The sequence below is a fragment of the Anoplopoma fimbria genome, chromosome 14, assembly GCF_027596085.1.
Source record: "Anoplopoma fimbria isolate UVic2021 breed Golden Eagle Sablefish chromosome 14, Afim_UVic_2022, whole genome shotgun sequence".
NCBI lineage: Eukaryota > Metazoa > Chordata > Actinopteri > Perciformes > Anoplopomatidae > Anoplopoma > Anoplopoma fimbria.
Genome location: NC_072462.1, coordinates 7,651,893 through 7,940,250, shown reverse-complemented (window position 1 = coordinate 7,940,250; position 288,358 = coordinate 7,651,893). Strand labels below are relative to the sequence as shown.

Genomic DNA, 288,358 nt, shown 5'->3' with positions numbered 1-288,358 from the left:
AAGATTTCCAAGGATGCATGTGATAAAAACACCCACAATGTTTTCCTGTCCTTCGATTTGGAATCTGTGAAAATACGGTAGTAAACCTTATGATGTTTGACCTTAGCAGTCCGCCCACATCTAAATTGGCGAGGTAGAATTTTTCTTTTCTAAATGGTAGGTTTTATGACGGATGTTCTTTTCACATTATAACGTGGTGAATTATTTTCTCAAACCAGAGTTGGGGATTGTTGTAACAGTGGAAACAGCCAACCAAGACAGTTTTGATGATTTTTTATTTTGTTTCCTTCGAGTTTGAAAAAGTGTTCTTTACAATCGCCTTGGTAAGATTGTAGAACGTAGTATGGTGGCTTTGAGGAGATCATATAAACTGTATGTTCTGTTTGTTGACAAATTATGATAAATTGTAAAAATCTTCGTATATTTTTCCTTTTTCTTATTAATAGGCCTACCTTGTTTGAATATGAGTTTCCTGTGTTGAGGAATGCTAAATCAATATTCCTATTAGCAAATGTAATGGACTGAACTGATCTAAATAATGTTCAAATCTGAGCACCTTGGATTTCCCTTCCTCTTCTGGATATCCCTGTTGCCCCAGGGTACAAAGAGCACATTTGTTCACAGAGTGTATTTCTAAATCATCTTTTTACAGGTTTTTTTTGGTCACAGTGTTTATGAAGCAAAAAATACACTCCGGTTTTCCTTTTATAGAGAGAGAAGACCTGAGAACCCAAGGGTAAAACAGCAAGGTGCCTGCTGTCCCTCCCTTTTCTTACTCTGTGTACATTTACTTTAACAGCGGTAAAGTGGCTGAGAGAGTGGAGGAGCCGATCTTCTGCTGCACAGGTTCCAAAGCCTGCTCTCTTTTATGTAATGGGATATTAACAAGCTATAGAGAGTCAAACCAGGAAGCATCATTCTTGCTCAGGCCACCCAGTCTGTGGAGGGAAATCCATGAACGGCAAACACTGTTGCGATTGACTGGAGATACAGCAGGGGAGCAGCCAGGTGTTTGGCTCCAAAGAGCACACACAGGGACTCTGGCTAGGACGCAACAACAACCAGCCCTATCTGCTAAGACTCTTAGCTGAGTTAAATTAGCTGAACTGATTTTAAAAACAAAGAAATAAACAGCGATCGAGAAAAACCTGGGACACATTAACAATCTCGAAGCTGGCTGAAGCAATCTGTGTCTGTTTTACTGTCATGTAGGAGAAAAATGGTTTCAATTGGAAAACAGACAGCCAACAAAATACAGTCCACGAGTGTGAACTCTTCCCTGTCATCTCTCAAGCAACCAACAGGGACAAAAAGCGGGGGAGGTGAAATCTGTCAATACAGTCGCTTGTTATTGGGCCAATCCCAGTCAAACAGCCGAATGTGATGGGGGCAACTTTACCCCTGAGAGAACGCAACAAACCCTGACCATTCAACCGCTGATAGTGACTCATCTGTACTGATCAAACCAATAACACCTTGAGCAACTTCTGAGCTTAACGCAACAGACTTAAATCCCTAATTAATCCAGAAATCCCCCTCCGACTGTCGACATTCAAAGCAGCAAGGAGAGAGAGGGAGAAAGACAAAATTGACTGTTGGCTAAGTACTAATCCATGCTACCATAGCAACCGTGGAGCCCAAACTGTCACTAACTGCACACCCTGAATTAATATGATCTAATTATTTTTTGAAAAAGCTATTTCAGAGATAGGCAGATTGAAGGATCTACAATATCAGTTTGAAGATTTTTTTTTTTCAGGATGCTAGACTGATATGGTAGCGAAAACAGCTGTCAACCTACATATCACAGTGTAAAGTGAAACACCATATCGGCTGGCTGTCAAGACAGAAGGCAATGAAATTAAGGAACACTGTACCTTTAGAACCATTCCAGTTTACGATTATCACTATGACACAACGTTTGAGTAGCAAAAATCCACAAAACCAGCCTGATAATAAAGAAAATCTGAGAGTCAATGGAGCAGAGCCGGATAGTTGTCAGACCCTGGTCGGAGCTGGCCGATGCTATGCTATGATTGACCAGGCAGCGTTCCAGGGGCGGGTCAATTTCCTGACAAATATCTGAAGTGTTTGCTAAAAGTATCAATTAAAAAAATAACAGCTTTTACTCCTAATACTTTTACATCTAATTTGATTTCTAATTTGTGTTATACATGAATGAGTGCAGCTTGATACTTACAACACCAACACAGACTACGGGATAAACACAATCTTCTCATTCATAATTACACTCCAACAGCACTACTAATCCACTGATTCATATTTAATGTGTCTTTTTCTATCAAGTAAAAAAAAAACTAACCAAATTATGACTCTAAACGGAAATAAACTAGTTTCAACGCATGGATGAATGAGAATCTCTTTTCTGTGCTCCGTATGACATAACATGTTTTTGAAAGCATCACAGAGCGGCCTGGTTGTGATAAAACCAGAGCACGCGCTCGACGTCACGTTGTGGGAATTTATGGTATAGGTTCAAATTCTGCTACTGATACACAATGTGCAATGTAACCCGGCGATGCAAGAGCACATATCCCACATTTAAACACATGGTTGCTTGGAGAGCAGCGTCTCCCTTCATCACACGAACTTTGACCCACATTTGGCTTAAAATTTGGTGAGAGGTTTGAGACAGAGCAACACCTTGTTTTTTGTTTTTTTAAAGAACCGAGCTTGCAGCCTCGTCTCCTCTGCCTCCTTCTGCCACCTCTCCTACTCCCTAGACGTCCCACCCCCAGGCTTTGTCTTTCTGCTCGGTCTGTTTGCATTCCTGTTGAGCTCTATTTAAAGGCTTGATCACTCCACTGGCTGCAGGAATGCACATCTGCAGTGAGACCCTGTCCCGCTGTCTCTCTCTGTCTGTCTGTCTGTCTGTCTGTTTATGTGTGTGTACAGTATTTGTTTCTAATTGCGGACTCAGAGCATTGACCTTTGCTGCTGGCCTCCAGGAACTATAATTATATTCATAAATATACAAAAAGGGAAAGAGCGGGATGATGCAGAATGTTGTTTATCACACCAACAAGTGCTTTGGGATGACTCACGATGTCAAAGCTTTTCATTTGCACACTGCCAAATGTGTCCCTGTGCTTGCGAAGCAAAACAAGTCGATGTATCAGCAGTGCTTTTGATGTGCTGATCTTACTTTCCCTTTAAATAGACATCAGTGCAGTGTTGCATGCAGATAAACACACAGCTCACAAACCACACCTGCCACTAAGCCGTAAATCTATAAGGTAAGTCTAAACACTATGTTACATTTTAAGTTTAGCCTAATTCCTTGAATACCATCTCATTCCTGAAACTTTCACACAAAAAAAACAACAAAAAAAAAGAAAAAAATATTTTTGAACATTAAAAACACAGCTGTTTAATCAAGGTAAGTAAACAGATCAGTTTAGGTTCGTTGAATTTACAATACAGGATAATAATAACCATTTAAAAAATATTAATAAATAAATTATAAATAATGACATCAAAATGTATTTTTACAATTTTTGTGACATTGTGGTAGGCATAATGATGAAGCAATATACAAATAATAAAAACAGGCAATATAACAAGCGCTGATGGTGCCACACAAGCTAAAGAGGGACCAACATCATGACACATCCCCACTGTGATCAACATTGGAGTACACTTCCCTCCTGTCCCGTGTAGCGAGGCGGATAAACTTTTCGCCCCCCACCCCCTCCCTCCCTCCCTGACACGCGCAGCTTCCGAGCCGCTAATTCCCTCCCCCAAGTTAGAAAGATCCAAACGTACCTTGTAAAATGTCCCCGAGTCAAACAGGCATTATTATTATGTTGTCGCCTTCCATAGTTGGGACTTTTTCTCGTGTTGTTCTTCGGCTCCCCCGGACGGACTAGCGGGGCACGAGAGCAACGAAGTCGGACAAGGAGGAGGGAGGAGGGGGAGGAAAGAGGCCAGACAGAGTCGGCAGCTTCCTCGTTGGTGGAGCCGCCTGCCAATCTCCCGGTTTAGTGGGCGGGTCCCTAACTGTTTAGGGATTATGGGAGGCTGAGCTATCAGCACTGATCCCAGGTCTGAGGTCGCAGGAATGTGGCATGGGAAAAACAAGATAGGGGTCTCCTGCAGCAGGATTACGATGGTTTATATTTGTTTATCACTTTCCATTGGATTTTTTTTTGTATTGCAAGGTTATATTGGTTGGTAGTTGCAATAAAAACAAATATAATTTTAATGAACACAGTGCCAGAAGTGCCAGAGATTTAACTATTAGGCTAGTTGATTGTATATATTTTTCTATTATATTTATAATTTATTTTTATTCAGTATACAAAATTGTTTCATTTGGATAACGTTCATGTTCAAGTAATCCAACTATATGCAACTTTTTGTTTTCATGTTGATTTTTTTTTTTTGCTTTAATTTAAGAAGAGGAGAGGGGGAAAAAAGTTGAATTGTATTGTGTCTCAAAAATATTCATCCTCTACCGGTAAGGACAAGTAGTACACAAGGGAGATTTTGTGTAAAACGTGTTGTCTCCCACTCTACAAAAACAAGCTTTTGCCAGGTTTTATTCAGTTATCGGGCTTAACTGTTACACATACTTCATGAGACCCTGATGTATTTATTTATTTATTTACTTAACTGTTATGTAAGTCACCTGTTACGTGGTGAGCACAGAAACACATTAAATCCATTAATGGTTCCAGTGCTCTTTGCTTTAGCGGGACATAAATTGGATGACTGTAACATCTCATTATCCAAAGCGGTGACCTTTTGTCCTCCCCCTTAAATGCAAATGGAGGTTTTGAAAAAAGCAAACACATCTGTCAAACACAACCCTACAGCTTCACACCTCACTGATGCAGCATCAACTGACACTCGGGAGTTAAGGCTTCGCAAAGGTTAGATGTGGTGCAGAGGTTTCATATTGGTTTGCATTCAGTTGTGCGGGAATTGCTAAAAACTAGTGACTCAGTCTGCACCATAAAGTCTTTATTCTTTAATGATAACGGCACATTTCACAGTGATCTCATAAGAGACGTTGCTGTTCGTCTTTAATGATGTTCAGTTTAATAATTTCCACAAACTGCACAATCAACAACGTATATGACTCTAAAAATATCTATCTTCTCATTAGTGAGCTTGAAAAACAGTTACAATAACACACGGCGGTAGACCCTCTGTTTATGGGGCCATTTATCTGTGAAGTCACTTTGACCTTTGACCTGGAAAGACTGGACAAGAACAATTTGAAAACTGTGGCCTGTTGGCGTCCGGCCCACCCATCATCAGGCAAACAACACCAACATCAATTATTCCGTTGAAAGTATGAGGGGATTTCCAATCTGAGCAAATCCATCCACCCACTCACTGACCCTGACCCTGACCTGTCAGTCGCGGCTTGAAAGAGTTACAGTGGGTCTCATTAGGGAGCAGTGAACACCAGCGAGGCCAAGAAGAGAATAGGTCTGTCTTCCTGCATGTTAGCTTTTCATTCTGCACCTATCTGTGTTGTACATTCTCTTAGAATAGTCTAAAGATTAGTTTAGTGTCCGAGTGGCATTAATTAAAATCTTTTGTGAGTGGCGTCTGCATTGTTCTTGTCTTTTTGTATTGCACTAAGTCTATCTGCCTGTCCATCTGCCTCACTGTATGAGCCAATATGTCAGTCTGATTTCTGTCACTTATCTGCCACCGAATCCTTAACTGACTAGTTTGCATAGAGCCCATAGTTGAAATCCAATATATTGTAGCTGGTAGACACAGTGACTATTGAGTAGAATGAACTTGCATGTGTGACAACTTGTATAAGACCATTATTTTTTTTAATTGACTGCTCATAATAAGTGCTTATAGTCCTCAAGCTCCTCTTTAACCAAACACAACTGTTTCTCTGAGCATTAAAAAGGCAGTCATTTAGCCTCGTCTACCACCTGTTGCATTATGTGATACGGTGCTGCTCCCCCCTGCTGGGCAGTCTGAAACATCACACACAGGAGGCAAAACTGTTGCTCACATCATATCAGTATGACGAAGAGACCCAAGGAAAAGGATTTAGCTTTCTGTCTCCCACTATTTTAATGGCTAAGCCTGTACATCAGTGGGACAAAAAAATAATGGAAGTTTTTCAGTGTTAACAAGGCAGACCTGGAACCACTTATTACATGGTGAGTGCTTCATAAAAAAATATGTTGTTAGGTCTGGATCCTGCCAACTAGCAGACAAACAAACAACTATTCATGCTATAAAACAATGCCCACATTGAAGAGTTGAAACTGTGAGCTGAAAGAGTGGAAGGTTTCATGAAATAAAAAAAAGCTTTTATGAATGCAAGTTGGTATGAGTGCTTCCACCTTGTATAGCCCATAAAACATCACAGTGTATATATTGATACATAATGTCATTGGTATGAATGCATTATTGTGCTGTTTATTTATCGAAGTCGCATGACTGTAAACGCAGGGTTTTTTACTCAACTCTGCAGCTCAGAGTATTTCAGCCTCTTTTAGCTCATTTTCTTGGTTTGGTTCCGTCACGCCGGTCTCATCAACTTCTTCTCCAGCAGCAGGACGCTGTTACAGAAAAAAGAAAAGGCTCCAATGAATCAAATGTACACTGCCTGACCTGCACCAAACAACAGACGGATAAAGTTTACAACAAGCTGGTGAAAAAATAGGAATATCAAAGCAAAAACCTGATATATTGCTACCTATTTATAACATATTGTTAGCCATTTTATGTCATTTTTAATCAATAGTGAAAGGTAGAGCAGTGACAGGAAACAAGTGGGAGAGAGTCCACCCATGGCATTTATTAGTCTCCGGTTGGTGGACCAAAACAGAGCTTACACACATCTCAAAATGAACCCTTACTTTGCTCTGGGACTGCTGGATGTATATATAGGCAGCTGTTTGACAACATGGTTGATTAAAAAAACATGAGGCAATAATATGTCATGGCTTTCGATTTGTCAGCTTGTTGTGGAATTCTTCTGCCTTCAAGTGGCCAAAACAAAATATGTTAGTTTTTTGGCGGGCAATTGACCAGTGTTTTGGGGTTAAAAGGATGGTGTGTTTCTTTTTTATACTCTGGCACACAATCAGAATTTTTTTTATCATTGCTGTGAGGCACTGTCGTTGGTTTGTGGACTAACGTTTTAAAGCATCTTGATGATTGCTATCTTTATTTTTGGCAGTCGTAATCTTGTTTTTTTTTTCAGCCAGAAGTGACACGAGAAGGTAAGGTCAACTAAACGCTAAACAAGACATTTTTAGCAAACCAAAATGGCTACAATTTTCATCTATTCAATTCAATTCAATTCAGTTTATTTTGTATAGCCCAGAATCACAAATTACAAATTTGCCTCAGAGGGCTTTACAATCTGTGCACATGCAACATCCTCTGTCCTTCCCTCACATCGGCACAGGAAAAACTCCCCTAAAAAACCCCTTTAACAGGGAGAAAAAAGGAAGAAACCTATGGGAGAACGACAGAGGAGGGATCCTTCTCCCAGGATGGACAGAATGCAATAGATGTCATGTGTACAGAATGAGCAGCATAACAGTTCTTAGATACAACACATTCAATGTATATGACATAAATGATTCATATAATAAGACTACATATAATAACAGCAGCAATTATTACAGTAGAATTATAGCCATAAAAATAGGGATAGTAATGTGACTAATAATAATAATCAAAGTAGCAGTGGGTGTCAGTCGGCTCACAGCAGGAGGCACGACTACGGTCCAGGTACCACAACGTTTCATGGAAACCTGCAGAACGAGAAAGCAAAAGGGCTTCAGGGTGGAAGTAAAGCTAAAATGCTTAATGGTACAGGTAATAGTAATAGTAATGTGACTAGTAATAATAATAATGGTGGTAGCAGTCGGTGTCAGCAGGGCCGTAGCAGGATGCACATCCACGGTCCAGCCTGCGAAGCGAGAAAGCACAAAGACTCCAGGGTAGAAGCAAGTCAATAAGCGTAATAGTACAGGCAATAATAATAGTAATGTGACTAATAATGATAGTGGTAGTAGTAGTGGGTGTCAGCAGGGCCTCAGTAGGTGGCACGATGACAGTCCAAATATAACCCCGATTCCTGGGAACCTGCGAGGCGAGAAAGCACAAGAACTCCAGGGAAGAAAGGCTGTCCTTGAGATCTGTTTTATATAAGAGTTAAAAGACAGATCCTGGTCAAAGATAACTCCAAGGTTCTTAACGGTAGTGCTGGATGCTAGAGCAATGCCATCTAGAGAAACTATATCGTTAGATAATTGAATTCGAAGGTGATCTGGACCTAGTAGGATAACTTCTGTTTTTTCAGAGTTTAACATTAAAAAGTTACAGGTCATCCAGGTTTTTATGTCCGTAAGACATGCTTGAAGTCTAGAGAACTGGTTAGTTTCGTCTGGCTTAATTGATAGATACAACTGGGTATCATCTGCATAACAATGAAAGTTTACTGAGTGTTTTCTGATAATATTCCCCAAGGGAAGCATATATAAAGTAAATAAAATAGGTCCAAGAACAGACCCCTGTGGAACTCCGTGACTAACCCTGGTTTTCATCGAGCTTTCATTGTTTACATATACAAACTGAGATCGGTCTGATAAATACGACTTAAACCAGCTAAGTGCGGTTCCTTTAATGCCTATTAGATGCTCCAATCTCTGTAATAGGATTTGGTGATCAATGGTATCAAATGCAGCACTAAGGTCTAGCAATACAAGTACAGAGACAAGTCCTTTGTCTGAAGCTATTAGAAGGTCATTGGTAATTTTCACCAGTGCCGTCTCTGTGCTATGATTCACTCTAAATCCTGACTGAAAATCCTCAAATAAACTATTGTTATGCATAAAGTCACAGAGCTGATTTGCTACTGCTTTCTCAAGGATCTTAGAGAGGAACGGAAGGTTAGATATAGGTCTATAGTTAGCCAACACCTCTGGATCTAGAGTAGGTTTCTTAAGAAGAGGTTTAATTACAGCTGGTTTGAAGGCCTGTGGTACATGGCCCATCAGTAAAGACAGATTGATAATTTCTAATAAGGAGTTGCTAATTAAAGGTAAAACTTCCTTAAGCAGCCTAGTTGGAATCGGGTCTAAGAGACAGGTGGAAGGTTTAGACTTAGAAATAGTTAAAGTCAATTGTTGAAGGTCGATGGGAGAAAAGCCATCTAAATATATTTCAGGTTCTACAGCTGTGGATCGATCGGTACTGGTTGAGGGCAGTAGATTATAAATTTTTTCTCTAATAGTTAGAATCTTATCATTAAAGAAGTTCATGAAGTCACTACTACTGAGGTTTATAGGAATACACGGCTCAACAGAGCTGTGACTCTCTGTCAGCCTGGCTACAGTGCTGAAGAGAACCCTAGGGTTGTTCTTATTTTTCTCTATTAATGCTGAATAATAGGCTGCTCTAGCATTACGGAGTGCCTTCTTATATATTTTAAGACTGTCTCGCCAGACTAACCGCGCTTCATCCACATTGGTGGAACGCCATATCCTTTCAAGTTTTCGCGATATCATCTACTGTAAACACACTGTGAATGGGTTAAACTTCTAAATAGAAAACACTCCCAAACTGGACAACGTGTGGTAGGGACCTGTCAATCACTGTGTAGCCCCGCCCTTAATCATACCCTGCTTTATGAACTATTTGACTCTAAATGGACCATCATTTACTAAATGAACATCATGCTGTACTGAAGAAGTCTTGAAACTAGAGATTGAGACCATAAACTCATGTTTACAATGTTTACTGAGGGAATAAATCAAGAGAGAAGTAGAGTCATTTTCTCATAGACTTCTATACAATCTCACTTATTTTTTTTTTTTTAAATCAGAGGAGTCTCCCCCTGCTAGCCATAAGAAAAATGCACACCACCCTTCCTGTCCGTCAGTCACCCACATCTTTATGAATGAGCACCCCCAAGTTCATCAATTCCACTCCGGCTGACGCTCGTGCATTTATTCACTGGCGTCATAATAGTTTAAATCCTTTATCACATGATAACAAATGTGCTGGACCCGTTGTTGATGTACTTGTAGAAAGAACGCGACTCTGCTGTGCTGTGCATACAGTTTGCACAGTGACTCACTGCCAGTTTGAGTCAGATCTCCCACAGAAGTGCCTCGTTCATGTACACGCTCACATTCACACATAGACGCACCGCGCTGGCAGACCACAGACCCACACAACGCACATGAATGCAAACACACACGCACGCACACACACACACACACACACACACACACACACACACACACACACACACACACACACACACACACACACACACACACACACACACACACACACACACACACACACACTATGGCACACGACTGACACCTATCCCCACCTAGTCTCACACACACACACACACACGCACAAACACAAACACACACCAAAGCCGCTGATGCTTGTTAAATCCCTGCATGACGTCATTGCCGGGCAGCGGGTGGGAGTGGTCTTCACTGGTTCTTTAAACATACCAGAGCTTAAATGCTGAACAGCTGCGTCCATTCACTGACGACACCCTCCTCTCTTTCTCTCTCCTTCACTGGCATTATTCCTCTCAGTCTGGCTCAGCGTCGCTCCAGCATTCACTAGCTCAAGTCATATTTTTTTCATTAACAAAAAGGTAGAGTTGTTATTTTTTTCTCTCTGTAGCCTTTTCTATATCTGTAAATTTTTGCACTTTCTCGTTTTCGTGCTGTATTTTTAAAGTTGTCTATGTTTGAAATATAATCTTCAATGTCTACTTTTTTTTTTGTACTGTTTTCTCTGTGGACCAGACTGTAGGTTGTTTGCGAGTTGAGTTGGCAAGTGGCTCAGATCAAGTGTAGTGTCCTGCTCATCTGAAGCCTTGTTCTTTGTGGGGATCCGTTCTTTTCAGGTCAGTCCTCCCCTTGTGAAGAGTCCAGCACGGTTTGGTGGTGATCGATACGTCAAGATGTCCCTCCCGTTGGCAGTGGTGATATGTCTGTCAGCCATCCAGCTGTGTTTGGCAGAGCAGCCTGTGGAGGAAGTCGTCACAACAAGTACGTGCTGATATGGATAAGAAGGGCAATAATGGGAACTGAATGTGACAGAGAGGCAAAATAATATTATAAGGTAGAGAATAAAGTGGCCTACTCTGGGCTCATGTTGACTTTAAAAGCTTGATTTCCCTTCAAAGAGTAGTCAACAAGAGTCTTTGCATAAAAGAATAAGAAATAGACTCATGGCAACAGCTTTTCTAAAAAGGATAGTTGTATTAAAAGCATCGCTGTACTTTCTTCTACTGTCCTGATGATATTACCTTGCTTTTAAAACTTCATATTCCCACCTCTCTTCTTGTGATCCAGATGTGTCTCATATTGGTGACCTTAATTGATATTAAGATGTCAATCAGATGAAAGGCTAGGAAAGCAAAATGTTGACTCTTTTCTTTGTTGTGCTTATTTAAAATCTGTTGTCAGAACAGTTCTCAAAAACAATACAAAAAAAAGACTTATTGCCCAGATTCCTGTGTGTAGATGAAAAAGGTCAGATGTGGTTAAAAACAAGTTAAATTAAAAAGCCTAGTCAAGCCAAGTGAAGCACGAACACTGCAAAAAGGAAATGTATCCAAGTGTGGTTGAGCTTCGTTACATACCACGTTAGTTAGTGCAGTTCGAGAGTAGTGAATAATAATACAAAAAAACAAAATAACTTTGTACTATGTACGCACAGTTGAACAGCTTGAGTGAAAGAATAGTAGAGCCACTGTGTGCAACATTTGAGTCACAACCAGCAATGTAGAAACCAGTCGAACAAAACATTTGTGACACAAACACAGTAACTTGTGCATTCATGTCCTCAGTCAGTAGACAGTGAATGTACTGCTGTCTGGTTGGGTACAGTGAGTCAGAGGGTTTGGTTTGGATAGCAGTCAGAGAAAATTGGTCGGATGCTATTTAACTTGGCAGAATGGCTTCTATTAGTGAAATGTTTTTTACTGAGCAGAGAAACATTCTGGTTGGTTCAGATTTGTACATGGTGTTTACTGTAAATGCTCATCAGGATAAACATACATACTCAATTGTTTAATTTATATATAAATGGTGTGTATATATATATATATATATATATATATATATATATATTTTTTTTTTTTTTTTTTTTTTAATGTAAGATTACTGTAGGTACAGTAGACATCACAATGTAACATCAAAACTATATAGACTATATTATTAGAGTGACGCATGATTGGTTTTAATTTATTTTGTGACTGTGTTGGTCATTCAATTTACATACACATTGGAAAAAATAGTGTAACGGTTGATTCTACATAACTTTTATTCTGGCATTACATACTGTGCCTTCAAAGAAACTCACATTAAGCCTGATATGGAGGAAAAATCATTGACCACAGTAGATAGAAAAGTCTGTTGTCTTCCTCATGTCTGGTAAACAATGTGCAATGTTCGGTGTGATCTGTTGCACCTCTGAACACACCCTGACTTCTATGTATTGTTGGACTACAATGCATAATGAGCCAGTGTGCTTGAAAGGGTGGGGATGGAACATGCAGCAAGTTAGATGACAGCAAAAAACAGGAATTTCAATCAATGCTTAGTTACTTAAGCTGAAAACTGAAATGCCATCATAATATAACAGGATGGCACAAATTATCTGCATGAGAAAGAATACATTGACCATGGTGACATCAGCATGGTGACATCAGCATGCTAACCTGCTCACAGTGGAGATGATAAAATGTTTCAATTTAGCAGGTACAATATTCATCATGTACACCATCTTAGTTCAGCATGTGAGCATGCTAACCATTTTGAAATAGAATTAAATTAAAATGTTGAACTAGATAAAAAGGGCATAATCACTCAAATTAGAAGTCAAGGCTGAAATGAATATCTGTACCAAATTGAATGGCTATCAGTTGTTTTTGTGAAATTTAACTCCAGATTACAAAAGTCAGCCTCCTGGTTGGGCCAGAGAAAATGTCAGGGGACCACCGAAGTAGCTTGGATACATTGTCTGGGAAACATTAATGTCTGTAAAAAAATGTTGCCAGTCCATCCAGTACTGTAGATTAATATATTTCACTTAGTAAGAGAGAAATTTGACCGGTCTTTGGAGGGAAAATCAGGCCAAAGTACCCCAATTCTATGGTATTTCTTCCAAATGCTGACAAAATATTCAATAAAAAACTAAAATGTCAGTCTCATGAAGGAACAGCCAAGGGATCAGGGAAATCAGTGTATTCACCCTCTGTGGAAAATCAACGGGTGTGCTGAATTTGCTGTCAATCTATCCAATAGCAGTTAAGATATTTCAGTCTGGATCACAGTGGTGGACCGACCCACCGACATTATCAGCCCTAGAGCTACACTGCTATTGGTGTGGCTAAACACTGTGTAAAACAAAAACCAAACCATCATCAATTTCATTGAGTGGGCCACCCAAGGTACAGAAGCTGTAATGACTATATCTAAATTCCCTTCCTTCTCTTTCCTTGAGAAAACCTGCTTAATATTCTTGGCCTGATGATTGAGGCTTGGTTTGGCAGTGTAGTGAAGATGGTTTGGCAGGGTTAGAGTAAAACTGGCTGAATCCAGCGTTTAGTTGTCTTAACGTTTCCAAGTCCTTGACTGATGTTCTGGACTGAAACAGCAAATTTTCAGGATGATGGAGCATAAAAACCCCAAAGGCTACACACAGAAACATAACACTGACTGATTGTGCCATTGGAGTCAGTGTATGAGTGCATGTGTATGGGTGGACATTTGTAAGTGTATAACTAAGTGCAACACGTTCTCATTCACAACACATCAAATACCAACGCTTGGTCAGTGGCCCTTAGCTCAAACTCTGACACTCTAGGTAACCCTCTACTGCGTGGCTAGCTGCTCACTTGACTACCAGGTGAATAGCAACTCACGTGACCACCGAGTGACAGGTGACTCACGTGATAACAGAGTGATTAGCAACTTGCGTGACTACCAAGTGACTAGCAACTCAGGTGACTACCGAGTGATTAGCAACTCGCTTGACTACCGAGTGACTAGTGTCTCGCGTGACTACCAGGTTACTTGCAACTCATGTGACTTTCAAGTGACTAGTGACCCTCATGACGACCGAATTTCTAGCAACTACCTTGATTACAGAGTGACTTAATGACTCACATGTTTACCGAATGATTAGCGACTGACGTGACAAAATAAGTCAACATATACTTGGTTTTAGACGGTACATGAAAAGCGGTCACCTGGGTTAAAGTCCTGTGTTTTGTTTAACACATCCACTCCTACCTGCCCTGTATGGACTTTCTCACTCCTGGCACTATGTCAGATGCTCTGAACGTCTTATAATGATGCAGATGGGTTTAGATTGGAAAGCCTGGTGCAAGGCATACAGATACTTAAGGGTGTTTCCATACGGAGTTATCAGATGCAGAGGGGCACTGACCAAGTGTGGGTATTTGACAAGTTGGGAGTGAGAAAGTGTCAATGTCTGCATTTCAGTGCATTGTGCTATGCCACTTTAATAGTCTGTTTGTATTACCGAGAACATAGAGTAAAGGCCAGTTGATTAGTTGTCCCATCAGTAACCATGCAACCGTGTGAAATTGACCTTGTGTCTATGTGGAATTCCCTCATAGAAAAAGCGCATCTGCTGGGCGGCTGGTTTGAAAAGAGTCTGGAGTCGGCTGAGGTTCAGGAGGCGACTCAGTATGCTGTGACGATGTACAACACTCACTCCAAGAGCAAGAAGATGTTCAAGCTGGTCTCCATCTCCGGCGCTCAGGCACAGGTTAGTTTCATTTTTCAGAAACAAAGGAACTGGAATGCAACACAACATGTCACCACCATCTAATAGTTCGGCTCCCTATCCACTCATCTTCTAGGTGACAAATAAGATCAACTTTAAAATTGATGCGGTCCTGGGAAAAACCAAGTGTCTTAAGAAAGAAAACCATGACCTGAACAGCTGCAGTCTTGAGAAAAAGGTACGTTTTGTTTCAAGTGTGCAATTGTATGTGTTTATAAAATGATGTTCAACTCAGCAATGATTATTTTTCAAACTGATTTGAAGGTTTAGTAAAGGCAACTGTAAAGCAATACATCAGACTTTAGCTCCATGCATTACACAGAACATTTTCACTCATGCATTTATGTCCTTTATTCTTTCATAATACAAAAACAGGTTATTCCATATTGTCTTTTACAGTCAGGTTTACGAGAGTTCCCAAAGCCTATGTCATGGTTATTGTTGTTTCCCTCTCCGCAGCATCTGAAGTGCTACTTTGAGGTGGCGTACAACCCCCGCAACAACAAACATGAGCTGCAGGCATCCAATTGCAGGAAAATTGTGGAAAAGGTTTAACTTTTTATTTGCTTAGCTTTTTTTGAAGTTTGGCTCTATAACTTTGAATACCTTATTGCATTTTGATATAATATTGATGGGTTTTAAATATTTTGCAGCTGATTTTTAGTGCTGAATGTGTGGTTTGTAACAAAGACACATCACGGTCTTAATAAAATTCGTTTGTAAAAGTTGACTTTTGTTATAATTCTTTGAGGTTTGTGGCTTGATAATGTCTTATTTTTGTTTTGTATACTAAAACTAAAATGATTACTTATTGGGGGATTTAAACAAGCAATCACGATTGAGGGTGTTTAAGGCAAGAGCTAAAGAACATGTGGATTTCTAAATTTGGTATTTAACTGCTGTGATTGTTTCATTCATGAATCAATAATTTGATTACACACATTGCTGCTCGTTATGATGTTTTGGAGATATCTTGTGAAAGCAGAGATGTTTCGATTTTCTTTCAAATATCTGAAAAGAATGATCAGTCATAACAAAGAACCAGGCTACGTTCATCTAAATATATATCTGTTCCTATAATACAAGCCTTTTTATTCTTCCATAATCACTCAGAAGTGACAATAAAAAAAATACAACTACATATTTTCTGAAATGACATGGGTACATGATATTCAGTCAAGCTGAAATATTTAAAAAGAAATGCATTATAATGTTATACAGGATTAGACTGTGTTGTAACTTAAGGATTTCTATACTCACTGCATTGGTATAACCTATTGATCCTGAGGATATCAATATCAGACGTGTCATCCCTCTGCCCGATTGGCACAGACGAATCTGCAACAGGAGTTATGGTTTCTGCTCCAAACAATAATGTGAAGGCAGTCCTAGGGGGAAAAATGGATAAATAAATAATGAAAATCTGTCCTTCTAAATAATATCTTTGTCCATAAAAAATGGTTTCTTTTTTCATCGCCACCTGTGCACATAATTATTTTTACAGTACATTTAATGTAATTTAGCTAATATGTCCATGTTGCACTGCCTCCAAATGGCCAATATGTATAATGAGCAATACACAACTTAAATATCTTGCTAGCAATAGTACAATAATGACATAAAGGGATGTTACCTTCTGTAATACATAACAGAGGAATAGTCATATGGTGTGTTCAAGTTGTTGGTTTCCATTTTGTTGAAGTTGAAGGCACTTTTCTGACAGTAAAACATTTCTGGAAGAACCTCACCTACTTTCAAGGTGGATTGAGAAAATAAATCAAATTGGATAACCAACAGCAGTGCCCCTGTTCCAGCAGCATTGGGACGTAGAGCTCACCTCCTGGGACATTTTCCCAGTTGATCCTAACATACTGGTCCCCGTCGCTCCTAGTGTGCTCATGGTGGAAGCCGAGTACATGGAGGAGCTCGTGCTGAATGACCCCATGATGGAGGCAGCCGTCAGAGAAACAGACAGAGAATCCACCTGTCGCCCTCCATCTCTGCTGATCGTAGACCAGCACCTACAGTACAGCAGGAAGGACAGCATGTTGGAATCCTGACTGTGCTGTAGAGTTCAGTTAACTGACCGTCACATCTACCTCACCCCTGCACTCACCCAAGTTCACTCTCAATGCTGAGGCAGTCAGACTGGCCATGATGAGGAAGGAAGCAGATGCAGGTTTTCTTGTGAAAAGTGTCCATAGCTTTCTAAATTGAGGCTTCTTTATTGTCGTCTGCAGTGAAAACGAGATTGTCTGACATCAGAATACCAAACAAACACTTTAATATAAAGAAAGCGTTTGTTTCTATTTTGTTTTAAGATTTTGCAAAGAAAAAAAAGGAAAAATCAAGTTAAAGCAAAATGGAAAATGGTCACAAATCGTAAATAGATCATAATCGTCATAATCCGTAATTAAATCAAACTTGCATTAGTTGTAATTGTCATGAATGATTTCCTAAGCCCTTACAGAAGTAGTCACTGAAGCTGCAGGGAACTTCAACAAGTCCACTGTAGGATTTTTGCCACTAGCAGTAGCTGCTCCAGGATTTCATGGCATTCCTCTTCTTCAAAAGAGCGACGTCTCCTTTCTACCAGATTGTGGCTGATGCCTGGAGTAAGACATAAGTGAAAAATATAATATGTTTTGACTTTTATACATTAGTTTAATGCCCTGGCGCATGTGTTTAATGTTTAATGTGCTTATTGTGTGGTTTGTTGGCCATCCAATGTCTTACGTCTTTCTCCCATTGTTAAATATTAGACTATCACACATGCATTACTGGAGACTGAAAAAACACACTTTGCGATAAGCAGATTTTTGGGAGATGTTGCATTGTAAGTCCCTGGTGTTTGTTAGAATCACTAAAGTGGGTCCATGGGTTTATGAGGCCATAAATGGAGATTTAGGATTTTTCTCTTAAAATAGGTGAGAATGAGTTGAGGTCATTGTTTTCCTTGAGCTTACGACTCTGGCAGCTTGGAGGAATCTGAAACTTGTCAAGATGCTATAACTTTATCAAATCATTTTTTTAATCACTTACTTTTAGAATTTAAACATTAGAAAACCAGTAAAATAGTCACAGAGAGATGATGTATTTGTCGTGTCTCACCAGTTAATCGTTTTGAGCTGAAAAGCCCAGCAGCAGGGCCAGGACAGCAGAGAAAAGATCCAGGTTCAACTTCCTCACGTCGGAGAACGCTCAGATGGAGAAGCCTGACCACAAAGATTTAGGTCTTGCTTTTAAACAGCCGGCATGGAGAGGAATGCAAACAGGCTTACTGAAAATGCAATACATTGAGTCCTTTACAAACGTTTCAATGAGCAGCCAGACCAGAGGCTTTGTAAGATATACAACTCCTATGTGAAATGGGTATGCCCATTTATATATATATATATATATATATATATATATATATATATATATATATATATATTTATATACACATTTGAGCGTGACTGATTTCTGAATCCAAAAGAGCTCTTAATGCATTAGATCTACAAGGTCAAGCTGCTCTCTTTACTAAAGGAGAACCCCGTTCTAAACTAGATCAAGGGGTTATTCCTCCTAAAGAATTTCCAACAAGTAATTTGTCTAACATGTTGACACAGTGACAAAAGACCTTATCTGTCCACTATGGACACAAAGATAAATTTAAACAGTACACAATATACTCGTCTACACCCAAAGGTTTCAAATCCCTTGAATGGAAAACTCAGCTTTTCCCAGTTTTGTTTGTCTAATTTGATAACATTAATTGCACGATATGCTCATTTTAAAAAGTAAGTTAACCAACTGAACCGGAGAAGATTATTTTTCCTAATAAATCTCCTTCATCAAAGCCCAGTTGACAAAGAGAAATGTAATGCTTTTATCTAGTATTTCAGTAAAAGTAAAAATGAATGGACCAGCATAGAGGCCAATCTGTCTTTTGAGATGGGGCTCACCCACCCAACATCTGTTGATCTCCTCCACCCAACCACACCATAAAGCCCTGCCCTGCCACACACTCTCCATTTCTTAAAAGCTAACCATAGTTTGGGCTTCTTGGCGGACATTGCATGGAAACTGTATCCTTTTAATAGAACAACCAGTTACCATTAATTCTCATTGGGTCATTCATCATGACAGAGGAAAATCAGACTCAGTGCTGGGTAATAGGAGGCTATCTGGTGGGCTGGCAGGCGTTTAGAAAAGTCTTTGCCACTAAACAGCCCAGGCTCCACTGCTCACTCTGCACCAAACCATTATTTAACTATTACATGTGTTTTCCACTTGTAAGCAGTTTCACACAAACACAACTTTTGAATGTTTGGCTGCTCCATTTGGTCAAATGGAAATAGTTTACATGTCTTATGAATCCTTTTAGATGAGTTCCCTCCAACACTCAGCCTGACGTATCTGTTTTTCTATCTGGTATCAATGTTTGGCTGCAGTTAGTTAGGAGACCTCTGGCCCCTCAGTGAGGCTCTGCTAGTAGATGTTTGGTCTCAATGGCTATCTCAGGGACAAACCAGTTAGGGTCAAATTAGCTCAGCATGTTGGCCTTCGTCATCTCGTTTTTTTACTGACGCCATATTGGTTTTATGGAATCAAATTACATAAGAGGGTGGAGCTTAGTACAACAAAACAATAAATACGATTTTTTATGCGAACAAAACTTTTACAATGCACTTTCATGAAGTGAAAACATACTATGAAAGGGTTTACAATGTTTACTGAGGTAATAAATCAAATGACAAGTAGAGTCATTTTCTCATAGACTTTTATACAGTCTGACTTATTTTACAACTAAAAGAGCCGCCCCCTGATGGCCATTAGAAAGAATGAAAGTTTAAGGCACTTCTGCATTGGCGTCACATTTCAGACTCAACCTCAGGTGGGTGTGGAAAGTTGGTAAAACACTCGGGACAGATGGTGGACAGAGAGGGATGGCAGATATTAATCTGGGGGAAGTGAGAATAATGTAAAGGCTAGAGGGAGGGATAAGAAGTTCTGTCGTCATGACCAAATCATGCATCTCAAAGGATGAAATTCAAGAATGATTTGCACTTTCTATTCGAAATAAAAGTAAAAAACATTAAATATAAATTTCTTTATTCAATCCTATTTTTATTTATTTGTCATGAACCTAAACATGTTGGCAGTCTTTGTTTCAAACTGCAATAATCAATTGCATACATTTGTGTATGTCTATATAGATAATTTTGCTGATTATAACTAACTTATATCCATACTCCACAGACAGAAAGCAGAACACATAGGCGGTCATGCTGGTCCCACAAATATTATTTATTAACAAACAACAGTGATTTACAATTATTTACAACAACATCTCTTGTTCTTATTTTACAGATAAAAAAAAACCAATTCATGGTAAAAAAAAATCACATGATGAATAAAAATAAAATTAGTGACCCAGTTTGTAAGACTTGAAACAGAGCCATTTATTTTATCAGTATGTCAGGTAGCTGCGGTTTTCTTTAAAAAATTCATCTTAGTGTTTCAGATCCAAATGTTTTCATCTTTAAACTTGTTTATAAAGTTAAAGATGTTGGATGTTGGACAGCTACTCGTTGGTCCTTATAGTGGCGCTGTGATGACTGACGGGTCTTGTGTCGGTGATTCAGATCATCAGTTGTCAGACACTGGTCTCAATGTGAGGTGACATCTTACAGGTCAGCATGTGGGATAGGAGTCTATGCTGCTGGTGGTACCTGACACACACACCCCCCACACACACACACACACACACAAAACATACATACAAACACCATAAGAGAGCTGCAAATCACTAAACGGTCATTTACTGTGAAATAATGGCGCCATCGTCTGCCATAGAAGTGTTACTACAAGGGTTTTTGTCTTCAAACACAATAAAATGAATATAGTCTATTAACATCTATGTCATGCAGAAGTAGTTAATGTAGTGAAGTGAGTGATTGGTTGTTGCACCTTGAAGCTCATGTATGAAGATGTTGTTGTTTCATATTGTGATTTACATGTCCCAAACCAGATTTCACTATCTCTAATTTAATGCACTGTAACATTTCCTTATGACTCTGTAGATGTCAATTCTTACGAAATCTAATGTAATTTATTAAGGAAGTATTCAGGTGCATGGGAAGATATACTGACTTGCTGATGACTCTCTGTATCACTCTGCTCTCCTCCTCTTTGAGTTTCAGAAGAACGTGCTCCAGGATGGGAAGCTCCAAGTTCAGATACTGGGCTACCTGAGAGGGGAGTGGAGGAGAGAAGAGGAGAGAGCAACAGAATAAAGGTAATTGTATCTGTAAAGTTGTCTGTATTTGCTTTCTTGGCAAACTGCACACTGACTGTTATAAATAGATACAAATAACGATAGGTATCCCCACCTAGAGGGATGTCTGTATTTGCATCTGACACCGATGCACTAGTCAATGACTGAGACACACTGGGCTTTAAAGTAACCTCAATGTAAATCCGCTTCATTATTAGACGATTAGAGAAAATGTTCAGAGTGTGCTGACATGGAGAGAGGGGGACAAAACAAACACATGAGCGACGTACGAGACCGCTGTTCGTGTCCCAAAGTGTAGTTGAGTTATTTAGAAGTTACGCGTTTTCCATACTTTTGTTTCGTTGTTAATTTTAAGCCCAACTGCGTTACAGAATCCTCAGTTTGTTTTGAATCCCCATCTTGTCCTTTGCTGCTAAAATAACTTGGAGAAAGGAACAATCCGTATTCCTAGCTCGAGCAAAAACAGAAAATGGTATAACTGTTACTTTCAAGTTCAATAGCTGAGTAGCTTTAATATTTTGTATGACTCTAAACAACTATTAAAATACTAAATACAAGTAATCAACTTTTTCTCTGACATTTAAAAATGTGTTAACCTCACTAGAGGTTAAATTCAAGTTAAACAGGCCATTTCTTTACTCATTTTCGATTACTCTGCCCAGAAGAATTGTCATGTATAAGTTTCTTCAAACACGCTATTAATCCCAATACACTTCACATTCATGTGGCCAGAAAATTTGAAATTGACTAATTCATTTAAATGGTTGCATGCCTGTAAGATCAATGGCACAGGAGAATGTCGTGAGGGAGTGGCACCAAGTCCAGACAAATATCGACATTAGATAGAGAGAAGCTGCACTGGGTAGAGCTATGCCTTGATTGATTTGGTCTGGTCCCTAAATAAGCCCCTCGGGAGGCGGGGCTATAACACTCACATCATTGCTGACTTCCTCTTCGTCCATGTCGATCAAAAAGATCTTCATGATGTCATCAGAGGGTCCCTGTAGGAAGCGCTCCCACAGGGGATGGTCTCTGTCACTGAGCTTCCTCTTTTCTGGACAAAACATGGACACACAACAACATCAGCAAAGTGATCGTTAACCAAGTACAGTATTTAATTTACCGTGGTACAAACCGTACCTCCGCTCTGGTGAACGCAGTACAGAGCAAACTCCTGGGGATCGTTCTCTATCTGTAGGATGAAAATACAAGACAAGTATGTAAATGTCTATCGTAAATCCCTGTTCTGGTTCTATAAGTAATTTTTATTAGATTATTTTTATTTAATAGATCACATAAATTCACAACCTATATTTCTGGGTTGTCTTGATGATTTATAATGATAATATAATAATGTTTTTATGCGTCTGAGCTGACAATAACTGTGGCATGGGATGCCTGGAGAAGATTTTCTTCAAATTTGGCACAAACGTCCAGTTTGACTCAGGAGGGAACTGATGACATTTTGGAGGTCAAGGTCTCTGTGACCTGAGGTCCATCCCATTGTTGTGAACGCGATGTCTGAGAAGCGCCTTGAGCGAAATTCTTAAAATTTGGCCCAAACTTCCAGTTGGTCTCAATGATGAACTTATAGAACTTTACGGTCAAAGGTCAAGGTCACTGTGACCTCACAAAACACGTTTTGGGCCATAACTCAATAATTCATATGCTGATCGTGACAATTTCACACAAATGTCTGTTAGGATAAAATGTCGAAGTGACGACATTTTGGACAGAACTAAATAAACTGCAAGATGAATGATTAAACAACCACAAGGCTTTTTTTTTTCCAAATTATGAATGCAAAGTGTTATTTTTAATATCATAAACAGTTAAATCAATATCACACATGAAAAACAAGGTTCAATTCTACTAATGACAGGGTCCATTTAAGTCAGTTTAAACTAGATGTAAAACAATTCAGTGCTTAATTCATACTTCGGATTAAAATCACTGTGACTTCAAGTGCAGTTTGAATGTCAACAAAAGCTCACCTTGAACTTTTTTAGCAGCTGTTCGATGACCTGGTTTGTGGTCATCCTGCTGGAGATACGAACTTTAGTTGGAGTGCCAAAGGATGGAGTGAAGATCGACGTCTGTAGGAGACAAGGAGAGACTGTGAGCTACAGTTCTGATGTAAGTGAGGTAACAAGAGAGACATATGTGTTACATGGAAAGGGAGGGGAGGGTTGAGCTTAATGATGAAAGAAAGAAGATGATTAGATTAAATTAGAAAAAAAGTCATGTCGGGCATAAACCTCCCGTCCATTTTAAATAGATAAATACATCAATAAATACATATATGAAATTAATCCTGGAATAAATTAATGATGCAATAAATATATAAATAAATATATTTAAAAAAAATCTTTTTTATAAAAAAAGCCAATTTTCAAATGACCTCTTTTATTTAGGAGACTTTAAATTCCTAATGCAACATTTATTTCACAGCTCTTTTTATTTCCCATCTGTTAGATGTGTGTGTGTGTGTGTGTGTGTGTGTGTGTGTGTGTGTGTGTGTGTGTGTGTGTGTGTGTGTGTGTGTGTGTGTGTGTGTGTGTGTGTGACATCACATTCTAAAATTCTAGAATGATGACGCCGACAAAGCTAAGATTATAATGTTCTATGAGCCTTTAATGTATAACATACACAAACATATAACTTAGCACATTTGGGAACAGATCTCACTGCACAGACCACTGAACGACTGAAGAGTACTGAAGTAGGTATCGCACGAAAAAAACTAAAGAAGAACCACAAAAAAGTATTCAATCTGAGTAAGATAAACCAGAGACGCTCCAAGAGAAGAAAAACATCTCTGAAGTCAGCATGGACCGACCTCAAACACCCATGGAGTCTGCCCATCCTACTGCATCTGAAACTAGCACAGAGGCAGGAGGTGAGGACCAGCTCCGGTTGTTTGTCTCCCTTCTGACAGTAAGAGTGTCACGCTCTCCAGAACCGCAGCCAGGAGGAGTGGGTCCCCCACACAAAATGACTGGTAAAGCAGACCATGGAGGGACTCACTATCACCAAAGGCTTCTGCGCTGATTTCAAGAGCACCAAGAAAGTGTGCAAGGCCGTACTTAAAGACCTGCAGAAGAAGTTTTGCGGTAAGAAGCTGCTGGAGTCTCTAATGACATCAGAGGATGCAGTTGTGGACGCAGCCATCGTCCAGTCTTTGCAGGCCCACATCACAGAGCTGTCTGCTCAGCTTGCGAAGAAGGATTCCTCCCGCTGTTGGTGGAAAGATCTGCTCCAGGTCCTTGCTTTCATTGGGGGTTTTGCTGCGCTCACTTTAATCACATTCATCACATAAAGCAGCACAACAGCAGCTGCAGTGGGCAAATAGCCGCAGAGTTTCTACCTCTGTCGGTGTGGGTTTACTCCGGGTGCTCCGGTTTCCTCCCACTCTCATAATTTGTACAATAAACATTTTGAATTTAATTTTAAATATCTGAGGAACATCTTTAAATTAGAAATATAAGGCAGAAAGGCAGTAAAATTAAAATAGAATGGATAGAAATCATAAAGAAAGGCTGAAATGAAAATATCTTGATTAAGTTCACATATTTTCACGCTTAAAGAAATATAAAAAATGAATTTAACTTAATACACATTATTATTTTTGTGTGCCCGAATCCAATATGTCCAGACAAATTACTGATGCGTTAAAGGGTTTTTAATTAGAAAGAAATATAAATAAATAATTGACAACAATCACGGTGCAATTTTTTAATGAATCACTTATTGTTCATGAGAAAGACTTTTAGGTATATATTCCTTTCTAACGTAAGGTAAGCTGTCTCAGAGAAATCAGTGTTGGTTTTTACAGAAAGACACCCTTTCAATTTTGTAACCAAATTATAATTTGAGATTTAAGATTGCTTTGCCCTCTTTGTAGTGGTGGAGGAAGTATTAAGAGCCTTTAATTTTCAAGTAAAAGCACCTATTCAACAATAAAGAAGAAAAAACTACATTACAAATGATGTATTCAAAATTGTACTTGAGTAAAAGTACAGAAGTAGGTAAAAGGTAAAAAAGGTAAAAGTACTTCTGTGTAGTGAATTGCCTCCTATGACTGATATAGCCTATATGCCATTATTAGATTGTATTTTTTTTTAACTGTTGTAGCTGCTGGAGGTGGAGTTACTTTTAACTACTTTACATTTAGTCAGTTAGTCTGGCAGTGGTTACCAGTTTAAGTGTTGGACCTCTCCAAAAAGGTCACAAGATAATTCTGAGAGGTTCTATTGTGATAAATGATAATCTATTATTTTACTGCCGAATACTTTTAGTTTGATACTTTAAGGACCTTTTACTGATAATATTTCTGCACTTCTACTTATGAGAATGATTTTGAATGTAAGACTTTTACTTATAACGGAGTATTTTTACTCAATTAGTACTTTAGCTTATGGATCTGAGAGCTTGCTCCACCACTGTTTAGAGGTGGGGGTGATGCTGATGTGTTGATAATATATTCTTATTTAAATTTGACTTAAATGGCATTCCAAAGAAACCTACCTTATAGTTATAGAAGTGTCCATTGATAGAAAAGCGATGTTGTCTCTCTTTCTCTCTTTGCGCTGCAGACTTCCCTCTGCCCCTCCTCCTCTTGACCAATGAGGCGTCACTCATGCAACGAAACAGGTTTGACTCCGCTTCCATCTCGGAGTTCTTCTGCCTCGCAGGACGCAGCGTGGTCGTCTCATAGACAGCAGGGCCTTTAGAAGTGCACACAAATAAAATGTCTCATATTTATTTGTTGTGAACACCGACGTTTCAAACTATTTTCTTGTATTGCATTTGCGCAACGAAACAGAGAAATAAATTGGGTTTTTTTTTCTATGAATAATAAAACTAACAATGAAGTTTGATTACCATGTATAAATTGTTTTCAAACAGGATTTTATGTCCTTAAAATCATTTTGTATTGATATGCTGCAATTTAATGCTTTTAAAGCAGTGGTAGAATACATTTATTTAATAACTTCAGTTACTGGTAACTTTGCAGATTCATATCATTAATACAAAATGTTATCAATTCATAAATTATGATGAATTGTTATATTTTGCTGTATAATAAACAGTAAAATTAACCCCACCTTTGAGCAAAAATTTAAATGCAGGACTATTACATGTGTATTTCAACAACTGTGGTATTTTTACTAAAGTAAAAGAACATACTTTTTCCGCCGCTGCTGCTTTGAGATGACATTGTTGAAAATTACATTATGGGATATGAGAGGAAATAAGGTTAACCTGGTAAAGGTTTGGTAACTACTGTGTCCTGCGGTGTCTCACTCATCTCGTCTATTTGGTGAAGGTCAATGTATTCTCCCCACCGTGACATACCCCTACAGAGAGAGACAGAGAATGACAAGAAAACGTTCACCTTCTTGTAGAAACCTCAATGAAGTTTTACATCCTTTAATCCTTCTCATCCTAGAATTGTTAGGCCCATATTATTTGTGTATTTGTCTTACTCGGAGCAAACATTGATGATACCATCCAGCAAAAAAGATTTTTTGGTATAAGAATGTCCCAGATGACTAGTATTTCTCTTTTTCTAATGCCAATATACCTCTTATCCCCGATGGGGCTGACTGGACTGATGGGGTCAGGTGAGGTCAGAGGAGCGAAGGGGAGCGTCTGTTTGTCGTCCTGTATTTTCAGCCTGATGGGTCTGCGTACTCCCCAGGAGATATTCAGGAAGCCCTCCACCACCACCTCTCCATCAACACCCTGTTACAGAGACAGAGCCACAGACACCTGCATGGTGTGTAATCACAGTCATACATTTAATTAACACACCACGTTATGACCCAAAATAAAAAAAGTAGCCATGTAAAAGCTGATAAATTAGAGAAATAAGACGTGTGTAGACTTTTTCCCATGGTCAACCTCCACAGCTGTGACTGGCTGCAAAGTCCTGACAAATGCCTAAGGTCAATAAAAAAGGCTTACCGGGAGAAAATATGAATTCTGGTCAACAGCATAAAATGTTTGAAAAATAATTATAACACACCTGAGAGTAACTGAGGTGCAGTTGAGTGTGGTCCTTCAGGAAGCAGTTGTAGGTGTTCAGCAGGGAGAGAAACTCTGCTCTGAAATGAACGCAACGCACAGAAACATCCATCCAGAAGTGTAAATAACGCCGACATCCACTGTACAGGGAAATGATACACTCATAGTTTAAATACACACTGTTTAACTTGTAAATATCGTCACTCTCTTATCTAAATTTGACCATGCAGTATACAGTGGTACACCATTGCAATATTGTCTTACTGTATATACAGCTCTGGAAAAAATTAAGAGACCACTTCAAAATTATCAGTTTCTCTGGTTTTACTATTTATTGGTATGTGTTTGAGTAAAATTTAAATTTTTGTTTTAATCTATAAACTACTGACAACATTTCTCCCAAATTTCAAATAAAAATATTGTCAAAACTTGAAAACAAGTTCATATTCATTTTTAAACAACACAATACTAATGTTTTAACTTAGGAAGAGTTCAGAAATCAATATTTGGTGGAATAACCTTGATTTACCCTTTCTATCCAAAACACTTGAACGTGCTGTCTTTAACCAACTGTCTTCCTATCTCCACCAGAACAACCTCTTGGACCCCCACCAGTCCGGGTTCAAGGTGGATCACTCGTCAGAGACGGCCTCCTTGCGGTGACAGAGTCACTTCGCGCTGCGAGAGCGAACTCTCTCTCCTCTGTCCTGATTCTCCTGGACCTGTCAGCGGCGTTTGACACGGTGAACCACCAGATCCTCCTCTCCACCCTCGATGGGATGGGCGTCTCAGGCTCTGCACTTTCCCTGTTTGCATCCTACCTGACAGGTCGATCCTACCAGGTGACATGGAGGGGGGCCGTGTCGGAACCACGCATGCTGACCACGGGGGTGCCACAAGGTTCAGTTCTGGGCCCCCTTCTCTTCTCGCTCTACACAACATTTCTGGTTTCTGTTATTCGCTCGCATGACTTCTCTTACCATTGTTATGCCGATGACACCAAACTGGTCTTGTCATTTCCCCCTGGTGACACTCAAGTGGAGGCACGCATTGCTGCGTGCTTGGCTGACATCTCGAAGTGGATGGCAACACACCACCTGAAGCTCAACCTGGACAAAACCGAGCTACTGTTCCTCCCGGGGAAGGGTTGCCCGCACCGAGACCTGTCCATCCACATTGATGATACCGTGGTGACGCCAACTCGGAATGTGAGGAATCTGGGTGTGACCCTGGACGACCAACTGTCGCTCTCAGCAAACATTGCATCGGTCACACGCTCCTGCAGATTCCTCCTCTACAACATCAGGACGATTCACCCCTTCCTCACTGACGAGATGGCGCAGGTGCTCATCCAGGCTCTTGTCATCTCCCGCCTGGAATACTGCAACTCACTACTTGCCGGAGCCCCGGCGTCGGCCATCAGACCCCTGGAGCTCGTCCAGAAAGCTGCAGCTCGTCTAGTGTTCAATCGCCCCAAGTTCTCCCACACAACTTCCCTTCTCCGTTCTCTACACTGGCTCCCTGTAAGAGCTCACATCCAGTTTAAGACTCTGGTGCTAGCATACAGGGCAGTGAAAGGAACAGCTCCTTCCTATCTCCAGGCCATGGTCAAGCCCTACACCCCCGCTGCCTCGGGGCGACGGGTTGCCCCGTCGCTCAGAGGTCCCTGCAGCCGATCGACCTGGTCACAGCTTTTTTCTGTCCTGGCCCCACAGTGGTGGAATGAACTCCCCACTGACGTCAGGACAGCAGAGTCGCTGCCCATCTTTCAGTGCAGGCTGAAAACTGCAAGAAGTACTACCCTGAGCCTTCCGCTCAGCACTTATAGTATTCGTATTAGTGTGTTTCTGCACTGTACTTTTGCTCTGGTTTATGCTCTTAGATGCTTGTTTAAGAAAGGAGATGCACTTATGACTTCTGGTGACTAGTAGTTCTCTTGAATACCCATGTTGAATACACTTATTGTAAGTCGCTTTGGATAAAGGCGTCTGCTAAATGACTGTAATGTAATGTAATGTAATTTACAATCACAGCTTTCATGCATCTTGGCATGCTCTCCACCAGTCTTTCACATTGCTGTTGGGTGACTTTATGCCAATCCTGGCGCAAAAATTCAAGCAGCTCGGCTTTGTTTAATGGCTTGTGACCATCAATCTTCCTCTTGATCACATTCCAGAGGTTTTCAATGGGATTCAGGTCTGGAGATTGGGCTGGCCATGACAGAGTCCTGATCTGGTGGTCCTTCATCCACACCTTCACTGACCTGGCTGTGTGGCATGAAGCATTGTCCTGCTGGAAAAACCACTCCTCAGAGTTGGGGAACATTGTCAGAGCAGAAGGAAGCAAGTTTTCTTCCAGGACAACTTTGTACTGGGCTTGATTCATGCGTCCTTCACAAAGACAAATCTGCCCAATTCCAGCCTTGCTGAAGCACCCCCAGATCATCACCGATCCTCCACCAAATTTCACAGTAGGTGCGAGACACTGTGGCTTGTAGGCCTCTCCAGGTCTCTGTCTAACCATTAGACGACCAGGTGTTGGGCAAAGCTGAAAAGTGGACTCATCAGAGAAGATGACCTTACTCCAGTCCTCTATGGTCCAATCCTTATGGTCTTTTGCAAACCTCAGCCTGGCTCTTCTTTGCTTCTCGTTGATGAAGGGCTTTTTTCTAGCTTTGCACGACTTCAGCCCTGCCCCTAGGAGCCTGTTTCTAACCGTCCTCGCCGTGCACTTCACCCCAGCTGCCATTTGCCATTCTTTTTGGAGGTCACTTGATTTCATCCTACGGTTGTTGAGTGACTTTCGAATAAGTTGGCGGTCATCCCAGTGAGTGGAGAGTCGTTTTCGTCCTCTGCCGGTCTGTAGCTTTGTTGTCCCTAATGTCTGCTGCTTGACCTTTTTTTTTATGAACCGCCGTCTTTGAAATTTTAAGGATGGAAGCAACCTGAGGCTCACTGTATCCCCAGAATTGAACCCTTCTTTTCCTCACACAAAACTTTTCTTTTTAACTCTTTTGGCATGGTCAATAGTCACTTTTTTTATTCCAATTACTTTTGAGGTACTACTAGCACTGTTTCTGCCATCCAACTGGTCCTATTGCAAGAGGATAGTGATGACCACAGCACTGGTTTTTATACTTTTCTTCATTAAATAAGATTTGGTTCAGGTGATCACCTAATCAGTACCTCATTAAGTAGAATCAGGTGTGCTTGTATTGGAATTCGACAGACACTGTAATGGAATGGCTGCCATACACGTAGAGAAAAACAAAATTTGGAGTGGTGTCTTAATTTTTTCCAGAGCTGCCTCAAGTCTTTGAGAGACAAGTCAAAGTCAAGTTTCAAGTCTCTTATGGTTATAGTGAACGTGTTATCATTTCATGCATTTAATGCATGCTGTCTGCTTAGAACAAGAAATAACTATATCTAAAAGGAATTCAAACATGTTCTATATCATAACTCCTTTATCTATAAAAATTATTTATCTACGGATATATGATCAATTTAAACGGACTGAAAACTTTCCTTTATAATAAAAAACTGTATTTTGCCACAAAAAATTGATATAGACTAACGTTACTCACGGTAACAGGGAAATATTGCTAATATGTATAGGCATGTAATAATAATCAACACCTTTTTTCTATAAAACAACAGAGTAAAACCATGTTGTATAATACTGCTGGCTCTCCAAAGAATGACAGCTTATGATACTGTGAAGTCACTGTGTTTGTGCAACTAAAGTGCGACTTGAGTCAAAATCCAAGTCCTAACTCTGCATAGTAGACTAATGTTTATAGCAGTCAAATGTGTTGTTTACCTCAGCTTTGTTGTCATTGTGTTTAGATGCATGTATATTTCTGTGTATGTACACTAAGAGCACATGGCCCATAAAGCTGACTCTAATTCTGACTAAACACCCACCATGACACATCACAGAGCAGCAAACACACAAGCGTGATGTTTTTGTAGTCCACAAAGTATAAAAGTCAACCATCATTGTATTTGCAAAACTCAAAGCCTCTCACCTGGTTAGTGTCCTCTCGTCCCCCGCCTGGACCACCGGGAGAAGAGCTGCCTCATTCATCTCTGGTCACTGCAGAGAGGAAATAAAATAACAAAAAAAACGAATCATTCAAAGCAGCAGCTTTCTGTTAAGATATGTAAATCTGGAGCTCGGAGCGGGAGACACACACTAGAGGCTGCCCACTTGTTGAACGTTGCTTCCACCTGACCGCCATTACATATGACATCAGGGAGCAAGGAATCAAACTAGGAGATGAATGATATAATAAGAGTCTTACCTCTCTAGCATGGCACATCAGAGCTCTCTTCTTAGTTCTGCTCCTTTGTCCCTGTCCTTCTCCTCCCTGTGCTTTAAATATCTCTCTCTCTCTGAAATTTGTGTGTTATATTTACCTCTCTCTCTCTCTCTCTCTCTCTCTCTCTCTCTCTCTCTCTCTCTCTCCTGCCGTGCCTTCTCTTTCACTTTCTTTTTTTTGTGTGCTGTCCCCAAGCGATTTAATAACAGTACTCCACCCAGTAACCAGTGATGACAGAGCAGAGTCAACCATTTGTTTATTCTTCGGCCTGTGAGCAGTGATTGTTGGGAGTTTCTACGTGGCGTCTCTCTATTTGCAAACCTCTCTTCTGTTTCTCGTTCTTCTGAGTTACTGTGAAAAGCAGCAGTTTGTCCTATTTGTTCCTTTCTTTCAGTCTTTTCCCCCCCCCTCTCTCTCTCTCTCTCTCTCTCTCTCTCTCTCTCTCTCTCACTTTCTCTCTCTTTATTTCTCTTTCTCTCTCTCTCTCTCTCTCTCTCTCTTTCTCTCTCTTTCTGTGTCTCAGCCTGTTTGCTGGCAAGAAGAAATATCTCAGGTATTCAGCAGTTGTCATACCAGCAGCCCCAGCACTCCCAGTTCACTCTGACTGACAGCTCACTCTTGTGCAGAGCGACAAACTCTTTCACACCAGCAAATTTAAAAAAGGGACAGCGCAAACTTTCCATGCAATGTTTATAAAATGTAAGAAGATCCAAATAATTACCAATCTTAAAATAATATGGACATGCTGATCTCTTTCAAAATGCACACGTGATATTTATGTTTTCACATCAAGTCAAGTAGGGAATTTAGAAATGTCCAAAAACAACATGTTCCCATGGTGTTATTTAGGTGTTACTTATCTCGAAGTTATTACATGTGAAATGTATATGATGACTGATGTGTTTCACCTTGGCAAATTTATATATGTTTCTATTCTAATTCATAATCCAAGTGAGAAAACCTTCCTTTAATCAATAGATTTAAATGGTGTTATGTTTATTTCCTGCATGGTGTAGGAAGGTGGGCCTAATATTACAAAATACAATAATAAACGCTGAGTTGTGCGTGAGACTGAGCCATGATGGAAATCCTTAACCTTACTTTCTTGAATACGGCTTGTAACAATTGGAATATTTTGACAGTCTGTTCATGATGATAAAAAAAAAACCCTGCCTTTCTTTTTTTCTTAATCTAAACAGGTGGCCAGGTGCAAGACCACAGACCACATCACTGGCTCACCTGATCTATAAATCATTGTTGTATACAATGACTCACAGGTGCACATGTTTGTGTCTGAACAGACTTGACAAAGGATTCTGGAAACAGTGTGATCTAGTGCATAAAAATGTTTTTGATAAACTTGTTTCTATTCGTTGAAGAATAAGTACAGGCAGTTATTTTGGTGTAACTAGTCCAAAGATTCATGACTAACTGAAACTGTTGAAAGCTCTCCACTGTGTGTCTTTCAAGCCTCAACATGCAGGTTTTTAAAGGTCCCCCTGGAGCAAATACATCAAAACTTTGTGTGATTTTTGCAAATCACATGCAAAAGGAGAGCCAACAATAAAGGAGAGGTACTGATACTGCAAAGCCAATAATATGTTCGAGTTCATAAATCCAACACTTACAATGAGCTAAAAAGACTACTGTTGCTGTTGCTGAAAGAACAAAGACAACTGCTCTAAGCCTGGAAACCAAAGAAACTCACAAAACAAGTTCAGGGATTTTTATTATATTGTAAAACTGTGAGCCAAAGAAACAAAACACAAACGTAGCCAGAGGGACAAAAGCCAAGTTACACCATGATGACACACGTAGTTTCTCCCAATATTGACTTCCTGTAAGGCACTCCCCCTTTCTATGCCTACATCCTTCTCTCTTATTGCACTCATTACTCCCTTTATAAAGTATTGGAGTGTGTGACATTTGATCTTTCTCACTCACATCCACATTTTTGACCTGAATATGCAGTAATGGTATTATATTGCGTTGAAACCTACCCTCTGTTATCCGCTGTTATACATCCTCTGGTTCCTGTTCCTGTTTTCGCATTATTTAGTTACAATGATTCACTATAACACATGTCATTTTTAGGAAATATATAAGTGTAACTTTTAAGAAATAAAAGAGCAGCGGACCCATAAAATTTGTTGAAATACAAATTATACGAATAATCAAAATTATGAAAAGTTATTAATGATTTAAAAAAACAGAAACAGGTGAATTCTGCATTAATGATTGCTGATCTTATCTAAAAGTAGCACTGTACTTCCACAGTGAAGCTCACATCAACAAACTGAAAAATGAAATAAAGTGATCGAACATGTATTCACTCCTACCTGGCCTGGTCTCTCAATCTCCAAATAAATGAAGCTGGTTCACTCCACGTTTGAGTTCCCGTATCTTGTATCTGTGTATGTGTGTGTGTGTGTGTGTGTGTGTGTGTTCATAGGTCCAGAGTACAGTGCATGTGGTAGGTGAGCTTGTGTAGCACACTGCAGCAGCTGGTTAATTATTGCAGGACACGTTGAGACAGTGTTGAGAGGGAGGGGCTGACTGACACCAGATATGACTTGCCTGCTTTGTGTGTGTGTGTGTGTGTGTGTGTGTGTGTGTGTGTGTGTGTGTGTGTGTGTGTGTGTGTGTGTGTGTGTGTGTGTGTGTGTGTGTGAGAGAGAGAGAGAGAGAGAGAGTGAGAGCAAGAGGGGTAGTGATAGAAAACAAAGCAGAGCTACCCCGTGGTTTGCTGTTAACCAACTTTCAAGGCTTGAACTCCTCAAATCTGAATTACAACCAGCCTAATTGGCTTAGTATGTGTACACACACACACATAATTTTATTCTGGTTTTAGGTTGCACTAAATGCCAAACAAGGACAAGCAAAGGTAAAAAATAAAGATGAACCCCATAGTATTTGCTCAATTAAGAACCTTTAACTTCCAAAATCTACTTTTGGAAGAAAGAATTCTTCAAAGATTCTCAAAACATGGGTATTAAAAGGGAATGCTCACAATTCAGCTCACATCTCCCCATAAACTGTGCTTGTGAACCAAGATTGTTGTCGATTGCGCTGCCCCACATCATCCCCCGGCCATTAAGGTTTCTAGAACCAATCTGGAACCAAAAAGAGTTCTCCAAGAAAAAGAAGCACCCTATATGGTTCTAGTTAGCACTTTTGTTTCTAAGAGTGTATTGGGAAAAAACAATAATGACCAACAACATACCATTTCTGTCAAGTCAAGTGTTTTCTCAAAAACAAATATTGCGAAGGAATGAATATTAAATGGCCAAAGCAGGGGTTCTTAAAGTTTTTGGGGCTAGTGACCCCTAACAGGAGAAAGTTTTCCAATGACCCTCTGGAACTATTTGTATTATAAAACACTTCAACCTAAATACTTCAGACCTGATTGATAGTGATGAACAGATACAAATTTCAATTGGATTCATGTTGATACCACTTTGTTTCGCTCTTATGTTCCAGGTGCTTTGTGGTCAGATGGTTAGGTGGCTTCATAGCTTGGTTCACTAGCCCCTGAAGACACATGACACATTTTTTTCTCCCATGTTCTTAGCTCTCAGTTTAACCAAATTCGAACTGTCGTCATAACTTCTCAATTCAGCTTTTTGGGCTTTATAATTGTTTCTCCATGATCACCTGCTAGCTTGATGGCTAATACGCCAAGCTAAGCAGCAGCAGCAGTAGCAGTGAAGTGACTGATTCATAACAGATTAGCAAAGTTTCTATCGGCCCAAGCAAACATGGGTGGGGTCAATGGACACAATATGCTTGTTTTATTGGTGCACATGGTCCCCATCTGTAGATATGTACTTATTAATGATACAACACAATTATATAATTTATAGCAAATTAGACCCCCTGGCAGAGTGCCACAGACCCAAATTTGAGAAGCACTCAAAGAACAGTATATGCTTACATGTCAATATAGAGTATATACAGCAATTGGGATTTATAGATCGATAATAATTCAAATGTTGTGCACGTATGTATTGCAGGTCATTAATAAAATCTGAGATGAAGACAGTGAAATGATGGAACAATGGTAATATGATACCTAGAACTCTAGAAAACTTAGACCTCAGTTATCAAATATTTGCTTACTAAAGATGGCTTTCTGAAACTGGGAGGCCGCAAGTAGCAGCACTGAAGAATAGATAGCATGCAGCTGGTCCTATCAGATGACAGCTGCAGTTTCATACAGGAGATTAAAGAGAACAATAATCCAGGAGGGCTTCCTGAGGACAGGCATCCAATACATAATAATTGGGTTCAATCAAAGGCACCCCAGTCATTATGCTGATATTTAGGTGGATGCAAACAAAGACAGGTGTGGAAAGCATCATTCAGATGTGGCAAGGCAAGACGGTTTGTTTAGAAGAGGAATCTGACTCCTTTGTGCATGTAGAATAAATACAGATTCACAAGATCTTCATCTTGATTGTCTAAATAATATAGAGGAGCTGAGGTTTTATTCCTGTCCCTCTGAAAATACATTTTGTTTGACTGTAGAGAACTTTACATCCTTCACAACCACCTCTGGCATGGAGTACCACAGGGACCAGTGCTTGGTCCTTCATTATTATTATTCTAAATGTTACCTTTAGATAAATATTTCAAAAGCATCATATCAGTTTTCATTTTTATACAGATTACTCTAAAGTCTACTTCAAGTATCATCATGCAAATGAGCAAACTACAGGTCCGTCTCACAGAAGATAAAAACTGGTTATCTCAGGATAAAATTAAATTAAATGTCATCTTACTCAGGGATCTGGTCTTAAAACCTTAAGCGAAATTGTAAAAAGTTGCTGTCATGTCCAATCCTGCTTCTTCATAACATTTCAATTTTCTTTTATCTGCAAATCAATACAGAATTTTAATAATTACCAATAAGGCATGAATGGAATTGTTGCCTGACTATATTTCTGATTTACTAACCCCTTGTGAACCGCAGCCTGAGATTCTCTGGTAGGTCTCTATTAATAAGTAGAAGTTATGTCTGTGACGGCTGTGGCGTAGTGGAGAGCAAGGTAGTTCTCCAATCAGAGGGTCGGTAGTTTGATACCCAGCTTCGGCAATCGATGTGTGTGTGAATGGGTGAATGATATGTAATATACTACTGATTGTAAGTCCTTTTGGATAAAAGCGTCTGCTAAATGACTGTAATGTAATGTAATGTAAAAACCAGAGGAGACGAGGCCTAATGGCCCCTGGACTCTAACGCACTTTGATCCTGTCCTGAAATGTATTAGTTCTGTAAATATAATATTTTAAATTGCTCTTTATCTTAATCTTAATTTTGTTTTTCTATTGCACTATTGTTTTTTATCTTTTTTTCAAAGCACTTTGTCACTTGTTTGTTAAAGTGCCATATACAAAAAGTTACTATCAGTATTAGTATAAAGAACATCATTGTGCTGATGTTTATAACATGTTAAAGATAATCTGCTTCACTCTTTTCTTTTTCTTCCCTCAGAGAGACAAACATGTGGTTTACAGAGCAGCTCAAGTGGAACTAATGGGGCTTCAGTTTCTTGAAGGGGGGAACTTTAGCAGAGGATGGTCACAATATTTAATCAAAGCACAGAGTACATCTGGTCAGATCCACCCTGAAGCATATGTCCTGGTGTTATTAAGAATACCAGAATAATACCAGTATGTGACTTTAAATGTCTCTCTTAAGAGAGAACAGCTGACAAACAGTGTATTTAATGCTCCGTAAGTAAATAACAGGCAGGATGATTGGATGCATGCAATGCAAGCACTTTAGGAAGAAGCCTGCTGAAGCTTTTTAGCTGTAAACTCCTTGCCAACAGTAGATCCATGAGGCACATGCAGTGTCCAACTTGCAAAATAAAACAAGACAAAATAAATACTTTGGTGTATCGTATGAAAAAAAAGGTTTGCAAAAAAAGTTTGCCAAGCTGAGTTTACTGTTTTGATTCGAATTCAGGAGCAGTTTATTTCTGTGTCAGCAGAGGGAGTCAGAGTATCAGTATCAGGTGTACCAGAATCATACTGCTGAGTCAGCGGTCCCAGGCAAAGAAGTAGTTTGACACTGTTATTCTTTTCTTTCTCCCCCTCCTGGTCACGTATTGGCTGCTTGGATGTATCTGGTACGTCAGTGATGTCTTGCATTTATTAGAAAATAATAATAATCCTAAACCATGGATGACAGCACCATCTAGTGGTTTGCAGTGTCACCAGTGAAAGAGCTGCTAACATCACATACTGCTGCTGGTCTGCTTTATGTGTAAGCATGTATGTGTGTTGTTTTATCCAACACATGAAGATGGAGGGAGATGATTATCAAATATACAGCGTTATACGGATAAAGAGGAAGGGACATTAAAAGACACTGGGCAAGAACAGTTTCATCCATCTCTGTCACATGACATGAAAAAGACAACGGCTGACATAATTTATTGCAACCTCAAACGACCACCATGTGTAACTCCGCCTGCTGTGGGTGTACAATAGTTGACTCCATCCAAAGCAGCACGGATGAGGAGCAAATGAAGTGAAATGCCATTCCTTTCCTAAAATAAAACAGGACATACAGGCCGGCAGGCAACAGGTGGACACAAAGGCTGCCTCCTGGACTCTCTGTCTGTGTGTGTGTGTGTGTGTGTGTGTGTGTGTGTGTGTGTGTGTGTGTGTGTGTGTGTGTGTGTGTGTGTGTGTGTGTGTGTGTGTGTGTGTGTGTGTGTGTGTGTGTGTGTGTGTGTGTGTGTGTGTGTGTGTGCGTGTCAACATGTAACACTGAAGACATGTTAAGTAGCCAGTTGAAATATTCCAGGATGTACATTTGCTTGTGTACAATGTACAATGTGTACAGAGAACCTTTACACAAATCATTGATGTTGTTTATCTGCGTATAATACTGTGTATTAGTGACAAAATAAGATAAAGACCTACTGTATATGTGTAGTATCCTGCTGACACTTTGTAGTTCAAACGTACCTTATAACCTTATTTTATTTGGTAACCTCCCTTTCAGGGGTGAGGTGGAAGTTCTCTGCAGTTTGTTTATACCCTTTGTGTCCTACATAGGGTAAAGTACTGTGTTACAGACTGTATTAACTTGGACTAACTTTGTATAAAAATAGAATTGGGGATATATGACAACAAAACATTTACAGCATGTCAATGAAAAGTAGAATATTATTACTATTATTATTATCACAGTAATGTTGTCCATATCTGTGTGTTTTGATTTCCGTTTCCGTTGTCACAAATATGACTTGTATCGACTGACATGCCAGCAAAGAGCAGAACCTTAAAACGCAGCACGTCGTGTGCTGTGTTGAAGTTAACACTGTAGTTGTTGATCACTGTGGGTGAGGATAGCTCTCCAGCACTGGAGCCTCTTGGAGCTTTGAGCAAAGCTACCAAACCTGAGTGACTGTACATAAAGACAGCTAGCAGCTGCCACTGTCCATCACACACACACACACACACACACACACACACACACACACACACACACACACACACACACACACACACACACACACACACACACACACACACACACACACACACACACACACACACACACACACACACACAGAGTGACTGAGCTGGTCCTCGTTGAGCACAGAGCTCATGGCTGTCCCTGGCTGAGACGTACGCAGTGAAGGAACACAACAAGTGAACCAACAAGACCGTCTCCTTTACCTGCCATGGGATTCTAACTCACCTCCTTTCTGCTCACTCTGTATAGGCTACCTGTTAGAGGATCTCTAAAGAGCCAGGATGAAGGTCATGGAAACTGTTTCAGTCTTTCTGCTGGTTCTGGTCACCTCAGCTCACGGGATACAGAGAGGTAAGTGAGGTTTCCATTTGCTTTCAGGGGAGTCTTCTATAACATAAATTGTCATTTTGTAGGCTATGTAGGCTACCTTTTTTTAATACATAGGTGTATAGAAACTGTATACAAATAATGATCATCTCAAAAAAAGAATAACATAGATAACAAGGATGAAAAGATAATCCCCCCAGAATGTTTGCACATCTTAAGGCAACAATGAATAAGAAAACGAATATCTTAGAGAGCATTCTGGCATCTGTAGTTTAACTTCTATAAATACTTTTTTCCTAAAGAGAATGCAGGTTCTCTCCCACATATACATAGCTCCTCTGAGATCACCTGTTCTCCACTACATCCTGCATGCATTGAGAAGGAGAAGGTGTTTATAAGCCTTCATAGTGTAAATGTGACTAAACCTATATCCTGCCTACAACTCTGGCATTTCCTCCGAGCAGGTCGCTGTAAATGTGTTCAGGAACCGATTCGCCTCACAACCTGTTGCGTTAATGGGCACCATACAATCTGTATTTTTTGTAACAGAAAGCGTAGGCTTTAATAAAGTTAAATGGCTCTCGTCTATTTTGCAGTATGAAAGTAAAAAAGCCCCAGAAAAGATCAAAAATGGAAATCTCATGGGCCGCTCAAGAATGGTTACTAGATCAAATACTGGCACACTTTTACAGTCGCATGTGTCGGCTATAGAAGCGCAGACCGTTGACATACATTACATGTTTTATATGTAGAGTTCATGCTGCAGATTGGTTCGGAGAAAACAGGTGGTTCAGATACTGCCACATTCTAGCTAGGGCAGATATTGTATCCGGGTATGGTTGCCATGGCGCAGGGCTAGGCTTTGGCAGACAATCCGGTGCTTGTGAGCAACCGGTCAGTGAATAGAAGGCTGTGGATGGCACTTATCTTGTTGGGTTCATATCGCTTGTAGCATCCTGTCAGACTCACTCCCCTATTTTTTCCAAATAAGAAAAACTATACTGTCAGAACCACTTTGATTCTTTTCTACAGCTACCACTTTGATCAGCAAGATAATTAATTAGTCCCCGAGTTGTTTTTAACTTCGTACAGAACCATGCAAGCTTTCCCCCCTGCCTCCCCCTCAACACGTCCAGGCTCCGGCTTTGCACTTCTCACCTACAAGCATACAGCATACATCTCACTCTAGGAAAGAAATGAAATAAGTGTGTTTGGACTATTCCTTTAAATGCACACAAGTTCCTTTATTAAGATTTGTTAGACTGAATTAAAAAACGAGCGTTAATTTTAACATCAAGTTGTAATGGCTTGATTGAGCACAGTTCTACAAGCTGTGGCTGCAAATGAATATGTAGCAGCAGGCGCTGTAAAATTGCATTCATATTATTATTGTTATACAATTTTTAGTGGCACTGTTGTGGTGTTGGGGCGTAGGTCAGTTGCAGAAAGCTGAGATGGATGACACAAAAGGATTCATGTGTTTGCTGGCTTTGCTTTATGTTTGATTTCATAAAAAAAAACCCACAGTGGATGTTGATCATTAGTATTAATGTGTCCCCGAAAAGAATTACATCTGTCTTGTTGGCCTCCTCAAGTCACTGTGGTCATGTGAATGAGACGGATTTCAAGTTTCAAGCTTTACATTTTTCTGTTAAATGAACTGGTGAAAGCAGGAGCCAAAATGACATGACATGCTTTTAGTCAGTATAGTTAAGTATGTTCTTGCAGGATCAATCAAGACCACTTCTGCATTTAAATGCATCATGATGGCTTAAAGAGGGTGTGTGTGTGTGTGAGCTGAACCACTACAAACAACAGATGACTCCCCTGCAGACATCTGATCCCCCGACGTTGTCACGAGAACAATACTATTTCTGTGTTTGTTCTTGTTTGACCAGAATGATAGAATCATAGAGTAAAAGAAACATGTGTCTGGTCTGCGTGATAGAATCGGAGGGAACGTTTTTTTACGATTTGATTAAAGTATGGAAAAAACCTAGAGGATAAACTGCAAATCAAAGCAAACACACAGGGATGTTACAAGTTACTGGCTCTGCAGAAGGCCTCTGTTCCGGGAACGAAAAAAGGGTCTGCAGAGAACTAATGGAAACAGGAGGAAATAAAACAAAGGGAAAGATGCAACTAAAGATTGGGAGAGAAGCTAATACAAGATGGCTAAGATGTACTTTTACTAGTTGCCTGTAATATCTGAAGATTTTGCATTCATCTTTAGACCTACTCACACATAAAAAAATACAAAATATTTAGCTCTCCATTATTCTTATATTTTACGTTCTTTAATGGACACACACAAACATAAAAAATACAGGAAAGGGAGTGATAATGAGAGGCACTTGGTTTGGATCTAGTAGTCTTTTACAATCCATACAGTAGAGGCCAGATGTGACCACTGTAGCTGGACTCCTTTAAAGCCCTTAACAGCATTGTAGCACTTCTCGTGTCCAAACAGCGTTTCATAACAAGAACCTCTCACAAGGTCAAATCTGGCGAGGCTCTCGTTTGCTCTAAATAATGAGTCATGTGGCTAAACATGGGCCGGAGCAAAACCTTCAGCCTTCAGATGGTGTCCGTCTGTTCAAACATAATATTGGCTATAGCATGAGTAACACGGTTTTGAGAAAAAAACAAAACATTCTGCAGCAACCCTACTCCTTTAGCATGCTACGTTCTAATTTTGCAAAGCCCAGCTGAGGCTGATGGGAGCGTCTTTATGGTTTTACATTTAGTCATAACCAAAGTATAGAATAGGTGAATGTTCTGACCTGCTTGTTGCTGATAGATGAAAAGTCTATCAAAATTCATCCTGAGGGGGACATGAATGAAAATCAATTCAATAATTTTCACACAAAAAAGAGATGTGAACCTCATGGTGGTGCTTGAGGAAAGGCTTCCTAAAAGTCATTAGGATTCATCCTCTGGGAACTATGTATCCATACCAAATTTCATAGCAATCCTTACAGGAGTTCTAAAGATATTTAATCAAAAGACAAAAAGTCAACTTGCTGGTGGCGCTAAAATCCTGGGATCCCCAAAGTCATTGGGATTTATCCTCTGGGGAACATGAATGTATGTAAATAATGTCATAACAATCTGTCCAATAGTAGAAATATTTCAGATAAGCGGGGAAACGACAGACCAATGTGGCAATCCGTAGAGCCATGCTGCTAGCGTTGCTAAAAATACGATTTTAGACTGTCTGAAAGGCACAGCGGTTAGGATTTGGTGTCATTTAGCGGTGTGGTTGCAGATTGCAAGCAGAGGCGGAAGTGTCTTAAACGTCTCTCTTCTGAATAGCAGGGGGGAACTCCTCCGGTTGCAAAAAGAAGTCTGATTGTATAGAAGTCGCTGAGAAAATGACTCTACTTCTTTCTTGATTAATTGCTGGCTGGCTGAGGGCTACCAAACAAAATTTCATTGTATCACTACAATGACAATAAAAATCTCTTTATCTTATCTTATCTTATCTTTAACTAAGTAAACATTGTAAACATGAGTTTATAATTTATGTTCTCAATCTCTAGTTTCAAGTCTTCTTCAATACAGCATGATGTTCATTTAGTAAATTATGGTCCATTTAGAGTCAAATAGACCATAAACTAGAGTATATTTTAGGACGGGGCTACTGTGATTGACAGATCGCTGCCGCTACCAAATCCGTAGACGGCCTCGCTATGTCATTTCTCCACATTCCTCCACATTCCAAATTGCCGTACTGGAGTCTTCATAACAGTAGTCCACAAACCAATGGGTGACATCACAATGACTACATCCACTTCTTATATACAGTCTATGAATGTACCATAAAAACGCTAAGGGCTCTCTCTAGAGCCACTGTTTGGTTTGTCCTGTCTTGGCTGCTGTAGAAACATGGCGGCGCAACATGGTGTACATCGTGAGGAAAACCCACTCCTGATGGAGATATAAAGGACGATTCACTAATGAAAACATAATTATGAGTATTATATTCCCTTTCTGCTATTAGATCCCCCCCCCATGCTACACACTGGCCCTTCAATAAAGCAGGCACTAGTGAGATATTTCCCCTTACTTTAACCTTGTCCAAAATTGCATCCCAGTTTTTAAAACTCTGCTTTGACACCATGCCAAGGTTTCAGTTTGATTAAGAGTAGCTCTTTTTCCATCACACATTCATGAGCCAAACAGCAGCAGTGACCTGGGGCTTTTCCGGCTATGTTATTGCAAAATCGTTGTTTCATAAGAGACAAAAACAAGCATAATGTCCCTTAAACCCTAATCCATTCCTTTATTCTCCTCTCTTCAGTTGCTCCATTTCCTCTCCATTCCTCTGATCTTTCCTTCTCTTTTCTCCTGTTTTCTATTTTCCCTCTTCCTCTCCTCTTAGTTCACACAAAGTTTAAGGCGAGCCTGATGTCTCTGATCTGAATCCACATATAAACAGTTGCTGGTTCGCCCCCATGTGCTGCTACCATCTCCCTCCATCCCTTTTCCCTTTCAACATGTCTTTTGTTTGCTTTTACTCCCCCTTCTCATGTTTTCCTCCTCAATATATTCACCCAGAGTAGCAAATACCTTACTAATACTTCCCTTTTACTCTTCTTTCACTTAAAAATAATCCCTCTTCTCCTTTTTTCTTAAACTCTCTTTTGGATGACTTAATATCAATCACATCTTTACTCTGGATTCAGCTGGTTTATGTCAATGGAAAATAACAGGTGTTTCTAATGGCTTATATACTGAGTGTATACACAGAACTGTGTATAGCAGATATCAGAGATCAGAGTGTGGACGGGGATGGAGCCTATCTTTGAACTTTGAAATGAAATGTCCTTAATTCAACTTCTACTTGAATAAAAAAAATTATAATAAAGTTGAAAACTCCTCCTTTCGTTCTTCTCTTTCTCCATACTTAACATAACATTGCAAAACCCCTCCTTCCCCTCAAAGTCACCCTCTCCTGCTCTACTTGGGGGGCCAAAGCTGTAACAAACATCTGATCTGGTCCCGTTAGTCATAGTTGGACACAGAGTGACGGAAACAGATGACTCTAACTAGAAAAGGAATGCCAAGAATGTCAAATAGTTTAGTTGAAAAGATGCAGCTGTGATTCAACTCAATGGCACATTCAGCCAAATGTGATATAAAAAACGTGTAATAGAGTGTACAGGAAATCAAAAAATTCCAGTATCAAATTCCTTTTTCCCAATACTATAATGGGTTTTGTAACAGAATTCTTTGTGTTTTCTTCACATGTTCACCGCCTAGCGCCTCGCATCATCAGCTTGTTAGAGACATTGGATGTACTGCTGGATCACAATGCCACCTTCATCTGTGAGGTGGAGTCCCGTCCTCCTGCTGACATCAGTTGGACCAAGAATAACCACCCAATCATGTAAGTTTGACTCCAGCATTAGTCTAAGAGTCTACTCTTACAGGTTCATTAAGGACTATAGCAAGATAATGACAAACATTTAAATTGATGGGGTTAGGGTTAGGTAACCCTAACCCTAACCCTTTTTATCGGTTGTGGATGTTTGAGTTATTTTAGATGGCGCTCCGTGTCTCCTCAGCCATGCTGGCTGTGTCAAACATGTCAGTATTAGTTTGCCATTACAAGGTTAACCTAAAATTGGTTAAACAGCTGCCACATTTAGCCATCCCAAGGCTATGGTTGTGGTAAAATGCCAAAACAAACAAAAAAACAATAGCTGTTATTCTAACCTTTAATAGGCAACATGTACCCCAAAGAATGTTTAGAGATAATACCTTCCCCAGCAACAGTCGGTTCAACGTGCTGCTCTCTGGCAAGCGATACAGAAGTAGGCTGTAAGACTCCTCCACTGATGAAATATGCTGCTTATGTAGGCTGCTTATAAAGAGTGACATTAAAGTAATGTTTTGTTGGTTAATCATGTCAACATTGTTAGCAAATTCTGGCAAAAAATATGTAATATCTGTAACACGAGGAGCTAATTGCAACCTACCCCATAAGAATAGCTGCTAATTCTGACTATCACAATGCTTATACTTGTGTTGGTATATGCACAAGTATAAATTCTAAATAATGCCAGGTGCAAATCTTGGTAGTCACAAATGTCAAGTATGCACCGATTGATCCTTTTAAACTTCATAATGGGCGTTTGTTTAACAACCATATTTATAAAGCTCAGACAATTTAAAAGTATGATAACAGAATGGTAAAAAGTCCATAGGTCTCTCCCGCTCACAGTCATGCTCTTTTTTGCCTTCCTTTTGTCCCACCAGGTACTATGACACCCGGTACATTACCAGGGAGCAGGGTCAGATGCTAATCATCCCTCACGTGAGAGAGACGGACAATGGAGAGTACTGCTGTCTCGCCACTAACGGCATCGGAGAGCCAGCCAAGAGCTGTGGGGCTCTGCAGCTCAAGATGAGTATGTCTGCTGTCCTCCTAGGGGTTTTTTCGGGCTTGAGTCTACACAGTCCAGATTTTCTGAAAAGAATTCTGAGATTCTAAACAACTGTAACTTGTCCGTCTTGTCATGTCTGTCCCTTTCTGTCAGAGCCACAGATCAAACGCCATCCTACCAACTTAACCCTTCTGGTGGAATCCAAGGCAGTGCTGCCCTGTGTTACCCTCGGCAACCCAAAACCGGATGTTAACTGGCTCAAAGATGACGAGCTAATCAAAGTACGCACTTTCTTTCACTTCGAAACATACAGCAGCGGTAAATGGAAAATGTACCGGCTATATGAGACATTTCATAGATTTAGCTAAATGGTGCCAATGTTTTTATCCGTCCGACAGGACTGGGAGTGTGTGTAGGCCTTTTTTTTGGCTGGATTTCTGTTGCCCCATAGAATTGGATACAAACATAATGGTATCAAAATGTTAAGGAATCAATTCTCTCTTTTAAACAAAGTACAAAATAAACCTTTAATCTCTGCCAGGTCAGTGACCGTGTTACCATTCTTGACTACGGTGCGTTGAAGATCCATCAGATACAGAAGGAGGATGCAGGACAGTATCGCTGTGTGGCCAGGAATAGCTTTGGGTTGGCCTTTTCAAAGCCTGTTACCATAGAGGTCCAGGGTGTGTATTTTACCGCGGGATCACTTTCTGTTCTTTGTACAGTATGTACATATGTACATTGGAATATTATTGATCGGTTGCTCTATAACGTGTGTTTTTGTGCTGTTTGTGCGTGTGTTCAGCTCCAGCACGAATCCTGCGGGTTCCCAAGGAGAAGCGGGTAGCATACGGCAGCCAGGTTTCCCTGGAGTGTAATGCCACGGGGAATCCCATCCCCACCATCACCTGGCTGGAAGGCGGGAATACGGTGAGTGTTCAGGGTCAGCGTGGGTTTGGTAAAGTGAGTGTTTGGTGCGTTTGACCAATAATCCGAATGGGCCTTTAACTGACGCTAATATATTTCAGCTTGTATCTTTTTTTTAATGTACCCCTATGAGGGTCAAAGAGCATCTGAACCTCATATAACGAGACACATTAAAGCTTGCCACTGAATTTTTCCACAGTAAAACATTATTTATGGTAGTAGCTCCATCCACCCATCAATGTCTCTCATAAATGCTTGTGATCTTACTGTTGTCTGTGGTCCACTGTGTCTCAGATTTCAATCCACACAGCCAGCATCAGAGGAATTTCATCGCGCATTGTGACACATTGTCAGCCGCAGAGCCTGGTGTAATGGGAAAGTTCCAATGGTGACAGAGTAGATAATCAGGAACGCTGACACGCTTCGCAGCCTGATGAAAATACTCACGTTGAGTTTTTATTTGTGAAATCTCCACGTACTGTTGCATAGATCTGTAAATCTGCAGAGTATCTTTGTCCTCTTTGTCAAATTCGAACCAAACAGCTACGGTTAGCCGTCTGGCTAATCCACAGAGAAACAAGCAGATGCAGGGCTCTGATTTACTGCACCAATACAGTGACTCATTTGGAAACAAATCCATAACTTGTCCTCTACCAGTCCTCCAGTGGATCTCTTTTTTTTGGGCTGGGGATATGCAGCTGCACCTCCCGTTCAAGGACTATGGTGTCCCGTTTGTTTTGGTCTACAGAGGAAACACGTGGTCTAAACTAATATGATGTTCTTCTCTTTTGAGACCACCATACACTGTGCCGCTCTGCATGACAACAGTAGTGTTTATAATATGTCCATGTGGCTCGATTGATAAAAACAATGAAGATCATAAAAACAGAAGAAAATGATTTTATATTAACTGGTTCATGTGAGGAACACTAATCCACACCCACATACTGTACAGCAAACACACAAGAAATGACCCACTTATCCCTCGCTCTCTCTCCATCTCACTGGATGTCTCTCTCTCTCTCTCTCTCTCTCTCTCTCTCTCTCTTTCTGTCTCCCTCCTTCACATGGTCAACGCACTCAACGATTTAGCTGCGGGATCAGCGATATAATCAGCGGAGGAATTCCCATTAGGGTGACAGAGGATTAAAGAGATTGTCTTCCATTTAGCCGGTGATGCACAGTGTCGTAGCTTTGATCGGGTTGCCTTTTTCAAGATCTTAAGGTGTTGAATGGTTCGTATTAACTGCTGACTCATGCAAGGCCTTGGCTAGATGGTCCGACAGCCCAACCATGTACGGTGGTCTCACTGGAATATACAGCTGGTATATATGGCCAGTGTAGGTTGACGTCATACAAAGAAGGATAACTATAGGATATTTAAAAGGTACCTGTTGATGAATATTTTAAATAAGCAACATAACTGAGACAGCTTTGAGACCCAGGGTGCCAAACTGTTGTGACTCCGTGCTAAATCTAATAATCTAGAGACTTTGTTCTAACATGTGAGTCATTGCGGTGGTTTGGTTTTAACCCCCCTTGCAGACCACATGCAATGCTTTTTGTGGTCTCAAGGAGAACACATTAATCATAACTCATGCCAAGTGCATTAAGTGAAACACCAGGACAGCGAGTTCTCCACTTCCTCTAAGAGCAAAGTTTAAGTTGATCTGCTAAAATGATAGTCTGTAGAGGAGATCAGGGTCAGTTGGGAGCTGTCGTTTTTTGCAAATGAGACAGCAACTATGCTGGTGCCATTCACCATGCTCATACTCAGACCTTTTCCTCACATTCTATTCACAGTTTTGAAATCTACAGCATATAAGTAATTTTGGTGCTCTTTGGCTACTGTGGTTTTATTCTACCATACTGTTTTTAAGTTATGCACACTTTCCAAAAACTTATTTTTTGGAAAGCTCATTTTCTGGCCCATCATTTGATACTGGTGTTAGCTGTCTGAATTTTGGTTGGTTACTAGCAAATGGGTCAGAATTGGAAAAAGAAGCTTTTCCTTATTGAATAAGACCCACTGTGTAATCACTGAGTGAATGTGTACTCAAGTGGCAGCCAGTCAGAAACTATTTTTGGTGCTGGGCCCTAAAAAAACTTGATAAATTGTAAACGGATACCTGTTTTTGTTCAGGAACCAAATTATTTTCATTACTGTTCAAGTGGTCTGTGAGTGATGAAAGGTTATTTGGTGTAGATACAAACAGAAGTGGACAAAGTCACCATGATCTCACCCCTTGGTTTGAAACTGCCTGGAATTCTACATTTTGGCTTTTGGCTTTTTTTTTGCCATTGTTGTCCTGTTTGTTTTTTTGCAATTAGAAGTGACACAAGAGGGTGGAGCTAAGTACAACAGAATGCTGAATAAGACAGTTTTAGTCGACCAAGAAGGGATACAACTAACTGAAAACTCACTGTGAAAGGGTTAAAGTTGTAAAATGAAAACACGGACAACTCCAGGACCGAACAACGTCATGGTAGCAACCTGTCAATCACAAGGTAGCCCCACCCTAAAGCATACCCTGCTTTATGGTCTATATGGCTCTAAATGGGACCATCATTTTTTGGGTTTGCATTGTAGTTACGATCTCCACTCCACCTATGAAAACTTTTTTTTATCATTGACATTAAATAACATATTTCACCACCTTAAGAAAAACTTTTTTTCTAACCAGGCAGCAGACATTTATTAAACGTGCCAATGCGGGCAGACAAACACCACATAATGTCTGGTGATTTAATAGTCTTGGGTGCTAACTACAATGTGATTACAGGCCCATAATGCTTGTAAATAATATGTGTGTGTGTGTGTGTGTGTGTGTGTGTGTGTGTGTGTGTGTGTGTGTGTGTGTGTGTGTGTGTGTGTGTGTGTGTGTGTGTGTGTGTGTGGGTGCGTGCTGATTAAAATGACTGTGTGAGCTGCTTTTCTGGCAGCTTGTTGAGGTCATTCATTTCAGCGAGGCTGAATCGAGCTCAACCCAAAAACAGGCGGGTGTCAGACACAAATTCAAATATAGACACGTCTCACATCAGCACACACACACACACACACACACACACACACACACACGCACACGCACACGCACACACACACACACACACACACACACACACACACACACACACACACACACACACACACACACACACACACCACACACTCTCCCATATATCATTTATATATATGTGGGAGTTATGTGTCAATACAGAAACCAAAAACAACAAAGGCATTTAATCTGATTACATCCACTCAGTGTGAATACCAGGGAATTTTTACATTTGTTAATGATCACAAGTGGTTCTATTAATGCCAGACACATAGCTTACTGTATGCGCTTCATTTTATCAACTCAACACCCATGAGACTATAATATAATCAGCGCACTTAACACATTATTTATTGTTCATTTATTTCCTGATGGAACTTTCTGAGGACAAATTTATTCTACAGATCTATTTTCATAATCTGCTACAACTTAATTTTGCATTACTGCCATCATCTGGTAAAGAGTGGGATTACATGGATAGACTGCTCGATCTCATCAGATAAAGCTTAGCTCTGTTGCTTGGAGTCTCTGTGATCTGAATACAACCAAACACATAATCATCTGAGGACATCATTTCTCATTTCTGGACCTTTACTTTGAGATATTTGACCAAATTCCCTCTGGTTATTTGTAAAAATCCTGCAGCTTCAAATACAAGTTACAACAATAAATAATGAGGTGAAAGACTGCTCTAATATACGCTGCCTAACTTCCTGCTAAGCAACAAACGACAGACGGGCATAGTGGAGCATCTATCAGCTAGATCTTTCCCCTGACAGTGAATATTACACGTATCAGGTGGCCAGAAACACAATTCTCATTGAACCCTAATGTTGTTCTGCACCTCTTGGTTTAAAAAGTCAACTGTTTCCTAATACGTTTGACACAACTGTACAAGATATTGCATTTTGTCAATGTTGTGTTTTTGGGCTGTTCTGCTGCCCCGAAGTGGACCAAAAAAAAGTTTAAAAAATGATTTAATGAATGATTCTACCTTGAAGCTACCAATTACTTGGTAACACTACAGTAAAGCTATCCTCGGGAGAAATCTTGTTGTTTAACTAAAACTACTTAAAAAAAAGGAAATTAAAAAAGAGATAAAACTCACAATGTACATTACAACATTATAACTAAATGTAATACAATTTTTTTTTCTGCAGTAGGGAGTGTGTTTACTCTCAATTTATAAATCTCACATGTAAAAACAATTGTTTTTGTCAGTGGAACTAGTCATAGTCCATGGTGAGTCTTCCTCAGGCTGAGAGGAAGACGATGACGCTGTCGCTGTGTGAGACGCTGATCAATATGAATGTAGTTCAACTACCGGCAAGCTACTGAAAAAATGGTTAAACTACTAGCTGAATTACATGTAGGTCACTGCTCCACAACACTCCTTATAAGCAAATGTATTCATGGTGTACATTAAGTGTCATTTGTCCTATCATGATGATAACATGTCTGCTGTCATTTTCCTTCCTCTCAATGACATTTTTTGGGGATTTTATTTCCAGATTTCAGGTGCATCGGTGGAAGAGACTTTGACGGGCGAGGTGATCCTGTCCGTCCTTAAAGTGACGGTGAACAAGCCGGCCCTGTACACATGTCTGGCTTCCAACAGACACAGTGCCGGAGCCAACACCGTCAAGGCAACTGCCAGAGTCACCGTGGCAGGTAGTGACCTCTTTTTCTCCACCGATCGACACTGATTCAAAGATCTAGTGGAACCACAGCGGTCACAGACTCTTGTAGCTCTTACATCTGTGTGTGTTAGTGGGGTCATAGCTGTTTTGTCAGTTGTGTTTTGTGTGGCTTCAGCTGTTTGCACCCCCCCTCCATTTGTTTGCTACCTCAACCACACAGCCCATGACCACAGTCACCTAAAAGCACACACATGTCTTCCTTCCTGACCACACACACTGTCCCTCCACCTGGTTGTCCCTCACAGCTAGCTATGAGCGGGTGAGAGAAGCACCATGGTTGGTCTTCTCTTCCTATCAAGACTGATGATTTTTATCTTTTTTCATTCTCTCTTCTCCCTTCTCCTCCTGCTTGTGTTTCTTCAACCGACATTTTCTGGATATTGTCACTTCCCCATAGAGTGGAGGTAAGCAAAATGGTCCTTTTTTCTGTAAACTTTATTTATTTTACCTTTTGTGCGTCATGGCTTCTCCATTTTTCTCCATGACAACATGTGAATCCATGTGCACATGTATATAGCATAGTACATTTGGGGATTTAATATATTAAATATTCAATATAGCAATCTTATTATTTATAAAAAGTGTTTTTGAATCATAAAAATAACACAGCACGTTACCTTTCACTGTATTCTATACGGGCACTACAACCATCTGTGTTTGCACTGTGTTTGAAGAAGTGCTGCTGCTTGCTTTAGGGTCAGCTGAAGACTATATGCATTTTAGCTCTGGCAGTAGACTGCAATGCTCAGCAGGAGCCGCTCTGTCAGTCACTCATACGGTGTGAGCTGAATTTGAACTTTGCTAAAGCGCACCACAACCCAAGTATCCACATCTGGACTATGTAACTGCAGATAGAGAGAGAGAGAGAGAGAGAGAGAGAAAGAGAGAGAGTAATGTTGACCTTGGGATGCCTGATGTTCTGAGGTAAGAATGTAGAGAGAGACGGTGATTTGCAGGTCATGGACAGACAAAAGAATCAGGCTTAATGGTTGGATCTCGATCATGATTTTTCAACCCATTGCCACATCTGGAACGTATATTGACAGTATGAAGAGACAGAGGGAGTCATAGACAGATAGACGACATGGTGGGGCCTATAGATTTACAGGTCAGCTTTAAGCTGTTTAGTCCACCGACATCTGGGGTTTGTAAGTGTTGCAGTATACAGACAAGAGTGAAGGCTGTCAGACAGCTGAGAGATGGTGGATGTGTGAGGAAAACAGAAAGACGTGTGGATCATGTCCATATTGGAGGACAAACAGACATGAGAGCTTGAAATCAAGCAGGCAGACGGAGTGGGAGACAGATAGAGTGGAACACAAACAGACAGACAGGCAGGTTTATGTATGACTGATTTTCAACAGGCAGACAGACAGGATGTAAGTCCATATGAGCCCTCTACAACCCTTTATCTGTGAGCAACATCTGGATGATTTTAAAGAAAATATTTCAGATGCAGACCATGTCTTTCACCCATTTTTAAAAAATCTCTTTATTCCTTCTTAGCACAAAAATAAAAATATTTTTAATCAAATTTGCCCAATAACACAATTTTTCACACCTCACAAACACTTTGCTTTCAATCCCTCTTCCAGTCGTCCCTCCCTACCACCCTCCCCCTCAGACTTTACTCCGATATCCCATCCTGTCAACCCCCCCATCCCCTCACACCCACCAGACCTTGCACCAAAGAAAGTAAGGAACAAGGCAAAAAAACACATGATAATAAAAAGCGATAGGTACATAAAATCAATAATTTCAATCAATATCAGGACCTAAAAAAATACAAATAAATTGATTGACTTGATTGATGACTCCTCTTTCCACATTGAATGTCCTCAAACACCTGTAAATATATCTGTATCAGCAGATGCAAACTCTACACAAAAAAATAAAATAAAAATGTGTTCTTGGAATATACTTATTAACTCCATTTACAGAACTGAATCATTATCAAAGACTTGATTTATAATGTATCATAGTCTCCATAGAGAAGGGCTGTTAAGTGAGGGATCCATGTGTTTTGGAGGACTTTGTAGGACTTGAAAAGCATCGGAGCTGGTAGACATAAAGTCATGCTGACCTACAACAAAAGAGTTATAGACGACCCAATGCTCTTCCTGGATGGGTATAGCAATTCAATCTTAAAGTGTCTTCGTCCCATCAGACTCTACAAGGGCGTCGCCGGCTACTGCAGTGCTTATCGCGGCGACGTGTGCCGAGACGTCCTGCGGGACGACCTGCTGGTGTTCTTTAACTCCTCCCTCTCGGACCCTGAGGACATGCAGGAGTACCTGGTCCAGAGCTGGTGGGCGGAGCTGGAGGGCCTCAGCGCTCTGTGCAGCCCCGCGGCCCACTCTCTGCTCTGCCACTCCTCCTTCCCCGACTGCAACCCGTCAGGGTCGGGACCGGCACCCAAACCCGTCTGCAGGTAGCACACACCGTCTCTCTATGTCTGTTTGTACATGAATAAGTGGATTACTGAATGAATGAAGGTGCATCATCCTCTTTTTTTTTGTTGCTCCTTTTTACTAAACAGAGAACACTGCCTGGCAGTGAAGGAGCTGTACTGCCACAAGGAATGGTTGGTGCTCGAGGGCAGCAGTTCAGTCCAGCCTGACTTCTTCAGCCCCAAGTCACTGCTGCCCAACTGCCAGGCCATGCCAAGTCTTCACGCAGACCCTGAAGCTTGCACACATGTCCCTTTTGTAGGTAAGATAGGCCTAACTGAGAGAGCTTTGAGTGGTTCTTTTTGCCCCCCGAAAAAGCACATCATCCAAAATGTGAAGAATTTCTTGGACTTTTCTTTGGCGTAAGTTTGAAAAGGGGTTATAAATAATTAAATTGTAAATAATTATAAATATTTGCTAGTAGCTCCTTAAAATGTGATACTTTGGTACCGCAGAAACACCTTGAGCGCAGCAATCTTGCATAAGAGCCAAAAAGAAATTGAGAGTTACGTCAAAGAAAAGCAGGAGTGGTGCAAAGTTAGTTTGGGCCAAAAGAGGCCCGGCCCGCTAAACTGCGGGTCGCTGATACTGATGAGGTCATTAAACGTGTCTGACTCAGCTGAGCCAAAATACACAGCTTCAGGCTTATGTGTGCGGTGAATGCTTTAAAGGTCTGAGGCGTAGTAGTGTGTATGTTTGCTCTGTAATATAATCGTGACTGTACTGAATTGACCTTCAGTGCTGCATTATTTTTTCAGATTGCTTGACAGCTGTGCTTCCTCTCAAAATCATTTTTTTTCTTATCTGCTCTTTTTTACATTTCAGACATCAAGAAAGATCAAATTACGAGTAAGTTGAAAAGCGTTTATAGCGGAACACAAATGTCAGTCAAATTCATCCATTTATTTTATAGTGTTATTGCTGAATGCATTCTGTTTGACATCAACAGCGACGTGTTTCAGCGACAGAGGCCGTTTCTACCAAGGCGGCGCAAATGTGACGAGGTCCGGGGTACCATGTCAGTCGTGGAGCCAACAGGTATTGTGGCTTGTGTGTGTCTTGTGTGTGTGTGTGTGTGTGTGTGCGAATGTTTCTCTAGCCACAATGTCACATCAGCACACAACGTATAGAATGTATAAACCAAAATACGGCTAAAACACACAGCGCAGATATAAAATAAAATTGAGGTTGGACCGGCAGTTGTAGCTATACCTAGAAAATATAATGCGCATAGATTCCCAAGAAATCATTTTGTATGTAGTCAACAGGCGGAAACCTCTTCTGACGAGGGAAGCCAATGCAGAAGTGCCTTAAACCTGCATTCTTTCTAATGGCCATCAGGGGGCGAATCCTTTGGTCGCTAAAAGAAGTCTGATTGTATAGAAGTCTATGAGAAAATCTTCTCAACTTAGTTTATTCCCTCAGTAAACATGAGTTTATGGTCTCAATCTCTAGTGTGAAGTCCTCTTCAATACAGCATGATGTTCATTAAGTATATTATGGTCCATTTAGAGTCAAATACCATAAAGCAGGGTATGCTTTAGGGCGGGCTTACTGTGATTGACAGGTCACTGCCACTACTAGACCTGTATAAGCAGCTCTACGTCACTCCTACATAATACAAATATGGTCACATCAACTTCTTACTTACAGTCTATGGTAATCCACGTATTCATGAACGAGGAAGTAATCTTGTCCCTAAAGGGAAGGAAGGTGGATGGGTCCAAAAAACTGTTGATTCATTTGACTTCAGTAACAGCACTTCCATAGTTATTTTAACCCAAACAGTGATCTTGACCTAAATCTAATTGCGTTTTATTTTGCCTTAGTCTTACTAAGTTGTTTCATGTGAAGACAGAACTTTATTTTGAAAAGAATATGTGCATGTAACAAGCGTAAATTGACAAGTGTTGTTTGTTTTGTAGTAAAACCCACAAAAAATTAAGAATAACTTTTCGTAAGATATCATACAATTAGTTGTATGGGAATATTCTCCTGTCCCTTAATCACATGTTTAAAACCATGACCTCATGATGACCTTCCAATCACAATCACCACAAAATAAAGATTGGGGGAAAAAAAGAATCAGGGGAAATCGTTGAGTAAAGGTCATAATATTTCACGGCTAATAGACTATTGCCTGTATTTAAAAAATTCAATAGTCTAAGATTCTATATTAAGTGTGACTGATATTATGTGTGTGGAGGTTCAGTTTTAAATCAAACATTCTTGATCTCTAACCAGAAACAGAAAAACACTCAAAAGCACAACACACACACACTCCCTGTGGCCCAAAAGCCTCTTCATGTTTTTATGGCTTTGCTCTGTGAGAGAGTCTGTGAGGGTGAGCTGTTACTACTCTCCTGTGTGTGTGTGTGTGTGTGTGTGTGTGTGTGTGTGTGTGTGTGTGTGTGTGTGTGTGTGTGTGTGTGTGTGTGTGTGTGTGTGTGTGTGTGCCAGGTCAGCAGAGCCAGGTCAGGCAGAGAGGGAGGAGGGGCTCATCATGTCACATCCTGCCTCTGGAAGCAATTAGCTTTCACACGCATATGCTGCACAGACTCCATCACTAACACACACTTTCTCTAACATGTAACGCTGGCTCACACACACAGACATATAGGTGAAACTGATAGAATGTTTACTCTCTAATGGGGTTGGCAAATATTAGTGTATTCTCTGTCTCCTTTCTCTCCACGTAATGTTGGCTTTCACCTCATGTTCATACATATATATAAATACATGTCTTTTGTTTGATTTAAAATGAGTTCGCTTGGAGAAGTAAAAAGTCAGCCAAAGACAGCGTTTTGAAATAAATCATTTTGCTAACAATAGTTGATTTTGAGGCTAACTACAGCTGACAAAATGGGCTAGTAGATGTCTGACAATCAAGACCCATTCATGCAAAAAAAGTACAAATTATTTTGGGTCGTAAATCTGCCACCGTTCCCCATTGTTAACGAAATACCTGCTTGATAAGCTTGATAAGCTTAGCAGCAGTAACTAAAGGGAGCTCCATGGTACCAATGTGATGTCTACACCTGTGGTTTACACAGAAGATGCTGCAGCCCTCTGGGATGCCTCGAGGGATGATCCCCCTGGGTATCTTTCTTGTTCTTCTTAATAACATTGCACCACATTTAAAATGTCTGACACTTTAAATTCATTTTATCACGCTTTCAATGTATGTAAAACAGAAGAAAAAAGAAGTTTATATTTAAAAATCACTGTACAAAAAACTTGGCTATTAATATTCAGTTATGCCACATCAAATGACATGACAACTCATGGACAACTTGTCACCACAGTTTTTCAGGTGATCAGCAGTCAGAAAAAAAGTGAGGGACAGAGTAAGCAATAAAGATAAAGCTTTGCCGCGGGAAACAGAGCTCAAATAAATGCTGACACATCTCAGCACTCAACATAGTATATGTCCACTGAGTCTGAACCCAACAACAAAACCAACCTGAACATGACATAATGGACAGGTTCTGGCTGCTTTTGGAAGATAGATGTGTATCATTGTCCGATAGCACGTTCACTGTGTTGCCCATCTCCAACATCATGTGTGATTTGGCTCTTTTTTTAAAAAGAAACACAAAACAAACCATATGAGGTTAAGTATTTAATCTGTTACCTGTTGGCTATTATTGAGAGTGGGCCTATATTATTTAACTTTTTCTTCATATAATATAATATAATATAATATAATATAATATAATATAATATAATATAATATAATATAATATAATACATCTGGGACACTAGTCTACATTAAAGTCAGGATTTAACTTTTCTTAACTTTTTTTTTTTTACATCAGGTAGTCAGAACATTTGTAACATGTTGTACTTCGAGGAACAAACTGGTATTCTTTTATATGTCGTGCTGGCCACACATAAATGAAAAGGTTGGCAGTTAAACACAATGGGATCATTTTGACGATTATGCTTAAGTTCCTGGTCAGCATCAAAGCTTTCATTTCCTGTTGTAAGTGTAATGATAGCATGATTGGGATAATGTCTGGTGGAACAGTTCTCCCAGAGGAAAACCAGAAGCTGATTGCCCCAAAAAGGTAGATGTGTGTGAAAGTATGATGTTTGCAAATGTGCACAGAAACTGAATTCCTTTCAATTTAATAAAAAAAAAAAGATCTCTCTTACAATACTCATATCTGATCCATGAGGCCCTACAGTTGAAACTAAAGAGTAGCTTTCACCTGGTCCATCAGAGAAAGAGCAGCTGTTCCTAATACTCTGCACAGTCAGGGTGGTTGTTTTATTCTAAAATCTACGACCCTAGATCATACAGCGGTGGCTCAGTCCAAAGTCATCATTTACCTTCTACGCATCACAGAGCAGATGTTTTAAAGCAAATATTTTTTATAGTGGAAATAAAATATTCTCTACATATAGTGGTAGTAAATGAGCCAAAAACTCTTATGTTCCACAGGTCACATGTTGCCCTCTGTAGTAAAATCACATTTATGGTCAGCACATACTCAACACATATGTATGCTATAGTGTGCATGGGGTAAGTAGTGTCCTATTTTGTGCTGAGTCTTGAAGAAATACTTTAGCCAACCTTTGATTCAGTCGTTTTGCACGGAGACTTTTGAGAAACCTACCAATGAATACTGAAAAGCAAGACATGGCACTTAAGTCACTGTTAGGGTGCTATTCATCATCACTCTAATATTACAACTACGATGATGTCATACATATGAGGTGATTTTTTTTTTCATTATTTGCAAACAAGCACATTAATTAGGTCATCAGTTTTTTATGTTTATTATTTGATTATTTTTTGTTATGCCACAATATTTGATGACTATTGCTCAGTTTGAGTTCTATGAGCCTTTAGTGTTTTTCTCACAAAAAAGAAAAAGCTCAAGTAGTGTGACATTGTTAAAGTGCCACAAAACTTCTTCAGGTAGAAGGTTGGTGGATGATTTGACATAGTTTTTGTAGTGTAGTTTTTGGCAGCACTGACAAACGATCCTCTCCTGCCAGCCGGTGTGCCGGATCAGGGAACGCTCATACAGTATGGATGGACAATGAAAAATCACCTATCTTGTCATTCAGTGATGAGGGCTTGTTGTTTTTAACATTCATTGCACTAATAGTAAACCCTGTAAGCAGTTTGGTTTACACATTCAGCTAGGGCAGCACGTGTTGAAACCAGCAGTTTCAGCTCATAACTTCACATCTCTTGGGATAGGTTGGACCATTGCGCTTTTGATGACTAAGGCTCATGACACACGAAGACACCAGATGTTCGGTATTTGAGTTGGCGCTCTAAGGTTTCAGAAACAACCATGCAACCCCTAATGTCCCTCACTCAAGTACATGTTACACCCTCTGCAGTTATTAAATTGTAATCTTACTGCAGACCCTAAACAGGGCCTTGAACATTTATTCAATTATTTGAAAGGCCATCTTAGATTTTGAAGAACAGTCCGAAATTTCTTGGAAAAGTCCAAAACTCTGTCCATAGAAAATCAGCCTTGAACATCAAAGGAAAAGAAATACAGGAAGAAATTTCAGACATAGCTGAACCCTCAAGTGAAGTATGATCTAACTCAGATAGGCTTCGCCCTCTTCTGGACTCTAAGGCTGTACTCTCCTTCAATCATAAGGACACATTCAACAACTCAAAGTCGCCCACTGCATAAGTGTAGCCGATCAATCAGGTCGACCCTACCCTCACCCGTGCAAAACCCCAGTGTATTAAATACATCTTTACACATGCCCTACATGTTAACATAATGATTGGACAGGATTTTGAGACCTGGTCACTTTTTCTCGGAACACAGTCGCACGGCCCAGGAGCAGGCAGTTGGCAAACTACGGCGGGATGCTACGGTGACAGGCATTGCAGTTCAAGACAGCTGCCCATCCGGTGGTGCAGCTTGGGATGCTGCAGCTGGGGCTGTTGCATTTGCGGTGCCTGCATAGATGGTTTGCCAGCCTCCACTAAGATGCCAAGAAGAACAAACAGTGCTTGATTTCCTGTTGAAAACTATCTGGGGGTCCCCACAACACCTGTTGAAGGGAATGATGCTGGAACGACAAACAAAGTAAGAGTGTTCAAAGATGCGTCCCTGACGGGGCCAACTGAAGCAACACCCACTGTCCACTATAGTTCTCCCTGGCACAGCAGGATGATCAACCCCTCGGGTCGGATGCCTTTGCATATGTGTCTTGACCAAGAAAGCTGCTTTACACCTTTATGCTGCACAACCTCTCTGTCCCTCTTCTGTTCTAGTAAGCGAGCCAGGAGCAGTTGTTAGTCATTCTAGTAGCTCCGGGTTGCCACTCAGCTCCAGGGTGTACGACTCAGATGATGGCAGCCCTCTCTCATAAGGCTGGTGCAAAAGACATGTTGTCACCTCTGGGCCATCCTCTCCAGGCTTGACTCCTAAGAGGGTCAGACTGAGGAGGGCTCGACTCCGTGTTGACCATAGCGGGGCTACCCTCAGACCAAATCCCTCCTTTCTGCCGAAGAGTATAATGACTACTTGCATGTCGAGGGTTATACAACTGGATGAATTGTTGTTTTCAACCCCATGCAGGGGACAGGAAGGCAAGGTCACATCTGCTTTGCCCAGCTTGTGCGTTGGCATGTTATGTTGAAAGCACTCCCCCCATCAGACAAACTGAACAGCTGTTTGTGTGCTTCAGGGATGGTGTGAAAGCCCTATCCAAGAAAGTCTTTGCTTGATGGCTTTGTGAGTGCATTCCCTCAAGCCTATAGGAAGGCAGGAAGAGACCTTCCCATTGTGGTCAGGGCACACCCTAAACACAGTGTTGAAATGTTGGCGATTGAGTATAAAAGACGCATGTACATAGGTGGCGTGGTTGATTCCCCTTCCATTAATACAGTTCTACTTCTTGGACATGTCGGGCTGTGCTTGCTGGAACAACACAGGACTTGTGAAAAGGATGGCGTTGTACCTGGTATCCTAGTTCTATAAGCACAGGTGGAGCACTCTACCAAGGGGGCTCTGTTTTTTTCTACGCCACTCACTGAAGAGGGTGTAGAATGATAGACAATGGTGTGAGCTGCCTTTAATTCTATGGGTAATGCAAGTATTCGGGTAGTCCTGATTGGCCAGCTATCGTTATGCAAATGTTCAATGGACAAATACATGCTCGTGATTGGAGGAGAGTATTACCTCCTCCAATTGACCTCCATGCTTATGGAACTAGGGTTACAATATCATAACCTCTGTTTCCTCCATGCTGTCTCCAGATCGTTGGGTCAGCAACAGAACAGATAATGTTTTTCTTAACAGCACCAGGGTGGATTCAAGATGTACTCACCATACCATTTTAGGGAGTATAACGAAGCAACACTAAACTTTTGACAGGACATGAAATAAAGGGCTCCTTGTTCCCGTTATAGCTAGTTCCATACTACAAATTGATTATAGCGATGTTCAGAAGAGGTCAACAAAGCTCTTCTGCTCTTTGATTTTCTCCATTGTATCCTTCTGTAGGTTCCGCACCAGCACCGCCTGTCTGTTGAGGTGATTCCAGAGATGAAGAACTCAGACAACTACTGTAGGAACCCAGGGGGAATCAGCGACAGGCCCTGGTGTTACACCTTAAATCCGAACATCCGCTGGGAGTACTGCGCCGTGCCACGGTGTGGGGAGACAAGCATAGAATCAGGTACTGTCTTTTGCCGTCCTCTGTTCTGTTCCAATTCCTGGCTTTCTCACCAGAAAACCCAAAACTCAAAGGGAATGTATACGATGCTATTTCACCAGTTAGCAGTTTAGATGCAGCTGTCTCACCAGCCCACCAACAAATGAATAAATGCAGATTTTTTTATGTCATTTAAAATCAAGGCAAGGTTTCAAAAGCACATTCACAGGCTAGAACCTTGGTTTTAACCGTCTCTGTGTCTGTTAGTGATGACGCCAGACGCGCCAGGCCCTCGTCAGACCACTGGTCTGCCTTCCATGGTCACAGCATCGTCTCCAGCTTACTCCATGGTCGTCATCGTCATCATCCTGACGGCGATGGCAGCTGCGGTCTTCCTTATCATCAGCATCCTCGCCTGCCGCAGACAGAGGAGGCAGTGGAGAAACCGGAAGAGGTGAGATAAAGACGAGATGCACGGTTTGTTTTTTATCCATGTGTCCATCCTTCCGATCCCTCACTCCCTCTTTCCCTCCGCAGGGCGATGGAGACCCCGACGCTGAGTGCTCTCCCATCGGAGCTCCTTCTGGATCGACTCCACCCAAACCCCATGTACCAGCGGGTTCCCCTGCTGCTGAACTCAAAGCTGCTGGCCCTTGAGTATCCCCGGAATAATATCCAATATGTTAGGGATATTGGAGAGGGGGCGTTTGGACGGGTTTTCCAAGCCAGGTAAGAGGGGGAGGAAAGGGAAAGTAGATGTACAAAAAATATATATATCGATCCGATTGGGCAATAAAAGGAGTAAAGAAGGATTGGAGTTAGAAATTGATAAGGGAGAGAGAGTTGAAGAGCCTTCCACCTAAATGACAGCAACAGTACAGAGAGTGTTATTATCTTGCAATATTATCTTACCTAGATTACTTAGTATTTAACATTGCCATGTCATCATCATATTCGCCATTCGGTGCTAACAAGAATGAAGAGATCACTCAGGCATAGAAAGAGAGAGGGGTCTTGCCAGTTTTGGAGAAAGACTGCGTCATTCACAAACTTACAACGGGAGCTGCTACAGGTGTCACTTTCACTTCACACCGGGGCTGTTCACAGCAAGACAGGAATGTCTCAAACTAATCCCTATGAGCCGACCAAATTCCAGACCTGGGTCAAACAGTAGTTACATTTCTAAAATGTCATGAATCTATCAGGCTTGAGGTTGAACCACTGTTGAACCGCATTGACTGAACGCTTTCCAAAACCATTTTTTTTAGCCACTGAAAACCAATATATACATGACTGATGAACATTGCAGCCAAAATGTTTTGCACAACAATTTCAGGCAGTTGAAGTGATAAAATAGTGAGATGAAAGTTTGTTAAACCTTGTGAGCCTCTGTATTATTTGACTTTATCTCCTCCTACACCAGTTCCAAAGCCCTTCCACCCCTTCGGTGTCCATGACCGGGAGCCTGTTATCGACACAAACAATAAACTCCCATATTGACAGAGAGGAGCTTAAAGAGTAAGGGTCAGGGTCGACTATGCTATTGAGGTGCCACGTATCCTCATAAAACATTTCGTATGATATCTTACGAGAAAGTAGTTTTCATTTTCCGTGCATTTTCCTACACATGCCCAGGGTTAGGGTTAGCAATCTGTGTGACTGCAAAAGCCCCTGCAGTGCAAAACAACTTGATTAGGTTTAGGAAACAATCGTGGTTTGGGTTAAAGTAAGTAACTACTTGGTTGGGTAAAACTTACATGTATGTTACCTAACAAAAGTAGTTTTACAATAAACTGTGACTTGGTTTCATGCAGGACATGAACAGCGGTCTCCTGGGTGAAATGTCTATGTTTGTTGAACCATCATCCATCCACCACGACCTCCTCCTCCCTATGTGGACTTTGTCGCTCTCTTTACTACGCCACCTGACATATTTATATATAGCCCTGCACGTCCTGGGCATGGTCTTGGCTCACAATTAAGTGGGGTATATACAAATTACAGTGCAACACTTTTCGTATGTATAAGTATGAACAGTGAATGAGAAGAGCCTGAGAACGGCACGAGGCAATGTTGTTTAAATATGGGGTTGAATTAGTCCACAGTCTCTTCTCGAAGACATTAAAAGTGTTGCCCTTGTTTTGTTGTTCACAAGAACAATGGAAATGCTTGGGATTTTAATTGTTAAAGCTATTTTCAAAGTAAAATATTAACTTTTAATCAAGTGATTGGATACTAGACAGCTGCAAAATTGCAATACAACAACAGCAGATACCCTTTCATTGTGCATAATGCTATAGACTGCATTGAAGAATTATGACCTTCTGTCCATGATGTTGCACAATGCCAACATGTGGCGGACGACAGGTATAGCAGGGTAGTACAGTTAGCACAGTACTCTAGTAGTTGATGGCATTTTCACAGTAGCACCTGCATGTAGCCATGCAGATCTGTGAGACGTCCTTCAAGCTAGCTGGTAATCTCTTAATGAAAACTGGAATGGTGCAGTATATCGACACCCCTGAGAACTTAGTACACACTCTCATACACACGTATTTGGTGAACTATACATGTGAGGGCATTGGTGCAATGTATTCCTTACTGAACACACCTGTGACCTTAATTATTACTGCTAGATACTGCACCTTAACCTACAAACCTAATTTAGCATTAATTCTATAACTTCTAGAGTGTTAACCTTTGACAACTCCTGTAGGAAGGGATTTTTGAACCAAAGAGAAGAAGACAGAACCACAAAAAAACCCTCATACCAGCATGCATGACCAGAAATGTGACTAGAATGCGCAGATACGGACTATATCCTATATTCACATGCACTCAAGAGTACAGATAAACAATCATATAAACGCATATGCAGCTCATGCATTGGGTTGTGTATGTTCATGCAAACATGAACACAGACACACACGCACACACACACACACACACACAACATACACGCAGAGACATAAATAGACCCGAGGAGTAAATATCTTCCCAGACAGATGGGCTTCAATTTGTAGTTTCCCAATGTATGTGTTAGTGTACGTGTGATAGTGTTTCCATATGTGTGTGTGTGTGTGTGTGTGTGTGTGTGTGTGTGTGTGTGTGTGTGTGTGTGTGTGTGTGTGTGTGTGTGTATGGAAACTACATAATATACACTGAGAAACTACATGATGACTCCAGTTTGTCCCTCTTTTGAGTGTGTGTGAATTGTAAGTAACTGACATTTACGATGCACAACGCGGATTCAGTTGCTGCTTTTTAGCAGACTTAAAAGACACATGCTTACAGTAATCTGGTGAAAGCATTTGTGACAAAATTGACAAAACTACATTTCTGAACTCACATGCAGATAGCTACCGAAGAAGCGATCTCTTGCTCACAAACAGTTCCAATTGATACATCATCTCCTATTCTTTTCTAGGTGGACTAGCTTAGTATGCATGCGTCCATCGTCTGTGCTTGAATGCTTTTGTTTTGTTGCAGAGCACCGGGCTTGCTGCCGATGGAGTCTTTCACGATGGTGGCTGTGAAGATGCTGAAGGAGGAAGCCTCAGCTGACATGCAGAACGACTTCCAGCGGGAGGCAGCGTTAATGGCTCAGTTTGACCACCCGAACATCGTACGACTCCTAGGTTAGTGTGTTTGTACTGTATGTTTGCGTGTGTGTTGGTGTGTGTGGAGGTCGGAAACCGGAAAAAGAAAGAGGCTTCACTCACAGCTGGATTTCCAATTGTAGAACTGCTGGTTTACCCGTGAGATAAAGGGAAAGTGCAAAAACAGATATGGGAACACAGGAAGAGAGTGCATTGGGACATGATGAGTCTGATACATGCTAAATCAAACACACTGTAACAGAAAGAGCCGTTTTACTATAAACAATATGTGACATTTATTTTCTGAGCAAGAGCATCATAGCTTTGTTGAGTAAAAGCCATCTCGTTTTTTTGGCCTTTGCCATCTTGGCATTTTGCAACCAGAAATTACACAAGAGGGTGGAGCTAAGTACAACCAACTGCTTAATTTCTGGCATGAAAAATGAAAGTTATAATAAACCAGAACGGACAACCCCGTGGTGGCAACCTGTTAATCACAAGGTAGCCCTACCTTACGCTTTATGGTCTGTTTGACTCTAAAGGGACCATCATTTACTAAATGAACATCTTGCTGTACTGAAGACTTGACACTACAGATTGAGACCATAAACTTATGTTTACAATGTTTATTGAGGTAATAAATTAAGTGAAAAGTAGGGTCATGTTCTCATAGACTTCCATACAATCAGACTCTTTTTGCAACCAGAGGAGTTTTATTTTTTTCAAAACCATATTTTATTGGGTTTTGAAAACAAGCATTTTGTTGAATCAAAGCCCAGTGTTTGGGCTCACATCTTCAACTGGGGCCAAACAGAGGCAAATGGTTTCAGACCCAGTTTTATACATGTTCAGTCAACATGCTCAAGGCGTCCTGTTGGATAATTGCATCATTCAGTAATCAAGCCATCATCAGTGCCACCTGTATTATGTGCATACTGTCCTTCGCTGCACGCCATGCACAGTTAAAACAACAGCCAAGAAAATAGACCATGAATCAGTCGCCAGTACACTTCATCAAAATCAGATCTTCAACTCAAACAATATTATTAAGGGGAATTGAACTCAACGGCCCTGTTTGTAATCGCTTCCATTAGAGTGTCCTACCTTCTACTCGCGCACTAATTCTTCTGAATTAACTCTTTGCCCTCACATCTACTTCACTCTAGAGATACTTATAGGACTGTTTGCAAGTAAAAAAAGGGCTGCTTGACAACTAATATGCATTGGTTGGCCTGAATAAAACAAACATCCTCTGTTAAAGTTTATCTCCATTAATGCAGCCTATCTAATCTAATACCAACTGCTCGCATCCAGATAAACTTACCAGAAGACATTCAGAGATATAACACTGGGAGAAGTTTGTTTACTTTGGTCCATTTTACGGCTCAGTGGTCTTGAAATATTTTTCATTTTAACACTGCAGAAAAAAAGACAGTATTATGTGTTTTCTGTTTTGGAGTGACATTCATTTCGGATGGCTCATCCGGATAGTGACACAGTGACGCTGAAGTCTCCGGTGCACATGAAACCAGAGTTAATTAAATTACCTAGTTAACCCCCTGGACTAATAATACTCTGCAAATTGTATGTAAAAATATATGCATCATGTACATCCATGTGTCCGAATTAGAGACGGCGTATGTCATCATTTAGTGGCATGTGCTTGTGCAGGATGTTGCCCTCTGTGTTCTGTATATTTAGCAATGGAGCGAAACATTTTGAGCATGCATCTACTGACCTTCAGCAGAAGCTGCTTCTGTTGAATGACAGGAGTCAGGCAAGTGCTCTTAATCTATATTATGGTTGTGGCCAATACGTTTCAGTGCACTTCAGTGCTTCAACCACATAAAGTGCACTAATCACAGGCTGCGTCAGAGAGAACACAGATGGGATCTGCAAGGCCTCTAACTAAAAGTTGGCTACGGAAAGAGAAACTGAAACTACATTCTGGTTCCAGGGGGTATTTCTTTACTTATTGGCAATGATTGGTTACCATCTTTTTCCCACAGAGCTATAACATACTCAAAATCTGAAGTCAGTGTTGTGATAGCTGGGTCACCACGTATTGCACATCTGCAACTTCTGCAGGGCTGCCGGGGCTCTGTATAGTCTTTACAGTGCGTGCTCTAATACCTGTAAGCGGTGCAAATTGCAAAAAAAAACAACAACACAGGAATGCATGAATAAACAAGCAGAGGCAAAGTAAATAAGTAGTAAAGAATAAATCCGGTGAGCGCAAACCTCTGCCCATGCTAGAAAATCCTCCAATGTGCTTCACCCAACTTTCATGAACTTGACATTTTAAAAGTAAATTGAGTTTCTGCTCATGCAAACACACCTTTAGGATCTGTCAATTCAATACATAGTCACAGCTAAGAAAGATTGTATGTCCAACATATTCGATGGAAATGAATTCACTCATTTATCCATCAAGGAATGATGAATCAAAACACTTTCTCTCCACATCAAGAACGCAAACAAACAAGTCTGGTTGTGGAAGCCGTTAATGTCAAAGCATGCTGCCAAATACAGAAACCTTAAATTAAGTTCTTTGTATCTGAAACCACATCTGAGATTGGCAAGGAAAGCAGCCTCAATCCCACCACCCTTCAATTTAAAAAATCCCCTCTAAATGCCCACGGCTAATTTAGAAACACGCTGTGTTTACATGACTGGTTTACTGATGTAAGACTGTACATCCTCTATGCACGGGTTTATTTGTGAGCGTGTGCACGTCACAGTCGTCTGTGTTTATGTCTCGGCTGAATATTTATTTACCTTTTACAGTGAATTAACTCATTGTGTGGTACAGTAGAAGGGAAAAAAACAAACTTGAGATGATAAAAATAAAATCTCCTGTATGCTTCTCCTCCCCAGGCGTGTGTGCGGTGGGCAAACCCATGTGCCTGATGTTCGAGTACATGGCCCACGGCGACCTCAACGAGTTCCTGCGTCGCCGATCACCCTCCCAGTCGGTGCGCACGCTCAGCCGTGCCAGCCTGTCCGGCCGCAGCTTCTCCTCCGAGCTGGAGGAGGGGCTTCTCTCCTGCACCGAGCAATTGTTCATCTCTAAGCAGATCGCGGCGGGGATGGCCTACCTGTCGGAGCGCAAGTTTGTGCACCGCGACCTCGCCACCCGGAACTGCCTGGTCGGGGAGGAGATGGTGGTGAAGATCGCCGACTTTGGCCTCTCCAGGAACATCTATTCGGCTGATTACTACAAAGCCAACGAGAACGACGCCATCCCCATCCGCTGGATGCCCCCGGAGTCCATATTCTACAACCGCTACACCACCGAATCGGACGTGTGGGCCTACGGCGTGGTGCTGTGGGAGATCTTCTCCAACGGGATGCAGCCGTACTACGGCATGGGTCACGAGGAGGTCATTTACTACGTGAGGGATGGTCACATCCTCGCCAGCCCCGAGAACTGTCCTCTGGAGCTGTATAATATGATGAGGCTTTGTTGGAGCACACACTCATCAGACAGGCCCAGCTTCAGCAGCATACATCGAATACTGGAGCGGATGTATCAAAACACACTAAGTATCAGCGCTGAGGCTGACGCTGAGGCAGACTGCTAACCTGGGGGAAAATAATGTTTGTTCATTGACTTACGAAGTGATTGGGTGACTGGAAACATAATTTTAAATGAACCTTGGCACTTGAGCCCGAGCATTTTTTCAACACCCAAACAGTAAAAGTCATTTTAGCCATTTTTCTTTGTCCAGCTTTTTCCTTTAAGGATACCCAAACTGGCACAATTATCAAATGTTTTAGTGTCATAAACACCTCTCATATTTGAATCTATTTGCATATAGCTTTCTTCTCCAATTCAGGGTACTTATTTTGAGAAATAACCCATTTCTGCTGAGCATCTAGCAACATTTATCCACTCTTTACGAACCCCAGGGACTTAACCTTCGAAGACTCAAAGTCACTAACTTTGCAAGTATACACATTTCAGATACAAATGCACTCAACCATAACACTTCATCCATTGCATGTGGAATTGTTTTCTTCCTCTTCTTCTTCATCATTTTGAGCCTGTTACAAATGGTCTGACTACCAGTCATTTGGGTTAGAAAGAGAATGGGACTAGACAGTTAAAACACCTTTGATGTTATTGTAACCTCTAGCAAATTTCCAAAGTGGCACACAATCACTTTAAACCATTGATGTTGATTGTTTTTTTATAGACAAGTCGCTATTCCATTTTTGGGGCATTCTCGTTTTACTTGTTTCATTTTTCTATGTTGATGATCTTTGTCTTTTTTTGTGTGTGCTAATTTTCCTTTGTTTGACATAACGAGCACAGTACAGGAGAGAAAAAAAGTTTTTAAATAATTTCTTCCAAGTCTCACACAGAAGTTCAGGCGCACACATTTCCCCTAATTATAATTTGGCAGAAACTCATTTGCGAAATTTGTTCCTGTGCCTTAAAATAGACTCTTTTTGTAAGTGAAGAATGGGTAAGATGTAAATCTTTAATTGGTCCCCTCAAAGACAAACTCTCTCCTACAGATCAAACTTTGCTCATTTCAACTGTGTATTACAGCCACATTTTTTACACAATTTCAGTATAACCAACATATCTTGTCTACCTTGTCATGTGGCTGTTTAAAGTTTCCTTTTGATTTATTTAATACTGTCCGATGAAAGAAAATGTTTATCAACTGGTAAAATGCCTTTCAGATGAATGAATTTCTTTTTAAATGTGGTGTGATGTTACATTTTCTTGTTTTGTGTTACATGACATGATGCAGGTTTGTACACTATGACATTTCTTTGTATTGCTCGCAAATAAACATAATAAACACACACATTAGCATTCGAGATCTGGTAAATTACCAGATTACATAATTTTTTTGTGCACAAAGGTGCATGCATCCCTGTGTTCACAATGGTCTTTTGGAATCATCTTACCAAAACCAAAACCCCTCTGTGAAGACTGAATATATGGTAGATGATGTGACTTTAATATGGTTACAGTGCTACTAGCACATTGTTGAATCACTTCAGAAATCCTAATTTCTCTAAAATGCTGGACAGAAGGATGGACGGGCCACCAACACCACCCTCCTCGCTGGGACCACATCAGTCCTCTCATGCTCAGCTGAAGCGATCCGCTGCGCCTCATTGAAAATAAAGGGGAGGCGGTAGCCCCACCTAGGCTGCTGTGTCCGCTGTGGCTGCATGTTAAGAGTGCGGAACAGCAGTAAAAAAACAAAACACATCCGCTAACATACCCAAAGCAAATGACACGTGTCCTGAATCCTCTTCTGTGTTATTTGAAGGCCAATGATTTAACAAACAGTGGGTCTGAGGCGTGAAATGAGACAGACCTGAAGAATCACTGCAGACAATGGAGAAACACTGTAACTATTTATTGATTTCGACATAGAAATTCATGACTAGTACAACTGAAAAGACAAAGATTTATTTTTCTCTGAACCTCGACATGTCTCTGCTTTTAGAGCCTCTTTCTCTCTGTTTATTTAATCATAAGCCTCTGCTGACACATGTTCCATAACAGCCACCCCCACCCACGTACACACACACCCCACACACACACACACACACCCACACACACACACACACACACACACACACACACACACACACACACACACACACACACACACACACACACACACACACACACACACACACAGTAAAAAAGAAGGAGCATTTCACCATGTGGATGCTGCAGTGTTTCTACTCACCACAAGGGGGATCAGAGGGGTGAGTTGAAGCTTTGCCACGAAGCACTACGTGAGTCATTTTAACAGTAAATTTCTGACTAAGTTGTTGTGAATGTGAATGAATTTGAGTTTTTATGGAGGAAGACGTCCACTTGTGTGTGTGTGTGTGTGCAATGTAAACTGTTTAAAGAAGGCACCACGGAGTTTGGCCTTGGACCGGTCATCCCTCTTCTCCTTCATCTAAACTGTGGATCAGACTGTCTCACTCCCACTTCCTCCCAGGCTCTTCCCTCTCCTAGAGTTTCTCCTCCTGCTGCTAATGCATCATAGTTTATGAAGCAAATGCATCATATTATATATTAATAGACTTCTTCTGAATACATGTTCATTACCACAAGATGATTTGATCAATCAAGTGATCAGATTGTATTGCTTTCTTGAGAATGTATATTGTATATTTAACTAATGAGTTGACTGATGTGTGCATGCATGCAGCAGCAGTGAGGGGTGCACTAGCATTTTGCTTTCGCTTGTCGCGGTGGTTGCTCTTTTTATGGTTGCTGTAAAAAATAAAAAATCATCTTTGCAGGCTTCTCCATTAACTCAAAGTTCACCAACGATAGTTTGCAACGGCAAGTATTCACTTGTCAAAAGCTCATTTAAGTCAAACGCGACACAAAAGCGTCGTAGTGAATTTACTTCTATATTCAAATAGGATGTAGAAGCGCATCTGCTTCCTCAGATACATGTAAGACTGAAGACTGATGAACTTAGCAGTCGCCATCTTGAAAAATCTTCTATACAAACAGACCTCTTTTTGCAACCAGAGGAGTCGCCCCCTGCTGCTCCGTAGAGAGAATGCAAGTTTTAAGACACTTCCACATTGGCTTCACTCAGCAGAACCGGAGGTTGCAGCATCCTCCTCTGTCCCTTCTTTCCTCCTCTCCCCATCATCGCTGTTTCCCTTTCTTATCTGTAGCCACAGTCAGTTCCTTCTACCTGCCGCTGTTTGCTCTGCCTCTGAAAGCTTTTAGTCAAAATGTATCGCCAGCTTCAGATACTGGGCAGGAATAGTCATTCAGCACGAATGAGCCGATTGTCCCCTTCTGCAAACAAGAGGTTTATCTGAACAGACTCTCTAACCTTCCTCTCAACTCGCAGTAGCAGCTCATGATGTTGAGGGAACCCGAGATTTATACTTCCATGAAAAAACGTCTTCCTGTTTTGTCAGGATAATCTCTTCTGGTTTAGTACATCTTTGCAGCGGAGATATTTTATTCTGCTTTAGAGCAAGGTCAGCTGCAATGTGTTGAAATCTTAATATTTCAACAGCAACGCTGCAGTTCCTGGACGTTCAGGCTCAGCTTTTAATGTCTTGTTGACTTTTCCAATGTACCATAAATTTCGCCGGCTGTCCATTCAAATAATTAACCTTTCTGCCACACACATGCAGTAAAGGACGCATTTGTCTGTCACCAAACGGCAGCGGGAACCACGGAAAGTGTCTGTATTGACATTGTGACAGAGATGTGACATCCCCCCCTCACTCAGCAACGGGCACACAGGAACTTCCCGTGTGGCCACGCCGGCTCCGATTGGCCGTTCGGCGGAGCAACAGGAAGTGGGGAGACATATATCAGTCAGCTGGAGGCTAGCGCTCCGAATCTGTGGAACAATAAACACAGCAGAGTGTGTTTCACACACACACACACACACACACACACACACACACACACACACACACACACACACACACACACACACACACACACACACACACACACACACACACACACAGAACATTCTTCCCTATGAAAACATTTGGCTGCTGTCGCTAGGGCTGCTGCTTTATTCATGTCACACACGACATTAGTGGTCCTGGCCACTCTTTTCCGTAGTGTAAAACATACACACATACCACATAGTGCTTTACTGTATGTAACTTTATGTTGCAGTCAACATTCTGAAATTGACATTAAAATGTCAATTTTTTTCTTTCCTCCTCAGTTTTGCTTTGTTTGCTTTTTCTTTTCTGCAGTGAAAGGTTATTCAAGAGCACCAGGGATTATGTGTGATGTTTTACCACGAAAGCATCATCACACACTCACATACCTGTGGTATATTTTGGTCATTCAACGACATGATATAAAGATAGAATAAAGCATCTTCATCTTACAAGATATTATAAAGTCAACTTTGTCTTTGAATGCCCCTAAAACCTAATTTATTATTTTTTTTAACTTAATTTGTAGAGCATTATTCTTTTCATCTTCCCTCCTTTTTTGTCTTTTTTTCGTATAGTATTGACTGATTGAGCTGGAGTTAGATGTTTCCACACAACAAAATTTCACGTTTCAGGTAGTAATGGTAAAAATATTAGCTCTAGGGGATTCGATTAGCACTAGAATTTTGTCAGGGGATTTTCACGCAATAGTGTGTCACCTAATGGATTCAAAACGTTGTTTTTTTGAGATACGACATCTTGTCTCTGGGGTGGATCGGCCTTCATTCCTCTCTGACTTTGTATGTAAATTCACACTAATGTTCTCTGGCATCTTGTTTCAAGCCAGCAACCCCGCTAACCACACTGGGAACTAATGTCTTACAACATGTAAACACGCGGTTACACACGGACTTCTGCTAACAGTCAAGGCTGTCTAAAACGTGTGAACACCCTCAAGGTCTATGGATTATTAGGTCTAGCCCAAAAGAAACCGCATGTCATGAAGCATACATTATCAGTCTGTCTGTCTGTGACCCTGTTTGTTCCCGTTTACTGACTTTTCGGATGTCATGGAAACAAAAACACTGGTGGATAACAGAGAATATCAACGATAGCAAGGCTAAACGTAGAAGATAAAGTACGACCTTAAAAAAACATTTTACTACTGTCATTCTCATAGGGATTTTTTGAAAGTCTGTTTTTGCAATATTCATTTCAGAAAAGCCTACAAAAAACAACACAATAATTCAGACTTTTATCATGTTTTTATTGTTGCTGGGATATTAACACTATGACTCTAGGTGGACATTCATTGATATTGGCCCGTACAGTATAGATAGTATGGAAATCACACTGACGTCTGTGTCACACTTACTTTCTACAAACTAATCTGGTAGGCTTGGCAACAAAAAACATTTTAAAGCAATGTTTCACTTTGGAAGAACAGACTTTTAGACAATTAGGAAGATCTTGCCGGTTGCTCCTGATAACGTACATATAATAATTCTATGAAAACACTTTGGGGTGAACAGTTTTTGGGAAGAAAATGACAACATTTATTAAGTGCAACACACATAAGGACATTGTCCTACCCTGACATGCGTAATAGTGTTTGGACTTACATAGAAAACAATGGAATTGTTTTAAAATGAGTCATATGCAGCCAGGGAATGTTGCCCTGTATAATGATGTTAAACAAAAAGACAAAAATTAATTGATCACTTTTAATTCTTAATTACTGTCTCCACATTTGAGGTTATGAATGTTATATTTATTTTTATTAAATCACACTGAAAACAAAACCATCTGTATTCATGAGTTTCTACTCTTTTAATGTCATTTTTTTGAATTTGTGAAAATACAAATAACAAAAAGGAAAAATTTCTGTAAAGGTAACTATGACATTAATCTTTGTTGTACTTTAAGGCAATTGGAAAACGAAGTTGTTAGCAACACATGCAGTTAAAGAGTAAATTTAAACCACCTGAAGATCTTGCAATATACTGACCGCCACTGATTTAACTGGCCACCTCGTTGCAGTGATGTACAAGCGTACTCCAGGACACTGTGACATCACTGATGGGTGTGGTTATAAGTGCAGCAAGGCACACTTTCAACCCTTTAAAGGGCAGTGAAACACTGCTTCTCAGCCTGGTTCAAAGTTACTCTTTCAGGAGGAGGACCGGAAGGCACTGCACACATAGATATCTAGTTCTGGGTCACAGACAACTTAATAACCGTAATAATAATCTACAGGAAATGCATTAATCAGGGTCACAAAACCTCAGAGCTCATGACATATACCATAACAAAATCCTACAGTACGTTTGGACAGATTATAATACACTTAAATTTACAAACACAAAAACACTTTCCCTTTGGTGATTAACTTTGAATAATATATTTTATATACATACATACTGTACATATATACTTACAACGGTGTACAAATAGTGACACACTGGTAAACAGAGGCATACAAAGACAGAAAGTTTAGTTGGTTTGCTATATAACCTGAAGCATTACTTGTTAGAAAAATGGTTACAGTGAAAGTCAGATATGGAGGGTTAGGTCCAGAGCCATAGAAGTTTGGTAAATGATAAAATGAGTGGCACTTTTACTGCTGCTGTTGTTACTCTTTTGAGGCAATTTGTGAAGTTAAAAGAAGTAAAGGATGGACAAGCTCAACGGCAAAACTAAAGGAATAAAGTTCAAATGACAACCTAAGATTGTTGCCTTAGCATTTTGAGCTTTCTCTGTCGGCTTTTGTATAGTGTAAAGGCACAATTAACGATTTAAGGCGAAAACTGTGAAAAATAGAATCATAATTCTGAATAAAAGAACTCAAGATGCCTCATAAACAGGGCAACATTTTGGCCAACTCCAAAAGGCACAACAATACCAGCTGAATTCATTTCAGCGCTGCAGTTTAAATCCCTGACAAACATCTTGCTTCCTGGAAAACATCTGGCTGTGCTTTTGGCCGCGACTCTCACTTTTCTGTTAGCTTGTTTGGAGCTCTGTCTATGTATTTTGGCCAAAATGTGCTTTGATTCGAGTCACGACAAAAAAACGTTCAGCTGGTGATTTTATAACAACATACGTCATAGCATCACCAGGCCGACTGACTTCAGTTGATTCTCAAGTTCATAGAAGAAGGAGGAGTGCACTAGAGGAAATAAGATATCATCATTCAACACTGCATTGGCTGAACTCTGTACAAGAGTATTATCTTAAGAGTAAACTGTGATACGTCATTGTTGTCAGTGCCCCTTTATAAAGAATAGACTACCACAAATTCTTAATGTTGTGTTGTGGAAAAAAAATCCATAAAGTTTTTGTGATAAACATCAACATGATCAGAACCCCACTTAATGCTTGTCACCAGGTTACGCATGAGACAAGTCCAATCAGTAATATGTGCCACCTTAAAGGTACAATGTGTAGCGTTTGGAGAATCTACAGTAGGGTATAAGCATCTGAAAATAGGAATGGTTTTGTTTTTGTTAATCTTCAAAAACGCTGTTTATATCTAATTACTGAACGGGTCCTCTTTACGGAGCAGGCTGCTTTGTTTCTACAGTAGCCCAGAGTGGGCTCTCCACAGGGGAGAAGTTTTTACAGTCTGAAACCCTCACCTCTAGATGCCGCCAAATCCTACACACTGTACCTTTAAAATCACTGGGAAGCTTTAAACACGAGTGTCCCTCTGATCAAGACGCCATGAGGAGGGACAGCGAGGAGACAGAGATCAAGAAAAAGGTTTGGATTATTTGTATCTGCAGCATTTCCAAATAAAGGACTGATTCACAAAAAAAACATTTTCATAACTTCAACCATCTCATATAGTGACATAAACAAAACGTCATATATTATTTTGGATGGACATCTGTATTCCTTCATATCACCGATAACACTGTCGCAGCAAGTAAAAAAAAGAAATGTGTACATGACATTCAGTTTTTGGTTAACAGGATCAATATTTTCAAATCCTCCTTTGAGTGTTTTTAAAGCCAGGTACTGTGGTACTGTAAGAGTGAACTTCATAAGAAAATGAGGAAATACTAAAATGGTAATTACCATGAATACTGTCATAAAAGATGCACATTGGTGTTTTGGGATTTTAGTGAATATTTATTAGCGGCTAAACTGAAAAGGAGCTAATGAGTTACATTTAGTAGGCGGGGCCAAACTGTTCTTTTCAAAATTATGGAGAAAAATATTGGAACACAATGTAATGATTGACCACTGACCAGTTGCAAACTGGATTTGTATTGGCCAAGCTAGCGCTCTATGTATGGCAATGCAATTTGGCGGTGGGTTTGTGGGTCAGTCGACCTGTTTGGTCCAGACTGAAATATAATTGTGATATATGACCATCAGATGGACTTGCGGACTTTGCAGGTCAGGGATTGGAGTCAAAACTGTTACTTCTGTTTCATTTGATGGCAAAGATGATTACAAATTCAGGCAGGCACTAATTTTATCTGCATGTCCATGTTATAAACATAAGTTGCGGCCCATCTTGCCACCTCTCACAATGAGTAAACATTTAATTTTACTTTCACATTCACTTCTTCCTCAGTCAGCCTCGTGGAGACATTTCGTAAAACAACAAGAGAGGCAGACAGCTCAGCACATTTCATGTTGGGATCCGAAGTCTGCTAACACTCGGCAGAGATGACCTTCACCTTGTCTCCACATAACATCGTGGCACGGAGCCTGTTCTAAAACCGCAAACATCCTCCCCTTTTTGGTGAGATCCCTGGAACAACTTGTCTCTAATTCCTTAGAGGGAACAAACAACAGATCCCGGACGCCTCATGTATTTAAGTTGGACGGAAGGAAGAAACTGGATTCACTAAAGCCTTATCAGTGGGAGAAGAGGATCAGTGGAATAATGAGTTTAGGTTGTAAGGTCACTTGTCATTGAAAGATAAATGAGGAATCTGCTGGGGAAATGAATAACGGCTCCGGTTACTTAAATCAATCCATAATGATAATTTTTGGTAAGTCGCTAAACACTTCAAACATGTCAGTATTGATATATTCATGAATCTTATGAGCATCAGCAGGATGTCCCATAAATGTTTCACTTTGACGTCTGCATTTTGAAAAAGTTAAAACCCTTGAAATGGATCTAAATACTGTAGAGAAAAAAAAATTACAAGGTCATTTTTAAAGTTAAAGCTGCTGGAGATAACTTGTATTGAAGTTCAGTTGCACGTTGTGAGTGCAAGGGTGCATCTGTTGGTTTGTATTTCTCAGAATTTGAAGTCTTTCCAGGCATTAAGGAAAAAGACAAAAACAGTCCTCCAATGGATGTGGAGGGAAATGTAAAGTAGAGTGATGCTGTCCGAATGTAACAGGTCTGTATAATTATGGTTATGAGATCTTTAAGAATGGGGATTGAGGGAAAGAAGAGTGAAATCACCGGATACAAAGACTGGAGTACTGGCATTACCTTCATTTCACAGATTACTTTTAAATAGTTCATATCAGCGTTGTCCATGACAACACATTTAAAACAATTCATAAACAACTAAGCAGAACTACTAACAGCCCATCAGAGTCCTTGAAGACGCTATCCTCTTCTTCGCTGTGATCTCATCCAGCTCGTCATCAACTCATCTACCTAATCTTCATTCTCCGAGTGATCACCTTACTGTCTTTAGTTTGTATCATGTTCGCAGTCCCTCTTGACCTTCCTGTTCACCTTCTCTCAGTCAGTATCTCCAGCACAGATTAACCTCCTTCAAGCAGCTGGATTAATCACTGCCATCTCCAGCCCTTCCTTTTTATACCACCGAGTGTTCGTTGTTGTGGTGGTGGTGGTGGTGGTGCCCGCCGCCGCTCAGCACCGTGTGGTTGGTGGATGATGCCGACCGGTCAGACCCGTCCGCCAGTGTCCCATTGACGTTTTCCTGCCGCTGGCAGCACAGGATCTGCCTGAAGGTGGCGCTCATCTCCTTGTCGCGGTAGGAGTAGATGATGGGGTTCATGGCCGAGTTGAACTCGGCGAGGAGCAGGAAGAACTTCTCATACGTGAGGACGTTGCAGCTGGAGCAGAAGACGTCGAGGAGGAGGATGACCAGGCCGGGGGTCCAGCAGACGATGAACGCACCTGAGGACACACAAAGAAGAGGGACAAAATTGGGATTAGTGCTCAGGAAACCTGTTCAGGGAATACATATAAAAGACAGCTCTGCTCTGAAGGATGTTTTTGTTACTTTAAAAAGTAAAGCCAATGCTGAGGTGTCTAATGGCCAGCAGGGGGCAGCTCCTCTGATTACAAAAAGAAGTCAGATTGTATAGAGGTCTATGAAAAATGACTCTACTTCTCACTTGATTTCTTACCTCAGTAAACATTGTAAATATGAGTTTATGGTCTCAATCTCTGGTTTCAAGTCTTCTTCAATACAGCATGATGTTTATTTGGTAAATTATGGTCCATTTAGAGTCAAATAGACCATAAATCAGGGTATGCTTCAGAGCGGAGCTATCTTATGATTGACAGGTCTCTACCACAGCGTTGTCTGGTCGGGAACTTATCCGTGCTTTCATTTAAGAACTTTCACGGTGTGTTTTCAGTTCATGAAAGTTAATTGTAAGCTTTTTAGTCAACTCAAAATGTCTCATCCAGTACTCAGTGTTTGGTTGTACACTCCACTCATGTCATTTCTGGTTGCATAAAAAGAAAATGGTGACGACCAAAAAGCCAAATGGCGAAGGCCAAAAACCAAGATGGCAACAGCCAATATGTCAGATTTGAAGCTACAAAACGTCAATCCACAAACCAATTGGAATACGCCCACTTCTTATATACAGTCTGTTTGGGAGATAAGGCTGTAAAGACTTCACTAAACTATAAGCTATTCCCATTCTAGTTGTTGATCCATATAGTCACAGAAGTTACGGACATGGTTTGACTGGAGAGAAAATTAAGTACATGTTGGTGTCATTTATCAATTTCACCTATGACATTGATCAGTAAGGCTGGCCTACATGTGTATAATCCATCATAAATCTCAACGGCAATTATTCACATCACATATATCTGCATCCTGAAAAGAAAAAAGTGCATTCTATCTGTATTTGAAGCTAATAATAGACAGGCACACAAATTAAAGTAGCACAAAACCAGTTTTATGGCTTTGTTTTGCTCATGAGTCACTATAACTAATGAGTGATCAAGCACATGTTCTTAAGTATTCTAATCCCTGGTTTTCTCTGCCTCTTATGAGTCTGATGAAATACTTCGGCTGAATGTGCAGCTAATGCCACAAAAATGTGATGTTTACCAAGTTAACATGAAGCACTGTATTTCACTAAATCAGTATATGTATTTTCTGAATTTGTATTTTCAGTTTTGGACATTTCATTAAGCCCTCGACTTCCTGGATTCTTGCCGTTTTAAATTTGAATGACTCCTAATGTAAATAATCCATTTGACAAGTGATGACTTGCTTTGGTCTCAGACTGAGTCACAATGAGAGACAATGATTCACTGGGACTTCAACTCGAGTACTGATGACTTGATCAAAATGGCATTTTTCGTCTTTTCAGTGTCACCTTGTAATTTATACCGTATCACGTAGCACCTGGCAGGCATCCAGCCAACTCCACTTTATATAAATTATGTTGATGTGACCTCCTGGGTTTGAACCAAGCAGACATCTCCTTGTCTTTCCTCGCCTTCTACTGAACCACAACAAAAATAAAAAGTAGAAGATTTTGGCCTGAAAATGTATAATAAAACACAACCACTCATTGGATCTTAACATTTACAGTATAGTAGCTGAAGCCACTCTGCCTGGGAGCTAGTGTTGATAGTTTTCGTCTTTGTTGAAACAAAGAAAATAAAAACACTTTACAACCACAGCACCATCACTTAAGAACCACACCATCAGTCTAGAGAAGAAAAACACCCATGTCACTTTAAAACCACATCTAAAACCTTTTAATTACACTTTTTGAGTACAAAGTTCTGCTGTTGTACAGTGTTTTCAATTATTTTTTTATTGCGGGTGTATTAGTTAACCGGTAATGGAAAATATAATAAATATAATAAATAATTGCACTTATAAGCTAATTTCAAAGTCATACATATACTGAAATGCATGGTGATATTAAATCAATATGATCATTTCATTACCTATAATTACCTTTAAATTGAAGCACTCTAATCCATCTCAACACCATTATTCTAGTATTTTTTTTGTTGTTGGTTTTGATTGAAGATACACTAGTAAACAATTGGAAAATGTTTCTTGGGGAAAGTGGGAAATATGCCATTGAATAAACATGTTAGCACCAAAGAGATTTGAAAGCTCAACTGTGCTGGAGAAGCTTTGCAAATGGAATAATTTTAAATTATTTGATTATCTGATGGGAGGAAAAAAAACTATTATTGTTTAACTATTTTTTACAAAATTCTTTAACTTGAGCCGCTATTTAATATTAAGACAATTGAATGACAACAATTCATTTTGTCACTTAGAAAAAGGCTAAGCTTTTAAAATAAAACCCCAGATATCACAGACATAGTAAATAGGCATTTTGTCATTGCATTCCATAACATACCATAATACTTTTATGATCTGGTGCCTCAAACATACAGTACCAGTACAAAAGTTTGGACACACCTTCTCATTCAACTACTTTGAAGAATCTAAAATATAAAACATATTCTGGTTTGTTGAACATTTGTTTGTTTACCACATGTGTTCCTTCATAGTTTGGATGTCTTCAATATTAATCTACAATGTAGAAAAAAATAAAAAAATAAATAAAGAAAAAACATTGAATGAGAAGGTGTATCCAAACGTTTGACTGGTACTGTAATTTGTAAGTGCTTTTCAAAACAGTTAGATATTATCATACGAAGAAAAAAAATCTAGTTTGGGCATCTAAAACGTCAGGTTTATAGTTAAAAGATGGGAGGGGGGCGGATTATTTCCCAGCCTCCACTATCCCTTCCTTACTGTAAAACATCTAAAGACACAAAACTGTCTGACCTCCACCTCATTTTTGCAACCAGATCTCCAGTAATCCATCATCATATCTTCAACCTCCTCACCTCACTAGGGTGAAAACAATGCATCATCATTTCTCTGATAAGACGTGTTTCGCAAAGTCGGGGGGGGGGGGGGTCACTGACTCATTACTCATGAATGTGGAGTTCAAGTATTGTGATTCCAGTCAATAGATTCTATTTGTCACAACTATAGGACGACTGTATGACTAATGCGAGCAGAGACGGAGGACAGAGACGATTGACAGGCAGGCCTGTTATCTGTTAGTGTTTTCAGGCGGCAGCTGCAGCGAAGACTTGACCTCACTCCTCAGCTATGCAGCCAGACCCTCCAGAGTTTTATAAATTTAAGCGGTTCGGCAGGCAAACTATCTGAGCTCGTTCTATGGCACTGAAACATCTTTCTCTGAACGTGATTCAGCACAGAAAACAAAAAAAAACAGCACAGAACTTCAAAATGCAAAATACTTCTGACAAACATTATGGTTGTTTATTACGAGAACATGTTTCATGTTTTAACCATCACTGTCTCATTTTGATTTAGTGTAGATGGAAACATATAGCCTGCTCATGCACTCGACCCAAACCACAACCTATACTCTTGTCCGAGTGGGGCAAAAACATTATGAAATAATTCCTCTGGTTTCATTAAACCTGCTGCTTCTTAAATATGAGTTGTTCTGTTTTAAATGGAAAGCGAAACATGTACAGTATATTTACAGGATGTTTGTCCTGGTTTTCCACCCCTAGAGTGAGAAAGAAAACTATCTTTGTGTGAAGCTAAGACCGGAGAGATTCTACCCTTGGATCCTTTCATTTCCTCTCTGGATCCAGAGGTATACGGTTGCTTGTGTAACACCCTTCATCTCAAAAACTTCCCCCCTTTACTTATGCCCCAAACAAAAAACCTGCACGGTTTACAACATAGGGCAGGGTTACCCCCACAGAGGGTGGTTTTTGTTTACAGTAGGAACAAACAGATATTTTGGCCAAAGTGAATCAGTTTGCCCCGTAAGTGCTTGAAAATGCCACATGGAGGAAAAGAGACGAGAGAAATGGAAAGTCAGCGGAAAGGAGTAAATAAACACGGCTCTGATGAAGGGCTTGAAAATCTGGAAATGTATTGAAAACTACTTTGAAACTTCCCAAGTCTTTATAGAGATACAATAGCAAAAGGTGTGTATGGGTGTTAGTATAGCAACAGTTACATATGTTACATATCGGGCCTCATGCAGCAACATCCTCTTCAAATTCTCTGATATTTTCTCTTAACTAGACACAAAATAAGAGGAGTCAACTCCTGAGGCACCAAAAGTCTGTTTATCTGCTCTCCCCCAGGTGTGCTAAAGGATGAATCCCACTTGATCACACATTGGACACGATTGCTTATCATTGGTATAGGCTATGCCCCCGAAACACCATATAAGGGCAGTTGTGTGCCACGTGCAAATGCTCTAACACATGCCCAAGAATTAGAAAAATACCACAAAAAAAAAAAAGCCTGTGAGAAGAAGATCTTCAGCAGTTGCTGTACGGTCAAATAAACTTAAGCTGCATGAGTAAACATTAGATTTTATAGAGCGCAACAAGAAAATCAAACATCAGCATCGAAGAGCATCATGTAGGCCATCCAGAAGCTGAACGCAACCATTATCATCCAAATGTCTTTAATTGGGATCAATGGTATTTCCTCTAACAATCCAATTATTATAATTACTCTTAAACATAAAGTAATCTAAATTTGATTATATGATATTCATGTTTGTTTTTTTTAGTTTCTCAAATTTCAAAACTTGTTTCCTTGTTCAGAACATTTTCTCTTACTTAAGAGAAGAGCGAAAATTAGGAAACATTGATGAATCCCCAATTCCCCAATGAATCCCTAATTCCTAATTCCGACCTCCTGGTTTTTAACAGTCAAAACTTTGACTTGGCTTCTTCTTCTTTCTTTCTTACTCGGAATACTTTTTATTTATTATCATCCCTAGCTGTTATGCTTTTTTGTTTTTTTCTTTTCCTGGCAGAAATGGGCTTCCATATGAGAGAGAACAGAGGGCTATGGGAACAAAAAATAAGGAAATAATGGAGACCAGACTACGGCAATGAACTCCACACTCCCACAAACACACACACACACACACACACACACACACACACACACACACACACACACACACACACAGATGCAAAAGTGAGGGTAGACACGGATAAACACTCATATATGCAGACACATACACGCTTACACTCACTTACATAACTTCACATGACTGGAAGAAAGACGGAGGAGCACTCAAACATGACATGAGAAGCACTCAGTGATTGTATGGCTAAGCGAATTACGAAGGTTATTTTTTTCTGAGCAATGACGATGGTATTTTTTTGTCCCTGCACACCACCTCCTCCTGCATATTAGGAAACGTAGATCTCTTTCCTCATCTAATTCTGTGTTCGTTACGAGAGGCTTGGCTCTAATGGCCGACGTGTCGAGTTTCTCTTGGGGAGAAATGCATCATTAAGAGGTTCATGACGTCTTTCACCAGTGGTACTGTCTGCAGCAGCTTGTTCTGCTTTCCACAGTCACATGTAATGTGCTGCAGAATTCCATAAACATGAGGTTAAATGGCTTAAAGGATCACCCTGCTGCTTTAGCATGTTAAGTCCTTTAATGAGAAATTGCGTGTTTGAGTTTTTTATTTTTTTAATGACTACCATCAGTTTCAAAACTCGTCTCAGTGACATTAGCACGACTGCACTTGCTTGGAGATTCTTCTTTTTCTGTGTTGAGAGTGAGTTGCTGAAAAACATTTTCATGATACAGATTATGAATGAATGATATATTTTCCATTATAATCAGGGGGTTAAATTTTAATTTGTGAAGAGGGGGGGGATTGTCCATTGTCCATCCAAGACAGTGTCGACAGCTTACATACATTGTTTTTCAAACCATGACCACAGTTGTTCCCTAACTTTAACCAAGTATTTACTATAATTACCAAGTAGGTATAACTTTACGTAAACCACGATGTTTCCTTTACCTTCACAAAGTAGTGGTTTTAAACCAAACACGCAAGGCCAAACCCACATTTTGTCGTCTCAATTTACGACTTGTTGGGGAGACTACATGTTCTAGAACCTCAACCAATCATAGCTTGCTAACTTTGACAATTTGAGAGACGTCATAAGTGAGGTGCTAGACCTGCTAGGCATTAAGTCAAAATTTTAATCTGTGATGCACCACAGATTCTGCACCGTTGGTTGTGCACTATGACAAGAAAAACAGGTGATTGTTGGAACATTCTGTTGCGTGAAAGTAATTAGCTAAAGTTAGGGAAACATTGTGGTAAAAGGCAGTGCCAACAGAGATCATTTAGCCCAGGAGGCCACTGTTTGTTCCCCGTGTGAACATTTTTTTTGTCACAGAACTTTTGGAATTAGTTACGGCACTACCGTGGCTATTCTAACCCAAACAAATAGCTTTTCCTGAACCTAACCAAGTAGTTTTGTTGCCTTAACCTATCTTAGTTGTTTCCTGTGAGGACAGATGTTTATTTAGAAAAGACTGTATGCATGTTTCGAGCAAAAACAGACCCGTGTTGCTTGGGGTCATTGGCTTCCATTGAAAGTGCCTACTGGCCTGTTGCTGGGAGTGTTAACACAGCATTGATTAAGTGTTCTTTAAATTAAGTAAAATCATCATAACTTTTAGAATAAAACATGAACTTGTCAGCAGTAATATCAATATTTCACTATATAAAGATACAAATATAATTGCAAAACCTCACATACGGCACTTTAAGTGTCTCACGCCTCTAAGCTCCTCTACAGTGTGTTGATTCATTCCACATGGGGCTTCAAATTCTATCATGGATCCTCATGCCTTCCTATCACAGCATTTCTCACATGTCTTCACGTCAGCTTAAGTTTCCACTAATGTGCAATTTTCTCAGGCCCTTAAATAAGAATAAACACCCAATATTGAATTACTGCTCTCATTCTCCTGTGTGTCTCACCGCCTTTCTTCCCATTAATATCTCTGCATTTCTCTCCATCCCTCTTTCTCTTGATGGTTTCCTGTCCCTCTCCTCCCACTCAATCTCTCTCTCTCTCGTTCCCCAGCCTTTCATTTTTGTCTTCTCACTTACTCTTGATCTCTTTCTCTTTCTTAAGCACTTCACCCCTTTCTTTCTCCAACCTGTCTTCCTCTCTATGCCCATCCATGTCCCTCTCAATTTCTTTTCATCCCTCTATCATTTTCCTAACCCGACCATCATCTGCGGCCGTGATCTTGATCCCACTGAAATAAGACCGAAGCCATTATTCTGAAATGGCCATGTGGTTTCCTGTTTGTCCGCGAAGGGATTTCTTTTTCCTCCCCCCCTCTTTCCCACATCACAAACTTCCACACACACACTGGGGATTAGAGAGATGTTCCCATTCAGCAGCGAAGTGTTTACAATTATTGATAAAGAGGCTTGTGGTGGACACTAGAGATGGAGTCTCGTGATGGTGTTGTCACAGTGATCTAATGGGTCGAGATACAAGCTTTTGACTGGAAGTACAGTGTTGTCTTTGAAAGAGCAATAATGAAGGTTTTTCTGCTCTGCTGGAACAAACAGGATGGGAGATATCTGCAGAGTCGTTGGTCAGCAGCAGAGACTCACTCATTTCCATCTCACTTCTCTCTTTTCTTTTCAAACTGCACTCTGGGAATGTTCTGTTCTGTTATGGTTTAGATAATATTCAGATTGTTAAGCCACAGCCACCAAATTCTGAGTACATCCATTATCTTTAACCTGTTATACTGTTATAGGGTCGCGGGGGGCTGGAGCCGATCCCAGCAGACTTTCGGCAAAGGCAGGGTTCACCGTGGCCAGGTCGACAGACTATTGCAGGGCTGACACATTGAGACATACAACCATTCAGGCTTACAGGCAATTTAGATTTGTCAATCAACCTAAGCTGCATGTCTTTGGACTGTGGGAGGAAGCCAGAGAACATGGAGAGAACCCACACTGCCATTGGGAGAACATGCAAACTCTAAACAGAGGGCCCCTCTAGCCCGGGTATCAAACCTTGGCCCCCTTGCTGTTAGGTAATTCTAGCTGTAAAAGCTGTCCAATTTTCGAAAATAGCATCTGATTGAAAGCCTGGTGCTTGAACTTTAGAAATTATGCCTGCCTGGTCCTATAAGTTTTTTTTATTTGTTTTTTTTTACTAAATTGCTTACTAAACTGCTGCTTCAGTCTATAAACGCAGATGTATTCAAATTTTTAAATCGAATCTATTCCGTCCCAAAACAAATTCCTCTCCAGATCTGTTTATGGTCCATGGTGTAAATAGGTTTCCAATTATTTTTGTTCTGTAATCGAGTATTATCCTAACACTCGATTATACTTCAGATCTTTTAGTTGTTAATGCAGGCCTACAGATCCGATCAATGTGTGGTAGGCGTTTAAGGACACTGTAGATGTTTAAGTGAAGCTTGCCAGAAATGAACAACTGGCTCTGCAGGAACAGGATTCATATGGACAGATGCTGCCGTTGGGAGCGTCTAGAAAAGTTATCATTCTTGCATTAAGCGCTTCACACAAACTCACAGAAAACAGCTGACATTGCGAGCCAGTCCCATCACAGTCAGCTCTGCAGTTGCGTAGAGAATGAAATGTGTGTGTGTCAATTTGAATCCTAGACATAAAAGTCAGTATGCTCTATAACATTGATTGGTTATACATTGTGGTCTTCACTCAGCGATATGGCATCTGTGTGCATGTGTTGGGAGGATGGTATGTCTTGGCGCTCCACGCTGTCTGACGATGCGAGCACATACAGCACCATGGGCTTTGACATAATCCAATGATTCACAGACAACCCCTGCATAAGCCAGCACCTGACACACAGTGAACAAGGGTCATGGTTGATTCGACAATGCAGTCGACTCATTGATAAGTGATGAAAAGAATCTCTGTTGGTGTCATTCAAACAGTTTTTTTGTTTTTTGTCAGCAGAGAAACGCAAGTGGGACTGTTTGTGACCAGATCAGTATCATTTGACCAGATTTGGTTATTGTTTTAAATAAAAGGTACAGTATGTCTGCAATAGAGCAGATAACTGCGGATATGTTGGCCTGGCCAATTTGATACTATTGAGTAATAACTAAATATCCTTAAAGCCTTTTCTATCGTGAAAAGTGAAATAAATCTCACCTTTGTGGCTTGTGTGAGTGTAATATTTGTTACATGACGAAAATGCTCTATCTACAATGGGATTTTGTAAAAAAAAACAAAAAAAAAAACTCATTCTTTACATCCATGTTCACGTTTATTCCGAATATGACAATATTCCGAATGTGAAATGGGTCAACATAATCTGTTTGGATATTCTGAATTAAGTCTTATTCCGAATGAAGCATTTTTCGATTAAGACATGTAGGATTTGCTGATATTTATCAGGTTTAAGGGAACATTCTTTGGACATGTAAACGGCGCATTCGAAATATGCGTCTCAATGGGGGGTTTTGGTGCAGTTTACAACACACTGCCGCTTGCCTGTTTACTTGCTGGTCATCTCTCTGCGTTGTACAGTAGTTGTACACAAACCAACTACCAACAGTTTGCCCACATTTCTGTTCGGAAGGAGAAACACACCTACTTTAAACATTATGAAAGATTTTGATAAAAAGGCTTTTGGATATGCACACATATCGCAGCGCTGACCTTTTCAAGAAGGTGGTTAAAGGAATGAAAGAGGGATGGCTGTGTTCGCATGTTTGTGGAGTATTCATTTTTATACGCCCTGTAAACAGCCTAGTATGTATAATATATTTTTTCATAATAAGAGCAAAAATCGTAATATTTGGTGCATGTAAACACAGTCATTGTTGCTTATTTTGGCGCACTATATCCGCCTGTAGATACGTGGAATAGTGTGAAATCATTGGCGGGAATGTGTATCCTGTCCTCTGTGTGTGCATTGTTATATGCGTGCACAAAACCCCACAAAACAGGGGCAATTTTGTAAAACCTTTGCTCACTAGCACTACTGGTGTTGGAAAAACTATTTTAATTACCTTGGAGGGGGACTTTGTGTTTGTACAAGTGATTTTATATTATATTTAAGTGTTGGTGTCCCTATCTCTATTGTCTTTGACAAAACTTTTTTTACTGACAAGGCAGATTCTGGTCTAGTTTTCCCATCATTTGACTAAGACATCCAATTTTATGTGAATGGAACCAATTTTGTGTCCCACTGTTCTTTATCAAGCCTAAGGGGGTTCATCCAAGTGTGAGAGAGTCTCTGTGTATACATGCTTGTGCTGTAACCAACTTTCCATCTCATCCTTCCAGGAAGAATTCACCCATGGATGGTTTTACAGCATCCTGAGAAGGACAAGTGGACAGAGGACAGCAGGCAGCAGGGGAGCACTTATCATCATGTGGTCGGCAGATGGGACACGCTGGAAGGGGAGTTGCTGTATGGTTTACTTCCTCGTCAAGCAGCAAATGCTGAACCCAGTACTCAAAGGCAACTTTAACACCACTAGAGACGTATGACCTTTTTTGTTTAACTTTGGACAGTGTAAGACAAAAAGAGGCAAAGAGGGATTTTGTTTTGTTCAAATGAAACAGGAGATATGTGTCCAAGAGATGTGAATAAGTGATTGTATTGTTAATCCACTGGAAACAAGAAACTACCGCCCTTCTATCAGTACAACAAAAAAAGAAAAACTACATTTTTCTCTGCTTCTCTGTTCTAAAAAGAATGACCTCACTCATAAACAGCAGTGGATTTCAGACTGAACTAAAAAACATCACACCCTTGCTCAAAAGACTTACTTTCCCACTGAGGGTTTGGCATCAGTCAAAATAACTCAACACAATAAGGATTCAAATGAATAATGCTGAGATTTATTGAACTATTGAACTGAAGTAAAACTGTTCATACCAGAGGCAGACGATCATTTAAAACTTGCCTTTGCAGCACAGGCTAAGCATAAACAGCCCGTTCTCATTCCCAGGGCATCAAAAACAGGCTCTCACTGGGCTTTCTGCTGCGTTTACTACAATGTTAACCCACCTGGTCATTATTATAAACTCAGAGAAAAAGACATAGTATAAAGACCCCAAAAAACCCACATATGATGGATGGGGTGGGAGCAGGTTGATGGGTCAAACAAACAAAGGACTTTCACCCATTAGATCGATGCTTGTGTCCAAAAATCCTGTTTGGTTGTTTTGAAATGACAAGTTTTCCCTTCTTATGCTGCATTGTTTACATTTTACTTAGTTAACAAACTTATTTTAGAGCCCAACCATGATGTTTTTTCGTGAACTTCAATAAGTGGTTTTGTTGCCTCAAGTGTTTCATGTTTGACCGCACAACGTTAACCACATATTTACTGCGACTGCAGTGTTGCGTTATAGTTTGATGCGCTGGTTTAGAAAGTACTGACCAAGCCTCCTGACTGAGCATCAGTATGTGATGAGTTGGGATGAGAACGTGTTAAAGAATTTGCCACATTACATTACATAAAAAAGTTTTGGTTTGTTCACAGTCCTGTTCATACTGGTATGTTGAAGCAAAAATAAAAAAAGAGGTATCAGTCAAGCTCACTTGACAAAAATGGTTGAACTTTCTCCCAATCGCACCAGACGGCTTTAACCTTTCAGGAACGGAGCAAAATAGCAGCTCATATTAGGTTTTTCACTTCTCCTTTAGTTTGTTGCATCCTGCCGATTCCGGATTTACCTCTAGATTAAAGCCTCGTCTGCCAAGTCTTGACCCCAGGCCAGTCATTTGCTGGTAGAACCCTCATAGTGAGCAATTCCAGAGAGAGGGTGTGATTTATTTAGTTTAATTTCAAAGGAATCCTCTGCTGTTTGTAGATGTAATTACTTGTAAGACATTTGAGTTTATCTACCTTCTCATTCAATGGTTTTTCTTTATTTTATTTAAAAAAATTCTACATTGTAGATTAATATTGAAGACATCAAAACTATGAAGGAACACATATGGAATTATGTGGTAAACAAACAAATGCTCAACAAACCAGAATATGTTTTATATTTTAGATTCTTCAAAGTAGTTGAATGAGAAGGTGTGTCCAAACTTTTGACTGGTAATGTATTTATAGTTATTTTGGAGGGGGATATTTTCAAGTGTTGTAAGGATGAGTAGATTACTTTTATCAGTTGAGTCAGTCTGAGTCATCCAATAACAGTAATTTACTTCATGGCTAGTCTATCACCTTATAGCTATTAGAAGGCACGGAAATGTCTGCAGATGAAAGACTCAGAAACTGCGCGGCAGGTTAAAAAAGCAGAAACAAACAAATCACCTCCACGCAGCAGAAAATGAATGTCCTTCACGTCTTAAACATACTGTAGTCTGCAGAGCACACTGCTGCTGTCCACTGCTTTGAATTAAGTGCGGAGTAAAGACAACAGAGGTAACAGGATGAGATAACACAGCGCATAGGAGACAAATCACACAGAATCCCTTGGTATGTTTTGTCTGGGACCAACACATCCTGGCTTCCAGGCAGTGAAAAGAATTTTCCCACAATTCACACTCCAATTTAACTTTACACATGAAGGAGTTAGTGTGCTACTATGCTTCAATGTAAAAAAATACAAAACAGCAATGTCTCTATTCATCACACTCCACTGAAGAGGCCTGGAAACCTGCAAAGTTGGAAACGTACCTCGACTGAACGCAGAGACATAAAACTGTCCAACTGCTCGCACAGCTTAGCTAAAAAATAAAGCAGGCCACACAACTGGACCATATAATACTACATTGAAGGACAATTCCAGATTATTAAAGTTTGTCTCCTTTTTTCAGAAGTTTGGACCTCATTTTTATCTCAGGGAGTTGTGCTGATTTTCAAGCATAGATTCCCAGTGCGCCCTTATATTTCCCTACAAGAGTAAATCTAACTGATAATGTTTTTATTATCTGTAAACGGTTTGATAACTGTGGATTAGCTGTGAATATTTCACAATTGCTGACATGCATTGGAAGGCTCGTAAAAAATCCCTCATAATAAAAGTGAATGATGCAGGAAAAAGGCAGATGGGCATCAGTTTTCCCAGTAATCAGTTTGCATTCAGCAGAAATCTGATCGGAACCTTAAAGGTTGATGTCATGCTCATTGTCAAGTTCATACTCGTATTCTGGGTTTCTATTGCAACATGTTCACATGCTCGAATGTTCAAAAAACACTTGATTTGTCTCATACTGTGCGTCTGAATATACCCGTATTCTCCCTCCGTCCGAAACGCTCCGTATGAGCGCCTGTCTCTTTAAGAACCCCTCATGAAAAAGCCCAGTCTGCTCTGATTGATTTTTGTGCACAAGAACTGCAAAAGTTTTCCATGATATTTCCCCTTTTAATAAAGCATTGCATCTGTGCATAGGTGTCTCACTCAAGGACACCTCTGCATGTTGCCTGTAGAGGGGTTTGAACCACCAACCTTGCGGATGTGGGTGAAGCGCTGTACCTCATGTGCCACAGCTATACTCTGAGTTTAACTGTTCTCTTTGTTGTTTATTTTCTCACCAAATTTGCAGAAGTGGGCATCCGTTCCATCTCCACTTTCATTTTCTTCAGGAAATAAAGAAAGTGATTTAGCTTACTGATAAAAAAACCCGGAACCCTTTTTTGCATTAAAAAAGGCTGTGATAGCAGTACTGCTAACATCCTTCATCCACTGAGGGTGTGAATTTGGTTTGGAGTTTTAACTTTTTAAAGTCAACCAAACACATCTGTCAAAGTGCTATGGCAGCAATCTATTCCATCTCTTGCACATGGGACAACTGAATGTAGCAACTCAGCATTGGATAGTCATAGTCAGCTTTGGCCTCAGCAAAATGAAATGCAACAGCCTTCTTACGTAAAACTGCTCATTTTCAATCAGAGTGCGTGAACGGGATTCATAAAGGGACGGGGTCGGCTGAGATGATGTATTTGAGGCTTACAGTCGTGCAAGGCAGATTGTGTTTGTGCTGAATGTTGCAGAGCCATCAACAGATTCATTGTTCTGCTGCTGCTGCTGCTGATGACTTCAAATGTTGCATCCATTGCAACAGAGATATAGTACTGGATATACACAGTTGATGTAGCTTGCTAGTTAGAGATTGATACAGTATATATGGAGTAGATATAACTAACTAGATAAATGGATATAAAAAGACGGACGGACGGAAACACAGACAGAAAGACAGATTGTATCTCTTACTTACCCAACACAATCACCACGGTTTTCAGCAGAGACATCATGGTATCTCGGTTGCGCCGCGGCCCGGAGCTGTGCCGCGACATCCTCATGGTCCTCTGGCGCACATAGACAAAGATGTGGGCATAGAGTGTCACCATGACAACAAAAGTCACCAAGTTAAACACCGCCCAGAAGACCAGGTAGGAGTTGCTGTAGAGCGGCGCCATGTTGGAGCAGTGCTCAAGACTACAGATGCAGTTCCACCCCACACTGGGGATGGCCCCCATGACTATGGACATGGTCCAGATGATGACGATCACCACCACCACGCGGCGGTTACTCATGCGTGTGTGCAGCTGCATGCGGAACACGGTGATGTGGCGCTCGATTGCAATGGCGAGCAGGTTGGCCACGGATGCCGTCAGGCTGGTGTCGATCAAGCCCTGGCGCAGCAGCCACGTGGACACGGTCAGGCGCCGGGTGTTTGGCCCTGTGTTGAACATCAAGTAGAAGTAGGCCAGTCCGGCAAAGAAGTCAGCAGCCGCCAGGTTGGCCATCAGGTAGTAGATGGGGAAGTGGAATCTCCTGTTGACGTAGATGGCGATCATCACCAGGAGGTTGGCGAGCATGATGAAGATACACACGGTGATGCCCAGGCCCATCACCAGCCGGCTGACGAAGTTCCAGTCAGTGGCGAGGGTCTTGCCACTGCGGTTGTAGAAGAAGGCGATGGTCTCATTGTAGTAGCACATTTCATTGTCCATGGTGGCAGTGGTGCTTTCTAAAGGGAGAAAATAAATTAGATATGTTAGGAACGATTGATGTGTAGATCTGTTGGTATATATGTACAGACACTTATTATTCATATGCACTGATCTGTACACTGCTCATCATCTCAAGACGATACCCACGCATTAAAAATACCACGGAAAAGGCTAGGTTTCTAGAATTATTTGCGCTTGTTTGAAGATCACAAAAGATAGATTGAAGTGAGCAATGTCGCTGTTTGTTAGTTTGAATCTGGACCTATGTACTTTATTATTCCCAAAATAATTTAACAAAACAAAACAAGAAAGATAAAGGAAGCTTTTTTTCAGTCCAAGCTCACGCCCACTCAATTTCTTTTTTGCAATATTTATTCGGGATAACATGTTGGAATCATCTATCAATACATCCAATGACCATAATTTGGTAAAAAATATTCTTTAGCTCTTTAAAGTATGGTAAAGGTTTTTTAAACTATGTATTCACATGGGTTTAGGACACCCAAACAACATATGTCTACAAGAAACAGAATGCATATATTCCTCTTTCATAACACTCAACACAAAGCAGCGCTTTAGGAAACATGTGGACTTAAGCTGCTTCCTGAAAACATGGATTCAGACTCAACATGATTAGTCGTCGTGTGTGTGGTGTAATGAGTGTTGCACATACAGAAAAACAGCGTTAAGACGTGAACAGCAGCTTGATAAGAGCAAAAACGATTGTTAGTAACAAAACTCCTATTGTCTGCAGTTGCAAGTGCCAGTTGACTGCTATATATGTGCAGCTGTATGTGTTTATGTTTGCTGTGTGAATAAACCCCTGTGTGATATGAAGCTGCCATGTTTGTTTTTTTTCCATCTGGTGAAATTTTACAAGAGTTCCTGCTTTAAAAGAAAAAGGGGGCACCAGAGGAAACTGAGAAAACTTAGTGGCAACACGACGCTAAGAGTCGACCCACACGCACATAAGCAATGCTCACAACAACATGTGTGTGTGTGTGTGTGTGTGTGTGTGTGTGTGTGTGTGTGTGTGTGTGTGTGTGTGTGTGTGTGTGTAATGAGCTCCAGTCCCACACAGATGCTGGCTGGTCTGTCTCACACCCCCGAGACCGGAAACAGGACCTCTGGGCTATAGTAAGGGAGAGTGTATTGTGTGTGTGTTTGTGTGTGTAAGTAAGGAGACAAATGGAGAGAGGAGGCTAGGGGACGAGGAATGAAAGGATGAGTGTTAGAAGTTCTGTGTCAAAGGCTGTTTTTGTCCAAACACGTCTCTCTCCATTCACCTTCCTATGTGACCGACCAAATCCTCTAAGCCCTCTTCTTCTCTCAGCTCTGCCAAAACTGAATTGCAAACATGCAGAATTTTTTCAACCCTTAGACTTAAAATCACAACCTTCACCTCTCAAAAATTCACATGAAAACTAAGGGATACTCCTGGGAAATGAGGCAGTGTTGAAAGCTATCAAAGCTGAAGTTTGGCCAATTTTTTTTTAAATTCCTGCTCTAAATCTCACTGCTACTAGAGCTTACTGTTTGGACTGTCATGGTATACAAGACATACACAATGTTATGGGTGAGTTTTGCCAGTAGCGATAACCCATAACTAAGTTCCTGACTGTGCTTTTCTTCGGTGGAACCCTATGCTATAAATTCTAAATATAGCCCATTTATTTTCCCCATAGTCCAAGCCAAAAGCAATACTGTACATCAGCTATACAGTAGACTGGCTCAGAATGTTGGCAGCGCACAACATCTCCATATCCCTTAGCCGAGGCGGGTGTGTGTTAGGCATGGCCGTGCACCAATAACAGTATAAAGGAAGTCCTAATCAATTAAATAAACGGTTCTCTGGGCTCTGTTTATATGTCCAATTTCCTGCGGCGTGCCGATAAGGGACTCCGTCTGCTGCCATGTTTGCTTGGAGTGGCTGTAAAATGTTATTTCATTCACTGAATCATCCCGAATCATACTGCTCCAGGCGAGCATGATGTATCTGTTTCTTTTCTGCCCGTTGGTTTCTGAGGAGGTATAAAAAATATTAAACACTGGCCAGTAATCATTATAATAGGGCTACATTTTTCTTGACATGTATTACTGTATGTTTTGTTTTAACAATCTTTTTTAATTCTAGACCATTCAAAAAGATTAAGGCTCATTTAAAGGATAGTTTTTGCAGTGCTCAAATGTGCATTGAAACAGTTTTTTAGTTTGCTATAAAAACTCCTTCTGTTCAAACTGGCCATAATAGGACCCCCTAATAATGCGCTTACAATGTACGGACAAACTCCACAGTCTTCCTTCTGTCTCATTCAAAAGTTTATCTGTAGTTAATATGAGGCTTCAGCAGTCTAAGTTAGCAAAATCAAATGACTATGTTGCTTAGTCACAGTCCTTGATCTTTGTTACCATCCCTAAACCGCAGCTCAGCACAGATTAAAATCACTATTTATATGTCTAGGGATTATACAAAGAAGGCCAATATGTTTTTTAATGGTTTAAAAACAGGAGATCTTTAAATTCTTCATTTGAGTGAATATTTTGCTGCCAAATCAAATTTAGGATAATCAACCTTTGTGTATTTATATTGCATGTAATTCTTGACTTCTTTCATTTCATTGAGTTTATAGATAATTACATTCCCTCCTCAGAATTGTGGAGGCTGAGTTACACTCATTGTATTTTTGATTCCTCGCAGTTCATTTTGTTTGTGCGCCCCCTGGCAGTTCGGAGAATAATGCAACACACACTGCATAGAACATAAACGCCCCTGTTGCTACTCGGAGCAACAGTTGCGTGTAATTCTGAGGCTTTTAATCGTTGCTTTTCATCCAGAGAAAGCCAAGCACTAATAGGCACTGAGTGACAGGCTAGGTCCACGGTGAGGGAGTCTCTTCGACAATAACCGCCGCAGATGAAAGCCCATTTATTCTGCTTGTCATCTGCGGTTTATGGCCATTAGATGTCTGGAGGGAACAGTCACCGGGGCATTATGGGCTTGACGCCAGCCGTCAGTACTAGAAAGTGGAGGAAGTGTCAGTGGCCTCTCAGTACACATTCCCAACACTTTCATAAGACCCTCGGAGCCTGCAGAGAAAGATCCTGTCATTGTGTGTGCGCACGTGTGTGTTTGCAACAGATGGTGGGTGGGTCTTGAAAAAGGGAAAGATTGAGCAAGAAAGAGGATATTTAAAAAAGGGGATTTTGGACTTCTGTATTCCTGCACCTGGGTGTGTGTGTATATGTGCACCATAAAAGAGAGAGTTTGTTGAGTTGAAGGATTTTCGTGTGTGTGTGTGTGTGTGTGTGTGTGTGTGTGTGTGTGTGTGTGTGCATTCATGTGTGTTTGAGCGGGAAAGTTCAGGAGTGTGTGTGTACAATGTGTTGAACCCGGGGTGTTAAAGACAGAGAACAAAACGGTCGCTGTGCCTGAGTGTGTGACACACTCTCTTCATGCTTGTTAGTAATGTGTGATAAAGTCTGGCTGTGTGAAGAGAGAGAGAAGAAGAAAGTGTGTGTGTGTGTGTGTGTGTGTGTGTGTGTGTGTGTGTGTGTGTGTGTGTGTGTGTGTGTGCGCGTGTGCGTGAGTGTGTCTAACAGCCTATGAAAGGACCACCCTGCAATCCACACAAGTGAGGTCATAACTCAAGCATCAGGGCTGCATCTGTATAGTCACACCATGCCCCTAATCACACACACACACACACACACACACACACACACACACACACACACACACACACACACACACACACACACACACACTCTTAATTAACGTAGTCCCTCTTTTATTGTTACAATCATACACACTTTGTCTGTTCTTTGCAAAAGAGCAAACTCATACAGATACTTCTAGATGTGCTACTTAATAAAATGTATTACAGATTTTTTTTTCATGTTTTTACTGCAACTGAATGAAACACTTCATATTCAAATATTTCTACAGCCACTAAAACTGTTCTCATTAGACTCCAAAATGCTTGTTGAAATGGGCAAACCGTGAAGATAAGATTACACTCTTGTTGAAATCAGGTTGATGTGCATTTTATACTGATACCCTGGAAGTTTTGGCCTAATAGTGGTGCTGAGGAGGCCACAGATATATTGAGGGAACTGTGTGTAGCTTTTAAAGGGATCTATAGGCAGTAATTAAATATAATATTAACAAGTATGTTTTCTTTAGCGTAGAATCACCATAAAATAAGAAACGTAGTGTTTTCGTTACCTTAAAAAGAGCCATTTATATCTACATACAGAGTGGGTCCTCTTTTTGTTTCTACAGTAGCCCAGAACAGACAAATTAAACACGTGAGACGCTTTCGCATCAGCTAACGTAGTTCTCCTACACTCTTGGCACAATCTGCAACCTCACCGCTAGATCCCTCATAAATATGCTTACAGCCAGAGGCAAAAATATCCATTGTTGATCCAGCATTCAATTCTTACTTTACTTACTATTGAGCCTCAATCTAAGATCAAAAGCTGACACTGCCCTATCAGTCAATCTATTGCTCTCACTATTGTAAACGTTGTTATCAAGCATCTTCAATTGTAAACATTTGCCTATGTTATTTGCATGTTTATTTATTTGATATGTAAGGAGATGTCATGGGTGAGCAAGTTCCAACTTGCACCTTGCTCCGGTGTCAGATGCTGGTCGGTTGTCAGTAAATATCTTCTTTCTACAGAAGGTTCCACGTTAGTTACCTTAAATGGGGATCACTGTGTTCTGTCTTTTTAAGAGGCTTCTGCACTGTACAGTTGTGACAATGATAAAGGCCAGCTGGCCAATAACGTTTTGCCTGAAATTAAGATTACTCACCATTGTGAGCGACCCTGCTTTGGCAACCTTAGTCAATATAATAAGCATGGTAGGTACTCTGCATGTCAGTTTATCTTTGAGTTTGAGTTATCATTGGTGACGTACTGAGATAAATTGGCTTGGTCCAATCAGAAACTGAACCAAAGTCTGCTCCCAGTTTCTCAACATTCCATCATCCAACCTTCTGGTTGCTTAAAACAGTCAAAACAGTTAAAACAGTCCTCAGAGCAATAAAGCTTTCAGGGGAACATCACTGAATTACATGTTTGACATATTATTCCTATGCGGTGAGAAAGTTTAGTCTGTATACCAGAACAATTATTAGTGTGTCAGATTATAATGCTGCTGTATAGTTTCAGGGAATTATGTTGATTTTTGTTTATGGAGAACACAATGCATCCACTGACTTTAGAAAATATGATCATATGAAGCTCATTTGGATGTTCAAGTTCAGGTGAAAAAAATGCTAATGTTTTATAACCCAGGAATGATCCCTGCAGTTCATCAGAAGGAAATATTGGCTCTGTGGTTTCTGGCTCTGTATGAATTATTCATTCTCATAAAAAAAAAAGCCACAGAGCATCTAAGAGTTATTACAGATATGCATTAATTATCATATTGGATAATGATTCCAGTGTTCACATCTGGGACATAATGATGGTGATTTTTAAAGATGTAAAACTATTTCTAGTGTATCAAATACATCTTCCATATTACAGAGTTCAGCTGTGCAGCATTTCTCAAACCAGACTTTGTTCTGAATGAGTTCTGAAAGAGGGAGGCATCATCTGAAAGTAAAGTTAAGAGTTAAGTATTTACCAATACCTAAGACTCTATGACAGATTGTTTTATAATGCAAATAAATCAGTTTAAACCTAAAAGCCTTTCAGCGCACACATATTCCTAAATGTGTGTTTTGATGTTTGATGAAGCCTAGAGCGTAATAACATAAAACACACAGAATTTGTGTGTTTTATGTTATTACGTTCTAGGCTTGACTGCCACCTTTGTCAGATAGACCGCAGTAATCATACTATACATTATTTAATTTGTTTTTATCTCTAATGGTATTCCATAGCGCAATGTGTTTGAGATTGGAGCTGCCAGATTTAGTACCAAAGCCTCTGATTGGTCGACAAGTTAAGAACACGGCACACGGCATTTGCCACTGGACAGCTAACAGCAACCATAACTGTTTTTAACATGAAAAAAATTGATAAATGAATAAAGTCTTCAAAAAGACAGTTAAAGACTGGATAACAAAGCTAAACGGACCCTTGAATCCTGGAGTTTCTAGTGTTAACGGCATCTTGTGTCAAATTCTCCTCGTAAATCTGTGTGTTTTTATTAACTTTTCATAAACAAACTTTATATACACCTGACATTAACTTCCCCCCACCTGCAAAGTTGCTGGCTAGCAATCTATCGAGTTTGTATCTTAAAAATTCTGCCCATTTGACTGACATGTCCATGCATGTTGTTGTTGTATGACAGTCCTGCATGACAGTCCTGGGTGAGGCTTCAACCTCAAATTGGCTGATTTGGCCTGATTCATTTTTAGAGATTATTTATAATTACTGGGTTTATAAAGATTTAATATGTGAAATTGAGCCCGATCCACTTGTTCCCACTTGAAGCTGTTGTGGCAACATGGGTATTATAGGTATGACAAGTGAAACTGAGAGGACTTAGAATTTTCCATACTTTTCCCATCTCTCCTTTCCTGTTTTTTCACATAATCTACGCTCACTTGTCCTCCTTTTCCAACTGTGTTCCACACATCATTATATTCCTTTTGCTTCCTCTCTCCCTCCATCCTGTTTCCTAGCTTCCTAAGATCCCCTTCAACATTTTCCCACTGGTGATTTCTCTTTTTTTCTCCCTTTCCATTCCAATTTTCCCCTCACCGTTTCATCTGAAATCCTCGCACCCAATCCTTTCCCTTTTCTAGTTGCTTTTCTCCTCCTCCTCTTCTCTCACTTCTCCTCCCTTTCCTCCCCCCTTAACTCTTTTCACACTTCCCCCTTTCCTCTCCATTTCTCCTCTCTGCCTCTTGTCTCTCCCTCCTACTCATCCTCTATCACCTCTCTTTTCCTCAGCTTTCCTCTCCTGTCTCCTCCTCTCCACCTCACTCCTCCTCCTCAGCATCCCCCCTACTCCCCCTCTGCCAACTCTCCACACAATGTGCCCATTGTTTCCAAGATCCCACCCGAGAAAGCAGAGAAACAGGACTTCTACTAACCCAGAATGCGCATAAACATTCAGTCACACACATAGGCTGTCTCTTTAACATCATGGGCGAGCGCACACAAACCACGCACACCCTCACGCTCACACATAGTCTCAAGCAGTTGCTGAGGAGCGGCCGGGCTCAGGACAAGGGCTGGATTGAGAGCTAGTGTTGAGTCATGTGTGACCGCAGCCGTGACGGGCTGATTCACGGCTCGTCAGTGGATGATACCCCTCCAACCACTTAAGCACTTCCATCTCAGCACGCGGAGGCACAAACTACACATGTTCAGTTGTTAAATGTGATGATGAAGAATAGAATAAAATAGAATGAGATTAGTGTTATAAACTAGACCATATTTGATCAAAATAAAACATGAGGTGACCTACAAACAAGACCAAAATAGACTAGACCACATTTGACTGGATTTGAGAGTGATGTGTTTTTTACCACAGTGCTGGGGGCTGCGTCTGAAATCATTCATTCATTCCATACTCCAAATAATATAATCACTTTCTGACACTACTCGGGTCAATCTGCATTGTTATTTGTTTCATTGCTTTTGCGCAATAAAAAAATGCCACATCAAGCTAAGCTGCTGGGCCATCAGCAATAAATGCCAACATGCATTTTTTTGATCAATACATATAGTAAGCTATTTCGTTGACTCGCCACACAGTAAAATTCTCTGAGTGAATCTGAGTTCCCCCTGGCAAGCAGTGATGCAGCGTATCCTGTCTGTCTTGGGCTTTTATTGTGGAAGGTCAAGATGGATTACCCAATGTCATTGCAATAAGTGTCCTTTCCCACATTAATAAATACAAAGTACTTTGTGGCCGTTAATATTGTGATGCTCTGCTCACATAAATATATTGTTTTCCGGTCCGTCTGCCATTTTTCCTTCAGTGCAGTGCATGATGGTATGTAGTGCCTGCTTTGTGTCCATCATTGTTCACTGCTTTTAACGATGGATTGTTGGATACTTTGAGTCTGCTATACAGGGTTTAATAATTCTCACTATACATTCAGACAACACTTAACTAATCATGGAGTCCACTTTACAGTGAGCAGTGATTCATTTCACCCCCCAAAAAAAAAACATTTTTGAACTTGACAGCTACTATTAAAAAAGCTGCACACTTCAAATTATGACACTAAGGAAGCCACACTACCGAGGTTGTGCGGCATTTCATCATATCGCCAACAGAAGCACTTAATACTAAGATGTACTCTGACTGATTCCCAAGGAAAAGGAGCTAATGTGCTTAATTGCACACCGCTCAGTAGAGACAGGCTGAGTGGCTTTCACAGTGGCTTATGGTTCGCCTGAAAGCAATGCTTTATTTCTAAACAACGGCCAGAATCATTAATAACATCTAAAAAAGCCTTTTTAATTATTTGGTTATAATTTCTTCCAGGGATCATAGTTTGGGAAAGCCTAGTGACAACCGAAATCAAACTTGTGGGCAAAGCAGCCTATAACACACCCTTTAATTTTGTATGTGTCCATCTAATAAGCTTCTTTGCTTTAAGGTCTTAAAGATTTGCTAAGATTTGATCCACATGTTTCGGTAAAGCAGGGTTTTTTTTTAAAGCAAAATGGCAGGAACAGGAAAAACAAAAAATAAGCATAACATTAATCCTTGAAAAGCCCTCAGAAATGCAGCTCAGAGGGGCGTAAACTGTATGACACAAATGCATTGGTGTGTACACCCCTTCACACCTAAGCTAACACAAAAACACACAGTATAAACTGTAGTTCTACTTGGATCCATCAGGGAAACACTTCCTCTGATGCAGAGAGATACCCTACGAGACTTTATTGCATTTACAGTTGTGTTGGTTTCAATAGGATAACCAAACTTCTCCAAATATTAAGCAATGCCTACCTCGGATTAAACAGCCTCTACAATGTGTGACAGGTTTCTCTGTAGTTTATTGTTGGGTGTGTTCAGTCATCCTCTTATGAAATCACACTATTGGAGACAGATTCCACGGTTACATCACCCACAGCCCAGATGCAATATGGGATTGCGTCAGTGCGGTCATTAGGGATTTCAGCGTTCTTTGAATTCATCCCTTAGTTCTCTGCACTGATGAAATGATTATTACTTAAATCTTCAATGCAAAGACACTGTAAAACAATGACACAGCAGGGAAGTTGTGAGACACAGTGCGGTCTGTAGAGGCATTTGGAAAGTGACGCATCCCTATTGTTTTGGCTCTATTTCAGCACGTTTCAGTTTGAATCAACCAATGATTACAAAGTTTAAGTGCTGAGCTTTAAGGTTGATGGCCTTCATTCCAGTATTGAGTGACTTGTGGCCCTTTTAAACATAGAACAAAGCAGCGGCAGGACAGTTTTTTCAAACACACAGACAAAGACAGCCAAGGAGTTTCTATGGCCAAGCAGTGGAATGTTCATGACCGGCCAAGCCAACCACCTGACCTCAGTCCAACTGTACATGTTTCACTGAAGACCAGAATGAAGGCAGAAAACAAGCTATCATAATTTGAAAACAATAGTTACCGAGTGCTCCGCAAAAGAAAAAGGTTGTATGCCTTCGCCAACCAGTCAACTTGCTGGTTACATCCAAATGTAATTACTTCTTTATTTTATCCTTCTAGACATTTGTGGGCAATGCAGTTGGCATAATTGGCACTTCAATTCTTGACTTATGGCCAAAACTGTGTTTTGTGAGTTCACAGTGACCTTGACCTTTGACCACAAAAATCCAATCAGTTCGTCAATGAGTCCAGTTCGATGTTTGAGCCAAATTTGAAAAATATTCACTCAAGGCGTTCCGGGTATATCACGTGAATGGATAAACATAAGCTATTTAACTAATATTCACTCACATGTAGCTTTCCTCTTCTGGGAAGAATGCACAAATTCGGATCCAAAACTGTTTTCATTAAAAAAAAAAAAATCCTACTTCCGCATCTGAGAATATTCTTTCGCACTCAGCTGCTTTCTTGAAATGAACAAAACGTTTTTATTCTCTAATTTCAGTAAATACTGCAGTGTACACCTGATTGTTTCACCTTAAATTCAAAGTGCTGGAGTACTGGTCGAACCCTACAACACATGTGTCACCGTCTGTTAATTAGAGAAACACACAGCACTGTAATAGGGCTTTTACACAGAGCCATGACGTAAGCAGCTGAGAGCAGTCGAGCCTGCGCTTGAATGGTGTTAGAGCTTTGGTTAAGTTATTTACAGAACCTGCTGTGCTAGTTTTAAAGGATATCCTTCAGATACAGCTGGGTGTAAAAATGATTTGCACATTTTGGTTCCTCTTTTTGTTTTACTCATGACTAACCAAAGACGCTCTTTGCATAACCTCAATCCTCATTGCCCTCACACACATACACAGCACAGAATTGAGACATGAGGGATGAAGAGTTGAAAAGAGGTTAATAAATGGGATCAATGTCTCAACACTGTGAAGTAAGGGCCACCGCATGCATCTTTCACAAGCTGACGCGGTCTGGTGCCCGCCAGCACGAGCCTCTGAAATTTCGCCATTGTGGTTTGTGCTCACAAGATTGTGAGCATCGAGGTCCGCCTGAATCTTAGTGTGAACAACAGCTGATTATAACTGACCAATATCAACATTGTCTAACTTGCATGGGAATGCAATATTGATGTCTTTATCTGCCTCTTAGTATTTGAAAATTTAGAGGTCCACTACAAGACATATTTGGTTGAAATACAGTCGTTGTTCCGTCTCTGGGAATGCCAATGCATGCTGTCAAGATACTGTATGAGTCGCCCACATTTCACAGTGTGCACACTTTGTAGTAAACTTAGCTCTCTGGGTGGGTATCTGGCAGCTCCCACTATGATGACAGTGCAGCAGTGTGTAGAGTTAGCATCAATGTGCGAGGAGGAAATGGTTCTTGACAGGTACGCTGAGACCTTAAAAACAGACTTGTGTAAGACTAGTGGGAAAAGTAGGTATGTGCCTGCCTGCTTTTCTCTCTTGGGGTCTGTTTTACTTTGTCTCATCATCTTCTTTATTTTCCCAGCGCTCCTCTCCATTTCCCTAAGTTGTCTAGATATGTTAAATCATTATGAGACATCTAATGGACATAGTTAAAAAAAGCAAGACTACACTTACGTTACAAGTGTGGACCTACCTATATTAGGTCAAACCATGGTGTTTTTTCTGACCCTTACCAAGTGGCTTTGTTGCCTAATCTCACCAGCTCGTTACGATACTCTTCAAATGTCAACGCTTTATCAGTGGCCGTACGCTTCCATCAGTGACCTTCTACGTACCCTACTAGCACCAGTTTTGGATGTGCCAGAGATGGCGTGTCAGTTTCCACTTGTTACATTCATGGTGTCTTTTCAAAATATAGTCCCGTCTTCACAGGAAGTTAGGCTTAGGTAGCAAAACCACTTAGTCGGTCGGGTCAACGTCAACCACAATCTTTTTCTAAACCTAAATAATTAATGACTAACAAGTCACATGACTGACCTGAACAAATAAGACAGCTTTGACTTTTTGTTTCACATGGGACACGAACAGTGATCTCATGGATAGGCAGACCCTCCTTAGGCAGACTATCACGCACTCTTTATTATGTCCGTTTCACTGAGTCTAATAATGATCGCTTGGGTTTACATCAGAGTTAGACGAAAGCCTGGTGCGTTGCATACAGACACTAAAAGGTGCCTCTGTGCATTGGTATCAGACACCAAGGAGCACTGACAAAGTGTCAGTATTTGACAATTGGGAGTGAGAATAGGTTGAAAAAGCTGCTTCTGCCCAAGCGGCAAAATTTGAAAAGTAGAAATGAGTCCACTTTTCTGCAGGGCTGGAAACCGAGCTTCCTGCAGGGCATTCAGAGATAAGACAACTTTTTCCTTATTTTTTAGACTCTTTAGTCAATTTTCTTTAAAATGAAGCAACCATGATAAGGTTGCTCATTTTAAATGGGAATATTCAACACCAGAGAACATGTGACAGGGGAAGTATATAATTAGAGAACCACTGGACGACATGATAAACAATTACCATTAGGGCTTCCAACATGTTATTGTCCCAACAAGTAACCACATTATGAGATAACGACGTCAAAAAGGTCTGCTATCGTAAACTGCAGTCTTCGAGTCTCACACGAGAAGTAGTATAGCTTCCTGTGAAAACCACAGTTTTATTTTTATATCAGCTGAGAAAATGAGGAACTAACAGAGGAGTTTGAAGAAGACATTTAAATCTCCTCGTTAATTACCAGAAAAACAAGTGAGTGACAGCCAGGAAGGTCTCCAGTACTTGGAGGCCACTCTTCATACCCACAAAGCTATATTTTAATAGGTACATGAGTGAGTGTCTCAGCACTATACACACATTAATGCAAGTATTTCAATTATTTATCCACAACAATGTCTGCTCTGATCTGATATCCAGGCGGAAATAACATTAAATGCCATTTTAGGAGTGGAGGCCAATACTTTTAAGTTCATTCCAATAAGTTCAAAGATAACTTTTCTTCTTCCGTCCAATCTAGTCCAAGTGTGGACCTCCTAATGTGAATTATTAAATACAAAAAACAAAGACAAACTTGCATTCGTTGCCGCTGATCACCCAGAGGTATTTAATATCACAGAACATGACGTTTTTGCAATCATATAAACAAAATCTGTCAAGCATAAGGGGGACACATTTGGAAATTTGAAGTAGATTTTTAGCTTAACTGTTTTTGACTGCAGCTGATGGACTGACTGTTGTGTGTTTCCCCAACGAGTCCTATGTCACTGCAACCAAAAAAGCGTGATCAGGACCAGAGATTTGGGTGCAACCGCAGTGTGGTATGTCATGCACAAGTGTGATCGCTGTCTTGATCATGATCAGCAGTTGTAGAAGAAGTGGTGGTCTGACCACTGATTCACACACGAGTTGGAAGGGAAGCTACAGTAGAAACATTTGCAACCTCCTTCAAGCTTCCCACAAAAGTGGTGCTTAATGGGCTGAATAGATTAGAAGGCAATGGTTGTACTGAGAAGCTCCACAACAGCATGTATAAGAACACTCTTCAAATCTTAGTAACTATTCACTGGATCTTGATTAAAACAAGAGTTCCAACAGCTATAAGAATATTCATTTCCTTGCTCACTTGACCTTGAGAGAAATTTCCTTTCTGCCACAATGGCTCACAAAATTGTGACTCTTGTTACCTGCACGAATGTGGAAACAATCTGGACATTGGGAGAAGGAATGGGTGGAATGCAGGTCCGCGGACTGGGGGGGAGGAGGGATCAGGCCTTCGGTAATCACAACACAGATGTTTCAAGGACCCTCTCTCTTTGACGGATGTCAGAGCTCATGCGGGGAAACATAAAACAGTCATCTTCAGGGGAGACGATAAGTCTTTGCAGGGGGGAGTTTTGTTTAGTTGGAACGAGAAGGTCAGATGTCAGAAGCATCAGCTTGTCCTTTTTTTTAAAGCTTTTCAGCATCTCACAAGTTGGGGAATCAGAGTGTGTTTTTGCAATCCTGTCAAATCTATTGACCAGGACTAATAGTCGGTGCAGCTTCCCTGGTTACTAAGGAAACCACTGAGCTCCTGAGAATGGCCCCATATTCGGAGGGCTGGTGTTTCATGTCCAGGGTGACATAGTATGATTAACTAATAAGAGGACTTTAGAGACACAAAGCTGTATGTGAAGTTAAATATAGTACATTAAATCTAACAGGAGCTCAACCTTTCTAGTACTAAGCCATTATCTCTTGCAGATTGCTCTGTATGCAAAGGGATTCATAAAACGGAAACTTTTTTATTTTCTTGCTATCCGAAAGCTGTTCCAAAGTGGTTTCTGTGTAAATTTCTTCTTGTCATCTTCGTCTTGTATCTTCCCATAAGCATTTTATTAATTAGACTATTAGGATATGGGTAAAAAGGAAATTTGTTGTTTTAATAAACTATAGGTCAGGACACCAAGTGTGCTGCAGCCCTGTTTCTGAGGAATGTAGCGATAACAAGTAATAATTATTCTTCATGTCCATATTGGAAAGGTTAAATTGTCTTATTTTCAGCACAAGGCGGAACATGCTGAAGACCATTTTCTCTAGTTGCCTTATCTATGTAGCTGTTGGATTTGTCACAGCCTGTATTAGTGTCAGCAGACAGGAGATTCCACAGAAGCTGGTACAGTAAGGTTAAAATAACATTGTTAAAAAGTTTCAACCAGGAAAGTCAACACGTGACTCTTTGTGAAATATTACTCGCAGAATGTGGGCTCTATAATTAAAACAGCTTGAAAGCTAATCAATCTACAGAAGTGTAAATGGTTCTCACTCTCCACTTTACCATCAAAGACCCCCTGAGGTTTGTGGCGGTGGGTGGGAGGTAAACAGTCTTCTCGCCATCTCTTGGGAAAACACAAATAAACACACTCATAGACACACACTAACGCGAACCATTTGAGCCTCAGATCAGTATTAATTGGGTTACATCAAAGGGCAAGGACAGCATGCAGGGAGCATATGGCTTACTTCTTCCTTTTTTTTTTTACAGTCAGTAAAAATAAAAAACTTCAAATGATCCCATGGCTTTTATTTTTCACTTACATAACCACATTCAAACACATATGTGGAGTTAATGACCATCCAAAGAGGACTTTACAGTGATAAGGTCTTTTTTTTTTTTTCATAAAGGGAGATGATCATTTATCTTTCAGGCGGCAGTAATGGAAAGCTCATGTAATGACCTAAGGTGGTCAGAGATCTTCTTTAATTATAGCCTTGCTATTATACTCTAATGGCACTGGAGACAACAGTCAAGGAGTCACCAAAAGTATTCAAATGCAACCTCTGAATGGGCCAAATGCACACAAATTGCAAAATATGCAAATCCTGATTCAGCACATTTGTTTTGTTCTAAACAGATTCAAATCGCTGGTCGAAGTGATAATTCTGACATGACCAGCTCTAAATTAAATGTCAAGAGTCTCCCAAGGGATTAAAATGATTCTCTGTGGACACCAAGTTTCACAGCAGCCTGGCCAGCAGTTATTGAGATATTCTGCTTTGGGCCAAAATGTACAACTTCATCAACCATTACATGTTGAGCAAAAAAAGAAAGATACCGTTCTTTATTCACTTAAAGGTATTTTGTGGCCTCTGAATCTGCTTCCTGAACACGCCATACTGCTTCTTATCCAGGATGCAAAGCTTCATTTTCATTTTACACCCTGACCTTTGCAGCAGTGCGTGCGGTCATTGCACATTCCTGTAAATGCTATACTTTGCTGATAATCCCCTTCATGCACCATTCAGATGAATGAATAAACACAACCATTTGCATGAGATATCATGACTCTACTCATGCAAGAGCCGCAGGAAGCACCTGGCCAGAGATGGAAGGGTTGATAGATGTTGGAATATTGTTGCTGATTCTGCAGGACAATGAGCACACATACATTATGTATCTCCATCCTCTTTGCAGGTGAGGCAGATTAACATTGCCTGTCTGCCTGAGAATCAAACATCTGGAAGTTCTGATCTTGTTTTGGGTGCAGGACCAAACCCTGTAATCAGTTTTGCCATCTTTAAACAGAGTTCGGCGAGAAGTGAAGTCATGCAGTTCATGAAAGTGTCGTTGTGTTAGGAGGCCAGAGGCCGGAGCACAGCGCGGTGCATCGACTCCTGCCGGTAGTAGACAGCATCAAGGCGTTTGCTTTGGGAGGATGCCAACACCCGCAAGAAATGAAGGACCATCAGTCCGTCGCTGGCCACTTCATCATGTTTAAGCAATTACCTACACCTACAAGTGCTGACACTGACAACCTAAGTATATCCTGTTGTAGGACAACTGGGGCTGGCTTATGGATAACTTTTTTAGGAACGGTGTTGCATATAAAGGAGAGATGAAGACGTTCAATGAAATTGGAAATTCCAAACGCATTCTCTTGACTGCAGATCAGCGTGGAAAATCAACACAGATGTCCAAACTTTTACTCCCAGACCCAACGCCCGCTTGTTTTCTCTTTTTTTCTCATCCACTCACTCCCTTCCACAAATATTGTTCCAATCCCAGAGTTTGATAATAGAGCCCAACTCTGGCGCAACCAAGTCCCTCTTTCCAGCCGCGCGCACAACCGAGCGTCTCCAATCGAAATAACGGCGCGCACGGCGCATTTCTAGGCATCTGCTAATGCCATCGAAGCCTTTTTATCTCAACTGATGGCTTTCTAGCTACGTCTACGTGGCAGGTAGACTTTGATTATGTAAAGATGCCCGCACTACCGTGCGTGAGAAAAACGCGCTTTCACTGAGCCATCGGAAAAAAATAGTTTTTTCTTAATTCATAAGGATAGGTTCAATGAGGATATGCGGTTACTGTGTTACTTACTGTGTCTTTCTTCACAATATTCCTGGAGCTCCAACTCAAGTTTGATTCCGTGTTGCCCGAAATTCCTCCCCAACAGACAACTCCTGTAGAGACTGCGCAACTCTTGTGTCAAAGTCGCAGCGGGGCAATAAAAGACTCGAAATCCAAAATGCAGCCAGGTAACCCTTTCATTTTATGTCCGTGCAGAAAATCACTCTTCCGATATGTTTTGTTTTTTTTTCCCCCACCGGCGTATCCCTGTTTTTCCAACTTGTTTTATTGATTCGTTCCCAGATGAAGTCGCCTTGATGCTCTCTGCTGCGTCTCCGTGCCTCTCTGCGCTGGCTCGGCGGCTTCGCCAAGCTCTCTCTCTCTTTCTCTCTCGCTCTCTCTCTTTCTCTCTCTCGCTCTCTCTCTCTAACCGACCGACAGCCACACACAATGCAGGAGAGGACCACTGTCTGCACATGAAGTCACTCTCTCACACGCGCGCGCGCACACACGCGCACGCACGCACACACACACACACACAGCAAAAAATAAATAAACGAAGAGTGGCATTGAAATTTGCTGTGCATCTTATTTTGGTTGTAGAACCTTTTCCAAATGGTTAAACACCATTTCACTGTAAACCAATAAAAAAAACAGACGTTTTCTGAAACTGGTTGATTAGAAGAAGACATAGAAGACAGGTGAAACTCTGTTAATAACAATTGCATCCACTCATCTTACAGGAAATAAGTGACATCTCCTGATGTAAATGCCCTCCTTCCCCGAGACATTTCTTTTAGCGTTTGCAGTCGAGAGTTGTTCTTTTTCCCCTCAGTGCCTAATTGGAAACACATTTTTTTTCAGTAACTTGTTAAGAGAGAGACAGGAAGGGAGAGAGAGAGGGGTGGAGTGAAAAAAGAGAGCGACCGACACTGAGGGACTCAAAGACATATTGTATTCCTTCACCAATTAACCCTCCACATAACATACTGGAAATATTTCCTCCCGTCTGGCGGTGCTGGTGTCCAAGTGAAGTTTCATACGAGGTTCTCGGGTTATGAGAAAGCTTTTCGGTAGGGACAGTTATGTCTGCCAACTCTACACCATCTGTGAACACTTAGCGAGGTGTTTGTCGTAAACCAACGGCCACGGCAGGGGAATGAAATGAAGTGTCAAAGCCACGATACGTCCAACAGTAGAACATTTTCTCATTTGTCTCAATTAGTTAAATATGTTACATTGAATAATTATTTGGACCAATTTCCCAGGTGAGGCACAATAATGCTGCCTCTGTGTCCTCAAGATATCACCCAGACACCCACAGGCAGGCGCCATCTTATAAAGCTGGGATGATATTTGCTATAAAAAGGGCCGATCGGGAATATATGAACTAATTTCTAATCTTGGTTAGATACGTAACATTCCTCGTTCCCAGCTTGTAAATTGCGAGGATTTGCTGCTTTTCTTTGTCTTGTGCGATACAAAACTGAATATCTGTAGGTTTCAGTCTGACAAAACAAAATATTTGATAACATTGTGACAGGCAAGTTGACTATTCTGTGTCATTTATTAGACAAAACGATAAATTTACCAAGAAAAAAAAAGAAAAGATTTGCAGAGTAAACAAAAAGGAAAAAATAGTTTGTTGCAGCTCTCATCCAAGCCTCGTGATGAACTAACTGAAGGCATGTCCAATTATATTTCATTTTCTTTTTGCAAATCAAGAACATCAGAGATGCAGGTTATAGAACCCCAAGTATTTCAATTCAATTCAATTCAGTTTATTTTGTATAGCCCAAAATCACAAATTCCAAATTTGCCTCAGAGGGCTTTACAATCTGTACACATGCGACATCCTCTGTCCCGGAACCCTCACATCGGCACAGGAAAAAGTTCCCAAAAAAACCTTTAACAGGGAGAAAAAAGGAAGAAACCTATGGGAGAGCGACAGAGGAGAGATCATTCTCCCAGGATTTACAGAATGCAATAGATGTCATGTGTACAGAATGAACAACGTAACAGAGTTACTACACATTCAATGTATATGACATAAATTAGTCATATAATCACAGTAGTAAGCAGAGTAACGAAGGAACAATTTAAGACTACTTATAATAAAAGCAGCAATGACTATAGTATAATTAAAATAATGATATAGGGAATAGTTATAGTAATCTGACTAATAATAATAATCGAAGTAGCAGTGGGTGTCAGCCGGGTCACAGCCGGGTCACAGCAGGAGGCACGACCACGGTCCAGGTACCACAACGATTCATGGAACCTGCGAGGCGAGAAAGCAAAAAGGGCTTCAGGTCAGAAGCAAAGCCAATAAGCGTAATGGTACAGGGAATAGTAATAGTAATGTGACTAATAATAATAATGGTAGTAGCAGTGGGTGTCAGCAGGGCCACAGCAGGTGGCACGACTACAGTCCAGGTACAGACACAATTTATGGAAACCTGCGAGGCGAGAAAGCACAAAGACTCCAGGGTAGAAGCAAAGCCAATAAGCGTAATAGTACAGGGATTAATAATAGTAATGTGACTAATAATAATAGTGGTAGTAGCAGTGGATGTCAGCAGGGCCACAGCAGGAGGCACGATCACAGTCCAGATATAACCCTGGAAACCTGCGAGGCAAGAAAGCACAAGGACTCCGGGGAAGAAGCAAAGTCAGTAATGTGCATAAATAGGAGATTAATACATAAAGATGGAGGGGGAGAAGAGGAGAGAGGAGCTCAGTGTATCATAGGTAGTCCCCCGGCAGTCTAGGCCTATAGCAGCATATCTAGGGGCTGGACCAAGGCGAACCTGAACCAGCCCTAACTATAAGCGCTATCAAAAAGGAAGGTCTTAAGCCTACTCTTAAAAGTGGTGAGTGTGTCTGCCCCCCGGACTGAAACTGGAACCTGGTTCCACATAAAAGGGGCCTGATAACTGAAGGCTCTGGCTCCCATCCTACTTTTATATACTCTAGGAACCACAAGTAACCCTGCATTGATGGAGCGCAGCTCTCTAGTTGGGTAATATGGAACTATAAGTTCCTTAAGTTTAGACGGTGCCTGGCCAGTTAGAGCTTTGTAGGTGAGTAGAGGAATTAAAATTTTATTCTTGATTTAACAGGGAGCCAGTGTTGAGAAGCTAATACCGGAGTAATATGATCTCTTTTCTTAGTTTTTGTTAGAACACGTGCTGCAGCATTCTGGATCAACTGTAGAGATTTAAGAGACTTATTAGAGCAGCCTGATAATAACGAATTGCAGTAATCTAGTCTAGAGGTAACAAATGCTAGTTTTTATGTATCGCTTTGAGACAGGATTTGCCGGATTTTCGAAATGTTACGTAAATGAAAAAAGGCTGGCCCTGAAATTTGTTTTATATAAGAGTTAAGAGACAGATCCTGATCAAAGATAACTCTGAGGTTCTTTACGGTAGTGCTGGATGTCAGAGCAATGCCATCTAGAGAAACTATATCGTTAGATAATTGTTTTGAAGGTGATCTGGGCCTAGTAGAATAACTTCAGTTTTGTCGGGGTTTAACATCAAGAAGTTGTAGTCTTCCAAACTTTATGACAAAGAAAGTAATTCGTCATTTCGGTCCAAAACATCCAATGTGAGCGGTTTCTGATCTGACACACCTATAGACAGACTCATTGGAACTGCATTGCTTGGCAACAGCTTGGGTCAATGTTTACTTCCTGTCAGCTGATGTCATTCACATACACTGAAACAGAAAATTAACACATTTCGAATATTTGTGAAATGGTGTCAGTGCCTTTCAGAACTCCTAAAAATGACTTTTACAAAAGTAATTCATAAATTACCCTTTTTGATCCGCCATGGGACCATCAACCTGGTTGACTTCAGTAAGGGGTTTAGCCAACCCTTTGGTCCTGGCAAACAAAAGTTAAAATTCACCTGGCAGCTTAAGGTTCTTGTCAGGTTCATTTGAAAGCATTTTAAAAAGGCCAAAAATCTCGTTTTTCTTGACGATATTCAATACATTCTCACTCCCTACTCATCAAACACAGACACTCGGTCAGTGGCCCTACGCTTTAAACTATGACGCTCTAGGTACCCCTATAGCGTCAGTTTTGAACGTGTCAGGGACACATGACAAGTTTCTGCTCATTACATGCAATAAATAAAAAAATGTCATGTTCACAGGAAATGTACAGTTTCTGTTCGTTACAGTTTATACAGTCTCTTTTCAAAATAAATTTCCAACGTAGGTTTAATTCTTTTTTTGGTAACAAGATTTAGGAAAAGATCATGGTCTGACTTAAAATAAGTGCCTTTGTTATTTAAAATAAGTAAGCTTGTCACGGAACTGGCACTAGTTGAGTATGGTGTTTTGACAACAAAAGTAAGTTCAATTAAGTTAACATTGACTAGGTTTCACACGGGAAACGAACCACGCTCACCTGGGTGAAAGTCCTGTGTTTGTTTGACCCGTCCATCCTACACAGTCTTTCTTGCTCTTTATTAATACATCAGTTGCTCTGACCAGCTAATAATGACCCAGATGGGTTTACACTGTAGTTAGTTGAAAGCCCGGTGCCTCTCATACAGACATTAAAGGGTCCCTCAGTAGCTCGGTATAAGAGGCGCCGGGGCACTGACCAAGCGGCGAGTTGAATTGGTGGGTGTTCAACGCAGAGTCTGACATGTAAAGTGACCATGACAAATGTTGCGCCTGATGGGGAAATCTAAAAATTACTCACATCTCTATTATAACCATAAAGTTTTGCCAGACTTCAGTATCTGGTTTCTCTGCCACCCACATGGATATTCATAGGAGCTGATTCCCATTCAACCTCGCGGTTCTTCTTTGGCCCTTTTAAAGTGGGGAGCACAGCATAGCGATGTGGAGAAAAAGAAGGAAAAACTGAAAATACACAGATACTCACTTAGATAGACATGTTGCATACAGTCACTCGTGGAGCCTGGCATACTCCTAGGCAGGACAGGAATGAGAGGAACCACAGAGAAAACCAGCAATGGGGAAATCTGTTTGCTTTGAGTTTGTCCAAAATACTTGCACGACCGCCATGATGCATTTGTGCTCTTGTTGTGATAGAAGCTCCTCTATTTCACACGGGTCTGACAGACCAAATTTAAACCGTGGTGTGCCACAATGGAAAGCAAACATCTACCAGTTGGCCAAAGGAGAATCCCACCAACTGTACAAAGGGGGAGACACAGGCTTACATGGCCGCGGGCAGATCGCGGTTTGATCGTATGTATGCTGTTTATATATAATGATGTACTTTAAAGATGAATATTATTTATTGTGCAAACTCAACCAAAACATACTTTTCAGGCACAGCAACTAGCCATATTAAACGTTCCTGCATCACCTTTTATGATATAATCTCTCTGTTATGTACGTCTCCCGTTGCGTTTTTTCATGTTGCTATGATGCCCAAAGTGTTCATTGTAGAAATTATTTATATATTCAAAAAAACAGAAAGCTGTTTCTTTGAGACTGTTGTTTTATGTCTAGTGACTCATGCCTGACAACATATCTGTGCGGGAGGGTAAAAGCTCAGAAGGTTATAGGCAAGGTGCATTGGTGAGGTTTGGACAGTATCTTTTATGATTGAGCAAGGATTGGGTCAAATACTGCGCTGGGAAGGCCAATTGTACACACATTGACACATTGGAGCCATCTAGCTAAACTAGATGACATGATATCATCAGTGGTTTCACTAAATATCCAGTTACAACACTAACTTAACACAGCCTACTGTTTGCTAGCTAGCAGTGGTGTACTGGCCATCTGGTATACCAGCACAAATCCCAGTGGACCGCCGCAAAAAAAGTTTTTATCTGCCCTCCGACCCTGTCTGTCTCTTGTTATGCCCATGAAAGTCAGCGTAGGGTTAAACCCTACACATTTGTAAATCAACCCTCGCCCATGATTGGCTGTGGTTTCAGAGCCTTCAGATGACATGCCCCCCAGTATTTCAAAGCAGAGAATACTGATTTTTTTACGGTTTTGAAACCTTATTTTTTAGAACAGATATTTATTTTTGCTTCATCAGGTAGTTCAGTAAGCACAAACCACAAGTGTTGTTTTTAAGTGGGTCACACCCACAGGCTTGAGCTTCATCTGGTAGCATTTACTCAAGTGTTTGTAGTAAACCATCCCACTTAATTGTAGGAATGGAGGGGAAGAGCAGACACTACAAAACTGCATGTATCTCAAGGTTTATATTCTGATCACTGTCCAGTTTTTTTACGTGATGGATATTTTTCCTGCATCTAACCCACAATTAATATGGTGTAAAAATGAATAATGCTATAGAAGGCAAACACATGATAAAACATCTGTAAGTTAATCAGGAGTCTTTAAAGGGAAATTCACGTACCATTTGCTTGGCATTTGCCTAGGTCCTCTTTGATGAGGTTGTGTGATGGAAAGAAAGAGAAACTTTTGAAAATCACATTTGGCAATAGAGTTTCAGAAACTAGTCCAAAACTAGTATATATCCTGCCTGGGTGCTTTTTCTACACCCCGACTGTCTGCAAGGTTATGAAAATAGTTTAAGGCTAGAAACAAAAAAATAGAAAACAATAAAAACAGTTTTGACCAAATACATGCAAAACTAATGATATTTTCATCATACGTACCTTGGTGCTAATTAATATATTAGCATGCTAACATGCTAAACTGATATTTTCCCTGCTTCACATCAGCCTGTTAGCACTGTGAGCATGTTAGCATTGAACTAAGTTCAGCCTCATATATCGACTCGAGTGGCCAGTCTGTTTATTGAATATGACAAATTAAAAAAAAAATTGTTTGCAGACATGGTTATTTGGCACTTCAGCTGTTCTAGCCCCTGGGAGAGAGTAAAAATCAGCCCAACAGACAATCACCATCATGTTGGTGGTGAAGAAGAGAACCAGAACATCTGAGATTTGAATTTAGTTAAGAGGAGAGAAGGGAGAGGGAGGCACAGGGCTTTTTTCGAAAGCGGAGCTCAATTTCAGCAGTTGAGCCAGAGAGTGAAAGAGGCCGAGGGGTTAGGTCGGGTGAGATCGAGGAAATGGAAGAAAAAAATAGAAAGGGGGGTTGGGGGAGAGAGAAAAGGCTACATAAACAGCCTGGGGGCAGGGAGATGAATTACATCACAAAACAAACAACACTCTTAGCTAGGTGCGTGAAAAGAGGCGATCATTAGATCTTGTTGATGTAGATACAATAAGCCTGGATATGAGAAAAAAAACTCCATATGAATGCAACATGACAATGAACAGACATAATGAACTAATGTTTATTGCTCAATGCACAGTTACTGCAGTACTTTATTTGTCTTTGTTATTTTGGTGCTAAGCAACAAAATGGATCGTTTATCAAGTGTTGACAGAGAGGACTTCCTGTCCATAGCTGGAGACTTTGCCCCTTTTATTGATGAATAAAACTATATAAAAAATATTTACTTTTATATTTAATTTATTACTTTTGCTAAATGAAGTAAACCTCTGAAATCTCACCTCTCCTCTCCTCTCCTCTTCCTTACGTTGCTCCTCTGACTCAGAGATTTTTATCTACTATTACTATTTGACAGTCTAAAATTACACGGAGCAGATGGACCCGATGACAGTAAGACTGACTGTGTTTCAGTGTATGTGTGTGTTCAAGTCACCATCTCTCTTACGGTTTTTGTCAGAGCAGAGAAGACCTATGAGATGGAGATGACAGATAAGCCATGGTGACCTCCTTTGTCTCAGGTGGTGACACATGCTAATGGCTTCTAGTGATGAAGAGCTCCTTTTTGTAATGGACTCTTGTGTACCAGTTTACAGCCTCCCCTGCAATTACTGGGTTTTAAATCACACAGTGATGTCGTCATTGCCAGGCTGTCATTGTAAAAAAAAAAGTAATTTTCCAATGTCCAGTTCAGTTGAATTAGAATCAAATATTATGTTAAGATATTACGCAGTTATGCATCTAGCTTTTCACTGTCAAACAGGAACGGAATCCAGCTGCATCTTTTTACAGTGTGATGCTACATGATGCGTCAATTTGGCTAATTATTATAATTTATTAACTTGCAAAACATACAATAAATAAGCGCTTCTCAAAGTCACCACACTACAGTCAATCCTTTTGTCTCACTGATCACCGAAACACACTTCATTCAGGGGACGGAACCAAAATAAATCTTGTCAAAGCCGACTTGGTTAGTCTTGCCACTGTTACAGCAATCCCCAACTCTGGTTTGAGAGTTTGAAAGAGACTAAATGATGCTGCCTTCAAATGGAGCTTGTGGTTACAAAGTGGGAAGTCATGTACATGATATGCTTGGTCGGTCAAGTGGTTATAGTCGCTAGAACATTGCTGCTCTACGTCTACGCTGCAGAAATCCAAAGATACAATGACAGAGGATAAAGATGAGGACATTGGGAGTATCGACATTTTCCTCAGACCTATTATAAGATTACAAAGAAAAACTCAGCTAATATGAATAAAATGTCAATATATTATATTATCGTCCAACTAAAATTAACTTCCGTGGCCTCCGACATTCCTGAAAATGTCAACAAATATGTAGCAACTCGTGACCTAGAAGCTTTCAGATAATTTCTACTTACAAAGTCCTGCATATCACAAGTGGGGGGGCGTTCATATGAACAAAGTAGCAACTGTAACATCTACCTTTTTCACTCTTTGGTAACCCTGTTTTCCAGGGCATTTGACGTGGAACACGACACATCACAATAACAAAACCTACTGCAAAACTACTAGTCTACTGCTGGTTTATTGCCAATAGGAAAAGAGTCTATCGCTTTACTTAGAGGGTTTTCCCCTTGTTCAAAAAACCCTGCACACATGCACAAACTTTGAGACCTAATCCATCAAGTATGTAACTTGTGTATGCACCCACACACACGCACACTCAAATAAATGCTGTAATGAAACCAGGTAAGCAAACACATAGTCAGACAGTCACTCACACAGAGAAAGAGGCAATCAGGCAAGTAAGTACGTATGTGATGCACACACACACACACACACACACACACACACACACACACACACACACACACACACACACACACACACACACACACACACACACACACACACACACACACAGGGCACTTATGTGACAGCTGTTTGTTATTGAGTCTGTGAGGTCAGTAAGGTCTGGTGTTTGTAGTGGCTCAGACTCCCAGTGTGGCATCAGGGTCAGTGTGTGTGTGTGTGTGTGTGTGTGTGTGTGTGTGTGTGTGTGTGTGTGTGTGTGTGTGTGTGTGTGTGTGTGTGTGTGTGTGTGTGTGTGTGTGTCTGTGATTGTCCCCAGTAATGTAGTTGAATTTATAACTGTATCTTTTTCCCCTTCCTCGAACTTGCATCAGCACAAAGTCAGCAGTTTCCAACCTTGAAACAAGACTTTTTTTTTTTTATTCCTGGAAGTCCATTTATTACCTTAGTAAGCTTTTTTTTTTACTAGTTTCACATTTGACAAACATATTATACAACAGTGTTATCAATCTGTGCACCTAACTCTCTGAGAGAAAGTTAAGGAAGCTTGTTTCACAAAAATGACAAACTACCCTTAATTTGTCTTCTTGCATTGTCTATTCCAAAATGGTGATGCAGTAATGTGACAACAAGCTCTCAGTCAGACTTGGTTGTGTGAAAATGCTAAACAGTCATCCACACTGTTTACAGTCTGCAGTTTAAATGCCAGGATTCTTATCCAGCCTCCAGTAGATTAGATTGTTCTCTCGCAGAAACTCTCTTTCCCTGACCTCTGATGCAGATCTGGCCAACTCAGTTGGTGCATTTGTATTTTTTTTTGAAGTACCTAGTAATTCAAAGCAGGTCCTGACTGAGCTAGGATGCTAATGTAGCCCCCCCACTGGAGCAGTGCAGCATGGAAAAGCCATTACAGCTGACAGAAGGGCCTTTTATTTGGAGAACTAAGCTCAGCTTCACATCAGGAACCAATTACTTTCAACTGCTTTCCTCAAAAAGAAAGCAGCTGAAGAACCCCCCCCCAAAGCCAGCACCTTCCTCTCTTCCTTTATTCCTCCCTCTCTTTCTCCTTTTCCCGCTTGCTGGCAGCTCACTCTTCAGCAAACCCTCCTTTTCCTTCCTGTCTCGCTCTCTATCTGGTTTCACTCTTCTCTCCTCCACCCTTTCCTGCCTACTGACCTTACTTTTATATGGTCCCCCTCTAATTTTTTGCTTCTTTTTTTTCCTCAAAATTTCTCACTCTCATAACCTTTTCTTGCCCCGGTGCCCGGCTCTTTCTGCACCACACTTATGTTTCTCTTTCCAATCCTTGTCCCTTGTTAGCATCTCTCCAACCCCCTCCAAGTCTTGCTCCCTCTGCATTTCAACAAGGTCCCTTTGTCTCCCCCTTCTTTTTCCTCTCCCCTCTTGTTGCAGTTTCACTATAAAAAAAAATCTAGGGATTAAAGATGAACTATGGGGAATTTTGACATGAAAAAAAAAATCTTAACAGTTTAAAGTTCCAGTGAAAGGGAAGTTAGAGCATTTTCTGTACAGTGTAAATTGAATATTTAAGCAGTGTCCAGTTACAAGAGGGATTTCAATCAAATCCTTTGCATTTGATTGGTCCATTAAAAAGTCCCCCCCCCCCCACAAACCTCCCTCACCTGTTGATAGATCAGGAGAAGGACAAGGGAGAAAGGAAGGGGGAAAACCTGGCACTGTGTCAGAGCAGTACATGCAGATGAAATCAGCAAAGTTGCAATTGAATGCATTAGAGCTCAGCTACATTGATTTCGAAATGAAACAAAGTTAATTTCTTCTTATTTCTCCAATTTGCCTTGTCAGCTATTAAGATCCACCAACAGTGAGGTTTTATATGACCAGTGTCACTAGTGAGTCGCCCAAAAATCGAATTTGACTGGACAAGTCATCAAAACATCTGAATCCATTTTACACAAGAGAAAATGTAAAAAATACATTAGCAGATCTTTTTTTATTTCAGCATTTTTTCCCATAGGATGAGCGGAATGGGGCTGTTTTAAAAGTCATGCACAGAACAATACGGACACTGCTAAATTTGTTCTTCCAGGGATGTCTTCTTTTTACTCACGTTCGTGAAAGTAACTTGGCCAAAAACAAAGCGGTACAGGTAGCCCAATGCTGGACAATATTTATCCTGAATTCTCACTGAATGTGCACCTCAGGTGGCATTCATCAAGTTAAAAAGAGCATTTTACAGGAAGCCGGTGCAGTTAAGAGAGCTTGGTGAATCCGACTTTGAGCACTAGTACATGCAAACATCATGCATGCAGACAATTTGTGACATGCAACTAGCCTACAAGAACACCAATTATCACAGAGTTCCCAAGATTATACTTTTGTCTCTTTGTTTTGTTTGTCTTAAAGCCTGTCAGAATTTCAGGGTTTCATGTGACCAGTTCCTTTCAGCTGGAAAACGATTCTAAACAAGTTTTGAAACATTATCACAGCTCTCCCACTGTGTAGAGTATAAGCATGTTAGCTTAGCATTTGCTGAGGTAGTGTAAATAACAACCTGCATGCAAATACTGTAAAATCCAAAATTTCATTGGAAACAGTAAAGGAATCCATAATTGTGTTATCCAATGGGTATTGACACAGGCGTACAAGGGATTTTGTTTAACATTTCACCTGTGTGCAAAACTGAATTAGTCGCAGATTTCATCCAAACTAAGTTTGCATCGTAAAATAACAGGTTTACATATTTAAACATATTGAATCTGGTCCCACAGGCATGCATGCGGTCGGCGTTTCAGTAACTGAGAATGTGCATGAACACACACACACTGAGCGGTGCCACGTCTGCGGTCAAGGGCCCAGTGGTGTGGTACCATGTAAACACACCACTCAGTGGCATGGTTGTGGTAACCCTCACACACTCTCTCCCTCCCTCTGTTCTCTTCCTCTTCTCTCTCTGTCTTTCTGTTTTGTTGTTTTTTTTCCCACTTTGCCACTTTCCTTCTTTCCTGCTCCTTCATCCCTCTTTCTATTTCACACTGTCTCATTCTGCTTCCTGTATCTCTGCTTCCTCTTCTTCCTTTCAAGTGATCCTATCTGCACATTTCAATTTGATTTTGCAGATCCAAGTCGGCGCTGGATCCGCTTTGTCATCTAGATTCACCTGCAACGTGTTTATTTCTTTCCATGTCTGCATCTGTATGAATATAGCTCACCACAATGTAGTGTGTTTACAGTATTGGATGTATCACATGTGGCTTAATAAACAGAAGTGATATACAATGTTAATATAATTACTTACTAGCCGCATTTCCATTGCCAATTTTTTGGATGCATTTTGAAGCATGAGAGAAGCGGTTTATAAAACAGGAAAATTCATTCAAACTTCCTCAATTGTGAGAAAAAAGTTTTTACATTTACTTGTAATGTTTTTTTCCTTTGTGGAAAAGGAGTTGATGCCTGAATTGGATTATGGATTAGACAAAGTTTTATTTTCTGGGCAGAGCAGTCCAGCCCAAACACAACTTAAAACCCGCCCAATTCGATATAAACAAATTATAAACTTGCCCGAAACCTGAAAAGAAAACATAAAAACATTACATTATGCAATAGAAAACACATCATAAGCTACACAGCTTAATATCTGCACAAAATAACCAAAGTTAAATAAGGCAATAAATAGGCAACCCAGTGCAGTTGGCGACCAAATAAAATTCCCATGTCAGTGATGATGACATCAAGGTCACGACGACTGAATGAAACTCATGTCAAATATTTCTCAAATTAAATGAATCAATGATATGCGTGGGTTGACACAACAAAGTTTCATGAATTTTCTTTAACCATAAAATGATTGCTTGTTTGGTAATGATGTTTTCTCAATACTTTCTGTCCGAGCAAAATGTTGACAAATGCACCACAAATTTCATCTAGCAGCCCAGCTCTTTACACAGCTCAAAAAGTAGCCGTATTGCATCTAAACGATAGACTGTATATAAGAAGTTGACGTAGTCATCCTGACATCATCCATTGGTTTGTGGACCGCTGTTTTAAAGCTGAGAGCAAGCCAACAGGGCACAGTTACCATATTTGGACGGCAGAGAAGTGACGTAGAGATGCGGTATACGGCTCTGGTAGGGTAGCAACCTGTCAATCTCAAGGTAGCCCCGTCCTAAAGCATACCCTGCTTTATGGTCTATTTGACTCTAAATGGGACCATAACTTACTAAATGAACATCATGCTGTATTGAAGAAGACTTGAAACTAGAGATTGAGACCATAAACGCATGATCATGATGTATACTGAGGGAATAAATCAAGATAGAAGTAGGTCATTTTGTCTTACTTCACAGACTTCTTTTGGAAAGGAAACACTATTAGTGACCGTAAAAGATTTTCGATGTGGCTCTATTTGCCCAGATTTTCTTTTTATTTCTTCCCATAATACAGAGTGTTACTTTCTACGTATTGTGTTTTTAATCGTAACTCACTTATAATTATGCTTCCTCAGAAACCTAAATAATAGTGAAGCATTGAAGCATAATTTTTTCACCATGGACGCCTGATGTGACAGCTCAGTCTGGACCAAACTGGTAAACAGACCAACATTTCCATCCCTAGAGACACGATGTTAACAAGGCTAAACAATATGAGTTGGCTCTTTGGTAACTTTAAGTATGAATATGTTATCAGTTGACACGACTACGGCTTGATACAAATATGTGCACTGATGTCTTCAGGTAAGGAGTAAACACATGCATGTCTGCTCTCAGACACACTCTCCCCCGTAGGCTCACACACACGCACACACACACACACACACACACACACACACACACACACACACACACACACACACACACACACACACACACACACACACACACACACACACACACACATTCTTGGATAAAGAGCTATTTGTTTTAATGGCTGAGGGGAGGATGTGGATCTACCACCCATTGTGACGCGGTGCTGACTGCAGCGGTTCTCAGGCATTGTGTGAAGAAAACTAGCCCCTTAAAACTCCATGTTAGAGACAATCGACTCTAAAAAGCTGCATGTTCGAGCCACAGCAGCAGCTGGTGGTCCGTCAGTCTGCTAATGTCCAAGACAAGGTTGTCCAAACCAAATCCCAGGTCGGGTCGTTAGTAATTTAAATTTGTAGTATTGAGTATTGAGCCAAAGCTCCACAGTCAAGTTGGTGTGATCCATGTAGTCTAGCTGCCTAGATGGCAGAACTACAAACCCAATACATATATTCCTCAAAATGCACTGACTGCTTGTCCAATTTAAACAGCTGAAGTTTACCAAACCCAGTGAAATGTGTAGCTTCTTCAGTTTATTAGAGTATTTAACCTGTTTTTCTGTCAAAATCCCTTTTGTTGTTATAGGACAAGCTGATATCATTTATATCAGCCAACTGAAATGCTACAGGTTTCATTAGAGCCACGTGTAGGGGTGTTCTAAAATGTGTTATTACAGAGTAAGAATAATGATCCAGACCCCAAGGGGGAAAAAAGGGAAGCTTTTATTATTTATATTATATGAAAGAAAAGACTGTGCCTTTGTTCAATGTTCACCCCACTCTCAAGATCTGGTCACCAATTACATAAATTACTACCTTCTGTGCCCATGGCCATATAGTCCTTGCAAATAAACAAGCCCGGGTCTTATCTACAAACTCTACAAAAACAAGCATGGACTTATGAATAAATTAAATAAATTTGGAAAGGACCCAAAAACCAGATGCTACACTGTCACTGTGTGCCCTCAAGCAGGAGAGCAGGGCAGACTCTTTTAACAGCCCATAAATTATTTGGAAAACCTATTCCTGAGTAACGTCTAGTTCAAAAGTCGTTAATCTGCTTCAAAAAGACTGAACTATTGCACGTTAGTCAGGGTTCTCAGGGAAAAGGGTCACCAAGGTTATCTTTAAAGTGTCAAAGGTTTTGCAACTACATACTTTCAACTAGGATTTTGTAACAGGTTGTTTGGCCAAAGGAGGTAAAAGTTGAGATGCAATGTTGAGACGTGAACTTGAACTTAAAAGGTAGTAAAAGGTTTTATATACGAAAAGGTTACGAGGTTGATTTATTGTCATTGTACAGCAGGGAAGCACAATGAAATTCATATTGTAGTCACATTTTCATATCTCATGCCAGTTTGCAATAGTTCTAGTCAGGATGCTTTCTATTGCTCCTCTGTAAAAGTTATCAAGAACTTGGCACAGGAATATCTGTCTTCTTAAGTTTCCTTATGAAATACAGCCGTTTACGTGCTTTCTTTAGGATGAAGATGTGTAATGTGTTTGTGATGCTGGTTCAAAGAACCGCCACCTCAGCTCCATTGAAGGAGTCATAGTGTGTGTCTTTGCCTCCTTTTTTCTTAAATCAACCATTAGCTCCTTGGTGTTACTGCCGTTGAGCAATAATTTTTTCTCTGAGCACCACAGATTTTTGATTTCCTCATATGAAGTCTCAACGTTGTTTGCCGATGACGGTAGTGTCATCTTTCAACTATGTAAGAAATTGATACACATAGATTCCTAACTCCACTCAACCTTCATACCAACCACCTAAGCATCATTTAAGTGAAATGCCTTCATTATATTAGAATGGTCGTGCACCTCTGTCCAGAACCAGCAGAGAAAAGGGCAATAGCCGATTTCGGTGGGGTTATTTTTTTTCTTCTTGGGGCTTTGCCGAATGTTCTTATCCGTACAGGTTTTCATGCTTGATGAGATTTACAACATGGGACGGCAGCTCCAGGTCCAACAGCCATACATGGAGTCTGAACCACAGCTTGATGCAGGGTGCTGTTGTGAAAGACATGAATCACCTTTCACGAGAATTTCTTTTTTCTAACAAAACAAAAGCGAAACAAAACCCACTGCAGACATCATGATTCAGTCTTCGGTTACAGTACACAAGGGAAATAATTGGATTCAACTGCATAGCTGCATATATAACAGGAGAAAGAATCTAGTTACAAAAATAAATTCACTTCAGGGCTTGGCTGGTAACACCCTGTTTATTCTATGGCAAATTCAATGAAAGGCTGGCCTCTGCTGTTACTCAACTCTTTGAAAACCGCCACGGCCAAAATCTCATCTTATTTCATTCCAGTCCACTTTGACCCCTATCTTGAAATGTCACTTTCAGTTAATCTTCCTCTCTTACCACATCATCCATGTGTACCTGTCAGTATTTTTATTACTCATTTATTTTCTTATTGCTTTCAATCTAATTTCTCTCTCTCTCTCTCTGTTGTGGCTGTGTATACGTGTATGTGTGTTTCCCCTGCAGCATGGTTAGAGTGATTTATAGGGAAGCTGCAGACTGGGGAGGGACTCTGGTTTCAGCTTTGAAGTCACAGCGACCACAGGACCTCTAGCTAACACACACACACACACACACACACACACACACACACACACACACAGACACAGACACACACACACACACACACACACACACACACACACACACACACACACACACACACACACACACACACACAGAGAGAGACAGACAGACAGAAAGAAGACCTGTGGATTAAACACACACTGTCAGTTCCTTTGCCAGAATCCAAAACGAGGGAGAGATGTGTCACACAGAGACAGCGAGCAAGTGAGAGACAGATGGCATAGAGAAGTACGGGAGGAAGGAGAGAAAAGATATAAAGACCCTAAAAAGGAGAAAGGGAGGGAGGGTGAGAGGGAGGAATGGGGGGTGAGGAAATGGTCCCTGCCCATAGAGGTAAAAGAACCCCTTGTCTGTTTGAACAAAGTCACATTTCAGCTCTCTTTAGTTTGGTCTCTTTGGTTCAGTCCCGCTTGTCACTTCTTGTAGATACGCAGACATTTCTTATCTTTAAAGACTTCAGTGAGTGCAATTATTTTATATACCTACATATATATATATATGTATATACATACATGCCTAGAGGTAACAGTAGTTATTCCCTCAGGCTAATTCAAGAAAAGCTTTTTACATATGTAAATTATATAAATATAAATACATGATATATCACATGAGATTTTTAAAAAACAGATTATATGTAAGAATTCAGATATATGAGATAAAGGGAGAGTGAAAAATGACAAAGAAATATGAGATAATATAAAGATGAAATAATACATGAAAGACATAAAATGGGAGACAAAATATTTCAGGTGACATATTGATTAGATGAGAGATAGTGTGTAATACAAAAAGAAACATGAGATGAGATATGAGAACTTTAGAATCAAAAAGGATGAGTTTGAGAGACAAAGTTTATGACATTGTAGAACTTGGATATTAGATAAGATCATATACAAGACAGATGAGGTGAAGATTAAATGAGAGATTATATGTATATAAGAAATATGAGAACAGGATATGGTTAGAGACAAGCAATAAGAGATTATTTAATATATGCAATGTGAATAATGAAAATATATACAGCGGGTAAAATAACTATTGAACACGTCACCATTTTTCTCAGTAAATATATTTGTAAAGGTGCCATTGACATGAAATTTTCACCAGATGTCGGTAACAACCCAAGTCATCCATACATACAAAGAAAACAAAACAAATAAGTTCAGAAATTAAGTTATGTGTAATAAATTGGAATGACACAGGGAAAAAGTATTGAACACATGAAGAAAGGGAGGTGCAAAAAGGCATGGAAAGCCAAGACACCAGCTGACATCTATCAGTAATTAGAAAGCAATCCTGCCCCTTGTCAGTGCAAATTAATATCAGCTGGTTCAGTTCCAACTGATGGCCTATAAAAAGGTGTCTCATTACCAAGGTGTCACACAAGAAACATCTCATGATGGGTAAAAGCAAAGAAGAAAAAAGCATGTTGAAGCTCATTTAAAGTTTGCTGCACAACATTTAGACAAGCCTGTGAAATACTGGGAGAATATAGTCTGGTCAGATAAGACCAAAATTGAACTCTTTGGATGCCATAATACAAACCATTTTTGGAGGTCAAATGGCACTGCACATCACCCCAAAAACACCATACCAACAGTGATGTTTGGAGGTGGGAACATCATGGTGTGTGGCTGTTTTTCAGCATACGGCACTGGCAAACTTCATATAATTGAAGGAAGGACGAATGTAAAAATGTACTGAGACATTCTTGATAAAAATCTGCTGCCATCTACCAGGATGATGAAGATGAAACGAGGGTGGACATTTCAGCAAGACAATGATCCCAAACACACAGCCAAGAAAACTCTCAATTGGTTTCAGAGAAAGAAAATAAAGCTGCTAGAATGGCCCAACCAATCACCTGACTTGAATCCAATAGAACATCTATGGAAAGAACTAAAGATCAGAGTTAAGAGGCCCACAGAACCTTCAAGATTTGAAGACTATTTGTGTGGAAGAATGGGCCAAAATCACACCTGAGCAATGCATGTGACTAGTTTCTCCATACAGGAGGCGTCTTGAAGCTGTCATTACCAACAAAGGCTTTTGTACAAAGTATTAAATAAATTTCAGTAAGCGTGTTCAATACTTTTTCCCTGTGTCATTCCATTTTTTTTTGTTTTCTTTGTATGTATGGATGACTTATTATATTCCTTTATTGATCCCCATGGGGGAAATTCAAGTGTTGCAGCAGCTCAACTACACAGACACAGACAATAAATACACATACTATACAACTACACAGACAATAAATACACATACTATACAACTACACAGACAATAAATACACATACTATACAACTACACAGACACAGACAATAAATACACATACTATACAGCTACAGACACAGACAATAAATACACATACTATACAACTACACAGACACAGACAATAAATACACATACTATACAGCTACACAGACACAGACAATAAATACACATACTATACAACAAAATAAAGATAGACTTGGGTTGTTACCGACATCTGGTAACATTTCATGTCAATAGCACCTTTAGAAATATATTTACTGAGAAAAATGGTGACGTGTTCAATACTTCTTTTACCCGCTGTATGAGTTATGATATGTGAAAGGACATTCAAATTAAGAAATACAAATTAAATTATTGTCGGCAAAATACAAAAGGTTTGAAACCTGCTAAGAATCGGTTTTGTACATGATCAGTAAAAAACTAAGTGCTCACTATTATTCTGTAAGTAAAACTCCTCAACTTTACATGTGTTTCTACTCTACCCTTTATTTAAATGGCAAAAATATATTGTATAGCTCCAGTAAGGAACATTGTATCACTCTAACAGACAGTTAATGTGTGTGTATTAGTGTGTGTGCGTTGTGGACTTTTAAGGGTTCCCTTAACATATGGTTGACATGGGAGGGGTCATGTCTGTAACTCTGTGTGACAGTCTTTGTGGCATGTTAAGAATGTGTGATAGCACGCACACGAACACACAGAAGCTGTTGTGCTTTTACATCAAAGTGGTGACATTTAGCACCCGACTTCAAAAAGAGGTCAACCACAGCCGATCGCCCACCATCAAAGCAGCGATGAGAATGTCACTCAGTCTTCTGTGAGTGAGTTAGAGAGAGAGACTGAGAGCGAAAGGGAGAGTTTGAGTGACGGAGAGGGAATGAAAGAAAGAAACAGAGAGAGCATATGTCTCAGTGTTTTGTGTGTCACAAGGTCATGTGAGCCTGTTAGCCCCTTCTGTCAATGAGTTGTCCCGACACTCTTTGAGGCGAGTAAATTACCTCACCTGCTGGCCCCAGCTCACCCACAGACTCTGGCTACATCCACATTGGTACCTTTTAAAAACATAGCCTTTGCTACGTTCACGGTTGGCGTTCACACTACTCCGGCGGTATTCAAACTCCGTAAAACATAGACTTTTGAAAATGACAACGCAGGCACCCCACTGATTGCTGATTGGGTCTTATCAGTCAGGGCGTGTCCTATCTTGATCGGTACCGCCCCTAAAACCGAAAAACAGCCTCGACTACCACTGGTTAATTCTACATGGGACAAGGAATTCTAGTTTTTGATGTCTATGTTAGCAGCGGACGTGAAAATTATGCATTTTCTACTTTTGCCTATACAGCATACAGTCCTTCTGGCCGTTCCAAAGTCAAGGATCAGAACTGATGTGGACTGTGCTTTTGCCATCAGGACCACTTGGCTTTGGAACGATCTGTCTGAGGAGCTCACAGAAACATTAATCTCTTTTAAAATTACTTCTTAAAACCCATTTTTACTGGCTTTTATGTGATGCCTATGATATGCATTTTCAGGCGTGTTAGCGTGGACAGAGATTACATCTAAACAGTGCTATAATTATGTGCAGCTAAGGAGAAGGATGCTGGTCGCTGGCCACCAAGACTCAGAGTAGCACAACATGTTGGAAGGTCCGAAATTTTACTGACTAAACGCAACGGCTCAAGCATAGATTTAGGAGTTTGGGGGTATGCAATGTGTTTGTGACCTCTCCAATGAATCGCCACCTTAACGTGGTGGAGGGGTTTGTGTGCCCCAGTGACCCTGAGAGCTGGTATGGTCTCCCAAGGCAAAGTGGTCTCAGGGAGGGGCAAGACTGAGAGCGATTCACTGACACTTCATGAAATGCCTGGAAAAGAGTTGTTGCACCTCGCCCGGAAAAGGGAAGCTGGGGCCCACTTCTGAGCCAGGCCTTGGAGGGGAGCGCACCGGTGAGCGTCTGGTGGCAGGGCCTTGGCACATGGTGCTCGGCTGGACACAGCCCGGAAAAACTGCATGGAGCCGCCGCCCTGTGGGCCCACCACTCGCAGGGATAGGCATTGGGGTACAATGAGAGCCGGGCGACAAGCAGGGGCAGAGACCTGGGCATTCTGACCCCTGGCTTCACAGACTAGCTCTAGGGACTTGGAAAGTCACCTCTCTGGTGGGGAAGGAACCAGAACTTGTGCAGGAGGTGGAACTGTACCAACTAGATGTAGTTCGGCTCACCTCCAAGCATAGCACCAAACTCCTGGAGAGGGGCTGAACTCTATTCTTTTCCGGAAAGTTGCCCAGGGTGAGAGGTGCCGGGGAGGTGTGGGGAAACTCAAAAGCCCCCAGCTGAGCGCCGCTGCGTGGGAGTTTTCCCCATGGAACGAGAGGGTCCACTCTATGTGACTGCGAGTCGCTGAGGGGGACGTGTCTGACTGTTGTTTGTGCCTATGCACTGAACAGCAGTTGGAAGTACCCAGCCCTCTTGGTGTCCTTGGATGGCGTTCTGGAAAGGGCACCGAATGGGGACTTCATATTTCTGTTAGGTGACTTCAGCGCTCATATTGGTAACATGGAGAAAACTGGAGGGGGGTGACTGGGAGGAACGGTCTGCCTGACCTAAACCCAAGTGGTGTTTGTTGTTGGACTTCTGTGCTGGTAATGGATTGTTGATAACAAACACCATGTTTTCGAAAATATGGGGCGATTCATAAGTGTATTTGGTACCAGAACTCACTAGGCCAAAGTTCTATGACCGACTTTGTGGTCGTATCATCAGATCTGCGGCCGTATGTCTTGGACACTTGTATGAAGAGAGGAGCAGAGCTGTCAACTGAAAAAGTGGAAGCACTCGGTTTACCAGTCCATCTACGTTTCGACCCTCACCTATGGTCATGAGCTTTGGGTAGTGGCCGAAAGAATGAGATTGCGAATACAAGTGGCCTAAATGAGCTTCCTTCGTAGGGTGGCTGGGCTCAGCCTTTGAAATGGGGTGAGGAGCTCAGACATCCTGAGGGAGCTCGGAGTAGAGCCACTGTTCTTTCGCACCGAGAGGGGCCAGCTGAGTTGGTTCGGGTATTTGATCAGGATCCCTCCTGGACACCTCCCTTTAGAAGTTTTTTGGGTGCGTCCAACTGGTAAGAGGTAGACCCAGAACCAGCTGGAGAAATAACATATCTCATCTGGTCTGGGAACCCGTCAGGTTCTGGGGAGAGGACCCTCCTTAGCCTGCTGCCCAGGCGACCCGGCCCTGGATAAGCAGAAGGTAATGGATGGATGGATGTAATGTATTTTGAGCAAGTTAGCTTTACATTTTTTAATAATAAATAAAGGTGTACTCAACCAGATGTGAACATATTCTGATCTATATTTGATCAGTTGATCTGTTTTAAATGTCACAGGAAAGAAGAGTATAAACAAAAACAGCCACCGTGACAGTAGCACTGCTCCAACGTGTCAAGGTAAACAACTTCGCCTTTCTGTGGAAAAACTGATTGCTCGCAGCATTGCTCAACTTGACAAACAAACCTTATTTATTCTTAATATTTCCATGAGCTTAGTGCAAACAAAAAAGCCCAAAAAGATATTAGAACTAATAATACTTACAAACAGAATTTTACACAGAAAGGCAGCCTCATTCTGGAGAAAAAAAAGTCAAGCACTTCCCCCAAACTGACAGTGTAAATTACATTTGTATGAGGCAACATCATGTATTCTCAGTGAGTTAAAGTACAACACGGAAAATGTCACTGCAATGGAATGCAGGAGAAGAAATGATGCAACACTAACGGTTGGTTCATTGGAGATGAATAATCAAGGACTGGCAAGTCGCCCATCATGTTCCTCTGTTATGATGTCATGCCTTTTTGGAAGTCAACAGTTTATAACTTCAGTTTAGATTGCTTGCACAGTTGTTATATCAGGCTGTCTATCAGGTATCTTGTTTTGAATGAGACATTCTGTTTTGAATAAATGTTCTAAGCCCTCAGCGGGGAAGCTTATACAATGTTTTTTTAAACCCACTTTAAAACAGGGCAACTAGCAATTATTGATACTATACTTATATTATACTTCCAGAAAGTTAGGGGGATTTGTGAGACTGATTTAAAAAAAAACAAAAAACTGAATGGTCAAAGTCGCCTTCGAGAGAAGCCGTATAAATAGCACAACATCTCTGTGTGTCATTTTTTTACGCTTTTTAAACTTTCAGTGTGTTGCCAGTTATGTTTAGGCAACAACGCTATGGTGACAGCTTCAGCTGGGTTTAAGAAAAACATCATGGTTGGGGCAAAAATACGTTTTTAAGCATTTAAAATCCAAGAAATGCCATGGGGGCAGCTTACAGAGATTAATACTATGCATACACTGCTCAGTTTGGATGTTCACGTTTCATTTTATTGTGGCCAATATCAGATTCCAGTGTGAACTGGTCACGGTCCTAAACAGACCCGCGTGCGAAAGAACAATAACAAAAAAGAAGTCCCACGCAGCACGCTGAAGTAAACATGGAGGCCACTGAAGTCAGCATTTACGGTTTCACTTATAAAAGTTAAAGCCAGCGAATTTGTGAGCAGATGATAATGAGTTTAATCAATAATGGCTTTTTGTGGAACAATGGCTGGTACTTCGGTGTGTGTTTGTATAAAACCAACAGTTCTGGTTTGTAAAACATGATGAATCTATCAGAAGAACTAAGGTAATTGTGAAAGCTAGCTTTGACAGGCTAATTTACATTTTATAGTACTGACGACAAGGCATATAAAGTCTTAAAGTATTTCTTAATATCGGAGGAAAACCTCGATTAATTTCAAAGGAGCTGGACACTAAACATCTACTCCTTCTAAAACAAATGAACAATTTCATTACTCATTCTGTGAACATGATTTAACATAATTCTATTTTAATTTCAGCTCAATGTAAAGCGATCAAATGCAATTCCCTTATAAAGCCCATCCACAAAACATTGGCATTTTTAATCTCAAAAGGTTTATTCAAACAGAGGCAAATTGGAACCTGTGAAATTTAATAAAAATAAGTTGAAAATTAAACTGAAACAAAAAAGAAAGCAATCACTGATGAAAGATGCAACCTCACAGCAAGCTGCCACCTCTTTCCACCCCTTTAGTACACTGAATGACTCATTAGCTGTGTCCCAATCCAGAGGAACCAGCCTCGACCGAGCGGCCCCCGAAATGAGACGGTCTGGTCGACAGAGGATTTCCTGTTTGCGTCAGCAGCTTTTCGCCCTCCCCCCCCCACCCTTTTGCCGCTCCCCTCTCCTAGCAACCAGCTACGGTTGTCATAAAAGAGGTAAAGCTAAGTTAAAAGATTAAAATGGACGAGCTGCTGTAAATAGCGCAGTGGCTCTCGGTAGCGTTAGCTGGTTAGTTAATAGTGTCACGTAAGTTAACCGATCATTTAACATAAGTGTGATCTAATCAGGTCCCTTGTTTTTAGTTTTAACACTTGTATCGGTAGATATTCACGTGAGTTAAAACCCAAAAATTACATTTAAATGTGGATTCTCCCGTTGCTGGTCCACTAGTCGCCATGTCGATTAAAATAAAAATCAACTTCCCCGTCACGCAATGAATCTTGGGATAAGTTGGGCGTGAAGGATCCATCAGCTGTATCCTCTGAATCTGGGAAAAGTAGGCTGCATTTGTCGCATTAGAAGGAGTCTTCGAAATGGGACAGCCTCGTTGCGGCCGCTGTGACGCAATCGGTCTACAAATACACCCCTGGATTGGGACACAGCTTTTATTTCTTCAGCCTGACCTTAAATGGAACATACCACCTGCTCAGGTAAGTATAGGGGGAGATAAGCAGCGAGCAAGCATCAGAATCACACAAAATAATCAACAAAACATCAATGTAAAGGCTTTGAGTTACATCTGACATCACTATTTGGCTTTGGACACCCAAACATACCAATGAGTAATGAATAAATATGAAAGAATCCCATTTACCACAAAACCATCTCACCTATCTTCTTACATCTTAACAGTGCCCAGACTCTCCCTGCTGAGAGGACTTAACGAGGCACACCTGTTTTCAGTATTCCTGAACTACATCACACACACAATAGTTTCAGCGGATCATAATCATATGAAACTACCATAAAACAAACAAAATAAGAGAGCTTGTGTTATCTATATAACCTAACAGATAATGTATCACATATACCGAAACATTGAGGTGAAGTAAATAATTAAGTAGACAGAATGATGATTTATGATTCAATGATGGGAAATGGGATCCAGTGAAAATGAAGAAAATCAACTTTTTCACAAAAGCGGGGGTTATGGTACCCGACCTAGTAATTGAATATTGGTATCAGCTTACACTTGAAAAGCCCCAGCTACACAATTGAAACATTAGCGCACCATAAAAGCCCCACGTTGAGCATTTGTCCCTAAACCTCTCATTCCTAACAAACACAAACTTAGTTTCATTGGAAGTGTTTTAGGTCAGCAAAGCTCAGTGTTTTGAAAGAGCGTTTGGCCTGGATGTCTGTTTCACCCAAACAATTCTTGCTGGCTACAATAAGAGATTTATGTATGTAATTATTTACAGAGGAAAATCCTTGTTTACTACCCTATTTTAGTTTCTGCATGCACACTTGTTTGGATTGTGAATGTTTGTATGGCTGTCTGTTGGACTGCATGTGTGTGTGCTGTATATGCGTGTCTTTGAGTGTATGCGTATTTATAAATTCCTTGGAGCTCTTCCAGAATTGTACTGTTTTTGTTCAGAGCCATAAATTTGTCTTGATTACACGATACCATGGCTGTTTAAAATAACTGTATTACATTTAAAGTTTTGCACAATACAAGGAAAATCAGTGGTCTTATCAAAGTATGGAATGTATAGTTTTCCCTGTGAAAACATACTGCAAATAACTGCACACTATTGACATTGTGTACATTACCATTGAAATGTGTTCAGAGTGTTAGGGACTGTCTTCTGTATTGAAGTGATGTGAAAATATAAATGACATGATTAAAAATCAAGTACACTTGTGTCATGGGCCTGAGAGAGGAGGGAAACAAAGGGAATGCAAAGGTAGCAGGAGTTGTAAAATTGAGAAATGAGAAGAATTGGTTACAGATACATGCAAGCATGAACATTCAAAGACTTGAACAAACAGGGAGAAAGCTGAGATGTTAAGAGATCCTTAATAAAACCTGTATTTTGGCTAAGGCAAACACAGAAGTACTGACGAGGGAGGAAGAGAGAGTAAGATGTAAAGATGTTACCTCTTTCTAAACACTAGTGCCGTGCCCTTTCAGAACAAGCAGATTGGCCCACAGTATTGCTGTAAGGCGCCAATCTCCAGTTCTGAAAAGTGAAGCCTATGCGGAAGTGCCTTAAACTTACATTCTCTCTGATGGCCTCAGGGGCGACTCTTCTGGTTGCAAAAAGAGGTCTGATTGTTTAGAAGTCTCACTTGATTCATTATTTCAGTTTAGAGTAAAATTGACCATAAAGCAGGGTATGCTTTAGGGTGGGGCTACCCGCAGATGGCGACGGCCAAAACGCTGAACTAGAGGTTTCAAAAACCTACAACGAGGAACTGCTCTCTGATGCCCTGAAACTGTTTTTTTTTATAACACCCTCGTAAGTTCGTATTACTATGTCATGCATAAAGTTGACAGTCAGTTAATGAAAAAATATGGCTTTAATCACTAGATCTAGAAACTTGCAGAATAATTTATGTACCTATCCATCTCAGACTTCCACATTTTGTAATGAATAGCAAACTGAGAAAATAAATACAATGAAACACCAAGTAATAAGTCACATGTACTCTACCCTTTGATGAATTTTGATGTCAACAGCAACAACAGCTGTCCTTTGTCTTAAGGGTAATATTTTTTAAACAGATGTAAAGTCATAGTCATGTGCAATGTATTGGCACTCTTCACCACTTTCATCACTGGTTCAACCTGAGGTCTGTCTGTTTTTTCTCTTCCCAACTCCTAGCTTGCCTCCATCTCTCCTATGTCTGAGAGTTATCTGTGAAACAGATCTCTGTCGTAAAAAATGTTCAGTCATTCTCCGGGCAGTTGAATATTGTGGCTAAAGGTTTCTGCCCTGGGGAAATTGTTCCTTTGTTCTTTCAATTTTAGACACAAGAGAAACAAACACGGTCAAAATGTTCTTGTGGCTTTAAGTGGCATCTGAAGTTACACTAAAATAAGCCACCTTTCACTCATTATTTTCATCACGTAAGGTCATTACGACCTTACAGCACCGAGCTGTTGCGGTCATTATCTGCTCCCTGATCAGTACGACCCAATGCAGTGAGGGCCTGTAGAGACTGAAAAAACAGGGTCATATCTATTTTCTCAGTGGCATATGCTCCTAGGGTCTAATTTTCTTGATATAGACTTACAATGTAAGAGATTGGTAAGGGCTGTCTTGGCAGTTCAGTTGCAAACGAATACAGGGTGGTATACTCTTCAAATGCAGTTTGACGCCGTGAGAGCGAACTCTCTCTCCTCTGTCCTGATTCTCCTGGACCTGTCAGCGGCGTTTGACACGGTGAACCACCAGATCCTCCTCTCCACCCTCGAGGGGATGGGCCTCTCAGGCTCTGCACTCTCCCTGTTTGCATCCTACCTGACAGGCCGATCCTACCAGGTGACATGGAGGGGGGCCGTGTCGGAACCACGCATGCTGACTACGGGGGTTCCACAAGGTTCAGTTCTGGGACCCCTTCTCTTCTCGCTCTACACAACATCTCTGGGTTCTGTTATTCGCTCGCATGACTTCTCTTACCATTGTTATGCCGATGACACCCAGCTGGTCTTGTCATTTCCTCCCGGTGACACCCAAGTGGAGGCACGCATTGCTGCGTGCTTGGCTGACATCTCGAAGTGGATGGCAACACACCACCTGAAGCTCAACCTGGACAAAACCGAGCTACTGTTCCTCCTGGGGAAGGGTTGCCCGCACCGAGACCTGTCCATCACCATTGACGATGCCGTGGTGACGCCAACTCGGACTGCGAGGAATCTGGGTGTGACCCTGGACGACCAACTGTCGTTCTCAGCAAACATTGCATCGGTCACACCCTCCTGCAGATTCCTCCTCTACAACATCAGGAGGATTCGCCCCTTCCTCACTGAGGAGACGGCGCAGGTGCTCATCCAGGCTCTGGTCATCTCCCGCCTGGACTACTGCAACTCACTACTTGCCGGAGCCCCGGCGTCGGCCATCAGACCTCTGGAGCTTGTCCAGAAAGCTGCAGCTCGTCTGGTGTTCAATCGCCCCAAGTTCTCCCACACAACTTCCCTTCTCCGTTCTCTACACTGGCTCCCTGTAAGAGCTCGCATCCAGTTTAAGACTCTGGTGCTAGCCTACAGGGCAGTGAAAGGAACAGCTCCTTCCTATCTCCAGGCCTTGGTCAAGCCCTACACCCCCGCCCGACCACTTCGCTCTGCTGCCTCGGGGCGACTGGTTTCCCCGTCGCTCAGAGGTCCCTCCGGCCGATCCACCCGGTCACAGCTTTTTTCTGTCCTGGCCCCTCAGTGGTGGAATGAACTCCCCACCGACGTCAGGACAGCAGAGTCGCTGCCCATCTTTCGGCGCAGGCTGAAAACTCACCTCTTCAAGAAGTACTACCCTGAGCCTTCCTCGTAGCACTTATTGCATTCGTATTAGTTGTTGCACGTATTGTATTCGTATCAGTTCGCTGCACTTATTGTATTCGTATTCGTTTACTGCACTTATCCTATTCGTAGTAGTTTGTAGCACTTATTGTATTCGTATTAGTCTGTTGCAATTATTGTTTTCGTAGTAATCTGCCTCTGCACTATACTTTTGCTCTGGTTTATGCTTTAAGATGCTTGTTTAAGAAAGGAGATGCACTTATGACTTCTGGTGACTAGTAGTTCTCTTGAATACCTATGTTGAATACACTTCCTGTAAGTCGCTTTGGATAAAAGCGTCTGCTAAATGCCTGTAATGTAATGTAATGTAATGTAATGTAATGAATGGTAAGTATCAGTTTGGCCACTGTGAAGCTATCACTGTCTAAAGAAACCAAAAAGAAAACTGTCTTGCCTTTAAATTTGGGCGTTGGTCTCATGAAGAATAACATCAGTAGGCTATTAGCTGTAGGTGGATAATTTCAACATTCCACCCAGAGAGACCTAGGTCTTTTCAATGTGTCATATTAAGGGGATATAAAATTGGGGGAACATAGGACCTTGGGACCATGGACACGCACCCAGATATTGTTTTTCTCAATCATTATCCATCCATGCGAGTCATCAGTGTGCTTTTATTAGTTAAGTTAGCTTTTTTATATTAGTCAGTTATTTAACAGCTTCAGGTGCATTATTACCTGCAGAATAGTCTGAGAGGTCATTGTGCATAATAATAACCCATGTGCTTTAGTTTGTTTCAGGGAGAGAGTATATTTTTCAGAGCAACGGGCCTTTGGAAAATTGGTGGGTTTTTCGGTCAAATGGTACATTTTCCGGAAAATTTTAGGAATAATGGGCTGTCGGACAAAAGACATTATACACTCTGAAAAGTGAAGCCAATGCAAAAGTGCCTTAATCACGCCCTACAGATGTGACAGAGCTATAACACAACTCTATAAATGCTCTAAATAAAATATATAATTTGTTTTTGGGGCAACTAGGACAATATATTTTTTTCACAATTTTGAGCTTAGATATATAAAAATTGTTTATAAAATAAACATGAATCGCTGATGGTGCTGTAATATTTTTCAAACCTTTATAATATTGCAGTCATGCAATAATGTTTTCATTTCCACAGAAGCCTAGTCTTTCTTTAACTTTCCCCTCAGACACATGTCAGGTGTTTGCTGTCCGTTCAAAAACATCCACAGGACACACCTGTGATTCTTCAATCCAAGCTCTTGTAAAAGCCTCCTCTGAGACGTATTTAAGAAGTAGAACTTCCTATTTGATGGCACACCTTGATCCGTTTACCAGGTTAGATGCTCGAGGATGGAGGAGGGAGGACGGGAGCCAGCCTAGTTAGCTGAATGGAAAGCAACCGCTGGCCTCCATCCTCCCCCTTCTTCCCTTTCCTTTTCATGCAGCCACCTGCTCTCTCTCATTCACAGCTCCTCCATCACACGTGGAAAACGCTCCTTCTGTTCGAATCATAACACAGTAACTGGATATCAGCCCAGCACCGCTATGATACACCAACCACCCATTATACGCTGCAGTGATTGCAGGACTGGCTAAGCTCTTCTTTATTTTCACATATCAAATTTTATTCACACATCACAGAGATCTGGGATATTTCATCTGAGAATGATTGGATCTGAATGTTTGCACAATATCTCCTTTGGCCGCACAGTGATTGCAGGTCTGAAGTAACTACACTACTGTGGTTGACAGAGGCTTGTGTGTGTATTTGTGTGTGTGCGTGCAATAAAGCAGGCTAGGAGACCGGATGAGACGTGTGTTCAGGTGTGTGCTTTTGTGTAGGACTTTTTGTGCGAGCTGTGCTTAAACTGTCTCCGGCTGCAATCTGTATTTATCATTATCGTCATCAGACCAGCTTCTCTTCCTCTATCCCCTTTATTTTTACTGCGTCATTTGGTGTATTTTTCCTTCATTCTCTGCACAGCTGGATTAGACTGAAAGAAACATCGACCGGTTTAAAGCATTTTTTCTTAATGTTTTCACTGTGCGGAAATTTTTCCAATTGCGAGGATTACAACAAATATCCGATGTCTTCCAAACTAAAAGATGACATCATATTTGTATGACACTCTTCAAGCTGGCTTTGCCACTCTAAAAGACCACATCATGAATCCAAGAGTCTCCTAAGTTTTACCGATCTACAATATTACATTATGTCACATGATTTGTCTCCGCTGCTCTGTACCTTTAGGCGGAACCTGGAAGTGGCGAGCCAGCCAGTTTGATTGCGCAATGTATTATTATTATTATGGACTATTACGGGTTTCAATAAATTAACCATCAAACACGAAAAAATAAGCACACAAACAAGATTTAGGTAACAGTTTATTATATTTTGATTGACGTTTTTATTGGCAGTAATGTTCTGTACACAACGTAATTTCTTCACCAAGTTACACAGAGCGGCCAACTTTTCTATTTAGTTTGGAGCAAGATAGGAAAATGACTTCAGATTTATCATGGTCAAAGTCAGGGTCATCCTGCATAGGATAACATAAGAATTTCAGAGAACCTCTGAAGGAAACGATTGTATGAGACAATATTTATGTGTTACAATGTATTTTTTTTTTCTTTGAATTTGACTCACCCAATCTTTTGAATGTGTTGGTATATCATTTTAATCTACTTTAAATTCAGAATTAGGAAACCTATTATGGAAACTGTTTGACTTGTTCGCTGAAGGTCCTGTTTTGGCGGCTCCAGGTAGGGGTACCGTGACAACGTGACAATCCACACATCAAAAACACATCGAGCAGCAGCTGGCTTGACTGGGTTTTTACCAAAAACGACTCACTTCAACTACAGAGTTCTACGGTGCTGCTCCGTCTGGTCTGTCCACGCGGTGCCATGCCATCGTTCCGATAGCCCATTTTTCAGAAACCCCCAGTAGTCAAAGAAATCACACAGTGGAAGAAAAGCCCATTTGTCCCACAGCCAATTATCCCCCAAAAAACTCCTATTGCAAGTAATGGGCTTTCGATTATTTTTCATACTTTTGTGGATTCCTAACAATGGGCAATCCTCATCCGTGCGCTGCCAGTGTCCTTTTTTCTTGCCATTGTCAATTACACATTTGTTTTCTAATTATCCTTTATATATGTGTAGAAAAGTGAGTACAAAACAAGTGCAGAAAAGTACATGAACACGTAAACAAATCAATAAATTATACAGAGTAAGAAAGTGACAAAAACAAAGGGGACAAAAGCCAGCTGAGGAGGATAACATAGTTTTAGACTAATACATGTAAGACTGAGAAACAGAGGTTCAGCAAAATGTATATAGATGGATGTGTGTGTATGTGTGTGTGTGGTGGGGTTAGGTAGTAATATGGGAAACACTTAAATCCACACATAAAAACACAAATACTGTACATATACACAAATATATATAATATATATATATATAATATATATAAACACATCTCAAAAAGGGGAGCGAGAAGAGAATAAAAAAGAGAGTATCGTAATGAAAGCGAAATAATAACAATAATAAGTATATTTCACAATATCGTGTGAAAGATTTCAATGACGGGAGCCCTGAGCTGCGTGCACAGTTTAAGTTTTTATGTGCATTACAGTGCATGTGCACAAAGTATTTTTAAGAGCCCTGGTGATGATTTCATTGTACTCACAGCTCAATGAAATATCTCCAATTTCCCATTAAGACCTCGGCGTTTACTTTGGTGAGCATCGTAACCGTAACGGTGGCCAAAACAATGAAAACGAGACCCGGCTTGTTATATCCGTTTTCCGTTGAATCATCAGCCGTGCATGGAAAAAACGATATGACTTCACCCTTTCTGCTGGTGGGAACAACAACACTGGTAGACACAATTAAACTGATTTAATTCACTGCTGCCACTACGCAGTATCATGTGTGGGACAGAGAGACATAGAGGCACTGAGAGAGAGAGAGAGAGAGAGAGCGAAGTGAGTTGTGAATGAGGTAGGCTACAGAGTGGAAAACCAGGGTTTTGGGGAACATGATTTCCTGTGGAAACAGTGATGTCATGATGGTCTGTCTTTCACAGACTATTGTGCACACACACACACACACACACACACACACACACACACACACACACACACACACACACACACACACACACACACACACACACACACACACACACACAGGCATTGTCTGTGTAAATCAGGTTTTCTCTTGCACTCTGTTAATGTCATTAACATAGCTGTCTATGTAGACTGTGCTTGCGCTGCATCGTTTTATGGTGTTTTTTTCCTACAGTAGATGTGGAACAACGTTTGTCAGCATAATTCATTTGAGACTGGTAGATCACAACAGAAAAATATATCTTTCATTTGATCAAGTAAATTAAAGAACAAATTCACTGTTCATAAATTTATTTAATGCCTCTTGTTACTTTTCTGATTGCTTTGTGATCAATTTTTTATTTGAATCTTTATCTAATGAATAATTTTTACAATTAATGCATGTGCTCTGAAATTGACCAATGCCAGGTAGTGGAATCAATACTCACAAGAAAGTGACCATATTGATTCCACTTTCTCGACACTTTATCCATTTATTAATTGATTTACATTTTTTTCTGTGCAAACTACTACTACACACAAGTTCAACCATTTGCCGGCTTTTTCTGGAGTCACGTTTGATTACTCGAGTTTCTGTGAGATCTCAAGTCCCTGGAATTGCCACACTGAAACGGTTAAGTATAGCCTAAGTGCATGGCACTGCGTCTTGATTGAATCATTTAGTGACTGCGTTCCTGTGAGTAATATATTAAACATTTGTTTAATCTGTCATGCCTGTGGTCTCCCAAGTTTTTTAAAATCAGTTAAGATTTGAAAACCTCTGGTAAAACCTATTGGTTTAGTGAACAGGGACACAAATTGTCCATTTCTTTTGCGTAATTTGGCACAGCTTCTTTTTTTGTGTGTTGTCAGTACGCTTCCAAAATAAGTTAGGTTCATGCAGCAAAACCACTTTGGTTTAGGAAAATCATCATGGTTGGGCTTAAAATAACTGTGTATAGTTAGGCTTAGGCAACAAAACCACTTAGTTAGGTTTGAGAAAGGCCTTTGTTTGTTGGACTGGTCTCTAGCAGTGCAAGAGGAGAGCTGATAGGAAATATATAAAACTTACTCTTCAGTCTTAAAACAACCTCTCACTGCTGATTCAGAGAGCCACAAAACAACAACCAGTGAAGGCCATAGGGGCCCATCCAGTTACTGAGCTGGAGTCAGGGTCTGGATGATCTGTGCATATTCTCAGCCAGGAAGGCAGTGTCACTCAACCAGGTATCCTGCCTCCTAGGGAGGGTTGGAAAAGTGGTGACATTTATCGATGAAAGCCCCACAACTGCTCATTTAATGAAGACCAACTAGGGGAGTTCATATCAGTGTCAGATTTGGAGGGCTACATTAGGTATTCATATCACCAATTAGTAAGGGTTAGGAAAACCGCCACCAATGCTTTAGTCTCATGGTTGAAATCCTGTTTTTATGTCCATGTACATGAGTCACAAGATTTCAATATTGTGACTATTTCACAAACTGCAGACTGGGTTGATATTTTATACCTATTGAAAATAAAGTCATACTAAACTATCAAAATCAACATTAGGTTAGTTTGCTTCTCTCTGACTTCCCTACCAAGCCAATTTGTTACTTCAGAAGATGTAAGTCTTTAACATTGGGTCAGTGTAATTTCAAAAATCATGGCACTGTAGGTTTTAGCAAATGTTACCCAAACAGGAGTTTTTCATGCATTTGCTGGGGACCATTTTCAGCCGCGGAGTAGCAAACATTTGTGAGTATTTGCAGCAGCCGTATGAAGTGTGTGGTATAAATAGATAAAAAATAAACTCTTGTAACTGTGTTTAATAGCTTTGGAGAAACAAATTTGGATACTTTCATTATTTTAGTGAAATGTGTTGTCAATAACAAAATTATGAAATTCACCAGCCTTATCTGTGAAGTTGTGAATTGAGCTAAATGCTAACGTCAAGCAGGTAGAGTTTAATGTTATTTATACCGCGTTAGCATATGAACATTTTTATTTTTAGCAATTACCACAAATTTAAGCTGAGGTTCATTAGTTTTGCTGTTTGCTATTCATGAACTAAATATTTCACAAAGTAAAACCTGATGATTTCATTACAATTCATTGACAATTTCATTGCTATACAACAGTTGAGATATTTACATCTTGACCAAAGTGGACTGTCCGACTGACCGCAAACCCCGAGAGCCAAGGCGCTAACTTCTCCTGGTCTCCCTTTTGTTGTGAAGGCCTTTGCTGCCCAGTTCGTCTTATTTCTTTTACTCCAAAGAAACCGCATGCTGCTACTGCTGGAAATATTTCCACTCTCTTGTGTCTGAAAAGATTTTTCTTGGACAAATGTTTGCTGGTGAGAACAGCTAATATAAATCTTTTTACGACCCTGTTAGAGCTTTTACACGCGAGGTTGATCCCTAATGCTACAAGGTTAAAGACAACTGGTGGCTAGAAATGGCCCCTGGATGGCCATTTGTGGCCACGATTTATTGATAACCCCGATCTGATTGATTTTAAATTTGAACTGAATTATGTGTTTGAATTTCACTTGAACTTCAGCGTAATGACTCCACATTTTATTGCTCATGTTGTTGTAGTTTTTCCTTTGATAGCCTGCCAACCTTTTTCACCAGTGAAACCGCATTTGAGATGTTTGTCTATTTTTAAAATCCAAAGTAATTTATTTATGCCTGATGGGTAGTTATTCAGATCACATTTTCTTTTTAAACAGATGGATGAAAGAAAGTAGTTTAATTTTGTGTGTGTGTTATTAATCTGCTGCTTCCCTGTTGTACTTACCCAAACTGGCTCTAGTTTTCCGTTCTCCCCTACTGGCACGAATTCAGCTCAAAGTCCATGACCTCTTTGTCTGTTTCTCCTGCTCACTGTTTTCCTCAGGTCTTTTTTTTTTTTTTTTTGCTGTCTCTAATCTTTCTTTTGGTTTCTTTTGACTTTATTTAATTCATATAAATATGCTGTGCTTTCTCCCTTCATTGGTGTATTTTATCTTAATTTCTCAACACACGTTTCTCCCTTTCTTCCTCTGCTTTTCTATGTAGTTCTCATATTTCACCTCTACTGTTTTCATATTTTTTCTCTTCGTCCGCTCCGTCTCTCTCCACACGCTTGGACCTCCATCCATCTCAGCTTTTATTTTCTTAAATGTAACGCTGTTTCAGTCTTGCTTCCAGCTCATTTGAAAACACACGCACACACCAACTGCTTTGTGAGAGTGTGTATGTGTGTGTGTGTTTGATGCATGTCCATTCCTAAAAGCATCTGTGAGCATGTGTTTTTATGTGTGTTTACGGCTCACACACTGACCCTTTTACGCACAGTGTATGTGTGTATGTGTTCAGAGGGTACAAACTGCGATTGTTCTCTCTGGGTGTTAGCTTTCGGAGCAGGAAGTGCACGTTTAGGTCAGTGGGGGGATCCAGGCACGCTCAGTCTGACCACATCTGTTCAAATAGCAGAGACCCTTAAAGTCACACAGGAAATATGTGCGAGTGTGTGCGCGTGTGTGCTACAGAAGCCTCTCTTTGTGAGCACAATTTATAAAAATATTTGACCTTTTCGCTACATAGAACACGTTCCCACAATAAGTAACAGAGGGAAATTTGTCATGTACCTGCTGTAAGGTTACTCCAAAAGGGCACAGACGTTGAATAAACACATCATTATACAGCTCCATAGTTATTCTTTTCATGTGCACGGTATCAGAAGTGATACAATGGAGCTTTGTGTAGTATAGCTAAGGTACAGGCCTCATATAGTGGTATCAACATTTTCACTTTTTCTACTTTATATTGAAATATGACAAAATCGACGACTCTGCAACCCATTTGATAACAAATCACATTCGATATGGCACCACATGGCACGTGTACAAAATCCCTTCTAACATAAAAAGACGCAGACAGCCACACATGCTGTACACACACACACACAAACACACCAGGCTGACTCATGGGCTTTTGTGACGGCAGTAAGAGGAGTCTGCTGCAAACACTCACCCTGTTGATTAAGAGTCAGTTAGAGTGTCTGAGGGGGGGGAGAGAAAGATTTTAGTAAAGAAGGATGATTGGAGGATTGGGGGGGGGGGCTGGAGGAAAGAGGAAATAAAACCAGTCAGTAAATGTTCCCATGTGTTGGCGGCACTCAGCATCTCGCAGAAGCAAGGAGATGAAAAGTAAGGGATGGTGAGTATAAACGGGGGTGTCACGGCAACATTACATTACATTACATTACAGTCATTTAGCAGACGCTTTTATCCAAAGCGCCTGCAACCACGCTGTCACTTAGGGAAGGGGGAGAGGATGGAGAGGAGAAGTAGTGCCAGCACTAGGGAGGTGAAGACGAGAGGGGAGGAGGTGAGCGCAAGGACACAAAGGCAAACTGGGAGACATGGAGGGATGAAGAGAAGTATAACCTGATTATTTAAAGATCCGAACAAAGGAGTGTGCCGTCACCACTTTCCACAAATAAAGAATTAAAACAAAAGCTGAGAGAGTCCCTGAGGTGGTTTCTCTCCTCCTCCTCCTCCTCCTCCTCCTCCCCTCCCTGGTGCTGCCACGTTTTACAGGACAATCCATCTATTCTTAGGGAAGAAAAGCCCTGACAGCCAGACGGGAGCCAGAGGGAGAACAAGCATTTACTGATAAACAAAGTATAGAGAAAGAAAAAAATAAGGCTGTTACATTGTACAATGTCTGCTAATGTTCTTTGTTTCACTTGGTGATGAAGAGTGATTGTGATTTAGGTCCCAGGAGGGTCAAGTTCTAATATTCAACCAAAGAGTCATTGCTGTGTCTCAGATTGTTTGATTTGAGTCATTTTTAGAGGATGACAAAACAAAAAAAGCTTCAACTTTATGAATTACTTATGATTAAAAGCAGGATTTTAACTTAAAAACTATGAAAATACAGATCATATTCTCTCTCCTCATTATGAGTATCAACACGAATCATGATTCTGTCTTGCACGTCCCAACATTATCATAACTAAGAGAGGAAATATATTCAAAGTCAGTCTAGAATATAATGATCTTAATTGACAAAAAAACTGATATAAACTACCCTTTTGCTTATTTTAATAATCGTAAAGATCAGAGCTGCTCACCGGCCGAAATATGACATAGTGGATGCATCACCCTTCACTTATTTTGAATTTCTTCTCTTTACATTACATTACATTACAGTCATCTAGCAGACGCTTTTATCCAAAGCGACTTACAATCAGTAGTATATATTACATATCATTCACCCATTCACACACTGATGACAGACTACCATGCAAGGTGCCACCATCAGACTCCAACTAACATTCCAGTCCACACCGATGGCAAGCCTTCGGGAGCAACTTGGGGTTAAGTATCTTGCCCAAGGACACATCGACTGCCGAAGCCGGGTATTGAACCACCGATCCTCTGATTGGAGAACTACCTTGCTCTCCACTACGCCACAGCCGCCCCTCTTTCCCGGGCTTAGACCATGTGAAGAGACATTCTGCAACGTGCGAAGTTATTGAAATAAGATACATCCAGGAATAAAGTAAAGCTGGGGAAATGCTCATTACATCCGTCTGAACCCTTGAGTCTGTAAAAGTAAGACACTTTCCCGTCCTCCTGCATCCTGCTGACTCTCAGCTTCCTGTCCACCTGCTGCACAGACAGCTCCTCTGGGGAACAGCCTGGAGGGTCCGGAGTCAGGACAAAGACTGGGTGCAGGGCAGTACCAGTTAGGAGAGGCTGGACCAGTAGAAGTCCAGTCCCACTGTGTGTCTCTCTTGTCCCAGTTTTTATATTCTAACTGGAGGAGGTCCAGAGTGTTCAGGAACCCTTGGTGTCGTTGCCAGAGCTGTCCACTGGGTGGTGCTCATGTCACCTCTCCATCACTGGATCATTAACATTTGTTTGTTTGACTCAGTTTCATGCCAGATTCATCAACGCCTCGGTTAAAAGTAAGATTAGAGGCATATATTGATAGGCGTTTTGCACAGTATTTAAAGGGGTTGAATCTGAATGAAAGCTGGAGTTTTGTTTCTTACTGTTGAAAAAAAAAGTTTATTCCTTTTTTGTATTGTTATTTGCAAATCAATCCGTCAATACTTTTCTCACTGATATCATTTTGTGCTCAACTACGTCCACCCTGTGTTTTGTAATCTCAAAATCTTTATTTTGATTTTAATTCGTACAACTTCCATATTTACAGCTGGCCAGAAGTTAGAGACCAAAACTATTTTTAGTTTTTGATTACACAGCGCAAGGGTTCCATTATATGTGAAGGATTGGAAAAAAATGTGCACTTGAATACAAAATAAAATGAATGACGAAGGAAGAAAAATGAAACACTGATCTTCTTGTTATCTGAGGCACTGAGATCAGAATTGGAAAAAGGGTTGAATTGAATACCCAGTGTAGTAAGAGTAAAATTCCATCTGAAATACACCAGGTGTCACAGGTAACAGGGGAAGGACCCAAACGCTGACAGTCCTGTCAACAATGAGTCTTTGCTTTGTGATTTATTGAAGAAACAACAATGTGGAACAACAACTGTGATGAACAGAGTACAAGTGGAAACGAACCGGTATTTCTACAGCCGGGCTGATTGTGGAAAATCTGAGGCAGGTGGGAGGAGTAAGGTCATGTGACGGCATGCCTGATGAGTGAAAGTGGGAACAGGTGAGGAGGGGGGAGGGGGAGGTCAGCTGACTGGGACAGGAGAGAAAGCGGTTATTGAAAGGCAAAGGGGAGTGATATGGGAGACGCCAAAGAGGTTAATTTAATTCAAAGATTAAAAAAAAAAAACATAAATTAATCATCATCATCATTAGTCATCAAATGTAAATGTAGCCACTGATATATTATACCACTGATACAAATCATAACTCTTGATAGTGCCTGCATTCACTTTTAGGGAACTTTCCAGATTATATATTTTTATTTAGTTTCATTATTTTGGATAGCTTGCTAACCTTTAAGTACTGCTCTGTGAAGACTTTTTTCCATCTAAAGTGTCTGCTGTGCCGATGAACTCACTCTAATGACTCAGTAACAGTAGCACAGGGCTTTAGGAGGGTCTACATTTATTTCATACAGCTGTTCATATATAATGTGTGTCATGAACCAGTGAAAAAAATGGAAAGAGTGTGCTTCATGTTTCAGCCACAAGAGGTCAGCAGTGCAGAGTTTACAAGTGTTTGTCGAGGCTTTGTGTTCACCTCTAATTATGTTATATGCTCAGTATCATGAATATATAGAAATGACAGACTGATTTAGACTTTAGACTTTTTTCCATATTCTTTTTTTGTAGATGCTAGTTGAGTAACTATTCACAAAGGCAATCCAAAACTGCTCTATGAACTCTAACATGTAGTTCATAAACTGAGATGAAGATTTAAAAAAATAGCTTTAAGTGGATTTGAATGGAACACTTCTTCTTAAAGTGTTTCCTGATTTCAACCAATCATTATAATACAAGGATATGAATAAATCAAATGGGCATCATAAATATCAATGATGGAAGGATATTTACTTCCTTTAGCATAAACATATACATATAATCCTAACGTCACTTCATCATTTAAATTATATTTGCAGTATTTATTTATTTCGTATTTATTTAATTCATTTTTATTTTGCAAAAATGTCAACAATTGTTCTTTCAACAAAACTAAACAATATGTTAAGTTTAGTGATTTATTCTTTTTAAGCTCAACTTGGAGCAGATTCTAACCAATGGTTAGGGCCTAATGGTGTAATTGCAGGTTAAGCAACAATTTAACAATCTGTCAGCCGGTTTAAAGAAACTGCAGATTTATATAATATATGATATGATAGAATAATAATAATATGAAATGATATATCATATTATATTATATTGTTTTATATGAATAGAGACTCCAGCTTTATTCCAGGTATAAGTTAAAAAAGACACAAGATGTCAACATTACAGTAAAAGCAGCATAATAATCCACTGTGATTCAAAGTTTTAAAACAATAAAACAAGAAGCAAGTCCAAGAGAACGAGTGAATAGAGGCACTTTATACAAGAGAGTCAGTAAATAAATAAATAAGATATGTGGGAACAGTGTTCCCACGTATCTTATTTACTTATTTACTGCCAATTAAGTTAAACAAAGAATACTGACTTATTTACTGACAACATGGGTTTTCCCAGAACACCCATGTTGTCCTTTAACTCGTTAAATAAACGGTTCCATACAGGTAGTATTCACATCTGACTTTGTAGCTATACAATTATGTACAAAGTGGGATGCGAATGTGTCAGTTAGAATGATAAATTCACATTTAAGTCTTCAATCTTCAAGTGCGAAGAACTAGGAAGTGTTATTTTCATTCTACCAAGTTTATTCTTTTTTTACACCAACTAAGACATTTAAAAAAAAAGTTCAATTGCCGAATATATCTATTTCATATTAACACATATACAAAAGCTTATCATGATCAAAATGCAATATTGTTGTGTGTTTGCTGCTGCCTTCTATCTGTGAAAACGCACTCTACTATGTTTTCTCCTCCGAGCTCCTCTTCAGTGTTTAGTCCTCTTGATAAACTGTGTGTCCTCTACTCTCCTATCCCAGCAGTAGTACTGTCCCAGCTTTTCTATTCTAACTGGCGGAAGTCCAGTGTCATTACCACAGCTCACCACCGGGCGGAGCTGTTACTCAGCCCACGTCATCGGATCGCTCCTGTGTGATTATGAAATCATCTACATCACATTTCGCCTTGAGGTTGAGATTGGACCTACAGGAGAGATTAGTTTTCTATTTTACTTTTTTTTTTTTTTTTTTTTTACATTTGTTAACATTAGGAATTATTCGATCCATCCAAGATGACTACTGACAACATCTGCACGTGTAATGTCATGATTTTTAATTAAAAGTCATATCATATTGGATCAATTTCTTAATTTCTTACCATATTTACTGGAATATATTGATCCAAAGGCATGCAGTTATTCAGATAACAAAAGTGAGAGGAAATAGAGAGGTCATATCTAAATAATTAATCTATCAATATTGTTATATTTCTTTACAGTCTCTCCTTACAGACTTGCCCTGAAATGTAATGAACCTCCACATTTTAGAAGATGCTCCACACTAAATGCAGTCGCAATTAAAAAAAAGCTTTTTCCAGTATCCAAATTTAAATCAGAATATATGACATCAACATATAAGAATATTTTTACCTACCTTTAACTCAAACGTAATATTCATATACTGGGTAAAGCATGGAATGACATGCACGTTTTCCAGCACTTTACTGGTGTGATCCAGTATAATTGTTAACCGATAGAACATCTAAACATTTACAAATATCTTATAATCATATTGAAACTTCCCCTGTGGCCAATGAGATTTTTGTGGTTTTGTTGGTTTATTGAGGAAATAGCAGTAATGTAATTTCATTATAGCTGCACTCTCTATGGAGGAACTATGCTAATGCTGCATTAAGAAAACGGTTGTACAGAAGCCTTTGATGGGACAAATCCTATCAGATCTCTGAGGACAGTGTCTCATCAGACTGTCTCTCGTTGGTTTCACTGGAGATAAATCCCATCAGCGGGATGTAACACCTGATTCATGGCTGAGACGAGTAGAGACGCACCGCGGACGTCTGCAAAAAAACAAAACAAAACAAGCTCCTTACCCCTTTTTATGAATGAATGTCGAGACCCCGTGACCCGGCCCAGCCAATCAGCGGCTAGCAACCTGCACCAGCTCGCCCGCAGCTCTGCAGCAACAAGAGGTCACTACACGCCCGGGAGCGTGGAGAGGAGAGAGGAGTACGCGCAGAGAGCGGACAGCCTGCAGCAGCTCCACACATACAGAGACATCAAGGAGGAAAAAAAGGGGCTCGTGATTTTAATTTTTTCCTCCCCCAAAATAGATGCGCCATGCCGCTGAAAAATGGCAACACCGTGGCGGTGGAGAGGCGCGTGGACCTGGCCTCGCTCTTCTGCATGATCGGGCGCCATGGTCCCGCCGTGGCTCTGGCCGTCATAGCGATGGTGTCCGTGCTGGCGGCTCTCGTCATCTACCGGACCGTGAGGGGGAAGCGGAGGAAGGCCACGGCAGAGGCGGCTGCCGCTGACGGCGACGGTAACCGCGAGAGTCCAGCCGGAGTTGAGGGAGACGAGTCGGTGATCCGGGAAACGCAGGACTCCGTGGAGTCAACAGGTAAAAAAATAAATAAAAAAAAAGATCCACGAGTATTAGGTGTAAAGCTGTAGGTGATGGGGGGTGATTATTATTATTTAAATACCTCTGCCTTCATTCATCTAAAGGTGCAAACCGTCACCCCAGGTAAAGTGCTGAGGAGTATCATTCTAATATTATTGCCTATGGTAATTTATAACATCGAGGACACCATGCATTTAGCAGGATACATAACATGAGTATTAATATCAAGGAGACTTAGGTTCCAGTGAGGCTGTGGGGGATATAAATAGGCCATCATAACGTACTATAAAGCCTTTATTAACCCCATTTATTCCATTAGTAGAAGCTGACCTCACATACTGATCCAGATGCATTTTAAAGAATACAGTTAATAGCTGCACATATTGTTTGTACATGTTTGCTATGATTGAATGTAACTAGGCACATTAACTACACAGTCCTGTACAAATGTTGAGCTACTTGTAGACCTGCTTTACCAGAGTATTTCCACGCTGTTTTCTACTTCTATTCAACAGATCAGAGGTAAAAAAAAACTTTTTTTTTTCTACTTTTATCTGCCCTACTTTCCAGATTAGGATTTAACAAACAAATAATTTGATGAGATCATAAAATATGGTATAGATTAAACCATCCCACAGTAAATACAATGGTTCAGTAATAATATAATAAGTTATATAATATTTATTTCACAAGGGCAATTTGATACTTTGAGTACATTTACCTAATTTTATATACTGATAAGGGTACACAAGAGAGATTTTTTTTTTGGCAGGTCAAGTAACCCCTTACACAGAGGAGACTTTCAACCAACAAACAGTTACTGTCACTGATTGCAGTGATTACTCAACCTGTGATTAGATCTACTTCTGTGTGGTCATTGTGAAAAAGGTACAAAGGTGGATCAGACAAAGTGCAATGTTAAAAAACAACAAAAAAAACAATATATATGTCCTTTGTAAACCACTAATTCATCAAATATTAGAATTTGAATTAGCCTCAATACATTTAATTAACATTAACCATTCTTTAGTCATCTACTCTGCTTTTCTAGTTATAAATTCAAAAAATAAAAATAAAAAGAGGTTAATAAAAAGAATGAATCTCGATATGATATCAAATATATAGGATTATAGCATTTGAAATTTATTTTAACTGCATTTTTTTCCCCCTTATATCTTATTATAGATGTGAATGATGAAGGCTCATCAGACGTGAAGCAGGATGTTCATCTGATTCAGAGTGATCTCAGAATCAGGCACCGTCGTGCTGCTGCTGCTGAGAAGACCCCTGCACCATATTCCCCTCCTGAGAGTGACATCCGAGTACCAGACATTGAACCCACCGCTTCAGACGACACAGAGGAAGCGGCAGTTGCGTGGGACTCTCAGCGAGCAGCAGAGACTTATGCAGAAGAGGCCAATCAGAACCTGCAGAGTGATACTTGCACAGAGGCTGAAATGGTGTTGGAGGATGCTGTTGATTGCCAACGTTGTGAGAGCGATGACGGGATTAAGGATGTGTTGGAAGAGTTCCGTGATAGCTGCTTGAAGGAGCCTGAGCCGATTAATGCTGAGAACCACGGGCAGGAAGATGAGGTAAGCAGCCATCTGTCTCTGTTTGAGGTTATATGCAAGCTACGGTCGAAATTAAACTTCATCCGTCACAGTTGGTCTATTTAAAAAAATAAAAACGTGTTAAAATATTGAGTTTTAGACGTGCTGGTAGGCGGATTTGTTACCTTTATACAGAGCCAGGCAAGCTGTTACTTTCCAGTCTGTTTGCTCAGCTAATCAGTGGCTGTAGCTTCGTATTTAGCAGACAGATTCGAGAGCGTTATCTATCTTCTCATCTAACCCTCAGCAAATAAGCGTGTTTCCAAATTTGTCTGAACTATTTCTTCAAGAAGGTGGAGCACCAACCCAGTGGGAATATTTCTCTCTTTACCCATTTTCCCTCAGACCTCATTCTCTCTGTAGTTTCACACTAGGACAGTCTTTTCAATCTTGTATGTATTTTTATCTACTGTCAGACGAAGTAAGACCCGATAATATTAACTTTTTATACCTTTTTATTGTCTAGGTGTCAACAGCAGAATGCCAAGAGGATGAGGGCGTGACCCCGGAGAAGGATGTTTTGGACGAGACACCCGGACAAGAAGACAACTTTCAGTGTGCTTTGAACAATCCGGTGTGCTTCCAACAATATATGAGTGAAAACGGTAATGATGAAGGGCTGAGTGAGCATCAAACCACAAATAGCGTGGAGTCCAACTTGGAAGAGCCCGTCATTCATATCGAAGGTGTGTCTGTTCCTTGCGTCTGTTATGGCAAAGATGATGACCTTCAGCCAGAGAATACAGATAGCACGGATTTCTGTAGTTATTCTGGCAATATTCGCCTCTCTCCAGAGGGTGAAAGTAGAAATGAGACTGATGAGGTGGAAGAGCACGGTTTAGACCACCAGGTAGTCGCTCATCCTGCTGAGATCTCGTCGTCGACATTCCAAAAAGAGTCAAACCTGCCATCTACACAGCACGAGCAGTGTGACGATGACACGGACAAGGGGACGTCGCCCATTCAGGATACTGACTTGGATGAATATGTTGGTCTAGCAGGTGAAGAAATTGTACGTGAAGACCACTTGAACAAACTTACAGCTGTCAAATTTGACGCCCCCTTGGCACAGTTCGAAGAGCAAGACGTGGAGATTGAACAAAAGGAGGAAAACGGTCCTACATGTGATCAAGAGGACAGCGCTCTTTACAATGGTGCTGATCAGGCCAAAGATAAACTGCAGACCGGTGGCAAAGACATTGTCTGTAGTGAAGAAAGTGGAAGTTCAAGTGAGGCGCTCAGCCCTACTCTGACCTGTTTGAGTGCGCCTGTAAAGGATGATAATCACGATAGCAGTCTGTCAGGTATCTCAGGCATTGCAGATTCTGCTGATTTGTCATTTGATTGTCAACTCCCACAGAAAGGAGATAATACAGCTACATCTCTCGATGAAGACCCTATTTCTAATATTCTTGAGCCTAAAATGTCATCATGCGATATAGAAAATGAGCCTGAAAACAACGAAAATGGCACAGCCGTGGTTTTGGCTGAAGAATCAGATGACCAAGTGTATGACCCTCAGGTTCAATCTTGCTACGAAGACCAACAAAGCATCCAAGCGCTAAGAAATGAAGCTTTTGACGAGGCAAGTGTTGCTGCTGATCCGGATATAGCTGCAAACGTACCTTCTGTAATAGTTGAGGACATATCTTACCCTCACCTGCAATCTATTTGCCAAGACCAACAAATTGAACACGTGGAAAATAATGAAACTTCCGACGAGACGAGGGTCGATTCTGCTCCTGATGCAGCTACTTGCAATAAGACTAGCTGCTCTGTACTTTTAATGTCTGAAGAACTATCTAATTCTGACACTCAGTCTTTCTCCCAAGACCAACAAAGTGACCTAACAAAAAATAATGAAGATTTTTCTGAAGTTACTGATGGCGCTGCTCCCGTCATGATTGAGGATTTAAATCCTCCCTTGTGTCATGTTTACCTGCCGTCTTTCGCACAATTTGCGCTGATGGATAATGATGTATCACTTGCTGGTGTTGGTGAAGAAAGTGGGATTTCAAGCATGACGGTCAGCCCTGATGCCGGTAACGAGTTTGACGCGATCTTTGAAGAAATGGTTCTTCCGGTGATGGATTGTGAACTGAGGTCTGAGGGACAGACGGAGGCCCAAAACAGCTTCTTTGCTGATGATGCAGCCATATCCGTCATTGAAAAGGATACGGCAGGTATGTTGTTCGGGCCTTACCCATCGCATCGCTGGCAGCCACCTTGCAGTGAGCGCACAGCATGGACTTATTATGAATCATCCGCAACCAACGAGGACATGTTTGGCCATGAGATTGAGGATAGTTATCACAGCGCGATGGATCAGTTTGCAGAGCAGATTGCATACAGCGTTACTAACTTTAGTGAAAAGCCGTCAGACATGAAAGTTAAGGTAGAGGTTGTCGAGAGTAAAGAGAAGACAAATGGAGGAAGTGTTGAAAAGAAAGAGGCTACAAAAGCAGAGAAGGAGATAGAAGAGGACTTTGAGAAGACTGAAATCAGTATCATGGAGGCAACTATGGACCATAATGAATGGATCATGGATAGTAACTATCAAGCCTTTCCCTGGATGAATCTTTCCGCCCCATCTTCTGCCCAAGACGATACAAAAACCAACCAGCTTCCCTCTGAAGAGTGCCAATACAGCTCTGCTTCAGCAGACACCACTTGTACGGACACAACAGATATCCCACCTTCCGCTGAAGTCAAACAAACCGACACTCTCTCTCTCGTCGACGAAAACACGGAAAATAACACAAACGTTGTGGCGGTTGAGCCAATGCCCCAGAATGTTGACGTGACCTTCTGCATCCATTATTTCACTCAATCACCATACCAGACGGTGGCTGTCACAGGAAACCAGCAGGAGCTGGGGAACTGGAAGGGATTTGTCCCGCTAGAGAGATCCAACGACGGGCACTGGGCCACGGTGGTCAGCCTACCCGCAGAGAGCCATGTGGAGTGGAAGTTTGTGGTGGTGGACAAGGGCGAGGTGTGCCGCTGGGAGGAATGTGGCAACCGCCTCCTCGACACGGGCTCTGGAGACGACCTGCTGGTGAACGAATGGTGGGGACGCTTGAGAGAGGTGAGGCGAGAGGGTGATTGTGATTTGCAGTGTTCAGGAAGCTTTGGTACCGGATCCTGAACCAGATAGTCAGGTTTGTTTGTACAGCCTGTGACAAGACCCACATTGATCATACATTGAGTTAATATGATAATACTACATCCTGTCATACATACATCCTAGTAAACATTGATGTCATTTTTGGGGTCATCAAGAGGATACATATGTTTTTTGATGTCAAAGTTACAGATAACCGGATTGAACCTTTTTAAGCCCAGACGCCTGGACGTATCTGGACCTGCAAATTTCCAACGCCATGATCACAAGGATAAACCAGTCATCTAATGGGACTTTACTTAAAGGGTCGCTCTGAATGCCAGTGATAACATTGATAATTTAGAGAACTGAAAAGATTGTCGTCAAATGACAGCATCATTACACAAAACGTCTTCCTTTCTCCCCCCCTGTGGTTGTATTTATAATTATGCAAATCGCACCTCTTTAAGAAAAAGGGTGACTCAATGCAAGTGTTTTAATTTATGTAAATCGATACTTTACTATAATGTACGTATGCTGCTTCAATACTCCCCAAAAATCTATGAGAATAAATGCACATAGTTCACTTTTACTACAGCAATAATCAAAGCAATAATTGTATATTGTACACTGTATGACTGGTGCAGGTATTCTAATGTGTTTACAACTAAACTGTGATATAGTTGTAACTTTGATGCTGCTTTTATCTCATGGGACTGTGTGCATGCAATACTGTCCCATTGTTGTTCTATGAATGTGCCTTTTAAACTTGTTTCAATTGTTTTATAATACATCAACACAATTCTCTCTTCTTTTTTTTTTAAACAGCTTTGCTGGCCATCATCTTTTATGTTTCAATGCAACTTTTATTAAGTTTCTTACAGTATGTTGGTTAGTTTCTCACTTTTTTTTTGTTCAAGTTTCAGTTCTTAATCAGTGCAGGCTATTGGTCTCTATAACTCAGATCATGGCAGAGATTCTTGTTATGCAATACTGTGAAGATGATGCTACTCTTTAATGTCAAATGAGGTGGAGTTGGTTACCAAATAAAGAAATCTTCCAAGTCTGTCATATCTGCGGATTTAGTATGTTTCTTATATATGTTCATGTATTGAACGCCTGGATGTTTGGAGGTGATTGGAGACTTGACAATCCATTTTCAATTATCTCAATAATGATTCACCAAAATTAGATTTTTTTTTTTGTTTTATTTAGGAACAAGGATATATACAACCATAATGCACCTGACTGTGTCTGTACTGAAGTTATTTAATCAACTGAAGATACATATTTGAAGATCTCCATTCAAAATAATTATTCCTGTATGGCCCCTCTATTATTTCTCAACCAGGCAGCCCCATGATGCACTGGTGTCGTCTAAATTTCTACAAATCATTAACTGCTTTTGCAACAAACAAACAGACCTACACAGACACATTCAACATTGTGGGTTATTGTGAGGCAATGCACTCAACACAATCTTTGACCTGATTCCTAAATCTGCGTCAATTTCCACGATTTTGGACCAAAAGCCAAGACCGTGACCTTGAGTCCAGTCTGGCTCGGAGGGGGCTCATGTAGAGAAAGTGTGGTTGGCCGTCATATAGTCCTGCTAGCTTGTCAGCTCTGTGCAGAAGGTGACCTCGCAGCGTCTAAAAAGAGGGTGCTCTTCATATTCCAGCTCCAGAGACATCACTCGTACGCATGCACAAATGTAATGTTTTGCCAGACCTATAAATGATTAATCTGCACTGCAGGGAGCGGGAGGGTTTATGTGAGGTTATTTCAGAGGATAAAACTCAAAATGTAAGCAGTGCTGAAAGAGGGGAGGGGAAGATGCACCATGGGAGGAAAGAGTGAGATTTTATCACCATGCTTCATGGGCAGTCCGACAAATAAAGGAATTCAGAGGAAGCCATGCTCAGAAAGGAAAAGAATAATCATTCACAAACAAAACAGTCAGTGTGAATGAACAAGACGGCTTAAAGTAAAACGACTAAATCAAGCACACACTAAACTATATTAGATGTATATATTTAATTGTAAAAACAATATGACACATACATTTTGCCAGCCTAATAGTAATCAGAGGAACTAACATGCCTCTCATGTTGACCTTCCAATTGTGTGTCATCTACATGTAAATGTGACCGTCTGTGAAATGTGATCCCTGCTCTGGTTCCGCATTTGGAAGACCCCACCTCTTATCCAAAGTGACCCAATACTTACAGAAGCCTTCCCCTCGGGTATTGAACCCTGAACATTTTGCTTTAGCTCTTTAGCCAAAACAAAGCCTCTGGGACACATTTGACTCTCCTCAAACGGGGGTCAACAGAACTCTGCCCAGGCGTGGGTCGCGTGATTTCTATTTTCAAAAACAGGAGTCCAGGCAACTTTTGCCCATTTGCCCCAGTACAAAGAGCCAAATATAACAAAACATGATGCAAAGTAGAGGCTCTGTTTACACTGAAAACCTCAAATGGCAGGGATATTTTGTATCCCTGTGTGTAACCAACTAGAACAGACTGATAAGATCCCTGATAAAACACCTTTGTAGAAAGGTTACAGGTGACACCAACGTGTTCTCCTGGGATGAGTGTTGGTTATGCGGCGTGTGAACGCAGCACACCAGTGCTAATGTGGCAGCTGGGAGCGTGTGCACTTTCTAAGGTTGAAGGTAATCCTTTATTTAGACACCAGCTTCACAACTGACACCACTTATGCTCTACTTATAGATCTAACTCTCTCTTTGCATGTCTCTCTTTATCTCATGGACATGCACACAAGCCATTTGTCTTACATTTAAAACAGTTAAACCAATGTTCGACCCCTGTTAAGGCTAAAGTCTTAACGCTGAGTAGGGCTCTTGATGTGAAGAGTCAGGTTGTCTTGAGTGAACCCAGCCTTCTAATCAACACCTATAATGGTTACTCAGCTGTTGTTCCTGTGTCTTACTGTGATAGCTAATCATGTGATACGGGTGGAAAATGATCGGTTGTCTACAGGCAGCAACCTCTGGCTCTGAAAAGTGATGCCAATGCTGAAGTGCATTAAACTTGAATTCTCTCTAATGGCCATAAGGGGGCGACTCCTCTGGTTGTATAGAAGTCTATGAGAAAATGACTCTACTTCTAACTTGATTTATTAGAGCAGTAAACACAGTAAACATGGGTTTATGGTGTCAATCTCTAGTTTCAAGTCTTCTTCAATACAGCATGATGATCATTTAGTAACTTATGGTCTATTTAGAGTCAAATAGACCATAAAGCTGGTCATGCTTTAGGGCAGGGCTACCTTGTGATTGACAGGTCGCTACCAGAGCAGTAAACCTTGTCTCTACCTCACTCATACAAGGTCCAAATATGGTCACTTACAAAAAAAAAATGTAATCCAAGTGGGTGACAGTCAAAATGTTAAACTCAAGGCTTCAAAACCGCAGTCAAACCAACGGGTTATTTCACGACGACTACGTACACTTCATGTCTATGGTTGTTCATCAAATAATTGTCTTAGCTGCCTTGAACGCCCCCTAGTGGCTCCAATGTACATTACATACTACAACATGAAACATGATGTAAAAGTGGCTTTAATTATTAGAATTTTTATAATATTAAAACTTTGTCAAATGACAAACTGAAAAAGAAATGAACCTACAGAGAATTGTCGCCTGAACCACCAGCTCCCCTCAGCTTTATAACAATTTGCAGCTCATTGATTAGCCATCTGGATGCAACTTTTTCTGGCTTTAGTAGGCAGCAGTTTTAAATGACAAAGCTCTAAATACCCAGTGTAGACCTACGCTACCAGATCAGCACCAAATAGCAGAAAGAGACAGTGGGCGGCTAGCTGGTGAGCACAGTGGAGCGTTCACATTTTGTATTACCACAGGAGTTGGCAGAGACCAAAAAAGCTAGAAGAGAGTGAGCGTTGGACTTACATTCATCAGGTGGACACAAACATGACTCCGAATGAAGGGATGATGCTGCTCCTTTGTATGGGATGTGTAAACTTTTTTAATGCTTCGCCAACATCCATTCAGGAGTTGACATCATATCTTTGTTGAGTTAAGAACTTGCTAATGCTTAAGCGTATCGTGTAAAAGACAATCCGGCAAATACATGTCCGACATATGGGGGGCGGACCAGTAGCCTGTACTGCTGGGGCAATCAGTGAAGTTGGAACCAGGTGAGCCAGTAGGAGGAGCAAGTCAGGTGGTGAAACTGGAGAGAAAGGCAGTTTGAGTGACTGAGCAATCAGGAGGGTTCGTCCAAGAAAATTGTATTAAAAATTTGGCCATTAAATGTCAAGATACCTCTTTATGTACCAAAGTGTTGGTCAAGGGAAACATCTTGAGAGTGAGAATCACTAGAAGGTATCCTCTGGGGCCCATGAATACAGGTCGCTCCACAGAGCAACAGATTGTAGCCCGGTAAACTGAAACACAGCTCTTTAGGCCAAGTTGGAACGCCCAAGTGTGAAATTCTCTTTAAGTCAAGTTAGCTGTCTCCTCTTACACAAGCCGAGCAGTCGGACCAGGCCGCAGCATTCCACTTGAACTTTGACTCCCATGGAGATTGATAATGTTTGCCGCAACATTAAGCATGCACAAACATTCTAAATGTGCTTTCAACCCAGTTTCTGTGTCAAAACAAACAGGTTTTTTTTCCTTTTTCAATACTGGAACAATAAATATTAGTTTATTATTAGCATACAGCATTGAAGTGACTTCTTTTTTTTTGTCATTGCTCTCACTGGTTTATAATTACATTAAATGAAGCCAGTGGTTGTGGTTTGGTTGTGCCACACAGGCAGGCTATTTATAGAGCATACCAGTCCTCGTTCCTGTTCCATACTGTGGGATCTTTCAGTGACCTTCAGTGGAGACTGTGGTGCATGCTGACAGTGGTGCATGGCCATAAAGGGGAGGAGCAAGGGTTAAACTGGAGCAGAAGGAAGCTTTACGAGTTTTAATGTTTAACCCTTATGCTGAATCTGAATGTTTGCAAAGTGTATGACTTCTAATGGTCCTTAAAACAATAACATTTATATAATTTTATAGTAATTCTTCCCCTCTATTTCATCTTTTTAGTTCCTGTTATCAACCTTTGGAGTCTTGAACTGTGTTGTTTTTCTTGTGGATCAGAAAGCAAACCAGAAGCTTTTCTGGATCTCCGTGCCATGCCAGGACAGCCCCTCCGCCGGTGATGTCATTGCTGGCAGTCCCGGTGGACACTGCAGTTGTGGGCTGAATGCAGTACTTGTGTGTCCTGCTGATGTTACGGCGCAGGATGAAGAGAGGGAGAGGAAGACAGGCAGAGAGAGAGAGAGAGAGAGAGAGAGAGAGAGAGAGAGTAAAAGTGCACACGGCCGTATGCATAATGCAAACAGATCTGGAGGGTTTGAGTCTTCCTGAAAGAGTGCAGGTTATCAAATATTTACAAAAATCAGACATTTTTCTCCTTCATATACAGATTCTAACGTCAGTGTACAAGCTTTCTGTTAATGCGTGTCATGAACTCATCCACATAATATATGTTGTTTCAATTGACTTGTTTATCAAGAAGCATCATAATGATCCAACCAAGATCCTGTGGGGAAATAAAAAGTCTGTTTGGAGCTTAAAACATATAAATCCAACCAGTATATATAGGCTATTTCTTTAGTCTTTTAACATGGCCTTCATTGTACTTATATATGTATTTCCTTTTCTTTGCTTCCTGTATAAATGTTTCGAGTGTTATCCGAAGAGATTCCTATGTGTGTGTGGACTTTGGAATCCACAAGCAGAGGTGTGCTCTATTTGAAGTCATTAAGAGATATGAGATGTAAGATAATTTGGTCTAGCGAAAGAGGCCAATCAACTAATGTGTTATATTCACAGATGATCTTGCATGTAGAAACCTTGAGGGTAACATAATAAAATGAAAGACACAATGGCAAAATATGTGTTTAGATAGAAAAAAAAAGGGTTTTTATGATTAATATGTGCAGCCTGCAGGTCCCTGCACTGTCCCTCATTTACATTTAAACCATCACTGTACCATTGATAGGGAGACAAGACCGACCCCCCCCCCCCCGGCTGTACTTCAAAAAATACTGCAGAGTTATACATCTCCTAACGAGCACAGAAATATTAAATGAACAAACAGATTATTAACACAGAGAAATAGTAAAACAATGTTTTAAAAAATCTTTACGTATTTAATTATGTAAACAACAGAGTGAAAATAGGTTCATCTTGGATTTCAATGGAAATCACGGTTTTATAATGCCTTCTAAGAATGACACCCTGAGTATTGACAATTCACTTGAAGAACAAAAACAGAAAATAATTATAAAAGGTACAAAATACAACTTCATGTTGCAGGCAGTGATGATACAGTTTCTCAGGACCAGTCAGTGGCAACCTTTTTTTTTTTTGCAGTTTTGCATGTTATTGCAAGTTAAGGACAAACTACATACAGTACTTCTGGCCATTTCATGAAGCTTCCCAAAAGTATGACCCCTCCAGGTTGCTTATGTTTCTGCTTATCTCACTACAAGTAATGTCCACTAACATTTTTTGGGAGAAATCTACACGATCCGTCTCCTCCGGCAGTGATGAGTAGGGACGTAAAAAAAAAAGTAATAACTCCTTGTTTGTGTTCAAGGTCATGTTGAATTCAGAAATTTGAGTTAGCTGTTGGACTGTATGCTTAAACAAAATCAAACACTTCACAGGTTGCATTATTCTGAAAGACTGATTTTTCTGTATGCAAGTATAATGGCAATAAGGTTGAAATGAAATTCATTTGAAAAGCTTTACATCTATGAAGTATGTTGTTGGAAAATCTAAATGTTTTATTCATCTCTACTTTTTGCAATTTAAAGGTGCTTTTCTGCATCTGAGAGATTAAAGTGTGTTTGAATACAGTTTACCCAAAACGTCCCTGCTGAAATCCATCTGTTGATTGGAGTTGAAATGATTTAAATTGAAGCCATTATCTATCTGGGAGGAAGAAAATCTATCTACCACATTGTGATCAATTTTGAAAATGGTCAGCAGTGGTGCAGACTGCAGTATATGAGTGTTGCTGAAACACACAAAAGCACCAGTGTGGTCCTTTAAGGCTGTATGTGCTGCTAAGTTCAACATTTTCACAGTGATATTCCTTCCCCTAGATAAAAACAAAAAACTTGAGTTGAAGTCAGACTCAGTTTGAAGTGTAAATGTTCGACCCCGAGACAATCCAAATAGTGATCTTGACCCTGCGCTCCAGTATAAAAACTAGAACATTCAGGTCCCCGCTCACTCTGCTGCGGTGGTACCTTCGGTCTGGGGGCTCTGCGAGGAGCTCTGTGAGTCCTCCTGCTCCTCTGTGATGGTGCGGTAGAATTGCGGCTGGTTCTGAGCCAGTGGAGAGTCCGTCTGTGTGAACAGCGCCGGTCGGCTCCTCAGGGGCAGCTTCAGCAGGAACTTCCGTGACGTCACCAGGTCACCGTAGCCCTGCGCGTGGGAGAAGGCGTAGCCGGAGCGACGGGTGCTGACACGCTTGCGGCGCGCGAGACGAGGAGCGGGCGCCGGCAGGGCCTCCTTCCGCAACTTATGTCTCACCTAGAGGAGGGAGAGAGGGGGACAAGTCTTTAATGTAGACTTCTTAATCTGGATACATTTGTTCACCTGGGACGGTTTAATGCTATTAATTATCATGCGTGTCAGTGTCCACCTACCTCTATAATGTTTTGACTGATATTTTTATAACGATAGTATACACAGGACACACTTACCCCTGGCTTGTATATTCTTGTATCATAATGGAACCTTCGATTTATTACGAGGGTCTAGTCTATATCTAAATATCATTAATATAAATGGAACTGTTAGAAGTGAAAACTGAGGTAATGAATCAGGTGAGAAGTAGGGTCATTTTCTCATAGACTTCTTTTTGCAACCAGAGACATCGCCCCCCCGATGGTTGTTAGAAAGAATGCAAGACTACCATATTTGGTAGTCTTGTGGGAGTTTTAATGACCCTTTTATTGCAATATAACATATTTATCACTCCAAGAGCTTTAATTATTGAGGTAGAAAGATAATGAGGTAGAACAAATGTCTGTGTCAGGTGATGTCTCACCTTGTCGTTGATGGTGGGCTGAAGCTGAATGAGAATGAAGCGGAAAGCCACCACAGGCAGAATACAGAGGAGGGAGGTCAGGAAGATGGTGAGCCAAATGTTGGGCTGGTTCAGAGAGTTTCTTGCTGTGCCTGGAGTTTCAAGAAGCATCAGACTATCAGTAACAATCACATAGTAAAAGCCTTTATTACCATGCATCCCTATTACAGTGTGTATGGCTTGTAGTTGACTTTTGTTTTTTAAAGATTAAATGCACAAAAGGACTACGTCTGCCTACAGAGGACTGCGATTTGAAGACGTGGGCACCACCAAACTGCCTCTGTAAACGAGCTAAATGTACTCACCGATGAAGGGGAAAGAGGAGGTGAAGATGAGGAACATGCCGTTGCTGTACATGGTTAACGTGATGGCGAAGTAAGCGGCCAGGCTGCCCCATACAAAAAACTGGTTCATTGCCGTCCAGTAATAGGTGTCCAGACACAGCTGCAAGAATAACAAAAATAAACTAACGTTTTTAATTCTGCCTCACATATTCATTCGTTCATAATGTGTGTTTTAGGGGTAAGTACTATGAATAAAATACAAAACAGTACATGTAACTTCGGTGATTTGATAAATACAACAAGAGAGAATGTCCTTTGTGGCTAATCCGGTCACTGAGACAAAAATCCTGCCATCTCCGCGTGCTGTGTTGCTTCTTGGCTTTCCTCACCTGTATGCTCATCACAATCAGCAGACAGGTTTGCGCCAGCAGAGCAAAGGACTGGTAGTCGGCGATGTCTTTGCCGTCATCTCGGACCGTGTCGTACATGGCGGCCCACGGGATGAAGAAGAGGATGAGGGAGCTGTAGCAGCTGTGCATCATACAGCGCACGAAGGCTTTCTTACTGAAGTACAGGTTCAGCTGGCCCGGAGAGTAGAGCTGAGGATACTGAAAACTCCAGCGGTCATTCACATCCTGCAGACACAGAGAGAGAAGAGACAGTCCAGAGGATACAGGTGGGGTGTGAAGAACTGATACATTATATGGTATTAAACAGAAGAAAAGGAGAAAAAAACAGTTTCAAAACTATTAGAAAACTGATTGAACAATAATTTATCCCTTAAATTAGTGCATACCTGGTCAAAGAGGCTCATGCCGAGGACAGGAAGTGCCGTGTAAACCAGGTTGTACAAGGTGATGAACCACTCGTCATACACAGTCTTTGAACAAGAACAACAAAGAGAACATTAAACATGTAAATACAGCATTAATAACATTATATCTATTTATGTATACTTCTCTGGTGGACCATTTGTTGAATAGGGTACATTGCAATCATTGCAATTTAGCAAACTATTTGTATTTTGCTGAGATTTTCCCATAGACTTTATTTAAGAAGTGGCATCTACCATTAGTATGTGGACTGCCGTATGAATATGACGCCATCTTGGATTTTGACTGTTGCAATCTTGGGTTTTTGCAACCCGAAGTTTCATGAGAGGGTGGAGCTAACTACAACTGTATGCTGACAAAGACATTTTTAGGCGACCAAAACGTTACAATTAACTGACAATGGCGTAGCGACATGTCAATCACAAGGTAGCCCCGCCCTGAAACATACTCTGCTTAATGGTCTATTTGACTCTAAATAGACCATCATTTATGAAATGAACAGCTGTATTGAAAAAGACTTGAAACTAGAGATTGAGACCATAAACTCATGTTATAATGTTTACTGAGGGAATAAATCAAGAGAGAGGTAGAGTCACATCTCATAGACTTGGTTTTGCCACCATAGAAGTTTTTTTCTATGGTTTTTTCTATGGGTTTTTTTAAAACGCAAGACTAAAATTGGTTTAAGTTGGAACTGTATTCGATCACAATTTACAGAGATGAATTTATCTGTATCTGCTAAACCAACAAACTGATCTGTCTCTGTAGTCAGAAAGAGGACAGGAAGTGGGCGTGGTTTATTCCGGATGTCACCTGCATGTATTATATTATATTCATTAACGATGCTATTTTTTGTGCTTGCAAAGCATCAAATTGATTTTATATGGGCATATTATTACAAATGAAACATATTTACATCATTTTAGGTTTCTATCAATATGCACTATTAATAGCTAACTAGTGAATCATGTGCCTCTCTTGATTCCTTGATGTTTCACACTGCATGAAACCAAATCAAATATGTGACATAATACCAACACATGTCCCTCACCTGAGCAGAGAAGCCGCAGAAGAAGGCGTACCAGAAATGAACAAAGGTGAAGGTGAAGTTCTTGTAAAAGAAATATTGCAGGAACTTGCACATGCGCAGGTAGGACCAGCGACCGTGCACCAGCAGGAGGCGCTGCAGGTACCGGAACTGGGCGAAGGAGTAGTCGCTGGAGAGAACCGCCTGCATGCCCTCCTGACCGCTGATACCTACACCGATATGAGCAGCTGAAGACCGGACAGAGAACAAAGAAACAGAGTCCACGTAATGAGTAGCGATAACTATTGACTCAGTGTTTGCTTCTACTGCAAGTACATCTTTCTGATTCTTGGTGTTTTTTTAAATAGAGTTGAAGGAGCTCACCCTTGATCATGCTGACGTCGTTGGCCCCGTCGCCAATGGCTAGAGTGACAGCCTGCTTGTATTTCTTGACCAGCTGAACCACCTGGGCCTTCTGCAGAGGGGTGACCCTGCAGCAAATCACGGTCTGACACATGCATGCTGTCCTCAGCAGCTCCAGCTGCAAGTTGTTCTCCAGTGCAAAGGCCTGAGGACCAAAAGGAAGAAGGGCTTAGAGGACCGTGATGAGGTCATGAGTCAAGTCCCCCCCAAAACAACAAAACAGAATTCAACCAGACACCAACAATAAGTCCTCTCCACACTGTCAGGAATACAGAGAGTTCTAGTAAAGAAATAATTAATCCTTAATTTTATTTGTTGGCCTGAAAATAGTTAGATTTCAATATATATTAAGTAAAAAAATTCTAGAATCAGCCCGTAAAATACAGTGTATTTGGTTTTTTATATTGTACAATATGGTGATACAGTTTTGGGCCCAGCGAAGCAACTTCATAAAAAACAAAAACAGACTTCCAGCAGGACTTCTTCTGGATTAACGATATATGAAAATAATGGGTACAAAATCTCTTGTTTATTCAGCAGCTGGTGAACATAGAAATGTGTCCATCTTACCAGACTGTGTCCGTTTATAACTAGGCCATATTCCCCATCAACCTTCTCGTCCTCCACTCTCTCAGTCTTCTGAAGCCAAAACAGGCCGGCGCGAGCCTTGATCACAGTCGGCTCGTCCTCTGATTCTGGACACATTTCCCTCCTTGCATTCCTGAAAAAAGGGGGATGGTCGGAGGAGTTATTGAAAAGCTCTTACGTTTTTCTTCTTTTCATGAACTGTACTTTCTCCAATTAATAGTTTAGGATCCAAACAAACTTCAACTCATTATTAGTTAAAAGATTTGCCAACAATTTAAACACAATGCCAGCAGGGCTTAACAATAAACATGGCAATAAAAAGTTACTGAGTTTAATGATAAACTTTTATCAGCCACTCCTCTTCTTCAGGGCTGTTTGTCAGTTTACATAATGCCTCCTTCAGTGGCCTTCTAAAGGTTTCTTTTTGTATCCCTATCATTTTAATTTCCTTAAATTATCAAATGGACAACTAAATTGCTAAACATGAACTCAACTAGCGGACTTGATGTTTGAGTTATTAAAACGTGAATTGGCATGTGTGCAATACGCAAACAATGCTCTATGTTTATTTCAACGTATTCTACGTGGATTATCAGCTGATTAGGTTGCTTACATTTTGCCTGTGACACGTAGCTTTAGCCTCGGTCCTGGAGCATTATATCATGTATGCATGCATCATGTGCATATTTAAGACACTTTAGGGTTTTCATTTGAATTCGATTCACTGTACAACGTTTAAAGCCAGTCGGAGACGAGGCTCCCCGTTAACTAACAGAATTTAAGCATTAGAATAGAACTAAAATGCCAGCTGCAGTTCAGCTGATCCATGGTCGAGAGCAAGAAATGAGGAGCCCGGTTTTGTTTAATAATGTGTGAAATCAAGGAGGCATTGTTAAAAATACTACATAATTTCAAGTGCTAAGTTTGCCACAGTTATCATAGTAAACTGCGTACTTGAACCGTAACTAATGGGGGCGGGCCAATGTCATTTAGAGCAGTACTTAGTATAGCAGTCACTATGTAAAAAGAAAGCATCAAATGCATGCCAAATTGTGTCAAATACATTGTCAGTCCTTAATTTTTTTTTGATGTTCGAAAATTACCTACTTAATAAAAAAATGTTCTATTCAGTATAGCGAAACAGCCTCTGACCAGCAGACCCATCGTGTGTTGTAGTTATTTCTTTCTGACCGACTTACCTTAGCTCCTCTTTCACTTCTTCAGCCGTGTTGGCTGCCACAATGAAAATCTTCTTCATCTCCTCTCTCAGCATGTTGCAGGAATAGCCGATGTTCTCTGCCGTCTCTGTTTCAAACCATCAATACTCAGAGTTACTGTGATGCAAATCATACATCAAGACAAAACATGCACCCTGTGATTCATGATTAGATCCACAGAGAGAGAATATGTGTCACTGACCCTGTTTATCCCCAGTTAACACCCATATTTTGATGTCAGCTTTAGCCAGCTGCTCTATGGTCTGTGGCACGCCGTCCTGCAGCTTGTCCTCCACAGCGGTCGCTCCCAACAGCTAAAAAACACAGAGAACAGGGTGGTCACATCCAAACTATTCATTCTGTTTGTAAAAATCCAACAATATTTTCAATGCTCATATTCTTTCTCTGGCAGAATTAAAACCTAAATAAATACATAATTTTAAATAAAGAAATGCTGGAATAAATTGCAGTTCAATCTGCATATTAGATATTTTTTGTTGGTCTGATGCAGGGTTTATCATTTCTCGATGTATCATCATTATTTATTTAATGCAATAATTTAGCTGGATATACAGTACAATAAATTATTTTCCCAATAAGCAGGCACCTAAAGTACCATCCAAGAAATTAACCAGCTAATTGCTGACTCAATCAAACTATGCAGCGATGTGCCAAAGCATTCAGCAGGTGGACCAACCATCAGGTCTTTCTCTATCTCTTCGTAAAGCTGATCAAGCCTCTCCTCTCGGTCATCCATGGCGGTGCTGGCCTCATGGTGGCGTAGTTTCCAATCATCCATGTAGCTGTCATCCAAGTCCTTGTAGGCCAGGACCAGCGTGCGGAGGCCGTCTCCTGCATACTCCTGTTTCAGTTGAACAGATCAAAAATTCATTTCAAAACTTTAGTTGAATATGGGCACACACGTTGCAAAAAAAACCCAACGGCATCACTCACGTTGAGGTGGAAGCTGGTCACGCCCATCAGTTTGTTGCAGGACGGGTGCAGTCTTTCATAGATGATGGTGTCTGCTCCTTTGCAGTATAGAGTCAACTTGCCTTCAGGGCTACGTACTGGAAATCATGTTGGAAGTCGTGAGGCGACACATAGCTGTAGCATGTTGTAGCATCACTTTCATGACAGCTTGACATGGATTTAAATACATCCCTGCAAACTATGTGTCTTCTACTAAAGAGTAAAAGACACATAAATACATACGGATGTGAATACCTTTGGGTATCGGCCGATACAGAGAACTGATCTGATACCAGTGTTTAATTAATAAGCTGGGTGCCTCACTGTGTGGAAGTGACTGGGATCATTCTTTTATGTGTAAGGCGACACCAGGCTTGATTTATAGATCTCTTTCTTAACTTTGTAAAACAAAATGTAACAAATAACTACATAGATATAAATGTACTGAATTGTTATTTGTTGCTTGAATAATTAATTGAACACCAGCATCTAACTATCTTCACAGTTAACAGGAATTACAATTAAAGTGAAAACCGTTATCATGCAGCAACAAATTGGTGAAAACGTATACAAAATTAAATTCTATTCTATAATCTAGATAGTATATAAACATAGAATTGAACGGAATAGATCGGCCATTGATAACCGATTCAGCTATTTGAGTCAGTATCGGCCCGGTATCTGTGCATCATTGTAGCCGGGAGCAAAACCATGAAGGCAACAAAGTATTTGGTGTGATGGCTTAAATAACTTAGGACATTTTTCAATACAATCTCTCTCAAACCACTCAAACGTCATACTTCGGCAACATGCAAAACACAGAAAAATCTAAATTGCAGCACTGCTTTCTCTCACCTATGACCGACATTCTCTTTCGTACATTATTGAAGTCAAGAACAGCCAGGAGTTCATAGATGACCTGTTTGCCCATCTCCATGGCTGTGATGGTCTCTGGTGTGCGTGAGCGGAACACAAACCCAAAGTTTCTCGCTGCGGTCACCAGAGCGCCCTCATCAGGAGATTGAGCCTGATAGTAGAGCTCGCCTGCCAGGATAAGATGATGACAAGAGAGGAAGGGAGATAATAAAGTTCAAATGAGAACAATGGTGAGGGGTGTATTGCTATCAGTCACTGAGTCCTTTTTAATATTGCCATTCAAAATGGTTAATATGAGGACGAAAAAGATGTATGAGTAAACAAAGGAAGATGAAGGAATTTCTATAATTTAGGGCTGAGATCTATGAAGATTTCACACATTTTAACCACCACAGACAGAACAATAGCAGTGTAATTCTTCTGCTATAAACCTCTGCATCCATGTAGTAACAAAGCCGCTCCATTGGAGGACGCTCACCCTCTTTCTTTTCCTCGGGCATGACGGTGTGGCACAGAGCCAGCAGGCGGAAGAAAGCCTGAGCCTCCGGGTTTCCCTCCCTCACCGTCTCCACCAGACTGTGGTCGTGAAAGGAGAACTTTGGGTCGGCCAGCTTGTTCCAGGAGAAGTCCACTTTCTCCGTCTTCTGCGGAGTAAAATAAGCAGACAAGAGGGAGGAAAGAGTTGGATTGATACTTAATTGACTAAAAAAAATCACAAAAACAAACAATGGTGTTTCAGTATTCTTCTCTAACCTCTGTTATTTCAACCCTCTCTCCAGAAAAGTTGAGCAGCTCCCCTGAATAACAGAGAAACATGCTTCCAAATGAATAATTCAGCCCATGCTGGTGTGTCAGTGCAACTACACTTTGTATATTAGCAGAGCAGCTCACCATAAGCTTTCCCATTGATGGAGCACTTGTTGAAAGTCATGATGTTCTGCGTCAGGGTGCCGGTCTTGTCGCTGAAGATGTATTTGATCTGGCCCAGCTCCTCGTTGAGTGTGGTGGTCCTCGCCTGGGCAGGGGTGTCGCTCTTGGGGTAATACATCTTCCTGTCCCAGTCTATGTAAAAGCTGTTCCCCAGACGGATGATCTCCACACTGACATCAACACACATGGTGAAAAGTGTGAGAATAGGACTCTAGTAAACTTGTCGCACTAACTGTCGTTGCTTTTTGATTTTGTGGTCGTTCTTTGCCTGAACATACCTGACGTAGAGAGAAATAGGCACAACCGTGTTGAGGATAATGACGTAGGACCAGAAGGAGAGGAAGGAAGAGAGTGCGGCGCTGGCCCCTTGATCACGAGGGAGGAAGACTGTGAAAACTGAGCCCTCCCTCACCTCCCAAATTCCATTGCCGATGGCCAGAACAGTGCACATAGACGCCAGGAAGCCAAAGATCTGATCGAGTCAAGATATCACACATCTCAATATAAAAATATAAAAATATATATATATATATATATATATTTCATAGATAGTATCAATCCGTTGAAAATCAATCCGCATTTCAACGTCAACACTAAGAGAAAATTTGAAAATATTTTCTGTACATCTAAGCTTGGGTGTAATTGTGTGGCAGTGGGGACGGACATAAAACTCACACACAACACCAGGACATTCATCAGGTGATCAATGCTCGTCCGTTTGAATGTTGTCTTTCCACTGTTCTGCATCAGCTTGGTGTCGGGACCTAGATTGATTCAAAGACTTGTTAATATCTATACACTGACAATCATGCAGACAGATAGAGACACGTTTTCATCATTTTCAGAGGCCATGTTTTTTGAGTACATCTTTATTCATGCAGGCCTATAACGTAGTAGAACTATAACTTGTACTTCACTCAGTGACTTGTAAGAAAAGTGCATGCTGGTCTGTTAAATGCAAGCTACTGTAGTGATAGAGTTTGATTGAAGCAGCACATCTGTCTCAACCGACGGTCGTTTTGAAATATCATCGAATTCAGTTGTTAGCTGCTCTAAAAATATCTCCTTTTGTTCCCCTGGATTAGTTTAGGTTCAGTATGTCTTCCTTCAGACACTTCAATAGACTGTTGGTTTTGGTATTTAACTTAATTTACCAATAATTTCGTATCACTCAAAAGCTCCAACCTTAGCATATACAATGCAATATACAACTGAATGCAGGTTGGTCATTTACTGACATGGTAGGCTAACAATTGCTATGCTACAACGTCAAAGAATAGCCGCTTGTAGCTAGTAGTAATAGAGGTAAGTATAGTAAATTTATGTTCTTAACTTTACTTGACATTATCTTTGCAAATGTATTTTATTCTTATTCAATGATGTTATTTATTGTCATTTTAATTTGTGACTTTGTTACTGACTGATTTTTTTTTGCTTGCACTTGTTTTTTGCTTGCACTTGTCTCTCTTGTGTAGCACGAGCGCCCTCTGCTGGGCCCCTGCAGACTTGAGTGGTGCGCCCCGAGTTGTAACCGTCCCCGACTCCCCGTGCACTTTTTTGGTGACCGCATTAACATTCTGTTGTTAGGATAACGTCCGGTCGGCGCTACTTTTTACCTCCGAAGATGACCAGACCGAAGCACCACTCTGTGTTCCTCAGAGTACATCCTCTGAGCAGAACCTTGTCGTTGTCCAAAGAGTAGGTTTGTCCTTCCAGGGTGAGGGTTCCTTTGAACTTGTCCAGACGGTTGTTGGGAGGCTCACACCGCACTTCACCTGAGAGAGAGAGAGAGAGAGAGAGAGAGAGAGAGATATCAGCAACACATCTAAGTTAACAATTGGTAATTTAGATATTTTCATGAGGAAAAGTAGATACACTTAATTGTGTAATTTCTATTGTTTGTACCTTCATTTTAACCACAGCTCAGGATTAATTTGAATAAAATAAATATAGAGAAAATCCCAATATCCTGACCAAATTATCCAGCATAAATATTGTTTTCCCAGAATGCTGGGCTGCTTAGTAAAATATGCTAAATGTTGCTTCTTTCAGCTTCTCACCCTTGAAGCCAGCTAGCGCGTCGACGCTGTCCCCCATCTCTCCAGTTACAGTCAGGGCCTGTTTCACCTTCAGATTGGTTTCACTGGGGGAGAGACCCAAGAGGATATGAGAAGGACCTGACTGGAGGGAAATCCAAGACTAGTGTGAGACATGGACCGTCAGCCATGCATTCATTCACACTTACCCATCTAATTCAGCCGTTTCCACGTAGACCAGGTTGAGAGGCTCACTGCTCGACAGCAGCATGAGGTCAGCCTGAAAATGAAAGCATTTAATACAGAACAATAGTTCATAGATAAACTTCATTATCACTTGTTGGAACTTTGTCTTGGGCTCAGGGGCCCTCTTTGTTATCACTGAATGCATCAGAGTGTAGGTGATGTAAAATCTTTATTTATTATTTATTATCTCCATACTCACTGTGACAAACTGATTATTCTCCAGCTTGATAATGTCTCCAACCTGAACATTCATCCATTTTTCACTTTTCAGTCTGCCAGAAAAATGAAAAAACATACCACGAGATCACAACACTACAGAAAAAAATAAACATGACCTTTTGAAGCTCAAAAAACATTATATTTGTACTTTTATCATTTATTATAAGTATATACTGTAGGATTTGCATAGCCAATGACTCACTCTCCATCAATGAGGACGTCCACCATGCGGTTATTCACCTGCTTGTCACTTTTGTGCCTGTTCTATTGAGGGGATACGGGACAAAACAGTGAAAACATTTAGATTAAAGCGCATGTTTGAATTACTTTTTGTCTTAACATTTAAATGGAATCCCCACAAAGCGCCGCGTTTCAATGAATTCCCAGTAGATCGATTCCTTCTTACTATGTCATCGCTGGCGTCTTTGACCGCCGTTATGGACAGCACCAAGATCAGAGGGACGGCCGTGGTGAACCAGGACAGAGAGGAGATTTGCGGGATGAGCTGTCAACGGAACCGAAAGGCACACATTTGAAATGCTTTAATACCATGCATCTTGCAAATATAATTCTCATTCTACACATGCACCAAATATTCTGGAAACTAAAATCGTTACGTCAAAGGTCAAATTCCTTCTTCGAATGTTTTGTGGACAACATTTGCAAAGGCATCCTTCTCTCTGCCACTATCAGTTGGCAATCCCCGCTGGCTACATTTGTGATTTACAGTCCACGTTGACACGCAACACAGCACTAAACAAAGACACAATATCTACCTGGAGGACCATGAGGAAGAGGAAGTAGGCGTTGGCGAGCCTCCGGAACTGTTCGAAGAGGTTAAGGGGCAGGAAGGTGAAAACGTTGTATTTGGAGGTGTTGATGGCGTTGTCCTGCAGAAAGAGGGAAGCGGCAGATTAAAGGTGGCAAAAGCAGACAAGCCAGTGTTAATTCGCCTCACTTTTTCACTTCCATACTTACGACATAGTGGTAAGACAGGTTGAAAGGTCTGTCATTCGCTCGAAAGTGTCTCTCCTCCTCTGTGACAGAAACAAAAAGAAGGATGAAGCAGAGATGGGAGAAATGGGTCGCCTTAATTGTTGAACAACAACATGCAGTATGTAATTTGTCCACTGTGTGTAACAAACACTATGCAAGAACAAGAAGAACTTTTAAGAACATTTAATGTACAAGTTGTAAGCGCCAGATCTCACCTATCTTTTCCTCTTTCCCACACAGCGGGGCAAAGTATGACGTTACCGACCCCATCTTTAGCTCAGTTTCTCCATATTTCACACCTAGAGAAAGAGCATTACGTTTACTTATCACAGAGTGACGAATAGTCAGTGAAGCAAAGGGCCATTTCTTTGTAACAGGACATAAAAAGAGATAACCACAGAAAGGGGAAACTGTGGCAAAAGTAAGCGGGGAACCCGTTCATTTATTGAGGGCCTGTTTGCATTCAATTACGGATCAGAACCTGGTTTGTTCTTACAGCAAAAAAAAATCCAAAAGCCAAAAGATTAAGGAATTTTTTCCTTAAACACTTGAAGGCAACATGACATCCAGGCGAGAAAACAAAAGTCAGACATGCATAATGTGATAACAGGCGACATCCTTTAGACTTTTTTATTAATCTGCGCTGCAGAGTTGTAAATGCATGGAGGCACTCCCTTCTCAACCTTTTGTACCAGAGGGAAATGTATGGCAGTTAATCCGGAACAACAAAGATCAAGATAGCGATATGAATGTGAACGTTTGACTCGCTCAGAATGGTGTTTGAATGCGCAGCAGAAAATCTGTAGTTTTTTGCTTGGTATTTGTGTTTTACCTGCAGATAAGTAGCAGACCAGAACTGGAAGTATGCTAAAGTCTACAGTAAAATCCATAACAGTAAAAAATCCAAAAAGAATTTCCCTGTGTTCTTTTTCAACATAGGTCAAAAAGAATCGTCTGTCATCCACGTAAAAGCAGATACTAAATCATCTTTTAGGCAGATGGGACATATTTTCTCATCATTACACTGTGCTGCTTAGCAATATCCTGATTTGTCTCTGTGTACAGGTCAGACAAAGGATTGGTCGGGCATGTTTCACTCACTCACACTCGCATAACTAATGAAGTCGAAAACAAATAAGCTTGGACTTTGATTTAAAATGTGTCTCCCATTACAAAAGGGTTTGAATTGGTCACTTTTTTTGCTAAAGCACTGTACATTCACCATTTCGCAAAGGTCTGCAAAGCAAATGAGAACCAGCCACATACCTGAAACAAAAAAAAGTGACTTCCTGTGTACAGTCCTGCACACACATAGACACAGGAACACGGGGCCTCCAAGAAAAAATGTCAATCCCCCCTTTGCCTCGGCCTCAGGTGAAGTGAATCCAGGCCCCCCTCGTCTGGGCTCTGTCTGGACGTCCAGGCACCGGTGGAGGACAGGGGTTTGGACCTGGGGCCTCCAGCGGGATGAAAGACGGAAAGATGGACGACAGGTGAAGCGGCGTGGTGCTGATAGAAAGGTGCCTACAAGTGGTTAGGTTTCAGGTTCACACAGGAAGAGCTGGGATCTCCCCCCCCCCTCACCTACCTCCTCTGATGCCTAACAGTTCAGGGCTTGAGCAAACAGTACAGCGCTCTTTGGACCTGGATGGAGAGGCGGCGCAGGAGTGGAAGGGGGCTGTAAAAAAACAACAGCACAGGTGCACAGCCCAATCAGTGGCCGGCGTTACGGCCGTGACCTGGGCGGTCAGGTAGAACACACCCTGCGACGGAGACGCATGCTCCGACCGAGGACTTGTTCTTTCTCACATTTTCTCAGGTGCGGGAAAAGCCTGGCATCTGGTACTTGAAGGATAAAGATTTTTTTTTTAATGATTTACAAAATGAAAGCTCCAAATGTTGTGACCTCATGACTAGAACACAAAGGGAGGGCTGTGTCGTCCAGGGGACCTCACCGTGAACAGCTTGCTGAATTAGTTATTGTGTGAACGTTTTTGTGTGTGTGTGTGTGTGTGTCACGTACAACACACACAAACCTTTGTGCATGTATGCGCAGATGTTAAAAAACAGACCTGCTGATTGTTTTTTGAGAAGATGTAACTTAATGGAGAACGCTTTAAAGGATGTCAAGTGGATTAATTTTACAGCCATTCAAAGTGGAAAAAAAGAAATAAATCCAATGTGATGATGTGAATTACAGAACATATAGCATTTCATAAGGCCAACTTGCTGAAATTATATGGATTTTATTAGATGAGTTGCTTCTCATCTAATAAGGAATATACAGCAACTTTCTTATTTAGCTAACTTAATTTGTAAGTTGTTGCTTTTGGTTTAAAGTGAGTTAAGGCTTAGTTTGTACATGATTAAAACTAGAATTACAGCCTCCTGGTCGTATACCTCCGCCAATTAATCACGTTGCAGTTTACATCCATGTCTGTCCAAAATGTCATCACTTTATCCTATTAGACGTTGAGTTGTTAATTGATACTTAAGTATAACTCTAAATACTTGTTATATATATTATTTTTAATTTTAAATGTAAAATGTTCTCTGGTTTTTATTCATCTGTTGAAATGATTTAAATGACACTTAAAATATAAGTGGGAAATGCATGCTTTTATCTAATATTTTTTGTGAAAAGAAGTTTTTTTTATTTTTTATTTTTACAGCTGTTTTTATTTAGTTTTTAAATGTACAGCACTTTGAGATATATAGTCTGTATGGAATGTGCTATACAAATAAAGATTATTATTATTATTATATTTTGTACATGTAGTCTTGAGTTATGGCCACTATTCAACTTGATCAGTTCATTCTTGAGTCAAGTTGGAAGTTTAAAGAAATTTGCTGAAGGTGTTCCTGAGATATCACAGACGGACTACTTGAAAACACAATGCTTCCGTCTACGGTTGTCACCGGTGCATCACGAGTTTACTGGGTCAAACAGCAGATATGGATGATACATTTCCCCTTTGAAAAAAGAAAAAAAAGAAGCTATGATTTAATTTATCTTATCCCTGAATAAACTGCTGAAATTATATGGATTTGTACAGCAGTTTGGGAAGGCCAGACAATAAGTCTAAAGTTGGTTTGATAAAATTAATAATGAAATAGATTTACCTTCCTTCTTGCTCTTTTTAGATATGGGTTAACTTTTCCCCTTTTACGATTTTAAAAACAGCTAAGATAAGATAAAATAAGATAATCCTTTATTAGTCCCGCAGCGGTGAAATTTACAGGATTTACAGCAGCATAGAGTATAGTATAGAGTATAGCTAGCGGACTGAGAGGAGATTTTCTCTGCATTAGAAGAAAACAAGTAGACTGGATTAGAATCGCTCACTGCACTTTTACAAAACCCGCATTCAATGTCGTATTGTAGTGGGGAAAAAAAACAAACGGATAAAGAGATTTGTAGATAATTCTCAAATACTTTATACAAAATTCATTATTGAGAATGTTCACATGGTGACGACAACACATACAAAGAAAACACCACACATATGCAGTTACAATGACTTGTTAACTTTTGCAGTGATTTAGTGGTAGTGCAAGGGTTAACAAATATAGAAAATTTTAAAATAAAAAGAACATTTGTAGCTTGGCACAAGGAACGTGTATATCAAAGAATGGCGATGAGACGTCTGTATTCACAACGCATAACGTCCTGTAACAGAGAGGAGCAAAGAGTTTCTACAGTCGGTTTTAAAAATGTGCACACACAGAGGTTCTCACATTACAGAAATACCCATCCTTCATTAAAAGTAACACTTTAATATTCTTCATGTAGGAGCAAATTCACTGGCACACGTCTCACTGTATATCATGACTGACAGAGGATTCACAGGAAGCATTTGAAAATCATAACACAAAGTATAACAGGCTGCAAAGAAATCCCAGCCTAGAAATAAAGATACGACATTTTGCAATATCATCAACGATAAAAAGTAGAAAAAATGATAAGGAGAATCACTTGGAAAACTTATTTGACATCATTATGGGCAAAAAACAAACTGTCCGGTTCCTCATTGCTGAGAGCCGAAGGAAATACAAGGAAATACTAAATAAATTTAAAAAAGAGAAACATCATATATATATTTTTAACTTAAGTAAGGCCACTCATAGACAGAGCAGTAATGTAAACCAGAAGTAATTCTATACTCGCATTCAAATGTTCAGATATCCTTTTGGAAGAAAAAGTTGTTACCTGAAAGTTTAACATATATATTTCTTAACTAAAAATGAAACGATTCTAAAATACATCTATCGCTAGTGCAGTCAATGACACAAGTCGCCACCAACAAACGCTAGCTTGTCACTTTATTCTGACTTCTGACTCGGGTCTGACAGACCACCTGGCAGTGAACAACATTATTAAACTGCAGTCTTTGAAAAAGCACGAACAAAAATAAATATGTATAAAAATAAATAAATAAAATGGCTGCTGATGGAGCTTATAGTTTGGACGTGAATGTGGCTGAAACAGGATTCACCTTTCACATACTGGGGTCAACACTGTTGGTGTCACTTTTCACTAGGTTTTGCTTGGAATCATTATGTTGTTGATTTCCCCACAGATAGATTACATACTGATCATATCACTGTGGTGTTTCCCGGGAAACGGGGATTGGAACTTAACATGGCAAGGCACACATTTAACTGAATCGTTTAATCTAAGGGGTATAATTAAGGGGTTATTAGTTTAAGTACCATCTACTGAGACATTACTTGTGAAAGTGGTACAATGTTTCATCAGCTTTACTTCAATGTATTTCATTATTAACAGACCATAAAAAGTAGGCCTGTCTCCTTTCTACCAGCCATTCATTCATCCAAACTAAAAACCCCTTCATGAGATAAAACCACACAGAGGATTTTTTCACATCGACTTGAACCGTCACAGTGGAGCTACAGAACAGGGTGTTCACTTTGTCTTTACGTCACACATTCACAGTTTGCAGAGTGTAAGGCATTAAAAAAACCCACAGCCAGGGTTTGAGGGGGTTCAGGTTGGAGGTGGGGGGAGGGGGGGTTATTGCACAACAACACTTGGGAGGCCTGGGACCTCTGTTAGGCCTGGCGTCCTCCGTTCTCTCCGAGGCTGTGGCGTGCACGCGCTGCGAAGCTCCAGCGGATGAGGAGAGAGAGGGGGGAGAACAAAGAGGTTGAAAGACAGGAGTAAGTGGTTGCAGCCTGATAGAAACAGCTGGTGAGTGTGAAGCTTGAGGGGGTGTGTGTGTGTGTGTGTGTGTGTGTGTGTGTGTGTGTGTGTGTGTGTGTGTGTGTGCTCTGTAAATATACCGGGAGTGAGTGTTTGTCCCGCCCAAAAAATAGTGCGAAGGTGACAAGTGTGTCAGTGCCGCAAAAACAGTCAACAGCAGCTAAGACACACGAAAGGTCAACGAGGGAATCATCCTCCATCTACGGAGGAAAAAGACCATCACATGAGATCCTCCTCTCTTATCGTGAAACCAGGATTACTCCCGTCCCTCCTGTCTTTACCCCCCCCCATTCCAGCTCCCCTCATCTGCCCTCCTCAGCTGAGCGGGTCTCCGATTTCAGCCTCACGAACTCCTTGGCCACGTCGTCGTTGGAGCGCTGCGAGAGGATGCGCATGGCCGTGAGGCCCGTGTCGTCCATGTGGATGCGCTGGCCCAGCGGGCACCAGCACGCGCAGTGACCCTTCCCCGCGATGTCCCTCAGTTGCACCACGGCTAGGCCGACCACTCGGTCCGCCCGGCCGAAGCAGTAGTCCTTGACGCAGAGCTGCAGCTCGTAGCACTCGAAGCCTTCCTGGTTGCCCAGGACGCTGTGGAGGGGGGGAGAAAGAGAGAGAGAGAGAGAGAGAGATAGAGAAAGAGAACGCAGAGGTTTGAGCATCACAGTTGTTCAACACGTCAGCAGGTTGGTCAACTTGAAGCTGCATCAAACAGATGAACCCTGAGTGTTACTGTGGATGCTCTAGATCTATGGTGGCCAAACTACACCCCGCAGTGAATATTTTAAAATGAACTAGAATACTTCACTGGACGTACACTGCACATCCTAGAGTAAATACTAAAAATATATTCATTTTTGTGTAATGATCTCCGTCTTAGGCTTTTGACCCAAAATAAATTATATTATATATAATATTTCTGCCTGTTCGGTTTGTAACATAATAATATTGGAATCATAATATTTTAATTGGGCACAGTATTACAGATTTATTTAAATTAATTGGATTTAAATTTAAGAGCGGCAGATGAACTTTGTGCATACACCAACAAACAACTGTATGTCAGACTTAAACTGTTAATAACTGTTACTTTGATAGATTTTTTTCATGGCACATTGGGTTTTCTAGTCTAGACACACTGTTGTTGTTTTTTTTTTGCTGTGTAACTCGTTGAAAACAACACATTGTTTGGTCCGTAACTCCTTTTCCTTTTTACAGCCCACAATTAAAAAAATAAAATAATAATAATAGTGGAAAAGTTTCATTCACAATTTCCCAGAGCTCACTGTCCATACAAAAATATATATAATTTACCGTCAACTAAAATAATTTTAATAAGAGAAGCTGAAACCAGAAAATGTTTGCCATGTTTGCTAAATAAAAATGAAATAAATCATTACAATTAAACAAATAATTCATCAAAACAAGCGGGGATCAATTGCAGCTCTAGATTTAAGTATGAAATCCACACTTTGACCCAGCACCAGCATTACTGATGTCACATAACATCATTCTGAGTACAGAAGGTCAAATTCTTCAAACATCTGACTCGTGTGAAAAACCCAACTGTACATTTAGTCTAATAATAAACATGATATGAAGACAGAAACAATAACATAGCTGATGTTGGATAGCAACACAAAAATAATGAAGAAAATAGATTTCTGTGGTTGTTCTTTTCTTTATTCATGGACAAACAAAACAAAAGCAGGTACGGTACTTACAAGTGGAAGATCTCGTTGAACTTGGGAGACCAGCTGTTATTCTTGGACTTGGTCTGGAATTTGCGTTTCTTGTCGCTGAGGTGAGGCCCGATCATGGTGACTTCCACGAAGGGCCGGAACATGCCGGACGTCTGCCACTTTAGATCGTTGGCTCCCATGACTAAATGTGATGCAATCAAAAGTGAGTGCGTGGCTGAAAAAAATGATACATACTTAGCATTGTGTTTAGAAAACTCAAACAGACCTTTGACAGTTACTTTACGCTCCCTGTTCCCAGGGTGAGTATGCAGCTCGATCTGGATGGACACCTCGCCTATTGGCTTGTCCACACCTGAACCTGGTTTAAACGCACACCCAGAGACATCAGTGAGCTTTGAATTGGCCTGATGCAGGCAGATGATACACTTTGATTTATAATGCTGATTCAGTATGAAAAGGGGGATGCAGGTGGAGGGGTTGGGTTCAGGATTAACCTCACCCACCTTGGCGGGAAAGAGAGACAAAACTTAAAAAAGTACAAAGAGAGAGCAGGTGGGGTGGGGGTGGGGGTGAAAGGGCTGGCAGATGATTCAAACTGAAACTTACCCCTGCTGGGCTGTACTTTCTCACTGGGAGTTAACCTAATACCCTTCCCGTTGTGCACTGACAAAGAGGCAGCACAGGAGATAAAGAAAAGAGAGCAATGTCAAAGAAATGTCCACCCATAAACACGGGTGCCAAACCAAAAGGAGGGAATATTCAGCCTGTGTTTAACATGCACACATACTGCCCTCTGCAGGTCCACCATGGGAAATGCATTCTCCCTCTACCCATTTAGATGTGTCATAAGGTAGCGGTCTGAACTACCTTGTGCGTGCTGGGTGGTCACAAAGGTCTGGATGAGTGTGTCCGTGGTCTGGGTGTAGAGGGACAGGGCGTGGCGTAGAGAGGACAGCTCGGGGCTCTTCTCCAGGAACGCCTTCTTCAGCCCGTTGCCTCCTGCGTGGAAGTATTGCTACAGAGGAAACAGAGGGTGAGGCGTCCATATAAACATCTAGAGGAACAACTGGAGGTTTGCTTAATTTGGTGTAATAAGGCAGTTGCACCCGAAAACACCGTCCCAACCATCAACTTCATCGTTGCAGAAACCTAGCGCCCACCCTCCAGTTCTGCATCAGGTAAACACTGTTAGCACTTTTGCCGTAGTTTGCACTGATAGCTCTTTTAGCACCGTTAGCTGCAAGGCTGCCGGCTCAGCAATGTTGAGAGCAGTTAAGAGGCTACAGAAATGCTCCAAATCTTGGATTTAGCAAATTTAAAAACCAAGTTCATTCAAGTAAATAGAAAAAAAAAAATGTCATCACGGCAGCAGAAGCTGCAAAAATAAGGTCTGAATTATCCTATAACTGAGCAAACAATCACTGTATTTCCTGGTGATCCATTTGAAACTAAAATAGCAGCAAAAACTGTTGGTTAGGTTTTACATCAACAGAACCAATTCAACATTTGTCTAAAAATGATCCAGCTCACTTCACCCCTCATTTCATCCACTTTAACCTCCACACGCTTCTCTTCCTGTTAAATCAGACAGCTTATGGTCACGAGCTGCCTGCATGACCGCTCAGGCTACTTGTTCAATGGATGAATAGTTGATGAGGCTAATTTGACCCGTCTACCCAGCATCCTGATGAAACCAAAGCCCCAGTATAAACTGACCTTGATAGTGTCCAGTGCCACGTCCATGACAGCACACTGCCTGGGAGACAGGCTTTTAGCCTCGCCTGCCATGTGATCCTGCACATCCAGATGATGAGTAAAGAGATGCCACAAACATAGATGAGTGATCTTTGTATAACACTGGGGGAATTTAACAAGGTGTCAAATTATGAAAACATTATGATACCTTGAGTTTGGAGAGCTGGCCCAGTTCTTTAGCAGCCGAGAGAATCTGTGCTCCCTGGGAGAAAATATAAAGAAAATTGAGTCGCTGCTCTTCATCGTCATTCTTTTTGAAGAGCCAAATTAGTAAAAAAAACATTGCTGAGCTTACAAAGGTATCGCTGCCCTGTGGCAGGACGATAGTCTTCTCCAAGCTGCTCATTACGATCCTCCACAGCTCCTTGAGCACCCGCTTCAATACAGTCTTCTCACATACGGTGGCGAACAGTGTGAGCCTGAGGGGAACATGCAAACACACACAAATAAACACCAGTTGATTGGGCACGTGGACTGTAAAGGACAAAAGATAAATGTTGATGCAGTTCATCATCAAAAGAACACTAAAATCTTGATCCACTCACTTTCCGTCCAAGAAATCCATGAGTGGCCGCAGCATGTTGTCAGAGTCGGCGTCCACCTGGTTCTTGTTGTTGGCGTTGAGCGGCCCTTTGATCTGGTACAGCAGCGACGCCATTTGTCGCATGCAATCGTTGATGCGGCTCTGGAAACTACAATGAGAAAGAACATTTTTAATACGACACCAAGGCGCATGCGATTACTGATTTCACCGTAAACGTTCCCGCGCGTGTTTGTGTCTCTGTTTGGCGGTCAGGATTAAGCTACCTGTTCCCGAATGTGCTGCTGAGCTCATCCAACACGTTGTTCAGCTTCACCTGCAGGTCATTCAGTAAGCCACTGGCCTCAGTGTCCATCTGCAGAGAGACAGGGAGACAGAATCCAAGCAGGTCATTTGTTAGAATTTGATTGAGCGCCATTTATTGCATATAATGACAAAAAGTTCAAAAGATGTCAAATGGAAAAACTTGAAAATGCAGGGAAAATAAGAATAACATAGCACTCTTGGCTTTCATTTCATATTTGCACCCAAATGAACTTGAAAGCTGCACGCAAAAGCTAGAGGCTACAAATGGCAGCGAGAATTTGAAGTTTTAAAAAAAATGGAACTACCGTAACCATTAAACCAAGGGATACCAAAGGGATGAGAGAGGCAGGTTGTACTGTAATCCTCTGTATCAGAGACATGTCTATCACAAACCCTGTGATTGTAATTCTTAAAGAGTATTAAAATAAAAAAATCAATACATTCATCCCAACAAACCCACCTTTGTACCAGCAGACTCCAACTTTTGCAGGGAGCACAAAAAAATTAAATAAAAGTTTAATACTGCAAGGGAAGTGCGTCTTACCAGTTTTACAAGCTCAGCTGTTACTATGGTGAGAGGCAACAGAAACGCTCCCTATCTCTTATTTAACACAAAATTTATTTATGCTCATGGCAAAAATGTATTTCATCGGGGTCAAAAAAAAAAAGGTACAAATTTAATAGTGAATAGAACTAGTGTATTTCCTGATGATCCATTTGAAACTTCTGAGCAAAAACACCGACTGTAGCTCTAAAAAGTAGGGAAAAAAATCATTAAAATTCAACACATACATTGGGGCAAAACCCACCTTTTTACCAGCAGTCTCCAACTTTTGAAGGGAGCAAAAAATAAATAAAAAAAGTTTAATACTGCAGGAGATGTGCGTCTTCAAAGTCTCACAAGCACAGGGCGAGGGAACAAGTAGGAAAAAGTGGTTTACCTCCAGTATACCTGACCCAAGGTATACTGTGGCTTCATCTAAATAAACACAGCCTGCAGGAGAGCTAAGCCGTACTGATGGAGCCATGCTGTGGCTCATTAAGCGTACGATCCAATGGACCTTTTTGATTCATGGCCTGTCAGGATGGCGGGGGTGCCATTAGAGAGGAGAGACTGAGTGGTTTCGGCTGCGCATCACAAAGGGAAGGCTTCAGGGGAGGAAAGGCAGCTAGGAATGGATTGTTTGTAATGTGCTGTATATGTTTTTATTCTACCTGGGGGTATAAACACTCATGAGTCTGTTTGCCTAAACTCACCGTCCTGTCTCCAAGTGCACCGTCAGCCTGGGACAGCACGGCCCAGGTGGAGGGTAACACAGGAAAACCTCAATTAACTCGTTTCCCGTTTGGAAATTAACTTTAATTCACATTAAGTGCTGTGGCTGCAGATGCCTGTATGTGTGTGACCTACCTTTTCCACTGGTTCATCCATCTTTGTGTGAAGAGAATGTTTTGGGATTTAATAAAATATAGAAAGAAAAAACACTTGAAATTAAAACTGAACAGAACAAATACTGCAGGTTTTTCCACACTGGAAAGCATTTGTATTTTGTAATACCCACCTTCTCCTTGTCGGTCTATTGCAAAAAAGCAAACAAACAAACGGGAACACAAATTAAAGAAAATAAAAACAACGAAAAATTCAGAATGAATCTTTTGTTTCAGGGAAAATGAGTGACCGGTTTTTAGGAAGGAAAACGCCACTGAAAGAGGGTTAAAAAAACTGGAGGTGGGAATGACCACGGATGACGTGTTAGAAACCGCACACAATAAACCATGATAACCACGGGGACGTCTGGTGTCAGTAGGACTGAGTGTCACAGAGATGTTGCTGTGAGTGGGAACAACAGGGCACACGAGAATGACATGAGACTCCTGAGGATGACCGCAACAAACCTCAACCTCATTTTTTTCCACATCTTCCCCTACATCTTCCTCCTCCTCCTCCTCCTCACTCTCCTCAAACTAGTTGTGGCAGCGGAAAAGACAACACAACATAATTTAGTCCCACTGCTGCAAAATTCCACAACCATCTTCAACAAAGTTTGCTCTTTTGAGGTGATTTCAGCGCCTTTCTTTCCCCCAAAAAATATTACATGTGATGCAATATTTCATTTGCAGAGAAGGCCATTTGAGTAGATGCAGACATGCTTCATGAAACATGTTTGCATGTACGGGGAACTTGCCTGCCATGCTGGCATTCTATTGTTGTGCTAGAAAAGAGAGGAAAAAACATGATTGTGACTTTATTCTCCTCTGAAAAAATACATTTAAGTTTATAAGGCCCTGCAAGGGCTAAACGCAGTTACTGCATATTTGGTGGGAATTGAGTTAGAACTTACTGTTGTACTCTCTGCCACAGAGAGACACTCGAACTAGCTACACAAGAGAGCCACCGCGGGCATGTGTGTCTCTTGATATAAACTAACTTTGTATTAGACTGGTAAGCACCATCATCACAGTTTTGTAATTGCAAAAGAATGAAGGGACATGGACGATACAAAAGCAGGGTGAATGGTAAAAATCTGTTCAGCTACTGCAGTGAGATATCAATGTCAAAGGTCAGGAAAACTGCCTTTCCCCTCAAATTTGAGGGCGTATGGAGGAGTATAACATCAATGAGCCAAGTGAGTGATTTCAACATACTGACTCAGGGAACATTAGTTCAACATTTGACCTAGTGAGAAAACATCATCAGAAGACAACATAAGGTTATTGAAACGTCCCCCTAGGGTGTCACACAGGACCCTGTTAGCAAAGATACCCTTTGCTACCTCAGCTAGCCTTAGCTACAGCTCAAACTAAATTTGTAGATTGATTTTTCCCTAGGTGTCATCTGCAAAAGAAAATGACCCATTACTAAATTAGAGAGAAGCTGAGTCCAAGACAGGAAGGGGGGAAAAAAACGTCAAAAAATGGGCCCACGGATAGCTAGCTACATCAGAAGTACAGTAACTGTTCCAACTGCCTACCATTGTTTTAGTATTTTTTGTATTTTGAATTTTTCTCCATGCTAGCAGCAATTTGTTCATCCCCTGAATTTTTTTCCCCAGCACCACAATGGCGTTGACATCCGTGGTGCTGAATAAAATAGCTCAACGACAAATTATAATTATTTGATAATCATCTGACTGTCCATCCAACGCCACCATCAGGTCAGAACTCTTACTGTCCACTACTTGGTTTATTCCCATCAACGTCAACGTAGTTACTAGACTAAAACAGACTAGAACAGGCTACTGTAAATACTAATACGGGGTTGGCTATGTAATTATTGTGGATACACTAGTCTACTAACAGTGAATCTAATCTGCTACCCGCCCACAGTACGAACCGGAGCCTTTGCTTCCTCATCCTCTGCTACGACGTGCTGTCCAAGCCAGAGCAAAGGGAAATAATCAATACGGAGGCGCACTGCGCACCATTAAACTGATTAAACATAAAAAATATGTGTCTTTTAATATGGACATATATCTTCCCATGCTCAGACGGTGATGGAAACCTACCTCCTCCTCCTCTCCTGCCTCCTCCTTCTCTTCTTCTTCCTCTTCCCCCACTTCATTGAGCTTTAATTGTAAAGTGAATGCACTGGTTGAAACTTTAGCTACAATATCCAAGAGCTACCATCCTATAGCTGACCAAGCACTACATACTAAAAATAGAGCAAGGTAGGGATTCAAAGCAGAGGGAGTTCAAAGATGACAGAGAAGCTATTGTTTCTCCTAACTGCAGTTACACTGAGAACCCTTTTAAATTCCTTTTAGATTCATCTAGATCCTACCCAGGGGGTTCTACCTAGATCCCTTTTGAATTCCAAAGGTTTTATATAGAACCCATCAAGGGGGTTATTCAGAGAACACTTTAAAATCATATAGAAGTTTCACCTAGAACCCACCCAGAGGGTTCCACAGAAAACCCTTTAATATTCCAAGGGTTTCATCTAGAACCCACCTAAAAGGTTCATCCAAGAACCCTTTTAAATGTCAAGGGTTTCATCAAGAACCCACCCAGGGAGTTCTACCAGGAACCCTGCTATATTCCAAGGGTTTGAAGACATTAATAGAGGATGTGAGTTAATAACTGTCTCAATGTTCTCCTACCAATGAGTTTCTGATCTTTTGTCAGTGTTGATCTTTTCTTATGCTTTCACTGACAGCATCACATCAGACACCTTGATGTCGTTTAGAGCTTTTAAGCATCTTCCACTACAACCTCTTCAAGAGTTAAGACTACTTCCTGATCCAGCTCTACCAGGAATCTACTCCACATGGTCTCAACTACCACTACTGTACATACCAGAGCTTCTTCTGTTGCAGTCTGATACACCAGAGACACAAATACAACTGTTTACCATCAACCGCCTCTAGAAGACACACTTTTCCTGCTCGAGTAAGAAATGTTTAGTCGTTTAGTCAGTTTATGTTTTTTATTTGAGCCATTAAGGGATTAATAATTTCAGACTGTTATATTAATCCATCAATAACCGATGCATAGCACATTATCCATTCACGCCGTTTGTCTTACCTGTTTGGCACCCATCGACTCAAACATCTTCTCCAGCTGGATCCTTAACTGCTGCACATTATTCAACAGGACACATGGCTGCCAGAGGACACGGGAAGAGACAGACATACGCAGAGATATTACACACATGTGATTGCAATCACTGCTTATTTACGTATTATTATTCAATTTTGGAAACACTAGTATAATCTAATCTAGTTTGTTGATGTAATGATGGAGCCACTGAAGGGTCTGTCAAATGTAAAAACTATCCTCAAAATGGAAATATGAATTAATAAGTAAACCACAGCAGTTACTTTAAAATGCCTGATCTTAGTATTTAAATCCCAAAACGATTGTAAAGGTGTTGACAACTTACAATCTTCTCCTTGTCGATATAAGTAGGAAAACTCTTGGTCAGTATGGCACTGTACTGCAGGAGAACTTTGGCAATAGTCTGTAGGTGAAGAGGAAGAAATGCATTAAAACAGCATGAAACAAAATTTTATTTGAAACAATTTAAAATCCAATTACTTATTTATCATACAACCTTTTCCAGTGGGGACTATAGAGTATGTCTTAAATATCCCACCAACTACTATATTACAAACATCCCCAAATGCCCTGTAATGTATTCTTTGTCATGCAGGAAAGCAAATGAAGGACAGGACAGCATAACACTGCGCTTTCCCTCAGGAGGGGAGTATTAAGTCTAATTCAACATTTATTTTTAATGAGGAAATATCAAATTCCCTTTAGAAAAATAAAAAAATGAAAAAAGTGTCTCTCCAGAGGCCAGACAATGCTGTTTTGTCATTCACCTCATATCTTATGCTGTTTTAAAAAAAACTACCACAGCTGCTTTGTGATCATAGACTGACAATTCATTATCAATTCAGTAAAATGTAAGACCCAAATCCACAACACGTTTCATGTAGCTTCTGAGTTACAAACAAGAGCTCTGTGCAGTCAAAGTCAAAGTCAAATCCTGTGTGTTGTATTTGGGAGCAGCTTTTAAACTTTCACCATCCAGTGTAGAGGGCATACCTTGGAGAAGCGGCGGCTGTACTGAGCCATGACGTTAGGGTCGGGACAGTCCAGTTTCTTGATGATCTCAAAGCTCTGGTTGAGCTGGGTGAAGATGTCCACCACAGAGCAGGAGAAGAGAGCATGCTCAGAGGTCTGCTGGAACTAAGACAAGGGAAAAAACACACAAAGAAATACATTAACAGCACCTACACTCTTAGAAATAAAAGGTCCTAACTAGAACCATATAGGGTTCTTTGGTTTGTCTGCATATGAGAACCCTTTTTGGATCCTGGTAGAAACTTTTGGAAAGGCTCCATTTGGTACAATTTCAGAGGGTTCTACCTATATAAAGGGTTATATTTTGAACTTTCTGTGAAAGGTTCCATCCAAGACCCCCTGTGAAAGGTTCTACAGAGACCCCATCTTTGGTGAAATGGTTCTGCCAAGAACCGTCCCTTGAGGTTCAATCCAGAACCTTTCCACCTTCTAAGGGTGTTAACAAGAATCAACACTGAGGGGTTCTACCGAGAACCAAATTATATTCCAAGGGATTCATCTAGAACCCACAGGTTCTACAAACATATACATTTTTGAGGCACTTTGTGGAACCCACAAAGGGGGGGATCTACCCCAAAAATGTTTGATTCCAAGGTTTTCATCTGGAATCCACTGAGGCGTTTCTACCAAAAGCCCTAGGTTGCATCTAGAACTCACCCAGGGGGTTTAACCGAGAATTGTTTAAAATTCCAAAGGTTTCATCTAGAATCCCCTCCAAGAGGTTCTACTAAGAACAATTTTATATTCCAAGGATTTCATCTAGAACCCTAAAGGCCCAGGCTGATGCTGTGCAGCGCAACCCACAACAATGATGGTTCACAATCACAGTTTACAGGGGTCAGTTAGCTGGATTGTGGGCATTTTAACATCCATGCTTTCAACAATTCTTAAAGAGGTAACAACATTTCAAGAAGAAATATTAATTTTCTTACTCCATCTTTTTTGTCTCTCTCGAGGGCTCCATGCATAAACTCCATAGATACATCTTCATTTTCCTCCAACCACTGTAGCACAAATTGTAAGAACCATCTGCAAGGGAAAATAAGGTCAACATGAATTATTTTTAAAATGTATTTCTATTGTATTGGTATGATCCCCTTTACTATTACTTAGGTGGGGGATCAATCAATTTGATAATCACAAAGATGTTTTGGGAAAATAAATGTAATCCCCTGTGCCGCGAATAAGTCAAAATAACTTACGATGGGTAGTCTGGAACGACGCCCTTAAAGTTCGGCAGCTCCTTGACATATTCATTGTAGAGCCACTTGACTTTGAAGTGCAGGTTCATGTAGTCGGTGCTCTTACACAGTCTGTTCTTCTCGTGCTCTGCATTTACAAAAGAAAACAAGAGCCTGTGATGAGGTTTTGCCAGAGGGTGGGAAAGAGTCATGCTTTTGAGTTGCATTATGGGGAGCATTAAGGATATTTGAGCGGCAATCAAAAAAGCAATTTTGGCCTCCAATGCAAAAAAAGTAGTTCTCCATGCAAGAAATGCAAGGGAGGGAGTTGGAGTGAGACGGCACCTGGACCAGAGGTGTGACCAGATATTCTTAGTTTATAAAAATGCAGCGCAGTGACTATACAGACATCTTATACACCAGACGAATGCTACTGAAGATAACAAGGACCTGCCAATGCACAATCAACCCAGACTGAAGCTGTTTAAATGATTGTCACTGTTAGTAGAGACTTGCAGCGTAGGTACTGGTCAAACAAAAAGTTTTGGTATCACGTCTATACTTCTGTCCGTGATCTGTCTCCTCTCTCTCCGTCACTCTCTCTCAATGTTGTCATGCACAATAGATGTGCACCACAAGAAATAATGGACTAATGCATATGATAATAAACAGACACAAAGCAAATCCTTTTTTCCAACACAAATAGTCTACTTGTAAGAAAACGTGAAACACTATATGTTTAACACTAAATTTAAACCTTATTTAATGATTGCTGCTTGTTTTAGGATGGGATCCGTAATTCCTGTGCCCATGCTATTTGCATAATAATAATAATAATCTCAATGAGTAAATAGAAAGTGAAAAATTTAATGAAAATGAAAATTGGGGCATATTGGAGGTAGAAAAGTATTTTCATCAGTTTGATGTAAGAAGACTGATCAATCTTGTTTATAGATAGATTATTAATCTGGACTCAGTCTTTACTTGGTCTCAACTGCCTTTGGACTTCGTCTTGACTCAGACTGGACTGGACCTGGTCTTGGACTTGACTTGGACTGCAGCCTGGAGCAATAGTAATGATCAGCTCAATTCTAACCAGGCACTTAAGTATCTTTTTAGTGACCCACTAAAAACTACTTCTGCTGTTAAACTTGAAGTATTCTTTGGTAGTGCTTCTGGAGAAAAATCTCTCAGGACTCATTCCATCTCTTTTTAAATTCATGCTGATTGGATATGAAGGGGCCACCACTTCAGCGCTGTAGTTGGTGAAAGGGATATTTAACAGTGAGGGTCTCTGTAGAGGATTCCTCTTGAGGACAGGGGCTGGGATAAACGCCGACTGCCTCTGGGGGCCGATGGTGCTGTACAGTACGGTGGAGCAGAGAGAAATCACAGAGAGGCTCCTGGGAGACATAAGCAGCTTTCACACACCACATGGTTATTACTTCTCTCTTTCACTGTACCGTTTCTACCCAGGAACCTGTCTTCTTCTCATTTCCAGTTTTAGCAGAGCTTCTCCTCTCTTTGACTTCTTATTTCCCTCCAACCCCTAAAGTTTTCCCAATAAACGACTGTGGCTCAGTGGTAGAGTGGGTTGTCCTTCAATTATAGGATCGGTGATTCGATCCCCATCTCGTTGGGCAAGGCACTTAACCCTAAATTGCTCCCCAAGCCTGTGCCATCAGTGTATGAATTGGTGTGTATGGGTGAATGACACATTTCAATTAGTGAGTCACTGTGGAAGCTATTTTAGATTTAGTCTCAGCCCTTAAGACGAAGATGGTTATTAGTTCTAGTCACATTTTAGTCATTTTTTATCCTTCATAGTTTTAGTTGAAGAAAAGTAATTACATCTTCGTCAACTTTGAGTCATTCATTTTGGTACTAATGTGTTCTTACGTAAAAAATTTTTTGCTGTTTAATGACGTCTGTGCCATCTCATTATCATCTAGCCTTGGACGTGGAAAAATAAAAAAAGGTAGTTGACAAAAACATTTTTGTCGTAGTTTAGTTACTGAAATTAAAACCAGTGAGTCTGGGGTCGGAGCCAAACTATAACTTGCTGTGTGCCGTCGATACAACACATCAAGTGATCATGAGTGGGCGGATGGATATCCGACAGTGGGTGCTGCTTACCTTCCATAGCATACTTCATGTCTTGAGCGAACAATGTCCACATGACCTCCGCTGACACCTTCCCTACGTTCAGCTCTTGGGGGAACCTGACAATTTGACAATGATAAAGAGTTGTAAACATTTAAAACTAAGCCTTAAAATAAATAGTCTACTGTCAATGTAGCAGGAAAATGAGACAGTAAAACTCAAGATGTTCTCAAAACTTTTCAGTGTATTAATTGCCTTTTCAAATAAAAGTAGTAAAAGATAATGTGATAGTTTTACTAACTGGTTGAGCACAGGCGTGTAGGAGTTCCTGTCCTCCTCGATGATGGAGACGATGAGCATGATTAGCTTGGGCCAGAAGTCCAAGTTCTTGATGCTTGGACCCTGCTCCTCCAAAGGAAGCTCCTCCTTGTTCTGGATGAGACAACAACGGGTCAGAGAGAGATCTAGCCTCACGGTGCTTTTACTTACTGATGCACTGGGGCACGGCTGGACGATCAGTCTGCAACTTACCGCATCGACGGGCTGGTACTGTCTGCTGTACAGCTCGTGGCAGTTGTTGAAGATGTAGTCATACGTAGAGTTGAGGCAGGCCTTGACACAGTCCCTCACCACCTGGCTGGCTCTCGGTGGAGACTGCAACTCCTGGACCTGAACACCAGATGGGAGATAGCAACACTGGAGTTGAATGACTGCAAAATAATTATTTACACTCACCTGAAGACAATTGCAAAGATAAAGGTAAAAAAATAATAATAATTAGAGCTATGGCAAAGTGTCCCATTTAATAATAATTTGCTGAGATCCTACAGTAGATAAAGAAAATTAAGATACATGAAACGCTGTTAGCTACCTTCATCCTGAAGAAGGTGATGCTGGTTAGAAGGTCCACGGTGGATTTCAAATCCTGCAGGCGATCCTTGCTGCTGGCAGGAAAGTGGTTCTACAGGAGAGAAACATTTACTTAAATACAGTTCAATAGAATTAAGTACCATTACAGATGTACAGCACGCCATCTCCACTGCTGTTTATGACTGTAAATAGGAGTGCTGGTAAGGTTGGTACTCACAGACTCAATAAGTGATGTGAAATTATAAAACATTAGATGACAAAGTTTCCCATATAAGCGTTTGCTTAACTTTACACAAGCAGTACAAACTTCAGGTAGTAGTATAAGATCAAGTGAAAATAAACGCTAATATTATGTATAACGATATATATTTAAATGTCAGAGCGACAATAGGACTTTTGAGAATAGTATATGTTATTATTGGCAGTGATATTTATTGAATACAATCATAGTCTTACCCTGTAGGTTGAGAGGTCAATGCGCAGGGAGTTGTGTAGCTGGTCTAAAAGCTTGACAAAGCGCTCTTTCTGTGTGGTGGATAAAAGAAAATAGAAAAAAGTGAGAACAGGAAGTGGACCGAAAAAGATTTGTACGCAAGGACAAAGACTAAGAGACAGAAACACAGAGACGAGACATATTTATTGCGTGTGTGTGCGCGACAATAATACAAACCCCAAAATTGGAAGCAGCAAAGCGGTCGGAGGCTGACACGTTGGTGGAGGCGGTCGTGTGGGCGTAGAAGGCGTTGATGTTGGCTAGCAGGGTGCTCATCACGGCGGGGACCCCGGGACACATGTACTTAGAGGACAGACAGGCAAAGTGCCTGGAGAGACAGGGGAGCACAGGGAGAACTTGAGAAAGTACCGGGAGGCAGGTCGTTCCATCGCACTTAAAGACGTTTTGCCGTCACAGAGAACATTTTCTGTCAAAGTATGTGTGGGATTATTTTGTGTGGATCTATTCCGTCGCAACCCATGTCTTCTCAGGGGTCTTGTTAGGAGCGCTTGTTTCATCTGCCCATCAGCCATAGCTGGCTGAAGGGTGCGGCCCCAATGGAGTGTGATTTCTATCAATAACAGGCACCTGCACGGAGCATGACATTTCATGGAGGCAAATCCATCCTCAGCACATTTGTTATTGATTTTCTCTCACTTGGAGGCAGACGCTTGGTGCCATCGACCAAATGGTGTGAGAGTAGAAAGAGAGGAACGGTGGGGGGGGGATCAAACACACGGACTCACGTCATAGCCTGGTAGATCGATTCGATCCCGTAGCGCATGGCGAACTCATCCACTATTTCCTGGGCCACGTCGTCGTAGTAGACCTTCCAGGCGTCATCCCCGCGGGCCTCCGGGATTTTCACCGTGCCCTGGCCGAGCATGTCGGTGTAGTGGTGGAACAGGTTCTGCCACGGACAGAGACACTGGGTCATTTGAATGGCTTTTATAGTTTTGAACTAATTATTATATAGAATGTGGGGGTTAATGCTCGAGGGGTTCTTAAACAGGATATGTGAGGGGTGTGAGGTAGTAAAAGCCATCCAAAATTCTACATGGAAAGTCTTTTTTCTAAGGATAGAGAAGGGATTATGTAACTCTTCGCGGCGTATCTTTGAGATCCCGTCTAAATCGCTGATAGAGATTCTGAGGCTGATTACATGCAATTCTAGCCATCCACATCACAGATGTCCTGTGGTGGCTGTTACTTTACTGACACAGGGGCCTGACAACTGATGGCTGGATTGATTTCCTGTGTGTTTAGCTCATTACCACAACCCCCCGACGAGTGAGAGTCAAATACCTCGTGCAAGCAGGTGTACTGCACGTGATACGGAGCCACTTTCTCCTCGCCCTTGATCTCCACGTTGATTTGAAGGCGAATGGCCCCCGACACGGCTGACTTGTCTGTCCTCTTCTCTGTAAATCAAACACAAAGACGCGTCATGCAGATACAACGATTCTTAATTCCCAATGCTTCTGTGACACTGGAGGCACGTGGGAGATGGCCTTGTTAACGCAACGCTAATTACAGACTATTACCGTGGCAGTGCTATTGCAGGGGGGGTTCTGTTTCTACAGTTTGACTACAGCAGCGCAGACCCGGCGACGCTAATAGAAGTCCTCTCTGGCTGATAGTGAGGGAGACAATGGCAGAGGGGCTGCTTGGATGTGCGCCTGATCGCTGAAAGACACTTGGAGCTTCACCCCTGCTATTTGCCCTGACAGGCTCATCATTGAGGGTAATTTGCACGTGTCAGGGAGGAAGAGGGTCGATTTCCGACTGGAGTGCCGCTTCTTGATAATCGCACATCAGGAGGAGAGGGGGGGGGGAGTACGGTGGGACGAGAAGATAGAGATGGTATAGCGCTTGTTACACGAATGATCATTCATTGTGATGATGACGACTCGGTACTTTAGGAATGTATTGCTGATGTGATGATCATAGGGATATTAAAATCAAGCACTTAATGTCTCCCAGTTGACAGGAAACCACAGCATATTTATAGGCACATTCATATTCAGGGCTGTCCCAGTGGAAGATTTATCAATGCCACTTTCAGCACTTTTAATCAACTAGAAACAAGACAGTGAACGCCTCACTCTCACATACAACATGGGTGTGAGGACAAAGTGCTTTTAATGGATTGCGATCAATCAAAGCAACATGACAATAAGTCAGCGGTGGGGGGCTGGGCAGTCTAAAGATTGGCCAAAGACAATGCTTAGGAAAAGATTTTATCCTAGGGGGGGGGTCCAACCTGTATTTGTGCTGGTAGTAAATTGCACAAGGGACCGATAAAATCAGCTCCTTTGTGTTTTTATAGTGACAGTATTCAGGGCTCATCTTGAAACCTGGTGGAAAAGAAGATGAGTTTTTGATTTTTTTCCCTTAGCAAGCGCAAATGGACTGCAAGTATTTTCATGCAGGTCATTTTGGGCCTGGGGGCCACTCCATGCCTTTGTAAAAAAACAACAACAAAAAAATACCTGCAGGCAAAGGACACGTGGCTAATGAGGTTGAAGCAAACCTGACTGGACTTTCTGGAAACGGAACTCATAGCACCAAACAGAAACAAACACGTGAAAAGAATGCACGCTTCTTCAGTAGTAAATCAATTGTTCGTTAAGAGAAAGTAGACTTGAACTCCTGTAAGTCTGCTGGCAAAATGGTGTGAGCGTGCAGCTTTACTTCCTTAACACACAGTGTGAACTGTTGTAAATGGATTAAGTTGTAATTTCAAACCAAACTAATTGTTGTGATTTGAAAGTTTTGGACAATATGAAGCAATAAAGGTTGGGATTGTAATACCGGCAAGAACTTTATTCTACTTCCAACCCTGCATGCAGTATCTCATTACCCATGGGTAAGATAAGTTATTGTTTTATGGTGAAGAAGATGAAACCAAGAGAGGTGGTGCAGTCTCTTTTATGTGTAGAACTGCTCTTCATCTGCATCCTCTAAATGTGCATGAGTGAGTTTCTAGGTTTGTGACTATCTCGTCACCTATATATATATCAAGTGTTAGGTGTACAAACAGTGTATGTCTTGCTGTAAGTCCATGAAAAGACGGCGTACTGACCCAGGTTGTACCAGACGTCCATTTCTCCGCTCAGCGTTCGCACTTCGATAATGCTCTGGCCCAGGAAATCATCATCGGACTCCCTCTTCAGACGCTGCTTCACCCTCGACTTGATATCATCGTCCTCGTCCCACACGCGTACTTTGATTCGGTCAGAGGAATTGTGGCACTCGCTAGCGGAAAAAGAGGAAAAAATAAACATGTAAAAAACTGAAGAATAGGGTACAATTTTATAGAAAACAATTGAGTTGCTCTAGTGTTTATGAAGATCAAGCATAAACCTTTTAAGAGTTCAAACTTCGGATTCTGACCTATTGTATATAAACACTTGCACCATTAGACAGTACCTTGCACGGGAAAGGTTTAACATTTATACACACATTGTACAACCAAGGAATTATGGTGACTTACAAGTGGTACTTCTCCTCCCAGACCGGATTGAGGTTGCCGTAAATGGTCTTGGTTCTCTTCTTGGTCTTGCCCACCTGAACGGTGACGTACGGATCGCTGGATCCCGTCTTGTCCTTTGCCTGAAGTCCTTGGGCGCAAAAAACTAGCGCAACCACGGAGGAACAAAGACATGAGGAAAAAACATTGGCATTAACAAGAATCACATGTGAACGCTGCTGAGATTCATGCTGAGGAGTTCATTTTTAAAGTTGTGGCTGATTTCATCAAATTTCTACCTGTGATGGTGATCTTTGCCGACCACTTGGAAGTGCCGTCCAGTACGCTCTGCTTGATGGTCTTCATCTGCTGTGCGTGGATGGCTTTGCTGATGATGAACACTTCCCTGATGAGTTCGAAGATTTCCGGCTTGTTCCTTTCCCTGATCTTCATCCTGTCCTTCATGGCCATGATGATATTCTGAGTTCGGTCTTCAGCTCCATGTTTGGAGCTCTTCTCCGCAGCACCTGTGTGTTTAACAAAAAAAAACGTATACAGATTAACACATTTCAAACTACTACTTGTAGTAGTGCATGTGACGTTTAATCGTTTTCTCGGCGGTACTCACGCTGTAGGCAGTCGGCGTTCAGTAGCTCCTGGCACTTCTCGTGGCACTTGACCCCGCATTCGGAGCAACGCATGCCTTGGCGAGCTATTCCCCACAGCAGGCCCTCACACTCGTAGCAGTATGTGGGCGTCGTGGCGGTCCACACCTCGAAGTTATGTGGCGTAGTGCAGGATATGGGGTAGATGAGAGCCTGCAGGGTCTTCTTGTACACATGGTTTTTCTACAGAAGAAAGACACCTTTTTTAGGTGGTTTTCACATCTAACTAAAACCAATCTCTGGTCCGGTTGCCTCTAATAAGTCTGAAAAGGCTTCCAAGCGTGAGGTTCTTTTTTGGTTTGAAAGCAAACTGACCATTTACAGGATTTTATCATAGAGTATTGATTACAAAAGCTAAACAACTAATATCTGCTGATTTTGAATCCTGTTCAAGAATCATCCTTGCATCCCCCTCTGTATATAAGGCCATGTATAACCTACTAATGCAAATCAACACATGCACATCAGCACAGGTATTTTCCCTAATTAAAAGGAGAGATGTCAAAACTGCTGTGCTTGTTTCTGACCCTGTGTATTTTGTCAGTTCATTAACTCCATTGAAAAGTATGTGACAGCTATCCCATAGTAATAAGCCCTTGTGCGAGTGTTCGCGTGCTCCCGGGCGCTCTCACCAGTCATCTCGGACTTTTGTACAGTCTTGTCTCCACCATTATTCACATTTCTAATAATACTTCTAATACTTCTAATCAGTTCTTAACGTGAATAAACACATCAGAAGCATTAAAGTGCTGCGTGAACTTCTGTCAGTCACCAGAATTTTTACTACCCCACGTGGTTCCTGATGATGCAGGATGACAATCACCAAAGGGGTTCAAATCAGGGCAATATGAAGCAATAAAGGTTGGGATTGTAATACCGGCAAGAACTTTATTCTACTTCCAACCCTGCATGCAGTATCTCATTACTCATTACTACCCCACGTGGTCCCTGATGATGCAGGATGACAATCACCAAAGGGGTTCAAATCAACGAGTTACTTTAGTCAGTCAGTCTGTAGAACTTCATCTTTACTCCTCCTGGTTCATTTGTAAGAAGTCAGTGTGAACAGGACCCGGAACAGAACAAAAAATGTGTGTCACTTTTGCCTTTTGGTCCGGACCAAATGAACCCAGCTACATGGGGTGATAGCACCTTTAAAGGCAAGGAATTAAAACTAAATAAGAGCCCTGAATCCTAAAAATGTTTTGGTGTAACTTAAAGTGTAAGGTGATGTACTCACCAGCTCCTCATCCTTGATCGAGGACCGTGCGGCCATGGCAGATGCGATCCCCGCCTTCCTGGCTTGGACGAGAGACTGAACAACACGTGACACGGGATATTTCGGCCGAGTCAGCATTTATCGAACACAAACAAAACCCACAACCAAGCACAGCTCAAAATATGACTATAACAATGAAGGTGAGTATGGTTAAAAGGGTGGCTAGGGTGGTTCTAAGGGTGGTGAGTAGGGTTATTATTTTGTCCCAATGATGGAATTCTTACCAGATGTTCAGAAAACCCATGTGAGTATTATTAGTTTTAAGAGACTAGTGAAGAGGAGATTACTAAAAGGATAAAGTTAAACTAGTATCAAACAATGCCAAGACCGTCAGCCACGGGAGTGTTAATACCAAAAGGTGATTTGTTCATAATATCTTGTAATGATAATATCAAGTAGGAAGAAAAAACTACCCGTGACCAAGAGGATACATGCAAATGCTTTCATTTGTATTAAACAAGAGTTTTGTGATCAAAGAGATCAACATGCTGTAGACATACGTGTTTGAGGCGAATGCTGTTTTATTTGTCCTACTTGATATTTTGAGCTTCAGTAGAAAAGGGAGTGGCAACTGGGTTCTATTAACTTACCATAGCCTGACCAAGGAGAGTGAATGCATTCAAGAGAGTTGTGGGAAATAGTTTTGGGTTTAAGAGAGGAGGGAGAGAGAAATTAGCAGGCTGATTTCATATTCGTCTCCAAAATGAGAACTGCGACTTCTGTGGTGGTCTCACATATAGAAAGACGTGCACTCAACAAAGAAAGAACATAAACAAACCATTGACATATGACATACGATATTTATAATGAAGGAATGACAAGTTGGTACTGACCACATCGCTGACCAAGGGGATGGGTTTCTTTTTACGCAGGTCTGGCATGCTGTCAATTCCATACAGACCAGATCCGCCACTGTGCACCAACCACGATAGAATATAAGTGAATAAAAAGTTCCCACATACAATAAGACAGCAGTGCACTGCAGGACATTTCCACTGACAACACAATGGTCACAACAGTATTACAAAGCGAATTTAGTGCTACCAATTCCTAATTACATTTTCCCAAAATACAATAAACCTAAAATTGTCTCAGCAAACCAAATGATTTATAGGATTGTATATATGACTTACCCTGGTTTGTCCCAGGCTTGTCTGGCATTGGGTTCTTCATCTCGGACCTACAAGATTTCAAATTTGAGAATTTAGGCTGACGACTTAAAAAGGCTTTCACATGATATTACACAGTAGAGCATGAAAAGAGGGAAGTTGGAATAATGGAAAGTTGTATTTGGTTGAGTTTGACCTTCTTGGTGTTACAGAACATGCAAAGGCAAATAAAAAAAGTGATGATGCCTTTAGAACACAAGATCAAGTAAATGTTGTCGAACTCTTTAATTGAAAAAGATGTTATGTAAAATGCAATGATGGACCAACATTGTGTAGACACAATACAACAGAATAAGTTCTATTTCACTGGTCAAGTAAAATCTGCTTGCCCACCGACTGCTTTAACACACACCCCAGATAATTTAGAAAAAGCAGAGAAATCACTTGCAAGGATTTCCCAAAACCACCAACTTTACGATTGGGGGGGGGGGGCTACACATTCTTTTACTTTTCCCTCAATGAAAAGTCTTTCATCTGTGTCTGTATATCTGTCTCTCAGATGACAGAAGTTGATCCCTTTGGCATTAGCACTCAAAGCACAAGTTTCTGTTATCCTTTGAAAAACTTCTGGTGAAGCAGCTGTGCCAACACTAGCACCGGAAATAGAACTGGGGATATGTACTCTAAAGCTACAACATGAATGAAACAATAATCAATTATTAAGTATACAGAAAAACTGAAGTGATGAGACATCTTTTCCAGAATAGCAGGATAAAGTAATAAATGAGCCCGATGATGACCTGTATCATTTGCATATAGTGCATTATGCTTGGGAGTGCACACTAGCACTCCCTTTGACAAAGACAAGCAATGGAGAAAAAAATAAACACAATCATCCCACAACGACCAAAATCAACAGGAAAAAACAACTGTAGTGTAAATATGGAGCTAATGTTAACCTGATTATCTTCACTCCCACACTCTGCAAAGAAAAAAAATTACAGTAGGATTAGAAAGTACGAGTGTTTATAACTGATACATGTGTAACGATACATACATTTAATATCAGTGCTATATATGCAAATTGCATCTGATCATTACATGCTTAATATGTATGTTTTTGCTGTTACTGCTGGGCTTGCCAGCGATTAAAGTAAAGAATATACCTGGGATAAACTCGTCTTGAGATTGGGATCCCTGAGACCCTTGAGAGCAATGGGACCCCTGGGACCCCTGAGCAGATTTGGATAGTCTATGACGGGTTAGCCGTTTTTCCCTCAGAATGCGCTGGAAATTAGCTATACGCTCTTTGTGACTTGCATCTGTAGACTTTTCTTGATTTTCCTCAGCAAGAACAATGTTTTCCCTAATTGGACTCAACCGCACCTCATCTGTACTGAGCCCTGAGTCCAACGGACTCCCGTCTTGCCTTGCTGGACAACTGTCGGGTGTTAACTCAAGGGTGGACAGTTCCCCATCTGTTGGACATTCTCCTTTGTCCTGGGGAATCTCTGCAGGGTGACATTCAGTCAGGGTGCAGGGTGAATTGATTCCTTCATGGGGGGATGCTTGAAGGAAGCATGACTTGTCCTCATGATTCTCATCACAATCCACGTATAGGGAAGCCTCACTCTCCTCCATTGGAGTGCCGAATTGAGTGGGATTCTCTGTCAGACTGACCTCTCCCTCTGTATAATCTGTACTGCTCTGCTCCTCCTTGGGCTCACTGGATTCTCTGACAGGGCTTGGAGGTGCTTCAGGTCCACCATCATCCTTAACACCTTCAGGGTTGGATCCTTCCAACTTTTTCAAAGCCCCTTTCAAAGCTGACCCGAAAGTGAGTACAGCCTTGCTAAAAGTTTTTACGTCAAAACCTACATTTGGGGTCTTGGCTGCGCTATCAGGATCTATTTCGGAAGACTCTGGTGACAATGATTCTCCTGCTTCATCCCTGGAGATGCTGTGATCGGTCCACTCCCTGTCCAAACTGTCAGCAGACCCCAGATCAAGAGTGTCACCGGAAGATGGATAGTCATCGCACAGTGAATGTGGCTCTAGGTAACCATCATCACAGTCCGTCAACAGCACAGTGGAGCAACTCAGACTCCTTGAGGGCTCACTACCCAATTCATTTGCACAAGCATCCATGGTGTGGTAACCAGAACTACGCGAGTACGGGCAGTTTGCAGAACAGTCGCACTCCAAATGTTCTTCCTCTGTTGGTGGTCTGCGGGGCCTCCAGTCCATCATACTGGAAGAACTGGAAGGTGAGTTGTAATGTTGTCCAAACAGCAATGACAGATGCTCAGAGCTGTTGTGTGAAGAATGACCTGGTGTGCTGCTTTGTGTATCCTCTGTGGTGTACCTGTCCCAAACACCCAGACAATTCTCTAGCTCTTCTCTACTGTTAGCAAAAGAGCAGATGTCCTCCTCACTCCAACCTCCTTCTCCACTGATACTGTGCTGCATATCAACAGAAAGCCACCTGTCATATTCTGTGTCACCAGAGAGAAGGCTTGCTCCCTGACAATTGGAACTGTGGCACGATGACAAAGAGCTGGTGCTTTGGAAGTCATGCCCATGACGAAGCTCCAAGTAGCAGGGGTCAGGTTTTGTAGGGCCCAGCATGTGCATGTTTGAACTCTGATTTGAGTTCTCTTGGTTGGTGTGCTGGTCTGATTGGAGGGTGACTCTATCAGCTTGCCACTGTTTAGGTGATCTGTGAGATGGTACACAGTCTTTTCCAATATTGTTGAGATCCAACAGTGGACTGGTGTCTCTCCCATGAAGAGATGTAATGGCGTTCTGTCTGCCCAGGCTTCCTCGCCTGATGCGTGATGTTTTAGAAACAGGACTAGGATGAGGTGCAGCTGAAGCCCCAGAGTACAGCTCACCTATTTCACTGAGCACCGCATCGACACAACAAGATACTTCATCCACCGAGCCTCGCACAGATGTTAAATACTGCCTCAGGTCCGAAATTTCCTCCTGGATCTTGTTGATGCCTTTCAGCTCTTTAAAAATATGTTCCACAATGTTACTAGAGCCTTCCTCTGCCTCCTCATCCTCCGTCTCCTTTTTACCTTCTATATTTCGGATCTTTTCAATAAGCCTAGGTAGAGTATCCTCCACAACCCCAATGCCATCCTGGCAAGCTGAACTGCTGTGGTCAGCTTTGGTGCAGATAGTTTCCACCGATGACAGGTCAGGAAGGGAGTTGTCCTCTGGTCCCTGCAGGCACTTCTGCAGCGCTCTCCGCAGTATTTGCCCCACTTTGGGGCTCTGTGACCTCTTCTCCTGCAGGTCTTGCCTCTTAGGCGACAGTGGCAGAAGCTCCGATTTGTAAGGTTCATCCTGTCCACTGAGTTGTCCTCTGGGGAGCATCCCTGAGAAGTGGCACTTTTTATCAGCTGTCCCCTCACATGGAAAAATCCCTTCCTCAGTGTCTTCCCCTCAGGATGGTGTATAGCATAGCATTAGCCGATATCTTAATCTTCAAATGACTGAGTGCCTGTACTGAAAAAATTTCAGTTGAAAAAGCAGTTATTTTGTTGAAAAAGCAGTGGAAATTATCTACATTTGTTGTGTGTTACTATTGAAATCGTATTTGGTTGGTTCTGTTAGTTCTGCTTAGCCATTACTCTACTACGTCTCGAAATAGATATCAAACTTAAGTATTAAACCACAAAATCAAGAAAATCTTTTATGTGCTACTTATAGAGAGAAATTGCGTTTTCTCGGTTATCAAATTTCTCTTTTCTTTTGAATTAACTACAAATCCATTAGTATGACAAACAGACCAGACAGTTATGAGAACAAAACTAGAACAATTTCAACATATGACACTGTGATAACTAGGTAGCAAATAATGCTACATTGGCCTAATAGTGGCTATAAATGTATTTGGTGATATTTGAGGTCACAGAGTCTACATTACTCAGTACAGTATAGAAGTAGGATAGACAATGTCTATAACTGACCGCCTCTCAGTCAGTGTAGCATGCAGCTGCTTACAGCTCTGTAATTAGGATGCTCTGGAAAGGCAGCTTGGTAATTAGATGATAGGTCAATTCTTTCCTCTAAGGCCATGTCATTCTTTCACACCCATACCAGCTGCACGGCTTGACACTGTAGCTCTGAGCCATCGGCTACAGTGTTTACACTAAAGGGATTATTGAATACCCTAAAAATACAACTTAAAGCTATCTGATGGCATTACACAATCCATGAACATACTTAGTGTAAATGTGCATCAAAATAAATTTCTGCATGTGAAACATACAACAGTCTTGCAAGAAAGTGCAAAAGTTTAGCAATTAAATGGATATGTCTTATATGCTTCTACATTTTATAGTAGTATATACTAGGCACAGCTCAGTGATATCAACTTTGTCTATTGAGCATCGCTATTTAGAAAATCGGATCAAAAATTTAGAGAATCCCTTTATTGTAATGGTACCATAGACAATTCCTGCTGACTGCCCCTAAAGAGCAGAGAAATGTAGGAATACTGCTCGACACTTACGATTTAGTGGCCATCTCAGTGCTGCACACTACTTTTGCAGAATGTTAACACACATGCTCTACGGGCAGGGCATGTGCACCAGACAACCAGGGCTAACTTCCGGCTTCGCCCTGCGTGAATTTGAATGAAAGTAAAATCATTAATTTCAGACTGAATTCAGCTAATTCTGATAGTGAAACGAGTCAATTTGCTCAAAACCATTTAACCGTTAAACAGCTGCAACATTAGGGACAGAGTAGGCTACAGCAGAGACACACAGTCACAGTCTTTTCACGTTTTCAGCAGTAACTATTCTAACATGTATAGTGTGTTTAGGAACAACTCTCTGAGTTTACTTTACCGGACTTTAAAAATAAAATAACTAGCGGCTCATCTCTTTTTTTGTTTCTTTGGATTCTTTATCTGTGACTAAAAAAGAGGGCTACAGCCTTAGCAAGTCTTCTACAAATGCTCTGATATAAAGGCTTTAATTACAGCCTTAAACAAAACACACACACAATCATGTTATCAATTGCTAATACTATGGATTATGAATGATGCATGCTGATTTCAAGATATTTTTCTCCCCTGTTGAAATTAACAAGCTCACTACAATTATTTTGTACATTTATTTTATAGTATATGATATGTGATTGTCTACGTTCTGGAAGGTGGATTCCCTATTCCATTAAGTATATCATTTTAGAGAGTATATATATATATATAGTTGCTAAATAAATTAACCCACCCTGGACTGGAGTTCTCCATTAAGCACTTGAGCCTGATAAGGGTTTCGTTGTCAAAAAAAGTCTTATCAAGCCTACAATTCTTCCTATCGCTTCTGAGTTAAATTGAAATCAAGCGTTTGATGAGCGTATCAGCTAAATGGAACCAGACAATCTGAGATTAAGCTATGTATAATTGTTCTTTCACGTCTGATTATCAAACATGAACAGGGATATCTGGACTGTATAACACATTTCCAACCAAATAAAATCGAAACATTTAGCTTCACTTCTGAGGGCCACCGGCTCTTTTTACAGACAGCCGTGATCTTCTATGGCTGCTCTCTGATAGTCACTGTTAGCTGTCCAGGATAAAGGAACTTAGAAGGGGTGTTGGGGTCAGGCTTTTTTTCTCGTCAGGACAGTTATAGTAATAGCCTGCAGCAGTTTCATTTTTCTGCTTAGTAAATAGTCTGTGGCAGAAGAGATCTTTCTTTTGAGGTTTTTAAGTAGACTTCTCAACAAAGTATGACATTTGCTATGAAAATTTAGATCACCTGACCAACAACCCAAACTGAAAATCTGATGTTTCTGTAGAAGCACTAAGGCACATAAGATATTTTCTATTTACAGTTAGTTTTGGTCAGTATAACATGCGTCTTTGCTTTTTGTTTAATCAAAGTCTACACAAACTTGACATTAAGTTATTGAAAGGATAACAAACATATACATTCAATTTTAAACCTTACCTTATTGGGAAAAAATGATAATCAAGAACAACCTGTAGATGTCATCTTGCAAGATCAGGATCGCTTAGCAGATCAGTAATAGCAACTTCCCCGTTTTTCTTCAAATGTATCCCCAGTCCTATTATCAAAAGGTGGTGCTCTGCCTCAATCACACGGCAGAAATTCTCTTATTGACAGAGATGCACTAATTTCTGCTACTGGTACAGCAAACGTGACAGTAGCAGACCACGATCACACAGCAGTTCACTCTCGTTAAGTAGCCATCCCCACTCCCCCTCTCAGCTCCCACCCTCACGCATTCTCTCTCCGCTCTCTCTCCCTCTGTCCTCTGGCAACAAATTCCAGCACAAAGCTGATCTGAGGCTGTGAGACTGCCAGCTCTCAGTCACATTTACTCCTTTTCTGTGTTTTCACATCTGCCGGCTGCTGATATTCAGGATTATTCTCTTTCTATTCATAAGTAAAAGTGAAAACAACCCATGATAAATATATCAGTACCACTTGCTACACACACACACACACACACACACACACACACACACACACACACACACACACACACACACACACACACACACACACACACACACACACACACACACACACACACACACACACACACACACACACACACACACACCTTGCTTTCTTTTACCTTGTTAATGGAAAATTGTTAAGAGGAAATCATTTATATTCAAAGAAAGCAGCCAGAGGGAAACCTCCAGGTTTTAAAAGTTAAGCCAATGTGGAAGTGTCTTAAACTTGCATTCTTTCTAATGGCACATCAGGGGGTTCTGGTTTCAAAAAATATTGTATAGAAGTCCAGCGTTAGTTGTACTTTGCAAAAAAAAACAAGACAGCTACAACCAAAAAAACAAGATGGCGACGGCCAAAAGACCAAGACGGCAAAAAACCAAGGTGGTGACTGCCAAAATGCCATACCTGAAGCTTCAAAATGGCAAATATGGGTATTGAAACTGATACTGGAAATAGCTGTGGGGGCCAGTTTGATTCCTGCTCTATAATTTCCCCTGTGTGCGAACATTTTCCAGAAAACGTTAAACACGGTACATATCTCATCTCATTCTATTCTTTGGATTGAAACATGCATTCAAGTTTGATTTACAGTGTTCTGTTATGCTGGTGACTGTAATCTAATTAATTACAGTCTTTCCCCTTCGTCCTGTAATAAATGGCACTTAGACAGCTTTCACCTTGCTTTCTAGTTATACTCATGTCTTCAATCTGCCATCACTTAAGAGTACATGTTCCTCTCAACGAGTCCATGCAATCATTATAATGGAGCCAATCGAGGTTCTATATAATCTATATACTTCTTTACTGCTGTGCCATAAAAAGCTTAATCAAGGGGATGAACCCTAGCTAGAGCTGAGAGATTCCCATGTTTTCATTAGGACCACCATCTAAAGATTCCCCATTAGATGGAGGACTAGATTTAGCATCAGTTTACATTCCCTTGATACAAATTCTCCAGATTGGCATTGGTTAAATATGAGGCTACATGGCATCTAATGCTGACACCAAAAGTGAAATATGACTTGATAGATATCAAAATAATGGCATATGATTTCCTATATGTATAAGTGTATTTTTCAGAAAAAGGAGGGGCTCCAAATGGTTCAAATTATCATCTATCACTCATGGAGTTAATACTGTTGTCTGAAAATTAGATGATTAAGGGATTAACAGCTCTGATGATGGACTTGCCATGTCTAATCTCTTGCGGTACAGCCTTCCCTCTCATTAGATTGTTCAAATGAGAAGAGATGGTGAGTAATAAGAGCTTCTTGTTGTTCCTGGACCACGGTTTTTAGTTCATCAAGCATTTCCCTAAAAAACCCACCGTTTTCACCAATTCTGATAAAATACTCAATGACCACCACTGAGTCACCATTCACAGTAGAACATGAGTACTGCTATGAGTGAACCATCTACTAATGCAAATGTTAGGCCCCTGAAGCAGTGATTGAAGGACCCAAGTCATTAGAGTGACATAGCCTCACAATCACAATGCCATATGAAGAGATAAAATCAACCAATGAAGAGTGAGACTAAGAGGGAGATGGGGCCTATACTGAGCATCTCAAATTAATTACAAACGCAATATCTTTTTATAATTGAGTAGTATCATAGGCTAGGACCCGAATATTGGACTATCCTGTTAAACTCTTTGTTTTGCGTAGGTATTTGGTTATTCAATTGTAGTATTCAGATAAATATATACGTTTATCTGAATACTTAAATATATATATTTATCTGAATACTTTGGAAAATACTTATTATTCAGTAACAAATAACAATAGGGACAGCCCTACACTTTCATCTCACCTCACCGTTAAAGGAGCATCTACTGGGCAGCCGTGGCACAGAGGAGCAGGCTTATGACAAGTTTGCTGCAATTTAATTGGATGGGTCAAACTAAATGAAATACACTCATATATAACGTAAAAATTGGTTGTGGGGCGCCACCAATGAGGTGCTGAATCCCAAGTAGATCCACTGTTGCTTCCCAGAGGCTATCAAAAGTCAGCCTGTGTACTCCACAATTCCCAAGAATAAACATGTGTTATCACATGGGTGCAGAGGAGCAAACGTGTGATGTTGCGAAAAATAATGCTAATAATTGCTAATATTACCCATACACTTTTTCTGCATCGTCTCAAACAACCAACAAGGTCAAACTCAACCACTTTCAAAGAATTGCAAATGTTTGTACGTCTGCATAACCTTTGTGTGCGCGTGGTAGGGTAGGGAGAAAAAGAGAGTAAGGACGTCAGACTTCAGGTGGTGATGACAGATCAGATATTGGTGGAGGAACTGAAGTGAAACACTGCCTACCTCCCGGAGCTGAACCCTGACTTTATTGATGGCCTTCAACCAACAAACTCTGGATGGGGAAAAGGGTAATGGCGGCCCGTCATCATGGAACCTTGATTACATGGATTTAAGAATAGGGTCGCAGAAAGAGATGGAGACAATCACTCGGTGCCCATGCATCTTAATTATTGCACATATATAAGTGAGTTGAATACTGAGCGTAAAACGTACCTTACGAGTTTAGAGGAACCTCGCTCTGCTGGAGTGTCCTTTCTCAGGCCCTGTCCTACTTCAGGGGACAGCCCATGTTTCTGCTGCTCACCGACAGTAGAGTTTCCATTGGTGGGAGGATGTCCATTGGTGTGTGGTTGCCCATTGGTGGAGGGATGAAAGCTAGTACTGTGGTAGGAGTGGAAAGACTCCTCCAGCTCTGACCCTCCAGTGCTCTCCTGGCCAGTCTCACTAAGCTGGGAGCTGGTCTGGCTCAAGTTTCCTGATGACCCAAAGCGACTACTTTCCACTGGACTACAATAGTGAGAGAGAGGTGAGGAAAATAATCAATGTCAGAACACTTCTTTTTTCATTTAAAAACATGGGTAAAAGATTATTTCTAACTATTTTTGTAGTTTATATTTTTACTTTAGACAAGGTTAGATAAGTGGGGAATGTTACATAACAAACTAAAAGTTGCATTTTTACATAGAAATGGCACAGATAAGATTATGCTCCATTTTGTGGTGTGAGGTATAAAACCCTGTTCCTGCTAGTCTTGCTAAAAAGAAAAGACTATATATCTGTTTTTTTCACCTGTCCACAAGAGGGAACACATACAAAGTATATGACACCTGCAGATAATCTGTGTGAATCGAAATGTTATAGTGCCATTTCATATCTGCTTTCATTTTTAGAGGCAGAATGCACATTAGCTTAATATGTAAAAACGGTATCTGTAAAATAATTTTCTCCACAAACAATAAAACATCTAAAATCAGAATTCCATGTTCACACAAAATTTACATTATTCATAATGTTGCAGGCAGTCATGCTTGTATTTGAGCGTATACATATTTCTCCTAGCAAACTAAAGAGGAAAGGAAATTTGTCAAATTTACTGAGGACATTACTAAATGATCAGTAAGTGCAGAACTATGAGGACTACACTCAAAATGAACGTCATTTAAATATAGTATAAGTTCAGGCAAAGAATGAATCCATATCAAAGGAGTAGCAAAATAAATCGCCTCTCTTTAATAAACTAAGGAATTCTATTTAAGAAATTCACTTGGCCCATGAATAAATAAATATGTAAATTTTGTTTAGGAATTCTGTTTCGAAATGACATGTCAAATTATGTAGATGCTTCACACAAAATACCTATATCAAAGAATAAACACACAAACACACACACAACACACACACACACTGTTCTGACAACACAAAAAGGTATACATACACTCAAGCTAAATATTAAATTAATCTAGTAAGGATGGATTGCAGAGCTGAACAGGGAATACACTTTTTCCAAAATGTCAATGCATCATAAATGGTTGGGGGAATGCCATTTATTATGCTTCTACTAGCCTTTTTGCATTCAATAGATCCTTCTTGGACTGGGTGTCCAGCTGCACTCCTGAGGTAGGACCTGCAGAGGGGTATGTTTCTACAAGCCCTTCCTTCTCCTTCGGGGTCAGGGATGCTGAAGGATCTACTTCGGGAGTGGTGATGCAAGTCTGGGGGTTTGCTATATCATCTGTGGAACCTACCGATTCAGTTTTTTGGGCATCGGATGTTGCAACCTTTTGTACATTATGTGTTTGAGCATTTATTGGCTTGTTGTTAGTTTTAGGTTGAGATGTTACAACTGGGACAGCTTGTGGCTTGGGTGGCTCTGCCTGCCAAGGAAAACTTATTTTTGTCCCAAATAATGAAGCGGTGGTTGGCTCTTGTTTTCCGGCCACAGGTTTTTCCTCCTGAAATAGGCCTCCAGAAAGGGTTTTTAATCCTGAAAACAGACCACTCACTCCTTCTGTTTGAGGCATTGATGGAGCACCGGACGACATTGTTGGTGAAAATAAGGATCCAAGAGATTTTCCTGCTTCACTCTGTGTCGATATAAAACCAAACAGAGACTTAGCTTGAGGTGGCTCTGCGTTGATGGGCAACTGATTAACTGGAGATGTAATATTGGTATCTGCTTCCTTGGTATCAGGTGTGACTAATGTTTCACTTTCTTTACTCTCAAGGTCTCCTTTAATGACCAAGGGCTTCTCATGTATAATCTCTCCCAAATCAGCAGGTGTCTCTTCATTTTTTTCCTCTTGATGGATGAGGTCACATGTAGTGCTTCTTGAAGCATTTGTGACAGCAGAGGTTTCTGCACTAACTGCCTTGGATTCAACAACACTACTACTTGTTAGGCTGTCACATTTTAATTGATCTTTATCTGGTAAGGGTGAGTCCACTATTTTATTTGTGCTAGTCTCAGTGCCACATGTAGCCCCTTTTGGTGGCACACTTTCATTCTTAATCTGTGACTGTGGTGTAGTGCCGGGCATTAGCTTTGGATCAGCTGGCATTTGGTCAGATGGCTTAGGTGGTTGTCCCATACTCCCAAATAAAGATCCACCTATGCCCCCAAGTACTGATGCTCCAGTCTGTGATCCTGCGGTCGGAGCAGTGACACCTCCAAACATTCCTCCAAGTAAAGAACCGCCAGGTTGTGCTGTTGCCGCAGATCCTCCAAACATCCCACCCAGTAACGATCCACCAGTCTGGGGACCTACAGACTTGGCAGGGGATCCTCCTCCAAACATTCCGCCTAATAATGACCCTCCAGTGGTGGGGGCATTGGTTTGAGTACCAGATTGAGGACCAGACCCCTTGAATAAACCTCCCAATAATGATCCCCCGGTCTGAGGAGTTGCTGTCTCGGTGTTGGACCCTCCAAAAATACCTCCTAATAGTGATGTTCCACTCTGACCAGGAGCAGCTTGGGTGGCAATTCCTCCCATTCCAAAAAGTGAGTTCTTTGGCTGTTGCTGAGGACCTTCAGTAGGAGCAACTGCTGGTTTGAAAAGGGATGACATAAAGCCTGTAACTGTATCTGCTGCTGAGTCACCAACAGATTTATCTGGCTCTGGAGGCTTTTGTTGTCCCTGCACTACTGTACTTGGTGATTGAGTCGCTGATGTTCCCTCTTCTACTGTAGGAGTTATTGTATCTTGACTTGACTGGCCACTCACAAGCTCTGGTCCTTCAAGTTGTTTTGCCTGTGCACCGATTTCAGATATTTTAGACTGAACATCATTAGATAAGGTAGTTGACTTGTCAGCATCTTGGCAATGATCTTCTTCTATGACATTGCCGTCAGTTTTGGTTAAGCTTGCTTCAAGACCCTGGACTGCATTGTCAGGGCGCTGAAGTGTTTCTGCCTGCTCTTTGCTTTTGGTAGCTGTATCAGTTACCGAAATTTCAGGACCAGCTAGAGCTCGAGTATTTTGACTGTCATCACTGGGTTTTGGTAGAACAGTTTCAGCTGAAGCTCTAGGTGAAATGCCCCCTGGAAGAGATGTACCAGTCTGCGCTGTAGCAGTTTGAGAAGGTGATCCTCCCAAAATGCCTCCCAATTTAGAGATGCTGTTTAAGGGTGCTGAAGTTTGGTTATCAGCCCTTCCAAACAATCCAGCAAATGACCCACTAGTCTGAGGTGCTGCTGTTGAAGCTGCTGATCCTCCAAAAATACCGCCCAAAATAGACCCTGCAGTCTGAGTTCCAGCAGCCTGAGGAGCAGAGCTACCAAATAAGCCTCCAAGTAAGGATGCACCTGCCTGAGGGCCTGCTGTCGGAGGACCAGATACTCCAATCTTAGTGGGACCAACTTGAGGAGCAGCCTGAGGAGCAGACACTCCAAATAAACCACTTAGTAACGACCCACCTGTTTGAGAAGCTGGTGTTTGGGGTGAAGAGCCTCCAAACACTGACCCTAATAGAGAACTTCCAGGTTGCGAAGAGGGCTGAGGGCCTGAACCTCCGAACAGAGAGAACAAGCCTGTGGCTGGTGGGTCCTTGGGGCCTGATGAAATGGGCTCAGACCCTGTAGGTATAGGACCTGTCTGGCTAGCACTAGGTTCTGTGCTGGGGCCAGAAAATAATGAAAGCAAACCTTTTCCTGAACTGTCTGAAATGAATGCTGTATTTGAGGATGGAGCCTGAGAGCCTAATCCACCGATCATAGACTGAAGGCCAGAAGCTGGTGGTTCTTTAGAGGGAGCAGGGTCTTGGGGTGCACCCTCTGTGCCCATTTTCTTTTGCATGGTGACACATTCTGAGTTTTGCTCCATAGATGCAATATCAGTTCCTTTAATTGTGGCATCCTGTGTAGTATCTACAGTAGTCCCAGTGGATAAGCTTACATTCACTTCACTTGATATTACACTGGCAGCTGCTGCCACTGGGACATGGCCACTGGAAACAGATGACATTTGGGATGAACCTTGTGATGGTAGTTGCTCTTTAGTATCAGTTACAACAGCCGATGATGAATTAGGAGTTTTTTGTGGAGGTGACACACCATCATTACATACAGGGAGTATACTCTTTGCAGGTTCTTTGGGTGCTGCAGTTACTGGGGAAGTAGACACATTTGCACCTCCACCAGCTCCCGGTGTTTGAGGAGTACTGGGGCCACTAAACATAGAGAACAAAGCTTTTCTTGGACTTTCACTAGAGTTAGACAAGCCACCCAATATTCCCCCAAGAACAGAGGTGGCTGCCTGCCCTTGTGCTTGTGGCTGTGCTTGTGGTTTAGATTGTGTCTGAGGTTCCCCTTGTCGTTGAGTCTGTGACTGGGGTACTCTTTGTTGATTCAACGATGTTGGTGGCTGAGGTTGTGGAGGAGTGGGATCACTAAACATAGACAACAGTCCCTTCATTGGGCTTTCAGTTGTTCCTGATGACCCAGGCAGAATTCCCCCTAGAAGAGATCCTGTTGGGGCTTGCTGTTGGTTGCTGGGACCCCCAAACATTGAAAGGAACCCAGTATTTGGGGGGGCTTTTGGAGGAACAGTTCCCTGTTGTGGTATTTCAGCAGTAGACTTGGTTTGGGGGGGAGGTTGAGGAGGACTTGATCCTCCAAACATAGATAATAAACTTTTACCAAGTGATTCCTGTTGAGGAGGTTGTGGAGCTGCACTTGTTGGATGTGCTTGAGGCAAGGGCCCAGTTTTAGGTGCAGCCTGTGTAGGATTTGGTCCACTAAATATTGATAATATACTTTTACCAAGTGATTCTTCTTGAGGAGCTGTAGCTGATGCAGGTGATTGAGGTGTGGGTCCAGATTGAGCAGCTCCTGTTGATCCAGCAAGCATGTCTCCAATCGAAAATCCAAACAGTCCACCAGATGGTTTAGTTCCTCCTTCTTGTTTTGTCTGTTCTGTAGGTAGCATAGTTTCTGATCGGGTTGTAGCAGGGCCTGTGGAGGAGCTGGGGGAAAATGGTTGGGATTGACTTTTGTTTGGGGGTTGGCTCTGCACGGGCCGAGAGGTACCACTTTGGTCCATTGTTCGTTGTCTCTGTATACCCTTGGGTCTAGATGCTGATGTCAGTGAACCCTCTGTAAAACTAGGTTTCATTTGTTGTTTCTGTGGTGGAGAAGGCTCAGTGCTAAACAGGCTGCTAATTGACCCAAAGAGATTTGACACACCTGTAGCCTCCCTATTTGTAGAACCACTGCCTGGTGAGGAAGCAATACTGCCGATTTTGCTTTGTTCATTGGAAGATGTCTGAGATAATTTCTGTGAATCTGGCATAGTTTCTTCTATTCCCACTGCAGATTTAAGAAAGTTCATGAATCCTGGCTGTTGTTCAGATGGTTTATCCACTGGTATATCTACTGGCTTACCAGCTGTAAGTTGTCCAGGTTTAATAATAGATTCTTTTGATCCTGAAGGCACTGTAACATTGGGCTGGGTTTGTGGGGTTGCTTGTTGTACCAAGGTTGTCTGACGTGAAAGTCTAGGTTTCTGTGAAGCTGTAAGTGATTGAGTTGAGGGCTGAGTCACTTGAGCAGTTGGTTGTACTGTGGGTAAAATTCTCCTCTGTGTGGTAGCTGGCCCCTGCATTTGTTGATTGACAATTAAATCTGGCTGAGTCACATCAGCAGGTGATTCCTCTTTGATTATCTTTGACTTCAGACTTTGAAAACCTGATGTGAGAATGTTCTTTGAATTTTTGTCAGGAGCTTTTTCACATGAGGATATGCTAGTTTTGTTGGCCTCCACCTGTGATGTTTTGCCCACAAAAGAAGAGATGAGGGAAGAAATATTTTTGACTTGCCGATTAGGTTGTTCTTCTCCTGGAATCACTCTCTCCCTCCACTCCTTCTCTGATACATCATCTACATGCTTCACTGTAACCCCAGTGGATGGACGTCTCCGTTGGCAAGGGTGGTAACAGTTCTGAAGTGACTGCTGATTGGAATTAGCAGTTGGAGTAGAGTTCAGGGAAACAGCAACCTTTTGAGCAATAAATGTCTTCATTTCCTGGTTGTTCCAATAAGGGCCAATGTGGTCTGTATTACGACAGGAGAGGTCAATAACTTCTGCGCATTGATCTTTATACATGTTACTGTGCTGTCTTGGATCTATTCTAACTTTATTTAATCTGTAAGACGTGAAATCTACACCCTGTTGCCCTTGTGACTGAAATGAATTTTCAAACATTTGAGAGAACTGCTCAAGATTTAAATTCATGATCTGATTACCTTTTCTATAGGCTGCAGACAAATCTAAGGGTCCATTAAGAAGTAAAGAATCACAGTGCTCTTGACCAGGTAGCCAAAGAAGCTCATCCTCATTGAAGAGTGGAATTTTAAAGCCACATACTAACACCATTTCACTGTGTAGCCAAGCACTAGGAAAACCATCTAATTTCTGTGCATTCCCCCAAGACTCGCCTTCAGGGGCACATGCATACACATATTCACCTGCTGCATCTGTAAGCAAGGCATAAATGTACTCATGATCTGTGTAAACAAAGTAGCCACAGTCACCGTCTTCTGCTGGCCACCACATTCCTTGCTCCAATAGTGCAAGCCACTGCTGATACCACTCAGTGTCTTCGAGATACAGGGAGTCTTCGGTCTCAGTTTTTGGGGGACAGTTTGAATCTATTGGTCTATTCAAATTAAACTGACTCTGATGGAGCATGTCATCAGTATAAACACTTTGTAGGACTGAATTATCCATTCCATAGTGCAAGTTAGCTGAAAAAGATAAGCTTGGTGCAGTCTCCTCGTAATAACCTTCGTGATATGAAACCCCATTCAAACTGTAAGTGCTGCCATCATTAAACGAGTGCCGTTTCCCAAACTTTGCATTACTTTGTTTATTAGTTAAGTTTAATGCTCCCTCCTCATTAGGTGAATATGCTAGGTTTCCCAAGTCTTCGTGGCTGTTCCATAATTTCCTCCTGGGATATTGATCGTCATTCATGTGTCCCTTAAACTGATTTGGTTGAATTTGCTCTTGGCAGACGACCCCTTGCCATGGTGCCGTGGAGTCAAATGGCTGATATGTATTTGGGGAGGTGCAGGGAAGAGCAGATACCGGTAATGACACACCTTCACAGCTCTGTCTATACACTTGATCCTCTCCCTGGAATTGATAATTCAGTGACTCGTTCTGAAACTGCTGCCAGAGAGCACTTTCATGGATCCACTGGTTTTCATCATAAGAGGGACTTGTTCCATAAGGGGACATCTCACCTTGGTAAAGAGTATGCCCTGTTGCTCCATACAAAGAGGAAGTGCTTCTGCAAATGTTTGGCTGCCTGGCCATTACTGGGGAAGGTGTATGGCTTTGTAAAAGGGAATTAATATTTCCTGTACTATAAGCCATTGGGTGAACTGATTGAAGTGAGCCAGAATAATATAACTGAGATAAATTACCTGTGCTAATTGAGGAGTATGGTGCCTGACTCTGAAGAGATCTTGCAAAAGTAGCTGATGTTCTTAAGTCTAGACTCTCAGTATCTATTGAGACAGGTGCACTGATGAACGCGTGTCTGCTCTGTCCTGGATTGAGAGAATCTCGAACAACTCTTTGACAGCTTTCCCTTCCAAAGTCTGAGGAAGCACTACACTTTAACATGCCTGAATGTAACCCTGTGAACTTATTTGAGGGTATCTCTTGTTCCGTAAGCTGACCTGGTGTTTCTACTTGTTTACGAGTACAAGGGTCCTCGGTAACATTTTTGCTAAATAGTCCAGATAAAAATCCTTGTTGGGCAGGTCGTTGAATCCTCTTCTCTTTCTCTGCATGTTCTTGTGTGGATTGTTGTGTCACATTAGTGTTTAACTGTGTTTGTAGTGGGGTCTTTATTGTCTCTGTGTGATTATCGGCTTTCTGATGCTGTGATTGTCCTGTAACTGTCTGGCAGGTTGTGTGGACGTTTTCAGATGATTTTGTTAACTTGTTAAATAACCCTGAGAGCACTCCAGATTGACTTGCTGTCTCCACCTGTGTTGCAGTGGTCTGGCTGCTCGGAACTTTGATTTGTTGTTGTGTCTCATGGGTGATGTTTGGCTGTTGCTGTTGGGCTATACTTTCTGAGGAGGATTTAAATAGACCGGAAAGTAGACCACTTGCTTGAGTAGTTTTCTGTGTTGAGCTATTTTGTGGTTCGTTTGGGTTGGAAATTGGGATATTCATTGCTCTTGGTTGCTCATGGCTGGATCTACTAGGCATAATTCCTTGCTGTTGAGCTGATGTCTGCTCTTGTGCCTTTATGTTGTCTGCTGAAGCAAATTTGAAAAGACCAGATAGAAGACCACTTTGTTGAGATGGTGATCGCTGGAGTGGAACCGTTTGTTGTCGATTAAAGCCTGGTTTACTTGTCTCCTGTTGGACAACTTGCTGACCTGATGCTTTATTCCTGAGATGAGGTCCTTGGTTTGGACCTTGAGTATTCTGTTGGTTGAAACCCTGTTGATTATGTTGAACACTGCTTTGTTGGTGCTGAACTGTTTGACCGCTTGAAACATTCTCAGAGGATGCAAATTTAAGAAAGCCAGACAACAACCCCTGTTGCTGAGATTGCTTTTGCTGGGTTTCATCTGAAGTCTGCTGCAGACCAGAGTCATTTCCAGGGATGCTCCCCTGCCTTTCAGTTTCAGAAGGCTGTACATTTTGTGGTATATTTTCTGTGGATGAAAACTTCATTAGCCCTGAGACAAGGCCCCCCATCCGTGGTACAGAATAACTTTGTTGTGGGGGAGGTTGATTGGGAAACTGTGAAGAATTACTGCTCCTGGGTGGTTGACTGTTATGGGAAGGCTGCTGTGGCAAATTGCCAGATAGGTCACTGGTAGAGCCAAATTTAAGAAGTCCAGATAGCAGTCCTTGTTTGGGTTGATTAGAGCCTGTGTGAGAGATGTCCTCAGCCGAGCTCCCTTTGAAAAGACCTGTCAAAAAATTGGATTCAGGCTGACTGGGAGCTTGATGCTGCATAACATGGGGGTCTGCTATTGGTTTTTGATTTGAGGCGTTTTGTCCATGTGAGCCAGATGGCACATTGCTGTTCTGACATTGCTGATTACCTGTAAAAGTCTGATTTGAACCAGAGGGAGCAGAGGTAGGATTAAATAGGCTAGAAAACCATCCTTTCTCAGTGTTTTCCTGGGGCAATCCAGAATTCTGTGTAAATGTGGTGGTTGTTGTTGAAGTTGATTCCTGATATGATTGCACAGGATTCACAACGTTCATGGAGGCACTTACATCTTCATTGGATGCAAACTTTAGAAAACCAGAGAGCATTCCTCCCTCTGATTTGGGTCGCTGTTGAGTGGAGACATTTTCAGAGGAGTGGGAAGGCAGTTTAAGCTTACTGCTCAATGATGGGTCCTCCACTGGTTTCTCTGGTCGGGGATCCTCTGTGGATCTAAACACTGGATAAACTGCCACAGGTGGAGCTCCCTGAGGTAGAATGGGGACAGCCGGTGTGATTAATGAACCTAATGACTTCTTGAAAGGGCTAAAGAAACCAGTGTATGATGATTGCGTTTGGCCATGCGGCTTTGCTGGAATAGGCACATTTTCTTTTTCGTAAATCATCGGATTTTGTCTGCTATACATATTTTCATCTTGTTTTTGCTCCAAATATTTCTCTTGACAGGAAATTCTTAATTTTTCAGATTTCCCATTTCCTTCTGCTGTCACTGACTGTTCCCCTTGATGAACACATTTCTCATCCCATTGTGCATGGTCATGAGAATATATGGACTCTGGGGCCTGTTCAGCTGAGTTCTCATTATCCCCTGCTGAAAAAAGCTTTAAAGGATTCAACTTCCCCAAGACTGAGTTTACTGGAGCACTTTGAGGTCTTGTTACAAACTTCTGTTGTTCTTTTGTACTTGTTTGAGTCTGACTCCTTGTGGGAGCTTTTGTTTCTTGACCTTGCATCTTGGCATCATGTGGTGGCTGAGTAGGCAAAGAACTGAATGATTTGTCTTGATAACTTTCTACTGGAGATACAACAGCTACAGGAGCAGAGCTATTTGATTTTGGAATAAAGGACAACAGTTTAGTTAGTCCAGATTGGTTGGAAGGTTGTGTAGATGGTGCTTGTGGTGCTTGTGGAGACGGGACAGGCTGTTTGGATCCACTTCCAACTTTGTCAGTGAGAGAACTAAATAATGAGCTCATGGCACTTTTAACTCCGGAAATACCCTGATCAGAAGGGGTTTGTGATTGGGACTCTCCTTTAGGATCTTTTGATGAACTATTTTGGTCCTCTCCAAAAGAATCGGTTTTATAGCTACCCAGAGAGGATAGCCTTGATTTGCTTGATTTGGGAAGGGAACCATACCTGCTAATTTCCTCCTCTTTTTCAGCAAGGTATTCAGAAACTGTTTCAACCAGACACTGAAGCTCATCCATTGGGTCTACATATTCATCACTTGGTTCCTCTACAGGAGAGAGCATTGCCTCTGAAGCCCATCCTCCAAGCTTAGCTTTCCCACACTTCTTCTCTCGAGGGCCCTCATGACAGGAGTAAGAATACCTGTCTTTGTAATACCTTGCGTTATCTGGATGAAAGTCTTCTGCTGTAAAGGCAATGTCATCAATGTCCTCCTCTGCTCCAATGGGGTAGTGCAGATCCTCAGAGTTCTCTAAATCAAAATCAAACCTTGCTCTCATTCTAGCATCTTGCTCTTTTTTGTATGCCACATAATTCTCCAAAGTGTTGTCCAGCTCATTTTTTGCCCACATCCTTGTCTTGTAGAGAAGCGCTTTCTGGTGTGGCCTGAGGCTTGATGTCAAACGCTCCTCCTCCTCCTGCATCTCAACTACCTGCCGCATAAACAGCTCCCCTCTCTTCTCACGGAGCAGTGCAAGGTCAGAAGGAAAAGCATCTTCCCTCAGTTTGTCTGCCTCTGTACTGAGCAATACCCCTGGGTCCCTTATCTTTTTCTTTCGCCGCCGATCAATAGTGTCATAACCCTCAGGGTAGGTGGGGGGCAGAAAACCACTGGGTTGTGAATTCTGACGGGTAGAGGTATGTGATGGCTCGGGGTAGGGTCTCCCCATTCGAAGGATAACGTTGTCTTCCTGATCCTCCAAGAAGTCACTCAGCTGGGGCTTGCCATGCCCTTTGTATTTGTTTTCCCAATCTTCGACCCCCATGCCAGAATCTACGGGTATAATTCTGACCCTTCCTTTCTGGTTTAATGATCTAATTTAGATTAAAGAATTGTTTTAACAAAAGGGTTGGGAAAGGATACAGGGACAGAAAAGAAGAAGAAAACAAACATGCAAACAAAAGTTAAGCAGAATGATGAAGAATGAAGCAGATAAATTAAATAGAAGGCGATAGTCTTCATGCAAATGTATAGACACAATTCAGCTCAGTTATCAATGTTGCAATAATATCAAAACGTTCTTAAAATAGATTGCATGCTAAATGATATGTAGCAGTTTATGTTAATGTTTTTCATAATAAAAAATAAAAAAAAGCCAAAACGGACTGAAAAAAACATTATTACACATTTTCCTGTGCTTGGGTAGAATAATAAATAAAACTTTATGTGTGCAAGTGGCAAGTGTGTGAGTGTTTGTGTGTCCCTATGTTTGCATGTGCCTCTGTTACTTTAGATCTTTGTAAATCCCTAAAGCAACAGTCATGCTTATCAGCGCTTCAACACTCCGCCTGCAACAGTGGTCATGAAAAATGCATGCGATATTAAATCACCACCATATGGCATACACTGAACAAGTTTTTAATCACCAAAGATATGCGGTTGGGTCACTGACCCACTCCCTCCATGTGTGACACAGGGATTACCTCAGAAATATGGCCAAACCAAGTTCAGAGCCTTTCAAACTACCGAACTTTAACCAACACAACAGACCCTCAAGACAAAAAGAAACACCAACAATGAGCTTTCCCTCGCTGTAATCCCTTTTTTTTTTTTTTTTTTTTTCTGATGTAGAATTATCCGGATCAACTTCCTATCAGTCCACACAGGCAGATTTGCAGCAGTCCCACTGGTACACATGTTCTCTGACAATCCATGAAAGCACAAAAGTAGATCGCATGCACTGAGCCCATTCGTCTTATTGTCCAAAATTGTCCTCAAAATAGCTGTGAAGTGGTAATATTATAACAACAACAACAACAACAATGTATTATTATTTCTTTAGCAAAATGATATCAGCTTTTCCTCTGTATTTAAATTGAAATGATTTTTCATTGAAATAATATAAATTATCTTTACCATAACAGTCACCACACACGCTTGTGGCCATCTCAACAAGATTCTGACTTCAGTCGTACTAAACAAATAGTCTAACATGCCTTGTGACGTACAAGTAAGTGGACGAATACAATAACTAATGAATGCGGTGCAGAACTTAGGCTGGAAACGGGGTGTGACTAAATCCATTTCCCCTCGACAGTACAGATCCCTCTTGGTCAACTGAAGCAGCTGAATGAACCATCTACTATGGCGCATAGGAGAGCCAGCTAACAGAAAAAAATAAAACTATAAAGCTCTAGTTGGATTCTTAGTCATGCAAACTATTGGAGACATATAATTTCAGAAGCATGAGAATTAAACTGACTTCTTCTGCCTTGTGTAAATCTGAAAGTTGTTGTCTGTGATGTGTATATTTTATCGAACGAGAAATTAAATACTTGACATCTTTGATTAACAAGTGGCTATTGGTGGCATTTTAGCACTGGCTGTCTGCTTTTGCACTGTCGATATTGCGACTGTCTACCTGGTTCCTCTCTGGTCTCTGTAGTCCAGGTCAAAACTGTGGACCGAGTCTGTGCAGGAGTCCGGGTGGTGGTGGTGGTGCTGCTGCCGAGGCCCCATGGGGTACTGGTGCATGGAGGAGTTGGGCTGAGCCGTCGTGTGGTAGCGCGGAGGCAGACTGTTACTCGTCTCGCTGCGGTAGTCGCTGTCCCGGTCGTCCACGGCACTGTCATGGTCATCCAGAGCTGCAACAGGGAGACAGGGTGCACTGAATTAATGAGTTTCTCCTGACACATAATCATGTTTCATGTGGTATTTAAATAATTGTTGCTAAGCGTTAACCCGGGTTACAGCTGAGGATGCATTCTTCCTAACATCTGGTTACATAACAAAACTGTCATGAGCTGAAGAAATAAACAAACTGGGGTCGGCGGATGCCATTTTGCCACACTGTACTCTTTTGACTTTCTTGGGGATCTTAGGGTTTCTTAGGGACAAAATGTTATAAATCAAATGCAGCTCCAACATAACAATAACCTCATAGATATTTGATGTGGCAAAATAGTTTAGACTGGCATTCAGTCACTGTCTGGGTTGGGGAGTGGCGTGTATAGAAATAAAATCTGTATGGGTTTTAACATTACTTTTAAGAAAAGGCCACTTTGTGTTGTGCTACAAATGGAACACTTTGACAGTGTTTATATTGTACTACACTTACACATGTCTAATGATAAATTATAAATTAGACATTCATAAGAAGAGCATCGATACACACCGCCTTAAGAAAGTGACTTTGCCGACCCTGAGAAAACTTCTTTGTGGAGCCAGTTTGCCACGTGCTGAAGGGGACAGCAGAGTTTATCTTTTCAAAGCGATAAAGTGAGAGGGCCAAGGGTGAACTGATTCTGTTGATATCTCTTGGGGGGCAAAAGAAATGTCAAGGTGATGCGCAGTGCAAGTTCAGTTTAGCAAAGACCGCCACCCATCAGTTTCGTGACGCAACTGCAACTTTCACCCCTTAATAGTTGGTAAGGGCTCCTGATGTTAAGCAGACTTTAAGAAGTATTTCTACAGGTATTGCTAATCATATTTTAATATTATTGATGTCAGTATTCTCATTGGATTTAAGCAGTCTTTTTAAAAACATGCATAAAGCACCGTTTCAGGGAGAAAAAAAGAAATCTCTTTTGTTGGATTCTCCCGGTCTTTTTTCTAGGACGCAATTATTTAAGGATAAAGTATACATGGGTAATGAGAATTATATGACATCAGCACAGAGCGTAAAGAGGAAAACGGCAAAGGCAGGGATTAAGGAAATCATTGGGGAAAATCAAGTGTTAAAGTGAAATGATGAAAACAAAATGCTTGGAAGCCTTATCGATTACATGTTGGGAATACGGTGATAGCGGGACATGCAGAGGGCACTGAGGATTGGCCAGGGAGAGAGAATTTCATCAAAGTTTTGTTTTACATACTCAGTGGGTCAGCCCATCCGAAATAGTTGCCTGGTGGAAGTGCAGACGTTACAAAGTGAGAGGTACAGTCAGAGGAGGCAAGGGGTTGTGAAAACAAAGAAAAGAGTCCCTGTGTTGTAGTAGTGGGAGGGGGAGGGAAGTCCAACAGTGAGAAGGTTTATCATGCATATGGGCTCTCGGTTAGGTTTGTTAAAAAATATCGACTATGTTTAGACTTCATTTTCAACTCTGATTAAGAGTATTAAACTGTCACAACATCAGGCGGCCCAACAGGGTTTAAGTAAGAGAGAGGAAATAATATCAAAGCCTGAGAGCCAGACTGGTGGAGAGTTGGCTCCATCTAGAGGCCGAGAGGAGAAGTACAGGCACACTCACAGCACTGGGAGGCCGCAAATGGCAGCGGGCGACTCTGGACGTCATCCTGAAGAGGATACTACAGAGGAGAAAAAAACAGCAGGCATCAAGTATGTATCTCATGTAGTCGGGTCGCTATTATTAGCACAGTAATTCACTAGCGCGGCTCCATCAACAATTACAACAAAAGTTATAAATAGAGCAGTTCTGCGTCATTAGCACAAGGAGTACTAAAAAGGAACATACAAGCAATGTAATGTAATGTAAGCACTGGGTGACTTAATTTGCTTACTCAACTGTGAAAAGGTAATATTTAAACCAGCGAGACATACAGTATATTTATCAGAAGTAAAACGTTTTTAAATTGCACTTCACCTCATCGTGGATTCTCATGGTATTTATGCGTTCCAGTTTGCCCGTCCAGTACTGTGCCTCGTCATCTGGGATGTCTGGAATAGAAATATGTAGAAAACCACAAATACACATATATATGTAAACTTGTGGGTTTGAAGTAAACATCCTGCTCCCTCTGATTTCAAGCATCGTATTCCAGGGCGCCTTCATAACACGTAAACACCCGTTCAATTACTCATGAGCCTCTTAGGGGGTGAGAATATAAAAATAATGAAGTTACTCTAGCAATGGCCACAAAACTGTTAAGGGATGAGGACCAGAAACATCAGAAACATTTTTTCAGTACAGCGACAGAGATGCTACTACAGATGATTCCTGACAGTGGAAGAAGTTAACAACACATATGATGCTTTATATACAGTGGGTACGGAAAGTATTCAGACCCCTTTAAATTTTTCACCCTTTGTTTCATTGCAGCCATTTGCTAAAATCGAAAAAGTTCATTTTTTTTCGCATTAATGTACACTCAGCAACCCATCTTGACAGAAAAAAACAGAAATGTAGAAATTTTTGCAAATTTATTAAAAAAGAAAAACTGAAATATCACATGGTCATAAGTATTCAGACCCTTTGCTCAGTATTGAGTAGAAGCACCCTTTTGAGCTAGTACAGCCATGAGTCTTCTTGGGAATGATGCAACAAGTTTCTCACACCTGGATTTGGGGATCCTCTGCCATTCTTCCTTGCAGATCCTCTCCAGTTCTGTCAGGTTGGATGGTGAACGTTGGTGGACAGCCATTTTCAGGTCTCTCCAGAGATGCTCAATTGGGTTTAGGTCAGGGCTCTGGCTGGGCCAGTCAAGAATGGTCACAGACTTGTTCCGAAGCCACTCCTTTGTTTTTAGCTGTGTGCTTCGGGTCATTGTCTTGTTGGAAGGTGAACCTTCGGCCCAGTCTGAGGTCCTGAGCACTCTGGAGGAGGTTTTCTTCCAGGATATCTCTGTACTTGGCCGCATTCATCTTTCCTTCAATTGCAACCAGTCGTCCTGTCCCTGCAGCTGAAAAACACCCCCATAGCATGATGCTGCCACCACCATGTTTCACTGTTGGGATTGTATTGGGCAGGTGATGAGCAGTGCCTGGTTTTCTCCACACATACCGCTTAGAATTAACGCCAAAAAGTTCAATCTTGGTCTCATCAGACCAGAGAATCTTATTTCTCATAGTTTGGGAGTCCTCCATGTGTTTTTTGGCAAACTCTATGCAGGCTTTCATATGTCTTGCACTGAGGAGAGGCTTCCGTCGGGCCACTCTGCCATAAAGCCCCGACTGGTGGAGGGCTGCAGTGATAGTTGACTTTGTGGAACTTTCTCCCATCTCCCTACTGCATCTCTGGAGCTCAGCCACAGTGATCTTTGGGTTCTTCTTTACCTCTCTCACCAAGGCTCTTCTCCCACGATTGCTCAGTTTGGCTGGACGGCCAGGTCTAGGAAGAGTTCTGGTCATCCCATACTTCTTCCATTTAAGGATTATGGAGGCCACTGTGCTCTTAGGAACCTTGAGTGCTGCAGAAATTATTTTGTAACCTTGGCCAGATCTGTGCCTTGCCACAATTCTGTCTCTGAGCTCCTTGGGCAGTTCCTTCGACCTCATGATTCTCATTTGTTCTGACATGCACTGTGAGCTGTAAGGTCTTATATAGACAGGTGTGTGCCTTTCCTAATCAAGTCCAATCAGTTTAATTAAACACAGCTGGACTCCAATGAAGGAGTAGAACCATCTCAAGGACGATCAGAAGAAATGGACAGCATGTGAGTTAAATATGAGTGTCACAGCAAAGGGTCTGAATACTTATGACCATGTGATATTTCAGTTTTTCTTTTTTAATAAATTTGCAAAAATTTCTACATTTCTGTTTTTTTCTGTCAAGATGGGTTGCTGAGTGTACATTAATGCAAAAAAAAAAAAATGAACTTTTTCGATTTTAGCAAATGGCTGCAATGAAACAAAGAGTGAAAAATTTAAAGGGGTCTGAATACTTTCCGTACCCACTGTAAATATGTACTTAACTCCCAAGACTCTGAAACAATGTATTTATCAATTATTATTATTATTATTATTAATATAAGTATTACCAATGATACTACTAGTACTACTACTACTACTAATAATAATAATAATATTAATATCTATAACAATAATAATAAAATCATAGTAATAATAATACAAATTATAATGATATTAATAGTATTGCCATTATTATTAATATTGCTGTTTATTTGCTGTTTATTTGTATTTATTTGATTTGCTTTATCTTATATATTATTACTGTTTTCTTTTCTCCATCATATATCTATTATTAGATTCATTTATTTATTTTATTATTATTATTTTAGTAATGGTTGGGCTTTTTGTTTCCGATGTATGAAACATACATACACATTGAATACTATACAACTCGTTTTGGTTGAAAATGAACGAGAATATCTACATATTTATAATATAAAAGAAGGATCTGCACAGCATAGAGCATTTCTTTTTTTTTCTTTTTTAAATCAAACTTCATCTACTCAAGTTATGGACAACTTTTTTACATCAGTCCTGGTTTCTATTTGAGAGAAAATAGTGAAATTGTGTTTGAGTCGATTTGTATATGAGCTCAACTTTTCAGAATTGTGTGCATGCTTCTCTTTATCTATCTTTTTCTCAATGAACATTGTGAAATTAATTCAAATGGAAAAACTTTGAGGTTGCCACTTTAACTTACTTGTGGTGTTTCGTACTTGTCTGACCGAAAAATGTATTTAACATTGTTAAAAATGTGTTACATCTCCTCCAGGTTCTTATCTCCTTGTATTTTCATCAAAACTTTCAATATAATAATCTTGTCGAAAGTCATTTTCATTATTTGTAGTTTTTAGTTGTGTCGGGCAAAATTTGCTGCTAAGCTAAACCATATGTATAAATACAAAAAAAGAAAAAAATCTCAGATCAGGTGCTCTGACCAGTCCCACTTTTCGGGGGGGGGGGGGGGGGGGGGGTTTGCTCTGCTCTGCAGACAGATGCACATTAAAGGCCACGCTCACAAAGGCCAGGGCTTCAAAGACACACGGCCCGCAGCTTTAATGAATGGCTCTGGTGCCACAGAGAGTCACGATGGCCTCCTGCTACCTTGAAAGGTCTCCTCTTAAAACAGAAAACACAGACACCCTGCTTCATCTTTGACGCCTTTTGATAGAAATGTTTGAGCCTGACATGAAGTGCCGATAACAGAGATGCTGTAGCCGGAACTGTGGGTCGAAACCCACAGAGAGAAGGAGGAGCACAGGGCACATTTCAACCTCATATCTCGCAGAGCACAGAATAGTCCTCTGGGAAACTAAATAAAATCTAATTAAATTCAGGGCATAGGTTTTTCATATTCTTAAACTAATTAATTCCTAGTGTCTAGCATGCTGTATGAAAATCGAACGAGGTGTAGTGAGTGGGTTGTGACTACCATAATGGAAAACATTAAAGCTATTCTCATCAATATCTTTATATGTGCAGAGAACTGAATTATGACATGCAAAGGGGATACTTGCAATGACTAACTCAGCATTGCTAGCAGGGTTTAAGACAATTCTTGCTCAATGATTCGATTTTATGGCGAGGTCTGGGTACGGTTCCGTCTCGATGCTCTCATGTGTCAGAAGTTTTAGCAAAAATAAGCTCAGCTAAACCGACTGAACGCTACCTGTCAAGCTACAAAACAAAAGACAGACTAGGGTTGTGACCAGCTGGTGAAGGAAGTAGAACATTGATCAGCTGAAGAGTTGATGGAGACTTAACATTAGCCAAAAGGAGATTGAATATTGGACTTTAGCAATTACTTCAAATTCATGTTTGAGGACAATGTTTAACAAAGAAAATGTGTTTTCAACCTTTAACCTGGGTGATTACAGTACGGCACTGCCACCGCTTCCCTGAGCTCCCGTAGATCACAGGAGACACATGAGTTTTCTTCAGACGGGTTAAGTATCATCATGGCAGCACGCAGCAATGAAACGGAAGAGTTTTTCCCCCCCCAAAAAAAATGCAACGCTTCCTCACCTGCTCAAGCAAAACACTGTTGAGTGTAAACTTTGTTTAAAGTCTGTGGAAACTAAAAGCAGCAGCAGAGTTTGCTGTAATCTGGCCAAGAAATCCCATACTTTTTTTTCGTACAAGGGGCGGAGTTTATTCATAAACAAATGCTTTATAAAGTTTGGTGAAATTGAATAATTCCTTTGTCTTTGGAGGCCTATTTGGTTTTTAAGAAAGATTATTTATTTTTTAATTCAAATCATATATCGGAGATTTCATTTTTAGGCCATTTCGAAAGTCCTACTCCGAATGAATACAAATATTGATTGCATTTGTAATATTGCATTATATATATATATATATGGTGGCTTTCTGTCCACTTGAGGCACAAGGAAGTCCACAACAAGCTCAAAGCCAGTCATTTTGCTCATAAAGTTGTAAAATATATATAAAAATCAATCTTAATGGTTCCTTAATCCTGTTGGCCACAATGGAAAAACCTGGTAAAGAACAAATTATATTACTGAACTTAAGTTAATAAAAAGGGGATCTGCCAATGATGAATCAGTGCCCTCAATTTAAACAGAACAGAAAGTCCTAATCCTGAGTGGAACCAGATAGAAGACATTAGACAGAAAGACGAATATCGTAGAGCGCCCTGCTTCTAGCCTTTTAGCTGTTCAACTCAAGTGTCCTCATCACATCAGCAAATGAGATAATGTTATTTTCTTATAATTTAATTTCATTCAGGAAAATGTGACCGCATGCTACTTGTGCATGTTGTTCATATGGTCCTTCTGTTTTCTACTTGAGTTGAGATGATGCTTGTGTAAGACTACGGAAACAACAGGTTACAAGTCTTCATCGATTTGTTAGACAGCGCTCCAGGCTGGGTAGCTTTTCCCCGCGTAGCCTGATGAAGCGACCGCTGACATTTCTGCAGGAAACACGCATGGCCTTTGTGTAACTCGGTGGATCAAGGTTTTGATTCGCCCCAAGGGAACCAGAATCGCTAATGCCCCCTCTACATCGTGTCCCCACTGTTACACAAGTCCTTGAGGTGACAGCTCAGGGGGGGAAACGTCTTACGTAAGCACCTGAACTTTTAAGTTTGGTTTGTTCGTTGGAGATTTGCAGCTAAAACACAGAGGAAGTGAAATAAAAAAGGGATTGACAAATTTTGATTTCTCACCAAAAGGAAGCTCGAAGCGCGTGTCCAGCAGGACGCGGTGTGGCGTCTGGTTCTTGGTGCCATATATCTCGTCCGCCTTCATCAAGACCTCCGCGTCAAGAAAGAGCCAGTCACCTGAGCCCTCCTGAAATTCAGATACGAATATATATATATTTTTTATTGGTTTATTAAGTGGGGACAGTGCACATTAATAACACATCACTTTAAATGCACCAGAGTTAGCCAAGACACCATCTTTTCATCTCTAGTCCTTAGCAGATGTTTCAAACTGAAAAAAAAAACTGAATACATGATTCAAATTACAAAGTCATTTATCATTTTATCCTTTATAAGCATGCAGAAAAAACTAATAAAAGGAGAGAATATTAATATAAGTAGAAACACTATTCAGAACACCCTTAGAGGCTCATAAAACAACACATGCAAATCAATGAGGTAAGTCTATGTTAACAGAAACATGGACTAAAAACAAAACTATGCTGCATTGCAAGGTCAAATATAAATCAGTATGACACAGCAGAACAACAATTAAAGACATGCATGCAGGTACTTGAGTGATGACTGGCAATTGCAAGACAGACAAACAGACATATTAATATTGATCGGTAGAAAATTTGACCTTTTTTGTGTCCAATACTCTACCTACTCTATACCATTATTATTTGTGTGGGTGCATAACCTGACCTCTTCTGATTGCTGGACGCTCTTCAGAGGAATCCAAGTGGTCCCAACCATGGTGTCCCAGATGAGGCCTTTGTTCCACACCTCGACAATGAGGCCGAGGTCCAGCTGGTTGATCTCGCTGAGGGAAAAAAGTGGCACTATTCATATATCAAGTAATGTCAAGCTTCTATAACAAAATAAGCCCTCCCTTATAAACGGCGTTGGAAATGTAAGCGGATAGAAGAGCAGAACAATGACTGGGTGGTTTGAGGCTTTGTTATCCCCCAAAAAATTTTAACAAGAGAAAACTTTCCAATATGTCAATGATTCACACTCAATGAACCAGAAAATGTCTCCATTATTACAGCCAGGCTGTACAGGCGGCTAATAACAAAGGCTACTCCCTCTTTTTGTTGTGTAATAGCTGTCATAATACATTCAGGCCTTGTTTTTGTCATTCAGCGTGCTATTCAAAGGGCTCAAAAACAGCTTGATGACAGCTATAAAATGGCATATCAATTTTTGAAAGGAGCCGCTTGACAAGGGCATTTGCATATTCTCATCTGTGGCAGAACACAACTATCGATGGGCCGAACAAAAGGAAGATGAGAGAAAAGATAATCAAAGACAGCAGCTAATTGAGAGAACTGCGGGGGGGGGGAGTCTAGGGTGTCCAGGTGCAGAACTATACAGTAGGCTTTCTAAACCATGTGCTCATTCGGTCTGCAACAACCACTACTCTATTATGTGACTGAACTAATGCAACCACAATTTGCTAACCCCCCCCTGTCTTAGACATAATGGACTGAATGGGGCCATTAGAACACACATTCAAACTCAGAAATGATGTCAAAATACTATCGGCTCAAATTAGTTATGTAAGACTATACAATCTTGCCAAAAAACTAAACGACCGAGCCGACTGCTGCGTACCAGCGGAGGAGTGGCGGTAACGTACTCAGCAGTGTGTACTGGTAGCTCTGTTAGCCGTTAGCCCAACACACCATCCAAAAATAAACATAAAAGCGAGACGGAGAGCAACAGCCGAGAGTTACTCACCAATTTGGGTGCTGGTAGTTCTGTTAGGTGTTAGTCAAACAAGCTGTCCAAAATAAAAAATAAAAGCCTCAGAGCAGCGGCCAAGAGGTACTCAGCAGTTTGTGTACTGATAGTTCCGTTAGCTGTTAACCAAACACACCGTCCAAAACAATAACAGTTGTGCAAACTTTTCCCCCATGGGATGTCTGGCAGCAGAGCAGCGGCGGGGGGTCGGCGATGCACTCAGCTGTGTTACTACTGGCGGCCCCTACCGAACGCGAGCCGTTTAACAGTGGCTGTTAGCCAAACACACTGTGTTAACTGTATCGCCCCCCATACACCATTTTGCTTCTTTCCGGAAGTTAGATGATACCACTCATGTCTGTATGATAGATATGTAGCTGGGGCGGCTGTGGCGTAGTGGAGAGCAAGGTAGTTCTCCAATCAGAGGGTCGGTGGTTCGATACCCGGCTTCGGCAGTCGATGTGTCCTTGGGCAAGACACTTAACCCCAAGTTGCTCCCGAAGGCTTGCCATCGGTGTGGACTGGATGTTGCATGAATGTTAGTTAGAGTCTGATGGTGGCACCTTGCATGGTAGCCTGTCATCAGTGTGTGAATGGGTGAATTATATGTAATATACTACTGATTGTAAGTCGCTTTGGATAAAAGCGTCTGTTAAATGACTGTAATGTAATGTAATCTAGTTAGCTTATTTTAGCACAAAGACTAGGAACAGGGGGAAACAGCCAGCTCCAAAGATAACGAAAATTTGCCTTCCAGCAACGCTAAATGTATAGACTGTATAATGTCAACGTATTCTTCACCCATTGGTTTGTGGACTGCGGTTTTGAAGTCTCCAGTTCAGCAATTTCTGGATTCGAGTTTCAGAACCAGAGGTCTCTTTGCCGGATTCTCAGAAGTCACTGCTTTCATCCAAGACGAAAGCTTTCATCCAAGACGAAAGCAGTGACGTCTGGGAACAAAAATGATATCTGGTTTGCTGTCTGCCATGTGAATGCAGCGTTGGCCAGTTAGCTGCTGAGGATCACAGTTTGGAAATTTGGAGTCCCGTTAAGTAGATTTTACGCTTAATACGCATTTCGATGTAAAAGGAAACGCTGGAAACGCTGATGAATGGTTATGTTTAGTAACACCTAGCTGACACATCATTAATGGACAGTAGAAGGATGACGGTCTGGAAAAACAAACACCATTGCAATGAGGGAGTTAACAAAAGACAAACAATGACACACATGCAACGACGTGCTGGCTCTCTCGTCGCCATAGATACCTTTCACGGGGAAAGTAAAATGAGGAAATTAAACCAATGAATTACTAGGAGGAAATGAACAGCAGCTGTTTAACGAGATACTCGCAAAGCTTGAAAACAAGAAACCTCTCCTGTAGCTCCAAGCACTAGGTAGGTACTAGGGTAGGGAAACCTAAAAATATATAAAAATAACAAAATATGTTGCTCATATAAGATTTTGAGCTCCTGGATCATTTCCTTTTATGGATTTGTTTGGAAATTTGCCTTTATTGAAGATAAGTCAAAGGATGGCCTGGATATACTGTGTGCCAATAACGGACCAACCATGTACATTGCATGTAAAATTAAAGCAGGTCTGGTGAGGGGCACTGCAGTGAAATTGCAAACAAAGCATGGAGATCTGCAAGTTGAACATGACGCTTGTTTAAATATATAGTCTAGCATAGCGTGCACAGTGTTTTATGTCTGTGTAGCATTTGCTTAGTCGACAATTAACTTTGCATATATTTATGACTCCACTGTGTCTGTGTGTATTAACTTACAACATGAAATCCTGTTCCCAGCAGGGCTGATCACCCCGCACTGTGATGGTTGTGCTTTTGACATTCTGCACCTTCAGCGTCACGTAGGTGTTGAACTTGTCTGAAACAAATGAAAAGGGAGATTGTAGTTTAAATTAGTGCAAGGTGCTGACATTACACTGAGAACATGGAGAGGGGCTGCATTTGGGACTTGTGCATGATAAGAATAACAGAAATATGAGTGGGTGAGCTGTAGAGAAGATACATATTTGTATCTGCAGGAATATTATAGATGAGCCAAAGTACACTCAAGTAATACTTAGTAATACTAACCCTGCCAGTTCTACTTTGGCTTTGTGTGGTAGAGAAAGACATCAGAGCTCTAGTGAGAGTGAAAGCAGATAAGTCCCACCCCCAACTATGTCAAGCCAGTCGAGGCCAGCAAACTGACCCTGTTAATCTCCAAAGAGAGCCAACCCCATGCAGCAGATACAAGTGCAGGATCCAAATGCTTGTTATATCTCTCCTGCACTTTGAATTACAGTTTCTCTTGAAATTACTCTTAATAACTGACCACTAAACGTACACGTAACAGAGGCAGAGGGCCAGCTGATTATGTAATGGAGTGGAAGTCACTCCTGACCTCTTACTGCTCTGGAAAAGGTCTCCGTCAGCCCGAGGCTGAAATCTAAATTCCGTTAGGTCAAAAGGTGACAGCCTTTACAAACAGAGTAGTAAATTAACTTGTTGGCTTTTTTGGAAACTGGCACTGTTAAGACAACTACACGCCCGGTGATCTCCATCAGCCTCCTCTCGGCTGGTCAATGCCAGATGTCAGCGTTGGGCGGGGTGATGGCTGAGGGATGAGGGGAGAGGGGGATTAGACAGCCGCCACCGCTTTTTTCATTTCCCGCAGTAGCTGCAAGGAAGTGTTGACACGTGCCTGCCGATGTGCTCTGTTTCGCTCTGGTAGATAACCTGCCCCCCACGCCGCCGGTGGTGGTCCTCACTGCGACTTCCCCCCCCCATTCTAGCGGCATAAATCCGACCCCCTACCTGGGGCACAAGAGCATGCAGCTGGAGGGAAACGGCTTAGATTGAAATGCTGATCTTGAGTATGGGTTGTAGGGCAGACTGGGATTGGCAATATGGATCAAATATCCCATCACATTGTATGTAACTTTATACTGTGATATAGTTATAGTTATATACCTCATCATGATTTAAAATTTCAAACTCTATATGGAGGAAATAACCAGATAGGGATGCCTGCTTTTGGAGCATCCACTGAATAAAATACCTCGAAAATCAGGGCACTTCATCACAATGTAGTGCTACTCACTGATTTCGAACATTGAGGAGTTAAGGCTTGCAGAATCAGTAATCTCTTTTAAATCACTTCTTAAAACACATTTTTATAGATTGGCTTTTATGTGATGTCGTCGTTTTATTGGTTCATTTTCATTTGGTCTTGGTATTTTATTTTATATTTGTTTACTATATTTTACCATTATCACTTGATTTTATTTATTTCATTATTTTATTATTTTATTTATTTTATTTGATTGTCACTTACGAAAAAGACTGGAATTTTATTAAACTGAATCAAAAGAACACCAAACAAAAGAAAGCACACAAGCTGCCAACTCATTTTCCCCCTCCCCTCACTCCAGTGAATGGGATTTTACCTTCTCAGCCTCAACTAACTGGAACACTCCACCTGCCAAGGTAAGACAAAGTAGAGCCAAAGAGAACAAGCATCCGAATCACACAGGATAATGAACAAAACAGTAACTTGAGATCTCTGAGTTACTGCAGACGACCTAATCTCTCTATGGGTGCCCATCCATACCAACGAGCGCAGAAACTATTTGAGAGTCCTTTACTGCACAACTATCTCACTGATCTTCCTACATCTTAACAGCGCCCAACTTCTCCTGTTAAGAGGAAATAATGAGGCAAAACACTCTCCTTGATTGAGGCAGAACAACAACATAAATCCTATGAACCCATAAAGCCATAAGCTTTTGTCACTCATACAACTTAATGGATAATGTATCAAATAAACTGAAACATTGGACTGAAATTAATAATTATACAGGCACAAAACACTGTGAATGTTGGGGAACAGACCTGAAGATATTAAAAGGGACAGTCTAAGTCTCCACACTTATATCAATGAGGGTAGCTTGATAACAGATAACCTTCTTGTTATAACACAATACAATTTAAGAAATGACAGCCTCTAAAATGACCAGGAAGTTGATTCAATAGGTTTGTAAAACATTTCAACATAAACAATTTAGGCTTAATGTAGGTAGGATTTATGGTAAGTTTTGTATTGTAAATAAACTCATCAGTTTGATCCCCAGCTCCTCCTGTACCCCTGTCCAAAAGTTGCTCCTTAGGCGCTTTACAGCAGCGCATTGCTCAAATCTCATGTACCTGTATGTATATGATGATTTAAATTGGCCATAACGGCCAGCCAAACGAAATACAACTCAGCATTTGTTTTGGTTTTTACAGTTTTCAATGACTTTCAGAGATTTGCACTTCCAAAATATCAGTGAGTAAAATCATTAGGCCTGAAGCCAGTGATTATTTTAATTATCAATAGATTTGCTGATCATTTTCTCTTTCAATTATTTGGTCCATACATTGTCAGAGAACAGTGACGATTTCCCAAAGTGAGGTCTTCCCATTATGTGTTGTTATCATCTCACCTTTAAAAGCGACAAGAGCAACAAAACACACACAAACACACACACACACACACACACACACACACACACACACACACACACACACACACACACACACACACACACACACACACACACACACACACACACACACACACACACACACACCACCTTTTGGTCTATGGGAAATAAAAGCACGGCATCAGCTGTTGCTTTGACCAACCACCTGACCACACTAAACAAAGATTTTCTTTCCCTGGTTACCCCGGCAACGTATTGAAACATTTACTCTGCACATATCACGCAGCAGCCAGATAAGTAATCGCAACTCTTGACACAATGAGACAATAAGAAGTTGACACAGCTGGATTCTTACGACATTCCGCTGATATGCAACATAAATACACATTCAATTAGGCCCCATAACATGAAAAGCTGGACTGAAAGCCCCGGGTGACCCATGCGGCATGACGCGGCACGAGAGCATTGTCCGATTTTCCTCCTACAAGCACCCTGAGTGAAAGGAGACAGACGTAGTTAGTGTCTCGGGGGGACACTAGGACGAAACACAGGCTTTATTACAAAGGAGCCTGGGGGATGCTCAAGTCTTACCCTAATTAGATAGTCCATGCCTTGTGCCACATTTGGGCCGGCTCCCATGATTAGAGGAGATAAGGGAAGAGGATGTATGGATTAGATAAGAGCCACTTAGTAGCTGTGGGCCCTTTACAGCAGGTGCTGCACACAATGTGGCTGATACAATCTGCACTGTTGAGGAGAAACAGCAGTAAGTGCCCGAAAAAAAAAAAAAAAAAAAAATTAACTATATGCCTGCACACTAAAGCCTGACATACTGGATCTGTCCAGCCAAAACATCACATTAAACCTCTGAACCCTGAAACCCTCCGGTGGGATGGAGAAGCACGTTTTCTTTAAACAGTCGCAAAGCTTGATCGTTTATCATAGCCAGAAGCTGTTAAACTCATAAGACTCGAAACGCAACCGAAACTAAACTTATATCAAAAAACATTTTACCAGATCCTGTAAAAAACATGAGTTCTATGCTCCTCAGCGAAACTAGGAAGCCATAACTGACTCGACAGAGACCAACAGTCAGGTGACAAAAATTTGGTGAAACTTAGACTAAACTGCAGACTGCTGAACACAGAGCAGAGAGGAGAGAACAGGAGAGGCTATAAGTAGAGATGTAAAAATATGAATATCCTAATGTATACAGCATGTGGAGCCTCCATTTTTGGTAACTCTTGTTGGATATATAGAATCAAATTTATGTTAATAAAATAATCAAACATATTCAACTTGCATTGTTTAGCTTTTTTATGATTTATGGCATTCCAACTGTGTTATACTGCACAAAATACATTGTTGACTTCTCCCTACTTCTAGCCATAGTTGTGCTGTTTCCATAGAGGTGCAGGAGTTATATACTTCAATGAGAATCAAGGGATGCACTTAGCAGTGTTATCCCTGCTCATTAAGTGAGGACTAAGCAGTGATTCAATTGCCGTATAAAACAGGGAAAGAAAAGGTGTTTTGGGAAAGTGTGAGTTACTTCAACCGCTAAAGATCTTTGAGCGGCCTTGACAGCCTCGACAAACGGCCAAAATATTATGTGGTTTGCTCCAGCAGAATGCGAGGTTAGCCGTGGACAGACACAGAGTTGCACACTCACTCACTCACTCACTCACTCACTCACTCACTCACTCACTCACTCACTCACTCAGACACACACCCGATCACATGATCCCCCTGGTGGACATAATAACGACTGATACTGGCTGATGTCTGTGTTCTTCATTCTTTCCAAACTTTACTCAGGACTGTGATATATCTTATTAAGAGTTTATAGGAGTTTATATCGTGACTTTGCTGTTTTTAACACTACTTTTGCTTTTTCTGGAATCAACATTTAGCCAAGTTACATTTAAATTATCCAATTATAATCCGGTTAAGATAACCAGACGGACATTAATTGGAAATGTAAATGTCATATTTCGTACATCGTGCAGGCCCAATTTATAATTACATGCAGATATATCCATTATAATGCAATAGTGACTGATAACATGCCAATAATAATAATAATATGATGATGATCATCATAATAATGTGTAACGTAACATGTTCTGATGTACGACGTCACAAGCGTGTTTCTCATTCTCCATCACTCACACACACACACACACACACACACACACACACACACACACACACACACACACACACACACACACACACACACACACACACACACACACACACACACACACACACAGTGCCATAGCAACAGCACACCAGTCAGTGTGTGTGTGTGTGTGTGTGTGTGTGTGTGTGTGTGTGTGTGTGTGTGTGTGTGTGTGTGTGTTGTCAAGAGGAGGCAGAGTTGTGGGAGGATGCGGGGCCCCTGTCCATGTTTTTGTGAACCACCCACTCGCCTCTGAGTCCTCGGTCGAGCGTCTTCATCCATTATTGATTGATGATGAGTTTTTTCAATAAATTAGTCAAAGAAACGCAGGCGGTTGGAAGGCTGACATTTCAAATTCAGACCGCTCATCTATATTGCATGTGAGTCAATTGTTTGGACCACCTAAGGAAAAGTTTCTCCATCTTCAGTACAAAAAAGTTCTGGACTGATCATAATCTGAACAGAAAGGTATATTGTGTAAGATCCAATATTGTTGTCTAAATTCTGACAGACAGAAAATGTGTGCAGGCATACACTCAGATTTACTGACACAAATCCAGCGACACACATATAATCTTATCAAGACTTATCAATCCTCAGTTTCCTGTATGAATCAGTGGAAAGTCCATCCAAGGGCACCTTCACTTCTACACAAACAGTATTCTCCAGAAACAACTCATTAAAGGAAGAGCTCAGAGTAAGGCCTAAAAGCTGTCCAACTGAAGGTGTGGTGAAAAGAGCAGGGCAGACACACATCCCAGACCAGCCCTGTGTAAACTTTGAGGCCTATTCCAATAAAACAACCGTCTCCCTTTGCACATTGAGTTACGAGCACAGAGGAATCATAAGTACACATATATATACTGTTCAGTAATTAATTCCTCTAACCCTGAACCTGATACAGCTGAATATTCAGCTTTAATGCAGCATCATATAACAATGAAACCTGTCACCTCCAGACTTTGTGTGGCTCAGAGCAAAAATATAAAAGGCTCTTTATTGCAAAGTATACTGAAAGAAAAGCACTACTGTGCCAGAGCAACATCAGACAAAATCAAGCTTTGTACAATGATCCTTTTGATCTTATATTAATAATCATATTCAGTTTCAGTCCCTTCATTTCCTCTACTCTGTACAGAGGTATGTTTGTTAAGCTGGCGTTGGTTGGCAACACTTCCTCGAAAGATGTGATCGAGCGGGTCCCTGCCGTAACGGCTGTAATATCAATGTTGTAATATTGTTACGAATATTTAAGATATTGGGAGATATAGAAAAAAATATATAAAATTGCACTTAGAATAATACAATTGATGTTCTGTGTGGGGGACTGTGTTACATTAGACAAAAATCAGAAATCAAATTCTGTCAGAATCTAATAACATTTTGCCAGGAATCATTCTTTTTGCCGACAGAAGATTGGGGAAAAAAGATAACATGACAAGTACGCATCTCCTTGATACTGTATACTAGGATTATATTGAAGTATTAAATATATATAATTAAAGCCACTGCTGATTTCTCCAGAAGCTGACAACTCAAGTACATTATGCTGTAGACCTGCCCAAATTCTGAAAAATGGCCCTCTAATAAATGTTGAAAAAACACAGCAACAAGGAAGCCTGAGACTGGTTTCTCATACGCACAGTGCTCATTATACTCACACAGCAACATACATAACCTTTGGTATTTTAATGTCATGCCAGACTGTACTTGACAAACCCTTCTTTGCTCTGTAGCAAAAAAAACTAAAAGAGCGACGGTTGTTTACATTTCAGGGAGACGACAGGCTTAACTGAATTTCCCTGATGTTTGCTCTGGGACAGGTGTCATATGTGGTGTGGCCCAGAGGGAGGCAGGGAGAGAGGGATGGAGGGGGGGGGCAGAGACTGGCAGGGAAGGCCAGCACAGGCTGCCAATCTAATAAAAAACTATTTATATATATTTATATATCAGTGCAACGGAGCTGCTCTTGACACAATGAAGGCACCTACAACAAATAAATATATAAAAATCACTATGTCTACCCAAAGGTCAAGGAGGAGGGACTAAGAGAAGTCCCACGCTGAACAAATGTGTAGACACCTGCCGGGTAATTAACTTTAGCAATTATCCCCAGCGCGCACGGGGGGTCAGTCAGGGACTGAGAACGAGAGTGAAATGTCACGGCGGTGACTTTCCTGCTCTCGCAGGTAACGTCACGATCGCTTAGAGGAAGGCGCGAGGCTAAACACTGGAGGGATTTGCTTAGGTGGAGAGCGTGGGGATTTGGATTTAGCGGCCACCGATCTAAGCTCACCTGTCCACGGCCGACCCGTGGAAGGACACTGGATTACATAGTGTAAAATCAACCCCTAGCTTTACGGCGACTTGGCAGAATTTGACTGATGAATCTGCATTGGAGTGCACGTGACACATTAACACTATTTCCTTATTCATGTGGCTCCTGTGGAACAGCTTCCTGTACTTGAAATTCAATGAGGATGACAGACAAACACAGTGAACATTAAAAAAAAAAGGTTTTATGAGGCACTCACCTGGTGGTCCTTGGAGCTTGGCTTTTTTCACTGCAACACAAAACAAAAAACAACGATTAGGCAAATTAGGGGGGGAAAAAAAACATGTTTCCACTGAAACGTGATTCTTCCGCATGCATGTGACGTAGCGGTGAACCGAAGGGAAAAAGGGAAAAACACAAGCCAGAAATTGTAAACATGTCCGGACGTGAGTCATGAAAAGTGGACAGGATCTTTTGTTATTGAGGCCTGGCTGGTTCATTTGTATGCGGACAAAGATGAATCACACCAACATGTCAACAGCTTCGTCGTGTGCGGCGCCATCAAAATGGATGAGCCGTTTGTTTTTTTGGTGAGCTGCTTTGCGTCAAAACGTTATAAAAACAGAAAGAAAAAAAAACATACATCCAGACTATGCTTCACTTCTCCTGATAAACAATCTATTCTCATACACATGCAACCAGTTGTGAAAACACTGCATCAATAATCAGAACCTCTGCTAGAGTTATATTTAAATGACCATCTTTGTCCAACATCAGTCATATTTTATTCACGTGTAGCTTTGGGAAGTTCTGACAAAGAGAAATGTGACAACTCAGATATGCTAATGATTTAGAAATTAGAGCATTATAATATATGTCTACAAGCTATAACATAAACCTTGCATTGAGTAAGAGCTTTTACATGACATGAGTGGAAAATATTACACTTTTGATCTGATTGCACAATACCAACTTTAATATAATCAAGAAGCATAAGCCCAGACAGCTGTGTCACAAAACACAACAGCTGGTAAACAAAACGCACAATAAACAATGGCAAAATTGGGCCAGGGCAGATGGGTATTAAAATAGATAACAAAATAAATAAATAAAAATGAAAAAATGTCTGGCAAAAGCAGCCATTACGTAAAGACTCAATAAGAAAATATTTAAAGGGGGAAAACAAGCCTTGTGGCGTATTTGGGTTTATTTTTAGATCATCTTTAGCCCCTTGATGCATACAATAACGTTTATGGGATTGCAGAGCGCTTTGCAGGGGATTAATTGTGATTGCTGTGGCAGGGTTATGTGTTCAGGCATATAAACTCCTAAAGCTTCGGAGCCCCGCGATGGCAGATGGGCAGGACGGGATGATGCAGGCACAGATGAAGCTTTCATATTTTCATGTAACATCTTCCTCTCTCTGCGCGCATTAAAACGACTACGCAGGAGGGAGACGTATTTATTTGTTTGTTTTCCGGATTTCACAGTTTTAGCCACAAGTTTCACAAAGTTTTTATATCCCAGTGTTCGAGGGAAAATAGTTATCACAAAAGGAGGGGGGAGGAACTCGTCTCTTGTTTTAAAGCATTTCCTGTCTTACACTGTGAAGCGGAAAGGGAGCAGTGGAAATGTGTAAGAGACCGGCAGTGTGATATTTTTTTTGGCTTTCCACTAAGGCCTTTCAGCCATGGGTCCAACTGTGGGACACAGAGCAGAGAGCAATAAAACAGGGGGCCTTTATAGTGGAAACTGATGCTTATCATTTTCTGTCCTGGGCCCTCCATGGCTTTAGAGGCCCTTTAGCTCACTATTTGGCAGGGCGAGTAGCACGATTACCCTATACTCCTACTGTTTATTGTTTCCTTCTTTCTTTTCCCATGATGCTTACTTTCTTCTGAAAATGCCTGCAACTTTGGCTCCCTTAACTGTTTAAAAGGAAAGTGCCTCAACCTATGGAAGCATGTGCATGTTTTTGGTCAGTTGATCCTGGTGCACTCCTTTGGTTGTTCAACTGTAGCAAATGTTGTAAATTCATAAATGGCCTTGTAGCTTTGAAAACAAAAAACATATAAGATCTTAAGAGAGAACTATTTTACGGGTATGTTCCACCTTATTTTAAAGGTGCATAATACGGGATTGAAACGTGCCAACAAAGCTAACGTTCGTTTTTTTTTTTGTGAGGGGGAACCAGAGGATGGATGCTACCCTTCCACGACGACGCTGTCATGGAGAGCGATTTCGTTCTTCGCTCAGGGAAACATTACTCCACTCTATCTTAACATAGCAAATAGTTGTTTGGTGCTATCCTAACGCACTGAATGTCGTATATTGCTCTGTAAACATAACAGCCAACCTTATGTAGCTCATACTGAGGCATCGATATCAAATTAAAAAGGAAATCCTTGTAGTGCCTTGCACAACAAGTTATTCAACAGCATTTTCACCTCCATGTTAGAATATTGGGCTTCATGGGCCTTTTTCACATTAGATATACAGGTGTATATTAGATATACCTGTCATACAGGTGTAAATGACTAAATAAGTGATGGCTGAATTACATTTCCCTGCTTCATTTTACGGCCCTGGTGCTGTGCATACTGGCTCACTGGTACACTTTCATGGTTTACGGGGACACAGAGGCATTATTAATGTTATTAGTATCACCTGTGCTTTTCCTACCACGTCAAGTCAAAAGGTCTATTGGTTAAGACACACTGTGGAGTCATACTGATGATGATATTACTCCACCAAAATAGAACAACATTTTGTATAGGTTACATAAAGGTTTACTTTGATTTTTGGATTTAAAAGTGGAAGTTTCACCCCAGCATAGGAAAGAATAAATGTTGCCCTACCACCATAACTATTTACACCTTTATAGTCGTTAACCTTCTAACTACTTAAATAAATTGGACAAAAGCCAACATATACATTATACTTAAACTAGTTCAAATATATATATATATATATATATATATATATATATATATATATAATATAAAAGAAAATCTGTAAGGAAGGTATTAAGGACCTTTGAAGAAATTGACAAAAGTGGGAATGTTCCAAATAGGACATCATCAGCCTGAAGATGAGGCAGAGAGCAGGAAAGTATATGAACAGGAAGTGACACCATGGATCTACTGCTGTTGCAGGCAGCTTCCGCTTTGTGCTGGCTGTTGGATCTGATCAGTGTAGGAGGCAGAGAGGGAGAGAGGGAGCAACAGATGGCCAGGGGATTACTCCCACAATCTCTAAGCGCTCTCTCTGCCTCTTTCTCTCATAATTCCACTAGTCTGCCGCTCACTACACTCAACCACTCCTCCTGCAGATCTATCGTTTCTAGTCCTGCGGGGGCCTCTGTTTCTCATTCTTTATTACATTATTTTCTTGTAATATATTTTGTTAACAACACAGTGAGCTGCGGAGTCAAAGTCAGCAGGCTCCAAGCAAGCAGTGTTGCTTCAGTTTGGTTCACTACTGTGTTCTTAATCCGGGGCTATAAAGCTTGAATGACTGGAGTGTGTGCCGGGACAAAGAACTGCTCCATCACTGTTTGCAATTTTGGAGTAAAACTAATTTGCCCGTATGTCAACAGATGAATCAGCATACAAAAGGAGTGGTGATGCATGAAACAAGCTCAGCATCCTGTTTGGACACTGATCAGCCAGCGATAAAACCCCAGGACAGATGCAGGAAGCACGGAGCTAGTTTACTGGCACCAAACGAGACCAAAAGGCTTTGCTTGCCACAAACATTTATAATATTTTAACAAGAGATGCTCCAATACCTTTTTTTCTGTCCCAATACCTGAACTTGCGTATAACAAACATCTCCTACAAAAAAAATGTATTTATTCAAGTTCCTTTCATAAAGAGCAAAATCTCACAAGATCACAACTGCACACGCCATGAAAATGTTAAAATGTATCTTTGCCCCATACTCATTTTTACTGAACAGAGCTTGAACGTGTTGTAATGTAACTGAATGAAACCTCTGTTAGCGTTAGCTGTTGAGCTCCATTTTTTTTAGCCAAGCAGGCTAACACGCTAACAGCTAACGTTAACTAGCTCTCCTCCTGCTGATTTCAAAACAGATTTTTTGTTTGCAACGTAGTGTACAGAACGGGGTAGCGAGTGACTTGTGTTGTTGCTGTTCCTGTGTAGCGTAAATGAGCTAATAAATGATATGATAACGTGATATCTGATCGGTATGAAGACTCACATACTCGCTGATGATCGATCAGGCATTTATGCTGCACAAGAGTCTTTTCCTGATTCTGGTATCGGTTCAGCCCTAAATGTAACCAACATTTATCAGCTATTTGGAATCTCAAATTGCTTTATCGCTTAAATGTCTCACGTTCTAACACCTTCCAAAGGAGTTTGCTGAAGTGTCACTTCCTCATATTCAAGTAAAAACCTCCAGGACACTTTGAGCAGATCATGACACACTTGGTGATGGACCATAAGGGAAATACTGTCATCTACTTCAATTCACAACCACTTCCCTGGAAAACTTACAGGAGACCCTATTGAGACCGAGTCCAAACCGTTACCACAAAAGCTGCCAACCGATAGCTCATGGCCTGTATTCCAGCTACCACTCCCTAGTGTCAGGAAAATACCAGGTTTTCTGTCACTGGATCACATCACTGCTGCATCATGGGGAACATGTGAGCCACGCGTCCAGTCAGCCCTGGCCTGATGCGCAGCAGGAGTCCCCCCCCCATGTCCACTTGTGAGGGCAACCACTTATCTGTTGTGCAAAGACATTGCCATGGAGATGGGGCATCTCGACTACCAATAAATAAGCAACATTGTCAAGCTGTGCAATCAGGGTATGAGTCACATCATCAGCTAATCACACAACCCCTTTCCCCTCCGTTATCTCAGGGCTGCATAACTCCTGTAATCCATAAATGGACTGAGCGCTAGCTCTATGACACATTTAGCACAATAACTCTTGTTTGTCGAAGCCATTGGGCTGAACTTTCTGAAGGAAGTTGGGCCGAGCTGACTCGCCTCTTTTGTGACCTTTTCCCTGTGAGGAGCCTTTCTCTTTCCCGGCCTGGTGTATTGATGCAAGACGTCTTTTTGAGGCTTGTTGTAAAGGTTTCACAGAAAAACACTTTGATTTTCTCTTTTCTTTTTTTAGAAGGAGCAGACAGGTTCACTGCTTTTCTGTTGAGCTTTGTGTTCCCTGCACATCCAAAATGTGTCGTGTACCTGCTGCAAGACTGATTTGATCACTGCAGTTTCTTTGAGTACCACATGTGAAGTGACTGATGTGTCTTATTGTAGGCACTATGCCTATTCTGTTAAATGTTAAAGCAATTGTGTTCTCTAGCATCACAAGAATTTACTACATTTTTATGAAATAGGGAAATAAGAGTTTGAGCACCAAGGAAAACGAGAATTTTTGTTAAAAACATTCAAAAAATTAACTCAAATCATTAACAGAATGTGAAAAGATTGAAGTGTTAAGACGTTATGTCAATGTGTTGTGTTGCAAAGATATCTGCCGAAATTAACATGCTAACAAGCTAGCCCTGGCCCATCATGTCTTGTAATACCACTTGTGGAGGCGATAGTGAGTCACTATAGCATCCCAGTCCAACATGAGGGGACGAAGACGGGGTGCTACAATAGTGATACCATGCAAGGGCATCAAAGAAACTTCCGATCATGAGAGAAACGTAAACGTGCAAGAATGGAGGTATCTGGGGGATATTTGAAGAGAATTAGGTGTGATGTACACAAAGCCTCAGTGTGCCAAACATTGGGTTTTCATAAACATTCAGGATATCTATTCCTGACATAACACTGGCTAGTGTCCAGCTTGTGGTTATCCCCTGAAAGTAAAATCATAATAATATCAGACTAAAATGGCGCCAAATACCCTCAAAAGCTTTTTTTTTCTAAAATTCAGCACTGTGCTCACCTCCTTCTACTTTGTCAACAGGACTTACATATGCTGGCTTCAAACTGAATGTTGTTTCAAGTAATGTGATGAAAAAAAAATAGAGGGATGAAAATACTTTCTGCTTTCAGACAAAAAAAGTTGCAAACCCTAGCATAGTTATCTGACCATTAACTTTTTGACCCAAATGTTTGATGATATCTATAGGGCTGGACCCAGAGACTGATCTTTTTTTTTTAACCCCTTGGAAAAGGCTTCTTATTCAATAAAAAATAAAGTTACAAGCAAAAAGTATAACCAAAAGGAGGCATAGAAGGTGTAGCAACGTTACGCCATCTTTCTCGACCAGGCACTGATGAAGAGGCAGCGAGTAATGTGGAGAGCCCTTTAGGGAGAGAGGCATGAAGTACATCTACACGCAGAGGGATGAGGAGTGGAGCCGCTAAGCGAGGACAAAGACGTCTTTGTCCTCGCTTAGCGGCTCCACTCCACATGTGTGCGTGAGGGGACTCCTCATGTGTGCGTCGTCCAAATGATGCGTAAAAAGTAAAGAATTAAAAAAAACACTCATGAACTCATTATGACACAATTTTGTTGAAAAAAAAATGTGTGAGTGAAGCCACTGAGTGCATGCCTGCTGCTTTAAGGTCTGTGCTGTTGAAGTGCTCCTATGGTCACCACCAGAGCTTCACCAATACACTTTTGAAACTTCATATTTATAGACACTGCATATTACGGTTCAAAGAATTTGTATTTGACGGCCCCCAAGAGTCTCTGTACAGTGCTCCCTGTGGCAAAATCCTTTTGAATTCTGGGGCCCCAAGATTTGATCCCTTGCACTCGTCTCTAGATATATATATTAAAAAAAAAAAAATTTCAAGAGTTTAAAATAAATATTTACCTCATTTACAGAAAAGCAAAAGAAGAGGAGGAGTAAAGTAAAAAGTAATGATTGAGGCCCTTTAAAAAAAACAAAAAAACCTTGTATAAAAATGATATTATTCTTGGCTCCATCATGACAGAATGGATGAAATTGCTGGGCATTGGTCTTGTTGGCACAGAACAGGATGTTGCATAATGCGCTTTGCTGCGTTAAAGGATGCTACGGCCAGCAAGGATTGTCCCACTTCTATTTAGTGTTAACCCACCCCAGCCTCATTTGCTTCAGTCTTGTTATTGTCTAGAAACGTGCCCATGTCGGGATGACTTTAAACTTGTTTTGAATACACAAAAAAAGATAATGGTTATATCGTAATTATCATTTGGACTTATGAATAAAAATATAGTATATTTTTTTTTTGTTATCATATATTCATTGTTGATATCTTTGTCGGACAAGATAAAGTATCCAACAAAGGTACAATGAGCAGTACTTGTATTAACATTGCTGTACGTGTGATTTTAAAGAGACAGTTCCACTAGAAACTAGGGTAGAAAGAAAATAGTTCCTCCATGAAACCGCTCACTTAAAAGGTTTATAGATGATCTTGAGGAATCGGGTCTTGATTTCTGGAAAGAGACATTGCTGTTGAGTTTCTCAAATGCATCTTTATGGCACTTTGAGCACCACAACCCTATTGCCACATAGTCCCATTATATTGGACAGAAGGCAGACATCTCTTCGGCCTTCGGCGTATGTCTCCAAAACTATGCAACTCACAACAAAACAATCTAGAATGATGAATAGCTAACTACAGGTATGAGGAAAAATAATATTTTTTTTGATTTCGTGGTGAACTGTCCCTTTAAGTATCAGCTGATTAATTCAATATCAAACAACCCTTCTTTTTCGCAATCAATATATATCAGATTGTTTGTCTCCTGATTCATAACTCTGATTTTGAATTGATCATCCTAAGCTGATCATAACTGATGCTAATGGTAACTGTATTCTGTTGTTGCTGGTGTCAATACACCACAGGTCAGTGGTGGTTATGTTAGGCTATAACGTTAACAGCTGGTATGGCAGTCAATGCAAAGCTCCGATAAAATAGAGCCAACATATTCTAGTTAAGGAAACAGCTATGTTACTAATATTTTTCATTAATATTATTAACAGTTTAGGGGTTTTAAAGTTAAATCACGACAGGTCAAATGTAGGCTACAAGCCCATGTTTTTGTCCCTGGGGGGGGATGCCTCCTGCCAGGAAACCTGCTCGGCCAGATTTCATTGACATTATCTGATTAAATACAACAAACTCCTCGTGTAACTTTGACGTGTCAAACACTTTGTGGTGTCGTTTCTAACCGCGTGATGAGATAAAAAATAAAGAAAAAGTTCAACTTACCTCTGACACACAGTAACGACATGGCAAAGCGCTTCTTCCAGCGACAGTCCGGTAGTTTCACACAGTTTTGCGGAGCAGCCTCTCAGCGGAGATTTACTCCGTCCGGCATCGTCACAGGCGGTTCAATTACTTTTCAAATCGCCGGTAAACTCCAAATGAATGTTTTACAGGTGGTTTTCCGGTGCTGGACTCGGGCAGAGAGCGGCAGCCCCCCACCGCGGCCACGCCATTATCAAAAGTCTCATCCCAGGTTACACGGACTGACGAACAACCTGAGGGCGCACAGAGGAGAGGGGGAAGGCGGGGTCGAAGCACCTGTTACTGGCGTCCTCAGTGACCAATGAGGATGCGGCATCGCGCTGGAGGGCGGGGCCATTTAAAAGAACAGAAATCTGACGAATCGCTGAGAGGGACAAGGTTGGAGGAAGAAACAGGTGACGTAAACAAATTGTAATGAGACCAAACTCCTGTAACTTTTTTTTGTAAAAGTTACATTTTGAAAGAAAATAGAAAAATTATAAAAAAGACATTTGAGCCGTTTTGTGAGATTTTTAAGATAGCTGCCTTTTGACTTAGTTTACTTTACCTGTGGCTTTAATATTCATTATATATATATATTATATTATTTTTTGAAAAGTATCTTTATGTGAATGTGAATAGCGATACATTAATTATGTACAACGTTTGACTTCACGTATTTATCTGCAACACAGATAAGATCACTGATTTCTTAGTTTCTCAATTCTCTTTCTTTTCTATTTTTATTCTCTAATGCACCTTATCAATGCAATCTTCTCACATATTTAGTTTTATCCATTCTCTGTTTTTTAGCTTAAGTCTAAATTCAGGTCAGGATAAGCAACCCCTTCATGACGAAGAGATTTACAAAAAAAAAGCTGCCCACTCAATGTACAACCAATTAAAAAAAAAAAAAAAAAAAAAAAAAAAAATATATATATATATATATTATTATATTCCTTTATTGATCCCCATGGGGAAATTCAAGTGTTGCAGCAGCTCAACTACACAGAAACAGATAATAAATACACATATTATACAATAAAATAAAAAATAAGAATACAAATAACAAATGTACAGTATATCCACATGGGGGGGGGGCTGGTCAGCATGATGACAGACTGTGGTCTCCGCTGTTGTTGTACAGTCTGATGGCAGTGGGCACAAATGAGCGTCTGAAGCGCTCCGTCCTGCTCTTTGGTAGAATCAGCCGATGGCTGAAAGAGCTGCCCAGCTGCCACAGTTCCTCATGGAGAGGGTGAGAGGGATTGTCCAGGATGGCTCCGAGTTTGGCCTTCATCCTCCTCTCACCCACTGACTCCAGACTGTCCAGCTCCAGACCCACCACAGAGCTGGCTTTCCTCACCAGCTTGTTGAGCTTGTTGGCATCTCCAGTCCTGATGCCACCACCCCAGCACGCTACCACAGACTGGTAGAATGCCTTGAGCATATATATATATATATATATATATATATATATATATATATATATATATATATATATATATATATATATACTTGCCAAACGTAGGCTAACACTCTATGTGCCCCATGCACAGTTGCCTTATGAACAGGCATGATATAAACCAAGGGATCCCATACAACAATGTGTTAAATTGTGTCAACAGGAGTAAAGTGTACTACGCCGTACGACTGTAACAGAGCAAAGACAGAACCAACAGCACCACCGTGCGTAATTAGTGAGTCACTACATTTGGTCCTGAAGCCATTTATTGAATGGTTTAATAGAAAGAGTGGATATAAAAACTTGAATAACTGTGGGTATTTCAAATGTGTCGTCATTTGTCACACTCTTTTGCTCTTTACCCCTTTTCATCAAATGTGGAATATTTAAGGATTTGACCGACACTGTCGATGATATTTTTGTAAATTGAACAAAATTGTATAGTGTCAAACGTGTATGCAGTACAGTCCGTTACTGCAGGGGATTGTGGGGGAAAAAACGTATCTACTGTAGTGTTTTATCGTTTTACAGTCACAATACTGTTTTTTAAAAACCTTTTTGATGGAAGTGGCAGGAAATAGAGATACATAATTAACTCAACCATAGTTTCTGTTATTATTTAATGTAAAACAGACATTTTCTAATGTATTCAGACTACTGAGAGAGGTTAAACTGCGGGGTAGCTAAAAGGGCTGTTCCCCCCCTTTGTTTTATAGTTAATTCTTAATAGCTGTATCGTAACGTTAGCTAAAAGATATAAAGCTACAGAGTAAACAATACAGAGTTTAATTCAAAGTCCAGTAAGCAGCAATTGGTCATCAATTGCTTCTTTAAATGAGTTATACATAGCAAAATGTGAAACGTTTATTTTCAGTCAATTAAGTACTTAGCCAGTTGCTTACTACCGCTACTTTAATATTATTATAATTATTTTAAAATGTTTTACTCTAATGTTTTTTATAAGGAGGAGGAGGTGCTTAACCTAATAGTTCCAACTGCTATTTTATTATTGCTATTAATTTATTTTTATTGTTAATATTATAAGCAGTAGTAGTAGTAGTAGTAGTAGTAGTAGTAGTAGTAGTAGTAGTAGGAGGATAATTAGTTGTCGATACCAATATCCTGCTAACGGAACCATAGCCGGTTTTGCAGCCGGCATTGACGGACCTTTTCACCGCTGCACCACTGATGTAACTTTCATTTCCTGACTGGTAAGGGTCATACACATGACTACAGAGTTTGTGTAGAGTCCACTTTACGAGAGCCGAACCTTTACACATTCACTGAAATTCATTTTAATAATGTTGCGAACGCTGTGTCGGACCGGCGGCGCCCTTCTGCAGGTAAATGAAAAGTCTTATAATCATATCCGGCTTGTTAGCTCGTGCAAACCTTCTGTAGGACGGTTCTTTCTCAGCCGTCATTCAGCGTGCAGCAGAGTGTTAATAATCCATGAAATGTCGCTCTTCATCCCGATATAAGCACCAGTGAATCCGTAAAAGATCACATGAGACCCCCTTTTAGTTAGCTGACCACTGACTGAGATCCTTACCATTAACCCTGATAGAAAATGTACTATTATGTGTTATTAAACCTTTACAGTGTTGAACTATACATAATCAATAACGTCAAATGTACACTAAAATGCATACTGTATTTAAAAAAAAAAATTGATGTATTGAGCAAATCACCAAAACCAAAAATAAACTAAGCAGAAGCAAAATCTTTTTATTAAATCTTTTTATATGGATTGGTCTAAACATACCATCTGAACATGTCAGCTATCGCTCTTGGACATTGTAAGGGGCATTTTGCACAGTTTTCTGACTTTCTATAGACTAAACAATCAATTCATATCTTTAAAAGAGTATCATGAAAATAACTGTAGTCTGCAGCCCTATTTATTTTCCTATTAAATACAAGTGCTATGAACTTTTTAGCAAGGATTTTGGTTTGAAAAGCATGTTCTGAAGATTGATTAAAAAAAATCTTCAGTCATCAAACAGAAGTTCCACATCTGATAGCGCTTTTTTTTCTTTTTCTTGACTGTGTCTGTAGCAAACCCAGCGGGCTGCCCCGAGGTTGATGGTCACACCGGCCCAGCAGCGATGGGCGTCCAGCCTGCCCATGAATACCGTGGTCCTGTTCGTGCCCCAGCAAGAAGCCTGGGTGGTGGAAAGAATGGGTCGCTTCCACCGGATCTTAGAGCCGGTATCCACCCTTTTTCCTGTTCAGATAATGCCAAATATTACCATGTGGAATAAAAAACATAAGCTTGACAACCTTTTTTTTCTCTCTCTCTCTCTTTTAGGGTTTAAACTTCCTCATACCTTTACTTGACCGAGTTCGCTACGTGCAGAGTCTCAAAGAGATTGTCATCGATGTACCAGAGCAGTCCGCAGTATCTTTAGGTGGGGGATCAATATATCGGATCAAATTCAATGTGTGACAAGAGTTAATAGACGTACAGTTTACTTCAAGTGAGTCTTGTTTTTACAGATAATGTCACACTACAGATTGATGGAGTGCTTTACTTAAGGATCCTAGACCCTTTTAAGGTATGCAATGCTCTAATGATTGACTGCTCCCTTGTGTCGTTTCAGTCTGATCATAGTAATAGAATTTTCTATTTGCCGTGTTCGTTCCCAGGCCAGTTACGGCGTTGAGGATCCAGAATATGCAGTCACACAGTTGGCGCAGACCACCATGCGGTCGGAGTTGGGCAAACTCACACTGGACAAAGTGTTCCGGGTAATGACAAAAAAACCCTGCTGTTTTTTTCCACATTGCTCTGCACGCTTGTAATCTAAAAGATGTCATGACTACTTTAGATATTAACTTTTTAATTGATTTATTTTTAAGGAAAGGGAGTCTCTAAATTCCAACATTGTCCACTCCATCAACCAAGCGTCAGACGAGTGGGGAATCCGGTGCCTCCGTTATGAAATCAAGGACATCCATGTTCCACCTCGCGTCAAAGAGTCCATGCAGATGCAGGTGGGGAGAACTGAATGAATGAACAAAGTCAACTCATCCTTTTTTTTGTTCATGCAGATGGACACTTTGTTCCTAATCGCATACTTTTAGTACGTACTGCAGCTGCCCTTGCAAAGTACTTACTGTTGCATGTAGTATGCATTAAATCGAGACTACTACTACACCTTGAACTTTGACCCTCTTGCTCATACGAACAAAAAGCATGCAAGCTTGCATACTGCAAAATGCGACCGGATGCAGTTGGACATCCTGGTATTTTCGGCAGTTTGTTCTATGTACTAAGACAAAGTAAATCTTCTTCTCTCCTACTAAATAGTATGGTAGTATGGGTATTGGAACACACAGCGAGTTTTCGCTCATGTCATTAAAAGAGAAGTGGGTTTTATACCCACTTTATGACTTCAGCAACAAATGCAGCTTTCTAAATCCTCAGAAACATGTTGGGTTTTTTTGTACAGATCCTGAGGAGGTTTCATTTTACACAGCAAAAAAAAAGTTCCCCAACACGCATTTTATTTTACTCCCTGTAGGTGGAGGCCGAGCGGAAGAAGAGAGCAACGGTGCTGGAGTCGGAAGGGACACGGGAGGCGGACATTAATGTCGCAGAGGGTCACAAACAAGCTCAGATTCTGGCCTCGGAGGGTCAAAAAGCGGAGCAGATCAATAAAGCGTCCGGTGCGTGCACTAAAGAGACCCGGTTCGGTTGTTATATATATATATATAATATATATGAGTTATATATCACTAATCAATTACTCTTTTCCCTCCAGGTGAGGCCCAGGCAATCTTGGCCAAAGCAGAGGCGAAAGCTAAGGCTATCAGTATGCTGTCTGCTGCTCTGACTGAGCAGGTGAAGAGGGCTTTCTTTTTAATGATATATACATGATCGCAGTCTTATTTGAAGTGGATTTTGATGATTTTTTTTATTGTCCATCGTACAGAATGGAGACGCGGCAGCCTCGCTAAGTGTGGCCGAGCAGTACGTGTCGGCCTTCTCCAACCTCGCCAAAGAGTCCAACACCATCCTGTTGCCCACGAGCCCCGGAGACATCAGCGGAATGGTCACACAGGTATTGAAACACGTGGATCATAATTTGTATTCATGTTCAGGGTTCTTTTTTTAAGTCGTTCTTGAATCTATATGGTAACATCTTGGACTCTCTCTCCCTGCACTCAGGCTATGACCATTTATGGCGCGTTGGCAAAGTCAAGCCCAAAAGTAATGGCAGAAAAGAAGAGCGACAACAGTGGAAGCCAATCATCTCAGTAGCATTAGAAGACTCTGTGAATGAACTCCAAACACTAGAACGACGCAGAAGAAGAAGAAGAAGAAGCAGCAGTCTTTGGCTCCAAGGCAAAGCTGTGTGTGTGTAAAGTTTCACATACCTTCTCCTGACAGGACAGAAGGAAAAAAAACTGCCAACTTCATAAACTTCTGGGATCTTTTGCCTTGGGAGTGTTGGGGAAAAATCACATATTTTTTTAAGAGGAGTTTTAATCTTCACTGACCATTCTTTACGCTCAGTCAGATTTGAGAATTTAACTCCAGGCTTCTGAAAAATATACTCAAGCACCGGTGACTCTGGCAGGCTGACAAAGTGGAGAAATTGTATAACAGAAAATATGGGATTTATTAGAATACATTAATTATTTTGAGCATCAGATCTGTTGAGGTTTGTATTGTTGCACAAACCCAGTTGAATTGGATGTAAAGGGTTAAAGTTTAAAGAAGCACTGTGTAGGATTAAGTGGCATCTAGTGGTAAAGTTGCAGAGTACATCCAACTGATTACCTATTTGCCTTTCCCTCCTTTTCCAAGCGTGTCGGGGAACTACGGTGGCTTGTTGGTAACATCAAAAAACACAGAAGGCTCTCGCTAAAGCCAGTGTTTGATATGTCCACTCTGGGCTACTGTAGAAACATGGCGTCCCAAGATGGGCGGACTCCGTTAAGAGGATCTGCTTACTATCTAGATATAAACGGCTCATTCTAAGCTAACAAAGAATACAGGTTTTTATACATTAATGAAAACCATAGTTGAGAATATTATATTCAATTTCTGCCAATATATCCTACACACTGTTGCTTTAAGTGCAACCTACGATTGTGTTGAATGTACTCTCCTCTTGCGTCCTATTTTCAGGGCCGGCCCAGATAACAGCATTCAGGTTCTGTTGGTACATTAATAATAACAGGGTAATTATAAGTTTATAAACGGCTTGTTTACAGCCATCAGTGACAATTCTTCTCCTGTCTTCAGCATCTTTGGGACCATGTGATATCTGGATGGATGCCATTTAGTGGAAAGTGTCTCAAAGTTTAATTAGTACGAAATTTGGCCCACGTTAGATTAAATATCTCCCTGATCTAGTATTTACTTAAGAAATATTATTTTGAAACATTATTTAATTCTCTCCTCTTTTTTTTTGATAACTAGTTGGTATACAAGGTCAGCCCTTGGAACAAGTGTTCCTTTCCTCTTCACGTTAGTATTCACCACTTTTGTCTTATGGAATATATTTATTAAATGTCATGACTCTCTGCAAAGACAGCAAGTTTGTCATTTTAAAGGCTTCAGTGGTGGTAACAGGTTAAGGAAAAATAATGCATAAAAATGAAATTGCCACATATATATATGTTATTTGAGCCTCTAATGAAGTGAAGGGTGCTCCGTTTATGACACGGTGGAACGGGCCGTTATGAAGCACTTATTTGAAAATATAAAATTATGTTAGAGGAAGTAGTCAATACAAATTAATCAGAAACAGCTGGACTTCCTAAAATGTAATGTCTGGAATAATCTTTACTTTTGTTCAAGAAAGACTCAAATGGATGTTAAAGTTGACCTCCATGTTTTGGGTTAGTGTTTGCATTCAGCAATGTTAACTTACCATTAAATAAAAAAAAATACAAAAGTTGGTATGGTCTATGTGTCAATCAATATATTTCAAAAATTGCTTCTATGACTTTAAATCTGTACAGGTATGGAAAAAAATATACCAAAGTTGAAATGGTGTTTGTAATTTAATATATATATGTGTATATATATATATATGTACATGTATGTATATATACAGTGGGTACGGAAAGTATTCAGACCCCTTTAAATTTTTCACCCTTTGTTTCATTGCAGCCATTTGCTAAAATCGAAAAAGTTCATTTTTTTTTTTTGCATTAATGTACACTCAGCAACCCATCTTGACAGAAAAAAACAGAAATGTAGAAAATTTTGCAAATTTATTAAAAAAGAAAAACTGAAATATCACATGGTCATAAGTATTCAGACCCTTTGCTCAGTATTGAGTAGAAGCACCCTTTTGAGCTAGTACAGCCATGAGTCTTCTTGGGAATGATGCAACAAGTTTCTCACACCTGGATTTGGGGATCCTCTGCCATTCTTCCTTGCAGATCCTCTCCAGTTCTGTCAGGTTGGATGGTGAACGTTGGTGGACAGCCATTTTCAGGTCTCTCCAGAGATGCTCAATTGGGTTTAGGTCAGGGCTCTGGCTGGGCCAGTCAAGAATGGTCACAGACTTGTTCCGAAGCCACTCCTTTGTTATTTTAGCTGTGTGCTTCGGGTCATTGTCTTGTTGGAAGGTGAACCTTCGGCCCAGTCTGAGGTCCTGAGCACTCTGGAGGAGGTTTTCTTCCAGGATATCTCTGTACTTGGCCGCATTCATCTTTCCTTCAATTGCAACCAGTCGTCCTGTCCCTGCAGCTGAAAAACACCCCCATAGCATGATGCTGCCACCACCATGTTTCACTGTTGGGATTGTATTGGGCAGGTGATGAGCAGTGCCTGGTTTTCTCCACACATACCGCTTAGAATTAACGCCAAAAGTTCAATCTCGGTCTCATCAGACCAGAGAATCTTATTTCTCATAGTTTGGGAGTCCTCCATGTGTTTTTTGGCAAACTCTATGTGGGCTTTCATATGTCTTGCACTGAGGAGAGGCTTCCGTCGGGCCACTCTGCCATAAAGCCCCGACTGGTGGAGGGCTGCAGTGATAGTTGACTTTGTGGAACTTTCTCCCATCTCCCTACTGCATCTCTGGAGCTCAGCCACAGTGATCTTTGGGTTCTTCTTTACCTCTCTCACCAAGGCTCTTCTCCCACGATTGCTCAGTTTGGCTGGACGGCCAGGTCTAGGAAGAGTTCTGGTCATCCCATACTTCTTCCATTTAAGGATTATGGAGGCCACTGTGCTCTTAGGAACCTTGAGTGCTGCAGAAATTCTTTTGTAACCTTGGCCAGATCTGTGCCTTGCCACAATTCTGTCTCTGAGCTCCTTGGGCAGTTCCTTCGACCTCATGATTCTCATTTGTTCTGACATGCACTGTGAGCTGTAAGGTCTTATATAGACAGGTGTTCAAGTCCAATCAGTTTAATTAAACACAACTGGACTCCAATGAAGGAGTAGAACCATCTCAAGGAGGATCAGAAGAAATGGACAGCATGTGAGTTAAATATGAGTGTCACAGCAAAGGGTCTGAATACTTATGACCATGTGATATTTCAGTTTTTCTTTTTTAATAAATTTGCAAAAATTTCTACATTTCTGTTTTTTTCTGTCAAGATGGGTTGCTGAGTGTACATTAATGCGAAAAAAAATGAACTTTTTCGATTTTAGCAAATGGCTGCAATGAAACAAAGAGTGAAAAATTTAAAGGGGTCTGAATACTTTCCGTACCCACTGTATATATATATATATATATATATATATATATATATATATATATATATATATATATATATATATATATATATATAATATAAATAAAACTTTTGTATATGTGTTACATATATACTTAAAAAAATGACCTGTGCCAACATATCATCACAAGAAAGTAAATGTAATTTTCCTTTAAAAGTTGTCCGTGGGAAATGTTGCTTATGACAACTTTGTATTTAAAAGCTCTAAAAAAAGTGTTTTGGGCTCGTTGACATAACGACGGAGCGACACATCTTTGCTTGTTTAAAGATGTCATGAAGAGGGTGTTTCTGCCCTCTTCTTTGCCTCACAGACGATATGGAAACGTGTGGTTTTGGCTGCATTGCATTTCATTGCGTTTTAAATCAATGTATTCATTTTCCAAATAAACAAAACGGATATCCATTATCATTAGTACAGTTCCGTCAATCAGTAAGTTAAATGCCATTTAAAGTTTTAAACTGTGATATTAATGTTGACTGTTTAGAGAGCAGCTGAAAACGTCCTCCTCAGTATGTTTTTAAAATGGGATAGGCCAATATCAGGGAAACGCTAGGTAGGGTTTGGGTTTCATTTATTATCAAGCTATGTCTGAAAGTCCGAGTTTAGGGCACAGAATTCACCTGGTGTTACATCGAAAACTGCCCGGCCCCGCATTTCCGCCCGGTTGCATGCGCGCTGTAGTTCCTAGCTGTCACCAGCCACCTAATCTCATTGTACCGGAGTCCATATGAAGGTGAGGGAGGTGTCGCGCAGTTCTCCGTTTACCTGAGGCACCTGTGCCCCCTGTGTCGTTAGCACACACACACACACCCCCACCCCCCCTCCGCCCTCCGGCAGAGAGAGGACGAAAACCCGACTGCTACAAGGTCAGTGACGAATGCGGGACAAGCTAGCGGCGGCTAACACACGTTAACTTATTCACCGTCTCCTCCTCTTAATGTAAGCTTTTTAATACCACCGGGCACGTCTCAGCAGGGCGTGCATAACGCTTTTGGCTTCAGGGGACATTTGAGGGTTTTTTGTGAATGATTACCTGCGCTAGCATCTCGTGTAGCAGGTGTTACTCACAGTTCATTTCACTTTTCTTTTTTTCTTTACATTGTGTGAAACAAGTGTGCATGGAATGATTTTAAACCTGTACCCCCCCCCCCTCCTCCTCTCCTCTCCCCATGTAGAATGAAGAGGCTCCCGGTGCTGTGGCTGCTCCTCTGGGTGTGCGCGTTGTACTTTGTGGGCATCTACCTGTTCGTCGGCGGCTTCCTGCTGGTGAGGCTGGAGGTGAACAGGACCAGCACCTGCGGGGACGTGCTCCAGCCCGGCGAGGAGCCGGCGGACTTCTGCCGCGTCCGGCCTCGTTTCCGTCGGGCCGTCCTCCTCATCGTCGACGCCCTCAAGATCGACTTTGCGTGGTTCGACCCCGACAACGCCTCGCCCCGACCCTACGAGAACAAGCTGCCCGTGCTGGAGGAGACGGTGTCGGCCAGGCCGGCCCACAGCCGCCTGTACCCGTTTCGCGCGGACCCGCCCACGACCACCATGCAGAGGATCAAGGGCTTCACCACCGGCTCCCTGCCGACCTTTGTGGACGTGGGGAACAACTTCGCGTCCAGTGCCATCTTGGAGGACAACCTCATCCACCAGTTTGGGCAAGTGGGTGAGTAGTTTACACGGTTGTGTCTGTGACAGGCAGTATACTACAAGACACTATGCGCAGCACTGAAGAGGAAAGTAAACGCACAACATGGATTATCAAAGAGCAGAATAACATCTGAAGTGAGCTGCACTGATGTCTAGCTGCTCTAAACCACAGCATGTCAGTTTGAAGTAATTCTATACAGTATGTTTTGGGTTTAAGATGAACTGCCAGAGCAGTCCATGGTTTAAAATATAAGTGAGGAAAAAGAAAGAATGAAAACAAATACTACATAAAACAAAGCAATACATCAAAAGGAGGCAAGGTTAGGTTTAGGTCAGTGCTGAGTAAAAATGTTTTCAATTGTTGGTAAATCTTCACGGAGCTTGCATCTTCCAAATTCCAAGCCTCGGGTTGGGAATTCCATAGTTTTGGCGGTTAGTGACCAGGCTGAGCTGCTGATTTCACTCTTTTTGTGATAGTTTGTATTTAAAAACAAAACAAGGAAAACATCAGGAGAGTATCTTAGAAACATTAAGGTTTATAAGTTAACAATGAATCAAACCTCTGCTTCTGTTTTCTCACTTTTGATGTCACTTGTTATTGTTATGACCATACAGAGGGGATTTATTTCTGCTTGCGTCCAACTTATTAATTACACCTCAGTGTTTTTCTCAAGTGCTGTTTGAAATGTAAGCTAGAGATGTGTTGGACGTATACAGATGTTCGTTGACGTTGTCTAGATTTGTTCATTTGAAATGCGCGTGTCCCCTCACAGGCAAACGCGTGGTGTTCATGGGCGACGACACTTGGGAGAACCTTTTCCCTAAGAAGTTCCACCGCTCCCTGCCCTTCCCTTCTTTCAACGTCAAGGACCTGCACACGGTGGACAACGGGATCCTCCAGCACCTCTACACCACCAGTACGTGTTTAGATCTTAGCTTCTGCTCTGTCCTTGTGCTGTGCTCCCGCCTCACGTCTGTCCCTTGCTGTTTTTTGTTTTTTTTGACAGTGGTAGGGGACGATTGGGACGTCCTGGTTGCCCATTTCCTCGGAGTGGACCACTGCGGTCACAGGTTCGGACCCGACCACCCGGCCATGGCCGACAAGCTCACCCAGATGGACGGAGTCATCAGGTCAGACTGCAGGCTTGTTTTCACAGCATCCCCCCCAGCTGGCAGTCATCATAATGTGTCGTTTAGCAACACTCATATTGTTACACGCTGAGCCAGATAGTTACTTATCAAGGAGTCAAACTAACAATGGCTGCAGTTGATTGAGTTCCACATCCAAGACATCATAAGTTCTTAGTGCAGGAGCCCCAAACTTTTCTCTGACCCTCTCCATGCTTTTTCCTCTGCAGGTCTGTGATGGACCGTCTCCAGAATGACACCCTGCTGGTAGTGATGGGAGATCACGGAATGACGGACACCGGAGATCACGGCGGAGAAAGTCAGAAGGAGACGGACGCCGCCATCTTCCTCTACAGTCCTTCCCCTCTGTTTTCTGCACCGCCATCCCCGGTCAGTGGTAGAGGAGGAGCCTTATCCACAGTGTGTTTGAATGTGAAGCAAGTCATGCAGTTTTGTGCAGCTTAAGGGAAAGTTTATTGAGAAGAAAAAAGGGGTAAAGGCAAATGTAAAACATCTCTTCAGTCTGTTTTCTCAAGGACAAATTTTAGATGAATGATTAACCTCTACGAGAAAATACCTTGACGTTGGTAGATTGTAGATTGCTTTGGCAAATACATAACTTTAAATCTACAAGTAATGTAAACATAAGCCACAGTGTTAAAGAAAACTCTTTATTATCCTAATGAGCTTGCATTTAAATAATTAAATAAAAATAATAGAAACAATGTGTTAAAAGTGCAAGAAAAAAGTGCTAATAGTCCAAATTAATCACAGGTTTAATAAAAAAAACAGTAATAAGCCTAATTAAATTCCAGTTCTGACACACTTTTTAATATAGTAAAATAATATACTGACACTTATTTATAACCAGGACTGCAAAGTCTTTATGGTTCTTAATTGATAATAACCACACAGCTTTGTAAAAGCATAGCCGCTCTATGAATGTCTAAGAACGGTTATGATGTAATAACAGAATTAAAACCATGTGATGATAGTCTCTGCTCAGTTAGAATGATTTTGCTGATTTCCTGTTCCTGTCGCTGCCAAATGCCACATTCCGGTAATCCGGTAACTAGCTGTAAATGAAATGCAGTGTGAGAGATGAGCACTTTGTCAGACTGCTGAAAGTTTACAAAAACAGACTCATTATAATCTGTGAATAACTGGCAGAAAGAAAGCTTTGACTCCCGGACCATGTCAAAGAACATCAAATGCTGTCGAACAGACGAAAAACAACAGATCTGGTCCACAGATGAGCCAGTAAGGAACATGATCCGATTACTGTTAGCTTCTATCTATGTCTGTGTTTGCTATATTACAGATATGAAACGTCAAAACATTTTGTGCGCAATCATTTTAGTTTCACGGTTGGCCGTTCAGTTCCACAAATTTGATGCTGCGTGGACATCGCTCTAGAAAAGTGACCATCTGATTTGCATAAGCGCAGTGTGATTAAAGAGTTCCATAATTGAAAAACTTTTAATTTAAATTATTTTTTCTTCATTTAAAAAAAAAAAAAGGTTACGAATCTTACCAGACAGTCAATTCCATTCGATGGTAGATGTAACTTACCAACTCATAGCAGCTAAAGTTAGAATTTTCTTACTTTTAATACATCTTTCCGTCACATATTGGACCTCTATTAATACAAGAGCAGCCCTTTAAATCACAGATAAAGAGTATTAGTAATCTTTGTATTTTCCTCATGTTTGTAGAGCGAACCGGACGTGGTGCCCCAGACAGACCTGGTCCCCACCCTGGCTCTGCTGCTGGGGGTTCCCATCCCGTACAGCAGTGTGGGGCAGGTTCTCCTGCCTGTGTTTCCTCCTCACGGGCAGACGGAGGACGCAGTTGGAGGTCTCAGCCAGCTGGAGGCGCTGTGGATCAATGCAAAACAGGTAGTCTGCTCAGTTACAAACTGTGTCCACTGGGGAAAAACATCAGTTTCACATTTGAAGGAGTGTGTTCAGTAAGTGTGTATGTTTTCTTATTTCGTGTCTAAGTTCACCTTTCATGATGGTTCTGTTTCTGAAGGTCAACCGTTTCCTGGAGACGTACTCCGGCATGGCCAAAGACATCCCACCAGAGAGCCTCTCTCAGCTGAAGGCCGAGTTCTCCCGCCTCTCCTCGGAGTACCTCGACACGGTTCGACAAGGCCGACCCCCTCCCCACGGCTGGCTGCCTCGCTGCAGGCCTACCTCACCTCCGTCAGGGACACCTGCCGAGCCACCTGGGCTCGGTTCAACCCGCTTAAGATGGCAGCAGGTCTGGCCATCCTGGCGTTTGCCTGCCTGTCGTGTTTCGTCCTGTCCGAGCTGTCCCTTGCCCTGATCAGGGAGGACGGACCCGGACTGAGGGCCCCGGTCGTCACAGCGCTGATGGCAGGGATTTGCGCGGCCGCTGGTCAGCTGAGTGTGCGGGGCTACATCGAGCTGGCGTGGTGCCTGGCCGCTGCCGCCTTCAGCTCGGAACTGCTCTTCCTCTGGAGGGCTCGCCGATCCGGAATCGTCCCTGTGGTAAAGAACGGATCCAGAGCCGCGAGGTGGTATGGCTGGCTGACCCCGCGGCGCCTCCTCGCCCCACCTCTCCTGGTGCCGCTCCTCCGCTGTGCCTCCCTGCTCTCAGACAGCTACGTGATTGCAGAGGGCCGCGCTGTGACCTTTCTGGTGCTCTCCCTGGCTCTATATATTCCCATCCGTCTCAACTGGGACGGCCTGCTCCTGCCCCCCAGCCACGACCCCCTGAAGGCGGCGGGGATCCTGCCCTCCCCAGCGCTGTCACCGTCGACTGTGAGGAAAGAAAGCGGCACCCTCCTAGCCTGCTTGGGGCTTCTCATCGGCAGCCTCTACCTCTCCCTCTCCTTCCACGCCTGTCGGGAGGAGCAGGGCTCCTGCCAGCCGTCCCCGTTCCTCTCACCCCTGTCCCGGGTGCAGGACAGCCGGCTGAAGAACCTCCACTACGTCCTGTCCGTCTTCGCCCTGGGCCTGTGGACGTATCTACTGCGACGCTGCCTCCGCCATTACGGCAACCTCAACTCCACAAGTGGGACGGTGTTCACGGCCCGCTGGGTCCTCCTGCTGCTGTCGGTGTGCCTGGCGCTCTACTGGGCCGTTAGTGCCACGCCAGAGGACAGCTTCAGGAATCTGGCTGAGCTGATCGGCCTGGCCCAGCTGGCCCTCCCCAGGGTCGCCTTCTGCCTCCTGGGACTGGGGCTGTCTCTGATCTGGCTCGACCCCCTCACCGTGTTCGCGAAGACCAGGGCGGCGGCCTCGGCGCGAATTCCATCTATGCCCCCGCCACGCTACAGAGCCAGCACGGGCATCAGCCCCCAAGCCGAGCTGCACCATCTCATCCCGCAGATCTACCAGCGCATGCGTCGCTCCCTGGAAGACGGAGATACGAGCGGGGGTGTCGAGGCGGACGACGGGCCCGCCGTGGAGGCCTACGGACTGGGGACGGTCTACTCCGCCCCTCTGCTGCTGTTCTGTGGCCTGCTGGGGATCGGCCTGCTGCTGCTGCACCCAGAGGCCATGGCTCTGTCTTTCCTCCTGCTGCTGCTCGAGATGGGGGCTCTGCTGCATATTCACGCCTCCTCCACCAACCTCAGTGGGCAGCAAGGAACGTGTTCCGGTGAGATTCTCGTCACCTTTCTCTCTCTGTGCTTTGTTTGTCCATTATGACAAGACCCTCTCTCTGATTCCTTTCCCTCAGGTGGCTTCAATGTGCCCTGGACTCCAGTGGTGCTGTGGTCGCTGGCTGCCACCCAGTTCTTCCACGCCACGGGTCACCTCCCCACCTTCCCCTCCATCCAGTGGGGCGCCGCCTTCGTGGGATTCCCCGATGGCCACACAGGCACAGTGCTGCCTGCCTCCCTGGTCACCCTCAACACTTTTGCCTCACACATCTTGTTCTCAGGTAGATATAAAAAGAAAAGCAGCAAGTGTTTCTATTAAATATGATATTTTTAAAATATGATTTAAAAAAAAAAAAAAAAAACAGCTGTTGCATCTGCACAAGTAATAGGATTTAGCTGGAACAAAAGGCAAGTTACATTACAAACAAAGATAAGAAAATAAAGAATAACTAATGAGATTAAAGAATATTTCAAATGAATATGATTAAAAATGCATACAATACACTTTAACGTTTTAGATGGAGGTTTTATACAGTTCTAAAAACTGTGAAATCAAGAAAGGGAATAAATTCCACCCCAAAAATGATGGCACACTGCTTAGTTAAGGTACAAAAGATGAAGAAAATGTATTATTATGACAACATGATTAAAAGCAAGGTTAATGCATACTATTTTATATAAATCAAATAATAATAACAAAAATAAAAAAATTGAGTTAGTGTTAGTAATTGATACATTTTTTGATTAACTATAAAACACATCAAATATGAAAGAACAATGTATAAGAAACTTGAAATCTACTAATGCGGTTAATTTGAAGAGTTGTCAACTCGGTGCAGAGATCAAACTGTGAGCCTGCGCCTCGCTGATTCCCATTTGTGTCCATGTGTCATCGTCCTCAGTGGGTTGCCCGCTGCTGCTGTTCTGGCCCCTGGTGTGTGAGGTGCGTGGGAGCAGGGGAGGAAGAGCCTGCGGGGACGAGGGGGAGGACGCCGTGATGGAGATGAGGCTGAGAGAAAACCCCCAGCAGTTCAGCTCGGCCCTCCTACAGCTTTCAACGCGCTACCTCTTTATTCTCGGAGCACAGGTACGCTTTTCTTCTGCTCGGTCGGCCCCATTCCATTTGATTTGTTTTACCACAGCGTGCGAGTCAGTGTCTCCACTCATCTCTTCTCAGGTCTTTGCTTCAGTCTGTGCTGCTGCTATCCTCAGGAGACACCTAATGGTGTGGAAGGTTTTTGCGCCCAAGTAAGTACCCCAATGGACTTTCCAGCTCACACAAGCTCACTAACAGTAAAGGCTTTCTGAGGATGTGGACACGGTGCTACTGCTAACTGCTAACACAGGGAATGCACATTAGTGAGGGTCTACTTTACTGTAGGCAACCACTGTAAGATATAAATATTTACTTCTGCTTATCTTAAAAAAACGGAATTCTTACCATTATTTAAATATTTTTATTTTTACAAATGTTATTTTTTTACATTACATTACAGTCATTTAGCAGAAGCTTTTATCCAAAGCGACTTACAGGAAGTGTATTCAACATAGGTATTCAAGAGAACTACTAGTCACCAGAAGTCATAATTGCATCTCCTTTCTTAAACAAGCATCTTAAAGCATAAACCAGAGCAAAAGTATAGTGCAGAGGCAAGTTACTACGAAAACAATAATTGCAACAGACTAATACGAATATAATAAGTGCTACAAACTACTACGAATAGGATAAGTGCAGTAAACGAATACGAATTCAATAAGTGCAGCGAACTGATACGAATACAGTGAGTGCAACAACTAATACGAATGCAGTAAGTGCTACGAGGAAGGCTCGTTGCTTGTTATCATGCCATCAAAATCAGAAACATTAAGTAATAAACAAAACGAAAATACAGATTTCTTAAGTATTGTTGAATAAGCATGTTGTGTTTGGAGTAATGGCTACTTTTTGAAACGTCTTGTTATGTCGGTGGATTTAGGGAAAAAAAATGTCAGTACGAGGGTACAGCCTGTTTGGAGATGATAGATTTGTTTGATTTAAAAAGTTTGACTTCAAGTTGGGTATTGGGGAGTAACAGAGCCCTCTGTGTTCTCCTTCCAGGTTAATGTTTGAGACCTCGGGGTTCCTGGTGAGCAGCGTGTCTCTGCTGATCGGGGTCTCGTTAGTGCTGAGAGTGGACGTGGCCGTGGCCCGCTGGTTTAAGAAACTCCTCCCCGATGCATCCAGGTAGCGACGGCGCTGCTGCTGCTTTACCAGCGAAAGTCCACCAGAGCTCACTGTGCCACAGAGAAAAACAGACACGGCGGTGGTGGTGTCACTGTAATGTTTTACTTGGATCCTTCACAACAAAATATAAAAAAAACATTGCCATCATGTGTCTAGCGTAAGGATCCCCACAAACGGGTGGCGTGAGGTTGCCACTTATTGTAACTCCTTTGAGGGCTACGTTGTGCATTACTGACCGGCTCCTCTTCAGCCAGAGGGACTTTGGGAACCTCACATCTTGGACTGACTGCATCCTGAGTCGCATTGAAGATGTTTTTTGTTTTTTTTACAAAGATAAGACGATAAGCTCGTAGACCACCTCACTCGGCTCATGAGGTTGAAGGCTTTTATTTGTACAAGGTCATGTATGGAACAGCAGTTTCTGAATGTCTCTTCTAAACTCCTGTTTTCTTAACCCATCAAAAGGGATTCATCCAGAGCGTGGATGAAACCTTCTGAGGCCAGACAGACTTGCAAGTGGGTCACGGTGCAGCAGCCAAAATAGCTTTACTAAATACAAAAACAGAAAACAGTTTACTAGTTACATAACTGTCACTGCTGGCTAGCAACAGCGTTTTAGATACAAATTGGCCTGTTGCAAGTTGAATACTATGAAGAGGGGGGGAAATGAAATTTAAAGGAAATAAATAACATGACCACTTTCAACCACTGAAGCCGATCTGCCACCCAGTCTGGAGCTGCTTAGTGATCAATTTGCAGGCAGATCTGCTCCATTTGGTGAAATCCATCGTCATCAAGTGCAAGTTCTGGAAGAATGTTTCCATTCTTTCTCTTTTTTTTTTGTACTTTTTGTATTTTCAAGATGTTGAAATAACCAGCATGTCTGGTTACTGCCAGTTCACATAGTATTACTGTGAATTTTTTTTTTTTTTACACAGTTTCAGTCCCTTAATCTGTTCCTAACTTTATTTATAATTCAGATTCTTTTAATCACTAATGATGCATTTTTTTAAAATCTCAAATCAAATGTTTGTATTAATAAGGCCTCGTTCATCCTTTTCAGTGGAATAGGTGCCTAGCTTTGACCAATGCCTTTTTTGATTTTCTTCTCATGTAATTATGTCATTACATTAAATCCAGGATCTGCAAAAACGCCAACCGTTGATTTACTTTTTGCTCGAGGTCTGAGTCAGCATCTGTCGTTTGATCTACTGTGTGTCCAGCTGCAGTCAGCAGCTAAAGCTCATTAGCTAATGCATGATATCCAATGAATGTTGACTCAGGTTGAATTGGCTACAATGCAATGGTACTGATGGTTGTACTGGAGCGACTGGTCATGTAGAGCGGCTGCTGTAGTGATGGTTCAGCTAGGTTGAGTGATGACGGGGTACTTTTTTTTTCTTTTTTTCTTTTTTCTGTTCTAAAATGTATAATATATTAATATCTGATTAATTAAGATTTTTAAGTTTTTCATTCTGTAAAAAAGAAAAAGTAATAAATCTTTTTTACGTGATGTCTTGGCCTCACGATTATTTATATATATCCAGATATCCCTGCTGGGATTTATGGTGCATTCCACGTTTCAACTTGATTTATTGTTGCAGAGCAAACTATTCATACGGTGCTCAAAAGTGATATTTAATGTTTCGTTTATTGACCTGATGGAGGAGATGGGTGCTGCCATTACTTTTTACTGCCCATCAGTCACGGCGCTTCATTCATTATTCACCGGGGCTTTTCCACATTTCCACTTTCCATAAATCTGGAAGTTGTCAAACATCTCACTTCTTACAAAGGGCAAAGGTTATATTCAATATATTTTATGTTCTTGCCTCGGCCTGCCTACAACCTGTTTTCCACAAAGTCATTATTTCATTTGTAATAAAAATAACTTGGGTGCAGGAGTCAATGGTTTTTTTCTGAATAGGTTTTTGGTTTGTTGCCTGAAATAAATTCTGTGATCAACACAAAGGTTTTGCTTTACTACATCAAATACGTCAGTAGATACCTCTTTCGTTCATTTTGAAGCCTTTACGTATTAAAAAGAGGTGGTTGCTAAAAAAGTGGCTAAATGAGACTCCAAAGCATCATCACAGCGATTAATGTTAGATTTTTTCTTCTTCAGATTGCATTTAAGCTTCAAAAATAATTCAAGTGGTGTTTGTTTGTGAAGAGTATCTTGCCGATCAAAATGTGTAAGTATCATAAATGTTTGTTTACCACAGAGTTGATTTGCTCCATAATCCAGAATCCAATGGAATAATCCCATCGGCTTTTTGTCACATAGGAACCAGTGCGAAACGCTCAGCTGCAATTTTACACAAATATCTAATCAGCCAATCACGTGTCATGTAGACATGGTGAAGACAATCTGAAGAAGCTCAAACCAAACATCAGAATGGGGGAGAAAAGTTGATGGGAGAGCCTTTGAACGTAGCGTGGAACCATGACTGATTTAATGAGCAAGACGGGCTGGTTTGATTATTTTAAAAACTACTGATCCACTGGGCTTTTACTGGTCAAGTTAATTAGCTTTTTATCGGACTGTACGAAACAGTTTGTGTGAATAAAATGATTTTTTAAGAAATGTGTTTATTCATATAATGGCATCATTCATTTCCAACAATATATGGACTTTGTTAGAATGAAAGCGGAGATATTTGTAAGAGCCGTCGTTGCAGTTTTGCTGATCAGAGGCTTGCTGAAGACAGCTTGAACAGGAGAGAAAATAATTGACATCTTTAAAATCAATGCTTGGGTTACAGATTGTTAAATGCAAATGACAGAATACCATTCGATCGTTTCCACTGCATACTAACTGGACAGTTTGAATGTTGACCCAAAACCTCAGGGATTTGCAGATCCGTCAACAGTCCTGTGAGATGGTGAAAACGACAGAAGTGAAGATAAATTCTATTTAAGTTTGTGTAAATAATTGTAAAGCACATTCCCAGGGCCAGAAATCGAAGCAGCAACAACTGAGTCATTGGAAATTCATCAACAGGTCTTTCAAGCCAGCAGATATTTTTGTTGTGTTACGAGGGCTGTGAAAATCTCACTGTAGCTGAAAACTTTTATATATTCACTCATCTCCTTTCTCTCATCCACTGGAGACAAACACAATGGGGTCAAGTGTTCAGTTGTTTGGAGGGAAAAGGATTGATGGGTTCTATGTGGGTGGAATGGGTTTTTTTTGGTAACAAGACAAAGTCTTTTATATGAATTTCAACATTATTCCTAAAAATAAATAAATAAATTAAAATAAAAACGGTATGAGATCCATAAATCAATATTCAAACAGTGTATTTTCACATCTTGTAGCTTTGACACTTTGAAAAAAACTCACAGGAAAACCATTCACTTTAACGGTAAATGACTGTTGCAGACAACAGAATTTTCAATGGCTGTAACAAAACAAACTTTGTTATTACTGAGAAGAAAAAGCTTGTGGTTCTTTTGCTGGAGGATATTCATGCCAAACACACAAAATCTTTACAGAGATGATTACAACCCCAGGTCTGTCTTCAAATATAGTCATATGTCCTATAGAACGAGCACTAGCGTTTCCTTTAACCCCGCCTCCCGGCCCTGGCCCAGCATCGTTCTCATTTACATGAACGCATGAAGGAAAATAACTGGATTCTGCTACCAGTGCATTTGACAACTTTAAGGAGCTAAAGATAAAAAAGGTGTCATTTAAGCATTTGTACTGGGACGTTGATTTATGTGAATAAACAAATCAGCAGGGAAATAAGTTTTTTATGGCCCAATGGCATCACGTGACGAACCAGATAATTCTACCTTTTTGGCCAATTTCTAAAATTTGCATTGTGTCCCTTTGCGAAACTAAAAGTAAACGTTGACATTTTGTCAGGTCAGCCATCAGGTGAGTAAGTTGCGTCGTTATAACGTCAACCACACTCTTTTTCTAAAAACCTAACAAAGTAGTTTTGTTGTCTAAAACCTTACTTCCTCCAAAGACAGAAGTTTAGTTTTAAAAAGTACTACTACGCATGTAGATCATTCACCCTGCAGGGTGTGCTGATTACCAGATTATTTGACAAACACTATGAATGTTCGTTCTGCAAAAAGAATTACACCAGGAGAATCCGTTTCAACTGTGATTTAATGTAGATGGGCAGTGGGGCTGATGAGGCCGGCACATTCTATGGTGGTTTATGGTATATATATATATATATATATATATATATATATATATATATATATATATATATATTTACTCACAAAAAAGACATACTATTGCTTCCAGTAGAGCCCAGGGTTCTGCTGCAGGTAATACAGAAGGGCTCATCCCTGAATTCAATCCCCCTATATAGGTTAAGATTGGCCCCTCCTACTTCCTGCTCTTTCTCGCACAGTTTTGCCACCAGAGCTGATCTTCACAACAATGCATTTAACTAGAGGTAACTGACACGTCGTCTCCGACATGTCCAAAACTCACCATAGACAAGTACCTAGAGTGTCGTAGTTTAAAGCTTAAGGCCATAGATTGAGCGTCTGTGTTTGACGAGTCGGGAGTGAGAGTGTGTAGATGGATGGATGGATTCCACCACAAAAAGATTCCTGTTTGGATAATGGTTACAGTCGTTGCAAAACCTGATAACTGAACTATCGACTGTAATAATCCACAAGGCTGAAGCTTAAATACAAAGAATTGTTGGAAGGAACGGCTTTAGCCATTAAGACTTGGGTCAGTGGGTCAGTAGAAATGCTGCTTATGTGTTGTATGTTGTATTGAGTACAACAAAAGTAGGAAAAAAGTGTGTTTTCATTCCAATTTGGTGTGGTTTAGCAAAAAGTAGTTGGAGCCAAACAAATAACCATGGGGAAAATAAGTAAGTAAGTAAGTAAGCAAGTAAGTAAGTAAGTAAGTAAGTAAGTAAGTAAGTAAGTAAGTAAGTAAGTAAGTAAGTAAATAAATAAATAAATAATCACGTTTCTGTTTAAGCTTTGGATCTCTTATAATTTAGGATGTGGAACACCATTATGACCGTGAAGCCGTGGAGCAGCTTTCATTCAGAGCATCAGTGCTCCTCTAATTGCTCATCATTATCAGATGAAAATGCCCTTTGGACAACAATCCCGGCATTTCTGCTTGCATCGACTATTAAAGTCAGACCAATGTTGTGTTATGGGGATGGAAAAAACTCTTCCGGCTGCCTTCTGATGTTTTGCGCTCTGAGTTTGGTGAGAATGCTTTCATTTTTCCACAGGGGACCAGACGTAAAACAGTTTTGATGATATCCATCATTGCTTTCTGGAGCTCTTCCGATGAGAAATAATGGGATGCAGAGGGTTTGGATTCAGCCGTAACACCACTTAACTGAGGCTCAGATACAGGATCTGTAAAGATGACCTCATTGACATCTGTTAGGCTGATGTCAATAAGGTAAATTTGCTAAGTGCAATGCATGCATTGTTTACGTTGAATACCTTGTGCGTGTCAAGGACATTTAAATACAGTGCAGGAATGGCAGACTCTGCCAGCAGCAAAGAAAACTACCACTTAGAGAGTTAATCACAGAATGTAAATACATTAAATGGCTATTGCTAAAAATACAGGCCATAAATTGTATAAAAACAAGGTTTGAATTCATGAAAATCTTCAAGGTTACGATTTAAAAAAAGAAAATCTGTTAGCTAATGGTGGCTGATGTCTTGTTTGTTTTGTTTTTAATGAACAAGAAGAAATGCTGTACAATCACATTATGTGTATCTGAAAATAAATGACTTGATGATGAATTATTAATAAACGTGTTTGAAGTCAGCAGGGCGTTTAAATTGTGATTAGGGAAATAACAGTTTGTCCTATTTTAACATGAATGGATAGGTGATTATTACACTTTCAAAAATGCAATTAAATAAAGTCACATTATCCACATTTGCAGATGATCACACAGAGTAATCTCTTCATTATCTGCAGGATTTAAGTAGCATGTAACATTACTCATCACAGGGGTGTTACTGTGTTTCAAGTTCTTGTTGCTTTGACAGCAGACCTCTCTGTTCAGTACAGATCTCTGTCGCTGGGTGATTCAATTTAAACAGTTTATAAACAGAAATATGTCACTCACATCTTTTGTTTTTGTCTCCAATTGAGACTTTACCCAACTGAGATCAGATCAGCCACTCAGAGGAATCTTGAGAGAGTGAGTCCAGATCACTGAATGTCGGTAAATCGTGTAAATCTATCAATGAATTAAGTTGTATTTATGTCGCACCTTTCAAACACATCAAATGGAATTCAAAGTGCTTTACGAATGATTGACAAGATAAAATATATATATGTATAATACAACACTGATTAATTGATTATGGTATGAAAGAAAAGGAACAATTTTTTTACAAAATGTAAAAAATATATAAAAAATGTATTAATACTAAACAATACCATTAAATCACATAAGACACTATACATTCTAAAGTGAGGAATATTCTGCAGTGACACACGATTTGGTATGCAGTCTTAACTAAACTGTAGTTATTTCAGCTTCTTCCAGCAGTCATTTCCACATCATTTTATATTCTGACTGAATTATAATGCAATGCACTCTGCTCTGATAAAGAGAAAAATCCTTCCAAGAGTTATTTTACTCACAGATGTCTGGTTTTAAAAAGGTAAAGTATGTTTCTAGCTGGAGCTTCGAGTGATAAGAAGACAATTAATGTGTAATTCTACATTTACCAGATAAGCCATTGGTTCACAGGGATGTTTGTTGGATTATATTTCATGCACTTTAATTGGTTTAGCTCTCTGTAGTCTATTTTCAGTGTACAGGGATAATATTTTACCCTGTGATGCTTGTGAAGACATATGGACAGCATTCAAAATTCTCTCTCACACACACACACACACACACACACACACACACACACACACACACACACACACACACACACACACACACACACACACACACACACACACACACACACACACACACACACACACACACACACACACACACACACACACACCCAGAGTACAAACAAATGTGGCCTCATCAGACTCCATCAGAGCTTATTTTTCCTTTCATTACAACTTCGATGAGTAGCTAAAAAGTGATTAATTAGTTATACTAACCAAATGTGAATAAGTATTTAGAATGAGCTCAGCTTGGACCAGCTGAAACATTGCCATGCCTCTTACGCTGTAATGTCTCATTAGTAATAAATGTTATTGGGCTGCCATGATTGTTGATGACCACAACTCTTCATTATTTGTTGTTCAGACACAAATGTGCAATTCACTCCGTGTGTTTTTAGAATCTAGTTTGGAGTGAGCTAGTGTTGTTTCAACCCGCAGTAATCTCTCCACAGTCAGCAGCATCTGTGAGGATAAGTCAGCTGTCAGTACTCGACTGCTGTCTGTATACATTTTGATCCCAAAATGTTTGTGTCGGGTTATCTGTTCTTATGTTATTTTGTTTACATTTTACTTATTTGGTGTGGTTGCCTAAACCTAAATTTACCAGATCAATAGAACTAGTAGTTGGATTTATGTTTTAGTAATTGCAATTAATCGTTCTTCCTTTTTGTTGCAGTTGGTGATGTGTCTGGACATCACAACTATTTAATCAGATAAACAAAAATGAATAGTCAGCCTCCTTTTGAGGTGCATTTCACTCCATAATGTGCTGGTAATTTAACATGTCAGTATCCTTTTTGAACAGCTCTCAAGTCACCTTTTCTACATCAACTATTACAATTTGATCTAAGTTTACAACTAATTTTAAGCCCAACCATGATGTTTTTCCAAAACCTAACTTCTCAATAGACGTCTTTTGATGTGAAATACCTTGTTTAGCTCCTATTTCCTGGGTAGCTTGTAGTGTCTTGGTCATTCTGAATTGGATTAAACACTCTCTGAGAAGTTTCAACTCTGAAGCCCAATATAGAAATACCTAACAACCAGTGTTAGCTACAGGACACCATCCCCCACTCTGTGGACAACAAAGACAAAGATGTGACACACATTGTCACATCTTTTCTGGCACAGATTCACACCCCTCACCCACTCCAAGGCTCTCATTTATCAGGGCAACCTTCCCCACAATTTAACCTTTAAAGCTAGGATGTGTGAAGCTCATGTGTGCTGGTCACTCTACTTCTTCAGTTCATGTCCCCATCATGAACTGAAGTCCCAATTAAAAGATATGCACCTCTTCTTAAAAAGCTGTGTGTGGATGTAATAAGTCTACATTGCTTAAAGTATGACTTAATTTCAGAGACCATGAACAAGGTGATTGTATGGAATGTACACAGAGAGACTTGTGAAGATGTCTGAAGAAATATGATCTGTTGAAAAATGGTGTTCAAAAAAAGTTGCAAACTTATTGTCTCATAAAGAAAAACTTAAACTTTATAAGAAGTTTAACTTAAACTTCTATTTGCCAGGCCTCGGGGAGAAGGCAGAGTGTTTTGTTTAAGAGCAAGCAGGGAGTTACCTGTAATTAAATAATTAAATGAAAGTTATCTAAAATGCCTCATTTCACATTTATGGCTAAAATCACATGACATTAACCTGTACACGTGTGTCTCAATAGCACTCACTGCAACTGCATTCCTTACCACTCAATCAAACCCATTTCCCATTTCATTGACAGAGAACATTTGCATTACTGTGCCGGCATTAGTAGGCAATTGCTGTCTTAACCCAAAGACCAATCACTGTTTAGATAGCTGGTCAGGATTGTGTGTATATATATTTGGAGCTCCTCACAGAAGGTACACAGGAGTTTTGGTGCCTTTTGGAAATGTTGACCACTCTACCATTTTTGGAGGACAAGAACAAACCTTGAGACTTTTCTACTTCTACTCTTATTTGAGAGGTAAGTTCCACATTGTATGGTTCTTACAATTCAGTGTGTTGGTAACACTGCTTTGTATAAATACTAATCGCTGCAAATCCTAACCTTAGTTATCATGCTTTTCATCACTTCATTTTTATACAAACATATTGAATCAATTTATTATAGGTCAAAAAAGTATATCATGTATTGTTTATTCTTAAATGTTTCACAGAAAAATGAGACCCAGAAGAGTTTGTCCTGAAAAAGAAGCCTTGTACTTCATTGCTTCTGGGGACGATAAAGACGTGTTTCAGAAGAAATTCATCAGTGGGGAGAAAGGTATGTTATAAGATTAGAATATAAGATTATCTGTTCAATACTGCATGTATAAATGTACATTTAAGGAACTGAGTTGAGTCGCCAGTGAGTTATAAGGCAGGAAATGTTGTATTATTACAGTCTCTGCATTGTATGATATTTATAACTGCTAAATGTTGCCATGAAAGGGGCAGCCCGGAAATAGTTTAAAGGCATAGTTTGACACTCTGGTAAATGCATCTATTAGCTTTCTGGTCATGGGTTAGATTTGAAAATCAATAGCACTCTCATATTTGTTGACTAAAAACAAAACAGCAGGCTGAAAAAAAAAATCAAAACAAAAAACATGATGGCTATGGTGGCCTAGGTTTTATAACTTTTTTCAATCCAAATCCTTAAAGTAACAATCCGTATCATCATTACGTGTTATAATTTCTGAGATTATTAGTTTTGGTTGTTCATGGTCTGTGGTGACAGTTGCAACATATATTAAACTTGTATCACACTGAATGTAATATAATGAATGAATTAATTCCATTTCATAATCTATTAACTAGGTTATGGGGTAATTGCCACTGAAACCATTGAGCAGGGGGATTTCTTGCTTGAGTATGTTGGAAGACACATCACTGGTTCAGTAGGAGAGGCCCTGTACAAAGAGTACTCTGATGCAGATGCAGCATTTTTGTATTTCTACTCCTTTCGGGGACAGTCTCTCTGGTAAGTACAGTTGAATGACAGTTGTAACTATATATACTTCAGCTTCGTTAATATTTCTAAACTGTAATAAAAATAATTTCACTATGCAATGTTGATGGCAGTAAAAACAAAGCGAGACTTGGAAGATTCATCAATGATGACCACATCAAGCCAAACAGCAAAATTAAAATAGTAAGTAATGCAGTGAAGTCACCCTGTCTTTATTTTTTATCTGTTTTAATCATACCATATATACACATATACTCCTAAACATAATATTATTTTACATTAACACAGAAGAACAAGTTGTTTGTAATTCAGATGTTTGTGTTTATGTGACCAACAGATACTGGATGAACAGAAAAAAACACATCTTTGTGCATTTGCAATCACACAAATAAACGCAGGAGAAGAAATTGTTTATGACTACGGAGACCCTAACCGCCAATTGAGACATGTATTTATATTTTTATATTCAAATTTATATTTTCAAATTTTGTTACATGCCACTCAGGGATTTTATCATTAAACTAAGTGGTGAGGACTTTGCAAAGCTAATAAGTCACATTTATTTATTTCAGAACACTGAGCAAGAGGTTTTCCTTTCCCTGGAAACGTCAGATGAAGAAGAAGAACAACAACGAGCAAGGGGAGGGAAAACAACCTTCAAACACCCAAAACGCGATGGAACAAAATGTCAATGTGGGTAACCCCCATATCAAAGTGAAAATGTCTTCAAACACTGCATATCAGCGGATCTACGATAAGAGGAACTACTGCATTTACTGTGAGAAACATTATGCAAAAATCACAAGACATCTTAAGCAGAAGCACTCTGATAAAGCTGAAGTGGCTAGAGCCCTTTCACACACTAGAGATACAGACACGCAAAATGATCTTTTCAGCACTTTAAGAAACATGGGAAACTACCACCATAACTGTTCGGTCCTGTCCTCTGGGAAAGGACAAATCATACCGAAAAGGCAATCAATCTATCAATCAACAGCAACAGACTATGTGCCTTGCAAGTTCTGCTTCGCTATGTACAGTGGGTACGGAAAGTATTCAGACCCCATTTTTCACTCTTTGTTTCATTGCAGCCATTTGCTAAAATCGAAAAAGTTCATTTTTTTTAAAAAAGAAAAACTGAAATATCACATGGTCATAAGTATTCAGACCCTTTGCTGTGACACTCATATTTAACTCACATGCTGTCCATTTCTTCTGATCCTCCTTGAGATGGTTCTACTCCTTCATTGGAGTCCAGCTGTGTTTAATTAAACTGATTGGACTTGATTAGGAAAGGCACACACCTGTCTATATAAGACCTTACAGCTCACAGTGCATGTCAGAACAAATGAGAATCATGAGGTCGAAGGAACTGCCCAAGGAGCTCAGAGACAGAATTGTGGCAAGGCACAGATCTGGCCAAGGTTACAAAAGAATTTCTGCAGCACTCAAGGTTCCTAAGAGCACAGTGGCCTCCATAATCCTTAAATGGAAGAAGTATGGGATGACCAGAACTCTTCCTAGACCTGGCCGTCCAGCCAAACTGAGCAATCGTGGGAGAAGAGCCTTGGTGAGAGAGGTAAAGAAGAACCCAAAGATCACTGTGGCTGAGCTCCAGAGATGCACAGGTACATAAGATGTATGTATGCATTCCACCAAAATTCCCTCATGTTTTATTTATTACTTTTATTTCATGATCTTTTCTGTAAATAGATCGTTTGGGAGCTTTTGTTATTTTATTTTGAAGTTTCGATCGTGACGTCATTTTCTTCCGTTGCGCTCGCCATTCCTCACTTGTTGTTTTAATGCTGTGAGGAGGTGAGTGTTTTTCCTCTGCTCTGTGCAGCTTTCTGTTCTAAAATTGTTAATGAGAAAATAACCAGTGTAAACGGTGAGATAGAGTTATGGTGTGATTCTGTGCTTGTTGGTGTTGTTCATGTGTTCCTGTGTATTTGTTTTGCAAGAGTTTTGAGTGTTTTAGCGAACTATTTAGCTAGCGCACTGTTTAGCAGCACTTGAGGATACACACACAGTGACTGCAGCCTGTTCATTGTTCGTTTCCCGCCATTTCAGACTGACGTGCTGCAGTGTCCTGTGTACTAATGCTGCTGCATTATTTGTGCATTTATTTCATGCAGGTATGTTGATGTTGCTCCCATGTTGTACTTTATTTTAATATAAAATATTAATTAGCCGGTGGTGTATAGTTTTCAGGTGGATTTGAATTTGTGTGTCTGTATTGTGAACTTTTGTGACTTCATATATTTGAATATATGTATTGTAAGGCACTTCTGGCCAGGCTCACTTGTTGTTTTAATGCTGTGAGGAGACTGACGTGCTGCAGTGTCCTGTGTACTAATGCTGCTGCATTATTTGTGCATTTATTTCATGCAGAAATAAATACGCCACTGTCGCTACAGTTCGGCTAAAGTGACACACCAAGTCCCTGTGTCCTACTCCATTTCACAACACACAACGCAGAGCCAGACCGGTTACATTGGTGCCGTGACCCGGATTGACGTCGTGGACCAACACCAGCTTGGTCACCGGAGGTTGTTGGACGACAGAACAACGACGAACGAAAAAAAAAGGTTTCCTTAAGAGGGTTACATTGGAGTGACTTTGTCACGGTTCAAGGACATTAGGGGGATTTGGTTTATTCATTTTTTGTTTCATTTTCTTATAAAGAAAAGAAATGTACAGTGTCAAATGAAGGAAAGGAATACAGTACTTTCCGTGGTTTATTGAGTCAGTATTTTCATTGTTTTTTTTTTACTTAAGAAAAATGGATTCCAATGTTGAAAATGGGACTGCTATTCGTACTGTTGATTCTATTTCCGGGAGGGGGGCACAGATGTTCACCTCTCCAGTTGCTGATTCGGGGAGGGGAACACAGCTATTGAGCTCTTTTGGGAGGGGAACACAGCTATTGAACTCTTTTGGGAGGGGGTACGGTTGTTTAACTCTCCAGTTGCAAGTCCAGGTGACGTGAGGTCACCAGCGTTCAGCTCCACCCGTCGAGTTGATGTCCCAGACAATGTGGCTTCCTCAGTTTTCACCTCCACCCATCTACCTAGTCACACACCACTTACTCACAGACCTACTCTTTCACTTTCGGCCATCCCAGACAGGAGTGACCCAGCTTTGAGTGATCTCATCACGCATATCGCCCAGCAAGTAGGACAGTCTATATCAGCTCAGTTGAAGGGAGTGAGTCAGGCGAATGAAGGTGCTCAAGCACGAGTTGAGAACTCAGGTGCAGGCCAGTCGCTCGTTGACTCCACACTTAACCTGACTGGTGTGAAGTTAGTCATGCAGTCCGATGTGAGAGAGCCTCCTGTGTACAGAGGGGATGGGTCCGACAAGCTTTCGGTACATGAGTGGGAAGAGCTCATGTTCACCTACTTGAGAAGAAGACATGTGGAGCTGGGAGAGCAGCACCAGGAGATGTTGTCTAGATTAATGGGGAAAGCCAGGGACATTGTGAAGATAACACTCCGTAGCAATCCTTCACTGAAGCCTCATGAGAACCCAAAAGTAATTATTAACATACTGAAACAGCATTTCAGTGGTGTGGCGTGTTCCAGTATGCCTCTTGCAGACTTCTATAGCACTGTGCCTGTAGCAGGAGAGAACCCAGTCGAGTACTGGATCCGCCTTAACAAGGCTGTTGATGCAGCTGAGGAGGGTTTGAGCAGACAGGGGCGGCATATTGATGATCTCAGTCGAGAGGTAACCATGATGTTTGTCAAGTACTGTCCCGATCCCTCCCTTGCTGCAGTGCTACGGTTCAAGGCGCCAGAGAAATGGACAGCTGGTGAAATACAGGAGCACGTTGACCGTTATCAGATTGACATGAGAGAACAGCTGAATACCAGACCAAACCGTCATGTCCCAGCAAGACATGTGGCAGTTCATATTCAAACACCTGTGTCTGAGGAGGTGTTGTTGGCCAGCCATCCGGAGGTACTCCCTGTGCAGGCCGAAGTGAGTGCCACGTCTACCACTCAGTTTGATGAAAACTGCCTAAAGACCCTGATTGGCCTGCTTGACCGCACACTTTCTCAGAACAGCCAGGTGATGGCTCAGAATAACAGGCCGATGTATAGACAGCACCCGTCTGACCAGTCACAGAGAAGATACTGCAAGGTTTGCAAGTCTGCAGAACACACTACCCTAATGCACTGCCGGCGAGATCGCCTGTGTTTGTCTTGCTTCAAGCCGGGTCATATCAAGAGAGAATGCTCAAGTTACACTCCCGGACGGGAGGACCAGGCCACACATCTACCTCAAGAGCAACAGCATTTAAACTGACTGGCCCGCATTGGGAGAGGGGATGTGCGGGTGAGGACAATCAAACCTTCAGAAGTGGAAGTGAATTTGAACAGTGTTATGTGAAAGTGTGCAGTGCAGCACCGGCTGGTGTGAAGATAATAGCACAGAACACACACAGAGTTGAGCCATATGATGAGCTATTCTATGCTCCAGTCGATGTGAATAATGTGTTCCAGATGCAAGGAATGCTTGATTCAGGTTCCATGGCCTGTACTTTCAGTGGAGAAGCAGAGGAGAGGATGCTGAGTGAGAAAGTGCTGTCAGATCCAAGACCGATGACACAGGAAGTGGTTTTAGTGGGCTGTGGAGGGAAGCTCACCAAACCAAAGTGTATGTATGAGGTTGAACTGAAGGTGTATGGGTTGAGCTGTATCGTTCCAGTTTTGGTGGTGCCAGGCCAGCGAGATGATCTCATCATTGGCACGAATGTGATCAAGTTTCTCATGCGCCAGTTGAAGAACAGTGATGATTACTGGCGGCTTATCTCTGTTCGCAGTCTTTCTTCATCCCCTGAGTGTGAACAGTTCTTGGATCTCATGGCGAACACGTCTCGTTGGAGGGGTGAGGAGCTACCGGACAAGATTGGCACAGTCAAGCTCCAACAGTCAGTTACTCTTCTAGCGATGCAAGAGCACCTGGTCTGGGGTAAGCTGCCTAACAATGCGCCCATGTCACCGGGAAGCACTGTGCTGGTTGAACCAACCTCATCCAAGTCCATGCCACGTAACATCATGGTTGGCCGTGTCGTGACACCTCTGTGGGGTGATAGGTGGGTCCCCATGAAGGTCACCAATCTGTCTGATAGACCAGTCACACTGAAGAGGAACTGTAAGCTGGCAGATGTGTCCCCTTGTCTAGCTGTGGAAGATTTTGAACTCCTCCAAGGCTATAGCCAGATTGACACAGCTGTTCCAGGCAAGCGTCATACACCACTCAGTCCTTCAGGTCTCGAACAGAGATTGCGAGATGTTGGCCTTGACAAACTTGACATACAGCCTTGTCAGACTAGCCCCGCAGGAACTGTGAAGTTAGTCCAGCTGCTCGAATGCTACAACGATGTCTTTTCCAAGCACGAAATGGATTGCGGTGAGGCAAAGGGCTTTGTCCACCGCATTCGACTAACAGATGATCGTCCATTCCGCCTCCCCTACCGGAGAGTACCGCCTGCTCACTACCAGAAGCTACGTCAAGTGTTGACAGACATGGAGGAGCAAGGGATAATTCGGAAGTCAGTGAGTGATTATGCATCACCGCTAGTGATGGTATGGAAAAAGGATGGAAACTTGAGGATCTGCACCGATTTCCGGTGGTTGAATGCGAGAACACTCAAGGACGCCCATCCCCTTCCACACCAGTCGGACTGCTTGGCTGCCTTGGGAGGGAACACCTACTTCAGCACAATGGATTTAACGTCCGGTTTCTACAACATTCCCATGGCAGAAGAGGACAAAAAATACACTGCCTTCACCACACCGCTAGGCCTGCATGAGTATAATAGGATGCCGCAGGGACTGTGCAATAGTCCGGCCTCATTTATGCGCATGATGCTCAGTATATTTGGGGATTTGAACTTCAGCAGCCTTTTATGCTATTTAGACGATTTGCTCGTCTTCGCATCAACTGAAGAGGAGGCTCTACGGAGACTGGAGGGCGTGTTCCAGCGCCTGCGAGAGAACAACCTGAAGTTGAGTCCTAAGAAGTGTCATCTGATGCGATCGTCTGTCAAGTTTCTGGGTCACATCATAGATGGAAACGGGGTGGCTGTGGATCCTGCGAAGGTGGATGTCATATCCAGTATGTCGAGGTCTGATCTTATGGAGGATGACGGATGTACACCTTCAGTGCGGAGGATCAAATCCTTTTTGGGCATGGTTTTCTTCTACCAGCACTTCATCCCCAACTGCTCTTCCATTGCCAAGCCACTCTTTGCTCTGACTGCTGGGCAGAAGAGAAGAGGAAGGAAAAAAGTGAATGTGAAGGCAGGAACATTCAGGAAACTCAAGCCTGATGACTGGATTCCAGAGTGTGACATTGCCTTTGCCGGTCTTAAAGAACGTCTGCTGGACTGTGCGGTCCTTGCACATCCTGACTTTTCACGTCCTCTGATCCTGTCGACTGATGCCTCCTTGGATGGGCTCGGTGCAGTGTTGTCACAAGTCCCTGCTGGTGAAAGTAAAGCACGACCCATAGCGTTTGCGAGTAAGACCCTCAGCAGCTCTCAGAAGAACTACCCAGCTCATCGGCTCGAGTTTCTGGCATTGAAGTGGAGTGTCTGTGACAAATTCAGCCATTGGCTGAAGGGCAATTCCTTCACAGTATGGACGGACAACAATCCACTCACATATATAATGACTAAGCCAAAACTCGACGCCTGCGAACAGCGATGGGTTGCGAAGCTCGCTCCCTACACATTTAGTCTAAAGCACATTGCGGGAACCAAGAACATAGTGGCTGACGCTCTCAGCCGGGACCCGTTTGCGAAGACTGCTGGGCGTAGACTTGTCTCAGAGTCCTACAACGATCTGCTTGCCGAATCTGATGGGGTTGGAGAAGATGGAGTTCAGAATGTCTTTCGTTTAAAAGTCCAGTATCAGGCGATGGGGACGGAACAAGATACTGCGACTCAGTCCTGTTGTCCCCCACCTCTCTGTGACAGCATTGTAGAAGCTGTCCTTGATTCTCACAACAACTGGGATGCGGCTGCAGAGTCCAGGGCGACAGGGTTGATCCAGTCTGTTCAGCACTTCCTTCCACCAGGGCAAGACCTGCTGCCTGCCTTCTCCGTAGAAGAGCTCCAGCGAAACCAAGAGCTTGACCCTGGCATCTCTACGGTTATGCCATTTCTGAATCGGCGGAGGAGGCCCTCAAGGCGGGAGAGGGATGGTTTGGACTCAAGTGCCTTGGTCCTTATCAGACAGTGGGAGAGACTTAAAGTCGTTGATGGAGTGCTCTACAGAGTCGCTAAGGATTCCATGAGCAAGCAGAAGAGACACCAGTTTGTCTTGCCCCGGAGCCTGGTGGAGAAGGCCTTGCGTGGTGTGCATGACTTGGCCGGTCATCAGGGGCAGGCGAGAACAATTCACCTCGCGAGACAGCGCTTCTTTTGGCCTGGAATGGAGCGTCAGATTAAAGGCTATGTCAAGTGCTGTCAGAGGTGCATCCTGGCCAAGACACCAGATCCTTCTGCCAGAGCTCCGCTTGAAAGTATCAGGACATCTAATCCTATGGAACTGGTGTGTTTGGATTTCTGGAGTGCAGAAGATAGCAAGCAGCGCTCCGTGGATGTTCTTGTCTTGACAGATCATTTCACAAAGTTGGCTCACGCCTTTCCCTGCACAAACCAACAGGCGAAGCAGGTTGCTAAGAAGTTATGGGACAATGTTTTCTGTGTGTATGGGTTTCCAGAGCGCATCCACACAGATCAAGGAGCCAACTTTGAGAGTGAGCTCATTGCAGAGTTGCTTCGGCTATCGGGAGTCTCCAAGTCGCACACTACAGCTTATCACCCCATGGGGAACGGAGGAACTGAGAGATTTAACAGGACTCTGGGGAATATGCTCCGTTCGCTGCCGCTGAGAGAGAAGGCCAAGTGGCCCCAGCAAATCCAGACCCTGACATTTGCATACAATGCGACGGTGCATGAGACAACTGGGTACGCGCCTTTTTACCTCATGTTTGGTCGGGTCCCAAGACTCCCTGTTGATGTGATGTTCAAACAGGTCCTGCACGACCCAGTGGTTGTTGACTACGGCAGCTATGTGACATCGCTTATGTCTCACCTCCATGAGGCAGCAGGCATCGCTCAAAGGCATGCCATCAAGGAGCAAGACAAGCAAGCGAGAGGTTACAATCGAAGGGTCAAGGGGACTTACCTGAACGTGGGAGATAGAGTACTGCTCGCCAATAAAGGCGAAAGGGGAAAGAAGAAACTTGCGGATAAGTGGGAACCGACTGTTTATACTGTCATGGACAGCAAACCGCAGACTCATATCTACAAGTTGGTAGATGACAAGGGGAACGCAAAGGTGGTACATCGCAACCTTATCATGGATATCAGCTTCCTACCTGTGGAGTCTGCTGATGGAGGATTGTCAGGATCGGAGGACAGTCTTGGTGATTCTGAGGACAAGTCCCACATGGAGGATCTCATCGACTCTTTGAATGAGGAGGGTTCGATGGATAGGGCAAGCGCATGGGTTCTGAGTGGGGCGGAGGAAGCTGCCAGCCTCCGGTCCTGTGGCGAAGCTGATGCGGATGAAGATCAGTCTGATGCGGGGCATGATCCGTCTGATGCGGGGTCGGAACAGTCGGCTGCACCAGGTACAGCGTCAGTGATTGACGCGAGTAGTGTCCAGTCGTTTCACCCAGTCACAGTGCCAGCAGTTGACACATCAGACACAGTGCCGATGGTTGCCGCAGGCCATGTCCCAGCAGTTATCCCTGACGCAATGTCACCGGTTGGGGAATGGGGCAGAGTAGGCCAGGCACCACCTATGCAGGAAGACGGTGTGGTCAGGACACGTGTTGGCAGGGTTGTTGGGAAAGTCAACCGTCTGATCGAAACGATGGCTCAAAAGCCGTGTGACATGACTACCTCATTTGGTTAGAGATCAAGGACTCTTTTTGCCCTGTTCTGTTCAAAAGGGGTTGATTTGTGTCTTTTCCACTGTTGTTTTGAGTATTTGCTTTACACTGTGTCTCACTAAGATGGTGTGCTTATGTATGCTTACGACTATGGTTTGGGACTTGGGTAGGCCGGGTGGTTTGGTGTACACGGCACCAGACAATTCTAGGAGGGACTAAGGCCTGTACGCCCTTTGATTTCTCTGAACCTGTTTCCCAGGTAGCTTTTGAGCTGGATGTGAAGATTAGATCTTTATGTGAACCCGTGCCAGTAAGCCAGTATTGGTTGTCCCTGTAAGTGTTATGTCCTGGCAGCCGCTCAGGATTTTGGTGTAATTCAGGAGGGGTGAATGTAGCAGGTACATAAGATGTATGTATGCATTCCACCAAAATTCCCTCATGTTTTATTTATTACTTTTATTTCGTGATCTTTTCTGTAAATAGATCGTTTGGGAGCTTTTGTTATTTTATTTTGAAGTTTCGATCGTGACGTCATTTTCTTCCGTTGCGCTCGCCATTCCTCACTTGTTGTTTTAATGCTGTGAGGAGGTGAGTGTTTTTCCTCTGCTCTGTGCAGCTTTCTGTTCTAAAATTGTTAATGAGAAAATAACCAGTGTAAACGGTGAGATAGAGTTATGGTGTGATTCTGTGCTTGTTGGTGTTGTTCATGTGTTCCTGTGTATTTGTTTTGCAAGAGTTTTGAGTGTTTTAGCGAACTATTTAGCTAGCGCACTGTTTAGCAGCACTTGAGGATACACACACAGTGACTGCAGCCTGTTCATTGTTCGTTTCCCGCCATTTCAGACTGACGTGCTGCAGTGTCCTGTGTACTAATGCTGCTGCATTATTTGTGCATTTATTTCATGCAGGTATGTTGATGTTGCTCCCATGTTGTACTTTATTTTAATATAAAATATTAATTAGCCGGTGGTGTATAGTTTTCAGGTGGATTTGAATTTGTGTGTCTGTATTGTGAACTTTTGTGACTTCATATATTTGAATATATGTATTGTAAGGCACTTCTGGCCAGGCTCACTTGTTGTTTTAATGCTGTGAGGAGACT

The 288,358-nt window shown here is 41.2% G+C and overlaps 10 protein-coding genes, 1 long non-coding RNA gene and 1 pseudogene across 15 annotated transcripts in view; 5 read left to right on the top strand and 7 right to left on the bottom strand.

Annotated features, from left to right (window-relative positions):
- Positions 1-3,902, bottom strand: part of il11ra (interleukin 11 receptor, alpha) — a 55,183-nt gene extending 51,281 nt beyond the window's left edge. Inside the window, exon 1 of the mRNA XM_054612858.1 lies at positions 3,787-3,902. The gene's annotated coding sequence lies outside the window, so the exon portion shown is untranslated. The remainder of the gene's footprint in view (positions 1-3,786) is intronic.
- Positions 3,903-10,539: 6,637 nt separating this feature from the next.
- Positions 10,540-15,511, top strand: si:busm1-57f23.1 (uncharacterized protein LOC368621 homolog). The gene is made up of 5 exons (XM_054613126.1): positions 10,540-10,648; positions 10,904-11,048; positions 14,651-14,802; positions 14,897-14,998; positions 15,280-15,511. The coding sequence occupies exons 2-5, from the start codon at positions 10,961-10,963 to the stop codon at positions 15,373-15,375; spliced, it is 438 nt and encodes a 145-aa protein (XP_054469101.1). The 5' UTR covers positions 10,540-10,648; positions 10,904-10,960; the 3' UTR covers positions 15,376-15,511.
- A 549-nt stretch (positions 15,512-16,060) lies between these two features.
- Positions 16,061-17,022, bottom strand: LOC129102767 (hatching enzyme 1.2-like; annotated as a pseudogene).
- A 3,070-nt stretch (positions 17,023-20,092) lies between these two features.
- rassf6 (Ras association domain family member 6) lies at positions 20,093-33,867 on the bottom strand. 2 transcript variants are annotated; one of them, XM_054612169.1, is made up of 11 exons: positions 31,437-31,835; positions 31,161-31,228; positions 27,135-27,213; positions 26,691-26,851; positions 26,369-26,463; positions 25,631-25,830; positions 23,098-23,199; positions 22,244-22,295; positions 22,039-22,157; positions 20,959-21,056; positions 20,093-20,537 (listed from the first exon to the last, which is right to left on the bottom strand). In XM_054612169.1, the coding sequence occupies exons 2-11, from the start codon at positions 31,217-31,219 to the stop codon at positions 20,462-20,464; spliced, it is 1,041 nt and encodes a 346-aa protein (XP_054468144.1). In that variant the 5' UTR covers positions 31,220-31,228; positions 31,437-31,835; the 3' UTR covers positions 20,093-20,461. The 2 variants fall into 2 exon arrangements, with proteins under 2 accessions (XP_054468144.1, XP_054468145.1); XM_054612170.1 differs by lacking the exon at positions 31,437-31,835 and adding an exon at positions 33,794-33,867 and having other exon boundaries at positions 20,099-20,537.
- Positions 33,868-39,110: 5,243 nt separating this feature from the next.
- musk (muscle, skeletal, receptor tyrosine kinase) lies at positions 39,111-69,859 on the top strand. 2 transcript variants are annotated; one of them, XM_054612267.1, is made up of 17 exons: positions 39,111-39,300; positions 44,542-44,668; positions 45,541-45,692; positions 45,822-45,949; positions 46,210-46,351; positions 46,474-46,598; positions 51,163-51,322; positions 51,749-51,755; positions 53,519-53,782; positions 53,891-54,063; positions 54,627-54,650; positions 54,751-54,839; positions 61,298-61,472; positions 61,716-61,902; positions 61,986-62,177; positions 64,938-65,086; positions 67,925-69,859. In XM_054612267.1, exons 1-17 carry the CDS (start codon positions 39,231-39,233, stop codon positions 68,629-68,631), a joined length of 2,871 nt encoding a protein of 956 aa, XP_054468242.1. In that variant the 5' UTR covers positions 39,111-39,230; the 3' UTR covers positions 68,632-69,859. The 2 variants fall into 2 exon arrangements, with proteins under 2 accessions (XP_054468242.1, XP_054468241.1); XM_054612266.1 differs by lacking the exons at positions 39,111-39,300; positions 44,542-44,668; positions 45,541-45,692; ... (2 more) ...; positions 46,474-46,598; positions 51,749-51,755 and having other exon boundaries at positions 51,186-51,322.
- Positions 69,860-73,729: 3,870 nt separating this feature from the next.
- Positions 73,730-110,189, bottom strand: lpar1 (lysophosphatidic acid receptor 1). Its single transcript, XM_054612809.1, has 3 exons — positions 109,905-110,189; positions 92,751-93,506; positions 73,730-78,599 (listed from the first exon to the last, which is right to left on the bottom strand). Exons 2-3 carry the CDS (start codon positions 93,487-93,489, stop codon positions 78,274-78,276), a joined length of 1,065 nt encoding a protein of 354 aa, XP_054468784.1. The 5' UTR covers positions 93,490-93,506; positions 109,905-110,189; the 3' UTR covers positions 73,730-78,273.
- A 41,874-nt stretch (positions 110,190-152,063) lies between these two features.
- stbd1 (starch binding domain 1) lies at positions 152,064-158,263 on the top strand. Its single transcript, XM_054612373.1, has 4 exons — positions 152,064-152,478; positions 153,667-154,076; positions 154,561-157,182; positions 157,405-158,263. Exons 1-4 carry the CDS (start codon positions 152,196-152,198, stop codon positions 157,504-157,506), a joined length of 3,417 nt encoding a protein of 1,138 aa, XP_054468348.1. The 5' UTR covers positions 152,064-152,195; the 3' UTR covers positions 157,507-158,263.
- Positions 158,264-163,093: 4,830 nt separating this feature from the next.
- Positions 163,094-177,511, bottom strand: LOC129102602 (probable phospholipid-transporting ATPase IM). The gene is made up of 28 exons (XM_054612825.1): positions 177,264-177,511; positions 176,213-176,296; positions 175,980-176,038; positions 175,778-175,891; positions 175,408-175,506; positions 175,204-175,265; positions 174,982-175,054; positions 174,746-174,816; positions 174,561-174,643; positions 174,117-174,275; positions 173,176-173,264; positions 172,779-172,972; positions 172,462-172,670; positions 172,324-172,367; positions 172,049-172,214; positions 171,550-171,738; positions 170,677-170,792; positions 170,420-170,584; positions 169,925-170,036; positions 169,705-169,810; positions 168,488-168,638; positions 167,879-168,062; positions 167,519-167,742; positions 166,431-166,514; positions 166,024-166,269; positions 165,656-165,794; positions 165,312-165,442; positions 163,094-164,791 (listed from the first exon to the last, which is right to left on the bottom strand). The coding sequence occupies exons 2-28, from the start codon at positions 176,265-176,267 to the stop codon at positions 164,486-164,488; spliced, it is 3,630 nt and encodes a 1,209-aa protein (XP_054468800.1). The 5' UTR covers positions 176,268-176,296; positions 177,264-177,511; the 3' UTR covers positions 163,094-164,485.
- Positions 177,512-179,225: 1,714 nt separating this feature from the next.
- Positions 179,226-250,913, bottom strand: LOC129102001 (protein unc-13 homolog B-like). Of its 2 annotated transcripts, XM_054611909.1 has the most exons (40): positions 250,681-250,913; positions 242,730-242,759; positions 235,309-235,408; positions 232,479-232,596; positions 231,795-231,918; positions 226,560-226,633; positions 226,206-226,263; positions 224,378-224,600; positions 211,332-211,625; positions 211,122-211,212; positions 202,309-202,355; positions 202,009-202,087; positions 201,137-201,211; positions 199,860-200,079; positions 199,531-199,758; positions 199,256-199,397; positions 198,845-199,017; positions 197,065-197,180; positions 196,506-196,669; positions 195,937-196,087; positions 195,723-195,791; positions 195,268-195,357; positions 194,928-195,065; positions 194,698-194,828; positions 194,430-194,515; positions 192,315-192,441; positions 192,045-192,141; positions 191,074-191,217; positions 190,406-190,483; positions 190,048-190,125; positions 185,484-185,572; positions 185,222-185,368; positions 184,972-185,095; positions 184,825-184,878; positions 184,638-184,715; positions 183,789-183,936; positions 183,528-183,584; positions 183,187-183,279; positions 182,943-183,102; positions 179,226-181,809 (listed from the first exon to the last, which is right to left on the bottom strand). In XM_054611909.1, the coding sequence occupies exons 1-40, from the start codon at positions 250,700-250,702 to the stop codon at positions 181,524-181,526; spliced, it is 4,803 nt and encodes a 1,600-aa protein (XP_054467884.1). In that variant the 5' UTR covers positions 250,703-250,913; the 3' UTR covers positions 179,226-181,523. The 2 variants fall into 2 exon arrangements, with proteins under 2 accessions (XP_054467884.1, XP_054467883.1); XM_054611908.1 differs by having other exon boundaries at positions 184,825-185,095.
- Positions 250,914-253,310: 2,397 nt separating this feature from the next.
- LOC129102197 (stomatin-like protein 2, mitochondrial) lies at positions 253,311-258,061 on the top strand. 2 transcript variants are annotated; one of them, XM_054612227.1, is made up of 10 exons: positions 253,311-253,374; positions 254,222-254,374; positions 254,475-254,574; positions 254,663-254,721; positions 254,813-254,914; positions 255,026-255,160; positions 255,691-255,835; positions 255,931-256,010; positions 256,102-256,230; positions 256,338-258,061. In XM_054612227.1, exons 2-10 carry the CDS (start codon positions 254,249-254,251, stop codon positions 256,428-256,430), a joined length of 969 nt encoding a protein of 322 aa, XP_054468202.1. In that variant the 5' UTR covers positions 253,311-253,374; positions 254,222-254,248; the 3' UTR covers positions 256,431-258,061. The 2 variants fall into 2 exon arrangements, with proteins under 2 accessions (XP_054468202.1, XP_054468201.1); XM_054612226.1 differs by having other exon boundaries at positions 253,324-253,506.
- LOC129102199 (uncharacterized) lies at positions 254,281-261,194 on the bottom strand. The gene is made up of 3 exons (XR_008531709.1): positions 261,117-261,194; positions 254,494-254,568; positions 254,281-254,390 (listed from the first exon to the last, which is right to left on the bottom strand). It is a non-coding gene; the product is annotated as an uncharacterized LOC129102199 (long non-coding RNA).
- On the top strand, positions 260,492-269,915 carry pigo (phosphatidylinositol glycan anchor biosynthesis, class O). The gene is given in 12 exon segments (XM_054612225.1): positions 260,492-260,740; positions 261,050-261,528; positions 262,286-262,429; positions 262,520-262,643; positions 262,871-263,030; positions 264,356-264,538; positions 264,675-264,798; positions 264,801-266,270; positions 266,352-266,555; positions 267,177-267,361; positions 267,452-267,522; positions 268,373-269,915. Coding segments are annotated over 11 exon segments (3,273 nt in total). The 5' UTR covers positions 260,492-260,740; position 261,050; the 3' UTR covers positions 268,503-269,915.
- Positions 269,916-288,358: the final 18,443 nt, after the last annotated feature.

Coding starts and splice junctions, on each gene's coding strand:
- LOC129102197 (XM_054612226.1), top strand. CDS start 253,465: ATGTTGCGAACGCTGTGTCGGACCGGCGGCGCCCTTCTGCAG. Junction 255,836..255,930: donor GCAGATCAATAAAGCGTCCG/GTGCGTGCACTA, acceptor TTTTCCCTCCAG/GTGAGGCCCAGGCAATCTTG. Junction 256,011..256,101: donor CTGCTGCTCTGACTGAGCAG/GTGAAGAGGGCT, acceptor TCCATCGTACAG/AATGGAGACGCGGCAGCCTC.
- stbd1 (XM_054612373.1), top strand. CDS start 152,196: ATGCCGCTGAAAAATGGCAACACCGTGGCGGTGGAGAGGCGCGTGGAC. Junction 152,479..153,666: donor GGACTCCGTGGAGTCAACAG/GTAAAAAAATAA, acceptor ATCTTATTATAG/ATGTGAATGATGAAGGCTCA. Junction 154,077..154,560: donor ACCACGGGCAGGAAGATGAG/GTAAGCAGCCAT, acceptor TTTATTGTCTAG/GTGTCAACAGCAGAATGCCA.
- lpar1 (XM_054612809.1), bottom strand. CDS start 93,489: ATGGACAATGAAATGTGCTACTACAATGAGACCATCGCCTTCTTCTAC. Junction 78,600..92,750: donor AACCGTGGTGATTGTGTTGG/GTAAGTAAGAGA, acceptor GTGTGTCCTCAG/GTGCGTTCATCGTCTGCTGG.
- rassf6 (XM_054612170.1), bottom strand. CDS start 31,219: ATGAATGAGGCAGCTCTTCTCCCGGTGGTCCAGGCGGGGGACGAGAGG. Junction 27,214..31,160: donor GACGAGAGGACACTAACCAG/GTGAGAGGCTTT, acceptor CGTTCATTTCAG/AGCAGAGTTTCTCTCCCTGC. Junction 26,464..26,690: donor AGCCCCATCGGGGATAAGAG/GTATATTGGCAT, acceptor CTCTCTCTGTAG/GGGTATGTCACGGTGGGGAG.
- musk (XM_054612267.1), top strand. CDS start 39,231: ATGAAGGTCATGGAAACTGTTTCAGTCTTTCTGCTGGTTCTGGTCACC. Junction 39,301..44,541: donor AGCTCACGGGATACAGAGAG/GTAAGTGAGGTT, acceptor TTCACCGCCTAG/CGCCTCGCATCATCAGCTTG. Junction 46,352..46,473: donor TGTTACCATAGAGGTCCAGG/GTGTGTATTTTA, acceptor GCGTGTGTTCAG/CTCCAGCACGAATCCTGCGG.
- LOC129102602 (XM_054612825.1), bottom strand. CDS start 176,267: ATGGGGTCGGTAACGTCATACTTTGCCCCGCTGTGTGGGAAAGAGGAA. Junction 175,055..175,203: donor GACGTCCTCATTGATGGAGA/GTGAGTCATTGG, acceptor TTTTTCTGGCAG/ACTGAAAAGTGAAAAATGGA. Junction 165,443..165,655: donor CTCCTCTTTCCCCTTCATCG/GTGAGTACATTT, acceptor TTGAAACTCCAG/GCACAGCAAGAAACTCTCTG.
- si:busm1-57f23.1 (XM_054613126.1), top strand. CDS start 10,961: ATGTCCCTCCCGTTGGCAGTGGTGATATGTCTGTCAGCCATCCAGCTG. Junction 11,049..14,650: donor GGAGGAAGTCGTCACAACAA/GTACGTGCTGAT, acceptor ATTCCCTCATAG/AAAAAGCGCATCTGCTGGGC. Junction 14,999..15,279: donor GCTGCAGTCTTGAGAAAAAG/GTACGTTTTGTT, acceptor CCCTCTCCGCAG/CATCTGAAGTGCTACTTTGA.
- LOC129102001 (XM_054611908.1), bottom strand. CDS start 250,702: ATGTCGTTACTGTGTGTCAGAG. Junction 242,760..250,680: donor GTCGTTACTGTGTGTCAGAG/GTAAGTTGAACT, acceptor TTTGTGTTGCAG/TGAAAAAAGCCAAGCTCCAA. Junction 195,066..195,267: donor TCACCTTCTTCAGGATGAAG/GTAGCTAACAGC, acceptor TCTGGTGTTCAG/GTCCAGGAGTTGCAGTCTCC.